Source organism: Bufo bufo, chromosome 3, assembly GCF_905171765.1.
Source record: "Bufo bufo chromosome 3, aBufBuf1.1, whole genome shotgun sequence".
Taxonomy (NCBI): Eukaryota; Metazoa; Chordata; class Amphibia; order Anura; family Bufonidae; genus Bufo; species Bufo bufo.
The window spans coordinates 685,829,366-686,117,723 of NC_053391.1; the positions used below are offsets into that span (position 1 = coordinate 685,829,366).

Genomic DNA, 288,358 nt, shown 5'->3' on the forward strand with positions numbered 1-288,358 from the left:
AATCTTCAATTAGGAGAGTATTTCAGGGACGGGTCTCCACCAGGGCCGGCAGTATTAGGGGCCGTCTGTCCGGCCGTTCCAATTTTCAAGCCCGCAACGCGGGAAGAGGCTCCTTTCAGCAACGCCCAGCCTTCCAGGAACAGAGGTTTCCATCCCCGTTCTTCCCTGCAAGAGGTGGACAATGGCGTGGCAGACCCTACAGAGGAAATCAGTCCTCACGACGACATTTCGGTAAGTCCTCCCCCGATGGGGGTTTCTTTAGAGCATTGCATAGGGGGCAGACTCCTGCATTTTTCCCCTGCTTGGGCGGCAATAACATCCGACCCTTGGATTTTATCCACTGTAGAAGGCTTCCACGTGGAACTCGTGGCTTCGCCAGACCAGATTCCTACCCCCCCCACCTCCCTGCTGTCTCGCCCCGACGCCGCGCTGGTAGACCTAGAGCTCACTTCCCTTTACCACAAGCGGGCGATCGAGAGGGCACCTCCAGGCATGACGGGGGTCATCAGCTCTATCTTTCTGGTCCAGAAGAAAGGGGGTCAGATGCGCCCGGTTATCAATTTACGGGCTCTGAATGCGATTGTCCAATATCGCCACTTCAAGATGGAGGGCATCCATCTACTCCGAGATCTCCTCATGCCGGGCGATTGGTTTGTGAAACTAGACCTCAAGGACGCTTACTTAACAGTACCTGTGTCCGCCCCATCCAGGGACTTACTGCGTTTCCTGTGGAGGGGAGAAATCTGGAGGTTCTCTTGCCTCCCTTTCGGCCTTTCATCAGCACCGTGGTGCTTCACGAAACTTATGCGACCAGTGGTGGCCTGGCTCCGCAGTCATGGAGTCCGCCTCATAATCTACCTGGACGACATTCTGGTAATGCACCAGTCAGCCGCGACTCTGTTGATTCATCTCAGCTGGACGACGGACCTTCTATCCCGTCTAGGTTTTCTCGTCAATCACGAAAAGTCATGCTTAGAACCATCACAGAGGATGGAGTTTTTGGGTTTCACCGTGGATTCGGTGTCCGAATCCCTCTCTCTACCCATAACGAAGCTGCGTTCCATACGCAAGGAACTCAAACATGCTCTGTCTATGCCTCAGCTGTCCCTGCGCCATTTAGCCAGGATCATCGGGCTTCTCGCCTCGTCGATCCAAGCAGTGTTTCCAGCCCCATTGCACTACAGGGCCCTTCAACGCTTAAAGATAGCGCATCTCCGCTCTGGCGCTGCGTTCGCAGACACTCTGATCCTGGACCCGGAATCTCGGGAAGAGATCGCTTGGTGGATCGACAACCTGGAGGCATGGAACGGCAAGGCGATATTCGGGTTACATCCCGATTTCACTGTCGAATCGGACGCCAGTCTTCACGGTTGGGGTGCCCACTGCAACGGGATCTCCACGGGCGGTCGGTGGTCCACAGAAGAGGCACGACTTCATATCAACGCGTTGGAACTTCTTGCCGGTTCCTTTGCCATTCGGAGTTTCACCAACGGGATGGCTCGGGCGTGTATTCGTTTGAGGATGGACAATGTGTCTGCAGTGCGATACATCAACCGGTTGGGAGGTACGCGCTCGGCTACCTTGGCTCGGTTAGCGAAAGATTTCTGGTCCTTTTGTCTCTCCAGGGAGGTCATGGTCCAAGCGGAATATCTCCCGGGACTCCACAACAGTCGGGCGGATTGGGGCTCTCGCTACCTTACGGACAGCAGCGATTGGATGCTAGCGCCAGAAACATTTTCAGAGTTATCCAAGAATTGGGGTCCTTTTGCTATAGACCTATTTGCCTCACGTCTGAACACCCAGCTTCCACGGTTTTTCAGCTGGCGCCCGGATCCGGCGGCAGAGGCAGTGGACGCGTTCCTTCAACCCTGGTCCGGGCCGCTGATGTATGCATTCCCGCCATTTGCTATGATCCCGAGGATGATGTTACATGTCCGTCGTCATCTGGCCGAATTGGTAGTGGTGATCCCCTTCTGGGGGACTCAGGCTTGGTTTCCATCTCTACTGGGTCTCCTGATAGAGGTGCCGTTTCTTCTCCCGAATCGGATGGATCTCCTCCAGGACCCTCGAGGATTACACCACCCGCTCCTGTTGGACGGATCCCTACGTCTGTTAGCCTGCCGGATCTCAGGACGCCTGGAGAAATCGGTGATATTTCAGAGGCAACTAGACGCCTTTTGGACAACGCATGGGCTCCCGGCACCAGAAAATCTTATCGGGCAGCCTGGCGATCTTGGTCTGGTTGGTGCGTGGAACGGGACTTGGATCCCGTTTCGGCCCCTGTGAACCATCTTCTAGACTTTCTTACTTCTCTTTTCGAAGCGGGTAAAGCTTATCGGACAATTAATTTGTTCAGATCCGCTATTTCGTCTACGCATCAGGGTTTTGATGGTGTCCCTGCGGGACAGCACCCTTCCGTATCACGTTTGCTTCGCGGTTCCCGCATGTCTCGTCCTCCCCGTCCTCGCTTTACCACGACTTGGGACGTGTCTTTGGTTTTGTCCTTTTTATCCAACTGGCCAGGTAACCCGGACCTCACCTTACGGCAGTTGTCTGCCAAATTAGTGGTTCTTTTTTGCCTTATATCCTGTAAGCGGGTCTCTGATGTTCGGGCGCTTGATCTCGACGCCAGATCATTCACACCGGAGGGGGTCACCTTCAATATATCCAGACGTACTAAGACCAACATTAGGTCGGTATCTTACCCATCATTTCCAGCCTCGCCGGTTCTTTGTCCGGTGGCTTGTTTGAAGGAGTATGAATCCCGGACGCGTACTTACCGGTCGTCTTCGGTTCCTCAGCTTTTCTTATCCATTCGGCATCCGTTTGGTCCTGTGTCCAGCCCTACTTTGGCGCGCTGGATGAAGTGGATTATGTCGTTAGCAGGAATCGATACTTCCATATTTACAGCTCATTCCGCTAGAGGCGCATCAGCTACCGCCTTGGCTGTTTCGGGGGCACGATTGGAGGATATTCTACGTCTTGCGGACTGGTCTTTGGCATCGACATTCAGGGAGTATTATTTTAGACCGCCTCCACATTTGTTTTCTGCTGTGATTGCTCAACTTTAAACTTAGCAATAGGAGCCTCCGTGTCTTGCTGTAAAACTAGGTGATTTTCCTAGTCTATGACGGAAAGTCATGGTTTTATTAAAGACACGGAGGCGAGTATTGCCCACCCTGGGATTCCCTCCCTTATAATGTATTTTCTGTGGTTTTCACTCTGATTTGCATGCTTTGTCTGCATAGTCGGCTTAAGATATTTATTATGGCAGGATCGCGTATGACTGGCGATGTATTCTTCTGCCCATTGCTTAATTTGTTTATTACTTTCAGGAGGAAGTTGATTCGCTACGGGCTTCAATTGCTCTGCTCCAGTTGTAGCCATGTTGGCTTTCAAGGAAGAAGGGTTCCAGTGATCTCAGCTGATGATGTTCGTTCGGATGTTCCGGTGGTTCCATGCTGGTCGTTCTTCCAGATTCAAGGTTCCGGTTTCGTGTGCGATGGTTCCGGTCATGGTGTCAGGCTCGTAAAGAAAGAGGAGGATCTATAGGAGGAGCCGTCTATTATATGGACTATGAGGGGAGGGGTGATGTTACCATGGTTACGTCATGTTATGTAAAGTTTTTTCTTTGCTGCTATAAGGTGGACAGTAAAGAAGGAGATAGCAATACTCGCCTCCGTGTCTTTAATAAAACCATGACTTTCCGTCATAGACTAGGAAAATCACCTAGTTACATCCTGTATTATACTCCAGAGCTGCACTCGCTATTCTGCTGGTGCAGTCACTGTGTACATACATTACTTATCCTGTACTGATCCTGAGTTACATCCTGTATTATACTCCAGAGCTGCACTCACTATTCTGCTGGTGCAGTCACTGTGTACATACATTACTTATCCTGTACTGATCCTGAGTTACATCCTGTATTATACTCCAGAGCTGCACTCACTATTCTGCTGGTGCAGTCACTGTGTACATACATTACTTATCCTGTACTGATCCTGAGTTACATCCTGTATTATACTCCAGAGCTGCACTCACTATTCTGCTGGTGCAGTCACTGTGTACATACATTACATTACTTATCCTGTACTGATCCAGAGTTACATCCTGTATTATACTCCAGAGCTGTACTCACTATTCTGCTGGTGCAGTCACTGTACATTACTCATCATCCTCATATTCAGGTCCTGTTTCCACTGTATGTACTACTGCCCGGTACATTAAGGGGAACACCTCGCTGCTCCCAGGACATTCTCTCGTTGGTTCCTCTAGAAGTGGTCACTACTACCTATTACATCTTCTGTGATACTTGTTTGGACCTCTGCACTGTAAGTGATTATTATGTGATTTGGGTCAGAACCAGGAGGATCTGTAATGTAAAGTATCACTCCGGGGAAAGTTATTGCAAGTTCTGTGCCTGAGGGGCGGAGCATGACACAGAGATTTATAGAAACCACAGAGAAGCCCCGCCCCCTCAGACCCTGCACTTGGCATCATACATTGTATACATTTTGAGTGTTGAGTTAAATGTGCACCAAAGTGGAGTTATCCTTAAAGGGATTGTCCAGGATTAGAAAAAAAACACGGCTGCTTTCATGCAAAAACAGCCCCACACCTGTCCATGCTTTGTACATGCTGTTGCACATCAGCGGCATTAAAGGGAATGCAACCGTATTGCAATACCACACTGAACCTGCGGTCAAGGGTGGCGCCATTAGACGCAAGGAGCCATGTTTTGCTAATCCTGGACAAACCCTTTAATATATTCTGAAGAAAAGCTCCAAACTCCAGGTGGATGGCAAATCTGAAGTTCACTGCCTGGAAATATTTGCACTAGATGAGAGCAGAGTTACCCTTTAGCTCCTGCGGGGGAATTCTGCTCGGGATCTATGGATACACTCCAGGCAATGAAAGGGTTACAGCTATTCCAGTGTGCAGTGTAGGAGAAGAGACTGGCACATTCCATCTGAGTGCACAAATAGGGGAGGAGGGGGCACTTCCTGTATCCAGGCTGCAGCGGAGTCTCCACAACATGGCTCCATGGCTCTAGTCTGTGATACATTGTATCCCCAGGAGCCAGGAGGGGTGTGAGTGACCCCACCTAGGGCTGACTTTATTGAGGGGAGCTGAAACTTTTTGCAATGCATCGATCCCCCCCTTCTGTGCAGACAATGGTGCAAACAAATTCCTGGACTCTCTGCAGCCTCTGAAATTTAGACTGGAGGAAAGATTTGAAGGGTAAGGAGCAGGGCGCTCTCCTCTGTTCTTTGTATTTTCTTCGCAGGGGACAATGCAAACTTTGAACTCGAGCAGAAGCAGCTGATTCGTTACCATTTCGCTATTACAATTTCAATTTTTGGGTAGGATTTGCAAAAAATTGTCCGGCTTTGTGACAATTTTAGTAAAAAAAAATTGAAAATTTTAATTTTTTGGGGGGGGGGGGGGAGAATACCTGGATTTTGATCTATTTTATGGAGCCGATCGACAAGCCTGAACTTATAGATCTACAGTAAGCAGGAAGTTTTTGTTTCTTTGGAAATTTTTAAAGGTACGGGAGAGAAGCTCTTTTAATTCATTCTTGTACAAATCCCCCCCCCTTACTTTCCCTTTATGGCAGCAGTTGGAGGCAAGCTCGGGGGTTGGTTGCAAAATATTTTGCAATCTACATCTACAGCCTCCCACTGGGATGCAGTAAAGGGGGGGGGGGTGACATATAATGAGGGTGAGGGTATTCGCATGAGAAACTTTTCAAAATTTGCATGCTATATTGTTTCTGGAGCAATTTTTACAAATCTTCATTTTACAAGATTTTTTTAAATTTTATTTTTTTGCAATTTTGAACTTTAAAAAATTCCAATTTTTCCAATTTGATAACGAACAACCCGGAGCCAACTGGTAAGGTGAGGAATCGGGGGTGTTTATTTTGACAGCTGACATGTGGTGATGTCATCATCTACGAGGCTATGACATCAGTAGCCCCTAGGGGGTGTACAATGAGGTTACCTAGAAGAGAACTTGTCTATGGAGCTTGCAATCTAATACCATAGTCCTATAAATGTATACGCTACCCCATGTTGTGTGTGTGCGTATATAGACCTCTCTCTTGATGACATCATTTCCACATCCATGTTGACGGCCCGTTGGCACTAAAAGTCCCAGCAATCTTTCCTGAACCCATGGCTTAGGGCTCATGCACATGAACGTATTTTCTTTCTATGTCCGTTACGTTTTTTGTTTTTTTTGCAGACCGTATGCAGAACCATTCATTTCAATGGGTCCGCAAAAAAAAAAACACAACAGGTTACTTCGTGTGCATTCCGTGTCCATATGTCCATCCCGCAAAAAAAACGGAAGTTACTCCGTGTGCATTCCGTTTCCGTATATGTTCGTATTTCCGTTCCGCAAAAAAAAATAGAACATGTCCTATCATTGTCCACATTACGGACAAGGATAGGATTGTTCTATTAGGGGCCAGCTGTTCCGTTTCTCAAAATACGGATTGCACGCCGGAGTCATCAGTATTTTTTGCGGATCCGTGTTTTGTCGACCGCAAAGTACATACGGTCCTGTGCATGAAACCTTAGTCTGTTAGGAATAAGGCTAAATAATTTTCCATGTATTAAAATAAGATCAATAATTAAAAAATAGAAAAAAAAAATTTGTAACTTTTTTTTTAATTAGAATTTTAATTTGGAAAGAAAATAGATTTTTAACCACTTTTGTGTTTGCATGAAAAAAAAATCTAGTGCTTTATTATAAAGAGGAAATGGTAATACAGCCATTGTCCAGCATGGGGAGCTAACATGCAACTTTTTGTAAAACGAAAAAAAAAAAAAATGGACAAAAACCTGTGTTTTTCTCTGTACATTAACACAAAAATGAAAAGTGAGTCTTCTACCATTTGGATTTGCAGCACAGCTCGGTAGGGGGGTGTCCAGATTACACGGGGGGGGCACTTTGAAAATTTCCATATAGAATTTGTAACGCCATTTTTTTTTTTTTTCCAGGGAAACATTAGAAAGAAAAATGTTCCCATACTCTCCCCTCCATCCTCGCCTCTTTTAACCTACGCTGGGCTGGCGGCAGCAGTTTTTTCTCCCACGTGAAATCAACACACAAGAGACTGGAGAGACCAAAGGAGTGTTTGACAATTTTTAATTTTTTGGGGGAAATGTGCAAGCCTGGGATATGACGGCAACAACGGGGGCATGTCACCACAATGCAACGCGACATGGAATGTGCATTATTCTAGCTGAACAGCGGGTGATGACTACGTCTGAGCCGGAGCCAATCGTGGGTTAAACAGTTGTCAAGGAAACTTTGCGTAAACTTTTTTCCCTCCCCCCCCCACCCCCTTGTGATTTTTATCTTACTGCTGGAAAACTAACAGGAACTAAAGTGGAATTAATCGCTGCCTAAAAGATGAAGATTTATCGCGGGTCTGCTGAGGGCTTTTCAGCTCGGTCTTTCGGAAACTTGGATGGAATGCTATAGGGGACGTTGTCTTCTTCTATATGGATTACACGTTTGAATGTATTTTAACTTATTCCTTGAAGACTTTTTGGTTTTGCCTTTGAATCTTCTCCTTCGGGTTGTTTTGGGTTTTAAACGATGGCTGAGAGAGATGCCGAGAGAAAAGTTCGGATATACAGGAGCGTGTCTTTTAAAAAACTGGGAAACTGGAATGCCAAAGCTTTTAGTGAAGAGGGAGGCACGGAGCTGCCCGGGAAAGGAGATGTCACCCAACCCACATGTCAAAAAACACATCGTCCCCCTGCCAGATCCCTCAGCTTAACTAGGAAGGTGTCCAAGATCTCTTCAGCCAGCAAAGACCAGAATATCCCATCCATCCGGCAGCTTTCTCAGCGGTTGAGGGACGATGGGGCTGCGAGTGACGATGAAAACTTAAGGCGTGAGGATCATCGTCTTCAGGCCAGATCTTGGGAGGGCAACAGTATCGTGGAGCCTTCTCAGGGCGGTCAACAAGACTTTATAAACCCGACCGGGAGCGATGGTCTCTCCCTGGCACTGCCAGGTAAGTCGCATGATTTTCATAGCCCAAGCCCAAGGGAATCTCCGAGCTCAGGGATCTCAATAGATGAAGTGAACACCTTCTGTAGTTTTCTACAGCCAGACAACCGGGAACTGTTTGTGACTGAAGGGACTAACTGGCCAAGTGTTACTGAAATGAGGAAACTTTTTGGAGATAGTACTAGGAAGGCTCCATCCAGGGAATCTTCATTGCCCGATTGTGAAGAACCGAGGCCCCCGGGCCAGCCAGGGTCTCATGCAATGGAGCCACAAAGACATTGCCCTGTAGAAACAGTAACTGCCAAAAGCTTTAACCATTACACCAAAGAGCAGCCTTCTGGCCCTACACACTGGCCCAAAAATATATCATCCAAGGTGGAAAGTAACTACTGCAGAGCACTATCTGAGACTAAAACAGAACAACATACTGTGTGTTTGGATACAAAAGAACACCGTATTATTAACACTGGTCCCAAACCCCAACCTCCTCCCCCTCCTCCGAGAAGCTGTATCCCATTTGGCCTGAAAGCGCACACACTTTCATCTGGTCTACCTAAACAAGAGGCAAGGCAGCAATCACTTAGTTTACATTCCTGGCATAGTTCAGGCAAACCACAGACAGACCCTAATAATGTCAGACTCAAAGACAGCTCCAGCATGGATGAGCTGCAGAGGAACACCTTACTGCCCACCTTGACTAATAGGATCAGTTCTAAGATCAGGTCCCAAGAAACCTCCTCAGGAAGCGAAGAGGAAGATGGGCTTGATGTCCTCAGGGAAAGTCTCAGGAAACACTCTACTAGGAGGGAAAAAGACTCTTTAGTATGTGATAATAAAGACTCTGATGGGGACGGGCACAACAAAATAGTCAATGCAGCATGTGACTTTGATATGAGCCTGTCAAATGTGTCGTTACAAAATCGTGATGCACATTCTATACCATTACCGAGCGGCCTAGTTACTACAGCCAGGTCCGATGTTTCTTTGCTAGAACCAAGCCCTTCTACTAATGTCTCAACCACTACTCCTCGTGAAACCCCCAAACAACACTTTCGAAACACTTCAGAAGCAAGTCAGCTGGCCTCAGTGTCTCCTATGCCCACTGTGTCTCGAGTTGCAAAAGTTAACATTCCACCCTTTTTGCCAAGTCCCTGTGGCTCTAGAAGCAGCAGTAGATACTCAAGCACTGAAACCCTTAAAGATGATGACCACTACAATGCCTATTATGCTGGGCAAGCACGTAGCCTCCAGGGTGGTTTTAACATTCACCGATCGCCAAGCTTTGGCCAACATGAAAGTATGTCTCGACCGATAGTCCGTCCTAGATCAAAAATACCATCTAGTGTAGCCAATCTGAGAAATGAAAATGTCAGTGATGTTCTACAGTGTGACCTTGAAAGTGATGTGCCTAAACAAAAGATATCCATGTCAAACCCAGATATATCATCGGATACCCTTAGCTTATTGAGTTACTTAAAATCAGACTTTTCAGATTTAAAACTAAAAAACCGAGGCCAAGGGACCAGTGATAAGGATGGAGCCTGCTCCAGACATGAGGTCTGCCAGGAATCTTCTGGTCGGCAAAGTCTGGTTGGCCGAGGCAGATCTGTGGGGCAGAACCGATTGCAACAAGGGAGCCGTCCAACATTAAAAGACTTGACTGCTACATTACGACGCACTAAATCCTTCACATATTCCGACAAATTGGGATCCCGATGTGTGACAACACACAGTTCCATGAAGCAAAGTTCATCGGAACTCATGCTTGCCACCCCTTCCAATAGTGATGGTATATTTTTACAGATGGAAGATGCTGATAATGTAGAAGAAAGCTATAATGCATCAGAGGCAATGCAGGACCAGTATATCCAAGAAGCCAGACAAGTATTTGAGAAAATAAAGCAGATAGGGTCTCAGGATGACTTTGATCAAGAAGTGATTGAACATCTTAAAAGTGAAAAAAGGCCCAAAGTGTCTCAGATGGATGTACATGAAGATATTGATGGCAAATGTGTGAAACCATGTGCATCCAATGAAATTGTGTCTAATAGGAATAGCTCCCACTTATCTGGACATGAGTCTAGCTTGACTGATGAAGGCATTGTTACCGAGGTAGATACTGCACCTTGCACCTCATATCGAGACCTTGGCCAGAAACTTAAAGTTTGGAAATCAACAGGAACTTCCAAGGAAGAAAGTGAATTTTTGCATGCCCAAAACGGAGACTATCACACAGTTCAATCCCATGCTGGTAATTCAGAAAGTACTCAGTGCTCCGACAGTCCAGATATGGCAAACACCCAAAGACCAATGGATGCTCCACCAACACCAGGAACTATTAGACGAAGACGAAAATTTCCTTCACTTGGTAATAGTGGCACAGATTCTAGTAGTGGGAGCAATGGTGAGTCTGGGAGCGAGACCTATAGATCTCTGAGTGATCCAATGCCTCACCGAAGATACTCTATCACTGAAGATGCTAAAAAATTCTCTATGGATAGTAACCTCCTTGGGTCATTAAATTCCAAATCTGGAATCTCTGATTCTTCAGCTACGGTGCTATCTGAATGCACAGGTAGTGCTGCGAGTGTGCTTTCTTTTAGTAGTGATGGGGTTAAGGATTACAACACTGTCATCCAAAATATAGTTAGCCAACCTGGAGCTCTTGATAAGGTCATTGATGAAAAGGGCAATGGGAAGACCATTAAGAAAAAGTCATTTAGTGACCCAAGTCGTCGAGGAGAATTATCTCCTGCTGGCCTAGAAGACTCCAATGAGCCTTCCAAAGAGTTGGAACAATCCATCCTGGCATCTACCAGTGAACCCATACTATCGGAGCAAAGAGATGAGTTGGAAGAAGTAGACGAGATAGAACAGGAGGCAACGTTTCATGCTCTACCAGAGCACCCCTCACCTGCTGATATGGAAGAAAATGGTTTGGAAGGAAATCACAGTTTAAGTTTTGACCCAAACCTTGTAAATGTCTTATCTCCCAGGGTGGTTAGACGTAGCTTTAAAAAGCGCTCCAACAGGATCGGTAGCCATGATGGCAACAAGGAAGGTGAGGAACCGATTGAGGCACTTGAGAAAAACAGGCAAGGAAGCAAACATGTTCGACACACAAGTGAACCAGCAACATTTATTCCCATCTCTCCTCCTGAATGCAAAGTGTTAGGCCATGGTGGTGCTCATTTAGCAAATTTGGAGTCTACAAGACCTCACATCAAACACTATCCAGTTTTAATAAGCCCCTTTGAGAATGCATCCAAGCAGTCTCCTGCTAACATTGCCAACTCTAATAACTTCAACCCTATGGATTTGCCCAGAACAACACCAAGTACTCCAACCACAGCCGAACCAAAACCATTGAAGGTTCTCAAGCCAGCTGAAGAAATCGGTAACCGGAACAAGCCCTATGTGGTGAGTACAAGAAGTTCTTAACCTTTTACTCAAATTTATTAATTGTTTAATTTTAGTTTGGTGTTTTCAGTAATGTTGACAGTGCATAATGTATTTGGTCTCTTTTGTTTGTTGTAGGCTAGCAGATGATGACCAATGTTCTACCAGCATTCTTAGATTAGCTGTGGTACTTCCGGGGCTGTAGTTCATCATGTAAAAACCTGTCTAGTTTTTCAGATTTTGGTGCATTTTTATCTTTCAAAGTATTCTTCAATGTCTCATCCTAATGGTCAACTTAGGCCTTTGCCCTCCATGTGCTACCATATGGTGCCTCGACATAATTTTAGAGAGGAGGATGTTCATTTTCCAAAGTATTTTTTGAAAAGTAGTCCTAATGATGGGTCCCACATTATGGTGCCTCCATACAGCTTGCCCGTGTTATCCCTGGATATAGTACTTTTCCAGGGAGAATACCTTCATCATACGGTACGTTGGATGGAGGCAAGACACAGATTATACTCTGGAGGCATCATTTTTATTGCTGTTGTAAAGGTGCCAAGGCTGGTGAGATAGTGAATGTTGTCCTCATCCGTTGTTCTGGGAATACTATCAATATTGGCTTTATATAACATAAAAAAAATGGACCAACCTCCACATCGTAGTCATCACCCTGGTTGACTGATAACATAGAGGTGCAGATAACAAACCGTCTCCGAAAGACTTTGCGCGTAGAGCTGTATAAAGGTCCTGGGTGCATTTCCAAGTTTTCCTTTACGAGTCTGTACTAGAAGTACAGGGTGTATTCGTGGACTGAGTTCCAAGTAATACATTTGGAAAATTATTTTGCAAGATGTTTTTATAAGATGCTCTAATTGGTAAAGATATATATTTTAGGGGACATTTATTTATTTTTTGCCAAATTTCATCTATTGTGCAGAAAATAATATCCTGAAGCAACTTGCATATGAATATTGGTTACAGTCTCAATTTTTGGAAAGTGTATGTGCAGGAGAGTTCACTCCTCTTAGTTAAAGGGGTTGTCAGAGTTCAGAGTTTTTTGTTTATATTACTACACTGCTAGGCAGACATAGGCTCTGATGGGCGGGCTTTAGCGCTGCCCTAGCCCTTTTACAAGCTAGGGCAGTGCTAAAGCCGGCCCATTAGTACCAGTGATGTCACTGGGCTCACTGCTAGGCAGAAACCTCTGCTTAGCTTTCCCCCTGGAGAGCCCCGGTACGTCACCAGATCTCCAGAAAATGCCTTTGCCCTGCGCGATTCATAACAGGGCAAAGGAGAGCATCGGAGCATGAAAGGGGGGCTGCCTGGGTGAAAATGGGGATATGTCCGGGTTCAGCTCCGAACCCAGACAACCCCTTTTAAAGGGGTCTCCGAGGAATTAGATATTGACGACCTATGCTCAGGATAGGTCACCAGTAACAGATCAGTGGGGCAACTCCACAGATCAGCTGTTTGAGGCAGGCACTGAAAACTATACAGTGTAGGGAATCGGAAGTAGAAGGTTTGGTCCACTGTGTAGTGGCCAAGCTGAATTGCAGTACGAAGGTGCCGGAAACTAGACAGTGGACGGAGCCTTCCATCCTCTGTATAGTTTCCGGCGGCATAGACTGAAACAGCAGATCGTTTGTGGTGCCAAGTGTTGAACCCTGCCTGATCTAACATTGATGACCTATCCTGAGGATAAGCCATCCATATCTAAAAAACCCTATAAGGTTCGGCCACGTGGGGGGTCACTGACTTGGCCACAGTGGGATCAGAAGCCACAGTTCTGTGCCCTGCCGTTTTTAAACTAAATGGCCAAATGATTTTGCCAGAAACTGTTTCCGTGTGGCCCTTCCCTTACTGCTGCAGATCTCTGACCCAACTGTCAAACTGTGGATAACACTATGAAGGTCATATCCTGTAAAACAAAAAAAATCTGTCAAGGGTGTATTGGGTAACGGTATTTCTGTTTTTGTTTTGTTTTTTTGAGAATTGTTCACATTATCTTGTAGAATTTTTCCCTTTTTTTTTTTTCTCTTGGATAGATGAGATGTGAAATATTTCCTTATTTAATGACCTTGTTTGGGGAGGGAAGTCTTTCACTTTCCTCGATAAGCGCTTGTTTCCTGCTGTGAGGAGCTGGCAGATTAATAAGTGAAAGTCGGAGCTTCGCAGGGGACATTTTTGAGCATGTTGTTGAGTAACTCGTGTCATTAATTGATGGTGTTTTTTTTTCTTGTTTTGTTTTTTCAATATTTGCTCTGTAGGTTTACACACAATAATACTTTTGCTGAGTAATAGTGCGAATTCTAAAAGGCAGAGGCCATCACCTTATGGGCAATAACTACATATTAAAATATGCCTTGAATTCTGTATGGAAAAATACTCAAACTGCAAAATACCACCAAGGACTGGGGCAGATGTTGTAATAAACCTGGGCTGGTAAAATGACTTGGCATGGGTTGCATGCATGTAGTGGGTATAACTTGTAGATGCATAGTTGCCAACTGTGCTGGCAAGAAGACGGCAGGACTGGCCCCAAAATGGGAGCAGGGTTTGTGCAGATTTACCCCAAAGTCATATTGGTTACTGACATGCTGTATCTGGATCTGGACTCGTCAACTCTGGAGAAAGGTACGTTACACCCACCTTCAGCTCAGAACGTGGTTGTCACCTTTCTTGGGTCTAGAACCGTGGATGAGGCAGGCAAGAATAAGATTAACAGGTTTTCCAAAAGTTTGGATACTCTTCATATACTGTTACTTACAGTTCCCCTTGTCTTGGTAAAAGCTGGCCCATGGTGTAGGTGTCTTCCTCTCAGAGGTGGGCTAGAGACAGATGTTACCCAGTTCACCTTTATCTAGCAATGATCTCCCACTCATGGCCACTGCTTCTGGTCTCATTGGGTTGCTCTGATGACATCAGTTCTGGTGGCATGCCCATCCAAGCACTATTGTCTTACTGATCTAGTTTGTGGTTTGACCATAAACCTGACTTTGAATTGTTTGATTCTGATTTTGTTTGCTACCCTGGATTTGTTGCATGGTACTTGTAGCCTCGTAGGTTAGACCCCTGACATATCTTCTGGTTATATCATATCCTGACTTCTGTCCCAGTTATGACCCCACATTTATTCCTGAATTTGCCTCTAGGGACCATGACCTGGCAATCCGACTTTGAAAGTCCATACCTCCATGCTGCAGTGGTCTCTAGAGGTGAAAAAATGGGAAGGTTCCTTAGACTCTGCACTACAGTTAAGCCAATGCCAAACTCGGATCCATTTCTCTGTTGAGGAGACCTGATGTCCTACCACCCATTGGTGTTGGTGATACAGCCTACATTTCAGACATATGACATAACAGACATAACATCAGAATAGACAATTTTTTTTTTTTACCTGCTCCTTTGCTTTTCTCATCACTCACTAGACTTTTGATGTGCGTTCTATCCATGATGAGGTAAATATATTTTCTTAGAAACACGTATAGCTTTCGTAACCTTTTTTGTTTCCATGGGAGCATTTGCTAAGGGGTTCATATACTCATAATTTGTCAGATGGTACAAGAGCCTTTGCCAACTGCTGATTTTGGATGGTTATCAAGTTTCATCAAGTTTTTTGTCAATTCCCATAGAACCAACGTTTCTCCAGAAGATCCTGACTTGCATTTGGTCTTTAGGCTTCTCAACATTTCTGTTATGGTCTCTATTCAGCTTGTCATTGGTCCTCTTCTCCTTCTCCATTTACCTCTTCTAAAGGTTATTCTCGAACGAGCTGGATCTTCTCATAATGTGTCCTGAATGAGATTTAGTCTAGTTTCAAGTATTTTGTTGATGTTTGTGTAGCTGATATACCTAGAGTTTGCAAAAACATTAGATGCTGCACCGAACAAGAGTCTGGAACTGGGGGACAATGTATGTTTTTAGGTAAAAAATAGTTTTAGGGGCAGAAGATAAAGAGACATAAATTGTACATACTCAAACTTGGCTAAAGTCAGCAGTGGAGACCACAATTATCTGTACCAGGGGCAGCAGGGAACCATGAGACCTGTAAGCAAGCACAGTAGGGGACCACAACGGTCTGTACCGGGAGCAGTGTGGGACCACAAGGATCTGTTTCTGGAGCAGTGGGGGACCACAAGGATCTGTATCTGGAGCAGTGGGGGACCACAAGGAGCTGCATCTGGAGCAGTGGGGGACCACAAGGATCTGTATCTGGAGCAGTGGGGGACCACAAGGATCTGTATCTGGAGCAGTGTGGGACCACAAGGATCTGTATCTGGAGCAGTGTGGGACCACAAGGATCTGTATCGGGAGCAGTGTGGGACCACAAGGATCTGTATCGGGAGCAGTGTGGGATCACAAGGATCTGTATCTGGAGCAGTGTGGGACCACAAGGATCTGTATCGGGAGCAGTGTGGGACCACAAGGATCTGTATCGGGAGCAGTGTGGGACCACAAGGATCTGTATCGGGAGCAGTGTGGGATCACAAGGATCTGTATCTGGAGCAGTGGGGGACCACAAGGATCTGTATCTGGAGCAGTGGGGGACCACAAGGATCTGTATCTGGAGCAGTGGGGGACCACAAGGATCTGTATCTGGAGCAGTGGGGGACCACAAGGATCTGTATCTGGAGCAGTGGGGGACCACAAGGATCTGTATCTGGAGCAGTGGGGGACCACAAGGATCTGTATTAGTGGGGAGCAGTGTGGGACCACAAAGATCTGTATCGGGAGCAGTGGGGGACCATAAAGATCTGTATCGGGAGCAGTGGGGGACCACAAGGATCTGTATTAGTGGGGAGCAGTGGGGGACCACAAAGATCTGTATCGGGAGCAGTGGGGGACCACAAGGAGTTGTATCTGGAGCAGTGGGGGACCACAAAGATCTGTATTAGTTGGGAGCAGTGGGGGACCACAAGGACCTGTATCGGGAGCAGTGGGGGACTACAAGGATCTGTATTAGTGGGGAGCAGTGAGGGACCAGAAAGATCTGTATCGGGAGCAGTGGGGGACCACAAGGAGCTGTATCTGGAGCAGTGGGGGACCACAAGGAGCTGTATTAGTGGGGAGCAGTGGGGGACCACAAAGATCTGTATCTGGAGCACTGGGGGACCACAAGGAGCTGTATCTGGAGCAGTGGGGGACCACAAGGACCTGTATCGGGAGCAGTGGGGGACCACAATGATCTGTAGTGAGAGCAGTGGAAGACCACAAGGGTCTGTAGCAGGACTAGTGGGGGATGACATGGATCTGTAACCAGCATAGTAGGGGACTATAGCAATCTGTAGCAGGAGCAGTGGGGCACTATAAGGATCTTTAGCGGGATCAGTGGAGGACCAAAATAAACTCTAGTGGCAGCAGTTCAGAATCACAGGGAACTGTACTGGGAGGAGTAAGGGAACAAAAGGATCAATATTGGGAGCAGTGGAGGACCTCAAGGATCTGTACAGGGAGCAGTGAGGGACACAAGTTTTGAGTTAGGCCCAGTTTGCTTTACTAATGGCCTTATGAATGTGATTGAAAGTAAAGTGTCCGTTTGTACTGATGAAGCAAGCACTTTGTAGAAATTCAGCTTGACTGTGAAATATAACAAAAATAACACAATAAGCTGCAGCTTGGTCAAGAACTTGAAGATGAAAGTTTAAGGCTACTTTCACACTTGCGTTATTCTTTTCCGGCATAGAGTTCCGTCACAGGGGCTCTATACCGGAAAAGAACTGATCAGGTATGTCCCCATGCATTCTGAATGGAGAGTAATCCGTTCAGTTTGCATCAGGATGTCTTCAGTTCAGTCATTTTGACTGATCAGGCAAAAGAGAAAACCGTAGCATGCTACGGTTTTATCTCCGGCTAAAAAAAACTGAAGACTTGCCTGAATGCCGGATCCGGCATTTTTTCCCATAGGAATGTATTAGTGCCGGATCCGGCATTCAGAATACCGGAATGCCGGATCCGTCCTTCCGGTATGCGCATGCGCAGACTGAAAAAAAGGTGAAAAAATAAATGCCGGATCCGTTTTTGCCGGATGACACCGGAAAGACGGATCCGGCATTTCAATGCATTTTTTCGACTGATCAGGCATTTTTAAGACTGATCAGGATCCTGATCAGTCTTACTAATGCCATCAGTTAGCATACATTTTGCCTGATCCGGCAGGCAGTTCCGGCGACGGAACTGCTTGCCGGATCTCTCTGCCGCAAGTGTGAAAGTAGCCTAAGTTGATAAATGTAAAGTAATGCACCTCCACCACCAAAATTGTATGACTGCATGTGCATTAAATGGAAAAAAAATAGACTAGAGAAGGACTTGGGTAGCTAAGCAGCAGTGCTCAATGTCAGGCAGCAGCTGGAAAAGCAGATGAGCGAGAAAGACCTGTTACCCGACTGTAATAATGCTTCACATCCCTGGACTCTTAAACTCCTAATCAGAACCCAAGTTAATTAGCGTCTACGCGTCTGCAGTTCCATTTCCATAGGTTGGGGCTCCATGTGACGGCGGCAGCAAAGTTATTGGTTATCCCCATATAAAAAGTAGTATATTATATTCCCCCAAAAAACTTTCAAAAGTATGTAGAAAAGATTTCATGTTAATATTCGTCTGTTTGTGGCTCGTTCGGGGCTCTTGAGATGAAAGCAGCGTGGAGGTTTCATCTGCAACATAATCCCTCCACTTATTTTTGCCTGGACACTTTCCAGAGAGTCATTAATAAGAAAAATAAAAATAAGAGTCTTGAATTTTGGTAGTGCGTGGGGTTGCCAGTTCGGGGATTGATGGAGTTTCTCGGCCAGACAAGGTTATGGCCTTCTTTCTTGGTAAGCCACTTCTCCTCAGGGTCCAATATTTTGGCCTGTACTGCAAAAAGTTGGATGTTTATGGAGCCATAGAAGAGTATGAGCAGCCTGCACATTTACCTTAAAACCTTGACACCAGGACCTGTGTTTTTTTTGTTTTTTTTTGTTAATTTCTGCTGTAATATTTATGGACCTTCTACTGGATTTGGGGAGTTTACAGTCTGAGGACTGCAGAACACATTGCAGAATACAAATGTTTATGGACACCATGTTGTAAACTCCAGTGACATCCATAGCTGCATTCAGGTTGTAAATTGAACTCTAACAGGCCTGACCCTCCTGCTGTGGTGGCAAGCCTGTGCCCTGCTGCTGTCCTGCAGGGCTCGTCCCCACTGCTGTCCTGCAGGGCTCGTCCCCACTGCTGTCCTGCAGGGCTCGTCCCCACTGCTGTCCTGCTGGGCCTCCCCCTTCTTCTGTACTGTCGGGCCTCCCCCTTCTTCTGTACTGTCGGGCCTCCCCCTTCTTCTGTACTGTCGGGCCTCCCCCTTCTTCTGTACTGCCAGGCCCACTCTCTTCATGCTGTACTGCCAGGTCCACTCTCTTCATGCTGTACTGCCAGGCCCACCCTCTTCATGCTGTACTGCCAGGTCCACTCTCTTCATGCTGTACTGCCAGGCCCACCCTCTTCATGCTGTACTGCCAGGTCCACTCTCTTCATGCTGTACTGCCAGGCCCACTCTCTTCATGCTGTACTGCCAGATCCACTCTCTTCATGCTGTGCTGCCAGGCCCACCCTCTTCATGCTGTGCTGCCAGGCCCACCCTCTTCCTGCTCTGCTGCCAGGCCCACTCTCTTCATGCTGTGCTGCCAGGCCCACCCTCTTCATGCTCTGCTGCTAGGCCCACTCTCTTCCTGCTGTACTGCCAGGCCCACCCTCTTCCTGCTGTACTGCCAGGCCCACCCTCTTCATGCTGTACGGCCGGGCCGCCCTCTTCCTGCTGTACTGCCAGGCCCACTCTCTTCCTGCTGTACTGCCAGGCCCACCCTCTTCATGCTGTACTGCGGGGCCGCCCTCTTCCTGCTGTACTGCGGGGCCATCCTCTTCCTGTTGGGCTGCCAGGCCCGCCCTCTTCTCGCTCTGCTGCCAGGCCCGCTCCTGCCCTTTTACACTCTTCTGACAGACACATCAAATTCCGATGTGCTGACAGGCATGCCCTCTTTCACTTTCTCAGTAGCCGTGTACCCACTCTCCGTCTGGGCTGATAGGAATGTCAGGAATGCCTCCCCTCCTCCTTGTTGACAGGACTGTCTTCTTCTGAATTTACAATCATGCCCTCCTCTGAGCTGAGAGACACGCTGATACTACTTTTTTTTATTGCATTTTTCATGCCTGCAAAAATAACAGTAGGCCAGCAGAATTGTGAATGCAGCTCTGGAGAGGACTGGACGATGTCACTCATGATGAGTGCAAAACGTGTAAAGCAAAGCATGTGCGGAGATCCAGAAGGGAGGTGTGGACTTTGCTGCGCCAGGTGCCGCTGCCGTGTGTCCTGTCCACATCTGCTTCACATGATGAGCACAAAGAAGTTATATTTTCAGCCACGTTTTCTTCAAAAAATTCCTCCGCGTTTGTGAATAATCCAGCTGTCACGTTGCTGCCAAGAGCCTAAGCGTCTTATGAAGACCAGATCTCTGCAATCTCCAGCAATCAGACCCAATTAACTAAAAAAAAAAAAAACAATCACCCTTCGAGCTGTAACATGTCGCGGCCTCTCGCTGGCGTCTCGTACGGTATACAAGTAATCGTGAAAAACTAGTTATGGCATCTATAAATAGTGACTTCCAGGAAGCTCGGTGTATATCTGTGGTCAGTCAGCGGCTGCCAAACGCAGAAGCGGGAATCCGGCCACTGCTGATACTGACATGATGGGGGTTGTCATTACTTCCCAGATTCCATCTTCTGGCTGGAATATCACTCCCATCATGCCTCAGTCTCTAATGTGGGAGGAGCTTTTTCCTCTGCTCATTGTTGCCCCCTAGTGCAGAGACCACGCCAGGCCTCTAATCTTCCATCAGTGGGGCCCGGGCGCCACCAGAGGTTCTGCAGAGGACCGGCTGATGTGGCGCTGGCGGGGCAGCCAATCGCTGGCCTCTAGGCTCTATTCCTTATGATGTGTGTACATACTAGATAGACAGGCAGATAGATAGATATTCGAAATGATTTTCTCATGTAAAGCGTTAAGCTGAACTTTCGCCCCCGGGTAAAGCTCGGCACCAGAACGCTGCCTGCACCTGGTGAGAGGCGGCACATTCCTGGAGGGCATGCCTTCTCCGGCAGGAGGTTTCAGGGCTCCTGGATGGCAGGTTCTCCTCCTGGGTACGCACGTGCAGCTCTCCGGCAGCAAGAAGCTGGTGAAGAAACTGCATGAGCTGGCGCCGTGCCCTCCACACTGGAGGCTGCTGTGCTGATGAGTTGTATCTAAGCCTAAACTGTGTGCTACTGTCTGCTAAACCCTAAGCCTATTATGTATCATAGTGTCTACAAACCTGCTGTATCTAATCTTATCCTGTGTGATACTGCCTGCTGAGCTGTGTATCTAATCCTCTCCTGTGTGATACCATCTGCTGAACTGCTATATATACTCCTGTCATGTGTGATACTGTCTGCTGAGCTGTGTATCTAATCCTATCCTGTGTGATACTGTCTGCTGAGCTGTGTATCTAATCCTATCCTGTGTGATACTGTCTGCTGAGCTGTGTATCTAATCCTATTCTGTGTGATACTGTCTGCTGAGCTGTGTATCTAATCCTATCCTGTGTGATACTGTCTGCTGAGCTGTGTATCTAATCCTATCCTGTGTGATACTGTCTGCTGAGCTGTGTATCTAATCCTATTCTGTGTGATACTGACTGCTGAGCTGTGTATCTAATCCTATTCTGTGTGATACTGTCTGCTGAGCTGTGTATCTAATCCTATCCTGTGTGATACTGTCTGCTGAGCTGTGTATCTAATCCTATCCTGTGTGATACTGTCTGCTGAGCTGTGTATCTAATCCTATTCTGTGTGATACTGACTGCTGAGCTGTGTATCTAATCCTATTCTGTGTGATACTGTCTGCTGAGCTGTGTATCTAATCCTATCCTGTGTGATACTGTCTGCTGTGCTGTGTATCTAATCCTCTCCTGTGTAATACTGTCTGCTGAGCTGTGTATCTAATCCTATCCTGTGTGATACTGTCTGCTGAGCTGTGTATCTAATCCTATCCTGTGTGATACGGTCTGCTGAGCCGTGTATCTAATCCTATCCTGTGTGATACTGTCTGCTGAGCTGTGTATCTAATCCTATCCTGTGTGATACTGACTGCTGAGCTGTGTATCTAATCCTCTCCTGTGTGATACTGTCTGCTGAGCTGTGTATCTAATCCTATCCTGTGTGATACTGTCTGCTGAGCTGTGTATCTAATCCTATCCTGTGTGATACTGTCTGCTGAGCTGTGTATCTAATCCTATCCTGTGTGATACTGTCTGCTGAGCTGTGTATCTAATCCTATCCTGTGTGATACTGTCTGCTGAGCTGTGTATCTAATCCTATCCTGTGTGATACTGTCTGCTGAGCTGTGTATCTAATCCTATCCTGTGTGATACGGTCTACTGAGCTAATCCTGTCACATACCTCCCAACCGTCGGATCTGGCGGGACAGTCCACAGTCCTGGTACGGGGGAGTTATGTCCCGCTGTCTTCCATAGGAAGTAGAGAAAGCTGCCTGTAATGATGATGCAGAAAGCCGTCCATCCGCTCTCTGCTCCATCATTCCTCCTCCTGTCTGCACTCCACTCTGCAGGTCTGGGAAGGGGGCGGGGCCGGCTGATCCATGTATCATCCTGCTGCTGCTGCTGGGGAAGGAGGATAGTATGTGGAGTTTATAAAAAAAAATTACTGCCTGTAAAGGGATCACAGTCCTGGGCATATTACTTTACTGTGAGGGGGGCACAGCTGGGCATATTACTGTGAGGGGGCACAGCTGGGCATATTACTGTGAGGGGGTACAGCTGGGCATATTACTTTACTGTGAGGGGGGCACAGCTGGGCATATTACTGTGAGGGGGGCACAGCTGGGCATATTACTGTGAGGGGGTACAGCTGGGCATATTACTGTGAGGGGGCACAGACCTGGGCATATTACTGTGAGGGGGCACAGACCTGGGCATATTACTGTGAGGGGGCACAGACCTGGGCATATTACTGTGAGGGGGCACAGACCTGGGCATATTACTGTGAGAGGGGGCACAGACCTGGGCATATTACTGTGAGAGGGGGCACAGCTGGGCATGTTACTGTGAGAGGGGGCACAGCTGGGCATGTTACTGTGAGGGGGCACAGCTGGGCATATTACAGTGAGTGGGGGCACAACTGGGCATATTACTGTGAGGGGGGAACATATCTGGGTATAACTATTGTGTTGTGGCATAAAGGAGGAATAATTACTATGTGGGGGCATTTCGGGGACTGGGTGGGATTAGGTGTTTAGTTATGTTCTGAGCGGCGTTAGAGGCGGGGCCTAGTGCGGAAAAAATCTGCGCGCCGCCTCTTCCATCTTTTCAAAAGTTGGGAGGTATGCCCTGTCATGTGATACTGTCTGATGACCCATGTATCTAATCCAATCCTGTGTGATACTGTCTGCTTAACTCCTGTATCTAATCCTATCCTGTGTGATACTGTCTGCTTAACTCCTGTATCTAATCCTATCCTGTGATACTGTCTGATGACCCATGTATCTAATCCTATCCTGTGTGATACTGCCTGCTGAGCTGTGTATCTAATCCTATCCTGTGTGATACTGCCTGCTGAGCTGTGTATCTAATCCTATCCTGTGTGATACTGTCTGATGACCCATGTATCTAATCCTATCCTGTGATACTGTCTGATGCCCCATGTATCTAACCCTATCCTGTGTGATACATAGGGCGGTATTACACACAGACTGATCGACCAGTCATTGATCAGATGCCGATCACACGCAGATCTTTTCTTACACACCCCATCAATTGGTCTCGGAGAAGCTGACATGACTACACCTCCCATCATGTCCTGTGAGTTTCCCGATGCAGCTGATGGTGGCAGCGGTTTTCCCGCGCGTTAACCTCTCGCTGCTCGGCTCTACATCACTCGCATTCTTGGCAGATTATATAATGGTTTACATTTCTTTACTAACGTGTTTATCGTCTTCTTATGAAGTCATTTCTCCTGAAGACAAAGGCCTGAAGATTCTTCATCTTCTTCATGAGCGGGAGATCTGCTCCAAGTTTCTGGAATAGGAAGATTTAAAGGGGGATTCCACCAGGTGCGGGTCCAGAAGCTAGATCCCAGAAAAGAGTCTCTGTGGCTTTAAACCATTTAAAGTGACAGTCCATGCAAAACCAATACTATGTGATGCCTACTGTGAGGGGGCGGAGCATGACAATGAGATTCAGAGAATGCCATAAACTGAACCCTTGTGTCATGCTCCGCCTTCTTGGACACAACGGTATGGAGTTCTCCTTTTAAACTCATTTTATCGTGCTGGTTATGACATTTTGAATATAACACCCAACAAGACCTCGTGTTCCTTAAAATGTGCCAATCAGTGAAGCCTCCCAAGAAGATGGGACAGCACTTTACCTACAGGAGCTTCTCCCCTGGGAACTGGGGAGGGTCCCGGCTCTCAAACCCCCGTTATCTTTTGAGAAGTCTCAATGACAAGTTGAGGGGTCACTAAAGGTGGAATTCCATTGTAATGTCCATGGGTGACGGGGACGGGTTAAGCCTCCCTTCCATTGAGAAATGCCAGAGGTGACCTCATGGAGGTCCATGACTCGGTGACTACAAGGAGAACACGGTGGTGAGTAAAGAACCCTGCCCCCTTCAGAGATTGCCCTCCATGGTGAAACGTCGGCTTTGGCTAGAAGTCTATTCCTAGCTTGACTTCTTCTCCGGGACCTCTTATCTCCATCCATCCTGGATGCTCAAGGTCTTCCTCTTAATCATGATCTTCATCAAAGAGTTAGAACTTTTCCTAGTGTTTGTACTGTGCGGTGGAATAATACAGGTGCCACAGTATCGGGTGCGTATTATATAAAGTGTTAATGTGGGCACTGTATGACAGTATTGTAGGCATCTCGTATGAAGTCGTAATGTGGGCACTGTGTGACGGTATAATGTAAGGACTCTATCAAGTCGTAATGTGGGCACTGTGTGACGGTATCATGTAAGGACTCTATAAAGTTGTAATGTGGGCACTGTGTGACGGTATCATGTAAGGACTCTATAAAGTTGTAATGTGGGCACTGTGTGACGGTATCATGTAAGGACTCTATAAAGTTGTAATGTGGGCACTGTGTGACGGTATTGTAGGCATCTCGTATGAAGTTGTAATGTGGGCACTGTGTGACGGTATCATGTAAGGACTCTATAAAGTTGTAATGTGGGCACTGTGTGACGGTATCCTGTAAGGACTCTATAAAGTTGTAATGTGGGCACTGTGTGACGGTATAATGTAAGGACTCTATAAAGTTGTAATGTGGGCACTGTGTGACGGTATTGTAGGCATCTCGTATGAAGTTGTAATGTGGGCACTGTGTGACGGTATCATGTAAGGACTCTATAAAGTTGTAATGTGGGCACTGTGTGACGGTATCATGTAAAGACTCTCTAAAGTTGTAATGTGGGCACTGTGTGACGGTATCATGTAAGGACTCTATAAAGTTGTAATGTGGGCACTGTGTGACGGTATCATGTAAGGACTCTATAAAGTTGTAATGTGGGCACTGTGTGACGGTATCATGTAAAGACTCTCTAAAGTTGTAATGTGGGCACTGTGTGACGGTATCATGTAAGGACTCTATAAAGTTGTAATGTGGGCACTGTGTGACGGTATCCTGTAAGGACTCTAGAAAGTTGTAATGTGGGCACTGTGTGACGGTATAATGTAAGGACTCTAGAAAGTTGTAATGTGGGCACTGTACAGCATTATAATGTGGATATTTCATTGCAGTGTAATATGGTCACTGTTTGGCGGTATTCACGGGGACAGGAGTAGTGGCATAACTGGAAATAAATGGGCCTCACAGCAAATTTTTGAACAGGACTCCCACCCCACCCCCTCCTACCGACAACTTCTTCGCAAACCCCACTCCTGCACCTAATTACGATGGCTCTATCAGACGAGGCCAGGCAGCCGCTCCGTCCATTTCCTACAGTGTCTCTGTATATAATGTCATTGTATAATACTGTTGAGGGGACCCTGACAATAAAATATATTAGTCCTCCTCCTAGGTGGGCCCCTTCTGAGTTGGGGCCCCAAATCAGTCGCTTCCCCTGCTTCCCCTATAGTTACGCCCCTGGGCTCTATGTGCTGTCATGTAGTGTTGTTGTATAGTGTAATATGGGCACGGATGGGTGGTATGTTGTGGGCACTGTGCACATATTTTAAGGGCTCCTCTGTCTCTCTCCCTACTTGAGGTCACTGAATCCTGAGACAGGGCTATGACGAGGCAAGCATCTGCCATTTATGTATCTCAGTCTGAATGTGCCTTAGATTAGGATCGGTAGAATAGTCCAGTGCACAATGTTTCGGTATAAAGCTTTATAACTTGAATAGTTCAGCTCCTTGTGTAATTCTATTTCAGGCTCTCGGCCGCCTCTATTTTCTCTAGATTGTAACATTAGTACAAAGCAGTGAGAGGAGAAAGCGGAATATTATTCTGGTTACTGAGGTGCTGGGATAGTTATGTCAGCTCCTCGGAGGATAAATGCCCAGTTCTCAGCAAGAATAGGATTAGGTTACTTACTGAACGTTACAAAGACAAATAATCCCTTCACTGCGTCTTCTATATACAGGAACGGCTGGTCCAGTGATGACATAGGCCACAGGTATCAGTATACAGCAGAAACTAGCCCCCTATGAACAAGATACTGCTCCTATGTACACAATCTCTACTATAATACTGCTCCTATGTACAAGAATAGAACTACTATAATACTGCCTATGTACAAGAATAGAACTACTATAATACTGCCTCCTATGTACAAGAATATAACTACTATAATACTGCCCCCTATGTACAAGAATAGAACTACTATAATACTGCCTCCTATGTACAAGAATATAACTACTATAATACTGCTCCTATGTACAAAAATATAACTACTATAATACTGCCTCCTATGTACAAGAATATAACTACTATAATACTGCTCCTATGTACAAGAATATAACTACTATAATACTGCCCCCTATGTACAAGAATATAACTACTACAATACTGCCTCCTATGTACAAGAATATAACTACTATAATACTGCTCCAATGTACAAGAATATAACTACTATAATACTGCCTCCTATGTACAAGAATATAACTACTATAATACTGCTCCTATGTACAATAATATAACTACTATAATACTTCTCCTATGTACAAGAATATAAATACTATAATACTGCCTCCTATGTACAAGAATATAACTACTATAATACTGCTCCTATGTACAAGAATATAACTACTATAATACTGCTCCTATGTGCAAGAATATAACTACTATAATACTGCTTCTATGTACAAGAATATAACTACTATAATACTGCTCCTACGTACAAGAATATAACTACTATAATACTGCTCCTATGTACAAGAATATAACTACTATAATACTGCCTCCTATGTACAAGAATATAACTACTATAATACTGCCTCCTATGTACAAGAATATAACTACTATAATACTGCCTCCTATGTACAGGAATATAACTACTATAATACTGCTCCAATGTACAAGAATATAACTACTATAATACTGCCTCCTATGTACAAGAATATAACTACTATAATACTGCTCCTATGTACAATAATATAACTACTATAATACTGCTCCTATGTACAAGAATATAACTACTATAATACTTCTCCTATGTACAAGAATATAACTACTATAATACTGCCTCCTATGTACAAGAATATAACTACTATAATACTGCTCCTATGTACAAGAATATAAATACTATAATACTGCCTCCTATGTACAAGAATATAACTACTATAATACTGCTCCTATGTACAATAATATAACTACTATAATACTGCTCCTATGTACAAGAATATAACTACTATAATACTTCTCCTATGTACAAGAATATAACTACTATAATACTGCCTCCTATGTACAAGAATATAACTACTATAATACTGCTCCTATGTACAAGAATATAACTACTATAATACTGCCTCCTATGTACAAGAATATACCTACTATAATACTGCTCCTATGTACAAGAATATAACTACTATAATACTGCTCCTATGTACAAGAATATAACTACTATAATACTGCTCCTATGTACAAGAATATAACTACTATAATACTGCTCCTATGTACAAGAATATAACTACTATAATACTGCTCCTATGTACAAGAATATAACTACTATAATACTGCTCCTATGTACAAGAATATAACTACTATAATACTGCTCCTATGTACAAGAATATAACTACTATAATACTGCCTCCTATGTACAAGAATATAACTACTATAATACTGCCTCCTATGTACAAGAATATAACTACTATAATACTGCCTCCTATGTACAAGAATATAACTACTATAATACTGCTCCTATGTACAAGAATATAACTACTATAATACTGCTCCTATGTACAAGAATATAACTACTATAATACTGCTCCTATGTACAAGAATATAACTACTATAATACTGCCCCTATGTACAAGAATATCCATATCCTCCTTAATTGTCTCTATGATTACGTTGTGACACACCACTTGGCTTTGTTACAGTGTATCAGTGTGGCTGGTCTGGTGCTGGTTTTCCTCTTATTTGTTCACTGTCCTCAGTAGTAGATTTGGGGGCCGTGTTTCGTCTTCCGTTCCTGGCTCGCTCTCCTCGCCCCCGGATGATCGGCTCTGGATCGGTGCCCGGTTTACCATGCCATATAAAGGCACCGGCTGCCATAGACAGAGAGTTTCAGAAAAACAGCTAAAATAAGACTATGCCCTAATATTATAAATAAACCCGTCACTGAATCACTGCAGCTGGAGCGTGTACTGAACGGAATTAGGCGGGAGTATACTGGTCACTAGTAAGCTAAGTAGACACTCAATGCCAAGAAGCAGCTGCTAAAGCTAATGCTATTTTAGCATAAAAAGCAAGTGGTAAAAAAGCAACGATCAAAATCTTATTATATTATTGCTCTGTAATCCCCAGTAAGGCCTCCTCTTTCATTTAGGGCCCTAGTGGCACCCGGTGCAGGCTAACCCCGGCAACCTACCGAGGAGGCACTTCGATTTTTGGTGCAGGCTCTTTATTGTACTTCACAGATGGACATGTGAGTAGCACAGTATCACACACAGAAGCTCAGCAGACTGTATCACACAGGATAGGATTAGCTACAAGGCCTAACAGACAGTATAACACAGGATAGGATTAGATACACAGCTCAGCAGACAGTATCACAGGATAGGATTAGATACACAGCTCAGCAGACAGTATCACACATGATAGGATTAGATACACAGCTCAGCAGGCAGTATCACACAGGATAGGATTAGCTACAAGGCCTAACAGACAGTATAACACAGGATAGGATTAGATACACAGCTCAGCAGACAGTATCACACAGGACAGGATTAGATACACAGCTCAGCAGGCAGTATCACACAGGATAGGATTAGATACACAGCTCAGCAGGCAGTATCACACACGATAGGATTAGATACACAGCTCAGCAGATAGTATCACACAGGATTAGATACACAGCTCAGCAGACAGTATCACACAGGATAAGATTAGATACACAGCTCAGCAGACAGTATCACACAGGATAGGATTAGATACACAGCTCAGCAGACAGTATCACACAGGATAGGATTAGATACACAGCTCAGCAGACAGTATCACACAGGATAGGATTAGATACACAGCTCAGCAGGCAGTATCACACACGATAGGATTAGATACACAGCTCAGCAGATAGTATCACACAGGATTAGATACACAGCTCAGCAGACAGTATCACACAGGATAAGATTAGATACACAGCTCAGCAGACAGTATCACACAGGATAGGATTAGATACACAGCTCAGCAGGCAGTATCACACAGGATTGGATTAGATACACAGCTCAGCAGACAGTATCACACAGGATAGGATTAGATACACAGCTCAGCAGACAGTATCACACAGGAGAGGATTAGATACACTGCTCAGTAGACAGTATCACACATGATAGGATTAGATACACAGCTCAGCAGACAGTATCACACAGGATAGGGTTAGATACACAGCTCGGCAGACAGTATCACACAGGATAGGATTAGATACACAGCTCAGCAGACGGTATCACACATGACAGAATTAGATACACAGCTCAGCAGACGGTATCACACAGGATAGGATTAGATACACAGCTCAGCAGACTGTATCACACAGGATAGGATTAGATACACAGCTCAGCAGACAGTATCACACAGGATAGGATTAGATACACAGCTCAGCAGACAGTATCACATAGGATTAGATACACAGCTCAGCAGACAGTATCACACAGGATAGGATTAGATACACAGCTCAGCAGACAGTATCACACAGGATAGGATTAGATACACAGCTCAGCAGACAGTATCACACAGGATAGGATTAGATACACAGCTCAGCAGACAGTATCACACAGGATAGGATTAGATACATAGCTCAGCAGGCAGTATCACACAGGATAGGATTAGATACACAGCTCAGCAGACGGTATCACACAGGATAGGATTAGATACACAGCTCAGCAGACAGTATCACACAGGATAGGATTAGATACACAGCTCAGCAGACAGTATCACACAGGATAGGATTAGATACAAGGCCTAACAGACAGTATAACACAGGATAGGATTAGATACACAGCTAAGCAGACAGTATCACACAGGATAGGATTAGATACACAGCTCAGCAGACAGTATCACACAGGATAGGATTAGATACACAGCTCAGCAGACTGTATCACACAGGATAGGATTAGATACACAGCTCAGCAGACAGTATCACACAGGATAGGATTAGATACACAGCTCAGCAGACAGTATCACACAGGATAGGATTAGATACACAGCTCAGCAGACAGTATCACACAGGATAGGATTAGATACACAGCTCAGCAGACAGTATCACACAGGATAGGATTAGATACACAGCTCAGCAGACAGTATCACACAGGATAGGATTAGATACACAGCTCAGCAGACAGTATCACACAGGATAGGATTAGATACATAGCTCAGCAGGCAGTATCACACAGGATAGGATTAGATACACAGCTCAGCAGACAGTATCACACAGGATAGGATTAGATACACAGCTCAGCAGACAGTATCACACAGGATAGGATTAGATACACAGCTCAGCAGACAGTATCACACAGGATAGGATTAGATACACAGCTCAGCAGACAGTATCACACAGGATAGGATTAGATACACAGCTCAGCAGACAGTATCACACAGGATAGGATTAGATACACAGCTCAGCAGACAGTATCACACAGGATAGGATTAGATACATAGCTCAGCAGGCAGTATCACACAGGATAGGATTAGATACACAGCTCAGCAGGCAGTATCACAGATATCAGGCTTAGATACACCCCTGGGATATGCAAGATGATATGCAAGATGCTTCTATATAAGTTATTGGTTGAGCTCTGGAAATCCCGGGGTCTTGCTGGGCAGTATTTTGGAGGCGCTCGGACGTGACCCTGCGTCACATGACGTTCCCGTCTTTTTTAGCGTTTGATCTCCTCCTGAGCTAAAAATGTCCATTACCTCGTCTCCTCTAAAAACAAGATTCTGGCTTATCTCTGCTCTAATTTTATTCCCCGGCATTCCTGCTTCAGATTGGTATGGCCCCTCCGCTGACACTTCAGACCGTGCCAGGTGGCTTCTATATGACGTGGGATTCGCGGGCGACGCGCTGCGTCCTGTTCTCTGTAGAAATGTACGTGATTACAAGAAAAAAATGGATACCCCAAGTCCTCTGTGCTGTGTTACACCATGGCATCTGCATGCTGTCCACTGTTCCGTTTTATTGTGTTTGTCAGTCTTCACTGCAGCTCTGGCATTCTATTCATAGGCGAGGGAAAGCTTATCTATTGGTACGTGTGCACAACAATCCACTAATCAAGTCCCAACATCTGAAGCCTCCAGGATTAACTCATCGTGGGACATGTATGTATGCGAGAAGGTGGTTTCCAAAGTAGACAATTGCTTTAAGAAGCTGATGCTCTACATCTATGGTCTCCACCCTGTGATTCTTCATCCAGTTACAAAATGATAGGTATGCTGGGATTTGGAGAGTCGCAGGTCAGAGGCTACGGCTCAATATCGTGCTTTATTCTCAGGCGTAAAACCACCTTCTTGGTAGAGGAGGACTGTGGAGCGGTGAGCACAGCTGTCCGCTTAAAGGGATTCTCCGGGAATGTCCACCAGCAGCCTGTCCTAGAATATGAGCAGGAACGGTGGCATCCACTTGCAGAGAGGGGACGTTGCCTCACTACGCTGCTCTACAATAGAGGGTTATGATGTGATCCTGCCTACAAAATGCTATCATGGCTGAGCAGCCTGACAGGAACACTCACCAATGTATTGCATATGCAAGCGCCAGAGCGTTGTGGGTAGTGACGCCCCGTCACCCCCCCCCTAAACATCTCTGCAAGTAGAGGCGACCAGTCCTGTTCACATTCTAGGACAGGTTGCTAGAGGCCGTTTTAAATCTTTGCTGGAGGACCCCTTTAACACACCGCTTCTCAGGTCCTCTTCTGTTCTAGGTGGTGCTGCACGGGGTCCTGACTCCTTCCAGTGTCTGAACATTGTACACACAATACGATGATAGTGGCTGGAAATCAGAACTAAAAAAGGAATCGAGCAGCAGTGGGTATCAAAAGGTGTTTATTTTTGGTGAATAGTTTTTTTTTCTTTTGTCCAAATTTAGCAGTCTCATGTCTGGTCTAGGGTCTGATTTATTTAAGGGTCCAGCTTGGGGTGTGATTAATTTTGGAGTCTGGCCTAGATTAATTTAGTGGTCTGATTTGGGGGTCTCATTAATTTAGCTGTCTGCGCTAGGGTATAATTAATTTAGGGTTCTGGTCTGGGTCTGATTTACTTATGGGTCTAGTTTGAGATCTGGATTTATTTTTGTGGTCTGGTCTGGGGCCAGGACTAATATAGTGATCTGAGTTGGGGTTTGATTCATCTATGGGTCTGGTCTGCAATCTGATTAATTTAGGGGTTTGGAGTCTAGAATGAGGTCTGCAATAATTTTAAGAGTCTGGTCTAGGGTGTGAAATAAATTAAGTCTGGTCCGGGGTGTGGAATAATTTAGCAGTCTGGTCTGGGGTGTAGAATAATTTAGCAGTCTGGTCTGGGGTGTGGAATAATTTAGCAGTCTGGTCCGGGGTGTGGAATAATTCGGGAGTCTGGTCCGGGGTGTGGAATGATTCGGGAGTCTGGTCCGGGGTGTGGAATGATTCGGGAGTCTGGTCCGGGGTGTGGAATGATTCGGGAGTCTGGTCCGGGGTGTGGAATGATTCGGGAGTCTGGTCCGGGGTGTGGAATGATTCGGGAGTCTGGTCCGGGGTGTGGAATGATTCGGGAGTCTGGTCCGGGGTGTGGAATGATTCGGGAGTCTGGTCCGGGGTGTGGAATGATTCGGGAGTCTGGTCCGGGGTGTGGAATGATTCGGGAGTCTGGTCCGGGGTGTGGAATGATTCGGGAGTCTGGTCCGGGGTGCGGAATGATTCGGGAGTCTGGTCCGGGGTGTGGAATGATTCGGGAGTCTGGTCCGGGGTGTGGAATGATTCGGGAGTCTGGTCCGGGGTGTGGAATGATTCGGGAGTCTGGTCCGGGGTGTGGAATGATTCGGGAGTCTGGTCCGGGGTGTGGAATGATTCGGGAGTCTGGTCCGGGGTGTGGAATGATTCGGGAGTCTGGTCCGGGGTGTGGAATGATTCGGGAGTCTGGTCCGGGGTGTGGAATGATTCGGGAGTCTGGTCCGGGGTGTGGAATGATTCGGGAGTCTGGTCCGGGGTGTGGAATGATTCGGGAGTCTGGTCCGGGGTGTGGAATGATTCGGGAGTCTGGTCCGGGGTGTGGAATGATTCGGGAGTCTGGTCCGGGGTGTGGAATGATTCGGGAGTCTGGTCCGGGGTGTGGAATGATTCGGGAGTCTGGTCCGGGGTGTGGAATGATTCGGGAGTCTGGTCCGGGGTGTGGAATGATTCGGGAGTCTGGTCCGGGGTGTGGAATGATTCGGGAGTCTGGTCCGGGGTGTGGAATGATTCGGGAGTCTGGTCCGGGGTGTGGAATGATTCGGGAGTCTGGTCCGGGGTGTGGAATGATTCGGGAGTCTGGTCCGGGGTGTGGAATGATTCGGGAGTCTGGTCCGGGGTGTGGAATGATTCGGGAGTCTGGTCCGGGGTGTGGAATGATTCGGGAGTCTGGTCCGGGGTGTGGAATGATTCGGGAGTCTGGTCCGGGGTGTGGAATGATTCGGGAGTCTGGTCCGGGGTGTGGAATGATTCGGGAGTCTGGTCCGGGGTGTGGAATGATTCGGGAGTCTGGTCCGGGGTGTGGAATGATTCGGGAGTCTGGTCCGGGGTGTGGAATGATTCGGGAGTCTGGTCCGGGGTGTGGAATGATTCGGGAGTCTGGTCCGGGGTGTGGAATGATTCGGGAGTCTGGTCCGGGGTGTGGAATGATTCGGGAGTCTGGTCCGGGGTGCGGAATGATTCGGGAGTCTGGTCCGGGGTGCGGAATGATTCGGGAGTCTGGTCCGGGGTGCGGAATGATTCGGGAGTCTGGTCCGGGGTGCGGAATGATTCGGGAGTCTGGTCCGGGGTGCGGAATAATTCGGGAGTCTGGTCCGGGGTGCGGAATAATTCGGGAGTCTGGTCCGGGGTGCGGAATAATTCGGGAGTCTGGTCCGGGGTGCGGAATAATTCGGGAGTCTGGTCCGGGGTGCGGAATAATTCGGGAGTCTGGTCCGGGGTGCGGAATAATTCGGGAGTCTGGTCCGGGGTGCGGAATAATTCGGGAGTCTGGTCCGGGGTGCGGAATAATTCGGGAGTCTGGTCCGGGGTGCGGAATAATTCGGGAGTCTGGTCCGGGGTGCGGAATAATTCGGGAGTCTGGTCCGGGGTGCGGAATAATTCGGGAGTCTGGTCCGGGGTGCGGAATAATTCGGGAGTCTGGTCCGGGGTGCGGAATAATTCGGGAGTCTGGTCCGGGGTGCGGAATAATTCGGGAGTCTGGTCCGGGGTGCGGAATAATTCGGGAGTCTGGTCCGGGGTGCGGAATAATTCGGGAGTCTGGTCCGGGGTGCGGAATAATTCGGGAGTCTGGTCCGGGGTGCGGAATAATTCGGGAGTCTGGTCCGGGGTGCGGAATAATTCGGGAGTCTGGTCCGGGGTGCGGAATAATTCGGGAGTCTGGTCCGGGGTGCGGAATAATTCGGGAGTCTGGTCCGGGGTGCGGAATAATTCGGGAGTCTGGTCCGGGGTGCGGAATAATTCGGGAGTCTGGTCCGGGGTGCGGAATAATTCGGGAGTCTGGTCCGGGGTGCGGAATAATTCGGGAGTCTGGTCCGGGGTGCGGAATAATTCGGGAGTCTGGTCCGGGGTGCGGAATAATTCGGGAGTCTGGTCCGGGGTGCGGAATAATTCGGGAGTCTGGTCCGGGGTGCGGAATAATTTGGGAGTCTGGTCCGGTATGTATACAGTAGGGCGCCCCTTGACAAAATGCTGCCTACGCCCCTGCCTAGCTGGTTTGATGCCTCCCACGACATCACATTGAGGCACTGGTGTGAGACATTGATCTTTCGTATTTTCCTGAGCAACTTTGCAATTGTGAAATTCTAGTTCTTAGGAGTTTTCTGTAAGGTCCTTAATCCAGATTATTGAATGCAGTGATGTAAGATGTAAGCAGGGGCGGGGCTCTGACAACCTTTACAGTTTTCCATATAAGAATAATCCGTACCATGCTTTTCAGTAATCAATGCAGAGTGGATCTTATGACCGCTTGACCAAAATGTAACATTACGAAAGCATTGTACATTTTTCTTTTCTTTTTTTATTGTTGGTAGAGTTCCCCTTTAAACTCCATATCATCATGTTTTTGAGAAGTCATCTCGGGTTTTCGATGCAGAAGGCGTTAATCTTTCCCTGTGATTTATCGGGTGTCTGTTTTCCTAGCAGATGCCCTCCCCCCCCCCCCTTCCCAAGTTGTTCCCCCTCCAATTATAATTTTCTTGGCGGAGTCCGCGTCTCAGATGCTCTGCTCGCTATCTAATGAAACTTCCGCAGGATTATAAACTTCCTCGGCTCATGTCTAACACACCAGCAGTCAGTATATAATATTACATTGATACATTGTAACTTTCCGGCAGAGTTGTACATTGATACATTGCAACTTTCAGGCAGAGGTGTACATTGATACATTGTAACGTTCCGGCAGAGGTGTGCATTGATACATTGTAACGTTCAAGCAGAGTTGTACATTGATACATTGTAACGTTCAAGCAGAGTTGTACATTGATACATTGTAACGTTCCGGCAGAGGTGTGCATTGATACATTGTAACGTTCAAGCAGAGGTGTACATTGATACATTGTAACTTTCTGGCAGAGGTGTACATTGATACATTGTAACGTTCAAGCAGAGGTGTACATTGATACATTGTAACTTTCTGGCAGAGGTGTACATTGGCAAATCTTCTCAATACAGGCTGAGGCCCAATGTGAACAGAACCAAAAGCTGGCCATAGATTTTAGATTGTTATTGGCTTGTTCCTTTAACCGCTATCTCATCCGAACACACACATGCATGCTGGGCTCGCCCGAGAGTGCACGTGTTCTGAATGGAAAGTGGGGAGTAAGGCCTCTTTCACACTACTGTATGGCTATTTCAGTGTTTTGCGGTCCGTTTTTCACAGATCCGTTGTTCCGTTTTTTTGTTTCCGTTGTGTTTCCATTTCCATTCCGTTTTTCCATATGGCATATACAGTATACAGTAATTACATAGAGAAAATTGGGCTGGGCATTACATTTTCAATAGATGGTTCCGCAAATCACGTTCCGTGGCTCCATTCAAGTCAATGGGTCCGCAAAAAAAATGGAACACATACGGAAATGCATTCGTATGTCTTCCGTATTTTTTGCAGACCCATTGACTTGAATGTAGCCATGGAACGTGATTTGCGGGCAATAATAGGACATGTTCTATCTTTCAATGGAACGGAAATACGGAAACTGAATGCATACGGAGTACATTCCGATTTTTTTGTGGAACCATTGAAATGAATGGTTCCGTATACGGACTGTATACGGAACGCAAAAAATGGCCCGCAAAACGGAAAAAAACAGCGGTAGTGTGAAAGAGGCCTCAGCCAGACTCCTCTGGCAGCTGTTAATCTCCCAAGGAACAAAAAGATCAGGCATGTTGAATTCCAACAGTTCAGTATCTGCCCCCGGGAGCCAGCAGTTCCCCATATACATGACGGTCATCCAGTTGTGCCAAAATCGGCGGGCTCGGCCAACATACCTAACGGGTACGGCCAGCTTAACTGTGTAAATGGAGATTGGCTGATTGTACCTGCAACATTCTGTCCCTGGCACAGCAGCTCTGAAGCACAAACTGCTGCTCTAACAAGACAGACAGAGCATATAATACTGCCGAACTCTTCGACGGATCCAACATAAGGTGACCCTACAACCCTCAATTGCAAATTTCCAGTAACTTCCAGACTCTTTGCACTGTACAAAAGGGTTGGATCTCTAGTAGAAGGGATCGCTGCTCCCTTTAGTGATCACAAAAGTTGCCAATAAGATCCCTTGGAGATCTTCAATGGAGCCAGTTTATACCATTCTGTTAAAGGGAATCTTGTATATTTAAGCGAGCACAGTGCTTGGTCGGGTGTGCAGACAGTATTAAAATGGTGCCTTTATCATGGTAATTCACTGCTGCATTCTTCACTTTCCAAAATTCAAATAAGCTGTTAGGTGCATTAAGGGCGGGCCCTAGGCCCTCGGTGCACCCAAGCTCCATTGCTCTTTCCCTTAGTTGATTAACAGGGCCCAGGCATCTGAATTCTGCTGTCTCTTTTGTGATCACTGTAGGGAGCAGCGATCTCATCTATAAATCCTGCTAGAGCTCCATCCCTTGTGTGAAAAGCAGAGAGTCTGGAAGGTACGGAGAATACGCAGTTGGGGGCTATAGGGTCACCTTATGACATTGTCCAGTTGGGTCACACTCCTTCATATGCCAAATAGTGTTGATGGACACTTTTTAAGGCCTTTTTAGAGTAGAGGCAGTCCATGCGGCTGTTATGTGGCTCCTCGGGGGAGGAGCCCCATAACTGCTTAAAGAGACCACATTTTTATCTTTGCTATAGATGTCACCACCTGCAGATGAGCCGTTTCCAAATCACGGACAGACAGTCACTAGTGATGACCGTGTTCTCACCATGTCATAGGCAGGTCACCGAGTTTGAGGACCTTGCCCAACAAAATCCCCTATCTCTGCTCGGCCGGATACAAGACACAGCCCTTAATGGTTTTATGTGCTTCAGATTACATTACGTCATCCTCCTCCTCCCCCTCTGTAGTGTGGGATTTTTCTGTAAGGGATCCCAGTAAGTGTACATGGAGTAACCGCAGTCAGGCCTCCGTTTTTAGATTTTCAGTGGAGTTTATGGTTTGACTAAATCTGTTTCTCACCAGAAATCCTATTAACCCTTTTGGACATTATATTTCTTTCAGTGATATCAGACCCGAGGGCTGAGACCATAATCTGACTTCCTCTCTCCTATCAGATAAACTCAGGAATGTCGGGATTTAGGTCCTGTGCACCGACGTGAACTAATCCTATAGGCGTAAAAGATCCAAAGAAGACACAATGTACTGACGGCTGCAACATTCCCGCAATATAATGGTACAGAGAAACTGTACAGAGCAGATATATAGTTAAAGGGAAGCTGTCGCCTTGAACATGGGGTCCGAGCTGTAGGTTATAGAGCAGGAGGAGCTGAGCAGAAAGATTCAGTATAAATTATTATTATGTATTTGCTATTATAGCGCCATTCATTCCGTGGCGCTATACATCTATAAAAACCAATACAATAAGCATGAACAAGACGAGTTACACATGAGTATAGAAGGAGCGAGGGCCCTGCCCACGAGGGGCTTACAATCTACAAGGTATGGAGCAGGGCTGAAACGATTCATCCATGTAATCGAGGCAAAATAATCCTCGATGCATTCGTTTAAATCACGTGAGCGCGAGTGAAGTGAAGCTTCTCGCTCACCGCTCCGTGGCCTCCCGTTGCACTGGCCAGGGGCTTGCGTTGCGTGCACACATGGTCAGGGCGCTGGCTGACGCTGTGTGTGACGTCGGGTCCCTCCCAGTGCATGCTGGGATGAAGACGCGTCTCCTGCGCACTCCATGTGTCAGTGCACGCCGCACTGCCAGGAAAGATAAGTATATAGTTAGCGGCGGGGGGATCCTGTGACGAAGGGGGCACCTGTGATTTGGCATGGAGGGGCTGATCTGATGGGAGTGGGGGACATGGTGGATGGCATGGAGGCACTGGGGAAGGGGGACATCATGGCAATCTGGATGGCATGGAGGGACTGATGGCGGTGCCATCATGGGGGCACTGGGGGACATGGCAATGGATGGCATGGGGGTCTGGCTCTGATTGCAGCAAGGGGGAATCTGATGGTGGCAACCTGGGGGTCTGATCATGGTGACATGGGGGTCTGATTGCGAGATTGCGGCATGGGGGGACTGATTTGAGGGCAAGGCTGACTGACTTGGGGGGGGGGGGGTCTTATCAAAATGCTATGTTAATGTGCAGCATTTTTTGTCCGGATCCCATTACAGTCAATGGGAATCCAGCTATGACAGATGCAGCCAGCGAACTCCGGCATTCTATTCCTCCACCGGAGTTCACAGCATAACCTTAGATACACATTCTGGCAGAAGAACAGCCTGCTGGAGTATACCGTATTGGGTATAGCCGGATACAACCAGCTATATGCTCTCATTGACTATAATGTGGTCCAAGGCCATCTGGCCATGTTTCGGCATACATGCTGGGTATCGTCCAAAGCGTTGTTTTGTTTTTTTTCGGCCAAAACCCAGCCTGAACGCTGTAACAAGGCCGGACCCCATTACAGTCAATGGCTGCAGCAGCCGGCAGTATCCAGCTGTACCCGATACGGTACATTCCGGCTGTTCTTCTGACAGAATGTATATCGCAGCTGTGAAAGAAGCCTTGTGTGCGCAGTTATGTGCTATACCACTGTAAGAAATACAAATATTGTTTTTATAAATACGTTATTTTAAGAAGGTTTTTCTTATTAGAGTAGTCTATTAATCGTAAAAATAATCGATAGAATACTCGATTACTAAAATAATCGTTTACTGCAGCCCTAGTATGGAGGAAGGACACAGTAGGTGCGGGTGAAGTTGGTCATGGCGGGATAGAGGCAGCAGAGTCACCGGTTGTAGGCTTGTCTGAAGAGGTGGGTTTTCAGGTTTCTTTTGAAGGATTCCACTGTAGGCGAGGGTCTGATATGTTGGGGTAGAGGGTTCCAGAGTGTGGGGGATGTACGGGAGAAATCTTGGAGGCGATTGTGGGAAGCGGAGAGTAGAGAAGGAGGTCTTGTGAGGATCGGAGACTACAAGTAGGATGGTATCGGGAGATCAGGTTGTGGACGGCCTTGTGTGTCATACTTAATGGATTCTCCGGGCAATGGGGAGCCAGCGAAGGGATTGGCAGAGAGAAGAGACAGAAGAGCAATGGGGGGAGAGGTGGATTAGTTGGGCGGCAGAGTTTAGGATAGATTGGAGGGGTGTGAGTGTGGTAGATGGGGACCACATAAGAGAATGTTACAGTAGTCTAGGCGGGAGATGATGAGGGCCTGTACAAGCATTAGATTGAGAAATGTGCTGATCCGAGAGATATTTTTCAGTTGGAGGCGGCAGGAGGTGGAAAGGGATTGAAAGAGCAGAATCCAAGGTTACTCCACGGCATTGGACTTGGTTGACTGGGGAGAGTTTGCAGCCATTGACTGTGATCGATAAGTTTGATTGGGGGGGTTGAGCAAGATGTGGGAAACATGATAAATTCTGTTTTATCCATGTTACATTTTAGAAATCAAGAGAAGAATGAGGAGGATATAGAAGATGGGTATTGCAGGATTCTGGATAGTAAGGTGGTGATGTCTGTACCAGGGAAGTAGAGGTGTATGTCGTCAGCATAAAGGTTACACTGAAAGACATGGGGCTCTGTGAGCTGTCCAGGCCGAAGGTGTAGATAGAGAGGAGCAGGGGTCCTAGGACGAGGTGGTGGTGTACGAGTGCAGGACACTAAATGTCCAGTCTGTGATCCAGAAGAGGACCAGGTCCATGAGAGTGGTCGACAGTGTAAAAGGCGGAGAACAGGTCAAGGAGGAGAAGGACAGTGTAAGGGCTCATTCACACGACCGTGGTTTGGTTCCGAATCCGAGCCGCATTTTTTGCGGCTCAGGTGCAGACCTATTCACTTCAATGGGGCCGCAAAAGATGCGGACAGCACTCCGTGGGGCAAAAATTATAAGTCATGTCATATTCTTGTCCATTTTCCAGACAACAATAGGCATTTCTATAAAGGGCCGTTCGTTCCACAAATTGCGGAAGGCACACGGGTGGCATCCGTGTTTTGCGAATTCACAATTTGCGAACCGCAAAACACGGCACGTTCGTGTGAACAAGCCCTAATGGTGTTTGGCAGTTAGCAGGTCATTAGTGACTTTGGTAAGGGCAGTTTCAGTTGAGTAGTGAGGGGAAGACACCGGTGGTTAGAGATAGGTTGAAGAGATGGGTCAGGGCAGGGATAAATACTGTGGTGAGGTTGGGGATGAGGTGGGATGGGTTTGGGTCAAGTGGTGAGATGTGATCTGAGGATCTAAATTGTATTTCATCCATTTAAATGCCTGCTCATTCTGGGATTTGGAGTCAAGAAGGCGGTCCGATCAGTGATTGACAGCTATCTCTGTATACAGAGTCATAGAGGGAAGGCTGTCAATCACTGATAGGACCTCCTCCTGGACTTCACAGCCCAGAATGAGCAGGAATTTACATAAATGGAATACAACTTTTTCTATTTTCCAACAAAAGTATATATCGTTCTGCTCTATAACCTACTGCCTGAAGGTTAAAAATATGAATTGTTATATCACATCATTGTATAAAATGTCGCTAGTATAATACTACCATCTATGAAGAAGAATATAACTACTATAATACTGCTATGTACAAGAATATAACTACTATAATACTGCTATGTACAAGAATATAACTACTATAATACTGCCCGTATGTACAAGAATATAACTACTATAATACTGCTCCTATGTACAAGAATATAACTACTATAATACTGCCTCCTATGTACAAGAATATAACTACTATAATACTGCTCCTATGTACAAGAATATAACTACTATAATACTGCTCCTATGTACAAGCATATAACTACTATAATACTGCTCCTATGTACAAGAATATAACTACTATAATACTGCCTCCTATGTACAAGAATATAACTACTATAATACTGCTCCTATGTACAAGAATATAACTACTATAATACTGCTCCTATGTACAAGAATATAACTACTATAATACTGCTCCTATGTACAAGAATATAACTACTATAATACTGCTCCTATGTACAAGAATATAACTACTATAATACTGCTCCTATGTACAAGAATATAACTACTATAATACTGCCTCCTATATACAGGAATATAACTACTATAATACTGCTCCTATGTACAAGAATATAACTACTATAATACTGCTCCTAAGTACAAGAATATAACTACTATAATACTGCCTCCTATGTACAAGGATATAACTACTATAATACTGCCTCCTATGTACAAGAATATAACTACTATATTACTGCCTCCTATGTACAAGAATATAACTACTATAATACTGCTCCTATGTACAAGAATATAACTACTATAATACTGCTCCTATGTACAAGAATATAACTACTATAATACTGCTCCTATGTACAAGAATATAACCACTATAATACTGCCTCCTATGTACAAGAATATAACTACTATAATACTGCCTCCTATGTACAAGAATATAACTACTATAATACTGCTCCTATGTACAAGGATATAACTACTATAATACTGCCTCCTATGTACAAGAATATAACTACTATAATACTGCTCCTATGTGTAAGAATATCTGATGTAGCGGATGGCGGTCTGTGTGATCTCGTTTTCAGGCCTGTGCACCCATGACCTCAGGTATGATTGGGTGAATGGGGGTGGTAGAGTATGGAGGGGTGGGATGTTGGGGGGTCTTGTCCTCGGTGCCTTCGCCTGTTCCCGCTGCTGAGCTCTCGGGTTGATGAGCATTTGCAGGGAGGCAGGAGAGGGATTTATTGCTGCCTGGAAGGAGAAGGGAGGGGGGTGTAAGACACAGGGTTTGTTACTCTTGTGACCTAACCATCTGGAAAGCAGAGACTGTTGGGCTGAATCCTGCATGCATAAAACTGAAGCTGAAACCATCCATATTTGGTGAAAGCGCTCTCGGCCTGGTCCAGTGCTCCCAGCCCAGTCCTAGCTCGCCCCTGTCAGCCTCTTAACTCCCGCCATGCTGCACAGCCCGACAACTAACTAGTTAATACCGAATACCGCAGTATATACCATCTCTCTGTATATAGATATAGAACACTGATTCTTCAGACGCGGTGCAGTGTTCAGGTAACATAAGCTGAAGAGCTTGCAATCTGTATCGATGAAATGTCATTGTTGCAGTAAGTGCACTAAAAAGGTGACAAATAGATCTAAATTCTGCATCGGTCTATAATAGCGCTGACCATAGTGCCTCTATAATAATACCGCAGTCTGCTACAGTGCCTCTATAATAATACCGCAGTCTGCTACAGTGCCTCTATAATAATACCGCAGTCTGCTACAGTGCCTCTATAATAATACTGCAGTCTGCTACATACAGTGCCTCTATAATAATACCGCAGTCTGCTACATACAGTGCCTCTATAATAATACCGCAGTCTGCTACAGTGCCTCTATAATAATACCGCAGTCTGCTACATACAGTGCCTCTATAATAATACCGCAGTCTGCTACATACAGTGCCTCTATAATAATACCGCAGTCTGCTACATACAGTGCCTCTATAATAATACCGCAGTCTGCTACATACAGTGCCTCTATAATAATACCGCAGTCTGCTACAGTGCCTCTATAATAATACTGCAGTCTGCTACATACAGTGCCTCTATAATAATACCGCCTGCTACAGTGCCTCTATAATAATACCGCAGTCTGCTACAGTGCCTCTATAATAATACCGCAGTCTGCTACAGTGCCTCTATAATAATACCGCAGTCTGCTACAGTGCCTCTATAATAATACCGCAGTCTGCTACAGTGCCTCTATAATAATACCGCAGTCTGCTACAGTGCCTCTATAATAATACCGCAGTCTGCTACAGTGCCTCTATAATAATACCGCAGTCTGCTACAGTGCCTCTATAATAATACCGCAGCCTGCTACAGTGCCTCTATAATAATACCGCAGTCTGCTACATACAGTGCCTCTATAATAATACCGCAGTCTGCTACAGTGCCTCTATAATAATACCGCAGCCTGCTACAGTGCCTCTATAATAATACCGCAGTCTGCTACAGTGCCTTTATAATAATACCGCAGTCTGCTACAGTGCCTTTATAATAATACCGCAGTCTGCTACAGTGCCTCTACAATAATGCCATCACCTACAGCACCTCTATAATAACACCTGCTACATTGTCTTGATAATACCGCCTGCTACAGTGGCTCTATAATAATACCACCTGCTGTAGTGACGCTATAATAATGCCAACTCCTACAGCACCTCTATAATACCATCCATTACAATGCCTTGATAATACCGCCACCTGCAGTGTCTCTCTCAGCGCCAGTATAATAACTGCCTGTCATAGAACCCCTATAGAAGCGCCTGCCGCAGTGCCTCTGTATAATGTCTGCCGCAGTGCCTCTGTATAATGTTTTCTTCTATATTGTCCTGTACCATATGTTCTATTAGGAAATTTCCACCTCCATATAAAGTACCGACAACCTGTGCGCTATTACTCACGTCAGACTTCTCGTGGTCCCGACTGATACATGGGTGTCATTTGGGGGGCGTCTTGTTTACCCCGTTACAGCGCCACATGTGTAGCTGTGGCTGTGCCTGGCACTGCAGCTCACAGCGATTCCGTCCCATTGAGCCGCAGTACCAGGGACAGCCACAACTGGCACTGCGCCAGCGTAAACAAAGAAGGGCCGCAGTAGATTGGCAGGGGTGCATGAAATCAATCCCCCTTTAATAAAAATAGGAATTCCCTTTAAAGCATGGTCAATGCAGGCCAAATATTTCTGTGGCCCCCCCCCCTTCCTAAATCCCTAGTGTCCCTCTCCGGCCATCTGAAGATTTGGGAAGTACGAGTTAAGATGCAGAGACAGAAGTGCAGAGGGGACAATGAAAAAAAAGCAGTTTACTGCCCGAGAGCCTGGGAAAAAACGAGGGAGTATCTGTAGACAACTGGAAAATAAACACTGAGCGGGGGGGGGGGCACAACCAGGCGGTATTAATAGCAACTTAAAGAGATGCAGAGATTTGGAGAATTTTTTTTTTTCTTCTTGTCGAAAAAAAAAAAAAAAAAGCACGCCTTTTACCCGTGGGAGAAAAGCTTTATCGGTGAACATCTACAGATTTCCGGAGGAGACGGGGCGAAGTGCCATCTACACTGGGAAAATAAAAGACTGGGATAAAAAAAAAACACAGTTGCACATTGTTTAGATGTCTTTTTTATAAATAAATAAATGTCTTTTTTTCCCCCCGCTGTACACATGCAGGCTTGGCTCGGCCGAGTATGCATGTGTTCACAATGAGTAAAGGGACAGAATTCTCAAGATCAGAAGGATCGGGCATGCTGAAGTCCAACTGACCCATCCATCTTTACCTCTTTGTGGTGCCAGTCCACTTTGCCCCTTTGGTGTCTACCCTATTTAGCCCTGCGGCCTCTGACGACTTTGTCCTTGCAGTCTCTGCACATTTTAACCCTATGCCTTCTGCTCACTTCGGCCCTGCGGCCTCTGACTGCTTTGTCCTTGTGGCCTCCTCCACCAGTGTTTTTCTTGCAGCTTCTACCACATTTGGCAGTTTCTGCACATTTGGTCCTGGGGCCTTTGCCAACGTTGTCCTTGCAGCCGCTGCCGACTTAGTCCCAAGGTCATTGTTGACTTTGTCTTTGCGGTGGCTGAGCACTTTGTCCATGTGCCCTCTTCCAATTTTATTTTATTTCTTGCGGCCTCTGCCAACTTTGTCCTTGTGGTTTCTGCACACTGACCCTGCAGCCTCTGCCAACTTTGTCCTTGCAGTCTCTGCCCACTTTAGTCTCACGCCATCTGTCCACTTTGACCTTGCGCCTTGTCTCCATGCGCCTTGTCTGTGTCACGTGCCACCATCTGGGATTTCATGGTGGCGTTTCAGACGGGTGACGAGTCCTGCAGGCGAGAACGTCCGTATCCATCCTGAGGAGGTGGAGGAGGACACGTCAGGACACGTCAGCTCTCCTGCGGCTTCCTCATCACTTACTGCATCCATGTCAATGTGTGGAAGGATGGAGATTCGAGGGGGAGGTTCACAGCCCTCCTGGGGGGGGGGAGCAGCTTAGTCTCCTGTGTCCTACCTGGGCCAACAATGCGGTTTTGGGACCCCTGGTTCTTGCCAACAGGAGAGGTCACAGAGTTCGAGCCCCCCCCAACTTACTATAATGGTCTGTCAGGGACCGACATGGGACAACCCCAAAGATACATTCTAATATACTTTGGGTTTCGTTTCCTTAACATTTTAGCAAGATCTCTGCTTACTTTCAGTGAATGGGACCATTTCTATTTACTTCTTGACCTAAAGCTTACAGTAGCTGAGGATTTGTTACAATTGTGTCCAAGAGACAATATTATGTGAGCCAGATACATCAGCAGCCCCCGAGAGGTTGTAACAATGTCTCCGTCTGGAGTGTTCCTATTGGGTCAAGCTGAAAAAATGACAACATTGACCCTGTGATAGTTTGATCCTGCGGCGTCTGGCAACTTTGACCCCCGCTGTGCTTGAAAAACCTTGAACATTTGGCTCTGTGGGTCCAGAAAAGTTTGATCCTGTAGTACCTGGCAACTTAAACCCTCTGGCAACCTTGACCCTACTGTGCCTGCAAAATATGACCCTGCAACAACGTTTGGCAACTTTGACCCTCTGGCAACTTTGACCCTACTGTGCCTGCAAAATATGACCCTGCAACAACGTTTGGCAACTTTGACCCTCTGGCAACCTTGACCCTACTGTGCCTGCAAAATATGACCCTGCAACAACGTTTGGCAACTTGGACCCTCTGGCAACCTTAACCCTACTGTGCCTGCAAAATATGACCCTGCAACAACGTTTGGCAACTTTGACCCTCTGGCAACTTTGACCCTACTGTGCCTGCAAAATATGACCCTGCAGCACTTCGATAGTTAGGCCCCGTGGCGTCTACAAAGTTTAATCCTGCGGCACCTGACAACTTCGATCCTCTGGTAGCTTTGACCCTGCTGTGTAGGAAAAGTTGTTTGAGCCTGTGGCATCTGTCAACTTTGACCCTGCTTTTCCTGGCAAGTTTTGACCTTGATGCATCTGACAACTTTAACAATTTACCCGACCCCACAGCATGTAACAATCTTTGTCTGACAACCTTGGCCTGAAAGTGTTTGACAAACGTATTTTTCCGGTTTTTGGGGCAGATCCCACGTGGGGTTTTATCATCAGCCCTCGGGGGGGTCTTACATTTCCTAATATTTCAGAGTAAATTGAAAGCCTTGAGACATAAAAGCCGCCGACTCTGAGCGTTTCCTCTGTAAATGGCGCCATTGTTGCAGGATTGGGGTTATTTGCCGGTGAGCGCCTGTGTAAACGCTGATACGACTCTGTTTACTCAGTGATTAGAAGAGTAAATCCCCTGTCCTTCAGACGTCCTCTTCTATCACGCCGTCTGAGTCCGGGAAAGCTGGGTGACAACCTCTATGGCTCACATTATAACTGCCGAGTTATAGAATGCAGGAATGTATGCATCTAGAATTGCCATTCAGGAGCCTGGGAAAGCTGGGTAGTGGCGGCCATATTGGTTTCCTTAAAAAAATGGAAACGGCAGTGATAAATCCGTGCTGGGTTATAGCGAGTCAGATTTGCCCTTCAGGGGCCTGAGAAAGCTGAGTGATAATCATTGCTCCCTACATACTAATATGGCAGCTCTCGCACGGGTCATCACCCAGCTTTTCTAGGGTCCTGAATGGCAAATCTGCCTAGTTGAGCAGGAATACGACTTCAGGATTCTGGGAAAGCTGGATGACAACAACCTTCAATAGAGCTGTAACCATCACCATATGCAGTATAACTCTGCGGCGTCGGGCAACTTTGACCCAGAGAACCAAACTTTAGAGCAGTTCTAATTCTGGGAAAGCTGGGTGACACCGATCATTACAGCTCTAGTAAGAACCGTTGTCACCCAGCTTTCCCAGGAGCAGATCTAAGAGCTTTAAATGTTTAGGGTTACCCTTCCCCCCTCCCCAGCTTTTCTGTAAATCAGTTTTCCATGTACAGCTGTGCTCCGGAAATGGCCCTAATTACCAAAAGTTCTGCAACTTTCTAATAGACTGTATGCCTCCATTCCTCAACCTTTTTAAGATCTCTGCTTCCTGTCAAGGGAGACATTCCAGAGGCTAAAAAACCTGTGCACAGCTGCAGCGTTTGGTACGCTGTATCTCTTTTGTCAAGCTGTGTCATGATAGATGTCATCAGGACGGGTTTTTCCTGTCCGTGATGTAAACAAGAAGGTTTGCATTCACTGACAGCAAGCAGAGATCTCGAAACAAAGCTGAAACACAAAGCAGATTAAGAAAGATGCAGACTGAATAGTTACAATGGCAAATTCAGTTTTTTTCTGCATTCTCCTTGTAAATGGTCAAAGTGGACGTGCCCTTTAAATCTAAGCCCCGCCTCCTGAAGCCACCCTACATTTTTATGGGACTCGACCCCATTCTCTATAAACCTTGCCTCTCCCTCATTAAAGAAACAAGACGGTTCTTCGCATCTGGATGAAGTCCATGAAAAGAGGTGGGGCTACACTAAGCTCCACCCAAGCCTCAAGATGGACGTGCCCTTTAAATCTAAGCCCCGCCTTCTGAGCCTAGCCTACATTTTTATGGGACTCGACCCCATTCACTACAAGCCTTGCCTGGAACTCATTATAGAAACAAGATGACACTGCAGATCTGGAGGAAATCATTGGATAAAGGGTGGGGCTACACTAAGCTCTACCCAACCCTCCAAGTGGACCCGCCCTTTAAATTGGAGCCCCGCCTTTCTGAGCACAGCCTACATTTTAATGGCTCTGTACCCCATTCTCTATAAACCTTGCCTCTCCCTCATTAAAGAAACAAGACGGTCCTTCGGATCTGGATGAAGTCCATGAAAAGGGGTGGGGCTACACTAAGCTCCACCCAAGCCTCAAGATGGACGTGCCCTTTAAATTGAAGCCCCGCCTTCTGAGCCTAGCCTACATTTTTATGGGACTTGACCCCATTCTCTACAAGCCTTGCCTCTCCCTCATTATAGAAACAAGATGATCCTTCAGATGATCCTAGCATTTTTTCCCCCTTTTTGTTAGGGGGAGTGGCAGTGACAACTCCTCCTATAGGTCCACAAAACTGTATCCAGAGCAGTTGTCACCTTTTTCACTCTAGGGCCCTCTTTCTAACAGATAAGAAGAACCCCAATATTATACATTACACACGGAAGATGAGGGTCCCTGTGACCGATTTCAAATTGGGGGCCAAGGAGTTTCAACGTCCCTCGAAGTTGACTGGCCCTTTAAGTGCAGAGTTTTTGGGCGCCTATGTTTTTTTTTTTTTTCAGTGTAATAACGTTGCTAGGAAATATGTTGCATGTTATCCATCAATCTTCTGACCGGAGGATGACAGCATCAATTTGGCGCAGCAAAACGCGGGGAGTGTGCTGGATCCCTGCAAATATTTCACTGCATATTTTCAGCTTTATTTTTGGCCTTGGACAATTTTTTTTTTTATATATATTTTTTTCTTCCTGAACCTGCCTCGTCGGAGATGCTGTTTATAGCAGCAGAGCGTGAAAGGACAGCATTATTGTGTGTGCAGCCATGTTGCTAAGATACTAATAACAGCGCATAATGATTCCGCAGACAACCAGCCATTAAATCAGGTGGCAGAAGAAAAAGGGAGCGGAGGTGGGGGCCACTGATCTGCTAAAAAACTCAAAAAATTACAAAAACTTTCTCTGCAGATGGTTTTGTTTGGCGTTGGTCTGGGCCAGAATATGGTTATAATACCTCCTACTATATTACACTTGTGATGTAACCCTCAGAGCTGTCAGAAATAATTAGAGTACCATGGTCTCACCTTGTCTCACATGGGACCACTTATGATGCATTTGTTTGGTCAAAAATACCCTCCACCTCGTTGATCCATATGGCACATGAGATAAGTGTGCTTGATTTAAAACCAACAAAGGGTCGCATTATATTCTCACCAGTTGGATCCAAAAAAGACTATGAAACCCCTTAGGTTTTGAGGGTTGCATCAAAATTCCTATAGGTCCGTCCAAACCATGACGAGGAAAGTCCCTTAGGTCCCATAACACTTTGAAAAGTTTAGATGGATTTCTTCCATTATACCATCAACAGTCAAGCCCTAACAAGTGAATAGAAATCCCTTAGGTCCCACAACTTTTTAAGAAGTTTTGAAGGATTTTATCATCACCCTACCAGTCAGGTCCAACCAAGACTATGAGAATCCTTTAGGTCGCACAACTTTAAAAACATTTTTTGAAGGGTTTCATCACTGCCTCACAAGTCAGGCCCAAACAAGAGAATAAAAATCTCTTTGATCTCACTCATTTTTAAAAAGTTTTGATGGGTGTGTCATAACCTCACCAGGCCTAAACAAGACAAGAGAAATCTTTTAGGTCTCACAGTTTTTGAAAAGTTTAGATAGGTTCCATCATAACCTCACCAGTGAGGCCCAACCAAGACAATAAAAATCTGTTAGGTCCCACAGCTTTTTGAAAGGTTTATATGGGTTCCATCATGACCTCACCAGTTGGGTCCATCCAAGACGATGAGAATCCTTTAGGTACTACAACTTATAAAAAGTGACTCAGGCTCAAACAAGAGAATAAAAATCTCTTTTATCCCACTAATTTTTAAAAGTTTTGAAGGGTGCATCATAACCTCACAAGTGAGGCCTAAACAAGACAAGAGAAATCCTTTAGGTCTCACAGCTTTTTGAACATTTTATATGCGTTCTATCATAGCAGTCGGGCCCAAACAAGACAATGGAAATCTCTTAGGTCCCACAACATTTCAAAAAGTTTTGAAGGGTTCCATCATGACCTCACCAGTTGGGTCCATCCAAGACGATGAGAATCCTTTAGGTCACACAACTTTTCAAACATTTTTGAAGGGTTGCATCACAATCTCACAATGTTTAAAAAAGTTTAGGTGGGTTCAATCATAACCTCACCAGTCAGGCCCAAACAAGACGATGAAAATTATTTAGGTAACACAACTTTTTGAAAAGTTTTGAAACTCCACACAGAAACTTGGAGAGGGTTATGTCTGTCCAAAACTATCTCTGGTCCCTCATCTTAGCAAGATATTGCCCACAAAAATTAAAGTGTCCCTAGAGAAGATCTATAAATGCTTCACTTGTACTATATTCAAAAATTTAGAAACTAGTCTCAAGTTCGGCTCAAAAGAAGACATTTTGGGGGCCAGGCATGAGATGAAGATGCATGAGGCACAAAGTGCTAAGCCATAGACTCCCATTATATGACAAGCACATGTGGAGATCTTAATCAAAACCATGTCTTCTCCAGATCCAACTGCCCACAAGATATGGTTGTCTATATCTTACTGTTCATGAGTTGAGACTTCCGCTCTAAGCATGTAATGACATCTTGCGTTACGAAAAACAATATATTACGGTACATCTGCTGCACACCGGCTGATGACTTACATGTGAGAGCAAACCTGTCATGGATGAAGTTAGAAGATAGCTGTAACATATAAATAAACGAGCGACTGGCTTGATCCCAAACTAAGGAGCTTATAGGTGAGCCCTATAAAACACTAAGAGCTCTCCCTGACTGCTATGCACATGCAAGGGTCTGTATGGTAGACGATTGCATGCCCGCGTACCTAATACTGTGTGACACCTGAAAACCCTATAATAGTGAGGGGACACGACCACCGGCTCCCTGCACTTAATACGGACGGAGTCAGGGTCACCTAGAATCAAGCCAGCAAGGAAACACAATAAAGTAAAAGACTTATCTGTACAAACAGCAGAAGCAGCCTCCAGCAGTGAACACTTCATCCAGGAAGTAGTATAAACTGCAAAGTGAGGCAGTATGGGAGGGAATATAAAGAAAGACGATTAGTCGAAATAAGTGACACCTGGGAGAAGGAAAGGAGATGAGAAAGTGAAACCAAAACAAAGAACATCATGCAAGAGGTAGAGAAGAACATCTGACAGATCTTCTCACAGAACTGGCAGTGACAAACCTCATTCATCAGACTATGTAACGGTTCTTGCTTCACAGCAAGCTGTAAAAAGAGATGCTGAACTGTAATCTGGTGTGCTGACATCTAGTGGCCAGTAAGAAAACTGCATTTCACAATTCATATTAGAGGATGTGCTGGTGGTGTGACTGCTGTATAATCCTCGCCATGCCTCCGCTTCCTCCGTCTGCCGCAGTAATAAATAGATATAACCCGGCGTATGACGCGCGGAGCTAAAAGTAAACACATATATGACTGTGTATATATAACCCGCTGCAATAGTCTCCATAGAGATTCACTGTTATGCCCTGTTATGTGGTGATCATAGGAACTCATATAATAAACAATAGAGCATTTCAGTTGTCACTCAGCTTTCCCAGAGTCCAGAAAAGCTGAGGGGGGGGGGGGGGCTTCAATGTGCCCTTCATGCACTGGTTCTCTCAGAGCATTTCTTAAAAGGAGGCAACCATGAGAAAATCTGCCCCTATGACAACCCTTCCTTCTTTTGTTCTGGGTATTTCTCCCCTTGACAATTCTTCCTTTGTTCTGGCCATTCGCCCCCTAGAACAACCCATCCTGCCTTTGCACTGGCCATCTGCCCCTATGACAACCTTTGCTGCCTTTGCTCTGGCCATCTGCCCCTATGACAACCCTTCCTGCCTTTGCTCTGGCCATCTGCCCCTATGACAACCCTTCCTGTCTTTGCTCTGGCCATCTGCCCCTATGACAACCCTTCCTGTCTTTGCTCTGGCCATCTGCCCCTATGACAACCCTTACTATCTTTGCTCTGGCTATAACACTGTCAATATTTAGGCTCTAGTTATTGATGAGACTGACAGTATTGATCACTATGACAGTACTGAAAAGGACCAGAGCACAGATAGGAAGTGTTGTCATACGGACAACACTTCTTGTAACCTCTACATATATATACAGACTTTGAGCTTTTATAAGTTTATTTTCAGACACGAGGGAGACATTTTAGGGCACTTTCACTCTTCACTATTCTTTTCCGGCACTGAGTTCCGTCCTAGGGGCTCTATGCCGGAAGAATCCTGATCAGTTTTATCCCCATGCATTCTGAATGGAGAGCGATCCGTTCCGGATGCATCAGGATGACTGATCAGGCGAAAGAGAAAACCGCAGCATGCTACAGTATTATCTCCGTCCAAAATGCCTGATCAGCTGCCGGAATGCCGGATTTACATTGACATGTATTAGTGCCGGATCCAGCATTAAGAAACACCTGAAGGACACATCTATCCTTCCGGTCTGCGCATGCGCAGACCGGGAAAACTGTGAAAAAAAAAAATCTAAGACGTATCCGTTCTTGCAATGCGTTTGTGAGACGGATCCGGATACAAATACTTTCAGTCACATCCAGATTGACGGATCCGGCGGGCATCACTTGCCGGACCCCACTGCCACAAGGGTGAAAGTAGCCTAATGTGTCCCCTTTGCTACCCCTCATCATGAATGGGGCCCGGGTGCGTCTGCTATGACTATGTCCCTGGCCATGGTCCCTTAGTTCTCGGGGTCCCGGCAGTCAGACCCTCGGGATCACACGTCGCTGCATTTAGAGGGTGTGATTATTTTTCCCGTCTCTGCTTCCGCTTTAGCTGCTCTTACTTCACAGCGGTCTGTGCTCCTGTCAGCGAGGTTCCTGCGAGTCTCCGCTGTGGAGATTGTCCAGACCTCGAGCAGCGCAGCGGGCCAGAACGCATCGTCCCATTATGTCATTTTCTCGTTAGGAGCCATAATTGTATTACTGGACCTGATGTCTGGACCGGCCCCCGATCATTTAATTACTGCACATAATAACATCTCCTCTAACACAATGAAATGCCATTCACAGAGCAGGGCAAGATGGTCTCATCCTGGAGGACTTACCTTCAATGGTGAGCGCAGCTCTGGAGTATAATACAGGATGTAACTCAGGATCAGTACAGGATAAGTAATGTATGTGCACAGTGACTGCACCAGCAGAACAGTGAGTGCAGCTCTGGAGTATAATACAGGATGTAACTGAGGATCAGTACAGGATAAGTAATGTAATGTATGTACATAGTGACTGCACCAGCAGAATAGTGAGTGCAGCTCTGGAGTATAATACAGGATGTAACTCAGGATCAGTACAGGATAAGTAATGTATGTGCACAGTGACTGCACCAGCAGAATAGTGAGTGCAGCTCTGGAGTATAATACAGGATGTAACTCAGAATTGGTACAGGATAAGTAATGTAATGTATGTACACAGTGACTGCACCAGCAGAATAGTGAGTGCAGCTCTGGAGTATAATACAGGATGTAACTCAGGATCAGTACAGGATAAGTAATGTAATGTATGTACACAGTGACTCCACCAGCAGAATAGTGAGTGCAGCTCTGGAGTGTAATACAGGATGTAACTCAGGATCAGTGCAGGATAAGTAATGTATGTACACAGTGACTGCACCAGCCGAATAGTGAGTGCAGCTCTGGAGTATAATACAGGATGTAACTCAGGATCAGTACAGGAAAAGTAATGTATGTACACAGTGACTGCACCAGCCGAATAGTGAGTGCAGCTCTGGAGTGTAATACAGGATGTAACTCAGGATCAGTACAGGATAAGTAATGTATGTACACAGTGACTGCACCAGCAGAATAGTGAGTGCAGCTCTGGAGTGTACTACAGGATATAACTCAGGATCAGTACAGGATAAGTAATGTATGTACACAGTGACTGCACCAGCAGAATAGTGAGTGCAGCTCTGGAGTATAATACAGGATGTAACTCAGGATCAGTACAGGATAAGTAATGTAATGTATGTACACAGTGACTGCACCAGCAGAATACTGAGTGCAGCTCTGGAGTGTAATACAGGATGTAACTCAGGATCAGTACAGGATAAGTAATGTAATGTATGTACACAGTGACTGCACCAGCAGAATAGTGAGTGCAGCTCTGGAGTATAATACAGGATGTAACTCAGGATCAGTACAGGATAAGTAATGTAATGTATGTACACAGTGACTGCACAGTATAATGGGGTCCATAATGATGGACATACCCTTTTAAAGACATTTTTCTCTTCTATAATGTTCTTTAGAGATGTCTGCTATCTTTATAAAACATAATTCAATATTCTTATGGCCGTACTGCAGCTCCCAGCATGCCCTCCTGTCAGGAGTTGTAGTTACAGGAGAGCCGCAGGTTGCAGCCCACGGCCTGCGGTAATAAATGGCCTCCTGTATTATAATAGCGCCTCATCCCCTCACAAGGCGCTGAGCTCATCGCCCCCTCCCCCGCCCCGCGTCTTGTGTTTATACAAGGTAAAGCCTTGCACAATGAGCTGACATTGAGCTGTCACCGCGGTGGGGAGCGGCACAGGCTTATCTCCACCGCTGATCTCAGCACTGCTGGAGAAAATGGCTGAATTAGTGGAATAGGCCTGAGGTACGGTGATGGGGGGCTCACACAGACATGAGCCATCCACATGGCGTCTACCAATGGCGCCTGCTGGCCGAGAGGGTCATGGGGGCTGTCCAGTAGATTTTCGGCCCCTGGGTGCTCATATATGGTCATACCAGATCATCGCGCCAAACATCCCATAGTAATCTGACTGGCAGTGTTCACACTTGGCGTCTTGCTGCGTTTTCAGAAGTGACGGCTGCTGCCTGCTACGTAGTGAACGATAACGAGAAAACAGCACATTTCTTAGTGATTTCTGCAGCATATGTATATTTATATGTCGAGGTGGGTGACTGTGTATGATTTAATCCAGAGCTGTACTCATAATTCTGCTGCTTGTTATTATTCCTCCTGACACGCGTACAATATATAGTAAACTGACCCGTCCGAAATCACGGGGCTCAGCCAACACTCCTCTAGTGTGGACACCGTTATATAGTCCTACATCAGAAGATCCAGTATCTAATCCTATCCTGTGTGATACTGTCTGCTGAGCTGTGTATCTAATCTTATGTGTGATACTGTCTGCTGAGCTGTGTATCTAATCCTATCCTGTGTGATACTGTCTGCTGAGCTGTGTATCTAATCCTATCCTGTGTGATACTGTCTGCTGAGCTGTGTATCTAATCCTATCCTGTGTGATACAGTCTGCTGAGCTGTGTATCTAATCCTATCATGTGTGATACTGTCTGCTGAGCTGTGTATCTAATCCTATCCTGTGTGATACTGTCTGCTGAGCTGTGTATCTAATCCTATCCTGTGTGATACTGTCTGCTGAGCTGTGTATCTAATACTATCCTGTGTGATACTGTCTGCTGAGCTGTGTATCTAATCCTATCCTGTGTGATACTGTCTGCTGAGCTGTGTATCTAATCCTATCCTGTGTGATACTGTCTGCTGAGCTGTGTATCTAATCTTATCCTGTGTGATACTGTCTGCTGAGCTGTGTATCTAATCCTATCCTGTGTGATACTGTCTGCTGAGCTGTGTATCTAATCCTGTCCTGTGTGATACTGTCTGCTGAGCTGTGTATCTAATCCTATCCTGTGTGATACTGTCTGCTGAGCTGTGTATCTAATCCTATCCTGTGTGATACTGTCTGCTGAGCTGTGTATCTAATCCTATCCTGTGTGATACTGTCTGCTGAGCTGTGTATCTAATCCTATCCTGTGTGATACTGTCTGCTGAGCTGTGTATCTAATCCTATCCTGTGTGATACTGTCTGCTGAGCTGTGTATCTAATCCTATCCTGTGTGATACTGTCTGCTGAGCTGTGTATCTAATCCTATCCTGTGTGATACTGTCTGCTGAGCTGTGTATCTAATCCTATCCTGTGTGATACTGTCTGCTGAGCTGTGTATCTAATCCTACCATGTGTGATACAGTCTGCTGAGCCGTGTATCTAATCCTATCCTGTGTGATACTGTCTGCTGAGCCGTGTATCTAATCCTACCATGTGTGATACTGTCTGCTGAGCCGTGTATCTAATCCTACCATGTGTGATACAGTCTGCTGAGCCGTGTATCTAATCCTACCCTGTGTGATACTGTCTGCTGAGCCGTGTATCTAATCCTATCCTGTGTGATACTGTCTGCTGAGCCGTGTATCTAATCCTACCCTGTGTGATACTGTCTGCTGAGCTGTGTATCTAATCCTACCCTGTGTGATACTGTCTGCTGAGCTGTGTATCTAATCCTACCCTGTGTGATACTGTCTGCTGAGCTGTGTATCTAATCCTACCCTGTGTGATACTGTCTGCTGAGCTGTGTATCTAATCCTATCCTGTGTGATACAGCCTGCTGAGCTGTGTATCTAATCCTATCCTGTGTGATACAGCCTGCTGAGCTGTGTATCTAATCCTACCCTGTGTGATACTGTCTGCTGAGCTGTGTATCTAGCTGCCATACACTCCCCCTATCTCTTTAGGACTTGGACTGGATTCTCCTCTCCTGGTGCTATGGTGTCCCCAGGAGATAAGCGGCGCGGGTGTCTGACCGCTGCTCCCACTCGTCTTGTGTGTAAATACATTAGGCTGCATTCACATGACCGTATGTGTTTTGCGGTCCGAAAATTACGAATCCGCAAAACACGGATACCGGCCCTTGTGCGTTCTGCTCTCATGCTCTATGTGTTGTGCGGCTTACAGTACACGGTGCGCTGTCCGCATCTTTTGCGGCCCCATTGAAATGAACGGGTCCGCACCCGTTCCGCAAAAATTGCAGAACGGGTACGGAACAAAACCTACAGCCGTATCAATGAGCCCTTATTTTGGAATCATTCCAAATGGTATTGATTCAATGGCTGACACGTTGTTTTTTTTATATATTAGGGGACGGAATTCTTTCCTGCCTGGTAACTGAAGAGTTAACCCGCTGTACATATTAAGAACACGGGTTACATGTGCTGTTTACATGCGGTGGGGCCCACTCTGGCGCTGGAGGAATCAGATTATAAAATAATATAAAATATGACCATTTACAGTCATACTCCATCTTCTCCGGGGCTCCGTGCGTGAGAGCGCCGCCGTCCCCAGGGTGCAGCGTCCCGCTAAGAATTGGGATTTTCTTACATCAAAGTCGTTGAGCGTTTCCTCCTAGAATAAAACTAAATATAAATCCTTTCCATTCAGCTGGATCTGCACCTGCGAAATCTGGGTGACAACCAATACTGCCCCAGATTATGTAAAGCTATACTGTTCTTCTCTCCTTTCAACCTGATTGTGTGTCAGTCTTTACTGCAGTTTTGGCATTTTATTCACGAGGCAGGAGTAGACATTTAGGCCTCGCCTATTTAGAGGGCGATGTTGTCCTTGCAGTGGGCCTTCCCCTGATGGCGTCGTCAGTGTAACAGGCAGCGACACAAGGTTGCTATGAAAGTGTTAATACCAGTGGGGATTCCTCTCACAAATCCTTGTGTCGGAGCCAGATTTGGGTAACACAATCTGTGCGTGAAATGAGCTCTGTGGGGAAAGTGCTCGGTGCAACGCCGATTAATAAGCGCACTCAATGTCCACTGCATTGAAAGCCCCAAATCCCCGTTAGCTGGCGGCCGTTAACCAGGTTCTCGTTAGCTGTCAATAAAGTTTATTGAGAAAGCTGCTTAAATCATTACTACTTGCTTGTGTGATGAATCGGTGACGGCTCCAGAGGCTCTCGGTTGTCCTATAGAAATTGTTCAGAGACATGATTATGGCATCTGTAAAGATGTAGAAATAAAGCTATTGAGTTATATAGAAGACAATTCTAGTTCTCTGGATGCGACCTGTAGTGTAAAGGAGGGAGGGTTACACATAAATACGCTTTCACTTTAAGACTAGATCAGTCATTCAGATACATACACTATATTATAGGGGCAAGCACAGTAACTATGCAGATGTCTTATGAAATCTATGGACAGAATCAGGTGGCGTACACAGTTTCTACAATTACGTAATACCGACCTATATGCAGCACCATATTATACCCTAGAAGCAATGGTTCTACAAGAATGTTTTCATTCACTGGCAACTAGCAGAGATCTTGACATTTAAAATAACAATAAACTTTAATAATATTTCTGTAATAAATCTTAGATGTACAACACAAAAACTACTATAATACTGCTCCTATGTACAAGAATATAACTACTATAATACTGCTCCTATGTACAGGAATATAACTACTATAATACTGCTCCTATGTACAAGAATATAACTACTATAATACTGCTCCTATGTACAAGAATATAACTACTATAATACTGCCTCCTATATACAAGAATATAACTACTATAATACTGCCTCCTATGTACAAGAATATAACTACTATAATACTGCTCCTATGTACAAGAATATAACTACTATAATACTGCTCCTATGTACAAGAATATAACTACTATAATACTGCCTCCTATATACAAGAATATAACTACTATAATACTGCCTCCTATGTACAAGAATATAACTACTATAATACTGCTCCTATGTACAGGAATATAACTACTATAATACTGCTCCTATGTACAGGAATATAACTACTATAATACTGCCTCCTATGTACAAGAATATAACTACTATAATACTGCCTCCTATGTACAAGTATATAACTACTATAATACTGCCTCCTATGTACAAGAATATAACTACTATAATACTGCCTCCTATGTACAAGAATATAACTACTATAATACTGCTCCTATGTACAAGAATATAACTACTATAATACTGCCTCCTATGTACAATAATATAACTACTATAATACTGCTTCTATGTACAAGAATATAACTACTATAATACTGCTCCTATATATAAGAATATAACTACTATAATACTGCTCCTATGTACAAGAATATAACTGCTGTAATACTGCTCCTATGTACAAGAATATAACTACTATAATACTGCTCCTATGTACAAGAATATAACTACTATAATACTGCCTCCTATGTACAGGAATATAACTACTATAATACTGCCTCCTATGTACAAGAATATAACTACTATAATACTGCTGCTATGTACAAGAATATAACTACTATAATACTGCCTCCTATGTACAGGAATATAACTACTATAATACTGCTCCTATGTATAAGAATATAACTACTATAATACTGCTCCTATGTACAAGAATATAACTACTATAATACTGCCTCCTATGTACAAGAATATAACTACTATAATACTGCTCCTATGTACAAGAATATAACTACTATAATACTGCCTCCTATGTACAAGAATATAACTACTATAATACTGCTCCTATGTACAAGAATATAACTACTATAATACTGCCTCCTATGTACAAGAATATAACTACTATAATTCTGCCTCCTATGTACAGGAATATAACTACTATATTACTGCCTCCTATGTACAAGAATATAACTACTATAATACTGCTCCTATGTACAAGAATATAACTACTATAATACTGCCTCCTATGTACAGGAATATAACTACTATAATACTGCTCCTATGTATAAGAATATAACTACTATAATACTGCTCCTATGTACAGGAATATAACTACTATAATACTGCTCCTATGTACAAGAATATAACTACTATAATACTGCTCCTATGTACAATAATATAACTACTATAATACTGCTCCTATGTACAAGAATATAACTACTATAATACTGCTCCTATGTACAAGAATATAACTACTATAATACTGCCCCTATGTTCAAGAATGTAACTACTATAATACTGCTCCTATGTACAAGAATATAACTACTATAATACTGCTCCTATGTACAAGAATATAACTACTATAATACTGCCTCCTATGTACAAGAATATAACTACTATAATACTGCTCCTATGTACAAGAATATAACTACTATAATACTGCCTCCTATGTACAAGAATATAACTGCTATAATACTGCTCCTATGTACAAGAATATAACTGCTATAATACTGCCTCCTATGTACAAGAATATAACTACTATAATACTGCTCCTATGTACAAGAATATAACTACTATAATACTGCTCCTATGTACAAGAATATAACTACTATAATACTGCTCCTATGTACAAGAATATAACTACTATAATACTGCTCCTATATACAAGAATATAACTACTATAATACTGCTCCTATGTACAAGAATATAAGTACTATATTACTGCTACTATGTACAAGAATATAACTACTATAATACTGCTCCTATGTACAAGAATATAACTACTATAATACTGCCTCCTATGTACAAGAATATAACTACTATAATACTGCTCCTATGTACAAGAATATAAGTACTATATTACTGCTACTATGTACAAGAATATAACTACTATAATACTGCTCCTATGTACAAGAATATAACTACTATAATTCTGCTCCTATGTACAAGAATATAACTACTATAATACTGCTCCTATGTACAAGAATATAACTACTATAATACTGCTCCTATGTACAAGAATATAACTACTATAATACTGCTCCTATATACAAGAATATAACTACTATAATACTGCTCCTATGTACAAGAATATAAGTACTATATTACTGCTACTATGTACAAGAATATAACTACTATAATACTGCTCCTATGTACAAGAATATAACTACTATAATACTGCCTCCTATGTACAAGAATATAACTACTATAATACTGCTCCTATGTACAAGAATATAAGTACTATATTACTGCTACTATGTACAAGAATATAACTACTATAATACTGCTCCTATGTACAAGAATATAACTACTATAATTCTGCTCCTATGTACAAGAATATAACTACTATAATACTGCTCCTATGTACAAGAATATAACTACTATAATACTGCTCCTATGTACAAGAATATAACTACTATAATACTGCCTCCTATGTACAAGAATATAACTACTATAATATTGCTCCTATGTACAAGAATATAACTACTATAATATTGCTCCTATGTACAAGAATATAACTACTATAATACTGCTCCTATGTACAAGAATATAACTACTATAATATTGCTCCTATGTACAAGAATATAACTACTATAATACTGCTCCTATGTACAAGAATATAAGTACTATATTACTGCTACTATGTATAAGAATATAAATAATAATATATAATACCATTTTCCTGGAAAGTAAGAGATTACAACTTAGTGGCAAAGATGGTACAATTTGTTGCCGACGTCTGGTAATTAAGGGGGGAGGGGCAGAGCGGGGGTTGGGGTGGCTGCATTGAGATTTTTTACGTAAAAATATAATGCGGCACATGATGACTCCTGAAATGATGGATGAGAAGTCATGTCAGTCACAAGGTAATACTTTCATACAGTGCCTACATTATGCCGCCAGTCAGCGTCTGGGTAATACTGCCATCACACAGTACTCCATGCAGTGCCCATGTAACATAGCATTGTCATATATTTTTACTGCAACCCGGGCCCAAACAAATTAACCATTGCTTGGCCACATAATACCGCCATACAATGCCTATATAATATTGCCTTATATTTCAAACACATTAATGCCACCCAGGCCCATGACAACTGCCATTACTTGGCCAAAATGTACTGCCATACAATGCCTAAATAATACAATTTCAGAGTATCCAAATAATACTACCACACAGTACCTATATAGCATTACCATATATTTCCCATACAATACTGCCACCCAGGCCCAAGCAAAACTGCCATTGATTGGCAATATGCAGTAATACCGCCATAGATTCCCTAAATAATACCATCACAGAGTATCCAAATAATACCACCATACAGTGCCTATATAACATTGCCATAGAGGCAGATTTTGTGGGCTTTATATGGCAGTATTGTCTCGTCAGTGTATGGTGGCATTATGTGGGCTGTATATGGTATTAGTATCTTGCCACTATATGACAGTTTGGCTATATTATGTCGGCTATATACATCAGCATTGTCTAGGCACTATATGGCCGTATTATGTTTGTGGGCTATATTTGTGAGTATTGTTTGTATATTGGTATTATTTAGTGGTCTATGTATGTGGGAACTATATGGCAACATTATGTGGCCCTTTTGGCGATTATTATATGGGGCTAAATGGTGGTACAATGTGAGCTGTATATGGTGGTATTATGTTGAATCCATATGGTGATATCTTGCCACTGTATGGTAATATGGCAGTATTATATGTACTGTATATAGTATTATGATCTTGGCATTTACATGACATTATTGTGTGAGCTGTATGTGGCAGTATTTGTCATGGTACTATTTGGTGGTATTAGGTGGAATCTACATGGTAAAATATTGCCACTACCTAGTAGCAAGGCAGTATTATGTAGGTTGTATATGACAGTATATTCCGGGCACTATATGGCAGTATTATGTGAGATGCATCTGGTAATATCCTGGCATTATAGGGTATTATGTGAACCGTATATGGCGGTATAATCTTGGCACTATATGATGGTTTTATGGGGGCTCTGTGTGGTAATATCTTGCCTCTATATGGCAGTATAATCTAAACTGTATGTAATAATATTATCCTGGCACTATATGGACTGTATATAGTGATATTATCCTGGCGCTACATGGCAGTATTAAATGAGCTGTGTATAGTGGTATTATCTTGGCACTATATGGTCATATTAGCTGGAATCTATATGGTAACACTTTGCACGAATATGGCAGTATTATTTAGGTTGTATGTGACAGCATTGTCTCATTATTGTATAGTGATATTATGTGGGCTGTATATGGCAGTATTGATTTTGCTCTCTATGTCAATTCAGGCAGTATTATTTGGAATATATATTGTAGTATTGCCTTGGCACTATATGGTGGCATGTGGGCCAAAATGACAAGAATTTCACTTGCATATTTTCTAGAAAACCATCCGTGCCCATGCTTTACACTGCAGCTTTGCTTGTTCAGCAGGAAGTCCACAGAACAGTAAGCTGATATCTAGCACTCAAGGATTATAAACTCCAATGAGAAACGGAAAATGATCAGGAACCTGCGTCCCCTGAGGGGAATGGGCTCCGTATTTGGGAAGGAGGGTTTTCTCTGATCACCAATGGCGGCTCCTCTACGGGCGGTTTTTCTAATTCTGTGGGGGAATTACATGACTAGCACTTCCCTGGCACAGGCGCTCGCCCCCAGGTGTAAGGATGGCGGCTCGTTTTCTCGGCTGCTGTAGCAGGCAGGAATGCATGAAAGGGATTAGCTGCGGTGAGGTGGGCCGGGGGTCTCCAGAGTGCGGACCCCCAGCAAACCCAAAATATGAAATCACTTCATCTCGAGCTGCGGCCAAGAATGTGAGCGGCGCTGACATGGAATGTGATAGGCCGAGAGCTGCCGAGGGGGTGAAATCTAGGGAGGTCACGACCTGGACCTTGTACCGCCCTATAGAAGGAGGCATTTAGGCCTTTTTTTTAAACCCTCTGCTGGTAGTACGGCAGTATTATGTAGGTTGTATGGTGGTATTATGTGGGCTGCATATGGGAGTATTGTTTTTGCTCTCTGTGGCGGTTTAGGCAGTATTATTCGGGATGTATATTGTAGTATAGTCTTGGCACTATATGGCAACATGTGGGCCAAAATGACGAGAATTTTGCTTTTATATTCGTATATACCTGACATGGAATGTGATCCAGGGAGGTCACGACCTGGACCTTGTACCGCCCTATAGGAGGAGGCATTTAGGCCCCTTTTTTGGCAGCTGCGGGCGACATTACCCCCGTGAATGGAGACTCCTGAAGTGGAATATGATCTGGCGACCAGACAGGAGTGACGTGGCGGGTGTTACACTGGTGATGACTTCATGTAGTCCCTCCATAGGGGTTGTCCCATGAGTAATGTAAAAAATGAAAATCAGACATCATACAGCCCATGACAATCTCCTAACGAAGCTAGAACCAGCCCCGCACCTCACATGGATCCAGAGAGCTCCACGTTCAATGCTCCAATTGCTTTGCTAGATTTATTTCAAACTGCCAGCTCAGGGGGCGTGTCCTTTCTGCTGCAGCTCAAGGGGTGTGTCATTTATGCTGTAGCTCAGGGGGTGTGTCCTTTCTGCTGCAGCTCAGGGGGCGTGTCCTTTCTGCTGCAGGTCTCTCCCTGTAACTGCCACAGCTCCTAACAGTACATATGGCGGGTGGCAGTTGAAGATTTAAACTGAGCACGTGCGACCAGCTCAGTTGGACGGACATAAAATAAGGAGAAGAACAAACAGCAGTTGGCACTATACAGATTCAGTGCCATTATCCTGTACCCCAAGTGTCAGTGTCATTATCCTGTACCCTAAGTGTCAGTGTCATTATCCTGTACCCTAAGTGTCAGTGTCATTATCCTGTACCCCAAGTATCAGTGTCATTATCCTGTACCCCAAGTGTCAGTGTCATTATCCTGTACCCTAAGTGTCAGTGTCATTATCCTGTACCCCAAGTGTCAGTGTCATTATCCTGTACCCCAAGTGTCAGTGTCATTATCCTGTACCCCAAGTATCAGTGTCATTATCCTGTACCCCAAGTGTCAGTGTCATTATCCTGTACCCCAAGTGTCAGTGTCATTATCCTGTACCCCAAGTGTCAGTGTCATTATCCTGTACCCCAAGTGTCACCATTTCTGGATCAGTGATCAGTCAGTGCCTGTTTTTCCTTCCTCTCCTGCTGCCCTCACCCGGTCTGTGACATCCTCCTGACCTATTCCAAGATGAGGCAAAAAAGTTCTTACCACTTTACTGAACATGGGCATGTAGACTGGCTTCAGATACCAAGTAACCTGGGGTGTGACTACTGCAGCATCATCTCGGTGTATACCTGGATCACAGCAACCATCATCCTCTGCCGGACAACAGCAACTAGTAGTTGTGTACTGACCACAGCAATAAGGAATATTCCATCCAAACATCTAATTTATGTGACGCCAACTGCACCTGCTCAACACATGGTCACCATGATGTGTGGTCAATTCAAGCTCCTCGAGACCCCTCTACAATACATGCTCCTCGAGACCCCTGTGCAATACATGCACCTCGAGACCCCTCTACAATACATGCTCCTCGAGACCCCTGTGCAGTACATGCACCTCGAGACCCCTCTACAATACATGCTCCTCGAGACCCCTGTGCAGTACATGCACCTCGAGACCCCTGTACAGTACATGCACCTCGAGACCCCTGTACAGTACATGCTCCTCGAGACCCCTGTACAGTACATGCTCCTCGAGACCCCTGTGCAATACATGCTCCTCGAGACCCCTGTGCAATACATGCTCCTCGAGACCCCTGTGCAATACATGCTCCTCGAGACCCCTGTGCAATACATGCTCCTCGAGACCCCTGTGCAATACATGCTCCTCGAGACCCCTGTGCAATACATGCTCCTCGAGACCCCTGTGCAATACATGCTCCTCGAGACCCCTGTACAATACATGCTCCTCGAGACCCCTGTGCAATACATGCTCCTCGAGACCCCTGTGCAATACATGCTCCTCGAGACCCCTGTACAATGCATGCTCCCCGAGACCCCTGTACAATGCATGCTCCTCGAGACCCCTGTACAATGCATGCTCCCTGAGACCCCTGTACAATGCATGCTCCCCGAGACCCCTGTACAATGCATGCTCCCCGAGACCCCTGTACAATGCATGCTCCCTGAGACCCCTGTACAATGCATGCTCCCTGAGACCCCTGTACAATGCATGCTCCCTGAGACCCCTGTACAATGCATGCTCCCCGAGACCCCTGTACAATGCATGCTCCCCGAGACCCCTGTACAATGCATGCTCCCCGAGACCCCTGTACAATGCATGCTCCCCGAGACCCCTGTACAATGCATGCTCCCCGAGACCCCTGTACAATGCATGCTCCTCGAGACCCCTCTACAATGCATGCTCCTCGAGACCCCTCTACAATACATGCTCCTCGAGACCCCTCTACAATACATGCTCCTCGAGACCCCTGGTCAGTGCATGTTTCCCAACACACTTCATCGGTGTATGCTCCTTGAGACACCTGAGCAGGTCCAGATAAAACACCAGTATTATAAGTTGCACATGGGCAGGTGGCCTTGTTTGGGGCCCCTGAGTTACACTTCTGACCAAAGGCCCAGATTTACCATGTTCTGCACCAAAAATCTGTCTAAAAAAGTTGTGCATTTTCGAACATCTAGGGTTTCTATACTTTTTTTCTGACATCTTTAGGATTAGTAAGCATTAGAGAAGCATTGTGAGGGGTCACATGTTGGCATCTGCCTGCACTTCATTTCACCCCTTATCAGTATTCGGGGACCCAAACTAGTAAGTGCTTTAATAGGGTGTCCAATAAGTGCCGCAACTTCAAGAGGCCTGTCCTGGTGACTGGATATTGGGAACCTGCATAGAGAGAAATTCACTATTCCTACTCAGGGGTGTAACTACCCTGGACCAGTAGATTAAGGACCCCACCTCCAAAAAGTGGTCAGAGACAGAAAAGCGGTCCAGGAAAATGGAATGCCTTGAGAAGGGACAGCAGGAGAGAGACTGGGTTTGATGGAGAGAGGAAGAAAATGTATGGTAGTCTGAGATGCAGAGAAGAAAAGGCAGATGAACAATGGTTCCTGTGCTGATAGCTGCTCATGGGTGGGGCTAGTAATAGGACCTCCCAAAAGGAGCTTGGATTTAAAGGACCAGTAGATTTTGCTATTTTATATTCTGGATTCTCTTGCTGCTTATGGTTGGGCACCATTAGTCCTAATTCTGTCTGGCTCTGTGATGACTTGTTATGCTGCTTAAAAACCTCATTGCCATAGCAAATGTGTGTCCTCCGCAGTAACCTACTATTTTAGGTATTGAGAGCCCTTTTCCTATTTCTGTCTATAATTTGACAGAGGTGGCCAGGCTCCATTAATTTTATTACAGGAGATATTACATTTGGAGTCAGTGAAAACGTACTCTAAAAATAAAGATTTCTAAACAAAATTTTTCTTTTTTACCCTCCTAAAAATAGGACATAGAGATGAAACACGCAAGGAATTTCCTCTCAGTCCTTAGCTGGAGAGTGAAGAAACGTTCTTCTTGATGTTCCTCACAGAGGAATGATTAATGGCGGCTCTTCTCGGATATTATTCCCTGTGCATTTCGTCATCATCTCATTAGCCAGATGTTGAGCCAGGAATGTAACACTTCCCCTGTGCCCAGACCTGGTCGAAACTCTCTTTAGGGCAAACCATATGCTTTCTGGTGTTTACTGTACATAGGCCAGTATGATGGCGTGACCTCTAACTTTAATCTGGCCCCGATTGTGTGCGCGGTATTTTTTAGAGTAAATTTTGTAAATATACCATTGCTTAACTTTCTTCATAGAGCAGGCCTTAGTTATGTGCTACCTATATGAATGCATGAGGCACCTCAACTACACCTGCTGAAGGGGACACCAAAAATGGCCTAGAACCCGAGGACGGTGACTGCCACATAATTTGATACTAAAAGACCCCTACTTTTAGGGACAAGAACAGACAATCGTAGTTCATAGGGAGCAGTATTATAGTAGTTATATTCTTGTACATAGGATCAGTACTATAGTAGTTATATTCCTGTACATAGGAGGCAGTATTATAGTAGTTATATTCTTGTACATAGGATCAGTACTATAGTAGTTATATTCCTGTACATAGGAGCAGTATTATAGTAGTTATATTCTTGTAAATAGGGGCAGTATTATAGTAGTTATATTCTTGTACATAGGAGGCAGTATTATAGTAGTTATATTCTTGTACATAGGAGGCAGTATTATAGTAGTTATATTCTTGTACATAGGAGCAGTATTATAGTAGTTATATTCTTGTACATAGGAGGCAGTATTATAGTAGTTATATTCTTGTACATAGGAGACAGTATTATAGTAGTTATATTCTTGTACATAGGAGGCAGTATTATAGTAGTTATATTCCTGTACATAGGAGGCAGTATTATAGTAGTTATATTCTTGTACATAGGAGGCAGTATTATAGTAGTTATATTCTTGTACATAGGAGGCGGTATTATAGTAGTTATATTCTTGTACATAGGAGGCAGTATTATAGTAGTTATATTCTTGTACATAGGAGGCAGTATTATAGTAGTTATATTCCTGTACATAGGAGGCAGTATTATAGTAGTTATATTCTTGTACATAGGAGGCAGTATTATAGTAGTTATATCCTTGTACATAGGAGCAGTATTATAGTAGTTATATTCTTGTACATAGGAGGCAGTATTATAGCAGTTATATTCTTGTACATAGGAGCAGTATTATAGTAGTTATATTCTTGTACATAGGAGGCAGTATTATAGTAGTTATATTCTTGTACATAGAAGGCAGTATTATAGCAGTTATATTCTTGTACATAGGGGCAGTATTATAGTAGTTATATTCTTGTACATAGGAGCAGTATTATAGTAGTTATATTCTTGTACATAGGAGGCAGTATTATAGTAGTTATATTCTTGTACATAGGAGCAGTATTATAGTAGTTATATTTTTGTACATAGGAGGCAGTATTATAGTAGTTATATTCTTGTACATAGGAGCAGTATTATAGTAGTTATATTCTTGTACATAGGAGGCAGTATTATAGTAGTTATATTCTTGTACATAGGAGCAGTATTATAGTAGTTATATTCTTGTACATAGGAGTTAATACTATAGTAGTTATATTCTTGTACATAGGAGCAGTATTATAGTAGTTATATTCTTGTACATAGGAGTTAATACTATAGTAGTTATATTCTTGTACATAGGAGCGGTATTATAGTAGTTATATTCTTGTACATAGGAGCAGTATTATAGTAGTTATATTCTTGTACATAGGAGCAGTATTATAGTAGTTATATTCTTGTACATAGGAGGCAGTATTATAGTAGTTATATTCTTGTACATAGGAGCAGTATTATAGTACTTATATTCTTGTACATAGGAGCAGTATTATAGTAGTTATATTCTTGTACATAGGAGGCAGTATTATAGTAGTTATATTCTTGTACATAGGAGGCAGTATTATAGTAGTTATATGCTTGTACATAGGAGCAGTATTATAGTAGTTATATTCTTGTACATAGGAGTTAATACTATAGTAGTTATATTCTTGTACATAGGAGCAGTATTATAGTAGTTATATTCTTGTACATAGGAGTTAATACTATAGTAGTTATATTCTTGTACATAGGAGCGGTATTATAGTAGTTATATTCTTGTACATAGGAGCAGTATTATAGTAGTTATATTCTTGTACATAGGAGCAGTATTATAGTAGTTATATTCTTGTACATAGGAGGCAGTATTATAGTAGTTATATTCTTGTACATAGGAGCAGTATTATAGTAGTTATATTCTTGTACATAGGAGGCAGTATTATAGTAGTTATATTCTTGTAAATAGGGGCAGTATTATAGTAGTTATATTCTTGTACATAGGAGCAGAATTATAGTAGTTATATTCATGTACATAGGAGGCAGTATTATAGTAGTTATATTCTTGTACATAGGAGCAGTATTATAGTAGTTATATTCTTGTACATAGGAGGCAGTATTATAGTAGTTATATTCTTGTACATAGGAGACAGTATTATAGTAGTTATATTCTTGTACATAGGAGGCAGTATTATAGTAGTTATATTCCTGTACATAGGAGGCAGTATTATAGTAGTTATATTCTTGTACATAGGAGGCAGTATTATAGTAGTTATATTCTTGTACATAGGAGGCGGTATTATAGTAGTTATATTCTTGTACATAGGAGGCGGTATTATAGTAGTTATATTCTTGTACATAGGAGGCAGTATTATAGTAGTTATATTCCTGTACATAGGAGGCAGTATTATAGTAGTTATATTCTTGTACATAGGAGGCAGTATTATAGTAGTTATATCCTTGTACATAGGAGCAGTATTATAGTAGTTATATTCTTGTACATAGGAGGCAGTATTATAGCAGTTATATTCTTGTACATAGGAGCAGTATTATAGTAGTTATATTCTTGTACATAGGAGGCAGTATTATAGTAGTTATATTCTTGTACATAGAAGGCAGTATTATAGCAGTTATATTCTTGTACATAGGGGCAGTATTATAGTAGTTATATTCTTGTACATAGGAGCAGTATTATAGTAGTTATATTCTTGTACATAGGAGGCAGTATTATAGTAGTTATATTCTTGTACATAGGAGCAGTATTATAGTAGTTATATTTTTGTACATAGGAGGCAGTATTATAGTAGTTATATTCTTGTACATAGGAGCAGTATTATAGTAGTTATATTCTTGTACATAGGAGGCAGTATTATAGTAGTTATATTCTTGTACATAGGAGCAGTATTATAGTAGTTATATTCTTGTACATAGGAGTTAATACTATAGTAGTTATATTCTTGTACATAGGAGCAGTATTATAGTAGTTATATTCTTGTACATAGGAGTTAATACTATAGTAGTTATATTCTTGTACATAGGAGCGGTATTATAGTAGTTATATTCTTGTACATAGGAGCAGTATTATAGTAGTTATATTCTTGTACATAGGAGCAGTATTATAGTAGTTATATTCTTGTACATAGGAGGCAGTATTATAGTAGTTATATTCTTGTACATAGGAGCAGTATTATAGTACTTATATTCTTGTACATAGGAGCAGTATTATAGTAGTTATATTCTTGTACATAGGAGGCAGTATTATAGTAGTTATATTCTTGTACATAGGAGGCAGTATTATAGTAGTTATATGCTTGTACATAGGAGCAGTATTATAGTAGTTATATTCTTGTACATAGGAGTTAATACTATAGTAGTTATATTCTTGTACATAGGAGCAGTATTATAGTAGTTATATTCTTGTACATAGGAGTTAATACTATAGTAGTTATATTCTTGTACATAGGAGCGGTATTATAGTAGTTATATTCTTGTACATAGGAGCAGTATTATAGTAGTTATATTCTTGTACATAGGAGCAGTATTATAGTAGTTATATTCTTGTACATAGGAGGCAGTATTATAGTAGTTATATTCTTGTACATAGGAGCAGTATTATAGTAGTTATATTCTTGTACATAGGAGGCAGTATTATAGTAGTTATATTCCTGTACATAGGAGGCAGTATTATAGTAGTTATATTCTTGTATATAGTAGCAGTATTATAGTAGTTATATTCTTGTACATAGGAGCAGTATTATAGTAGTTATATTCTTGTACATAGGAGCAGTATTATAGTAGTTATATTCTTGTACATAGGAGCAGTATTATAGTAGTTATATTCTTGTACATAGAAGGCAGTATTATAGTAGTTATATTCTTGTACATAGGAGGCAGTATTATAGTAGTTATATTCTTGTACATAGGAGCAGTATTATAGTAGTTATATCCTTGTACATAGGAGCAGTATTATAGTAGTTATATTCTTGTACATAGGAGCAGTATTATAGTAGTTATATTCTTGTACATAGGAGGCAGTATTATAGTAGTTATATTCTTGTACATAGGAGCAGTATTATAGTAGTTATATTCTTGTACATAGGAGGCAGTATTATAGTAGTTATATGCTTGTACATAGGAGCAGTATTATAGTAGTTATATTCTTGTACATAGGAGGCAGTATTATAGTAGTTATATTCCTGTACATAGGAGGCAGTATTATAGTAGTTATATTCTTGTACATAGGAGGCAGTATTATAGTAGTTATATTCTTGTACATAGGAGGCAGTATTATAGTAGTTATATTCCTGTACATAGGAGGCAGTATTATAGTAGTTATATTCTTGTACATAGGAGGCAGTATTATAGTAGTTATATCCTTGTACATAGGAGCAGTATTATAGTAGTTATATTCTTGTACATAGGAGGCAGTATTATAGCAGTTATATTCTTGTACATAGGAGCAGTATTATAGTAGTTATATTCTTGTACATAGGAGGCAGTATTATAGTAGTTATATTCTTGTACATAGAAGGCAGTATTATAGCAGTTATATTCTTGTACATAGGGGCAGTATTATAGTAGTTATATTCTTGTACATAGGAGCAGTATTATAGTAGTTATATTCTTGTACATAGGAGGCAGTATTATAGTAGTTATATTCTTGTACATAGGAGCAGTATTATAGTAGTTATATTTTTGTACATAGGAGGCAGTATTATAGTAGTTATATTCTTGTACATAGGAGCAGTATTATAGTAGTTATATTCTTGTACATAGGAGGCAGTATTATAGTAGTTATATTCTTGTACATAGGAGCAGTATTATAGTAGTTATATTCTTGTACATAGGAGTTAATACTATAGTAGTTATATTCTTGTACATAGGAGCAGTATTATAGTAGTTATATTCTTGTACATAGGAGTTAATACTATAGTAGTTATATTCTTGTACATAGGAGCGGTATTATAGTAGTTATATTCTTGTACATAGGAGCAGTATTATAGTAGTTATATTCTTGTACATAGGAGCAGTATTATAGTAGTTATATTCTTGTACATAGGAGGCAGTATTATAGTAGTTATATTCTTGTACATAGGAGCAGTATTATAGTACTTATATTCTTGTACATAGGAGCAGTATTATAGTAGTTATATTCTTGTACATAGGAGGCAGTATTATAGTAGTTATATTCTTGTACATAGGAGGCAGTATTATAGTAGTTATATTCTTGTACATAGGAGCAGTATTATAGTAGTTATATTCTTGTACATAGGAGCAGTATTATAGTAGTTATATTCTTGTACATAGAAGGCAGTATTATAGTAGTTATATTCTTGTACATAGGAGGCAGTATTATAGTAGTTATATTCTTGTACATAGGAGCAGTATTATAGTAGTTATATCCTTGTACATAGGAGCAGTATTATAGTAGTTATATTCTTGTACATAGGAGCAGTATTATAGTAGTTATATTCTTGTACATAGGAGGCAGTATTATAGTAGTTATATTCTTGTACATAGGAGCAGTATTATAGTAGTTATATTCTTGTACATAGGAGGCAGTATTATAGTAGTTATATTCTTGTACATAGGAGCAGTATTATAGTAGTTATATTCTTGTACATAGGAGCAGTATTATAGTAGTTATATTCTTGTACATAGGAGCAGTATTATAGTAGTTATATTCTTGTACATAGGAGCAGTATTATAGTAGTTATATTCTTGTACATAGGAGCAGTATTATAGTAGTTATATACTTGTACATAGAAGGCAGTATTATAGTAGTTATATTCTTGTACATAGGAGCAGTATTATAGTAGTTATATTCTTGTACATAGGAGGCAGTATTATAATAGTTATATTCTTGTACATAGGAGCAGTATTATAGTAGTTATATTCTTGTACATAGGAGCAGTATTATAGTAGTTATATACTTGTACATAGAAGGCAGTATTATAGTAGTTATATTCTTGTACAGGGGAGCAGTATTATAGTAGTTATATTCTTGTACATAGGAGGCAGTATTATAGTAGTTATATTCTTGTACATAGGAGCAGTATTATAGTAGTTATATTCTTGTACATAGGAGGCAGTATTATAGTAGTTATATTCTTGTACATAGGAGCAGTATTATAGTAGTTATATTCTTGTACACACATTTTACAGTGTATGGAGGGAGATCTGAGAGCTCTAAGACGACCGGAATATGTGCTAATATACTGGTCCACAGTGAAACATTCATACATCGCCTGTGTCTCTTGCCGTTCCCTGCCTTTTGTTATATTACGCAGGGATGTTGGATGCTGGTGGAGATGAGTGTGTGGGGCCCGGAGAGCCACCAGCTTAGTATAGTGCCTGTGTAATAACTCCATGATGGATCTGCCCCAAAGCGAGGGCTCTGGATACTGTTATACGCTGGTGACTGCCGCATTGGACGAGTCTCAGTATCTTTTCTTATTCTGAGAGTCACAATAGCCTGTCCAGGGGGGCACAGAGAGGATTGGAGGCCCCTGGTGGGTTTGTGCCTTTCGGAGTAATGGATGGTAGTCATGGGGGCAAGTGCTGCACAGGCCCCATTGTAACATGTGATGGGAGGCACCTTTAAGCTCATTGGAGGCGAGGTCTAAAGGGGAGGAGCACCAAAGAGCAGTCAAGCTCTGGAGTGCTCCTTTAAGACTCCCAAAAAAAATTTAAAAAATTTACGGTGTGCACCGTCCACTCTAAACATCAATTTTCCCGACACAGCGCTGCCGTCATGTCGCCAGATTTCTTTAAAAAATGCAAGATTGCAACATGGATAACGCAGGAGAGGGAGGAGGAATCGCGGGTTTTGCTTCCTTGTCACTATATATATATTTCTACTATTTTTAGAGACTTTTTACGGCAACTCCGGGACATTTTGTCCTTTGCGGTTGATTATAAAGACCCTCAGGCTCCCAAAATGATGTGAGGACCTCTGGAAGGGGCTGGGAATCCGCAGCGAGAGTCTCTGTTAACCCCTTCACCAGCATATTCCCACCACTGGCTAGCTCTGGTCAGACGCACCCAAAACCTTCCGCTCCCCTGCACATAAATCTACATGGTTATGGCAAGTTACAGTTAAAACACTTCTCCCTTTTTATAGTGTCAGTCTTTACTGCAGTGCTGACATTCTATTCGATACCGATTGTGTGAGGGTCAAGGCAGCAGTAAGCCTGTAACCCAGCTTTCCATAGACCCCGAGCTAGATATTGTTACACAGTTACTTCTCTCCCCTTCACCGCAACGCTGTTTTACCTGTGTGTCAGTCTTCACTGAATTTATGGAATTCTGTTCATGCACTAGAGAACTCTGTAAAAACGAAGATGTGATCGTTAGGAGAAATGCCACATCTGGATTATCCCCTTTAAGCAAAATGTATATCTTGCAGCCGATTCCTCCCCCCCCCCCCCCAGTATATACTGGTGCGTTGACATAACGTATCAGGAATTTCCTTGATGCCCTCATGTTATTTGACAGAATTCTAAACCAGTCACCTCGTTATATTGCGACCTGCTGAGATTTTTGGCGAGGAGTGCCGCTCACCCTCGTTCAGGGCGCTCATGTTTTCGGGTGGGACCCATCTTTTTCAGAGTGGGGGGGGGCACTCATATTTTACGAGACTTACACTGGTGAATTTCCTCACGGATTACAGGGCTCACATTCACTGACAGCAAGCAGAGATCTAGAAAACAAGTGAAAAGTGTAGCAGGAAGCTGCAGAACTTTTCACCATGCAGCGGTTAAGCGTCATTCGTCGCCCCTTGAGCTCAGCCGCTGCCGATTCCTCTACGTGCTTGTCGTGCCGGGTTTTACCAGTGGGGGGCCTCATTTTCTGAGTTGATCCCCCCCCCCCAGTTTTGCCAACCGCTGGCTTTAATCTGCAGAACATAAACTACCAGGGTCAGTCGTTTAATGAGTAAAAGGTCACCGCTTGTGCGCAGTTTGAGGGGGGGGGGGGATTATGACCTGATTTTAACCATAAATCGTGATTTTTAGGGTAACTACTAGAAATACACAAAGCCAAACGGATTGCAGGCTCTGGTGGTTAGATGACTGAGACTTGAACGAAGAGACATTTAAAGGGTTTTTGTGCTGCAATTCTTCACTGTGTTAAAGATCTCTGCTTGCTGTGCTGCAAGACTTCTTATGTAACACCCCAGAGTGGTGGTACCACTTCTGCACCTTGCTACTGTCTTTATTGGTCTAACCTCATGTCATCTTGTGTATTTATTCCAGGTCCTCCGCACTGTGCCTTTCTAATGTTATATAACTGTTCATGTAATGTGCCTGGTTCACCACCAGGTGGCAGCAAACATGGCAGTGCTACAGTTAGATAGAATGGAACCTTCCATTCCATTCTCTAACCCCCCCCCCCCTTCCCCTCTGGAGGGAAGTGGGCGAGTCCTACTTCCTGCAGGAAGAGTGGGCAGAAGTTCTACCTACTACTCCCTTATCAGGAGCAGCAGAGTGCATGAGATGACCATACAATAAATCATACAGATTCCGGGGTGGGGGTTAAAGTACCAACATTAAGGGGCGTTTTGTGATGCGGTTTCCTCTCCTCTATCATTTTACTGCCCTTTAAAACCAGAAGCCATGACACCAGTGTGAACAGAGCCTCATGAACAGCTCAACGCTTTGTGCTGTACCTGAACTCTCCACTAGGTGTCACTCAACATCATTGCAGTTTACAGTCAGACCCTGGAACATTACTCCATCCATACACATGTTCACCAGTCCAGGGGTCGACCGTACGAATAAAGCTTTCCTTGTCGTGATGAGCGGCCCCTGCGAAGGAGGACCTCTGCTATGTGAGGTTTACTGCAAATTAGGTGATAATCTGAACCGAATGCACCCTGGGCTTACCGGAGCATGCTGGGAATTGTAGTTCTGCAACAGCTGGAGGGTCAAAGGTCGCAATACGACTGTATGGTGCTATAATATATATATAATGATATGGTTTAGTTTAATTAGAATTTTTTTTTTGGGGGGGCGCTCTAATTTGGCAACTTGTCTTGGTTTGGTATCGGGGCAGAATTACGCAACTAAGGGATTTAACTCATTCTGTGCTTTACGGTAAAGAATCCGCATTAGACAAAAGTTTCTTCCAGGAGGATCCATCATCTTCTTTATTTTCATCTGTGTCCTGCCACAATGCCATGGACTGCAGCATTCCCTTCCCAGAGCTGGAACTACAGCATGTATAGAATGCCAAGAGTGCAGTGAAGACTGACACACGTGGTGGTGTTAAAAAATATGTCAGAATGAGTGGCTTCAGAACGACAAGGGACATTGCCGTGGTTTTTATTTTGTCTCCAGCTTTCTTCTTCTTCATCTCTCATCACCCAAGACGACCAATCCAACTAAAAAGGTCTCCTCCGTCATGAAGCACCTTTGCAAAAGTTGACACGCCGGGCTGAGACTTGTAGTTTCACTTATGGTCCCTTTAGGGTCCATTCACACGTCCGGAAGTGTTTTGTGGTCCGCAAATTGCGGATCTGCGAAACAGGGACACCGGCCATGTGCGTTTCACATTTTGCGGACCGCACATGGCCGGCGCTTTAAATAGAAATGCCTTTTCTTGCCCGTGTCTGCGGACAAGAATAGGACATATTCTATTTTTGGCGGAACGGAAGTGCGGTCCGCATCTTTTCCGGCCCTATTGAAAATAAATGGGTCCGGATCCGTTGCGGAACGGATCCGGGACCCATTTTGCGGACGTGTGAATGGACCCTAAGATGTGATTGTACGTAAATGGAGATTCGTGAAAGTCCTGCCGCTTTCTAATACGCTTAGGCCCCTTGCAGACGAGCGTGTCCGGATTAGGTCCGGATGCGTTGCGAATGCGTTCAGTGAAAAATTCACGATTTCGCAAACAGTCATTTAGTTTTGTCTGCAATCTTGTTCAGTTGTTCAGTTTTTATTGCGCAGGTGCAATGCGATTTAAATGCGTTTTGCACGCGCGTGATAAAAGACTTTTTTTTTTATACAAACAACATCTCTATACAGGTATACTGTATATTGTGTGGCACAGTGTAGAGGTATACTGTATATTGTGGGGTACAGTGTAGAGGTATACTGTATATTGTGGGGTACAGTGTAGAGGTATATTGTGGGGCACAGTGTAGAGGTATACTGTATATTGTGGGGCACAGTGTAGAGGTATACTGTATATTGTGTGGCCACAGTGTAGAGGTATACTGTATATTGTGGGGCACAGTGTAGAGGTATACTGTATATTGTGTGGCACAGTGTAGAGGCATACTGTATATTGTGGGGCACAGTGTAGAGGTATACTGTATGTTGTGGGGCACAGTGTAGAGGTATACTGTATATTGTGGGGCACAGTGTAGAGGTATACTGTATATTGTGGGGCACAGTGTAGAGGTATACTGTATATTGTGTGGCACAGTGTAGATGTATACTGTATATTGTGTGGCACAGTGTAGAGGTATACTGTATATTGTGTGGCACAGTGTAGAGATATATTGTATATTGTGGAGCACAGTCTAGAGGTATACTGTATATTTTGGGGAACAGTGTAGAGGTATACTGTATATTCTGGGGCACAGTGTAGAGGTATACTGTATATTGTGTGGCACAGTGTAGAGGTATACTGTATATTGTGTGGCACAGTGTAGAGGTATACTGTATATTGTGTGGCACAGTGTAGAGGTATACTGTATATTGTGTGGCACAGTGTAGAGGTATACTGTATATTGTGTGGCACAGTGTAGAGGTATACTGTATATTGTGTGGCACAGTGTAGAGGTATACTGTATATTGTGGGGCACAGTGTAGAGGTATACTGTATATTGTGGGGCACAGTGTAGAGGTATACTGTATATTGTGGGGCACAGTGTAGAGATATACTGTATATTGTGTGGCACAGTGTAGAGATATACTGTATATTGTGGGGCACAGTGTAGAGGTATACTGTATATTGTGTGGCACAGTGTAGAGATATACTGTATATTGTGTGGCACAGTGTAGAGATATACTGTATATTGTGTGGCACAGTGTAGAGGTATACTGTATATTGTGTGGCACAGTGTAGAGGTATACTGTATATTGTGTGGCACAGTGTAGAGGTATACTGTATATTGTGGGGCACAGTGTAGAGGTATACTGTATATTGTGTGGCACAATGTAGAGGTATACTGTATATTGTGGGGCACAGTGTAGAGGTATACTGTATATTGTGGGGCACAGTGTAGAGGTATACTGTATATTGTGGGGCACAGTGTAGAGGTATACTGTATATTGTGGGGCACAGTGTAGAGGTATACTGTATATTCTGGGGCACAGTGTAGAGGTATACTGTATATTGTGGGGCACAGTGTAGAGGTATACTGTATATTGTGGGGCACAGTGTAGAGGTATACTGTATATTGTGGGGCACAGTGTAGAGGTATACTGTATATTGTGGGGCACAGTGTAGAGGTATACTGTATATTGTGTGGCACAGTGTAGAGGTATACTGTATATTGTGTGGTCACAGTGTAGCGGTATACTGTATATTGTGGGGCCCAGTGTAGAGGTATACTGTATATTGTGTGGCACAGTGTAGAGGTATACTGTATATTGTGGGGCACAGTGTAGAGGTATACTGTATATTGTGGGGCACAGTGTAGCGGTATACTGTATATTGTGGGGCACAGTGTAGAGGTATACTGTATATTGTGGGGCACAGTGTAGCGGTATACTGTATATTGTGGGGCACAGTGTAGAGGTATACTGTATATTGTGGGGCACAGTGTAGAGGTATACTGTACATTGTGTGGCACAGTGTAGAGGTATACTGTATATTGTGGGGCACAGTGTAGAAGTATATTGTGGGGCACAGTGTAGAGGTATACTGTATATTGTGGGGCACAGTGTAGCGGTATACTGTATATTGTGGGGCACAGTGTAGAGGTATATTGTGTGGCACAGTGTAGAGGTATACTGTATACTGTGGGGCACAGTGTAGAGGTATACTGTATACTGTGGGGCACAGTGTAGAGGTATACTGTATATTGTGTGGCACAGTGTAGACGTATACTGTATATTGTGTCGCACAGTGTAGCGGTATACTGTATATTGTGGGGCACAGTGTAGAGGTATATTGTGGTGCACAGTGTAGCAGTATACTGTATATTGTGTGGCACAGTGTAGAGGTATACTGTATATTGTGTGGCACAGTGTATGCTATATGTGTATAACATAAACATATTTCACATGAAAACTTGCAATTACTTGGCTTGGCCCTTGGGGATCTCGGACACCACTTCAACACTTTGGCCGGGGGCTCGGTGGAGCTGATGTGTTTTTATCCTAATGAGAAAGATTTCATAATAAGGATTTGGAGAAGGGGCAGAGGGATAGCAGAGCAGGGAGAGGCTATAATTCTCCTTATAATGTCACAGTGCAAAAAATACCCCCTTGTAATGCCCCCAGTTGAGCTAATGTCCCCATAGTGCCCCCATAATGTGCCAGTATAAAATACCCCTATATAGTGCCCCCAGTAAATGCCTCCATAGTGCTCCTCTCCCCCCCTTCCTCCTAGTGCCCCCCATAATGTACCAGTATAAAATGCCCCATATATAGTGCCCCAGTAGATGCCCTCAGTGTCCTCCATAATTTGCAAGTATAAAATACCCCTTCTCAATGCCCCACGTAGATGACCCCATAGTACTCCTCTCTCCCCTTCCTCATAGTACCCACCATAATGTGTCCCAGTATAACATTCTACTCTACAGAGCCCCCATATAAAATACCCCTTCTTTGTGGCCTCAGTAGATGCCCCTATAGTGCCCCCAATAATGTGCCAGTAATAGCCCCCCCATCATGTGCCAGTAATAACAGCCCCCATCATGTGCCAGTAATAACAGCCCCCCATCATGTGCCAGTAATGACAGCCCCCCATTATGTGCCAGTAATTACAGCCCCCATTATGTGCCAGTAATGACAGCCCCCCATTATGTGCCAGTAATGACAGCCCCCCATTATGTGCCAGTAATGACAGCCCCCCATTATGTGCCAGTAATTACAGCCCCCCATTATGTGCCAGTAATGACAGCCCCCAATATTATGTGCCAGTAGCCAGAGGCCCCCATTATGTGCCAGTAGCCAGAGGCCCCCATTATGTGCCAGTAGCCAGAGGCCCCCATTATGTGCCAGTAGCCAGAGGCCCCCATTATGTGCCAGTAGCCAGAGGCCCCCATTATGTGCCAGTAGCCAGAGGCCCCCATTATGTGCCAGTAGCCAGAGGCCCCCATTATGTGCCAGTAGCCAGAGGCCCCCATTATGTGCCAGTAGCCAGAGGCCCCCATTATGTGCCAGTAGCCAGAAGCCCCCATTATGTGCCAGTAGCCAGAGGCCTCCATTATGTGCCAGTAGCCAGAGGCCTTCATTATGTGCCAGTAGCCAGAGGCCCCCATTATGTGCCAGTAGCCAGAGACCTCCATTATGTGCCAGTAGCCACAGACCCCCATTATGTGCCAGTAGCCACAGTCCCCCATTATGTGCCATTAGCCACAGACCCCCATTATGTGCCAGTAGCCAGAGACCCCCATTATGTGCCAGTAGCCAGAGATCCCCATTAAGGGTGTGCAATATAAATTTGTGCCACGATATGGATTTTGTGCATATCGCCTATATCGCCGGACCGCGATATGATCGCGCTCTAGGTGCGCACCTTGTTCTCCTGAGCCGGCACAGTGGAGAAGGAGGGAGTCCCTCCCTCCTTACTGTGCGCGGCTGCCGCTGACCACCAATGAGAACAGAGTAGGAGGAGGGGAGGGACTGTGGCCACTGCGCCCCCAATGAATGTGCCGGCCATATCCCGACCCCTATGACTGCACTCTGCGATCCGCCGCAATTAACCCCTCAGTTGAGGGGTTAATCGCGCGGATCACAGCGTCCTGTCAGAGATCGGGTCTCGGGAATGTTCTTCAGTCTCTGCATTGGTGGCAGTGGGCAGTTCCGATCGGAGTCCCAGCAGTGTAATGCTGGGACTCCTGGCTGCCATGGTAACCGATCGGAGCCCCAGCATTACACTGCTGGGACTCCGATCGGAACTGCCCACTGCCACCAATGATGGGGGGGAGGAAGGGGACCCTGTGGTCACTGCCACCAATTATTAATACTGGGGAGGAAGGGGGGGTGGGTTTGAGTTACCAGAGGGGGCCGATAAGAGGGAGAGGCTGGGGGGCTGATCAGAGGCTGGGGGGCTGATCAGAGGCTGGGGGGCTGATCAGAGGCTGGGGGGCTGATCAGAGGCTGGGGGGCGGATCAGGGGCTGGGGGGCACATGAGAGGCTGGGGGTACATGAGAGGCTGAGGGGCTGATCAGAGGCTGGGGGGCACATGAGTGGCTGGGGGGCACATGAGAGGCTGGGGGGCTGATCAGAGGCTGAGGGGCTGATCAGAGGCTGGGGGGCACATGAGTGGCTGGGGGGCACATGAGAGACTGGCTACCATGGTCAGCTCCCTGCTGTTGTGTGCACAAAGCACAGGGCAGCAGGGAGAGTGTAAAGTCCTAAGGGTTCTAGCCCTTAAGGAGGCTAAAAAAGAAAAAGTTTAAACACCCCCCCCCCCCCCCCCCCCCCCGGAATATAGAAAACAATATATCGCACATGCTTAAAATTGTATCTCAATATAGATTTTAGGCCATATCTCCCACCCCTAACCCCCATTATGTGCCAGTAGCCACCAGTATTGTACACAAAAAAAAATAAACACTTATACTTACCTCCTTGGCAGCGATGCGATGCAGCCTCTTCCGGCCTGTGTCCCGCGCTGTACGGCCTGCAGCCTATCAGAGGAAGGGAAAGGGACACGCCTCTCCCTCCCCTGCCTCAGCACAATCATCTGTATCGCTGTCCTGAGGACGGCGATACAGATGACTATGGAGATGAGCACGGACGCCCATGCACGGACGATCCTGCGCTTCCCTCCACTATCAGTTGATTCACACTTTCACCTGTCACCGATCCTGCGCTTCTCTCCGCTCCCAGGTTCCACACACTCACCTGTTACCGATCCTGCACTTCCCTCTACTCCCAGGTGTTCCAGATGACTATGGAGATGAGCACGGACGCCCATGCACGGACGATCCTGCGCTTCCCTCCACTATCAGTTGATTCACACTTTCACCTGTCACTGATCCTGCGCTTCTCTCCGCTCCCAGGTTCCACACACTCACCTGTCACTGATCCTGCGCTTCCCTCCACTATCAGTTGATTCACACTCTCACCTGTCACCGATCCTGCACTTCCCTCCACTCCCAGGTGTTCCAGAGACTCACCTGTCACCGATCCTGCGCTTCCCTCCACTATCAGTTGATTCACACTCTCACCTGTCACCGATCCTGCGCTTCCCTCTACTCCCAGTTGATCCACACACTCACCTGTCACTGATCCTGCGCTTCCCTCTACTCCCAGTTGATCCACACACTCACCTGTCACTGATCCTGCGCTTCCCTCTGCTCTCAGGTGCGCCACACACTCACCTGCCATCGATCCTGCGCTTCCCTCCACTCCCAGTTGATCCACACACTCACCTGTCACTGATCCTGCGCTTCCCTCTGCTCTCAGGTTCCACACACTCGCCTGTCACCGATCCTGCGCTTCCCTCCGCTCCCAGGTTCCACACACTCACCTGTCACCGATCCTGCACTTCCCTCTACTCCCAGGTGTGCCACAGACTCACCTGTCACCGATCCTGCGCTTCCCTCTACTATCAGTTGATTCACACTCTCACCTATCACCGATCCTGCGCTTCCCTCTGCTCCCAGGTGATCCACACACTCACCTGTCACCGATTCTGCGCTTCCCTCCACTCTCAGGTGCTCCACACACTCACCTGTCACCGATCCTGCGCTTCCCTCCACTCCCAGTTGATTCACACTCTCACCTGTCACCGATCCTGCGCTTCCCTCCACTCTCAGGTGCTCCACACACTCACCTGTCACCGATCCTGCGCTTCCCTCCACTCTCAGGTGCTCCACACACTCACCTGTCACCGATCCTGCGCTTCCCTCCACTCTCAGGTGCTCCACACACTCACCTGTCACCGATCCTGCACTTCTCTCCACTCCCAGTTGATTCACACACTCACCTGTCACCGATCCTGCGTTTCCCTCCACTCCCAGTTGATTCTCACTCTCACCTGTCACCGATCCTGCACTTCCCTCTACTCCCAGTTGATTCACACACTCACCTGTCACCGATCCTGCGCTTCCCTCCACTCCCAGTTGATTCTCACTCTCACCTGTCACCGATCCTGCGCTTCCCTCCACTCCCAGTTGATTCTCACTCTCACCTGTCACCGATCCTGCACTTCCCTCCACTGTCACAGCCAGACAGCTGGGAAGCGCTCACAGGAGCTTCTCAGATCCTCCTCCTTGAATTTCTTTGTTTTGGTTTAGTTTCTCATCTCGTTAGTCTATCTCAGCTGTCATGCAGTCAGACTGATCGCTACTCTTTAAGTTCCTCCCCATAATGCAGTAGTGTGCGGCTGATACAACTTCCTGGAGTGTGTGTGCATGCTGTTCCCAGTTCCCAGTTCCCAGTTGTCATTCGTCATTCGTCTGCAAGATAAGTGCTGTTTATGTATTTATGATTTTGTCTTTTCTGGATCCAGGTGACCCTGACTCCCTCCGTGTCAGTGTAGGGAGCCGGTGGTCGTGTCCCTTCACTATTGTAGGGTCTTCAGGTAATAGATAGCCGAGGAACGTGGATATGCGGACATCCACCTTTGGGGTGTTCGCATAGGCTGAGCAGTGAGGGAGAGCGGCAGGTCTATTGCAGGGGTCTCCCTTTGTTCCTTAGTTGTGGATCCAGAGAGACATTGTTTATATGGTATTGTCTTGTTTCCTGTACACCATCCGTGACATTATCAGCCGCCAAAACCGTCTCAAGCATGGATCCGGTTTCACTTTTGGCTGAACGCTTTCAGGGTCTTTCTTTGGAGGTAGCTGATCTCCGTAAGACTTTTTCTCAGTTTCAAGTGACCGGTTCAGCTTGCGTTCATGGAGTTTGTGCTGAGCCTAAGATCTCGCTCCCGGATACGTTCTCCGGGGGTAGTGAGAATTTTGTGCGTTTTAGAGAGGCTTGCAAACTCCATTTTCGCCTTCTTCCCCATTCTTCTGGTGATGAAGAACGGAGGGTGGGGATCATTATATCGCTGCTCAGGGGTAACACTCAGTCCTGGGCCTTTTCGCTGCCGGAGGGGGCACGGCCCCTTCGTTCAGTGGATGAATTCTTTTTAGCCCTGGGTCAGATATATGATGATCCGGATCGTATTGCTCTGGCTGAGTCTAGACTACGTCTGTTATGCCAGGGTAAACAATCCGCAGAGATATACTGTTTAGAATTTCGGAGATGGGCAGCAGATACGGGTTGGAATGATGCTGCACTCCGAAGTCAATTTTGCTATGGTCTTTCAGAGGGATTGAAAGATGCATTTGCCTTTCATGAAAGACCTACCTCCTTGGATTCTGCTATGTCTCAGGCTGTTCGTATTGACAGGCATCTTAGAGAGAGAGGAGAGATCTCTCCTTCCTGTCATACTCAGTCCCGGGACAGTGCAGCGGTCTCATTCTGTGCACAGGGGTCTCAGTCGCTGTCAGCCCCTTCTGAGCAGGAGTCCATGCAGCTGGGGTTGATTGCCTCTGACAATAGAAGATTCAGCCCGCAGGGGAGGGTTTGTTTTTGTTGTGGAGGTATAAATCATCTGGCAAATGTTCCCTCTAGGAGATTCAGGCAGTTTTCCCTCTAGGAAAAATCCCTCTAGGAGATTCAGGCAGTTTTCTGGGAGTAATAAAGAGACAAAAAGGAAAAAATCTTTTAAAAATGTTCCATCTGTTACTATTGGCAGGGTTGAGGCGGAAATTGAAGGTTTTCCGTTTACTTGTAGTTCCCGTTTTGTCCTGCCTGCTAGGGTGGCGCTAGAGAGCAAGAGCATTTTTTGTGAGATTTTTGTGGATAGTGGAGCAGCTGTCAACCTCATTGATAATCAATTTGCAATAACTCATGGTTTCCAGGTATGCACTTTGGGAAAGGATATTCCTGTTTTTGCTATTGATTCAGCTCCACTTTCTCAGAAATCATTAAAGGGCATAGTTCACAATATCCGTTTAATTGTGAGTGATGCTCATGTTGAGGATGTGTCATGTTTCGTCCTTAGCGGTTTGCCTACTCCTCTAGTGTTGGGGCTACCCTGGCTCACTAAACATAACCCCACCATTGATTGGCAAGCGAGGCAAATAAATGGTTGGAGTAACTTTTGCAGAGAGAATTGCCTCATAACATCTGTTTCTGAGGTTTCTACTAAGACTGTACCACCTTTCCTCTCTGAATTTTTGGATGTCTTCTCTGAGAGTGGAGTTCAGGGTTTGCCTCCGCACAGGGAGTATGATTGCCCTATTAATCTCATCCCAGGCGCCAAGCTGCCTAAATCTCGTTTATACAATCTCTCCAAACCTGAGAGGGTCGCTATGCGTGCTTATATCTCTGAGAGTCTGAGAAAAGGACACATACGACCCTCGAAGTCACCTGTTGCCACTGGTTTTTTCTTTGTTAAGAAAAAAGATGGTTCTTTAAGACCTTGTCTGGATTTCAGGGAGCTGAACAGTATCACTATTCGTGACCCTTATCCGCTTCCTCTGATCCCGGACCTGTTTAACCAGGTTGTTGGGGCTAAAGTCTTTTCCAAATTAGACCTAAGAGGGGCATACAACCTGGTTAGGGTCAGAGAAGGAGACGAATGGAAGACGGCTTTCAATACCCCTGAGGGCCATTTTGAGAATTTGGTTATGCCTTTTGGTTTGATGAATGCTCCAGCCGTTTTTCAGCATTTCGTCAACAGCATTTTTTATCATTTAATGGGAAAATTTGTATTAGTGTATTTGGATGACATTTTGATTTTTTTCTCCTGATTTCAAGACTCCTAAGGAACACTTACGTCAGGTCTTGCTCATCCTGCGGGAGAATAAATTATATGCGAAACTGGAAAAATGTGTGTTTGCGGTTCCAGAAATCCAATTTCTGGGGTTTCTTGTCTCCGCTTCTGGTTTTCGCATGGACCCCGAGAAGGTCCGCGCTGTGCTTGAGTGGGAGCTTCCTGAGAATCAGAAGGCGCTGATGCGTTTTTTGGGCTTTGCCAATTATTACAGGAAATTTATTTTGAATTATTCCTCTGTTGTTAAACCACTCACTGATATGACCAGAAAGGGGGTAGATTTTTCTTCCTGGTTGGTAGAGGCGCGTAAGGCCTTTTCTAATATCAAGGAGAGTTTTGCTTCCGCTCCCATCCTAGTACAACCTGATATTTCGTTACCCTTCATAGTTGAGGTTGATGCTTCTGAGGTAGGGGTGGATGCGGTCTTGTCTCAGGGTTCCTCTCCTGCCAAATGGCAACCGTGTGCCTTTTTCTCAAAGAAACTCTCCTCCGCAGAGAGAAATTATGATGTGGAAGATAGGGAATTGTTGGCCATCAAGTTGGCTTTTGAGGAATGGCGCCATTGGCTAAAGGGAGCCAGACACCCTATTACCGTGTTTACTGACCATAAAAATCTGGCCTACTTGGAGTCAGCCAAGCGTCTGAACCCGAGACAGGCCAGATGGTCTTTGTTCTTTTCAAGGTTTAATTTTGTTGTTACGTTCCGCCCTGGGGTTAAGAATGTGAAGGCAGATGCCCTGTCACGTTGTTTTCCGGGAGGTGGGAATTTTGAAGACCCGGGTCCCATTTTGGCTGAAGGTGTGGTGGTCTCTGCTCTTTTTCCTGAATTGGAGGCAGAGGTGCAGGCAGCCCAGTCAGAAGCTCCTGATCTTTGTCCTCCTGGGAGGTTGTTTGTGCCTCTCGCTTTGAGACACAAGATTTTTAAAGAACACCACGACACGGTCCTTGCTGGGCACCCGGGGGCAAGAGCCACACTGGATCTCATCGCTCGGAGATTCTGGTGGCCTGCGCTTCGTAAGTCGGTTGAGGGTTTTGTGGCAGCTTGCGAGACTTGCGCTCGTGCCAAGGTCCCTCATTCACGGCCATCAGGTCCTCTCCTTCCTTTGCCCATTCCTTCCCGTCCTTGGACACATCTGTCCATGGACTTCATAACGGACTTGCCTCGTTCCTCGGGGAAGTCTGTGATTCTGGTGGTGGTGGACCGTTTTAGCAAAATGGTGCATTTTATCCCTTTTCCTGGTTTGCCCAATGCTAAGACGCTGGCGCAGGCATTTATTGACCACATTGTCAAATTGCATGGGATTCCTTCAGACATAGTCTCTGATAGGGGCACGCAGTTTGTTTCCAGATTCTGGAAGGCTTTCTGTTCTCGCTTGGGGGTTCGGTTGTCATTCTCTTCTGCTTTCCATCCGCAGTCGAATGGCCAGACAGAGCGCGTCAATCAGAATCTGGAGACATATCTGCGCTGTTTTGTGGCGGAGAATCAGGAGGATTGGTGTTCTTATTTGTCCCTTGCTGAGTTTGCTTTAAATAACCGTCGTCAGGAGTCCCCTGATATGTCACCATTTTTTGGTGCATATGGGTTCCATCCGCAGTTTGGGACTTTCTCGGGAGAGGGCTCTTCTGGTTTGCCTGATGAGGACAGATTCTCCTCGTCTTTGTCATCTATTTGGCAAAAGATTCAGGATAATCTAAAGAGCATGAGTGAGAGATATAGAGACGTGTGCCTGGTCCGGACCTGAATGTTGGTGATCTGGTGTGGTTGTCTACCAAGAATATCAAATTGAAGGTTCCCTCCTGGAAGTTGGGTCCTAGGTTTATTGGGCCTTACAAGATCCTGTCTGTCATCAATCCTGTTGCCTACCGTCTTGATCTTCCTCAGACTTGGAAGATCCATAATGTTTTTCATAAGTCCTTATTGAAACCTTATGTTCAACCTATTGTACCCTCGCCTTTGCCTCCTCCTCCGATTATGGTTGATGGAAATCTTGAATTTCAGGTCTCTAGGATTGTGGATTCTCGTCTTGTCCGCGGTTCCCTCCAGTACCTCGTTCATTGGGAGGGTTATGGTCCTGAGGAGAGGATGTGGGTCCCAGTGACGGACATTAAGGCCTCTCGTCTCATCATGGCTTTCCATAGGTCCCATCCTGAGAAGGTGGGCCCTGAGTGTCCGGAGTCCACTCCTAGAGGGAGGGGTACTGTCACAGCCAGACAGCTGAGAAGCGCTCACAGGAGCTTCTCAGATCCTCCTCCTTGAATTTCTTTGTTTTGGTTTAGTTTCTCATCTCGTTAGTCTATCTCAGCTGTTATGCAGTCAGACTGATCGCTACCCTTTAAGTTCCTCCCCATAATGCAGTAGTGTGCGGCTGATACAACTTCCTGGAGTGTGTGTGCATTCTGTTCCCAGTTCCCAGTTCCCTGTTCCCAGTCGTCAGTCGTCATTCGTCTGCAAGATAAGTGCTGTTTATGTATTTATGATTTTGTCTTTTCTGGATCCAGGTGACCCTGACTCCCTCCGTGTCAGTGTAGGGAGCCGGTGGTCGTGTCCCTTCACTATTGTAGGGTCTTCAGGTAATAGATAGCCGAGGAACGTGGATATGCGGACATCCACCTTTGGGGTGTTCGCATAGGATGAGCAGTGAGGGAGAGCGGCAGGTCTATTGCAGGGGTCTCCCTTTGTTCCTTAGTTGTGGATCCAGAGAGACATTGTTTATATGGTATTGTCTTGTTTCCTGTACACCATCCGTGACCTCCACTCCCAGTTGATTCACACACTCACCTCTCACCGATCCTGCCTTCCCTCTACTCCCAGTTGATCTACACACTCACCTGCCACTGATACTGCACTTCCCTCCACTCTCAGGTGATCCACACACTCACCTGTCACCGATCCTGCGCTTCCCTCCACTCCCAGTTGATTCACACTCTCACCTGTCACCGATCCTGCGCTTCCCTCCACTCTCAGGTGCTCCACACACTCATCTGTCACCGATCCTGCACTTCCCTCCACTCCCAGTTGATTCACACACTCACCTGTCACCGATCCTGCGCTTCCCTCTACTCCCAGTTGATCTACACACTCACCTGCCACTGATCCTTCGCTTCCCTCCACTCTCAGGTGATCCACACACTCACCTGTCACCGATCCTGCACTTCCCACCACTCCCAGTTGATTCACACTGTCACCGATCCTGCGCTTCCGTCCACTCCCAGTTGATTCACACCTGTCACCGATCCTGCGCTTCCCTCCACTCTCAGGTGCTCCACACACTCACCTGTCACCGATCCTGCGCTTCCCTCCACTCCCAGTTGATTCACACTCTCACCTGTCACCGATCCTGCGCTTCCCTCCACTCTCAGGTGCTCCACACACTCATCTGTCACCGATCCTGCACTTCCCTCCACTCCCAGTTGATTCACACACTCACCTGTCACCGATCCTGCGCTTCCCTCTACTCCCAGTTGATCTACACACTCACCTGCCACTGATCCTTCGCTTCCCTCCACTCTCAGGTGATCCACACACTCACCTGTCACCGATCCTGCACTTCCCACCACTCCCAGTTGATTCACACTGTCACCGATCCTGCGCTTCCGTCCACTCCCAGTTGATTCACACCTGTCACCGATCCTGCGCTTCCCTCCACTCTCAGGTGCTCCACACACTCACCTGTCACCGATCCTGCGCTTCCCTCCACTCTCAGGTGCTCCACACACTCACCTGTCACCGATCCTGCGCTTCCCTCCACTCTCAGGTGCTCCACACACTCACCTGTCACCGATCCTGCGCTTCCCTCCACTCTCAGGTGCTCCACACACTCACCTGTCACCGATCCTGCGCTTCCCTACACTCTCAGGTGCTCCACACACTCACCTGTCACCGATCCTGCGCTTCCCTCCACTTCTATGTGCTGCTGCAGGCAACTTCCTGGCACCAGGTAGCATCCCAGTGTCTTCAGCAAGTGCTGGGAGGGGAGGAAGTGCAGGAGCGGGGAGAGGTGGGGAGCTGAGGTCTGTAAAATTTTAGTACTGATTTGTGTCGTTTTTGTATATTATGTATTTATAGTAAAGTAAGAGATTAACTCATGAATTGGTTTTTGCAGCGCTGTAGTTTTCTAATCAGTTTTCTCAGTTGAATATTTATGGGCTCATTTTCTAACTTTCGAATACTGCGTGATGAGGTTATTGTAGGTTTTCCATAAGGGCTCATGCACACGACCGTGTTTGTTTTTTTCACATCTAATCCGCATTTTTTGCAGGTCGGATGCAGACCCCTTCACCGTGCTGTCAGCATCCGTATGTCCATTCAGCAACCTGTCAAAAAAAAATAGAACATGTCCGATTCTTGTTTGTTTTATGGACAAAGATAGGACTGTTCTATAGATGGCAGGACGTTCCATTCCGCAAAATGCGGAACTTACACGACCGGTACCCGTGTTTTGCGGATCCGCAAAAACAGCTATGACTGTGTGCAAGAGCCCTAATTCTTAGTAGGGTGTCTGAGTTTGTATTGTTAGGGGTTGTAGGGTCTGTACTTTTAAGGGTTCTCATCTGAGGTCTATTTTTAGAGGGTCTATGGTCTTATTTATGGTCTACTCTGTATTTTTTTAGGGGATCTGGTTTGGGCTCTGTATTGTTAGGGGGCCTAGGGTTTGTATTTTTGGGGAGGTTTGGAGAGAATCTGTATGTATTATTGGTGTGTATTAATTTTGGGGTCTGTATACGGGGTGTGTGATGATTTGGGCCAGGGTCTACCCTTATATAAAGGGAAGTTCTGGGCTGTATACAGTCGTGGCCAAAAGTTTTGAGAATGACACAAATATTCGTTTTCACAAAGTTTGCTGCTAAACTGCTTTTAGATCTTTGTTTCAGTTGTTTCTGTGATGTAGTGAAATATAATTACACGCACTTCATGCGTTTCAAAGGCTTTTATCGACAATTACATGACATTTATGCAAAGAGTCAGTATTTGCAGTGTTGGCCCTTCTTTTTCAGGACCTCTGCAATCCGACTGGGCATGCTCTCAATCAACTTCTGGGCCAATTCCTGACTGATAGCAACCCATTCTTTCATAATCACTTCTTGGAGTTTGTCAGAATTAGTGGGTTTTTGTTTGTCCACCCGCCTCTTAGGATTAAGATCTGGGGAGTTTCCAGGCCATGGACCCAAAATGTCAACGTTTTGGTCCCCGAGCCACTTAGTTATCACTTTTGCCTTATGGCACGGTGCTCCATCGTGCTGGAAAATGCATTGTTCTTCACCAAACTGTTGTTGGATTGTTGGAAGAAGTTGCTGTTGGAGGGTGTTTTGGTAACATTCTTTATTCATGGCTGTGTTTTTGGGCAAAATTGTGAGTGAGCCCACTCCCTTGGATGAGAAGAAACCCCACACATGAATGGTCTCAGGATGCTTTACTGTTGGCATGACACAGGACTGATGGTAGCGCTCACCTTTTCTTCTCCGGACAAGCCTTTTTCCAGATGCCCCAAACAATCGGAAAGAGGCTTCATCGGAGAATATGACTTTGCCCCAGTCCTCAGCAGTCCATTCACCATACTTTCTGCAGAAGATCAATCTGTCCCTGATGTTTTTTTTGGAGAGAAGTGGCTTCTTTGCTGCCCTTCTTGACACCAGGCCATCTTCCAAAAGTCTTCGCCTCACTGTGCGTGCAGATGCGCTCACACCTGCCTGCTGCCATTCCTGAGCAAGCTCTGCACTGGTGGCACTCCGATCCCGCAGCTGAATCCTCTTTAGGAGACAATCCTGGCGCTTGCTGGACTTTCTTGGACGACCTGAAGCCTTCGAAACAAGAATTGAACCTCTTTCCTTGAAGTTCTTGATGATCCTATAAATTGTTGATTGAGGTGCAATCTTAGTAGCCACGATATCCTTGCCTGTGAAGCCATTTTTATGCAACGCAATGATGGCTGCACGCGTTTCTTTGCAGGTCACCATGGTTAACAATGGAAGAACAATGATTTCAAGTAGAGGTGGGACGAATCCAAATTTTTTCGAATCCGAATCCGAAAAGGTTCTCGAATATATCGAATCTTTCGAATCTCGAATCCTACGAATCCTGTACATAATTGTGTGAACGCACGGTGTAAGAAACAAAGTCAGACCGCGTCAGTTTGTCTGAACCTCCACCTCCCAGTCACGGTCGCACCCTATATGACCGCGATGACCCCCGCTCCTTATCACTACAGAACATACAGGGTAATACAGCCACATACCTCTTACATCCAGTGACGTCTCTTGTAGATGTTCTCTTTCCTCATTTTCTCCTTTCAGACCTTCAGACCAGACACCAGTTTTCAGCCATTTTTTGTCTCTGCAGCTTGACAAAAAAAAAAAAAATCTTAGTTTACTACTTTTCCATCATCCTCTCATCTTCTGGACAAATCATCCTAACACCCCCAATACTGTGCCGCTTTGCTCCCCAATACTATACTGCAGAAACTACCCCTGATAATACTAGTACCACACAGAGCCCCCCATATAAAATACCCCTTCTTTGTGGCCTCAGTAGATGCCCCCACAGTGCCACCCAATAATGTGCCAGTAAGTGTCCCCATAGATGCCCCCCTAATCATGTGCCAGTATCAAGTGCGGAGTGCCTCTCTCCTCCCCCCATGTGCCGGTATCATAGTGCCATCTCCCCCCCAATGTGCCCGTATCATAGTGCCACCTCCCCCCATAATGTGCCCGTATCATAGTGCCATCTCCCCCCATAATGTGCCCGTATCATAGTGCCTCTCACCTCTCCCCCTGGCATTCACAGACCCCCCCACCCCATAACAGTGCCATCCACAGACCCCCCCTCCCCATAACAGTGCCATCCACAGACCCCCCACCCCATAACAGTGCCATCCACAGACCCCCCCACCCCATAACAGTGCCATCCACAGACCCCCCCACCCCATAACAGTGGCATCCACAGACCCCCCCACCCCATAACAGTGGCATCCACAGACCCCCCCCACCCCATAACAGTGCCATCCACAGACCCCCCCACCCCATAACAGTGCCATCCACAGACCCCCCATCCTATAACAGTGCCATCCACACCCCATAACAGTGCCATCCACACCCCATAACAGTGCCATCCACACCCCATAACAGTGCCATCCACACCCCATAACCGTGCCATCCACAGACCCCCCCACCCCATAACAGTGCCATCCACAGACCCCCCCACCCCATAACAGTGCCATCCACAGACCCCCCCCACCCCATAACAGTGCCATCCACAGACCCACCACCCACCCCTTAACAGTGTCATCCACAGACCCCCCCTCCCCATAACAGTGCCATCCACAGACCCCCCACCCCATAACAGTGCCATCCACAGACCCCCCCACCCCATAACAGTGCCATCCACAGACCCCCCCACCCCATAACAGTGGCATCCACAGACCCCCCCACCCCATAACAGTGGCATCCACAGACCCCCCCCACCCCATAACAGTGCCATCCACAGACCCCCCCACCCCATAACAGTGCCATCCACAGACCCCCCATCCTATAACAGTGCCATCCACACCCCATAACAGTGCCATCCACACCCCATAACAGTGCCATCCACACCCCATAACAGTGCCATCCACACCCCATAACAGTGCCATCCACAGACCCCCCCACCCCATAACAGTGCCATCCACAGACCCCCCCACCCCATAACAGTGCCATCCACAGACCCCCCCACCCCATAACAGTGCCATCCACAGACCCACCACCCACCCCTTAACAGTGTCATCCACAGACCCCCCCATTGCCGCTCCAGTAGTTATATAATGTGTAATTGTGATTAATAATCATGCTGCCCCCTCTGTCAGTAGTATTACATTCAATAAATCTTACTTACAGCCGGCTACTGCTATCGGAACAGGCCGGCCGGGCAGACGAGCGGCAGCGTCACTGACTGACGTCACCTGCCTGAGCCGCCTGCTTTATGAATGAAGCGGCGCAAGCAGGTGACGTCAGTCAGTGACGCTGCCGCTCGTCTGCCCGGCCGGCCTGTTCCAATAGCAGTAGCCGGCTGTAAGTAAGATTTATTGAATGTAATACTACACACAGAGGGGGCAGCATGATTATTAATCACAATTACACATTATATAACTACTGGAGCGGAGGGGCCGGAGCACAGTGAACGCACCGGCCCCCAGCTCCGCCTCCCAGTCCCTCCCACCGGATTCGTCGGATTCGTTTCAGGCAAATTACGTCTGGATTCGAGTCCACGAATCCAGCAAGATTCGAGGGATTCGTGGATTCGACGAATCCCCCGTCCCATCTCTAATTTCAAGCATCACCCTCCTTTTAACATGTCAAGTCTGCCATTTTAACCCAATCAGCCTGACATAATGATCTCCAGCCTTGTGCTCGTCAACATTCTCACCTGAGTTAACAAGACGATTACTGAAATGATCTCAGCAGGTCCTTTAATGACAGCAATGAAATGCAGTGGAAAGGTTTTTTTTGGGATTCAGTTAATTTTCATGGCAAAGAAGGACTATGCAATTCATCTGATCACTCTTCATAACATTCTGGAGTATATGCAAATTGCTATTATAAAAACTTAAGCAGCAACTTTTCCAATTTCCAATATTTATGTAATTCTCAAAACTTTTGGCCACGACTGTACAAGGTGGGTCCATATAATGCATGCTTGGCAATATTGTGGCATCAGTGCCCGGAAGACAATGGTTTGTGTCAACAACTTTTTTAAGGGCTAGACCCCCCCCCCCCCCCTTATAACCCCTTTCCCATCAGGCCCTGCCCCCTTTATGCCGCCACTAACTGTTTGGATGCCAGTGCTGTGTTCAATAATGCCTCCTTGGTGCCTCAGTGTCTGGGAGATTTGCCAGGAGTCCACTAGGTTTCCCCTTTTTCCAGGAATCCGGGACGTTTCCCCTTATTCCTGGTGTCTGGTACGTTTCCCTATTTTACGGGGTCCGGTACATTTCCCTCTTTTTCCGTGGGTCCGGTACATTTCCCTCTTTTTCCGTGGGTCCGGTACATTTCCCTCTTTTTCCGTGGGTCTGGTATGTTTCCCTCTTTTTCTGGGGGTGCGGTACATTTCCTCTTCTTCTAAGAATCCGGTACGTTTTCCATTTTTCTGGAAGCCTGGTACGTTTCCCCCTTTTCCGGGGGTCCGGTACGTTTCCCCCTTTTCCGGGGGTCCGGTACGTTTCCCCCTTTTCCGGGGGTCCGGTACGTTTCCCCCTTTTCCGGGGGTCTGGTACGTTTCCCCCTTTTCCGGGGGTCTGGTACGTTTCACCTTTTTCCGGGAGTCTGGTACGTTTCCCCTTTTCCGGGGGTCTTGTACGTTTCCCTCTTTTTCCGGAAGCCTGGTACATTGCCCTTTATTCCGGGGGTCTGGTACGTTTCCCCCTTTTCCGGGGGTCTGGTACGTTTCACCTTTTTCCGGGAGTCTGGTACGTTTCCCCTTTTCGGGGGTCTGGTACGCTTCCCTCTTTTTCCGGAAGCCTGGTACGTTGCCCTTTATTCCGGGGGTCCGGTACATTTCCCTCTTTTTCCGGGGGTCGGTACATTTCCCTCTTTTTCCGGGGGTCCGGTACATTTCCCTCTTTTTCCGGTGTCCGGTACATTTCCCTCTTTTTCCGGGGGTCCGGTACATTTCCCTCTTTTTCCGGGGGTCCGGTACATTTCCCTCTTTTTCCGGGGGTCCGGTACATTTCCCTCTTTTTCCGGGGGTCCGGTACATTTCCCTCTTTTTCCGGGGGTCCGGTACATTTCCCTCTTTTTCCGGGGGTCCGGTACATTTCCCTCTTTTTCCGGGGGTCCGGTACATTTCCCTCTTTTTCCGGGGGTCCGGTACATTTCCCTCTTTTTCCGGGGGTCCGGTACATTTCCCTCTTTTTCCGGGGGTCCGGTACATTTCCCTCTTTTTCCGGGGGTCCGGTACATTTCCCTCTTTTTCCGGGGGTCCGGTACATTTCCCTCTTTTTCCGGGGGTCCGGTACATTTCCCTCTTTTTCCGGAAGCCTGGTACGTTGCCCTTTATTCCGGGGGTCCGGTACGTTTCCCCCTTTTCCGGGGGTCCGGTACGTTTCCCCTTTTTCCGGGAGCCTGGTACGTTTCACCTTATTCCGGGGGTCTGGTACGTTTCCCCCTTTTCCGGGGGTCTGGTACGTTTCCCTTTTTTCCGGGGGTCCGGTACATTTCCCTCTTTTTCCGGGAGGTCCGGTACATTTCCCTCTTTTTCCTGGGGTCCGGTACATTTCCCTCTTTTTCCGGAAGCCTGATACGTTTTCCCCTTTTCCGGAAGCCTGGTACGTTTCCCCCTTTTCCGGGGGTCCGGTACGTTTCCCCCTTTTCCGGGGGTCCGGTACGTTTCCCCTTTTTCCGGGGGTCTGGTACGTTTCCCCTTTTTCCGGGGGTCTGGTACGTTTCCCCTTTTTCCGGGGGTCCGGTACATTTCCCTCTTTTTCCGGGGGTCCGGTACATTTCCCTCTTTTTCCTGGGGTCCGGTACATTTCCCTCTTTTTCCGGAAGCCTGGTACGTTTTCCCCTTTTCCGGGAGCCTGGTACGTTTCCCCTTTTTCCGGGAGCCTGGTACGTTTCCCCTTTTTCCGGGAGCCTGGTACGTTTCCCCTTTTTCCGGGAGTCCGGTACGTTTCCCCTTTTTCTGGGAGTCCGGTACGTTTCCGCATTTTACAGGGATCCGGTACGTTTCCCGTTCTTCTGGGAGTCCGGTACGTTTCTCCTTTTTCCGGGAGCCCGGTACGTTTCCCTCTTTTTCCAGAAGGCTCGCTAATGTTCCAGGAGAGTTGTCAGGCGCCGGTATAAAGGGGGCCTGGTCTGGAGCCTATATCTTTCTTTCAGGGTTGGGTGTAGGGTCTGTAATCATTTTGGGATGTGCTGCGGGGGTCATATCTACTATTTGTGATTCGAATGTTATAGGGTGGGCGCGTCTCCTATATAAAAGGGTGAGGCATAAAGACAAAAAAAATGCGTGGCGCACTATACACGCCGCTTTTTGCTCCCCACTTTGAAATCTTCCTGATGCCCCTTGTGAAAAGTTGACACTCCTGGCTCTGCTACATCTGTATGCCCAGCATCTGCAGATGTGTCCACCAGTGAAAGTGTTAACATGGTGCTCAGCCCCAGCTAATCCTCCCTTCTCTGCCTGTGATTGCTTCTGTCTGTTCAGTGTCTCTTCCCTGCTGAAGCAGAGTTGCAGACAGAAGCAGCGCACCTGTCAGAGGGAGAGCAGAGCAGCAGCCGCCGCCATGCAGAGCAGGAGGAGGAGGCAGCAGCAGCAGCGAGGAGTCAGGGCTGCATCAGCCTGGCATTAACCATACGCCTCCATCCAATTAGCAGATTATTTTTTTTTTTAGGGGGTTGGGGGGAATCACCGCGTCCCTTTTTTAGTATTATTATAATTTTTATTAGTTGGTGGCTGTGACTTATCGCTGTTATAGCATCAGTGAAACACCGAGGACCCCGCATGCTGCAGATGGTGAGGACGCTCGCCCAGTTCACCATCGCGCTGGAGGACATGAGAGAGATGGGAGACAGCGCCGAAGCGTCGCCAGGGGACAGTGCGGAGGAGATGCAGGAGAAGGATTCAGCCGGTGGCGATGGGACTGCGCACATCACCGAGGTGATGAATGGGGGGGGGGGGGGATGCTGCTGTGGAAAATACGGGGATGAGCAACAGGTTAAGGGACTGTGGTGCAAAGAGTCTGCTTAAAGGGGGTCTGCAGATTATGGTAATAAGACCAAAATTACAGAGCATGGAGGGAGGGGCACGTCGGCACACATACATCTCATGGATACAGGCTGCTGGATAGACATGCGCCTCCCCCTGTAGCCACAGGCCCCAATTTTAAAGCCAGGGGCCCCACTGAGTGAACTAGAGGTCACCCTAGAGAGCCCCTTTAATGCCCTATATGCCCTTAAGCATCATCTTCTATTTCTATAGTAACATCTGTACCTGGGAAAGCTGGATGACAAATATGGCAGATATTGCAGCCGGCCCCAGGCCCCTCTTGGCAAATTTTTCTTCTGTTCAGGACCCTGGGAAAGTTGGGTGACGCTTCTGAATGCAACATTTTACCTTTTTTTGAATGGTCAAGATCTCCCCTTGCTGTTAGTGAAAAAGAGAACAACCTCGTTCGCATCCACTTACTTGGAAATAACTGGAACTTTTCACAGCTGAAGGTCTGTTACAACTGTATCCAGTCTACACAATTCTCTTACCTGCACTGATACACTGTAACAAACTATCCAGACAAGGACGTTGGTATTGCTGATGATGCATAGTTTTCCAGGTGAGCTGAACGCAATAGTAACAAACCTACAGCTGTGAGAGTAATCAGACCTGCAGAAAACAGTCAAGCATCGTATGCTATAAATTGTAATATTTAAAGGGGGATTCCAGCTGTAATCGCTTATCAGTATGAAGGGTGGTGGGAACTGGTGATGGCCATGATGCATACAATGTCCTGATGATAGGCAGCTTCATGACCCAGCGCCGCAGTGCTGAACCAGGAGCGAGGAGGGTAAGTATGTCAGGGGTCTGCTGCAGGGTCTAACCAATATGTTAAGGGGGTCTGGTCTAGGGTTTGAAATTAACATAAGGGTCTGGTCCGGGGGCCCCGATATTAATATAAGGGATCTGAATACATTTAGGGCTGTTTCACATGAGCGAATGCCGTGCTGGTAAGGCTACTATCACAATCGCGGTTTGACTTTCCGTTTCTGAGATCCGTTCAGGGCTCTCACACGCGGTCCAAAACGGATCAGTTTTGCCCTAATGCATTCTGAATGGAAAAGGATCCGCTCAGAATGCATCAGTTTGCCTCCGATCAGTCACCATTCTGCTCTGGAGGCTGCCTGCAGCGTTTTACTGTCCGCCTGACAAAGCGGAGCGAGACGGATCCGTCCTGGCACACAATGTAAGTCAATGGGGACGGATCCGTTTTCTCTGGCACAATAGAAAACGGATCCGTCCCCCATTGACATTCAATGGTGTTCAAGACGAATCAGTCATGGCTGTAGAAGACATAAATACAACCGGATCCGTTCATGACTGATGCATGCGGTTGTATTATTGTAACTGAAGAGTTTTTGCAGATCCATGACGGAGCCACAAAAAACACTAGTGTTAAAGACAGTCAAGCCCCATTCCGGACAGCAGAGACACGGAGCATTAACATGATTAATAATGCTCCGTGTCTCTCTGGCCTCATGCACACGACCGTTGTTGTGTTCCGTTCCGCAAAATGGGGTTCCGTTGTTCCGTGATCCGTTTTTGTTTCCGTGTGTCTTCCTTTATTTTTGGAGGATCTCCAGACATGAAGGAAAGTAAAAAAAAATCTAAGTCAAGTTTGCCATGCAAATGATAGGTAAAAAACGGACGCGGACGCGGATGACAATCTTGTTTTTTCACAGTCCCATTGACTTGAACGGGTCCGCGAACCGTTTTCCGTGAAAAAAATAGGACAGGTTATATTTTTTTGACGGACTGGAACCACAGATTGCGGATGACAAACGGTGCATTAGCCGAGTTTTCAACGGACCCACAGAAAATCACGAAAAACTGAACAACGGACACGGAATAAAACAACGGTCGTGTGCATGAGGCCTCTGTGATCTTTTTACTACAAAATCACAGTGAGATAAAGTTGTCACCGTGATTTTGTAGTAAAAAAGTCCGAGAGGCACGGCAATCATGTTATGCTCCGTGTCTCTGCTGTCCAGAACAGGGCTTGGCTCTCTTTCACGCAGCGGATTACCCGCACGAGATCCGCTCGTGCGAAAGAGCACTTAGGGTGTCTGGTCCGGAGGGTGAAATTAATTTAGGGCTCTGGTTTTAGGTTTGATAATATGCGGGGGCTGAAAATAATTAGGGGGTCTGAAATTATAAGGGGCCTGAATGTATTAAGGCACTCCTGTTTATATGACCCTCACCCCTCAAAAACGCCCATTCCCTTTTATTGCCAAAACCAGGCTGACTTCGCCATGTACTGTTGTCCTTTTACCTAATCTCTGGCCGTGTGACATTTCAGGGGTCTCTGTGCGAGACTGACAGACGGGAAAAGACGTCATCGTTTCAATTAAACACTACAGGGGACGTGGAATACAAAGGCAATCGGGAGCTGTTGCCCATGGCAACCATTCAGGCTGCTGCTTTCATTTTCCACAGGCCTTGTGGTCCATAGCAACCAATCAAAAAGCTGCTTTCATTTTATAAACTGCTTTTGGAAAATAAAATCTTAGCTCTGATTGGTTGCTAGGGGTGACTAGACTGGCCAGTCTGCTAAATGAGGCCCAGTTACCGGTTGTAAAAACTTTATGGGGGCGGGCACTGTGGATGTCACTGGTATGGGGGGGGGCACTGTGGATGTCACTGGTATGGGGGGGGGGGCACTGTGGATGTCACTGGTATGGGGGGGACAAAGTGTCTGTCCCCCCATACCAGTGACAGAAACTTTGTACCCCCCATACCAGTGACAGACACTTTGTCCCCCCCCATACCAGTGACAAAGTGTCTGTCACTGGTATGGGGGGCACTGTGTCTGTCACTGGTATGGGGGGCACTGTCTGTCACTGGTATGGGGGGGACAAAGTGTCTGTCACTGGTATGGGGGGCACTGTGTCTGTCACTGGTATGGGGGGCACTGTCTGTCACTGGTATGGGGGGGACAAAGTGTCTGTCACTGGTATGGGGGGCACTGTGGCTGTTACTGGTATGGGGGGCACTGTGTCTGTCACTGGTATGGGGGGACTAAGTGGCTGTCACTGGTATGGGGGCACTGTGGCTGTCACTGGTATATCAGCGACTGTCCTGGTTTATTATCACAATTGCTTCTTCTTGTAAATGGCACCATTCTGTTTTTGGCTTCTTTTGGAAGACATGATTAAACTTCCATCAGTAATGCACGACGTGGTCTTCGGCGGAGAGCGGTGAGACGAAGGATTCCAACGTTTCCAGGTCTGTAAGTTTCTTGTAATCCCCTTATCATGGAGGAGCAGACGAGGACATGTGCTGCACTCATTTCTCTGTGGAGATCGGTTCCTGACGTAGATTTTTCTAGGCCCAGTCTGTTTTGGGGATGGCGCAGTACAACGTCCCAGGTAAAAAGTACAAGTTCTCCCCATCATTCTGCACTCAGTCCCCATAATGAGAAAGTGAGAACAGAATGTCAGAAATCTTTAATAATTTATTAAAAAGGAAAAACTTAAATCTTGCATTGACAAAGGTATTCAGACCTTTTCTCAGGACTTTGGGCTCATGCACACGACTGTAGCCGTGTTTTGTGGTCTGCAAATTGCGGATCCGTAAAGCATGGATACAGGCCGCGTGCATTTCACATTTTGCGGAACGGAATGGCCAGCCCCTAATAGAATGGTCCTATCCTTGTGCTTAAAGCAGACAATAATAGGACATGTTCTATAGGGATCAGCAACCTCCGGCACGCCAGCTGTTATGAAACTACAACTCCCAGAATCCTTCTTTCACTTCAAGTGGAAGTCCCATGAACGGCAGGTTGCTTACACCTGTTCTATAGTTTTATGGACGTGCGTATGCGGACAGTATGGTGTGCTGGCCGCATCTTTTACGGTCCTATTGAAGTGACAGGGTCCGCATCCAACCCATAAAAAATGCATGTGGTCCAAAAATACGTTTGTGTGCATGAGCCCTGAGTTTAGGCCCTTTTGGCAGTGATTACAGCCTCCGGTCTTCTTGGGGATGATGCCACAAGGTTTCCACACCTGGGTTTGGGGATTTTCTGCCATTCTTCTCTGCAGATCCTCTCAAGTTCTGTCAGGTTGGATGGGGGCGTCAGTGGACAGCCATCTTCAGGTCTCTCCAGAGATGTTCCATTGGGTTCAGGGCTCTGGCTGGGCCCCTCAAGGACATTCAGAGTTGTCCCTAAGCCTCTCCTGTGTTTTCTTGGCTGTGTACTTCAGGTCATTCGCTTGTTGGAAGGTGAACCTTCAACCCAGTCTTAGGTCCAGAGCACTCTGGATCATGTTCTTATTAAGAATATCTCTGTACTTCACTCGATTCAGCTTTCTCTTCACCCTGACCAGTCTCCCTGTTCCCCCAGCATGATGCTGCCACCACCATGCTTCACTGTAGGGATGGTATTGAGCGGGTGATGAACAGTGTCTGGTTTCCTCCAGTTGTGACGCTTAGAATTGTGGCCAGAAAGTTCAAGCTTGGTTTCATCTTACCATAAAATCTTGTTTCTCACAGTCTCCTTTAGGTGAATTTTTTGCAAACTTTTATGTATCTTTTACTGAGGAGAGGCTTCTTTCTGGCCACTCTGCCATAAAGCCCAAATCGGTGGAGGCTGCAGTGATGGTTGACCTTCTGGAAATTCCCGTCGGCACACATGATCTCTGGAGCTCAGCCAGGGACACCATTGGGTTCTTGGTCACCACTTTACCAAGACCCTTCTCCACCAATTACTTAGTTTGGTGGGGTGGCCAGATCTAGGAAAAGTCCTGGTTGTTCCAGAATTCTGCCATCTAAGAATTATGGAGGCCACTGTGCTCTTGAGGAAATTCCAGTGCAGCAGAAATGTTGTTGTCCCCTTCACAAGATCTGTACCTCCACACAATCCTGTCTCTGAGCTTTACAGGCAGTTCCTTCCTCCCCGTGGCTTGGTTTTTGCTCTGATGTGCATTGTCAGCTGTGAGATCTCATACAGACAGGGCTGTGTCTTTCCAATTCCTGTCCAATCCACAGAATTTACCACAGGAGACTCCAATCCACGTGTAGAAACATCTCAGAGATGATCCAGAGAAATGGGAGGTCCCCAGGGCTAAAGGTCAAGTGTTACAGAAAAGGGTCTCAATACTTATGTCCAGGTGTTTTTCCTTTTTAATAAATTTGCAAATGTTTCTGACATTCTGTTCTCACTTTCTCATTATTGGGAATTGAGTGCAGAACGATGGGGGAAACTTTTTTCAATTTTTTTGTACAACGGACCTATAGACATACGGAAACACAATGCACACGGAGTAACTTCCTTTTTTTTGCGGACCCATTGAAATGAATGGTTCCATATACGGTCCGCCAAAAAAACGGAACGGACACGGAAAGAAAATACATTTGTGTGCATGAGGCCTAAGGATTGGGAATTATTTAAGGCTGGTGTCACGCCCTGATGCTATCACTACACGGAGCAGCAGTAATGACAAGTAGTGTAAATAATGAGGCGTCACTGGTCCTGCGTTTTCGCTTTCTTCTCTGGATTAGTGCTTTGCACAGAGCAGATGATCTGAGCCCCCTCACTGCAGGGTCGGGACTCTGAGGGTCTACTTCATGGAGAGGATGGACTTTGCGACACCTGGAATAAAGGAACTTAATGGGGACTAACGAAGGCGACTGCGCCATATTGTAAAATTGTGATCATTCATGCTGTTACCATGAGTGGCCGGGGGGGCAGATTCTGCGCAGGCACCTGATGACTTTTTGGCATTGAATCCGCTCCAAATTCTACCACCAGAGGCCGAATGAGACGCTAGTCTTAATAAATTCCCCCATTGTGTGACGGCATGCTTACCTTGCTTATCCTCCCTGCTGTGATGGTAAATACAAACTATTGCTCCCTGTTATCAGCCATTTCTGCCTGGGGTAAGATTTTTGGCACAAGGGCAAATAAATGTTCGGTGCCTCTTTGTGCGCTGTTGGTCCATTATCTATGTGACTGCAACTTATCTAGGCAGCACAATACTCTTGACATTTGTCATTAATACGCTGCTTGTAGTGATCACTCAAAAAAAGAAAAATAGTAGCAGGACTTACGGATGTATCAAAAATGTCTGTGGTTGTGGTGTCCGCGGTGTTGGATACCAGTTTGTAGTATCCCCAAAGTTACTCCCAAAAAATTAAGCCGCAGCACTCTCTGGTCCTCAATCTATACTGGTTTATTCACCAAACAAATGAGATGTTTCGACCTCACTGTCTTTCTGAGAAAGATCTTGAGGTCAAAACGTCACATTTGTTTGGTGAATAAACCAGTATGGATTGAGAACCAGAGAGTGCTACGGTTTTATTTTGGTCTTTTTTGTAAGAACTGCTTGTAGTGATGACATTCACTTTCACTGCAGGCTGTAAAGCGAGATGCCTTACTTTGCCACTTTGGAGCTTAGGCGTCCCATCATGCACCTGATAAGTAATGTATGTACACAGTGACTCCACTAGCAGAATAGTGAGTGCAGCTCTGGAGTATAATACAGGATGTAACTCAGGATCTGTACAGGATAAGTAATGTAATATATGTACACAGTGACTGCACCAGCAGAATAGTGAGTGCAGCTCTGGAGTATAATACAGGATGTAACTCAGGATCTGTACAGGATAAGTAATGTATGTACACAGTGACTGCACCAGCAGAATAGTGAGTGCAGCTCTGGAGTATAATACAGGATGTAACTTAATGATTTTCTTAGTCTACGACGTAAAGTCATAGTTTTATTAAAGACACGGAGGCTCATATTGCATTCCCTTTCTTTACTGTCCACCAATAGCAGCAAAGAAATTTACATAGACAAAAGTAACCATAGTAACCCCAATGTCCTTCCCCCTACAGCCCCTATAATAGGCAGCTCCTCCTGTAGACCTTCCTCTTTCTTTGTGAACCTGTCACCAACTTCAGAAATCACCGGATCAAAACTCAGAACGCGAACTGGAACGGACATCTCCACTTCAAATGAACCCCATCAAGGAAGCCAACATGGCTAAACCGTGGGAACAGGACAACCGGAGGTGCAGTGTCTTGGTATAGGCCGGCATTCAACCTGAAAAGAGAAAACAAACAGAGATGTCAAGTCCAACAGCGTATGGCCAACGCAATCACCTGAAACATACATATCCAAAAGAGGGTTACTGCTAATAATAACAATAATAATACTATTAATGATAACAATAATAAATAATGAGACAATAAAATGATGAGCCGACGACGAACAAAAAATTCTGAAATAACCCAAGGGCGGGAAAAAAGGGCGGGCAATACTCGCCTCCGTGTCTTTAATAAAACCATGACTTTACGTCGTAGACTAAGAAAATCATTAAGTTTTACACACGGAGGCTCATATTGCAAGTTCAAAGCTGATCTATAAAAGAGGAGAACAAGTGAGAAGGAGGACGAAAATAAAACTCCCTAAAAGTGGTGGCTCTAAACCAATCGGCCAAAACGTAAAATGTCCTCTAAACGGGCCCCCGAAACCGCCAAGGAAGTGGCTGATGCACTCCTGGCGGAATGAGCGGTAAGGATGGAGGTATCTATCCCCGCCAGGGACATGATCCATTTCAGCCAACGCGCCAACGTCGGACTAGAAACCGGTCCGAAAGGATGGCGAATCGAAAGAAAAAGTTGCAATACCGCAGAAGAACAATGGGCCCTAGTCCTGGATTCGTTCTCCCGCAAACAAGCCACAGGACACAACGACTGCGTCGAAGGGAAACTGGGGTAGGCGACCGACCTGATGTTGGTCTTAGTGCGACGCCAGATGTTAAAAGTGACGCCCTCGGACGTAAAAGATCGAGCGTCGTGATCAAGAGCCCGAACATCCGAGACCCTCTTACAAGAAATGAGGCAAAAAAGAGCTAATAATTTAGCCGACAACTGCCTCAATGAAAGATCCGAATTACAGGGCCAAGAGGAGATAAAGGACAGGACCAAAGAAACGTCCCATGTGGTCGAAAACCGCGGCCGGGGAGGGCGAGCCATACGAGAACCGCGCAACAAGCGAGAAACAGAAGGATGTTGACCAGCAGGAACACCGTCATACCCTAGATGAGTGGAAGAAATGGCCGACCTGAAGAGATTTATAGTCCTGTAAGCCTTCCCTGCCTCAAACAATGAGGTGAGAAATTGCAGAAGGTGCGTTACAGACGCCGAAACGGGATCCAGGTCCCGTTCCAGACACCAGCCAGCCCAAGTTCTCCAGGCTGCCCAATAAGACTTTCTGGTGCCTGGAGCCCAAGCGTTGTCCAATAGGCGTCTAGTTGCCTCCGAAATGCCATCGACAGCTCTAGGTGTCCGGAGATCCGGCAAACCATCAGCTGAAAGGACCCGTCGAGGAGTAGTGGGTGGCGAAGACCTTGAGGACTGCAAAGCAGGTCCGTCCGATTCAGGAGAAGCCGGGAACGTCCACTAGGATCTGCAGCCGCGACTAATACCAGGCCTGAGAACCCCAGAACGGGACCACCACCACCAAGTCCGCTCGTTAGCGACGAACCTGGAGGAGAGTCCGTGGGACAATCGCAAATGGGGAAAAAACGTAAAGGCGGCCGACAGACAAATCCAGAAGGAACGTGTCCACCGCCACTGGATCCGGACGCCAGCTTAAGAACCGGGCGAGTTGCGTGTTGAGCCATGAGGCGAAGAGATCGATGGCCAATGGACCCCACACTTCCGATACCGCGGCAAACACCTCCGGATCCAGCTGCCAATAGCTGCCGTCTGATAGATAGCGAGAGTTCCAATCCGCTCACACATTGATCCGACCCGGCAGGTATTCCGCTTGCACCAAAATGTCCCTGGAGAGGCAATATGACCAGAAGTCCCTCGCCAAACGCGCCAAGGTCGCAGAGTGTGTACCGCCCAACCGATTGACATAGCGGACCGCCAACACATTGTCCATCCTCAGCCTGATGCATGCATTGGCAATCCCGTTGGTGAAGCTCTTGACGGCGAAGGAACCGGCCAGAAGTTCCAAGGTGTTGATATGGAGGCGAGCTTCCTCCTCCAACCAGTGACCCCCCGTGGAGACTCTGTTGCGATGAGCACCCCAAACCCTGGAGGCTCACATTCGATTCCACGGTGAACTCCGGTTGAAATCCAAAATTCGCTCTGCCGTTCCATGCCTCCAGATTGGCGATCCACCCGCGTAATTCCTCTCGGGCTTCCACGTCCAGAACCACCATGTCCGCAAAGGCAGCACCGGACCGAAGGTGTGCGATCTTCAGTCGCCGGAGAGTACGGTAGTGCAAGGGAGTCGGAAACACGGCCTGAATTGAGGATGCCAATAGACCGATGATGCGGGCCAGATGATGTAACGACAGATGGGGAGCGGCCAGAGCATGACTCCGCTCCTTGAGGATCGACTGTGATTTCGTAATCGGAAGAATGAGGGATTCCCAGATCGAATTCACCATGAAACCCAGAAACTCCATCCGATGTGACGGCACGAGGCGGGACTTCTCCACATTGAGGAGAAAGCTGAGATCCACCAGTAGGTCCGACGTTCACCGGAGATGATCCAGCAGAATCGTACTGGATCGATGCATCAGGAGGGTGTCGTCCAGGTAAACGATGAGGCGGACGCCCCGACTCCACAACCAGGACCCAACCGGACGTAGCAGCTTGGTGAAACACCAAAGTGCCGAAGACCATCCGAATGGGAGGCAGGTGAACCTCCAGACCTCCCCTATCCGCCTGAAGCGGAGAAGATCCCTGGGAGGCACGGCCACGGGAACCGTCAGGTAAGCATCTTTGAGGTGAATCCCTTCCATTCTGAAATGGCGATAGCGCACCACCGCATTTGGAGCGCGAAGATTGATGACCGGTCGTATCTGACCGCCCTACCACTGCACGAGAAATATGTTGGAAGGGGAGCCTTCTCTATCGCTTGTTAGTGGAGGAGGGACAATAGTTCCGCGTCTACAAGCACGTGATCTGGGTGCGATAGTTACGGGGACCCCGTGAGCTCTATGTGGAAACCTCTGACCGTAGTCAGCACTCATAGGTTTGAAGTGATGAGTTCCCAGGCACAGAAAAAATGTTGGAGTCTGCCCCCTACACAAAGGGCCGTAGAATCCCCGTCCGAGGTTGGACTTACCGAAAGACTTCCGAGAGTTGGGGTTGCCTCTGAAGGACCGGGAGCGCCATTGGCCACCTCTGGCCGGAAGAAGGGCGAAGGATTCCGCTGCTCCTGGAATGGACTCCACCTGCAGAATAGTGAGTGCAGCTCTGGAGTATAATACAGGATGTAACTCAGGATCAGTACAGGATAAGTAATGTATGTACACAGTGACTGCACCAGCAGATTAGTGAGTGCAGCTCTGGAGTATAATACAGGATGTAACTCCGGATCAGTACAGATAAGTAATGTAATGTATGTACACAGTGACTGCACCAGCAGAATAGTGAGTGCAGCTCTGGAGTAAAATACAGGATGTAACTCAGGATCAGTACAGGATAAGTAATGTATGTACACAGTGACTCCACCTGCAGAATAGTGAGTGCAGCTCTGGAGTGTAATACAGTATGTAACTTAATGATTTTCCTATTTCATGACGTAAAGTCATAGTTTTATTAAAGACACGGAGGCGAGTATTGCTTACTCCTTCTTTACTTCCACCAATAGCAGCAAAGGAGAAATTAACATAATCAAAACAATAAAGGACCCTCCCCTAACAGATCCTATAATAAGCAGTGTCCTCTTTATATCTTCCTCTTTCTTTGAATCCACGACACCAACCGCCAAACCATAACCAAAACGAACCGAACTGGAACTGGTTCCGACACCGACCATTCTTGTCCCTCCAACTGAAGAACTCAAGCCAACATGGCTATCATCTCAGGAAACCTGGAACAACACGGAATTCCATCTGCCAAGGAGTTTTCAACCTGAAACAGAACAAATAATATAGCCAGTGTAAACACATGGGTACAAATACGCAATCTCGACCCTATTACGGTCGTACATTAAAAAGGTCGCTGAAACAGAACCATAATAAACCTTAACGGTAAAACGTCATAAATAACAACAGAGACAGTGTAATAGTCAATAATAATACCATAACAGTAATAATAATAGGGGGGGCAGGAGAAACCTAGGGCGGGCAATACTCTCCTCCGTGTCTTTAATAAAACTATGACTTTACGTCATGAAATAGGAAAATCATTAAGTTTTACAGCAAGACACGGAGGCTTCGTATTGCAAGTTCAAAGCTGCTCAATAATAGCTGAAAACACATGAGGGGGAGGACGAAAATAAAACTCTGTGAACGTCGTGGCCCTAGACCAGTCAGCCAGACGCAGAATGTCCTCCAAACGAGCCCCCGAAACTGCCAGGGCAGTAGCAGCCGCGCCCCTGGCCGAGTGAGCGGTAAAGATCGTCGTATCAATCCCGGAAAGGGACATGACCCACTTCATCCAACGCGCCAAAGTGGGACTGGTAACTGGGCCAAAGGGATGGCGAATAGAGAGGAAAAGCTGCGTAATGTCCGCAGACCGGTGAGACCGAGTGCGCAACTCATATTCCCGTAGACAAGCTACAGGACAGAGCGCCGGAGAAGACAGAAAACTGGGATAGGACACAGACCGAATATTGGTCTTGGTACGCCGCGTGATGTTAAAAGTAACACCCTCGGGAGTAAAGGATCTGGCATCATGATCCAGAGCCCTGACATCAGAGACCCTCTTACAGAAAATCAGGCAAAAAAGGGTCAGCAACTTGGCCGACAGTTGACGGAGGGAAAGAGCCGCGTTGTCGGGCCAGGAAGAGAGGAAAGACAGGACCAGGGAAACATCCCACGTAGTGGTGAAACGTGGCCGAGGAGGCCGAGCCAAGCGTGAGCCACGTAAAAGTCGAGACACCAAAGGGTGTTGACCAGCAGGAACGCCATCAAATCCCTGATGAGTCGAGGAAATCGCAGAACAGAACAAATTGATGGTCCGATAAGCTTTCCCTGCTTCAAAAAGAGATGTCAGGAATTGCAATAATTGGGTTACAGATGCCGAAACGGGATCCAGGTCCCATTCCATGCACCAGCTAAACCCAAGCTGCCCGGTAAGATTTTCGGGTGCCGGGAGCCCAAGCGTTGTCCAGGAGGCGTCTAGTTGCCTCCGAAATTCCCTCGACCTCTCCTGGAGTCCTGAGATTCGGCACGCAAGAAGTTGAAGGGAGCCTTCGACCAGCAGGGTATGTGGGGCACCCAGAGGGTCCTGGAGGAGATCCGTCCGCGTCGGGAGTAGGAGATGTACATCGACCAGGAGTTCTAGGAGGATCGGGTACCAGGCTTGAGATCCCCAGAAGGGAATCACCACCACCAGTTCCGCCACCTGACGCCGAGTCTGTAGCAACATCCTCGGAATCATGGCAAACGGTGGAAACGCGTAATGTAGGGCTGAGGACCAGTCCTGTAGAAACGCATCCACCGCTTCTGCTTCCGGGTCCGGCCGCCAGCTGAAGAACCTGGGCAGGTGAGTATTGAGCCGTGAGGCAAAAAGGTCTATGGAGCAAGGACCCCAGATGTCCGAGATTGTGGAGAACATATCCGGATTCAGCCTCCAGTCGCTGCCGTCCGTGAAGCATCGGGAACTCCGATCCGCTTTGTAGTTGTGAAGACCCGGCAGGTAATCATGATGTCCCTGGACAGACAGTAGGACCAGAACTCCTTCGCCAGTCGGGCTAAGGTGGCCGATTGAGTGCCGCCTAGGTGATTGACGTATCGGACCGCCGACACATTGTCCATGCGTAGACGGATGCATGCATGAGCTATGCCCTTGGTGAAACTCCTGATGGCAAACGAACCCGCTAGAAGTTCCAGAGCGTTGATGTGAAGATGGGTCTCGGACTCCGACCATCGACCCCCAGTGGAGATACCCTCGCAGTGGGCACCCCAGCCTTGGAGACTCGCGTCCGACTCTACCGTGAATTTCCGGTTGGAATCCGAAGATTGCTCTGCCGTTCCAGGCTTCCAAATTGCTCAACCACCAACGAAGTTCCTCCTGAGCTTCCTGATCCAGAATCACCGCGTCTGCAAACGAGGCCCCGGCACGGAGGTGGGCGATCTTCAGGCGCTGTAAAGCCCGATAATGGAGCGGAGCGGGGAAGACTGCCTGGATAGAGGAGGCTAGTAGCCCAATGATGCGAGCCAGGTGGCGTAGGGATAGGGAGGGAGTTGAGAGAGCATGTCTCAACTCCTTGCGTATCGTCCGCAATTTCTCTGCAGGAAGACTGAGAGATTCCGCGACAGAGTCCACCGTGAAGCCCAGAAACTCCATACGTCGAGTCGGTGTGAGGCAGGATTTCTCGAGATTGAGTAGAAAACCCAGACCCGTCAGAAGATCCGAGGTCCACTGGAGGTGTTGTAGCAGAGACGACTGACATTGGTGCATAATGAGGATGTCGTCCAGGTATATGACAAGACGAACCCCACGGCTCCGCAGCCAGGCCATGACTGGGCGCAGTAACTTGGTGAAGCACCAAGGCGCTGAGGAAAGACCAAACGGTAGGCAAGTGAAGCGCCACACTTCGCCCTTCCACAGGAAGCGCAGAAGATCCCTGGAGGAGGAGGCAATCGGGACCGTCAGATAGGCATCTTTGAGATCCAGCTTCACCATCCAGTCCCCCGGAATCAACAAGTCCCGAAGGAGGTGAATCCCCTCCATCTTGAAGTGGCGGTAGCGCACCACAGAGTTCAGTGCCCGGAGATTTATGACTGGACGAAATTGTCCCCCTTTTTTCTGAACTAGAAAAATGTGGCTGAGAACGCCCCTTTGGGTAGGAGGGGCCCTTTCTATCGCATCCTTGTGCAAGAGGGAAAAAAGTTCTACGTCCACTAGCTCCCTGTCCGCTAGTGCCAGGGGAGGGGGAGAAGGGACGAGATCTGGCGAACCCGTAAGTTCTATGTGGAACCCCTGCACAGTGTTCAGCACCCATGGATCTGATGTGATGCTGGACCAAACGTGGGAACATAGACGGAGTCTGCCCCCTACACAAGGAGTGAAAGAAGTCCCCACTGGGGAAAGACTTACCAAAAGATTTTCTGTAGTTCGGATTTCCTCTAACCGACCTGGAACGCCATTGGCCGCCTCTGGCCGGGAAGAACGAGGGAGGATTCCTTTGGTCCTGGATAGGAGGCCTCTGGTTGAAGGAGCCTCTGCCCGAGCTGCGGGCTTGATAACTGGAGCGGCCGGACAGACGGCCCCTACTACTGCCGGCCCTAGTGGAGACCCGTCCCTGAAATACCCTTTTCATGGAGGACTGGGCCTTGTCCAATGCGGTAAATGCTCCAACGTACCTGCTGAGGTCCTTGATGAAGGAATCCCCGAACAGTTGACCCTGAGCATCCTTCCCTGTCTCAGTGAGTGCCAGGTTGGCCAATTTTGGGTCAATTTTAAAAAGAATGGCTTTACGCCTTTCAATGGACAGGGAGGAGTTGGTGCTGCCCGCAATGCAAATGGCTCTTTGTATCCAGCCAGTAAGCTCCTCCGGATCAATCGGAGAGCCGTCCACTCTGGCCGATTCGGCCATCTCAAAGATTTTGGCGAGGGGGCCAAAAATGTCGAGGAGCTTGTCCTGGCAGCTCTTAATTGCGGAATCTAACCCTTTACGGGGATTCCAGCCGGTTTTAGACAAAAACTGCGTCATCTTTTGATCCACAGATGGCGTTTCACAGACCTTGTTTGGGATTAATGGTCTAGGGCATTCCGCACGAAGCTTGCTGCGCGCCTCTTTGCTGAGAGGACGACGCACCCAATGCTCAAGGTAGTCACAAACATGAGCTACCGGCATCCACTCCGCCGACCTAGGGTGGTGGAGGGCATCAGGGTCAAATAACGGGTTGCCTGAGGGATCCACCAGGGTAGAAGCCGTGTTAGGGGCGGTGGTGGATGCGCCCACGGACCCAGATGTGGAAGGCCTAGGGCCTGAGGTGCTTGGAAACTCAGGTTCCATCTCCAACTCTCCATCAGAGTTGTCACTTGCCCCCGCATAAGCCTCCATATCAGATTCATTATCAGAATCTATGTCATCAGTTTGTGCTCTAGCACATTTCCACGTTCGCGCCCTTTCTGCCTGGCGCGGTAAGGCTCTTTTGCGCGATCTAAGCGCGCTATCATGGGTGGCTTGGATCACACCAATCAAAGTCTCCTGGGCAGGAGGTTCAATGGTAGGCTGCGGGTTAGTGGGTGTAGGCATTAGATTAGAGGGGCCAGGAGCATGGGCAGATAAGGCCTGAGATATGGTCTGAGAGATCATTGAGGACATGGAGCCCATGGCCTCTATAATGGCACTAGACACTGAGCGTTGTAGCTCCAGGGCCTGTGCACTCATGGCTGGCAAGCTGGGGTCCCCAGTGGGTGGGGGGGGATTAGGCCCAGAGGGAGAGCGGTCTGAGGACATGATCTCGTTTATTTAGAGATAAAATCTAAGTGCAGAGTAACCGATGGGGGTACCTAGTCTAATGGTGCCTAATCTGTGGCAGAAAACTAACCTAAGCAGGGGTTAATCACCCCAAGCAGTGTAGCAGGAGCCGAGTGGAGCAGCAAGGCACTGGTGAATGCTCCGAAATCCCGCGAGAGGACGGGCGTGAGCTCCCAAGATGGCCGCCGAGATCTCGGAGCCGCGGGAAGCAACAGAAATATGCCGCCGAAAACCTATGCCGCCGGAGACCAACGGGGAGGAATCAGAGGGGCGACGAAGGTAGGAGTAGAGGAGGGGGGTCAAAGAACACACCCCAAGAAAGGAAAGGATTAAACAGGGGATAAAAACGCCGATGAAGTCAGGCAGAGGGGAAAGAGAGGGAGGGGGGGGACGACCCCCAGATGAAGGCCGCAATAGGTGTATGGGGGATACAGTAGTACTGAGAAACAATCTCCACAAATGAAGGAAAAGGGAGACCCTGTTAAAGGGTTTCTGTCACCCCGCAAAACTCATTTTTTTTTTTTTTGGATAGTTACATTCCTTATAGCGCGATATAGCAGAATATAATGCTCTTACTTACTTTCATGCGGCCGATTCTTTATAAAACGAACTTTTATAATATGTAAATGAGGGCTCTACCAGCAAGTAGGGCGTCTACTTGCTGGTAGCTGCTGCAGAAATCCGCCCCCTCGCCGTGTTGATTGACAGGGCCAGCCGTGATCTCCTCCTCCGGCCGGCCCTGTCAGTAATTCAAAAATCGCGCGCCTCGCGTCATTCGGCGCAGGCGCTCTGAGATGAGGAGGCTCGTATCCTCAGCACTCCCTCAGTGCGCCTGCGCCGATGACATCACCGAAAGAGAAGACGTCATCGGCACAGGCGCACTGAGGGAGTGCTGAGGATACGAGCCTCCTCATCTCAGAGCGCCTGCGCCGAATGACGCGAGCCGCGCGATTTTTGAATTACTGACAGGGCCGGCCGGAGGAGGAGATCACGGCTGGCCCTGTCAATCAACACTGCGAGGGGGCGGATTTCTGCAGCAGCTATCAGCAAGTAGACGCCCTACTTGCTGGTAGAGCCCTCATTTACATATTATAAAAGTTCGTTTTATAAAGAATCGGCCGCATTAAAGTAAGTAAGAGCATTATATTCTGCTATATCACACTATGAGGAATCTAACTATCCCAAAAAAAAAAAATGAGTTTTGCAGGGTGACAGAAACCCTTTAAAGGTCAGAACAGTATATATATACTAGGCAAGTATTAAAACACCATGCAAAGACATAATTGCTTCCAAATCTAAAATCACATAATCGAATATAAATAACTTAGCTTTGGTGGAGCAGCAAAGTAAGAGGAAGATATAAAGAGGACACTGCTTATTATAGGATCTGTTAGGGGAGGGTCCTTTATTGTTTTGATTATGTTAATTTCTCCTTTGCTGCTATTGGTGGAAGTAAAGAAGGAGTAAGCAATACGAAGCCTCAGTGTCTTGCTGTAAAACTCAGGATCAGTACAGGATAAGTAATGTATGTACACAGTGACTGCACCAGCAGAATAGTGAGTGCAGCTCTGGAGTATAATACAGGATAATAACTCACGATCAGTACAGGATAAGTAATGTATGTACACTGTGACTCCACAAACATCTACATAAAGTTCTCCCTCCTTTCTGTAGCAGATACATTGTAAAGAGCTGAGTATGAGTATAAATCTCACAGGATACTATGTAACAGACGCAGTAGTGATGACTACAGTAGTACTACAGATCCCAACATGCCCTGCCACAGACAGTCTGCTTTTGTTGCTGTTTTTGTGCGATTTCCTCTGATCATGGCAGGTACTGTGAGCGAGTTCTTCACCCCCTGCCAGCTGAGGTGGGTGCCTGCAGCTCTCCTGTTGTGTAGCTGTGAAGTCATTGGTTATGGCCACCTTCCCACGGGACGGGGTCAATACCAGCACATAATGTGTTCTGTGTGCGATTCTGAGCATCGCAACAACTTAGGACTGAAACCACACAGGATCCAACATTCACAATAGGTGATGTCACAGCTTATCTACTTCCCCTCCCTGCACAATGAACTGTGCACAGGTCACAGAGCATGCCCACATCTCTCTCCCATAGAAATTCCTATGGCCATTGTGGCTGCTTTAAGACTCTGAATGCTATTAACAGCAGCTCATGCAAGATGGCACTCCCTACCCCCATAAACACAGCTTCGGCTTTGCATCTGATTGCAAATGGGGCCCTTTTAGGGATGATGCTTGGTGGGGTTTATGACATACATTGGGGTCTCTTACCTGCACCCTAATTTACAGCCTTTTTTTTTTCTGGTGATTGTTTCCCTTTAAATTGCCGTACATTTTGTCTATAACTCGGAGATATTATTGCCATGGTGAACCCGACGTCATATGACTGGGTGAGGATCAGTGTTCACAGGTCTCCGTCCATGTGACTAGTCCTCAACTACATGTATGTGGGGGTGATTCATGCGTGTTTCCATGGCGATTCTTTCTTTCAACTATCCATTGTATTTCTATGAAATGTGGCGCGTCTGAGTGGATGATGGTGATGATGATGATGGCTCCTTCAGACTCTCTGCTGCGTGCCGTCTATTCATAACCCTGCTTCACCTTCGTATTCATGTCAATGAATAGAATAGCGGCTCCGTGCCGCCATCACTTGCTGTATATAATGCTATACGTTACTGGAGGCGGGGGACATATTGTTGTGCTGTTGCTTCCCCCGTTACAAAAAAACATTATCATATATCTTTTTGGTTCGCCAGGTTCATTTTTTTATACTCCTAGGTCCTGGGTGACAAGCAATATGGCCGCCGTTGGAGGTTACAACTTTCTTGAAAGATCTTACACAGAAAATTGGTATACAAACAACTAACTAAGTAGTTTTGGCCTTCTGGAGGTTGGAAATGATGGGTGACAACCTTCAAGGTGAGCGTAGCCTTTGGTTGTCACCAATATAACTCAGAAGCAGGGGGTGTACACCTTTAGACCATCTCTTTTCCTGGTAATCCCGGTGATCTTCAGTAATCTATAGATGGTTCCAACTGCAAGTGTTTCAATTCCCTGCAGCGCCACCACAGGGGGAATCAGAGTATTACACAGTTCTCATTGAATTCAAAGTGCTGTCCATGTATTATATGGACATTTTGGGTCCTCCAGAGCAAGAGAAGCTCTTTGTAGCTGATCTCTTCTATATATGGGGGTCCTGATGACAACCCCCCCCCCCCCCCCCAATATCGCCTCAGAATTCTCCAATATCTCCATTTAAAAAAAAATAAAAAAAATTTAATCGGACAACCCCTTTAAGAAGTTAACTTTACCTCCTTTAGCCAGAAAGTTATTTAAGAAAGTGTCCACCGTTGCAGTAGATTCTGCGCTTTACTTATATAGTATGGCTTTTTAATTATATGACCTTTTATTCTCCATTCACACATAAAGCTAAATTCTGATTTCTGCTGGCAGAGAGACGTTCGTTGTGGGCGCTGACAGGTCACATGACTAGCTGTGGTGGGCATATAAATGCAATACAACTTTAATTTTTGCTTTCGCTTTTGGGGTGACTGGAGGAGAAAATGATGTTGCTAAAAATGTGTACACGGGTGGAGTTGTTTTTGTGGAGTTTTTTTGCTTTGACTTTTCACTGTTGCAGCAAAACCACTGCGGGCGACGAATCGGGGCTAGCTCCACCCCACATGAGCCCCAATAAAGACGCCATATTGTTGGTAATCTTTGCCTTGTGTCTACCTTATGCTAGAAAATGATCCTGTGACGTCCCATCATGCACCTGTCTTACAAGCTGTTTTTATTCTTGCAGGATATGAGGAAACATGTCTTTCTGACCCTTCAGGACACGGAGCAGTCATACGTGGAGTCGCTGCGCACACTCATGGAGGTACAGCACTGTGGGATTGTTGTGTGCTACCTTAATGTAGAAATCTCAAAAATAACCAAAAATAATTTTGAACAAGTGTTTTGCCCGACATGGAAAGGAATGATTGAATCTTAAAGGCTATGTACACCTTTAAGGGCATTTAAAAAAAAAAAGTTTTTATGCATTATGAGCTAAAAATCATTTTTTCAGTTGGTCTTTATAAAAAATATGGAATCCTTTTCTCTGTACGGACCTGAGATGCTCTAATAGAGGGATTTGAATTTTCTCTCTTTTTCCATCAGGCAGGATGCTGACAGGCTCCTTATCTCTGCTCTCTGACATTATAAACACTCATCAACTGATAAGAAGAGTCTTAAATAAGTGTTTATGACCCCTTTGTAATTTGGAGATAAGGGTTATTAGATGACCGACACAAAGTGAAAGTACCAGTCACACTGCTAGAAAAACCCTTTGTGACAGAACGGCTAAATATTTTTAAATAAAGACCAATTGAAAGAATTACTTTTTAGCCCCAAATGAGTAAAATGCAACCATAAAAAAAAATTTCCCCAAAGGTGTACAAAGCCTTTAAATAAATACAAAAAGATAAAAATTAAAAAGTTATTATAAATAAACAATTAAATAAACTAAAAATAATGCCACCTACAGGAGGTCCGGGGAACAGCAGGGTAACTGTGTTAGAACCTCTGATGGCAGCACTTTTTGGAATTTTCCATGTTATATAAATAAACCTTAAAGGGATTCTCCAGGAATTATTAAAAATGTCTGCCAGCAACCTGTCCTAGAATGTGAGCAGGACTCTTTTTGGGTCAGTTATTAAACAGAAATATGCCTAAATTAGGCGTATTTCTGGCGCGGTTGCGGCGCAAAGCCCACGGCAGGTCTAAAAATGTGGGAGCGGCAGGGAGCGGGACAGGCCAGCAGGCCCATCTCATCCATCATTTTGTACGCCTCGTTTAGGCGTAGAAAATGGTCTAAGTGTAAGACGACAAGGAAGCTGTCTTACGTTTAGAACTGGCGGTGGATGCACTGAAGTTATGTACAGACCGGTGCCTCCTCATAACTCTGGCAGATCCCCCGCCAGTGCAGGGCTTTATTAAGACCAGCATCTAAAACACCAATCTTAATAAATGTGCCCCTTTGTGTTCACTTGCAGAGCTGTCTAGGTCGGTGAGGGGATCTGGCCTCACTACACTGCTCTACAATAGATCGTAATGATGTGATCCTGCCTACGATATTCCATCACGGCTGAGCATCCTGACAGGAACACTCATCAATATGTAGTATGTGCTAGTGCCAGAGCGTAGTGGGTAGTGAGACTCGCGTCCCTGGCTAGCTCTAAAAGAGTAGGCAACCAGTCCTGCTCACATTCTAGGAGAGGTTACTGGTGGACATTTTAAATCATTCTCGGAGAATCATTATCTGATCTGCAGGGGTCTGACATCCCACACCATCAACCTATTAATACCTTCACAGCACTGTGTTCTGACGGGGGTTTGGTCGGCTGAAATAAGGTTGAAAAAAATTTGATAAATTACCATATATTTTTGGGATCCATGTCTCTCATCCAATACTTGTGTTCTGGATTTAATTTGATCGTATTCATCCACATGGGTTGACTATGGGCTCGATCCTGGTAGCGGAGCAGCTCCAGGTCTCCAGAGATACTCGTCCTCCGATAGTGGAAAATTACCAGTACATTTCCTGCTGCCGGACGTAATCTCAGAGAAACACAACAATGGGAGAAATCGACGTCTGGTTGTCAGTCCACAACTTATATGTGTGAATAGATAAAGCACAAACCACCACATGTTATAGGTCCAGAACCTCCACATGTCCTATTTTCACATACAGCATGAACCTTCAAGTGCAGATTCAGCACAGAACCACCGTGTATTATACATATGCAGCACAGAACCTATGAGTCACTTGAGGATTTCCCTTTAACAGTTGATCCAGACTGTAAAAGCTGAAAAAATGACTGTACTTTGCTTCTCCACACGACAGTGGCACATATGCTTGCTGGTGTCAAACACACGGAGTAGTCGAACATGTTTTATGGTTACAGTTCACAAACGTTGGCACAGTCGTAAAGCAACAGTACACTTGATGGTTACAGTTCACTTCCATAAGACACAGTATGCATGGTGGTTGCAGTTCACAATAAATGTATGCTTTGTAGTTGCAATACACTGTATGTGGCACAGTGACTTTGAGTCTTGTTGTTGGTAATTGCACTTGGTGACATCGAGCAGTTGAACTTCCCTTATAAATCTAAAAATGCTGAGGTTTTGTTTCAAATATAATTTTTTTTACCACTGTTTAGGGATGCAGGACTTGCTATACTGGCTACCAGCTCCGCACTTACATCACTGATAAAATGTGCTGTCAGGCTACTCAGCCTGACAGCATATCTCATGTACTATCACTCTAATACTACCTATTGTGAGGATAGGCCATTAATATTAAAATCCCAGAAAATCTCTTTAAAGTGGTTATGTCACAAAACATATTCTACAGTTTTCAAACCAGCACCAGGATCTGAATACTTTTGTAATTGCATGTTATTAAAATTATTTTATTATTAGTTATTCAATAAAATATATCTGTATAACGCCGCCTACTGTTCATTTGTTTTTTTTCTTTATTTTTTTGTCCGTCTCACTGAATGGGTCGTGCTTGCTCCGTTTAAATCTTCAACTGCCACCAGGTATATGTTCTGTTAGAAGCTGTGGCAGTTACAGGGAGAGAGCTGCAGCAGAAAGGATACGCCCCCTGAGCTGCAGCAGAAAGGATACGCCCCCTGAGCTGCAGCAGAAACGATACGCCCCCTGAGCTGCAGCAGAAAGGATACGCCCCCTGAGCTGCAGCAGAAAGGATACGCCCCCTGAGCTGCCAGGCTGAAGATAATCTAGCAGAGCAATGAATGGGGAGATCTCTGGACCCATGTTTGGTACAGGGCTGGTTCTAGCTTTGTTAGAAAGAGGTTGCCATGTACTGTATGATGTCATTTTTTACATCAATCATTGGATAACCCCTTCAAGGCTCGGGATGTTATAACGGGCAGCCGACATGTAAGCACAGTGTTGCTTTATGAATCAGAGTACAATTTTCACACCTTAATCTCTGGTTTTCTTTCCCTTAAATTTGCTCGGCCTCATTACTGGATCTAGAGATTGATCCATCAGATGTGCCGGGAACATGATGTCCACCGGATATGCCAGGGAGGGAACGCTGATTTTCTTGTCTACTGATACCAGCATAGGTCAGTGTGTGGTGTGACTCATGAATCAGAACATCCTGAAATTCTGCCATGTCCTAAATGTAGCGCACAGTACAAAGTCTGTAAAAGCATTTTTTGCATTTTATAAGTTTGGCCAAATTTTGAGATTTGTATGGTCAAAGAAGAAAAAAACGATATAAAAAATGTCTACAGTCTCGCTAATTGCTGAGAGGTTCTCTTCCTTTGACTACATCCCTCTGTGTGTGCATGTGGAGCATTCGTTATGAGTTTTCTTTGCTTAATGGTCTTTTTATGTTGAAAATATCCAAAACTGTACCACCCCTTCAACGTAAACTATGGATCCTACTTCTAAAGTTAAATTAATGTCATACTTCCTCATCATCAAGCATGGAGAACAACAAAAGTTGGTTGTTTGGGCCAATGTTGGTCTTTTAGGGCTGACTTCTGGCACTGACCATACTTTTTAGTTGTCAGCCTGAGAGAAATTAAAGAAAAACCTAAGCGAATAGAAGGCTTATTAGATGATCCAGACCAAGATGATTCGTGGAGTTGACAGGACCAAGCCGTGACCCATACCCAAGGTTATGTGAAGTTATGAGGACTATCATAGCCAAGTTGCTGACATTCTCCACAGGAAGTAGACGTTACCAGGACACATGTGAAAGAACCTCATACTATGAACAGCCTTATACTTTTTGGGCTTGCCTGATGGCTTCTGTAATGGATTCAAGCTTCGTCATATTTATAGACCTTCAACATGGATCATGAGGGTGACCAAATAACATCGGAAAATGTTTTTTGTGAATGGAATGGTTAGGGAGATGAGGAAAATCTATTGAGTATATGTAAAGACATCTAAGAATTCTATCAAGTCAGGCTCTTCTTTCAGGGATCCTATGTAGACTTAGTTGACCTGCAGGAAGTTTTATCTGAAGGATCTGGCTAAAAGTAGTGCATTTGCACTTGGTTTCTGTACGTTTAGTCAATTTGTAAAGCCTCTTTTTGTCTTATCTTTGGAATATATGCTGGTCCCATTCTTGTACTTTTTGGATATGTATGATTGTATGTCTTTGGAACTTTTTAGATTTCCTCCACCATGGGTGATAGTACCACTTCTGGCTCTTTGATGGGAAGTTTAGCCAACCCTTTCTGCTTTTTTTTTTTTTCTTTTTCTTTTTGGTCCATGTTTTTTATTTCTAGTTTGTATTCTCTTGCTGCATCTTCTTTTTCCACCTGACGTCTGAGCCTATAACCTGAGCCTCAGTTATGAGAGTCGCGTTCCTTTTTGACAAATCTCCTTCTTGGGCTTTTGTAAAATAAGTTTTTTTTTATTTCACTAGTACAGCTTTAGAAGAACAAGGCTACTTTCTATAATAAACAGCACTACACATGTCTGTGGGTTGAGGGTCTGTGCTGCAACACAACATGCAGCCTGTGGACAGGTGTGGCACTGTTTCTAGAAGAAGGCAGGCATGTTATTCTAACCCCGTACAATCCCTCTAACAACTTCTTTTCCTGTTCCTATGGCCTCTTTCTCTTTGCATAGATTCTAATCAGATCGGTTTCTGTCAGACTATAAGACTTTATTCTTCAAGATCTAATATAAAAATGTTTGTATTTTTGATGGTTTCTTCTTAAAAAAAGCCAGCTTTTGATATATTAAAAGATAACCTTGAAGCTTTGAGCGCACATACAGCCATTTGCTTTTATTCTTTACTTTGTAATTCATCAAAGTTTACTTGCTTTTCCTATTCAGGATGACACCAGGTTTTATGTCAGTTGCTGATGAGAACTTCCAAAAAAAGGAAAAAAAAAAATCTTTAATTATTTTTTAAAATGAATATATTATAAAAAGTGAGAGGGTGACTATTTCTTATAACCAGCATGTGCCAATTAAAGATCGTAGAAACAGAATTTCTATTCTGTATTTTTCTTTAGACTTTAAAATCAAGCTGTGCAATTATTTGCAACTCAGTTTAAAATTTGCCGAAATGGAGATTATATATATATATATATATATATATATATATATATATATATATACACTCACCTAAAGAATTATTAGTGCCCCCATACTAATACGGTGTTGGACCCCCTTTTGCCTTCAGAACTGCCTTAATTCTACGTGGCATTGATTCAACAAGGTGCTGATAGCATTCTTTTGAAATGTTGGCCCATATTGTTAGGATAGCATCTTGCAGTTGATGGAGATTTGAGGTATGCACATCCAGGGCACGAAGCTCCCGTTCCACCACTTCCCAAAGATGCTCTATTGGGTTGAGATCTGGTGACTGTGGGGCCATTTTAATACAGTGAACTCATTGTGATGTTCAAGAAACCAATTTGAAATGATTGGAGCTTTGTGACATGGTGCATTATCCTGCTGGAAGTAGCCATCAGAGGATGGATACATGTTCTCATTCTGTTTACGCCAAATTCGGACTCTACCATTTAAATGTCTCAACAGAAATCGAGACTCATCAGACCAGGCAACATTTTTCCAGTAATCAACAGTCCAATTTTGGTGAGCTCGTGCAAATTGTAGCCTCTTTTTTCTATTTGTAGTGGAGATGAGTGGTACCCGGTGGGGTCTTCTGCTGTTGTAGCCCATCCGCCTCAAGGTTGTGCGTGTTGTGGCTTCACAAATGCTTTGCTGCATACCTCGGTTGTAACGAGTGGTTATTTCAGTCAACGTTGCTCTTCTATCAGCTTGAATCAGTCGGCCCATTCTCCTCTGACCTCTAGCATCCACAAGGCATTTTTGCCCACAGGACTGCCGCATACTGGATGTTTTTCCCTTTTCACACCATTCTTTGTAAACCCTAGAAATGGTTGTGCGTGAAAATCCCAGTAACTGAGCAGATTGTGAAATACTCAGACCGGCCCGTCTGGCACCAACAACCATGCCACGCTCAAAATTACTTAAATCACCTTTCTTTCCCATTCTGACATTCAGTTTGGAGTTCAGGAGATTGTCTGGACCAGGACCACCCCCCTAAATGCATTGAAGCAACTGCCATGTGATTGGTTGACTAGATAATTGCATTAATGAGAAATAGAACAGGTGTTCCTAATAATTCTTTAGGTGAGTGTGTATATATATATATATATATATATATATATATATATATATATTTTATTTTATTTTTATCAGATTATCTGTTACCTTGGGGTGGTGATAACTTTTTATATTGATAGTGGAACAAGAGCAAGGAGGGCCTTTTCTTTTGTTTTATTTTTCTTCTCCTTGTGGGACTTATCCATTGTTCTTAAAAAGTTGTGTCCGATCAGTCTTCCACACCTTAAAGTGGTATTCTGGTTGGTTAAAGTTATCCCCTATCCTTAGGACCCCCTGTCTGAGATGACCAGAGTGGCCGGTTGCAGGTTCATTTCTAATTGGAGTTCCCGAGATAGCCGAGACAAAGTTGAATGGAACTTGAACAGGTGAAACTGCGGTAGAGTGGAACTGAAGTAGAGAGCCTGAGAAGAGGGAAAACTGAAGTAGAGAACCTGTAAGGTGGTTAAACTAAAGTGGAGTACCTGGATGGTAGTAGAGCTGATGTGGAGAAAAAAAACTGAAATGGAGGAAAAACTCAAGTGGAGACCCTGGGAGGATATAAAACTGAAGTTGAGACTCTGAGAGGGTTTAAAACTGAACTGGAGACCATGGGAAGAAGTAGAACTGCAGTGGAGACCCTTGGAATAGGTAAAACTGAAGTGAAGACCCTGGGAGGAGATAAAACTGAAGTCGAGACCGGGAAGGAGGTAAAACTGAAGTGGACACTGTGGGAGGAAGTAAAACTGAAATGGAGACCATGGAAGGAGGTTGAGATGTAGAATGTTTTTTGGACTATGGTGAAGAACGTTGGAAGCCACAGAATTATGGAAGATAATTAGTGGGTATAGATGTGATGGTTGGAAGTTTGAAAGGAAAAACATTTAGGTGTCGGATACAGAATTAAGTGGAAGAGCAAACACTGTAGGTTGTGTAACTGAAGTGAAGGTTGGAGAATGTGTTTCTTGGGTGGAGAAGAACGAAGGTGATGGAAATGAGGTGAAGCAAGTTTGAGTGGTTTGTGGTGTAGAAGGTAAATGGGGATGTGGAAAACAGTTTTTAAGACTGATTCTAGAGTTAAGGTTATAGGGATTGAGTGGAGAAGGTTGGAAGCTACATGATTAATATATTGAATAGCAGGATCATTATACTGCGGTCCATAGAACCCAGGAAGAGAAGGTGGGATGGGATTGTACATAACTGAGATGGTTAAAAGTCAGTTTATGTGTATTTAATTCTCTAGATTATTTGGGTTTATAGTATGTCTGTTATTTTTCTGAAGCTCATCTTTGGTGGCTGTGAAGACTGCTTTATAGATCTTATACTAGCCATGTAGAGCAGCTTGATTGTTACCATGTAGAATTATGACTGGCAGAGTGTGAAGAGCTCCCTTGGAGAGGAACGCTACATCTCTGACTCTACTTATGTTTGACGTCTCGCCTGGAAGAACACGAAAAGCGTGAACACACAAAATCTGTATAATACTCTCATCTGCCAACACTGCCATGCCGAAGTGAGGCTTCAGACGACATTTGATCTGTATTTATATTTTTTCCATGGTAGAGTGCAGTGCTGGTACTAGGAGGGCATTGGTGAAGTGGTTTTACCTCAGTAGTTTTTAGTGTTTTTCCAGGATGACATACATCAGTCATCTGACTCATAGTACTGCTCTGCATGACCGTGTGAGGTTGTATGTATATAGAATAAACAATGGGTCAGCACCATGTAATAATGAAGAGCCATACATAGGAGATCCTTGAGGATGGTGCCAAATGGTAGGTAGGTATTAGTCATTTAATTCTTCTCAGATGGATTGTTTGTCCATTGTAATAACCAGGGCCAAATTGCAGGACCTTGGGGACTCCATCACATCTGCAACCTAAAGGGCAGTCCATAACCCACCCCCCCTGATGGCAGATCAGTGATCATTTCCAGCCAAGAAGAGGTGGAGAGGTGCTCATGAACGCCTATTGCTCTCTCCCTTAAGGAAGCCTCTCCCCTCAACTTTCTCAACAACTCCTGTCCGGTACGCGGGTGTGATATAGCGTGAGTTGTGGCCCGGGTCCTAGATGATGCATATTCTTCATCTAACCTTACAACTTCTTAAGGATTACTTGGCAGTAATATCATGGGGTTGGAGCTGGTTCATTTTCTGATCACTTTAGCCTACGCCAAAGACAATTCTTCATCAGTCAAAAGTGTGATGTTCATGAGTTAGGGGAAGAGCAGGTGATTGTTGGAGAGACCTCCTAATTTAGAGGCCTTCACTTGAGAATTTGAACTTGAGTGAACGGTAGACTTCACTCTGGACTCCTCTTGTTGTGTGTTCTCTGACATCGCTGAAGGCTAACCAGGTCAATGGTGGAAGTAGAGAAAGCTCTTAGAAAGTGCTTTACATAGGTACAGATGTGGTAGACATCATGTGGACAGTAGGGCCTACTGTACGACCAATGAATTGTTTTCTTGAAGCTGTTTGAACTGCACAAATCATGTACTTGAGCGCTTTGTCATCGAGTGGACATTGAAGATGCAGTCACATTATGAATGTTTTCATTTGAACAGGAAATCTCTGTGTAGAGTCTGGTATAATGACTTCCTGAGGCCTGCAGTCTGGCACGCCGCCCGTACATTATATTCATTCAAACCTCTCTGCAAATTACAGAAATTGATTTCTTGTTACACCTTCTTAGACTAATTAATAAAAATGATGACTTAAGAGTTTAAAAATCATGATTTTCTTTTACATAACACGCAACTGAGGGATTCGGTTCACCGAGGGGTGGGGCGATCACTGGAAATCTCAGGTGCACATGGGCCTAAGCCCCAACCCCTGGTGCGCTGAAGCCCCCATTTGCATGGATGAAAGAATGAAAGTCTTCTTGGGAATGCCACAACTGATTGTCACAAGACAGGCACCATTTTAATCCGTAGGATCAACCCTACTAGGCAGTATGTCTTCTTTAATATGGTTGTTCCTAATGACAGGTGCTCTTTAAGGGCTTTGATGCTACTGCCAGGAATGGCTTGGAACTAGTCAGCTATTGGAGGTAAAAGGTGTTATTTTTTTCCTTTGAGGTGTGGGGGTTAAGATTTTTTTTATTGGCTTGTCATAATCCCAGTAGTAGCCATGAGAAGACAGCCAGTCTGTGGTAGTATGGGTTAATTATAAGACCAGTCCACCATTTTCGGGTTGTGTTTTCAGGAACCATTCACTCTGTTATCAGTAGATTGTCCAATTACAACCTACTGTAGAAGGTTGATACTGCTAATGGGGCAGGTAGTCCTGAAGATTACTTGGAGTGCAACCTGAATTTCTACAGGCAGTGGAAGGGGATGAAGAACCAAAAAGTCATCCAGTATCTGCTATACCATCAAGACTCCATCACCTGCTTGCTCACAATTCCCCCCCCCTCTCATCTTCTGTACCTAACCCTACCAATCTTCTCCTCCACTGCTCCTTGTCTTTGTGTGCTTTCGAAGGCTTCAGATTCCCAATAAATCTGGTTTAGAACTGTTTTGTGCTGCATCCAGACTATTTGGATTTCCAGAGTATTTTTTGGCAGTGAATATGAAATCAATGAGCTCTGTGATGTTTTTGGATTCCTGTTCAGGGCTTGTGGTGCTTTGCGTTTCCTACGCTCGTGCTCTGGATCACTCCTGTTTGGTGGTTAGCCTTATCTACATTGACAATCGAATGTTCTCGTCAGGAATATGACAGTTCTGAGGCGGAATAAATGAAAATGTAACGTAACAGTCATGCCGGTCTCCTGCCAGCTCTGCTGAGTGTGCGCAGTTTTTGAGATCTGTCCTAATAAATTCCTTGAATTATGCATTATTTCCTTTTGTGGTGTGATTTTCACTTGGCGCATGTCGATGGTTGCCTGTTTTACATGGTTTTGAGTGATAGGTTTGGTCTGGGGTTCCTCGGTCAGTCAAGTTTTCCACATTTTTTGGGAGTTATGAACCCAATGGAATTTTAATACCAATGTAAAACCAAAATACCCTTTATATCGATGACGTTTCCCCAGTAAATTGATGTTCTTGAGACCCATTAATAGGGCTGGATTATGGGCAAGGAACCTGGAGCAAGTGTTTTGCGGCCACCACCACCTTCAGGATCTAACCACCACCTGTGTCCAGAACAGTTCTTCTGCCCCATCCAGCATTTTTCAGTATATAGGGAGTGTATACACAGTTTATCTTTGGGAACCACGCCCCTTGGGAAAATGGGGGTGCCTGATAGTTGTTCAATCTTCTCATCTAGCCAGGAAGAAGTCAAGATCACGCAAGTTTGTGGTCTCAGTTGGAGTCTAAGAGAGTGTTTCATCCATCTGTCTTAAATACCACTATAGACTTCAGTGGCTACTCATGGCCATCTCTCACATATGTGGCTTCAAAAGGAGGTCAGTCTAGGTCCTTGAGGTGGCATCAGGCCCTTTCCCTTGTTAAGTTGATATACAGTCTGGGTTCACAGTTGATGATTTTAGATAACCCCATTTAGAACTAAGATGGCCAGAGGTCCATCGACTGATAACCAAAGAAGCTGTCTACTTCTGACCACCCGCCTTCCAACCCCACTAAAAACATTCACAAGTGTCAGTTGTGGCCTGGACAAAATTATGCTCCTTCCAGACTGGAAAGGGTTAATGGATTTAATGATTTGCACCTCAACAGTTTCTATGTCCGGTCATTGTCACGGAGGTTCCTCCATGTAAAATGGCATCACATCCAGATTGTTCATCCACTTTCTTTCAGAAACAGCATCTCCCCTGTCCACAGGTTGTGTCTGGTATTGCAGCTTTGCTCCATTTATTTGTATGGTGCTGAGTTGTAATTCCACACACAACCTGTGGACAGGGATAGCAAGGTTTTTAGAATAAAGCAGCGATGTTTTTCTAATCCTGGACTGCCATGGTGTATGTCTGTGAAGGTTCTCATTTATCCAGGTCATGGTATATCTGTAAAGAAAAAATCAAGATAACTGGACTTACTGTAGATTTCTTGAAAATGTTTCACTCGTTCTTCCAACAAGCTTTCTCAATTCTTTCTCAGAATTGAGAAAGCTCGTTGGAAGAACGAGTGAAACGTTTTCAAGAAATCTACAGTAAGTCCAGTTGCCTTGATTTATTCTTTACAGATCTACCATGGTGTATGTAATGATGACTTGGGCGGTGCATGATATTACACACTGGTGGTCACTGACTGATCTATCTCCTCTAGGGTTACATGAAACCACTGAAGCAGCCGGAGAACTCCGTCCTCTGTGACCCGTCTCTGGTGGATGAGATCTTTGACCAGATCCCAGAGCTGTTGGAGCACCATGAGCAGTTCCTGGAGCAGGTCAACCACTGTGTGCAGAATTGGCCGGACATCCAGACTGTGGGGGACATGCTGGGCGAGTCGGTGAGTAGCAGAACATTCTGGTTCTGAGAAGAAGGGTCCTAGATCTTGCTATCCACCATATTTAAGGTCCATCTTTAAGAAGTTACAGACAGTGCAAACCTGTGGTTGTTTATTTGGCAACCATACAAAGAAGCAGAACTTCCACATGCACAAAGATAGCTGTGCTGACACCTCATCTGGGTTCCATTCATTTCAGTGGAAGGAGCAGTTGGGTAGAAGACATGACAATAGTCGTCTGCACTGCGGGTCATGCTGGTAGTTGTAGTGTCTTATATAAAGAGTAGATACAATTGCATTATTGTCCAGTAGTCAGTCATGTTGGGGGTTGTAGTATTCTATGTATAGTGTATAATAAAACTGTTTTATTGTCATAATCAGTGGTTGGGTCATGTTGGGGGTTGTAGTGTTTTATGTATAGAGTATGATACAGTTATATTATGGTCACGTAGTCGATCATGTTGGGGGTTGTTGTATTCTATGTATAGAATATAATAGGGTTGTATTATTGTCATGTCCAGTGGTCCGATCATGTTGGGGGGTTATAGTGCTCTATGTATAGAGTACAATAAGATTGTATTATGATCATTTCAAGAGGTCAGATCATGTTGGGGGTTGTAGTGTTCTGTTTAAACAGTACTATAGAATTTGTGTTGTGGTCAAACTGGGGATTGTAGTGCTGCATGTATAGAGTATAATAGAATTTGTGTTTTATGGTCATGTCGAGTCAATTGTGTGATGGTCAGGTTGGGAGGTGTTTGTAGCCAGAGATGAAAATCCACCTTGCATTTCCCTTACTCGTTACCATATTTTGCAGTGCTCAGTAATTGAGTTCAGATACATTTATATTATGCAGCTCCTCCATCCTCTCAGGTTTAGGCATCTGCGTCACACAATCTAAAATGATTACTTTCTAAAATCTTCCATTAGCTAAAATATTATAAACCTAAAATCTTGAATTCTGATCTATCTCCATAATACAGCAGATTAGGAAATGTTCATCTGGGTCTGGGACACAGATTGTGTTCTTACATCATGTAGAGAAAAGAAAACGATGAAGAGCCGATAAGACAAATAAATGAGTAAATACAATGTTTCTTCTAGGCGAAGTTATATGTTCATTATCTGCACAGAAACTTCACCCAGAAGAAAACATTGTAGCAGATCGCCAACCGGCACCTAGGGGTTGAATTGTTTGCTGAGCACGGCCTTCTCTTCATCCTGGAAATCGGTTGTGGTCCCATGAGAGACTATTAGGGAAACGTGACAAGAGGCAGACGACCGTATATACCGTATAATCACTCCCATATTTCCTGTCTTACAAGAAAATATCACATGTCCAGGTCGTGGGATTAATATTTTGTTTACTTTGCAGTTTTCCAAAGAAATCCTGGTCAGCATCTACTCGGCCTACATCGATAATTTTCTCAATGCCAAGGATGCAGTCCGGATAGCAAAGGAAGCTCGTCCAGCTTTCATCAAGTTCCTGGAGGTATGTTCTGTGCAGGTGGTATCTAGGTGGACACAGTCATACAAGTAGCATAATGACAAAAGGTATAATTTGTACAAGCTCCTTTAATACTATTACAGTACCCAATCTGTGTTGGCACCTTAAGACTTGTACCCATATGTAATCTGCACCTCAAGAACCGTGCCTGTTCCTCAAGACTGTGAAGCTATACTCAAAAACCTTTACTTACACTGATCACTGAGCTTCCTCTCCGAAAATTATACCCTTATCCAACAGTGTCATCCAACAAAGAGCTTCATCTCCAGACCTTGTACACCATATCCAACAAAGAGCTTCATCTCCAGACCTTGTACACCATACCCAACAAAGAGCTTCATCTCCAGACCTTGTACACCATATCCAACAAAGAGCTTCATTTCCAAACCTTGTAGCCAATGCAAATCTTCCTCTCCAGACCTTGTACCAATACCCAACACACAGCTTCCTCTCGAGATCTTGTACCCATACCCAACATAGAGCTTCATCTCCAGAGCTTGTACCTAAACTCAAACAGAGCTTCATCTCCAGACCTTGTACCACTACCAAACAGTTTAATTTCCAGACCTTGTATCCTTGCCCATACCCAACAAAAAGCTTCATCTCCAGATCTTATATCCATACCCAACATAGAAATTTATCCCCAGTTCTTGTACCTAAACCCAACAGAGAGATTCATCTTTAAACTTTGTAACTATACCCAACACTTAGCTTCATCTCCAGACCTTGTACCCTTATCCAACACACAGCTTAATTTCCAGACCTTGTACCCATACCGAGCTTCATGTCCAGACCTTGTACCCAAACCTAACCCAGAGCTTTACTTCCAGACCTTGTACCTATACCCAACACAGAGCTTCATCTTCAGACCTTGTACCTAAACCCAACACAGCAATTAATCTCCTGATCTTGTACCCATACCCAACATAGAGCTCCAGACCTTGTACCCATACCCCATACAGAGCTTCATCTCCAGATATTGTACCCAAACCTAACATAGAGCTTCATCTTCAGACCATGTACCCAAACCCAACACAGATCCTCCTCTCCAGGCCATGTACCCAAACCTAACACAGAGCTTTGTCTCCAGACCTTGTACCCATACCCATCACAGAGCTTCATTGCCTTGTACCAATATCCAACACAGAGTTTCATTTTCAGACCTTGTACCCATACCCAACACAGAGTTTCCTCTCCAGATCATGTGCCCAAACATAATACAGAGCTTCCTCTCCAGACCTTGTGCCCATACCCAACACAGAGCTTCATCTTTAGACCATGGACCCAAACCCAACACAGATCCTCATATCCAGACCATGTACCCAAACCTAACACAGAGCTTTGTCTCCAGACCTTGTACCCATACCCATCACAGAGCTTCATTGCCTTGTACCAATATCCAACACAGAGTTTCATTTTCAGACCTTGTACCCATACCCAACACAGAGTTTCCTCTCCAGATCATGTGCCCAAACATAATACAGAGCTTCCTCTCCAGACCTTGTGCCCATACCCAACACAGAGCTTCATCTTTAGACCATGGACCCAAACCCAACACAGATCCTCATATCCAGACCATGTACCCAAACCTAACACAGAGCTTCCTCTCCAGACCTTGTACCCATACCCAACACAGAGCTTCTTCCCCAGAACTTGTACCCACTTACTCAACATAAAGCTCCAGACTTTGTACCCATACCCAACACAGACCATGTGCCCAAACATAATACAGAGTTTCCTCACCAGACCTTGTGCCCAAACCCAACACAGAGCTTCATCTTCAGACCATGGACCCAAACCCAACACAGATCCTAATTTCCAGACCATATACTCAAACCTTACACAGAGTTTCATTTCCAGATCTTCCCAATACAGAGCAGCATTCTAAGTAGCTGACTATTAAAACAGACTCTATAGAAGATGCTTTTAAATATATTTTTTTTATATATATATTGCCGTCTTGGTAATTTAGTTGCCAAAATGAGTGTAATGATAAAATTCCCCTCTGTTGACCTCAGCCCGTGGATGTCCGGAGTGCCGCGCCGCCTCTTTATTATTACACTTATTTACTCTGAATCATCCTTGTGTCGTCTGGATGGTATTATTAAGCCTAATTGTATTGTTGGCAATATTATTTTTATTGCATCTGGAATGAATTGCCTCTAGACTTCTCCGTCGCTCTGCGGCGCAATAAAATGATTTAATTTAGTCTCCCCGACTCGGTAACGCCATTCAGCGAAAGAAGAAAATAGATGCGTGACATGGACTGTGAAGCAGAACCTGTTTCATACTGAGCCAGCTGAAGAGGTTGCTGTTTTCCTTGGTCTTTGTAGACATAACAAAGAGCATGCAATGGCTTCTGGGGGGAGAACGGTGGGAGGTAAGGGAAGCAGTGCTGCCCTGGGGCCACTGGCATGCTCTGAGAAGAAGTTAGGGACCCGGAATGTGGTACAGATGGTCAACTTGGCTTCAAGTCATCAGGAAAGATCACAGGTATGATTTTCTGTAGAAAGATGACCTATCTGGTACCAATTACCGCCTGCTGTCATACGTAGCCTGGGCACAATGACTGACAGAGTGGTTGTAGGCACAAGGCTTTAGCCACAGCGTAAAAGCTACCATTACGAAACGGTTGCCCCACCCCAACAAGGGCACTTTTGCGATGGTGGTGGTTCAGGTCAGGAAATATCCAGTACTAGAATGTTCTCTAGTAAAGGATAATGGTGTATGATGGACCTCTTATAGGGTAGGTCCCCTGGAAGCAGGTTTCAGGTCATGGTTTACCAGGGTTCCATAATTGTTCTAAGTGAGGTGTGCTAAATTGTGGCTGGATGCCGGTATAAAATTGGGAAATGTTGCATGAGCCCGAGTATGGGTGAGTGGTCCTGAACTGCTTTCCCCATATCAGGGTAAAGTTTCATTATTTTCTTCTTTTCATCACAGCAATGCACTCGTGAGAACAAGGAGAAGCAGGCGCTGTCAGACCTCATGATTAAACCCGTCCAGAGGATCCCACGTTACGAGCTTATCGTCAAGGTAAGAAATTCACACAGTTCTCAGTCAGGGGCCACAGTTAGCCTCTGTGTCCGGGAGGCTGATGTCGACAAATACACACACTATATGGAGAAAAGTATCAGGCCTAAAATCTTAATAGTTGAATTCAGGGGTTTCATTCAGTGCCATTACTACAGGTGTATAACATCCATTTCCCCAGCCATGCAGTCTGCGATTACCACAGGTGTATAACATCCAGCCCCTGGACATGGAGTCTGACATTACCATAGGTGCATAACATCCAGCACCTGGACATGCAGTCTGTCATTACCACAGGTGTATAACATCCAGTGCCCAGCCATGCAGTCTGTCATTGCCACAGGTGTATAACATCCAGCCCACGTACATGCGGTTTGTCATCACCACAGGTGTATAACATCCAGTGCCCAGCCATGCAATCTGCCATTACCACAGGTGTATAACATCCAGTGTCCAGCCATGCAGTCTGCCATTACCACAGGTATATAACATCCAGCCCACGTACATGCAGTTTGCCATTACTACAGGTGTATAACATTCAGTGCCCAGCCATGCAGTCTGCCATTTCAACAAGTATAGAACATCCAGCCCCCGGACATGTGGTTTGTCATTACCACAGGTGTATAACATCCAGTGCCCAGCCATGCAGTCTGCCATTACCACAGGTGTATAACATCCTGCCCATGTACATGCAGTCTGCCATTACCACAGGTGTATAACATCCAGCCCATGTACATGCAGTCTGCCATTACCACAGGTATATAACATCCAGTGCCCAGCCATGCAGTCTGCCATTACCACAGGTGTATAGCATCCAGCCCATGTACATGCAGTCTGCCATATCACAGGTATATAACATCCAGTGCCCAGCCATGCAATCTGCCATTACCACAGGTATATAACATCCAGCCCACGTACATGCAGTTTGCAATTACTACAGGTGTATAACATCCAGTGCCCAGCCATGCAATCTGCCATTACCACAGGTGTATAGCATCCAGACTCTAGTCATGCAGTCACCTTTAGAGACATTGGTGAAATAACTGCTTGAACTCCAGTGTGGTCCTGCAGTAGGATGTCACCACTGCCACAAGTCACTTCCTGAAATGTCTCCCCACCCCCCTAGATATTCCACCAGCACCTGTATGCGGTATTATTGTAAAGTGGAAGGAACCACAGCAACTCAACCAAAAAGTGAAGACCATGTAAAGTTACAGAGCGGAGTCATCCAGTGCTGAGGCGCATAGTGCATAAAAGTCACCAACTCTCTGCTGACTCCATAACTGCAGAGTCCAGGCCTCCTCTGCCATTAACATCAGCACAAAGACTGTGCTGTGTCAGGAGCTTCATGACATGGGTCTCCATGCTGAGCCGCTACATACAAGCCTTACATCACGAAGCACAATGCCAAGCGTCAGAAGGTGCGGTGTAAAGCACACCATCACTGGACTCTGGAGCAGTGGAGACGTCTTCTGGGGAGTGATGGATCACACTTCTCTATCTGAAGTCTGATGGACAAGTCTGGTGAATGCCAGGAGAATGTTACCTGCCTGACTGCATTGTGCCAGATGTAGTCTGGTGGAGGAGGGAAAATATTATTGGGTTGTTTGACAGGGGTTGTTTGACAGTTCCAATGAATGGAAATCTTAAAGCTTCAGTATACCAAGACTTCTGGACAATTGTATGTTTCCAGCTTTGTGGAAACAGTTTGAGAAAGACCCTTTTCTGTTTCAGCATGACTGTGCCCCAACGTACAAAGCAAGGCCATAAAGCCATGGTTGGTCTGGTGTGGAAGAACTTGACCGGCCGCACAGAGACCTGAACTCAACCCCATCATACACCTTTAGGATGAACTAGAACGGAGATTGTGAGCCAGGCCCTCTCCGACATCAGTGTCTGACCTGCCCATGGAAACAGACAGTGGTTTAGCTTCAACTCGGTGTCAGCCATGGACCTACTAGCTAAACTCCAGCTGTATTACTGCCACCTGAGCTCCCACAATGCACTGCTCACTGGTAAAAGGAATACAGGAAAATACAGAATGTAGCTTTGGATGTAAAAGGAGAAAAAAACTGGCTTTAGGTATCAAACCTGTGCTCTCTTGTCCCACATCGCCATATGTCACCCCACATCCAACATTGACCTGCAGTTGACATCACCCAAAACATGAGCAAGAAATCTCGGGAAGTCTCCTCACATATATCTCTAAATCCTCCACATCCTATGCAAATTACAAGGAGTGTGTATCTAATCCTATCATATGTGATACTGACTGCTGAGCTTCTGTATCGAATTCTATCATTTTATACTGTCTGCTAAACTTGTGTATCTAAGAAATTTCACCCAAACTGCCCGTGCCACTAGAGGTCCCTGGAGATTTCCCCCTGCCACAGCCTACCCTACCAAGGCCAACTCGAAGGGCTGCTGCAGCCACTGGTTTTAGATACCCCAGCGCCTCCCTGACTCTCAGCTGGCACATTCTCGGTCCAGAATATTCCCACTTCAGCTTTCACATACTAACAGTGCTCCTTGTTTCCCACCTGCTAAATTACTCTGCGATCCTCCTTCTATACTTGACCTCTGTCTTCTGCATTACTGTGTCCTCTTCCTTATAGATTTGTCCTCTGCTTTCTACATTACTGTGTGCTCATCCTTCTAGACTTGACCAAAGCCTTCTACATTACTGTGTGCTCAGGGGCGGATTGGCCAAAGACCCTACAGAGAGATTTCCCAGTGGGCCGATGCCTAGGAAGGCCACTCGTTTTGCTCACAGCTGCCAGCCAGGTTCATAATAATCTGATTGTCTCTTACACACCTGCCCTCCTGAATTCAACTGTATCAACATCCTGAGAACAGCTATAAAGTTGAATATTGTGGTGCAGGTGGCAGTATTTTGTACCGCGCTGTGGTATTTGGTTCAGCTGGGGGGGTATAGTGTTCTGCACTATGATATTGGTGTCCCTGCCTACTTCTGTTGCCCCACCTTCTGTCAATTTGGACCCACTTGAAACATGAGACCACTTTTACCTTTATTTTCAGGGCCACTTTTTGTTCCCAGTCCGCCCCTGTGTGCGCTCCTGCTTCTTGAACTGTCCTCTTCCATCTATATTACTCTGTGCTCCTTCTTCTAGGCTTGACCTCTGTCTTCTACATTACTTATTCTAGATCTGTTCTCTGCTTTCTAAATTACTTTCTGCTCCCGCATCTTGAACTGTCCTCTTCCGTCTATATTACTCTGTGCTCCTTCTTCTAGGTTTGACCTCTGTCTTCTACATTACTGTGTGCTCTTATTCTAGATCTGTCCTCTGCTTTCTACATTAGTTTTTATGCTCCTGCTTCTTGAACAGTCCTCTTCCATCTACATTACTGTCTGCTCTTCTTTCTAGACCTGTCTTCAACCTTTGACACAGTCTACCACCACCTCTTGTTACAAATTCTCTTACCCCTTGTCATCGGAGACCAGGCCCTTCCCTGGATCTCTACATACATCACCAACTGAGTATTCAGTGCCTCCCACTCACACAGCACCTCCTCATACAACCGTCTATCTGTTGGTGTCCCTCAAGGATCTGGGTCCCCACTTTTCTCCATTTTTTACCTTTGGTCAGGGACAGCTCATAGAATCCCTTGGCTTCAAATACCCCCTCTATGTTGATGGCACTAAAAACTATTTCACCTCCCTTCAGAATCCCAACGTGCTCTGTCTTCATTCTTCTCATCTCACTTTCTAAAACTCGACCTGGAGAAAACTGAATTCCTCATCTTTCCCCCATGTCACTCAGCCTTTCCACCAGATATATCAATCACAGTTAATGGCGCCACTCTTTCTCCAGTCTTACAGGTCCTTGTCCTTCAAGCCACCCATCAAAGCCCTTTCCTCCAACTCAAGAACATTTCTCATATCTGCTCCTTTCTTACCTCTGAGTCAATGAACATGCTATTGTATGCCCTCATCATCTCCCACCTGGACTACTGCAACATCCTCCTCTATGGCCTTCCATCTAACACTATTGTACCTCTCCGGTCCAACCTCAACTCTGCTGCCTGGTTACTCCACCTATCCCCTCGTTACTACTCCGCCAACCCCTTCACTGACTCCTGATTGCCAGAAATATTATCGGCCATCCACAACCAGTCCCCTCCTTAAATCTCTGTCCTACTCCCTCTTTTATTCTTATGTGTCTCTGTTTAGTGATTTGCATTCCTAACTGCGTGGCTCTGATATCCTGCTGCAATTTTTTGGGGTCCCTTTCTTGTTTATTTTACATTTTCTATATATCAGGTTTTCACACTCCCTGAATGGCACATAATTCCCCATTGCTATGTAGAGCTCAGTTCCAACTCTGCTACAGCTCTTCCTGTGTAAGTGTCATTAGCCACCTTAGCGCTAGCATTGTATTCATGAGTCAGTATAAGCAATACAATAGGTCCCGCCAAAATAGGGGAGTGCTACCCTGTATGGCCCCTTTAATGGAGGTTTACTGTATATAGCGTATTTAATAATGTGCTTGAACTCACAAATACTAGACTCCCATTCCTTTTGTTTAGCTGGCCTATTACCCGCCAGTGAAAGGTGCCAGCGGGAGGCCGCTCTGCAGAGCTGCGTGCACCCGCCGCACGTGTGGAGAGTACAATGGAGCCATGTTGGAGTCCGCTGCATCTGTAAAGTATTGTGCAGCTGAAGCAGGGATGATAGCGGCGAGCTACAGGACACTGGGTCAGGATGGGCCAAAGTGTGACTTTTCCATATTCCATGAGTATTTGTCAAGGGATAACCCACCAATTACATTGCTACAAGAAGATAAACCTCACTGAGGCATGAGGCACTTGGGACCTCGTTCAGATATAGTGGCAAATGGAGGCAGGAATTGGTGCAGCTCATAAATATGGTGTCCATGCCACTCAGCCCTACATCTTTGCGAAGGGTGTAGGAGACTAGACTAGGAGAATAAAGCCCCTTTAATGGCCATTAAAACAGTGAAAACTGCTTTAAAATACAGTCAGGTCCAAAAAATATTGGGACACCGACACAATTCTAACATTTTTGGCTCTATACACCACCAGAATGTATTTGAAATGAAACGAACAAGATGTGCTTTACCTGCAGACTGTCAGCTTTAATCTGAGGGTATTTACATCCAAATCAGGTGAACGGTGCAGGAATTACAGCAGTTTTCATATGTGCCTCCCACTTGTTAAGGGACCAGAAGTAATGGGACAATTGACTTCTCAGCTGTTCCATGGCCAGGTGTGTGTTATTCCCTCATTATCCGAATTACAATGAGCAGATAAAAGGTCCAGAGGTCATTTCAAGTGTGATATTTGCATTTGGAATCTGTTGCTGTCAACTCTCCAGATGAGATCCAAAGAGCTGTCACTATCAGTGAAGCAAGCCATCATTAGGCTGAAAAAACACAACAAACCCATCGGAGAGATAGCAAAAACATTAGGCGTGGCCAAAACAACTGTTTGGAACATTCTTAAAAAGAAGGAATGCATCGGTGAGCTCAGCAACACCAAAAGACCCGGAAGACCACGGAAAACAACTGTGGTGGATGACCGAAGAATTATTTCCCTGGTGAAGAAAACACCCTTCACAACAGTTAGCCAGATCAAGAACACTCTCCAGGAGGTAGGTGTATGTGTGTCAAAGTCAACAATCAAGAGAAGACTTCACCAGAGGGAATACAGAGGGTTCACTACAAGATGTAAACCATTGGTGAGCCTCAAAAACAGGAAGGCCATATTAGAGTTTGCCAAACGACATCTAAAAAAGCCTTCACAGTTCTGGAACAACATCCTATGGACAGATGAGACCAAGATCAACTTGTACCAGAGTGATGGCGAGAGAAGAGTATGGAGAAGGAAAGGATCTGCTCATGATTCTAAGCATACCACCTCATCAGTGAAGCATGGTGGTGGTAGTGTCATGGCGTGGGCATGTATGGCTGCCAATGGAACTGGTTCTCTTGTATTTATTGATGATGTGACTGCTGACAAAAGCAGCAGGATGAATTCTGAAGTGTTTCGGGCAATATTATCTGCTCATATTCAGCCAAATGCTTCAGAACTCATTGGACGGTGCTTCACAGTGCAGATGGACAATGACCCAAAGCATACTGCAAAAGCAACCAAAGAGTTTAAGGGAAAGAAGTGGAATGTTATGCAATGGCCAAGTCAATCACCGGACCTGAATCCGATTGAGCATGCATTTCACTTGCTGATGACAAGACTGAAGGGAAAAGGCCCCAAGAACAAGCAGGAACTGAAGACAGTTGCAGTAGAGGCCTGGCAGAGCATCACCAGGGATGAAACCCAGCATCTGGTGATGTCTATGCCTTCCAGACTTCAGGCTGTAATTGACTGCAAAGGATTTGCCACCAAGTATTAAAAAGTGAAAGTTTGATTTATTATTCTGTCCCATTACTTTTGGTCCCTTAACAAGTGGGAGGCACATATGCAAACTGTTGTAATTCCTGCACCGTTCACCTGATTTGGATGTAAATACCCTCAAATTAAAGCAGACAGTCTGCAGGTAAAGCACATCTTGTTCGTTTCATTTCAAATCCATTGTGGTGGTGTATAGAGCCAAACATGTTAGAATTGTGTCAATGGACCTGACTGTATTCTGTTCTGACGCTGAGATCTGAGGCTGCACTACTGAGAGATGACAACATGTCCTCTTCCAAGTTCTGCCAGGTGCACTATGATCTTGGAGACCTTGTGTGGATCCAGATCACCTTCTCCCACAATGCTAACTACGTCCTATATGGCCTGAACCACTAGCGGTTGTGTGTGGACATTGATGTGGACGGTGATCTGAATTTACACAATGTCTCCTCGACCTCGAGGTCCACCTACAGGGAGTGCAGAATTATTAGGCAAGTTGTATTTTTGAGGATTAATTTTATTATTGAACAACAACCATGTTCTCAATGAACCCAAAAAACTCATTAATATCAAAGCTGAATATTTTTGGAAGTAGTTTTTAGTTTGTTTTTAGTTTTAGCTATTTTAGGGGGATATCTGTGTGTGCAGGTGACTATTACTGTGCATAATTATTAGGCAACTTAACAAAAAACAAATATATACCCATTTCAATTATTTATTTTTACCAGTGAAACCAATATAACATCTCAACATTCACAAATATACATTTCTGACATTCAAAAACAAAACAAAAACAAATCAGTGACCAATATAGCCACCTTTCTTTGCAAGGACACTCAAAAGCCTGCCATCCATGGATTCTGTCAGTGTTTTGATCTGTTCACCATCAACATTGCGTGCAGCAGCAACCACAGCCTCCCAGACACTGTTCAGAGAGGTGTACTGTTTTCCCTCCTTGTAAATCTCACATTTGATGATGGACCACAGGTTCTCAATGGGGTTCAGATCATGTGAACAAGGAGGCCATGTCATTAGATTTTCTTCTTTTATACCCTTTCTTGCCAGCCACGCTGTGGAGTACTTGGACGCGTGTGATGGAGCATTGTCCTGCATGAAAATCATGTTTTTCTTGAAGGATGCAGACTTCTTCCTGTACCACTGCTTGAAGAAGGTGTCTTCCAGAAACTGGCAGTAGGACTGGGAGTTGAGCTTGACTCCATCCTCAACCCGAAAAGGCCCCACAAGCTCATCTTTGATGATACCAGCCCAAACCAGTACTCCACCTCCACCTTGCTGGCGTCTGAGTCGGACTGGAGCTCTCTGCCCTTTACCAATCCAGCCACGGGCCCATCCATCTGGCCCATCAAGACTCACTCTCATTTCATCAGTCCATAAAACCTTAGAAAAATCAGTCTTGAGATATTTCTTGGCCCAGTCTTGACGTTTCAGCTTGTGTGTCTTGTTCAGAGGTGGTCGTCTTTCAGCCTTTCTTACCTTGGCCATGTCTCTGAGTATTGCACACCTTGTGCTTTTGGGCACTCCAGTGATGTTGCAGCTCTGAAATATGGCCAAACTGGTGGCAAGTGGCATCTTGGCAGCTGCACGCTTGACTTTTCTCAGTTCATGGGCAGTTATTTTGCGCCTTGGTTTTTCCACACGCTTCTTGCGACCCTGTTGACTATTTTGAATGAAACGCTTGATTGTTCGATGATCACGCTTCAGAAGCTTTGCAATTTTAAGAGTGCTGCATCCCTCTGCAAGATATCTCACTATTTTTGACTTTTCTGAGCCTGTCAAGTCCTTCTTTTGACCCATTTTGCCAAAGGAAAGGAAGTTGCCTAATAATTATGCACACCTAATATAGGGTGTTGATGTCATTAGACCACACCCCTTCTCATTACAGAGATGCACATCACCTAATATGCTTAATTGGTAGTAGGCTTTCGAGCCTATACAGCTTGGAGTAAGACAACATGCATAAAGAGGATGATGTGGTCAAAATACTCATTTGCCTAATAATTCTGCACGCAGTGTATACCCATCTATGTATATATAGCGGACACTAACTAAGCCAGATAGGATTTTAATATTAGATCCATGACTCATATGGACCTGAGAATCTCTCGGTAGTGCAGCCTCAGGCTTTGGGGCCTGTAACTTCAACGGATCATATCTCAGCGTAGAAGCAAGATATTTAAAAACCGTTTTCACATTTGGAACGTAAACAAAGTGGGCTTTTCTTCTGTAAATTTACAATTGCATTAATATGCTGTGAAATCCCTCCAGCATCTTCCCGCTGACAAACAAAACGTTCCAGAAAGAGATTCTCGCAGCGACACGTGACGTTTCCGCTTCGTTACATTTTGTGCAGAGAAGTTAATTAACTCAAGTTGTTTACAGACTGTGAAGTGGGAGCTCTCATCCTCCATCAGGACCATCGTACATACGGCGAGAGTGCTCCCGCCTTCAGGGGTTAACTTCTGCGCTTCCACATTTCCTCTTGTAAGCTCCGCTCCCTCTGCGCCCGATTTTGCAGTTTGTTTTTCTCCGAGGGGCCATTAATAAGCAATAAACACAGAGATAAAGCTCGCGCTGGGCTTTTCCCTTTTTTGTGATGTTTTCTCTGATCGTTGCATATTTATCCCGATTTATTACGCCGCCATTACATGAGCCCGAGGTGATGCACTTTGACACGACGGACTTTATGTGCTCCGACCAGCTTCTTGACCCTGCAGACGGTCACATACAAACTGTATCAGAACGTGGCTGCAACATGCCTGGTTCTGATGCTGCCATCTCCCAAATTTCCCACCATGGCCATTATTTGAGGGGCTTTATGGGAATATTTAGGCAGTGCAACCCCCCCCTTCCTCCCCCGGGAGGGGATAACGCAAAGGCATATGGGTTGTGTTTGGTACAGAAGAGCCGGGGGTTGATTTTCACCCTGCATGCTGCTTCCTTCCCCCTATTTGATGATGCAGTTCCTCTGGGGAGGGGTGTCCTGCACAGGGTCTTGCTGCCTAATTGGGACCAATAACAGTTGGGGTCCTTCTCTCCAAGGGTCCTGCACAGGATCTTGTTGCCTAATTGGGACCAATAACAGTTGGGGTCCTTCTATCCAAGGGTCCTGCACAGGGTCTTGTTGCTTAATTGGGACCAATAACAGTTGGGGTCCTTCTCTCCAGGGGTCCTGCACAGGATCTTGTTGCCTAATTGGGACCAATAACAGTTGGGGTCCTTCTCTCCAAGGGTCCTGCACAGGGTCTTGTTGCCTAATTGGGACCAATAACAGTTGGGGTCCTTCTATCCAAGGGTCCTGCACAGGGTCTTGTTGCTTAATTGGGACCAATAACAGTTGGGTCCTTCTATCCTAGGGTCCTGCACAGGGTCTTGTTGCTTAATTGGGACCAATAACAGTTGGGGTCCTTCTATCCAAGGGTCCTGCACAGGGTCTTGTTGCTTAATTGGGACCAATAACAGTTGGGGTCCTTCTATCCAAGGGTCCTGCACAGGGTCTTGTTGCCTAATTGGGGCCAATAACAGTTGGGGTTCTTCTCTCCAGGGGTCCTGCACAGGGTCTTGTTGCCTAATTGGGACCAATAACAGTTGGGGTCCTTCTATCCAAGGGTCCTGCACAGGGTCTTGTTGCTTAATTGGGACCAATAACAGTTGGGGTCCTTCTCTCCAAGTGTCCTGCACAGGGTCTTGTTGCTTAATTGGGACCAATAACAGTTGGGGTCCTTCTCTCCAGGGGTCCTGCACAGGGTCTTGTTGCCTAATTGGGACCAATAACAGTTGGGGTTCTTCTCTCCAGGGGTCCTGCACAGGGTCTTGTTGCCTAATTGGGACCAATAACAGTTGGGGTTCTTCTCTCCAGGGGTCCTGCACAGGGTCTTGTTGCCTAATTGGGACCAATAACAGTTGGGGTCCTTCTCTCCAAGTGCCCCATAGCAGATAGTCTCTATCTTGACTGCGGGGCCAGATGGTGGCTCATTGGTTAACACTTGGGTCATGGGTACGAATCCGACCAAGAGCATGGGGGTCCCAGAGGTCAGAGCTCCACCAATCATGCCTTCAGAAAACCATCTGCCTATAAAACAGAAAAATAAAACATAAAAAGTAATTCCAGTTTCTCACTTACTTTGCGGTCCAATTCCAACTCATTTCCAAGATCTCTGATTGCTGTCAGTGAAAAAGAACATTCTGCTGTTATCTGCATTGATGCATAGAAACAGAATGCCTCTGTGTAAGCGGGACCGGGTCATTATTTTATAAGCGGTGACTCCCGACTTATTTAAAGGGGAAAGTCTGACATGCCTTTTCTTGCCAGTTAACAATCGCCATGAATGGTATATTGTGGAAATAATGAATTTATGTGAGAACACCTCAATGCATGCTGAGAAAGTAGCAGGGACCTTCCAGCGAGTGAGCATTACAAAGAGAATGAGGAAAGATGATGGGCGCCACCTGGTGGCCAGATCTGGGAGTGCAGCATGCCTTACTCTGGAATGTTCCTGTATAAGGACTTGTCATATGTGGCTGTGTATTATGTAAATGTATGCGTACCTGTATGCAGCACACCTGTCCCCTCACCTGTACACTCCTCGTCTTCACACAAGACAGATGGAGCCGGGTTTGGACTTGCCTTGGTCAGGAGAGAATTCCTGACAGGCGGCTGCTCCTGGACGGGATCCGATGTATGAAGGATGGCGCTGGCTGTGTGGGAGGTGAACAGACGGGTGTGTGGGTTCCCACCGACTCCTGTTTTTGCTCTTCTTGCAGGATCTGTTGAAGCACACTCCTGAGGACCACCCAGACCACCTGTGCCTTCTGGTTGCCCAGAGAAACATCAAGCAGCTGGCAGAGAGGATAAACAAGGGGATGAGGAGCGCGGAGGAGGCCGAGAGAGACACCCGCATCCTGCAGGAGATAGAGTCTCACATCGAGGGCATGGAGGACGTATGTAATGACTGCACAACTCGACTACTCTCCACCTACCTTCTGTCTTCTTGTACGCTCTCCATCATTCACTTCTCACACGCTCTCCAGCACTCTCTTCACATACGCTCTCCACCACTCTCTTCTCACACACTCTCCATCACTCTCTTCTCGTACACTCTCCACCACTCTCTTCTCGTTCCACTCTCTTCTCACACACTCTCCATCACTCTATTCTCGTACACTCTCCATCACTCTATTCTCGTACACTCTCCATCACTCTATTCTCGTACACTCTCCATCACTCTATTCTCGTACGCTCTCCACCACTCTCTTCTCGTTCCACTCTCTTCTCACACACTCTCCAGCACTCTCTTCTCGTTCCACTCTCTTCTCACACACTCTCCAGCACTCTCTTCTCGTTCCACTCTCTTCTCACACACTCTCCAGCACTCTCTTCTCGTACACTCTCCACCCCTCTCTTCACATACGCTCTCCACCACTCTCTTCTCACACACTCTCCATCACTCTCTTCTCGTACACTCTCCACCACTCTCTTCTCGTTCCACTCTCTTCTCACACACTCTCCAGCACTCTCTTCACATACGCTCTCCACCACTCTATTCTTGTACACTCTCCACCACTCTCTTCTCGTTCCACTCTCTTCTCACACACTCTCCAGCACTCTCTTCACATACGCTCCCCACCACTCTCTTCTCACACATTCTCCATCACTCTCTTCTCGTACACTCTCCACCACACTCTTCTCGTTCCACTCTCTTCTCACACACTCTCCAGCACTCTCTTCACATACACTCTCCATCACTCTATTCTCGTACACTCTTCATCACTCTCTTCTCGTACACTGTCCACCACTCTTTTCTCACACACTCTCCACCACTCTCTTCTCGTTCCACTCTCTTCTCACACACTCTCCAGCACTCTCTTCACATGTAATCTCCAGCACTCTCTTCACGTACACTCTTTGCATACACTATCTACAACTCTTGTCGTATGCTCTACACCACTCTCTTCTCGTATGCTATCAGCCACTCTTTTTGTACGCTCTCTACCGCTCTCTTCTCCTAAGCTCTCCACCACTCTCTTCTCGTACGCTCTTCACCACTCTTCTTGCACGCTCTCATACCACTTACTTCCCATATGCTCTCCACCATTCTATTCTTGTAAACTCTCTACTACTTCCCCTATGCCACTGATGGCTAACCTCCGGCACTCCAGCTGTGGTGAAACTACAACTCCCAGGATGCTTCATTCATTTCTCTGGAGTTCTGAGAACAGCCAAGCAAGTGTACATCTTGGGAGTTGTAGTTTTACCACAGCTGGAGTAACGGAGGTTAGCCATCATGGCCCTATGCTCCCCACCACTCTCTTCTCATTCTGTCCATGTCTCGCATGTCATGTACTCTCCACCACTCTCTTCTCGTACACTCTCCACCACTCTCTTCTCGTACACTCTCCACCACCCTCTTCTCGTACACTCTCCACCACTCTCTTCTCGTACACTCTCCACCACACCACCCTCTTCTCGTACACTCTCCACCACTCTCTTCTCGTACACTCTACACCACTCTCTTCTCGTACACTTGCCACCACCCTCTTCTCGTACACTCTCCACCACCCTCTTCTCGTACACTCTCCACCACCCTCTTCTCGTACACTCTCCACCACTCTCTTCTCGTACAGTCTCCACCACCCTCTTCTCGTACACTCTCCACCACTCTCTTCTCGTACAGTCTCCACCACCCTCTTCTCGTACACTCTCCACCACTCTCTTCTCGTACAGTCTCCACCACCCTCTTCTCGTACACTCTCCACCACCCTCTTCTCGTACACTCTCCACCACCCTCTTCTCGTACACTCTCCACCACCCTCTTCTCGTACACTCTACACCACTCTCTTCTCGTACAGTCTCCACCACCCTCTTCTCGTACACTCTCCACCACTCTCTTCTCGTACAGTCTCCACCACCCTCTTCTCGTACACTCTCCACCACTCTCTTCTCGTACAGTCTCCACCACTCTCTTCTCGTACAGTCTCCACCACCCTCTTCTCGTACACTCTCCACCACCCTCTTCTCGTACACTCTCCACCACCCTCTTCTCGTACACTCTCCACCACCCTCTTCTCATTCTGTCCATATCTCGCATGTCATGTACTCTCCACCACTCTCTTCGCGTTCACTCTCCATTTTCATGCTTTGTCTTTTAATGAGAACGAGTGGGTCCTGTTTTCATATAAGGGGGCCCCAAATATTGCATGCAGTCAGGGGCCAAATCTGTTTCAAGTTGGGTTCCACAGTTACTGATCAGACATTGTGATGTTTGTTTCTTCTGCAGCTTCAAGTTCCTTTCCGGAGATTTGTGCGGCAAGAGATAGTGGTGGAAGTGGTAAGATCCGGCTCCTTCAGTATTCTTTATATGTATTATCACATAGGTGAAACTATAAGCTCCAGGGCCCCGACTACTGGTGTCTTCTCATGTGGCAGAGGGGACTGAAACATTGGGATGATTGGTGTCTCATTTCACTGTCCCACAGAAAGCTGTTGGGGGCAAGAAGGACCGATCGCTCTTCCTGTTCACAGACCTTCTCCTCTGCACCACCCTGAAAAGAAAATCAGGATCCCTGCGGCGCAGCTCCATGAACCTGTAAGTGTACTTTTCCTAAGAAGATGCAGAACTCATACTCCAGAGCTGCACTCACTTTTCTGCTGGTGCAGTCACTGTGTACATACATTACATTACTTTTCCTGTACTGATCCTCAGTTACATCCTGTATTATACAACAGAGCTGCACTCACTATTCTGCTGGTGGAGTCACTGTGCATATTACATTACTTTTTCTGTACTGATCCTCAGTTACATCCTGTATTATACTCCAGAGCTGCACTCACTATTCTGCTGGTGCAGTCACTGTGTACATACATTACATTACTTTTCCTGTACTGATCCTCAGTTACATCCTGTATTATACTCCAGAGCTGCACTCACTATTCTGCTGGTGCAATCACTGTGTACACACATTACATTACTTATCCTGTACTGATCCTGAGTTACATCCTGTATTATACTCCAGAGCTGCACTCACTATTCTGCTGGTGCAGTCACTGTGTACATACATTACATTACTTATCCTGTACTGATCCTGAGTTACATCCTGTATTATACTCCAGAGCTGTACTCACTATTCTGCTGGTGCAGTCACTGTGTACATACATTACATTACTTATCCTGTACTGATCCTGAGTTACATCCTGTATTATACTCCAGAGCTGCACTCACTATTCTGCTGGTGCAGTCACTGTGTACATACATTACATTACTTATCCTGTACTGATCCTGAGTTACATCCTGTATTATACTCCAGAGCTGCACTCACTATTCTGCTGGTGCTGTCACTGTGTACATACATTACATTACTTATCCTGTACTGATCCTGTTACAGCCTGTATTATACTCCAGAGCTGCACTCACTCTTCTGCTGGTGCAGTCACTGTGTACATTGCATTACTTTTCCTGTACTGATCCTGAGTTACATCCTGTATTATACTCCAGAGCTGCACTCACTATTCTGCTGGTGCAGTCACTGTGTACATACATTACTTATCCTGTACTGATCCTGAGTTACATCCTGTATTATACTCCAGAGCTGCACTCACTATTCTGCTGGTGCAGTCACTGTGTACATACATTACATTACTTATCCTGTTACAGCCTGTATTATACTCCAGAGCTGCACTCACTCTTCTGCTGGTGCAGTCACTGTGTACATTGCATTACTTTTCCTGTACTGATCCTCAGTTGCTTTCGGTATTATACGTCAGCCTACCATTGAACTCTGCCATCACACGCCCTCTGTTGGCCACCAGGGGAACAGCAGTGGTGACTTTCTGCCTTGTTATTTCAGGTACACCGCAGCCAGTGTGATTGACATCTCCAGCAAGTATAAACTGCTCTGGAAACTGCCCCTGGAGGATGTGGACGTAGTAAAAGGTTTGTCACCTCCTCGTACGTGATTCACCCCATGACTCCGGTTTCACAATCGGGTTGAGGTTACACATTAGGTGAGGTCTCCACATATTAGACCGCACCATATTCCCAGTGACATCTGCCATAAACGTTGATTTTGGGTCCATTCACACGTCTGCAACTGTTTTGCGGTCCGCACATGGCCGGCACTATGATAGAAATGCCTTTTCTTGTCCGTGGCTGCGAACAAGAATAGGACATGTTCTATTTTTTTGCGGGGCAGCGGAACGGAAGTGCGGATGCGGACAGCACACTGTATGCTGTCCGCATCTTCTGCGGCCCCATTGAAAATGAATGGGTCCGCACCCGTTCCGCAAAATTGCGGAACGGATGCGGACCCATTTTCCGGACGTGTGAATGGACCCTTAATCTTATCCTGGATTACAAAATCTCATCTACTCCAGTCACATCCAAAGCAATCGACCACACTGATGCTGACAGACCCGAGCCCATAATGCACTGTAATGCTGGACACTACATCTACCACAATGCTGCATAGCAGACACTGACTCAGCAGGGGCTGCTGGGGCATGTGAGATCAGGATACCGGGGGGTTTATATTTTATGATGGCCATTGTGGAACTTCGGTACTGTGTGACTGTTCTTTTGTTGGTTTGTACACATCCTGTGTAGATGAATTTGTCTTCTGTGAAAATAAGTTTATTTGCAGTCATGTTTGAAACCTGACTCAGCTCTGCTACATCTGTATGACAGCAGTGGTAGCCCTTCAAATAATGCCTGTATATCTGATTGGGCAGGAACATCGCAGACCTCCAACAGGGACAGCATCCAGAAAGCCATCAGCCGGCTGGACGAAGACCTCAGCACCATGGGGCAAATCAGCAAACTCTCCGAAACCCTCAGCTTTCCACACCAGGTGCGTTGGGAATGGGATGAGGAGATTTGGGGGGGGAGCATGGTCAGATTCTCAGATGGAAAACTGATAAACACACCATAAGTTTAAAGGGAGCACCCAGAAGGGTAACTCCCATCATCTCGCAGATGAAAGATGTCCGTCAAAGGGTCAGGCATTGCCCAATCTGTAAAAGCTGCTGTGCTCCAGATATTGGCTGCCACTAGAGGGCGATACCTCTGTGCCTGTGAAGTTCAATAGGAGCCATCTACAGCTGTAGACAGAGCTCCATCTAGTGGTAGAAACAAGCTGTCTATCCTGGAAGTCTTTCTTATTTTGCAGAAATTTCTTATTTTTTAAAATTGGAATAATTTTATTGATCTTTTAGGGAAAAAAGGATAAAAGTTTTCCCCATTTTCTTCATGTTCTTTTTTTAAAGGTACTTCTTAGTTTACCCCAAAAATGAATTGTCTGGTCCTCCCATGTATCGTGATGGCGCTGAGGCCCTATTGTGGTTTTACATTTGTCTCCTACCCTTAGCCTCACACGACCGTATGTGTTTTGCGGTCTGCAAAACACGGATCCGCAAAAAATACAGATGACGTCCATTTGGCATCCGTATTGCATCTGTTTTTGTTATTTTAGGATCCATTGTAACAATGCCTATCCTTGTCCACAAAACGGACAAGAATAGGACATGTTCTATTTATTTTTGCGGATGCAGACAGCAAACGGTGTGCTGTCTGCATTTTTTGCAGACAAATTGAAATGAATGGGTCTGCATCCAATCCGCAAAAAAAAAAACGGAATGGACACGGAAACAAAATGCGTTCATGTGCATGAGGCCATGAGGTACGATTCCGCATGATCACAGGGTGCCATGACGGACCGCCTGTAAACTAACTGTCCCTTTACCTTGTTGGGACAAGCAGGAAGAGGTTAATAAGTAAAATCCCCCCAGCATCTCTCATCATATCTAGCGCGGTCCGGTGTTGTGACTGCGCCGCAGTAACACGACGTGTGATGTCATCGTCCTTATGAAATCCGACCCTCCGGCCGCTGTAAACATGTTAATTATTGTGTTCTGGAACTAATTTAATTAGGATTTCTTCCTCGACGATGTCTAGATGCAAACCCAGAGAGAGGGGAGCACGCCTCATCGTCCAGAGCTCCCTGCATGGCATACTCGGGAACTCTGATGTATGTGTCTTCTACTCCAGTCACACCCAAAGCTGCATCCAAACTCCATTAGCTCTGTGCAGATAGTCGCCCCTTGCATCGTGGATAATGCATCACATTCTCTGTACAGATACTGAATCTGTTAAATGCAGCTCTGGATGTGACTAGAGTAAAAGTCATTGTGTTACCATGCATCTTAGGTAGCATACGTTGTGCTTACAGTTAGTCTTCAGGCAGATATTACAGGGCGCATATTTCTTCTCATACTTGGCACCACGTCGCCCTTCAGGGCGTTTGGCAGCTGCGGGTTTTATCCTCTGCATTAACGCTGTTGTTTGCCACGGATAAAGCTGTATTGTTCGCTCACAGAGACTGGCGGACAGTCAAGACAAATCACGGTCGGTAAGATCCCCCCCCCCCATAGACGTTAACTATAAATGCGCTGGATTCCATGTAAAATATAGAAGAGCTTTTATAGGTTCTCCTGTGGTCACTGTCGCCCCCTGCTGGGTAATGTACTGCACTGCTAAGAGGAGTGGGGGAAGGGTGTCGACAATTATTCTGAGCACGCTTTTGGGTCACCTCTGTGAAATGAAGGACAGGCATATGGTAAATGTATCCCTCTTTTGTGTCCACAGACTCTTGACGATGTCATCAAAGACATGATGGCATCCGTCCATCGAGAACTGGCCGAGAAGCAGTCCCTCTCCTTCTCCATGTCGTTCCCGCCAAATAAAGTGGAGCTGACTACCACCAAAGCGGACGGCACCGAAAGCTACATGTTTGAGTTCAGCAACCCGGACGCCAGGCTCCATTTTGAGCAAGCCTTCGAGGAAGCCAAGAAGAAGCTGGGTAATGGATAGACCAGACCTTAGGGGACAGTGGGGGTTGTAGTCAACTAATAAACGTAAATGCGATGAGCATCCACCACATGGGCAATGGGCGGACCTCTTCTCCATAGGACAGCTTATGCATATCATAGTCATAAAACTAAGAGACAGTTCCATCATGTCCAACCAGGACCATGGCCTCCACCCCCTAAAAAGCCATGGTGGCCAAGATAACCACCACTTTCAGCCCCTCCATGTATTGCACAACTATCAGTGCCATATGGGGCTTAAATACTACTACCGCTATGGAAGTGTGGAAATCTGGTCGTGGGACACAAAGTTGAGGATCCCCTAGAACTGACTGGAGCGTCTCCGTTATTAAAAAATGGTTGCCCCCTGCATGTTCCATGCTATGGTCAGACCTGTGAGGTAATGAAGATGTAGCACTATGAGAATAACCAGTTGATTGTCTTCTCCTCAGCCACAAGCAAGAATCGCTTGGATCCAGAGTTTCTGAAGGCCATTCCTATCATGAAGACTCGCAGTGGCATGCAGGTGAGGAGAATGGGAGGTTTCTGTTTCCTCTTTCATAGACTTTGTTGTCATCTATTACAGTACGCTCAGAGTGGACAATTAACTTGTCATCAACCATGTGTGCGGGGTGTGAAAGGAAACTGAGAATTTGGAGTGAACCTATGGGAGCCTACAAATCAAATGGCTCAGTCAGGCAACTGAAAGCATCAAAGGGCCCATCAGCTGGTGGAGCTCTGCTCCATGCTGGTGTATGATGGAGCCAACTGCAGAACCCTCTGCTCCATGCAGGCCTATGGTAGAGCCAACTGCAGAACTCTCTGCCTCATGTAAGCCTATGGTGGTGACAGCTGCAAAACCCTCTGCTCCATTTAGTTCTAAGGTTGGGGCAGTTACAGAACCCTCTGCTCCATGCAATCCAATTGTGGAGCTAACAGCAGAAGCTTCTGCTCTGTGCAGGCCTATAAAGTGTTAGCTGCAGAACCCTCTGCTCAGTGTAGGTCTATGGTGGAGCTAATGGCAGAACCTTCTGCTACATGACGATCATTGGTGGCGCCAACTGTAGAACCTTCTGCTACATGACGATCATTGGTGGCGCCAACTGTAGAACCTCTTCTGCTCCATGTAGATCTGTGGTGAAGCTAACCCACAGGTCTCTCTGTTCCATGTAGGTCTATGGTAGAGACAAACTGCAGGACTGTGGTGGAGTAATTTGCTCAACCTTCTGCTCAATGAAGGCCTATGGTGGAGCTAGCGGCAGAACCTTCTGCTACATGTAGGTCTATGGTAGAGCAAACTGCAGAACCCTCTGTTCCATGCAGGCCCATGGTGGACCAAACTGCAGAACCCGCTGCTCTGTGCAGACCTATGGTGGAGCTAATGGCGGAACCTTCTGTTCTGTGCAGACCTATGGTAGAGCCAATGACAAACTGGTTTATCATTTTCTGCAAAACCACCTCCAACGTGAAGACTTTGTCTCCTATGCTGGTCTTCTCAACAGTTGCTGTAATAATCACTGTCGGTAAAATTATTTGCCCCAGTTCTGAAAATGGTTATCCATAATGGAGGGTCAGCAGTGATAGGGGAATAGGGCCAACCTCCCCAGTTATTTTGGAATTTCCCAGAAAGCTTTGTTCTTGCAGGGCTGGTTCATAAGGACTTCTGAAGGACTCCATAATGGATATTTACAATTGGGATGCTCAAGTTCCCCCCAAGTGTGAGCAGTTGGGCGCCTGGTGGCCCACATCATCCTCGGACCCATGAATTTACCCCAAGGTGTAACCTACTAATGTAATGATCATGTCACCAGCAGAGTATCTGATCACAATCATCAAGATTAATTGAGGAATTTTGTTTTCTAAAAACGTGAAATTCATTAGTAAATCAAAAATAATATTTACTCTTTATATCTTCATTAAATTCTCCTTATATTGTGCTTCCTCTGGGGTTGCCATGGTAGCGATAACAGACTCTCCGCATGGGATTCCTGTCATGTGACCCCCAGACAGGAAGTCCATGCAAAGCAGAGATTTAGGAGATTAGGAGGAGAGAAATAAAAAGGAGGAGACTATTGAAAGGTTTTACTGTCATATTAAAATTTTACTGAGCCATAGTTTTAATAAGTAAAGAAAACCCTTTAATTTAAAGGGACAGTAACCTAAAGAGTTTTGGCTCTGTTCCTCCGGAGTATAAAGACCATAATTAAGTCACTTTCTTCTTCCAGTTCTCATGTGCCTCTCCCAGTCAGAGCAGTCCTGACAACATGTATGAGGTCTGGGTGTGTAACAGCGATGGTTACGTGGGGCAGGTCTGTCTGCTGAGCATCAGGAACGAGCCCACGGTGGAGGCATGCATCGCTGTCTGCTCTGCCCGCATCCTCTGCATCGCCTCGGTGCCTGGACTGAAGAAGAATTACAGGTAGGTCGGCGCCAGTGTCCTACTTTAAAGTAAAATGCAAATTTTTTGTTGCAACCTTTTCGATCAATTCCTTTAATTCTTAAAGGGGTAGTACAGAATTAGTAAAATATAGGCACTTTCATCCAAAAACAGCACCACACCAGTCCTTGTATGTTAGCGGTATTGCAGCTCAACTTCATTGAAGTGAGTGACACTGACCTGTAATACCACGCACATCCTGGACAGGAGTGGCGCTGTTTTCCTCATCCTGGAGTACCTTTCAGATGGTCATTTGGAGTGTCCAGTACTTGCAGAGTGTTGTGTAACAAAGGTGGTGGCAGCTGCCATTGTATTACTGTGACATAAACATGAGCTTGCTGGGGAATGAAAGCTGGACACGATAAAAGGTGACTTATAGAGGTTGAGAAGAATCCAGTCAAATCAGCAGCAGGACACAGAACCTTAAATAATAAACAGATCCATCAACGGCAGCTTGTTGATGGTTTCCAGAATGGAAAAGGAGCTTCCATGTGTCATAGGGAGGGAGGGGGCTCTATGACGTGTTGGGATTATTACATTTTTGTGTCCTAAAGCAGAGAGAGACCACCTGCCCTGATGAATCGGCCATCGGAGCAGCATCTGGATGAGCCTCCATCCCAGCAGTGCCTCCATATCTCCATCTCCGGATCCTCCCTGGAGCTCTCAGAACACACAGATAGTGCCAGCCGGGACTTGGTGCCCTTTGACAGTGACGATACAGACGATGAATCCTCTCCCAGCCCCTCCGGGACCCTCCAGAGCCAAGCCAGCCGCTCTACCATCATTTCCAGTTTTACAAGTGAGTAACATTTAGCTGAAATCAGTGGGGTGCAGAGATAACTGTCAAAGCGACCCGGTCTGGTTCACATTACAAAATCTGAGGACACACTCCACAACATAAGTGAAGGGTAGGGGTCCAGTCTGTTCAGGATCCCACCATTTGCATGGGTCCCATAGAAAATTCAGGGTCTGCACCATTTAAAAAGCACCAGTCATCAGGATCAACCTCATTAAATCAGGCATACTGCCTAGTAGGGTTGATCCTTGTGGCATCAGTTGTGGCATTCCCAAAAAAAAAAAAACTTTTAGTCTTTATACAAACAAGGGCTTTAGTGCATCGATAGGCGAGGCATAGCTCCTCAGTGCAACCGGCCCTTTAACAGTGATCTTCACAGCGCCCTGCCCCTTTAATGCTAGGGCTACACGACGACATGTGTCGCTCAGCATTTTGTCTCAACAATTTTTATAATGATAGGCTATGGTGTCGCACTGCAACATGTGACATGCTGCGACTGTGACACAACAAAAAATCCATCCAAGATAGACTATGATTATAAAAATTGTCGCGCGACAACGACATATGTAGCAGTGTAGTTGTGCCCTATGAGTCGTTCGACTTATTGTCGTCCTGTAGCCCTAGCCTAAAGCTGACCGACAGCAGTGAAAATGTCTTGGTTGTTATCGAAACCTGGAGTAAAACTGTGTGTATGTGGAGACGAAGGGCATTTGAGCTTCTATTGGCTGATAAGGGACATGTGACCGTGTGTATGGCAGTTGGGATATGAAGAGAAAGACTTGCAGGCTTGTATTGGCTAATGCAGGTGATTTTTTGGGAATATCTCAGGAACGGTATGTCCTAGAGAGCTCTAACCCCCACAAGATTTCTTTACAGGTATCAAGGGATGTGTATACCAAGTTTCGTTGAAATCGATGGTTGTGTTTTTGAGTGATCGTAGAAGATACATACATACATTGTCGGGAATATAAAGCAAATGCTTTGTATAAAAATTAGGATCAAAGGAAAAATTTCCAAGCGAGTTGATCCTAGAGGTGGACATATAAAACACCTCAAAAAGAGATAGTTGTTAATTTAATTAGGTTGTGCAATCAGTAAATCATGATAAAAGCATTTATGCAAAAATATAAATGATTTATTATACAATAACTCAGAATATAATCAAAGCATAATGAATATAAAAGTCAATAATATGCAATAACACACAGTGATATGCCATACCCAAAATTCGCCACTAGATGGCTCTAACAGAATACCAGCGTTCCATAACACTTCTCAAACATAAAAATGTAATACAACCCGCCTCAACCACAATTATGAGATATAAAACTCGATAATGATAAGGACCGATACGAACCCTTGCTCTGCTCAAACTATGACTAATCTCGGATATTGGGTAGTATTGCTACATAAGTTATAAATTATCAAGCCTGATACAGACTATGGAATTGAAATATTCAAATCAGAGATTCTCTCTTGATATCAATATTGGATCTTTTATTCAGTAATATGCATCTTTACTGAATAGTGATAATATTGATGTAGTACATCTAACATTACACATCCGCAATAAAGCGGGGATTTTCCTAAATATCAAGCTAATTAATTCAATCAATATTACATATAATAAAATTATACATTACCCGAGAGTACAAATGATATGCAGAGTCATTATTGAGATTTTCTCCTGGGGTCTCTCCTTTCTTTCTTTGTTTCTCTGTGTTTCTGTGTCTTCTGTTGCTCCCTGTTGTTCTTTTCTGTTGCTGTTCTCTCCCTTCATGTGTGTGTGGTTTATGATCACTAACTTATCAGTTAGACACACCTTCCTAACTTGGAGTTTTCCAATCATTGTCGGTTAGGCGTGTACATATGATAATGACTGTGATGTCACTATATCACCCAAAATGCATTTCAGCTGTTGGTGCAATGTTACCTATTCATACCTAGGTGGCATTATTGCATAAGCTACTAGCATCATCACTATTAAGGGTTAACTGTCCAGGCCTGATTTTCTCTTACATTCTATACACATAATATATGGAATCCTAAAACGGAGTTAAGGGATTATTTTTGACACCTAAACCCATTAAGGCATAGACTTGCCATTTAGACTTTTCCCATACTCTCAAATTTATGTACCGATAAGAATATAATGGACTTTGTACTCGCAGACATTTCTGTCTCCTCTGTTACACCAACGGTTGATTGATTGTTAGTTAAAATAACACTGTCTCACTACAAAGTTTACACTTGAAATTCTTCTCATCACGCTTTAGGAGTGTATGCGTTCCTAGTGAGAAATATATAAGATAATAGATGCATTGACGTCCTTTATAATATTCAATAATATAATACAATACATATGTCCTATTGATTATCTTATACTAAAAACTAATGTTCATTATATGTATACATACATCACAGATTTTCTGCTTCATCAATAGACATTAAACCGTAAGGGTAATTAACACCAGAGAGTCTAGAGAATATCCTTATCTCAGTAATAAATCCGTAAGGAGACAAGAATGACTCTTCTCAGACTGGTACCTCTACAAAAAAAAAATCATATGAACTGTGTCCTTTCCATGAACCTCTTTCGGCCTACTTTAAAATACATACACAATGGTGAACATAACACAATATGGCCTATTATATATCAAATCCACTATAATTAGGATATTTTGATATAAATGTTATATACCTATGAAAAGGCACAACAACATACATATATACGTCCTTCTTTTTTATATATAGAAAGACTGCAATGAGCAGTTGAAACGTTGCACAGGGGAAATAAAGCGGGTCGTTTTTCATTTTATCTTGGAGTGCTGCCTCTTCTTTGAGATATCTACAATTATTTTGACCGAATAGCCTAAGGTCAGAGGATTTTGCACCCGGCTTCATCTACAAGTGCTGCTGCCCTCTCTTTGTATTATATATATATATATATTATAGATAAAAGTATTTTTTATCGGGAACGCTGCAACCAATTTTCACAAGGCAGGTAGTATCAACCCTACCAGGCAGTATGTGTGTTTTTAACAGGATTGATCCTTCTGAATCTATTTTTCAAAGCATCATTTCTGATATATCTTTAGCTTTTTAGACGTTCTAGTCACCGACTAAAACGCCTTATGGATAACGACAATGGCCACCTAGAGGCTGAATGACACATTGTGTATTACATGTCATTGTGCTGAATGTAGGGATTATTTTTATAGTGGTGGTTTTTATGTTGACTTATTAGATGAAGAGATGACAAGTGTCAAGGACACAATGGCTGAGACCACCAGCTCTGAAGAAGAACAGGAGCCTGGGTTCCTGCCCATCCCCAGCAACTTCAACCAGAATCTGGACAGCGAGAGTCCCACTGATGGGCCAGCAGTGAGGAGATCCAGCCGAGGATCCTTTACAAGGGGCAGCTTAGATGACCTTCTGAGTATTGACCCCGAGGCTTACCAGAGCTCCATGTGGCTGGGGACCGAGGACGGCTGGTATGAGATCAATATGTATCTTGTGGTGGCAAGGTTATAATATTGGGTGGGAAAACCTAAAGGGAACTTAATACCGCCACTTGGCGGTAATTACCACATTACCTACGGTATGTGGTAATTATTCATGGTCCCAGCCTAAGGTGGCTGATATATGAAATTCTGATGATACTGTAAGACTTTCTGAGCTCCTTGTCTTCACTGCCTAGCATCCACGTCTACCAATCTTCAGACAACATCCGGAATCGTAAGAACAGCATGAAGATGCAGCATGCGGCCTCAGTCATGTGTATCCTGTAAGTGCCACGTTCACCACCTTAGACCCATTCATTGTTAGTCATGGGCTCTTCCCCACAGATAAAATCACAGGGGGGAGGAGTAGGAAAAGGAAAGTTTTCCTTGGCCATCTGCATTGGTAACCAATACAATTAGGCCCCAAGACCTCAGAAGCTGATAGTCCACCAAACCTCTAAGAAAGGGGATTAGAAGAAGGTGGAGCAACGACTTCTCAACATCTCTTGTCGCCTTCCTTTGCAGGTATCTGGATAATCAGGTGTTTGTGTCCATAGCAAATGGAGATTTCATTGTGTACCAGAGAGAAGCAGGTAAGAGGCTGACGGAGAAGCATCGAAAATTGTCACATGAGATCTAGCACTGACGCGTTTCAGGCTACTGTGTTGAAGGGTTAGTAAGACCTGAAACGCGTTGCAGGTCCATCCAGTCTGGGATTGTTCAAGAAGTGTTAAAGTTATCCCTTGTCCTGCACTGATCACGGGGGTCCGACCACTGGGATCCCCGCAGATCCTGAGAGCAGGGATCCCCTTCCCCTCTCAGCAAGTCATGCATTCCCTATTGGACTGACGGAGCGCTGTGCTCAGCTGTCTCCAGCAATCTCATACAGTATAAACAGAGAGAGCACTGCACGGGGAACGGGACCCTATTCTCTCGATCAATGGGGGTCCCAGGGGTCAGACTCCCACTGGTCAGCTGTGGGCAGCATATACCTCAGCGTATCTCAAGCTTGACGTACCGTTCTGATTTCTGGTGATTATTATTTTCCCTTCTTTTGTGATATTTTTGTGAACCTAATTCTCTGGAAACTGTCTGTCTGTAACATCGCTTGCATGACTAATGGTGGTCATGTGTAGGAGAGTGCTGTAAGCCAAGCGCTTGGCCAACAGGGTGAGGGGTAAAAGCCGCTGTAACAAAGGATGGAATAGCAGGCAGCAAACCCTCAGATGCAAAGGCAACCTATTGGCAGTCCATGATGGCAATGTGAGGGCACTGATGGGGGGAACCTGCTCCTTTTATCTAAACACTAAGCTTCTGCAGTTGCCATTGACCGTGGAGTCTAAACGGCCAGGATCAAAGTTCTCTCCATCAGCTGTATGTTACATATACTGTGCCTGTACCATGCGTTAAGGACACCGCACCAGAATATGTACATATATGCTAAATGTGGAACCATATAGTATATATAGATTCGCTGCAGTATGATGCCCTCATAGGTGATGTCACGTGACATCACTGACAGGTAGCTTCTGGCACCTGCTATAGCTTTTGCAGCACCCAAGGCGTGTTTGATGTATTTTTGTTTATTTTTTCTAGGGAGTTTTTGGGACCCTCAGAATTCTAAAACTCTGACCCTCGGTTCACCTGGAAGCCCAATCACTAAAATGGTGTCCATCCTTGGGAAGCTGTGGTGCGGCTGTCAGAACAGGGTCATCATCTTGAACACATCGTCCCTTCTTCAGGAGGTAAAGGGGTGACCTTCAAAGGGTGATGCCATGCATCAGGACCATCACTTGGGGCAGTGTTATAATGCGCATTAGAAAAATCACGTTAACGGGCAAGGCCAAATTTCTTATTGCCTAGTGCAGCAGCCATGAGGATGCAAAGTGTGGAAGATGTGTTCTGCACCATCCCATGTCTTGATAAATTGTGCGCAACTTGTGGCATATTAAAGAACAGAATGTAAAACAGGCTAATTAGAGTGTGAGCTGCTGGGGCCAAGGCCAGACTTGCCTGACTACAATCTGTACAGTGCTGCAGGATTTTTTGATGCTATGTAAGTAACCATTCGCTGACAGCTGATGGATCTCTGAGGAGACGTTTACGTGGATGTCAGCACAGTTCTGTCCATGTCCTGATCCGTCTCTTGTTCTCCATCTTCAGCACACATTCCATATTGGACAGGATCAGAACCGCTGTGTCACGTGTATGGTCACAAGTAACGTGGGGATGTGGATCGCTCTGCAGGGAAGCGCCCAGGTTCGCCTTTATCACGCCACAACCTTTGAGCAGTTGGCGGAAGTGGACATTGCTCCGCCCGTGCACAAGATGCTAGCAGGTAACGATGGTTATATTTTACCATAGTCATATAATATACCATAGAGGGTAACCTATCTTTATGTAATCTACCATAGAGGGTAAAGGCAATGGAGCGCTTCATATAATATACCATGGGGGTATCGATGGTCGGAATCTTTATATAATGTATCATAGAGGGTAACGACTGTCAGCATCTTTATATAATATACCATAGAGGGTAACAACTATCAGTATCTTTATATAATATACCTTAGAGAGTAACGACTGTCAGCATCTTTATATAATATACCTTGGAGAGTAACGACTGTCAGCATCTTTATATAATATACCTGTCACGGCTGAGGATGGGGGAAATCCTCAGCCGTGTGCAGCCAGGTGATGGTATGGCTGCTTGACCAAGAAGACAGGATTAGGGAGCTGGTCACCTCCTAAAAGCATCCCTAACCTGACCCTGGCTCCTAGCTACATGAGCCAACCTTGATGGTAGGAGGGCTCATGCTCTGGAACCTAGAAGTCCCTGCTAGCCCTCAAGATGGCCCTAAGCTAGGAGCAGAGTGAGACAACCCACTCCTCCTAGGCACGGAGGAGCAGGAGTCTCAACGGCCAAGCTGTTGGGAAAAAGGGGAAACATAAACAGACTAATGGAAATGGCAGGTGAACTCAGTAGCTCAACCAACCTGCCACAGCCTTGCTGACTGGATCCCTGACACAGAGAATCCAGAACCATTAGCTGCACAAACCAACATAGGAAAATCCCAACAGACCATCACCCAGACATGACACATACAGGTAAGCATAAACTTAATAAGACATAAAACCTGAACTTAAACCTAGACTTAAACCTATGACCACAGTGGTGGCTCTCACAGAGGAATGGAAAGCACAGGAGGCTGCCTCAGCTAGCAAGACTGAAGCAACCTACTGAGCCCTGCTAGAGAGAGGATATATATAGGCCAAAGTGGCCACGCCCAAAGGTTGGACACACCCAGTGACATCACACACACACTGGGAAGGAAGTTAACCCTTCCAATGCCACAGAAGGGAAACACACATACATAAAGGGAAAGTGCACACAATAACATACAACACAGTGCACACAAACACACACACCTAACAAAAGGTTGCTAGGTGTGACCGCATGCCAGGGCAGCAAGCTGCCTAGCAACGCTCAGGCTGCTCTGCTGCTAAACCCCAACACTGGTTGCCCGCGGCAACCACAAGTGAGGCTACAAACAAGCGGCCCTCACCCGTGGTTGAAGACCCATGCAAAACCGCCGGCAACTGCATGCGGTGAGAAGTCACGGTCATGGGCCTGGCCGTGACAATACCATAGAGAGTAACGACTGTCAGCATCTTTATATAATATACCATAGAGGGTAACAACTATCAGTATCTTTATATAATATACCTTAGAGAGTAACGACTGTCAGCATCTTTATATAATATACCTTAGAGGGTAACGACTGTCAGCGTCTTTATATTATATACCATAGATGGTAATGATCTTTATATAATATAACATAGAGGGTAACCTATCTTTATGTAATCCAATGGACAATGGAGCGCTTCATATAATATACCATGGGGGTAACAAAGATTGGGAACTTTAGACAGTTAAGGATACTTTTGCACAACTTGCTGTTCTCCAACAAGGAGCTTAACGGCTAAATTCACAACAGGTGTTTGATCCATGAATCACCCAATAATTTCCCTGGGTCAATTAGAATTGGTATTTAAACAGTCCTCCTCATCATGCTGTTCACATTTTGACATCATGAGACCAAGACGACTGGAAGAGTTACAGAAAGGCAGAGAAGTGGAGGTCCTTTGGCCACATCGCCCATTGTCAACGATGTCCTGCGGAACCGGATAATGAATGCCATACAACTCCAGGCACATTTAAGGCACCAAGTGTCACGTCAGACCATTCGAAACCGTTTACATCGGCGTGGTTTGCGTGCTAGATGACCTGCAAGGGTACCTGACCACACCACCAGGCACAGGCGTCATCGTCTTACATGGGTCAGGGAACATCTACGCTGGACGAGGGACCAGTGGGGCTCAGAGCTGTTCACTGATGAAAGTCGATTCGCGTTGAGCAGAAATTATGGCAGCCAACTATGTTTGAGACGTCTAGGACAGCGCTATGCATCAGCCACTGTTGTCACCAGACGAGCCTTTGGTGGTGGTGGTGTTACAGTGTGGGCAGGTGAGTCTACTCAATACAGAACTGCCCTACACTGTGTGAATGGTACGGTGACAAGCCCATACTACGTGAATAACATCATTAATCCAGTCATTGTGCCTCTGCATGAACAACACAAGCCCAATTTAATCTTCATGGACAACAATGCGCCAGATCATCAAGGTCGCATCATTAGGGGACAGCTGCTGGAGACTGGGGGACCTCAAATTGAGCGACCCTGCACTTTCTCGACCGGAATCCCTTTGAAAACCTATGGGATCGGCTGATTTGACGTGTAGAGGCTCGTAACTCTGTACCCCAGAACCTCAATGACCTGAGGGACACCCTTTAAGAAGAGTGGGATCCCATGCCTCAGCAGACAATAAGTCAACTTGTGAACAGCAGGAGACGTCGTTGTCAAGATGTAATTGATGCTCAAGGCCACATGTTCTTGAGACACTCACATTTTGTGGCTGTATACCCACCACTGGGGTCGGCTTTTGTTTCAATAAATTGTCTGAGATGAGGAAATCACCATTACTGCTTCTACTGAAATGCCAGACTTTCATGAGATAATATCACTGGAGCCGAAACTTTTTACATTTTCCATAAATTTCACCCGAAAGCCAAATATCCCTGACTTTTCGTGAGTAGTGTATGATATGATGTAGAGGTTTATGTGTCTTTCTGTTTTTATTGAATTCAGTTCAATGTTCTCCTCTGCTTCCCCTCAAGGCTCCGATGCCATCATCCGCCAGCACAAGTCGGCATGTCTGAGGATCACGGCTCTTCTGGCTTGCAAAGATCTTTTGTGGATCGGGACCAGTGCCGGGGTGGTTCTCACCCTGACCATCACCTCCAGCACCAGCTCTTTGAAGGGCCCCATCAGCCCAGTTGGACTCTCTCAAGGACACACAGGCCATGTCCGGTTCCTCACATCGGTGGAGTTACCTGATGGATTTGACGTGCACTTTCCTCTGCCTGGAGACCAAGGTGAGTGGTTGCTGTTAACTGCTCCACAGCTTGGTGGCGCTATATAACTAAGAACTGTATTGGATCCACATGATTGAGGGAAGCAAATCAAGGGCAGAAATTATCAGTCAGTGGCCCAAGTGTCACTGTGCTATTGTATCACCCCAGTTTTCAGCCGGCTCTTGTCACCCCAATTGTTGGCGCCCATTGTTGTCACTACAGTTTTTAGCACTCTTGTTGTTGCCCCAATTTTCAGTGTCCATTTTTTACCCCAATTGTCAGTGGTCATTGCTGTCACTCCCAGTTGGCCATTGTATCACCCCAATTTTTATTGTTGTGTCTCCAGCTGGTGGTGGCCATTGTTGTATCACCCTAATTGTCAGTGCCCTTTGTTGTAAGCAGCCATTGTCTTTACAACCTATTGTCAGTGGGCATTGCTGTCAACCCTAGTTATCAGTGGCCCTTTTTGTCACCTTCCTTGTTGTCACCTTTAACTGCCAATGGCCCTTGTTGTGTCACCCCAAAGGTCTGCCTTCTGTCACCCCAACTGGCAGGTTTTGTTGTGACTTTTAACCCTTTCTGTACTACCATCAGGCAACGAACAAACATGCGACACAGAAAAGAGAGACTCCACCCGACACCGACCAAAATCCAAACTCCTGGTCATCAGCGGAGGAGACGGCTACGAGGACTTCAGGCTCACCAACAGCAGCGAGACTGTGGGCAGGGATGACAGCACCAACCACTTGCTGCTCTGGAGGGTGTGATGACCCCACCACACAGCACTCTTCTGATCTCGCTGCTGCCCATTACTCCGTCTTTGGCTTGTCTTTTGACGTATTCCATGCTCACACCTCCATTGCCCCATCCAACATCTCCATGACGCAGAGTTCCAGGAGCCGACTCTAGAGAGGTTTATGATGAGCCCCAGGGGCCCTCAAGTCCAAAGAGTCAATGAACAAAGCGTGGAAGTTTCGGGTGGTACGACAGGGTACAACTGCCAAAGTGTCCATGGTGATGGCCATACTGGTACTCTAACGTGCCTACAGCTGAATCCTCAAGATGGTGGGAACATGTCGTCGGTGGGTTCTTACCGGCCCTCGGCACCTTCTAAGTCTGCAAAAAGGTATTAACCACTGGTGAGTGAGCAGCGACTCTGGCGACGTGTCCTACTGCTGTACGTCAGTGCTTTGTCCGCGTTTCCTACAGACACCATAGCAGTCGGCCGGACCACTCTCGGTCAGGCCCAACAAGACCGAGCATTCAGAGGGTCCGACTGCTCACTCCGATTCTGTGGCTACAAATAAACTGTGTATAAGTGTTGCCGGCCCGGTTGGCCGCCATTTATTTTTTTTATTGTTCTTATTTATTGTCAAGTGAAAAACTTGTGTCCTGAAAATTTTAATATTTTTTAGTGAGGTGAAACGGATGGCGATCTCTGCGTCTTGTGGTGATAGAGACTCAAGACACACTACCGACCTTGGGTTTAGAAAGACCAAATTCAACCCTTTAGGAGCAACCAGTGACTCTGTGGGCGCGCTGAGATTTGTAGTCCCCATGCGGATGAGGAGCTTACCCGTTGCTCTCGACTTGATTCCATCCGCTGAGACTCTCCATGTCTAGAAGCTTTAAAGAGGGTCTGTTCTGGCATGTCTGACTCATGTTCTTCATGAGATAACAATCCCACAACAACACTGGGGTGGGTCATCCCTCGGTTATTCCTCCTGCAAAAAAATAAATAAATGGTTGAGGATGTGTCCCTGCACAGTCTGTCGCCGTCGGTGCCGAGCTGTGTAGATTCACACAAGGTGGGTGGCAATGTCAAATGTATCTCCAGGAGGAATAACAGAGGAATAGCAAACAAAAAAACTTAAGCAGACCAGACAGAGAAGATCAGACCGAATTTTATTTTTTTATTTTTATCTTTTAACATGGCTGCTGCGTCTTTTCCACGTACAGTATATGATCGATTGGATGGCGTTAAACATTGTGCCTTGTGTAAGTATAGAGGAGATACAGAGAATATTGTGAATGTACAGGGTATTAAAAACAGAACACGTACTCTTGACTGACAGGGGGTTCAGAATGATTTGACCAGAGTCTATGCTACACAATGAGTTGTCACATATTCAGCGTATGCCTCTTCATTTTACTTCTGCTTGGGAGCTTATGACATCACCCAGAGACCATTCCCCAACATGTGATTAACTTCTAAACAGATATGGGCGACATCCCCTTTAAAAAAAATATATATATCTATATATTTTTTTTTCTTTTCTGTATTAGCTTGTGCTCAGAGTGCATTAACTGAACTTGACACTAGGTGGCGGTGCTGCTCTTCTTGTAATCACCAGTCCAAAGTATTGTCATTTTGGTGCCTCTGTTGGATGCCGCATGCACCAATTAAATTTTTTAATAAATGCTCTCTTGAATCGGGGTGTATAGAGGAGAGGCGTAGCCTGCAGGGAGATTAGAATATACACAGGTGAAATGTCCGTTGTAGTCGAGGCTTGGAATGGATGGGGCCAGGTCCTCCTCTTGAGTGTTTACTCTACATCAGATTTTATTTAATTTTTTTTCACCATTGGACTCTTATGGATGGACGTCCAATAGTTTAGAGAGTCCGGGCGCTGCCAGCCTACCGGACTTCAATTTCTACTGCTGAAATAAGAGGAAAATCGGAAAAAAGAATGAATTTTCTGAAGTAAAAAAACATCTTTATGTACAAAATCCTCGAAACTCCGAGCTCCGTGTAATATCACATTTTATAGAATCGGAGAAATATATATTTTATTGCATTAAAGTGTCTCCTCTGAGGATGATTTTATCATTTATACCTAGGTCTAATCCTCCGAGAATGCTGAGTAACTTTGTACTTACCTTGCATTAAATATTTTATACTCCAGTCACAGCCAAAGCTGCATTCACAATTCTGCAGCCTTCCTGTTCGCTCTCGGGCTGTGCAGAACACTTGAAGTTCCTGCAGCGAGAGCACCAACAGGAGACCTGTTGAACTGTGCATGCAGCTTTGGGTGTGACTGGAGTAGAAGGCAGGACGTAGCTGAAGATCAGGGGAAGAGAAGTGTTTGTATATAAGTCTTGTATGTGTAAAGTTACTCACCTTGTCTCTGGATTGCATCTGGACAAGCGAGGAGTCCTGTCCTTTTTGGGGAGGGTGTCTGCCCCTACATAACGCCCTGTGCCCGCTATTCCAGGCTGCGCGGTGTATATATGTATCTATATTCCCTTTTCATGGCACTTCCATGACACGTTCACTGTTACATTGTATCATATGAATAAAATGGACCCTTTATTATAAGAACCGACCACGGCCTCCTGTATCAATACGCTACGCGGGCGAAAACCGGCGACTGAGGCGGTACTCTGCGCCATGAAGCTGCGCACCATATACTCTGGAGAGGTGGTCACACATGGGGGGAGGGGTCTCCACTGAAATCAATGAGAGTGATGAATACCTCCACATTACATCCCAGCTGCTGGACCCCCACTGATAAATCTGGGGCTGGCCTTTTAAATTGTATAGATTTTAAATTTATATAGATCCCTCCACAGACATTTTTGGATACTAAAAGGAATCTTTTACATTACAGGGTCAGGCTACATCTAGCAGTGAGTAAATACGTCTGTTGGCGCAGATTGTTTTATCCTCCAGTCACATCCAAAGCTGCATTCAGAATAACGCTGGATTCCCGTTCTCTCATGCTGCAGGACTTGGCATCCCCCTCTCATTAAAAGGAAGGGGGGGGGCCCTTCCTGATTCTGGGAAGTGACTGCATGGGAAGCCCTCCCATGGGCTGCTGCCTTCTCTCCAGCAAAAATGGGGGGACCATCCCTTAGTTCCCAGGACTGGAGGTTGTGGGAAGTGACTGGACTACTGACAATCAAAGCTGCTACAGGGCCCAGCAGTAAAGGGGCCCGTATCCACTCCCACATGAGAAAAAATAGAAAGGTGACCTGGCTAGGATGCAGGCAGAGTACAGGTACAGCGTATATGTTCTGTTAAGATATACCTGATTTGACCACAAGAGGGAGACAGAGAGGAACAATAAGTTACTTGCGGTTATGGGGGACGGATGAAGGGTCAATTGTAAGGAGAACATAGAGAAGAGACGGAGCACGGAAAAGTTACTGCTAGGTGGATTGACAATTTCAGATAGTTGAGGGATGTGACAATCATGCAAGGGTCTATTCCTAATGGGGCTAATCATTTAAAGGAACATTCATTTTATAAATGCATCTGGTATATAATTGTGATTAAAAAGAGAGACCTAAGAATGTGTAGATTGTGAGGCGCTTTGCCTATTCCAGGTTATAACCAGCCACTGTCGACTTCTACAGCCAGACATGTATGTATTACAGCTAATCAGTGAGAAAACAAAAGTCATGTACTCTCTGCAGCATAGGCCAGAATGAAAAATCCTAGTTCTGCCCCTCCAGTAAATATAAGAAATATCTAGTTCTGGGGACGAAGGAGGGGTGACCACCCATATGGCCACCATTACAGCCCCTACACGCGTTTGTCATGCACTCTCTGCAGCATAGGCCAGCCAGTAGAGGAAAAATCCCCTTGCTGCACCTCGTGACTCTGAAATCATCAGTGAATAAAATAATACTGGGGACGAAGGAGGGGTGACCACCAATATGGCCACCATTACAGCCCCTACACGCGTTTGTCATGCACTCTCTGCAGCATAGGCCAGCCAGTAGAGGAAAAATCCCATTGCTGCACCTCGTTACTCTGAAATCATCAGTGAATAAAATAATACTGGGGACAAAGGAGGGGTGACCACCAATATGGCTTTCCATAGACCACGAACAGCCTTTCTGCCTGATAACGCAGTGATACATCCCTACTACTAATGCCTAATAGGCAGGTTTGTCAGTAGTGGCGGCCATATTGGTTGTCACTCAGTTTTTCAAGTACTTATATATATTTTTTATAAATGTGATACAGATTTTTAATTAAAGCTGCCGATTGCGTCCATTTTACCGCAGGCGTAACCACGTGTCCTATGGCGCCCACCAGATAATGAAGTTCCCGGTACAACTCTGCCAGTGCTGCTATGTCTTGCACTGTAATAAGTCCCCTCCAGCACTTACGGGGTTACAGAACGTCATTTTTTTTTGGGAGGGAGAGGGGCCGAGTACGACTATGGACCTTGAGTATTGTACATAGGAGCAGACAGTAAGTTGCCTTTCCTGTAAATAATATTCTGAGTGTCTGATTGTCCAAATCATTTTGATGGCATATTTTTATATATATATATAAATATAAAATGTCGGAAGCCTCCCACCCTCACATAGAAGTTGTAACCACTCCGGCGCCTTCGGGGGATGGGTAATGTCCTCTTGGTGTATTGTGTGAGTCGCTATGACTGCCTTATTATATTGTCTTATTTTGTCACTGTGGATTCTTTGTAAATAAAGTTCACCGGTGTTGAATCCTATCTGTTTCTTGTGTTTTATTACAAAGTAAAACCGATTTCTCCAACATGGCGGCACAAAATAGTGGGGACTGGTAGCCATCTTGTATTGATGCTTGTATCGAGTTACACCTAGGAGCCACTATACAATGTATGGCGCTGTGGACACTATGATGAGGCTGCACCACCACGAACCTCCACTGACATAGGTCATCAATTTTTCCACTGACGAGCAAAAGGATAACAATGTTTTGAACTTTTGACTTTCAGGCTCCATATCTCACCATCCACTACAGCTTGGAACGTGAGACTCCCATCATTTTATAGACCATCATCTTGGCTATCTCATACATTGGACTTGCAGCTATGATTAGTTCTGCAGATTCTTCTCGTGTAACTGCATTGTTACTGTTTTGCTTCTGGTGGTGGAACAATCTTCTTCTTCTTCTTCTTCTTGTATTGTACAAATTACAACCTGTCCTCACATTCCCTCATAGCTCAGTGTCTTATTAGGTTGATTCCCAAGTGAAAGGAAACTGGTTCTAATCCAGGAGCCGCCATGAAGAAGATTTCCCAAGAAAAGAGAAACAGTATCATCCAGCTCATCGATGGCGGTATCTCGGCCAAGAAAATAAAAAACTGGAAGAATACAAAATGAAGTCCGTCCATCCATTCCAAATCACACCTATATGGGAAGAGATCCCACTCTATGTATAACAAAATACACCACAAAGAATAAAAATATATATTTTATTAAAAATACTTGATAGTTATTAATGGGTGGCTCTCCTGCTTGGCCGAATAGAACTAGGTGCTCTAACCAGTAAGATTCATCCAGTCTAAAAAAAATCTTTTAGAATATAAAAAAAAAACAAGATAAATCATTTCAGAGCTTTTTCCACCTTTAATGTGACCTATAAACTGTACAACTCAATTGAAAAACAAACTGAAATCTTAAAAAAAAAAAAATAATGCGGTTGCATAAGTGTGCACACCCTCTTATAACTGGGGATGCAGCTGTGTTCAGAATTATGCAATCACATTCACAATCTTGTTAAATAGGAGTCAGCGTACACCGGCCATCATGTAAAGTGCCTCTGATTAACCCCAAATAAAGCTCAGCTGCTCTAGTTGATCTTTCCTGAAATGTTCTTAGTCGCATCCCACAGCAGAAGCCACGGTCCACAGAGAGCTTCCATCAGAGGGATCTCATTGTTAGAAGGTATCAGTCAGGAGAAGGGTACAAAAGAATTTCCAAGGCATTAGATCTACCATGGAACACAGTGAAGACCGTCATCATCAAGTGGGGAAAATATGGCACAACAGTGACATTACCAAGAACTGGACGTCCCTCCAAAACTGATGAAAAGACGAGAAGAAAACTGGTCTGGGAGGCGACCAAGAGACCTACAGCAACATTAAAGGAGCTGCAGGAATATCTGGCAAGTCCTGGCTGTGTGGTACATGTGACAACAATCTCCCGTATTCTTCATGTGTCTGGGCTATGGGGTAGAGTGGCAAGACGAAAGCCTTCTTACGAAGAAAACATCCAAGCCAGGCTACATTTTGCAAAAACACATCTGAAGTCTCCCAAAAGCATGTGGGAAAAGGTGTTCTGGTCTGAGGAAACCAAGGTGGAACTTTTTGGCCATAATTCCAAAAGATATGTTTGGCCCAAAAACAACCCTGCACATCACCAAAAGAACCCCATCCCCACAGTGAAGCATGGTGGTGGCAGCATCATGCCAAGGGGCTGTTCTTCTTCAGCTGGAACTCGGGCCTTAGTTAAGCTAGAGGGAATTATGAACAGTTCCAAATACCAGTCAATATTGGCACAAAACCTTCAGGCTTCTGCTAGAAAGCTGAACATGAAGAGGAACTTCATCTTTCAGCATGACAACGACCCAAAGCAACATTCAAATCAACCAAGGAATGGCTTCACCAGAAGAAGATGAAAGTTTTGGAATGGCCCAGCCAGAGCCCAGACCTGAATCCGATTGAACATCTGTGGGGGGATCTGAAGAGGGCTGTGCCCAGGAGATGCCCTCGTAATCTGACAGACTTGGAGTGTTTTTGCCAAGAAGAGTAGGCAAATCTTGCCAAGTCAAAATGTGCCATGCTGATAGACTCATACCCAAAAAGACTGAGTGCTGTAATAAAATCAAAAGGGGCTTCAGCAAAGTATTAGTTTAAGGGTGTGCACACTTATGCAACCATATTATTTTATTTTATATTTTTTCTTCCCTCCAACTAAAAGATTTCAGTTTGTTTTTCAATTGAGTGGTACAGTTTATAGGTCACATTAAAGGTGGAAAAAGTTCTGAAATGATTTATCTTTGTCTTATTATTTTACATCACAGAAAGCTGACATTTTACCAGGGGTGTGTAGACTTTTTATATCTACTGTGTGTATATACAGTTGTGTTCAAAATTATTCAACCCCCACTGAAATTGAGTGTTTTGGCCAGTTTGACATTGATTTTGATCATTTCAGTCATCTTGTTTACAATTAAATCAAAGAGGCACTTGTAAGTCAGACAAATATAACATAACATTTATAATGAAATAACCACAAATGTCTTTTCTGTGCTCACATCATTATCAGTTTTATTCAACCCCCAAGTGACATTCAATCTTAGTACTTAGTACAACATCCTTTTCCAGTTATAACAGCTTTTAAACGTGAAGCATAGCTTGACACAAGTGTCTTGCAGCGATCTACGGGTATCTTCGCCCAATCTTCATGGGCAAAAGCCTCCAGTTCAGTCACATTCTTAGGCTTGCGCGCTGCAACTGCTTTCTTTAAGTCCCACCAGAGGCTCTCAATCGGATTTAAGTCTGGTGACTGCGATGGCCACTTCAAAATGTTCCAGCCTTTAATCTGCAACCATGCTCTAGTGGACTTGGAGGTATGCTTGGGATCATTGTCCTGTTGAAAGGTCCAACGTCTCCCAAGCCTCAGGTTTGTGACGGACTGCATCACATTTTCATCCAATATCTCCTGGTACTGAAGAGAATTCATGGTACCTTGCACACGCTGAAGCTTCCCTGTACCTGTAGAAGCAAAACAGCCCCAAAGCATGATTGACCCCCCGCCATGCTTCACAGTAGGCAAGGTGTTCTTTTCTTCATAGGCCTTGTTCTTCCTCCTCCAAACATAGCGTTGATCCATGGGCCCAAACAGTTCTAATTTTGTTTCATCAGTCCACAGAACACTTTTGTGGTTTGTCCACATGACTTTTGGCATACTGCAGTCGACTCTTCTTATTCTTTAAAGACAGCCAGGGGGTGCGCCTGGGAGTTCTGGCATGGAGGCCTTCATTACGCAGTGTGCGCCTTATTGTCTGAGCTGAAACTTCAGTACCCACATCTGACAAATCTTTTTTCAGTTCCTCAGCAGTCACACGGGGACTTTTCTCCACTTTGCGCTTCAGGTAGCGCACAGCAGTCGAAGTCAGCATCTTCTTTCTGCCACGACCAGGTAGCGTTTCAACAGTGCCCTTTGCCTTGAATTTGCGAATGATGCTTCCTATGGTGTCTCTTGGTTTGTTTAACATCTTTGCAATCTTCTTATAGCCATTGCCCTTCCTGTGAAGAGAAATCACCTCTTCTCTTGTCTTCCTGGACCATTCTCTTGACTTCACCATGTTTGTAAACACACCAGTAAATGTCTAGAAGGAGCTGAGTATCACAGTCCTTTTAAATCTGCCTAATTGGTGCTTATTATGCTTGATTGCTGCTCCTTGACATCCACAGGTGTTTTCAATACCTGATCGAAAACACTTGAATGAACCTCTGTTCTTAAGAGTGGTAGTCTTTAAGGGGTTGAATAATTGTGTCAATGAAGAAATCACAAAAAAAAACCATTTAATACTGTATTACAAAAACAATTGATGTCATTTTAGTTGCATTTGGTTCTTTAAAAAGTCCTTGTAAGATTTCATTCTGAACACAATTACAAATGTACACTAAATTCCCTAAAACCCTTTACAGCATTGGGGGTTGAATAATTTTGAACACAACTGTATATATATAAACACCCAAGCTGAGTACATATATCTTTAAAAATAATTAATATAATCCTGGATTAAAAATAGTCACAATATCACTAAAGTTCATTTGCCACGGAAGATTAGATGTCTATAATAGCTTGTGAACTATAAAGAAAGTGCTCCCAATGGTGTCCCAATAAATAATTTCCTATAAAACAGCATGCAGTTAGATTTTTATGACAGAGTATATTGGGTTGTGACGGCTCACCTGGTTGTAATATATGGGGCGGGTGCTCCAACTGATAGACACCCCGTCTATAGAGTACAGAATAAATATAGAATGTAAGTTAGTTGTGCACACCTCATATGGAAGTATATTTATATACCCACACAAGACTTTCCTCGTATATAACGTTCAATATTTATTATACATACAGTATATCTCTTAAGTGTCTGTATATCATTACCGATACTTTAAATATTATTCACTATATAGTGATCACAGAGTATATAATATATTCCTTCCAATGGTATTATATCGATAAAATGAATATATGTGAGTATCCACGTGAATTAATAAGTGCAAAATGTATACCTTGTAAGTGAAATATAAAAATAAAAAACTTATAGGTGCATATACAGTACAGACCAAAAGTTTGGACACACCTTCTCATTCAAAGAGTTTTCTTTATTTTCATGACTATGAAGGCATAAAAACTATGAATTAACACATGTGGAATTATATACATAACAAACAAGTGTGAAACAACTGAAAATATGTCATATTCTAGGTTCTTCAAAGTAGCCACCTTTTGCTTTGATTACTGCTTTGCACACTCTTGGCATTCTCTTGATGAGCTTCAAGAGGTAGTCCCCTGAAATGGTCTTCCAACAGTCTTGAAGGAGTTCCCAGAGATGCTTAGCACTTGTTGGCCCTTTTGCCTTCACTCTGCGGTCCAGCTCACCCCAAACCATCTCGATTGGGTTCAGGTCCGGTGACTGTGGAGGCCAGGTCATCTGGCGCAGCACCCCATCACTCTCCTTCATGGTCAAATAGCCCTTACTTTCAAAGTTTTCCCAATTTTTCGGCTGACTGACTGACCTTCATTTCTTAAAGTAATGATGGCCACTCGTTTTTCTTTACTTAGCTGCTTTTTTCTTGCCATAATACCAATTCTAACAGTCTATTCAGTAGGACTATCAGCTGTGTATCCACCTGACTTCTCCTCAACGCCACTGATGGTCCCAACCCCATTTATAAGGCAATAAATCCCACTTATTAAACCTGACAGGGCACACCTGTGAAGTGAAAACCATTTCAGGGGACTACCTCTTGAAGCTCATCAAGAGAATGCCAAGAGTGTGCAAAGCAGTAATCAAAGCAAAAGGTGGCTACTTTGAAGAACCTAGAATATGACATATTTTCAGTTGTTTCACACTTGTTTGTTATGTATATAATTCCACATGTGTTAATTCATAGTTTTGATGCCTTCAGTGTGAATCTACAATTTTCATAGTCATGAAAATAAAGAAAACTCTTTGAATGAGAAGGTGTGTCCAAACTTTTGGTCTGTACTGTACATAATCACAAAATAGAATCCACAGCTATATGATATTGCTACTGGAGAAAGAAATACTATTTGCACATCATAAGGTGCCCTCTGCATTTTTATCCTGCGGGAGAAACTATAACCTTCACGGTACCAGACAGTATACAATCTTTGATAAAGTGCTGGATAGGACACAATTATCCAGGCTCACATCACACAGTGAGATTAGTGCTGATGTTGGATAAAATATAACCGATTGCGGTTCTGTATTTTACACTACATTAATATCGAACCTTTTAATACTGCATTTTATACCGAATTTCTAATACTGTATTGTATAATATTAATATTTTATTTTATGCTGTTCTCTTATATGTTTCTATACATTGCTGCACTTTGAATTATTGCCAGAAAGGAATACCATCAGGAAGGAATATTTCCATCACCATTTTATCACCGTTCTATTGTAGTTAGATATATGCACCTATAGGTTTTTTATTTTTATATTTCACTTACAAGGTATACATTTTGCACTTACATATATTCATTTTATCGATATAATACCATTGGAAGGAATATATTATATACTCTGTGATCACTATATAGTGAATAATATTTTAAGTATCGGTAATGATATACAGACACTTAAGAGATATATGTATAATAAATATTGAACGTTCTATACGAGGAAAGTCTTGTGTGGGTATATAAATATACTTCCATATGAGTTAGATTTTTATATTGCATGTATTTACATTTTTATCACACGCGCCTTATTCTTTCTTTGCAGGTTCTTACACGAGGTGTCCGTATAATATTAGTCAAGATCTCCTTATGTATTGGATCGCTGCAGGCAGTTACTTACAGTTTTGCAGTCCTGGTTTGAGGAGCGGAGTATAGTGCCTCGACGTGGCGTTCCACGTGGTCTTCAGCACTAATGCAAACTTACCTCCACTGTTCCACCTCGTATTTGGCCACTCTGGTAAGAAGCCTACGTCCCGGCGTTTGTAAGTCCATGATACGTCACCTAGTGACCACCTCTCACGTTATATGGGCCTCCATTTTGACTGCTTCCTTAAATAGTGCTTTTGGGATGTGTCCAAACTCCAATATAGATCTCCAATTGATAGTGGAATATCGGGGCTAAAAAAAACTTTTTCTAAACCTTACACCATTCAGATACATTGCCAATACTGACAGATAGAAAAGAATTATACTCAGAGTGTATCTAGATGGTATATAGAATCCTATCGACATGTGTGATGGTATTTTTATTTTTTCAGGCTTATGAGTAGCCCCATCGATTAAAGATCATTATAAGAGACCACAAACCATCCAAGAATGGACGAATAGGTCTGATTTTTATAGATGCGGCAAATGTATAAATTGTAAAACCACCACATTTATAGATATGGTGGATTTTTAGTTATAGATTATATGTCTACTTTATGGAACAGTAGTTTTTTTATTGTAGGTTTTGTCGTAATTTTGGCATTCTTATAGATCAGACATTCTTATTGTTTAAGGGAATATATCTCTGTGTTAATAAATTCTTTGTATCCACATGAGCCCGGTTGATTGAGTGCCAACCAGATTCCTGTTTTTTTTATATCTTTATTAAAGTTACCAAAGTAAATAAAATACAATTAACCTCTTAATGACCAATGACGTACTGTTAGTTACCGTATGTAAGCCTGACAGGGTCCTGCCAGAGGCAATCCTGATCAGGCTTACTGTGAATGAAAATACACTGCAGTACATTATACAGTGTATTGTGGAGCCATCAGACCCACTGGATCTTCAAGAACCAAATGGGTCTGAGTCAAAAAAGTGTAAAAAAAAAGAAGAAAAAAGTAAAAAAAAAATCTTACATTTTTCCATATATGCACATTTATAATTGGGTAAAAATGAAGAAAATAAAATACCCTAAACATGTTTGTATCGCCGCGTCCGTAACAACCAGCTCTATAAAAATATCACATGACCTAACCCCTCAGGTGAACACCGTAAAAAAAATTAAAACGGTGTAAAAAAAGACATTGTTTTGTCACCTACCATCACAAAAAGTGCAGCACCAAGCGATCAGAAGGGCGTATGCCCCCCAAAGCAGTACCAATCAAACCGTCACCTCATCCCGCGAAAAATTAGACCATACCTAAGACAATCAGCAAAAAAATGTAAAAGCTATGGCTCTCAGACTATGGAGACACTAAAGCATAATTTTTTTGGTTTAAAAAAATGGTATTACTGTGTAAAACTTAAATAAATAAGAAAAAGTAAACATATTAGGTATTGCCACGTCCGTAACGATCTGCTCTATAAAAATATCACATGACCTAACCCCTCAGTTGAACACTGTAAAAAAAATTAAAATAAAAACTACCAAAAAAGAATTTTTTTGTCACCTACCATCACAAAAAGTGCAACACCAAGCGATCAAAGGGGCGCATGCCCCCCAAAGTAGTACCTATAAAAATATCACATGACCTAACCTCTCAGATAAACGCCGTAAAAATAAATAAATAAAAACTGTGCCAAAATTACCAATTTTTCGGTCACCTTGCCCCAAAAAGTGTAATAATGAATGTGCCCAAAAATGGTACCAATAAAAACATCAACTCTTCCTGCAAAAAAACGAGCCTCTGCACAAGATGATCGGCATAAAAATAAAAAAAATATGGTGTTGAGAAAATGGAGACACAAAAACATAATTTTTTTTTCAAAAATGCTTTATTATGTAAAACTGAAACAAACAAACAAAGAAAGTAGACATATTTGATATCATCACATCCGTAACAACCTGTTCTATAAAAATAGCACATGATCTACTCTGTCAGATGAATGTTGTAAAAATCACAAAATAAAAACGGGTTCCAAAACATCCATTCTTTGGTTACTTTGCCTCACAAAAATCATAATATAGAGCGATTAAAAATCATATGTACCCCAAAATAATACCAATAAAACTGTTACCTTATCCCTTAGTTTCCAAAATGGGGTCACTTTTTGATTGTTTCTACTGTAGGGGTGCATCAGGGGGGCTTCAAATGGGACATGGTGTCTAAAAACCAGTTCAGCAAAATCTGCCTTACAAAAACCATACGGCGCTTCTTTTCTTCTGCGCCTTGCCATGTGCCCATAAATAGGTTTAGCACCACATATGGGGAGTGAGTTTGGCTGTTAACCCTCGATGTGTTAAAGAAAAAAATGGATTAAAATGGAAAATCTGCCAAAAAAGTGAAATTTAGAAATTTCATCTTCATTTTCCTTTAATTCTTGTGGAATACCTAAAGGGTTAACAAAGTTTGTAAAATCTGTTTTGAGTAACTTGAGGGGTGTAGTTTCCAAAATGGGTGGTTTCTATTATGTAAACCCCACAAAGTGACTTCAGAACTGAACTGGTCCTTAAAAAGTGGGTTTTCGAAATTTTCTTAAAAATTTTAAGAATTGCTTCTAAAATTCTAAGCCTTCTAACATCCCAAAAAAATAAAATGACATTTACAAAATGATGCCAACATAAAGTAGACATATGGGGAATGTTAAGTAATAAATATTTTATGAGGTATCACTTTCTGTTTTAAGAGCAGAGAAATTCTAATTTAGAAAATTGCTAATTTTTCTAACTTTTTGTTAAATTTGGGATTTTTTTCATAAATAAAGGTGAAATATATCGACTCAAATTTATGACTGTCATGAAGTACAATGTGTCACGAAAAAACAATCTCAGAATGGCTTGGATAAGTAAAAGTGTGTCAAAGCTATTACCACGTGATTTTCAAAAATAAGCCTGGTCACGAAGGTGCAAAATGGCCCGGTCATTAAGGGGTTAAACAAACACAAAATTGAATTGGCATGACAAACACAAGGAGACTGCCAAACCAACCCGAAGGGTCACATATTAATAGCAGCGTAATACAGTGTTATCAGGAGAGTTTAATACGAGTGCATTATCAGATCATCCATTCCAAAGCCAAGAGGTGGACTACAAGTCGGAGTCAACAAGTCGGCTCATCACAATATCTATCAGTTCTGGTGCGACAAACACGGCAGTGGAGGCGGCTTGTAGTGAGATCACAGACGTCCGTGCAAGCGCCGTGCAATGCGCATTACACAAGTCTGGAATGGTGGCCTGAAAAAGGTGAAGAAGCTTCGACTTCAAAATCATCATAGGAAGCATTGGCTCGAGATTGCAAAAAAGTACTAACAGTGGACAGTAGAAGATTGGAAACGGGTGACGTGGAGCGATCAGATGAAAGCCAATAGACTGGGTGCAAATGGGTCTAGAAGGAACAGGGGAAAAGGGGGCTAATTGATTGAGAAATTGAAGGAACGGTCAAGTAAGGTGTAGGAAGCCTGATGATATGGAGTCGGATCCTTAACCAGGTCTCAATGCTGAGCTATCCTAGCTAGTATCCTTCAAGATGATTTACTTTGTACACTCGAATACTAGGGTATGAAAAGGATGACGGTGTTCCAGCAGGACAATGACCCGAAGCATTGGTCGAGATTGGAGAAGAAATGGTCCAATATCAATAAAGTAGAGGGGCTGGATTGGCCCCCACAGTCCCCAGACCTCAACCCAATCCAACACTTCTGGGTAGAGTTGAAGAAAAAGCTGTATTCGTACCCAAGTGAGACGACCAGTATGACCAACATTGGGAACGTGGAGAAGAGACCCGGGAACAGATTTCGGTCGAAACATGCGTGAATCTGATCGAGTGCGTGCCCAGAAGGATTCAGGCAGTGCTGAAAGCCAAAGGTGGATTTACAAAATACTAACAAAATGATAAAAATTAAAATTTAGAATTTTAGGAGCAAAACAGTAACAATGCAGTCACATGACAAGAATCTGCATAACTAATCATATGCTAAATAGCAGCAATTTATGTATGAGATAGCCAAGATGATTGTCTATACAATGATGGGAGTCTCAGGTTTGAAGCTGTAGTGGATGGTGAGATATGGAGCCTGAAAGTCAAAAGTTCAAAACATTGTTATCCTTTTGCTCGTCAGTGTAACTCCCCTTTAAGTGAATGGATTAACCAGCAGAATTCTGAGTCCAGGACCCGGTGTCCACAGGTCACTAAACTCCTCAAGCTCCAGTGCAGTGGCTGGGTTTGGGGTGGCCCCAATGCTACGCTGGGTCCCCTGCTTGAGGTGTCACCACATGTTGCTGCTCTCCAGAAGGGATGGTAAGGCGTGGTGCACCCCAATGGGCAATAAGTCCAGACAGTCAGAGTCTGCAGTAACCAGTGTGCTTCTTTACTGGATGAATTCAGGTGCAAAACAATACAGGCGAGGCATAGGGCCGGCTTCTCCAGTCTCCTCCCTGGCAGAAGAAGGGTTTGATGCTGAGGAAAGGCCTGAGCTAGCTGTCCCTCTCACTCAGAAGGCTGGTACCCTGGCCAAAGGGGCTGGTGGCCCAGTGTCTGTGGCTCAGTCGTCCAGCTGGCTCAGACAGCAAAAGCCAGGTGACCCATGATCTGTGGCAGAGTATCCCCCATCTGAACGCCTTTTTGGGACTCGGGTGCGGATCCGCATCCTTTGCTCCGTTCCGTGGCACCGCAAAAAAAAAAATATAACATGTCCTACTCTTGTCCGTTTTGCAGACAAGAATAGGCATTTCTACAATGGGCCGCCCGCTCCGTTCCGCAAATTGCGGAAGGCACACGGGCGGCTTCCGTTTTTTGCGCATCCGCGGTTTGCGGACCGCAAAAAATGGAACGGTCGTGTGCATGAGGCCTAACGGGAACAATGGTGCAGTTCAAGGCTGCCATAGATTTGTATTGGGCCTCATTGCAACTCAATGGAAATGACCAGTTTCCAGACGTAAACAACAGTCTCACAGAACTTAACCCCTGCTACAGGAGGACATAGTTTTAAATTAGAGGGGCAAAGGTTTAAAAGTAATATCAGGAAGTATTACTTTACTGAGAGAGTAGTGGATGCATGGAATAGCCTTCCTGCAGAAGTGGTAGCTGCAAATACAGTGAAGGAGTTTAAGCATGCATGGGATAGGCATAAGGCCATCCTTCATATAAGATAGGGCCGGGGGCTATCCATAGTATTCAGTATATTGGGCAGACTAGATGGGCCAAATGGTTCTTATCTGCCGACACATTCTATGTTTCTATGTTACCCCGGGCCATTTTTTGCATTTTCCATCTGACATGTGTCACTTTATGTGGTAATAATTTTGGAACACTTTTATTTATCCAAGCCATTCTGAGATTGTTTTCTCGTGACACATTGTACTTCATGACAGTCATAAATTTGAGTCAATATATTTCACCTTTTATTTATGAAAAAATCCCAAATTTACCAAAAATTTTGAAAATTTCGCAATTTTCAAAATTTCTATTTCTCTGCTTTTAAAACAGAAAGTGATACCTCATAAAATATTTATTACTTAACCTTCCCCATACGTCTACTTTACTTTGGCATCATTTTGTAAATGTCATTTTATTTTTTGGGGACGTTAGAAGGCTTAGAATTTTAGAAGCAATTCTTAAAATTTTTAGAAAATTTCAAAAACACACTTTTTAAGGACCAGTTCAGTTCTGAAGTCACTTTGTGGGGATTACATAGCAGAAACCACCCATAAATGACTCCATTGTAGAAACTACACCCCTCAAGTTACTCAAAACAGATTTTACAAACTTTGTTAACCCTTTAGGTGTTCCACAAAAATTAAAGGAAAATGGAGAAGAAATTTTTTAATTTCACTTTTTTGGCAAATTTTCCATTTTAATCCATTTTCTTCTTTAACACAGCAAGGGTTAACAGCAGAACAAAACTCAATATTTATTACCTTGATTCTGCGATTTACAGAAACACCCCACATGTGGTCGTAAACTGATGTAAGGGCACATGGCAGGGCGCAGAAGAAAAGGAGCGCCGTATGGTTTTTGGAAGGCAGATTTTGCTGGACTGGTTTTTAGATGCCATGTCCTATTTGAAGCCCCCCTGATGAACCCTTACAGTAGAAACTCCCAAAAGTGACCCCATTTTGGAAACTACGGGATAAGGTGACAGTTTTATAGGTACTATTTTGGGGTACATATGATTTTTAGTATATCTATATTACGTTTTTTGTGAGGAAAGGTAACCAAAAAATGGCTGTTTTGACACCGTTTTTATTTTTTGTTTTTTACAACGTTCATCTGACAGGTTAGATAATGTGCTATTTTTATAGAGCAAGTTGTTACGGACGCAATGATATCAAATATGTCTACTTTCTTTGTTTGTTTCAGTTTTACATAATAAAGCATTTTTGAAAAAAAATTATGCTTTTGTGTCTCCATTTTCTGAACCCCATATTTTTTTATTTTTCCGCCGATCGTCTTGTGCAGGGGCATGTTTTTTGCAGGAAGAGTTGACATTTTTATTGGTACCATTTTTGGGTACATATGATTTTTTGATCATTCAATATTACACTTTATGGGGCAAGGTGACCGAAAAATTGGTTGTTTTGGCACAGCTTTTATTTATTTTTACAGTGTTCACCTGAGGGGTTAGGTCATGTTATATCTTAGGTCGTTATGGACGCGGCAATACCTAATATGTATACTTTTTCTTATTTTGAAAACAAAAAAAAAGATGTTTTAGTGTCTCCATAGTCAGAGAGCCATAGCTTTTTTATTTTTTGGCCGATTGTCTTAGGTAGGATCTCATTGTTTGCAGGATGAGGTGGAGGTTTGATTGGTACTATTTTGGGGGGCATACGCCTTTTTGATCACTTGGTGTTGCACTTTATGTGATGTTATTTGACCTAAAATGGCTTTTTTGGCACTGTTTTTATTTTATTTGTTTTACAGTGTTCACCTGAGGGGTTAGGTCATGTAATATTTTTATAGAGCAGGTTGTTACGGGCGCGGAGATACCTAATCTGTCTACTTTTTTTATTTATTTCACTTTAATACAAAGCATTTTTGAAACAAAAAAACTATGTTTTAGTGTCTCCATAGTCTGAGAGCCATATTTTTTTTTATTTTTTGACCGGTTTTATTGGTACTATTTTGGGGGGCATACGCCTTTTTGATCGCTTGGTGTTGCACTTTTTGTGATGTAAGGTGACAAATATGGCTTTTTTTTTTACACTGTTTTAATATTTTACAGTGTTTATCGGAAGGGGTGGATCATGTGATATATTTATAGAGTTGTTACGGACACGGCGATTTTTTCTTTTTTTACTTGAAACTTTATTTTTTTTAATTAAAAATACTTTTTAAACTTTTTTTTTAACTTTATTTCTGTCCCACTCTGGGACTTAAACTTTTGAGGGTCTGATCCCCTCTGCAATGCATTACAATACATCTGTATTGTAAATGTTCAATACATTTTATTAATATTTCAGCAAGAAATATAACAGCAAGATAGCAGGATAAAATGTCCCTAAGCAGATATCATATAACATATATCATCCATCAGAGTGCATAACAATAGAGGCAGAATAGCAAGGAGAGGATACAGCAAGGTTCGTGTGCTAGTTGGCGCCGGTGCAACTTGAAAGCATCTAAACTAATCTCATTGGATACAAAGAAATACACGGTACAGACCAAAAGGCTCTAACCAATGGGCAGGCCCACCACATATGGAGTGGGGGGGTCCCAATTTCCCCGCATCTTCTCCAGCAGGGGAATAGCCGTGACACAAATGTGCCAATCTGGAGCTTTTGAAGGACCAATAAAGAGCCTCCCTCTATTGACACATAGAGAACACCCTACCCAACTCTTGTTCCCATCTCAGCATGAATGGCTGTTTACTCTCATTTACACAGGGTAAAATTCTATCATAAAGGGAAGATAGCTTAGGTCTTGGGGACTTGCGGTCGTCAAAGAAGGCAAGGTAAGGATTGTTTTCCTGACAGTGCTGCCACGGCGGTAGAGAACCCAACAGGTGCCTTATCTGAAGAAACTGGTAAAACAGATTATTTGGGAGTAGGTACTTGTGCAAAAAAGCTAAGTCTACTGGAGAAGATCTATCATAGAGGCACCTTAAGACGCTGAATTCCCCGGGCCACCCAGACTGCCAGGGAAACATTTGAGATATGATATTCCAGCGCAACAATAGGAAGGCTGTCCGTTGGAACGCGGAAGAGTTTAATGGAATCTATAAGGTGAGCCCAGATAAACATTGTGGCGTGCATGGTTAACAAGGGCAAATTGTGTTGAAAATGCTTCAGACTGTAAGCTGCGAGTATAGCTGGCAGGGACCGACGTCTGACATTGAAGCCATCGTTGCGGAGAGGACGGGGACCACCATTCAGGCGCCTGTTCTGCCAAGTTAGCTAGATAATATTTATAAAGATCAGGGACACCTAGTCCTCCACATCTTATTGGGGGATGCAGCGCTGACTTGGATATTCTGGGGCGTTTATTATTTTAATTATATTAATTTTGTTGAAACCTTAGGTATGTGAAGGGGAAGGCATCTAAGAAAGTACAGAATTTTAGGGAGACATAGCATTTTAGCAGCATTAATGCGAGCAATCCAAGACAGATGAACTTGTGACATTTTGACGTAATACCTTTTTAGTTCTGCTCTTAGATTACCCAAATTAATGGACATGGTCTCCGCTACAGAGCGAGATAGTTTCACACCTAGGTAAGTGATGGGCTGATCAACCCATTGGAAAGAGTACATCTGCTGAAGACGCCCTCTAATGTCTCCCGGGACATGAAAATCTGAAACCTTGGTTTTCTTTTCATTTAATTTGTAATAGGAACATTGTGAGTAGGAGGTAAGTATGTGGGACAGGGCAGCTAAAGAGTTTTCAGGTTCTGTCAGAGTGAGGATCACATCATCGGCGTAGAGACTGATTACGTGAGAAAGGTCTCTCACATGGATTCCCGTAACCTGTGGACAGGTCCTTATGATCATCGCCAAAGGTTTTATAACTAAAGTGAAAATTTGTGGCGACAGCGGGCAGTCTTGCTGGGTGCTGTTTGTGATTTGGGGTCAGATAGATAACCAGATGCCAAGACCCCATTATGGCCAAGAGTATGGGACCATGAAACCCAAACTTCCGCAGGACCTGTTTCAGGAACCCCCAATGAACCCTATCAAACACTTTTTCAGCATCGAGAGATAAAAACATTGTGGGGATCCTGGACCCCCCCACCCCGCCAACTGAATAAAATTGACCATGTGTCTAGTGCCATCCCTACACTGTCTCCCAGGGACAAATCCAACCTGATCAGGATCAACTAAGGAGGGAAGAAAAGTATTAATACAAGAAGCCAAAATTTTTGATACAGCTTTAGATCCACATTCAACAGGGATATGGGGCGGAAATTTGCAGGATCATCTGGGGTCTTTCCCAGTTTTGGGAGTGTGACTACTGTGGCCACCAGCATATCCGAGGGTAATACACAGTGGTGACTCTAGGATCAATATATAGGGGGGGCACAGAAGATACACAGTCAAAAATGGGGGGGCACTAATAGTTTTCACCAGCTAATCATACTACTGAAAAATACTAAAGCAGCCGCTTCCCCTGCAGCTACGCCCCTGACGCCGGGGTAATATAATTAAGGGGTATCAGGGTACATTGGGTGTAATATAACTGAGGAGCGCTATCAGACATTATGAAGGGGTAATATAGCTTACATTACCCCTGTATTACGTCCGTGATAGGATAGAACTCCTCAGTTATGTTACCCCTGTATAATGCACCCTGATACCCCTTAGTTATATTATATAACTGAGGGGTATCAGGGTACATTACACAGGGGTAATATAACTGAGGGGTATCGGGGTACATTATACAAGGGTAATATAACTGAGGAGGGCTATCATGGGACATTATACAGGGGTAATGTAAGCTATATTACCACCGTATAATGCCTGATAGGCCTCCTGAGTTACCCCTGTATAATAATGTACCCTGATACCCCTTAGTTATATGACCCCGCCGGGATCATATAACTAAGGGGTATCCGGGTAAAAATTATACAAGGGTAATATAACTCAGGAGGCCTATCAGGCATTATACGGTGGTAATATAAGTTATATTACCCCCTGTATAATGTACCCCGATACCCCTTGGTTATATTACCCCCTGTATAATGTACCCTGATTACCCTCAGTTATATAACTGAGGGGTATCAGTCAGGGGACATTATGGGTAATATTATAACTAAGGGGTATCAGGGTACATTAAACAAGGGTAATATAACTGAGGAGGACTCAGTGCTATCAGGGGACATTATACAGGGTTGAGGAGGGGCTGGGCGCAAGCAGGCAGGCCATGAGGCGAGGTAGTGGGGGTACATACTTTTTTTTAAACTTTTTATTCTTACTTTGTTTTCTTCTTAGCCTGCCTAGGGGCCGGCCAGGCCAGGGCCAGGCAGAGTTCTTGGGAAGTTGCCACACACAGTCCTCCTCTGGACCTCTCCTGTCCGAAGCTGGGGCCTGGGCTGGGCACAGACAGGCTCACTGACACTAGCAGACGCAGGGCTGGGCACAGACAGGCTCACTGACACTAGCAGACGCAGGGCTGGGCACAGACCGGCTCACTGACACTAACAGACGCAGGGCTGGGCACAGACCGGCTCACTGACACTAGCAGACGCAGGGCTGGGCACAGACAGGCTCACTGACACTAGCAGACGCAGGGCTGGGCACAGACCGGCTCACTGACACTAGCAGACGCAGGGCTGGGCACAGACCGGCTCACTGACACTAGCAGACGCAGGGCTGGGCACAGACCGGCTCACTGACACTAGCAGACGCAGGGCTGGGCACAGACCGGCTCACTGACACTAGCAGACGCAGTAGCAGAGCTGCAGAACAGAAGCAAGCGTTCGCGCGGGCGGGCAGGCACGCAGCTTTACGTGGTGACGTCAACTCTGCACGCTCTGCCTCCGCTGGGTCCGAACGCCCCCCCACCGCCATCTGTCATGTCTGTGTATGTTGTCTGTGATGTGATTTGTGAATCACTCACTGAGTAGTGTGGGCTAGAGATGGGAAGTTCGGACCTTTCACATGAACAATGAATCGTGAATCGAATCTTCGGTTCACTCGCTGACTCTGCTGAGCTGAGACGCAAGTGAACCGAAGAGCTTAGGTGGTGCGCATGCGCGGATGCTTCGATTCACTTGCTGACTCGCTGAGTCGGCTCTTGGCACTTGGTCTGAGCTCTGACTGAGTGAGGAAGGGAAGCGGACAGGAGTCAGGACAGAATGCATTGTCACCCACAGTGACAGTCTGACCATACAACCAAGCATGGGCGTAGGAAGCGGGGGGGACAGGTATGGTCAAATCCCCCCCAGCGGCAGCGGGGCAATGTGTGCGGCGGCAGCGGCGGGGCAGGCACTGAGATGAGCGCTTCCACGAGCGCTCATCTCCATAGTGATCTCTCAGGACAGCGATACAAACAGATGACTGTGTGTAGGAGCAGGGCAGGGTGGCGTGTCCCTTTCCCTTCCTCTGATAGGCTGCAGGCACTAGCGCCGCCTGAGCCGTACAGCGTGGGACACAGGCCGGAAGAGGCTGCATCACATCACTGCCAAGGAGATAAGTATGAGTGTTTATTTTTTTTTTTATATATATACAATACTTTGTTTTACTGGCACATAAAGGGGGGCTATTACTGGCACATGATTGGGGGGGCTATTACTGGCACATGATTGGGGGGGCTGTTATTACTGCACATTATTGGGGGGGCGTTATTACTGGCACATGATTGGGGGGCTGTTATTACTGGCACATGATTGGGGGGCTGTTATTACTGGCACATGATTGGGGGGCTGTTATTACTGGCACATGATTGGGGGGCTGTTATTACTGGCACATGATTGGGGGGCTGTTATTACTGGCACATGATTGGGGGGCTGTTATTACTGGCACATGATTGGGGGGCTGTTATTACTGGCACATGATTGGGGGGCTGTTATTACTGGCACATGATTGGGGGGGCTGTTATTACTGGCTGATGAGAGGCGCTGGGGGGCTGATGAGAGGCACTGGGGGGGCTGATGAGAGGCACTGGGGGGCTGATGAGAGGCACTGGGGCTCTTATCTGAGGTCTGATTGGGGGTCATTCATATTGGGGTCTGAGCTGAGATGTGATCTGAGGTCTTATTAACATTGGGGATCTTATTGGGGCTGTTAGCTGAGGTCTGATTAACATTGGTGGTCTGATTGGTGGTCTGACCTGAGGTGTAATGAAAAATATTTTTTTCTTATTGTGCCCACTTCCAGCCCGGAGCCCAGAGCACTGATCCGGAGCAGCTTGGCCTCACAGTCTCCCACACTCCTTCTGCCCGGCCAAGCCAGCCATCACCCCTGAGGACAGGCCAGCCAGCACCCCTGAGTCTTCAGAACTGTAAGTGGGGGGGGGGGTTCACACACACACACACTTAAAATTTAACGATATAAACAGCTCGCAGTTTACTGAATAAAAATATACCCGGCGAGCAAAATCGCTGTCCCCCCCCCAGATTTTTGGTGGTTCCTACACCCATGCAACCAAGTGAAGTGAATGCACAGGGAAAACTGTATGTGCTGAGTTGATAACAGTAACACTGGCTGATAATAAAATAGTCCACAGTCCGCACAGACATCACACAGGACAATAACTAGTGTGAACCCACCCTTAGTTATATAGCTACTGAATGAGACAGAAGAAGGGATGCCTTTAACATATATATCTCCTTGAGAAGCCAATTTGATCCTAAAGGGTTACTTCAACCTGTAATCTAAACTCTGTGTCATCTGTCACTTCTCTTATCTCTCTGCTGACGGCCACCTGTCCCTTAATCTTATCACTGCTGCAACAAAAGCATCAGCCTCAGTGTAAACTGTTCTAGTGACTCACGGTTCTTTTAACTCAAATTGCCCCCCCCCCCCCTTGCCCCCCTGTAGCGACGCCACTGGTAATACACCTGTGGAGAGGAAACCATTGTACAGTGTGGCCAAATAGGGAGCCAATTGCGCTTGGAAGGATTATATAGTAATCGGAAATAAAGCCATCTGGGCCCGGCGCTTTGCCTAGAGGTGTGGCTTTAAGTGCTATAAGGATCTCTTCAACAGATATCGACTTATTAAGTAACAAATGTTGTTCACCCGAGAGGGAAGGAAGGTTTAGTGGGTCTAAGAAAGACCTTATACCCTCCTCAGTAGGTTGGGGGGTGGAAGTATCATCCCTGAGATTATACGGACGTGCATAATATGATGCAAACGCATTGGTTATCTCTTGCGGATGTGTGGTCATGGACCCACCATAATGTATTTTCTCTATCCTAGAGTTTGCAGCTCTGCGTTTAAACCTGTGTGCAAGTAAAGACCCTGCCCTGTCACCCATGTGATAAAAAGAGGTTTTCAAACGACGCAACACTCTTTCATGATTATACAGGAGGAGGGATCTTAAATATAGCCGACTGTGTTGGAGATCTACTAGGCGGTCTCTATTTTTCTTCAGACGAGCAGCTGATTGTAAAAGGATCCCTCTCATATACGCCTTATGAGAAAGCCACAAGGTCGAAATAGATATCTCTGGTGATTCATTGAGGAGGAAGAATTCCTGTAGATGAGTGCGATATGCCTCCATTCTTTTTAAGCAGATATGGATGAAGTCTCCATGATGGTGGCGGTGGGTTAGGGAGACCGGTATCTAGTACCAGGGTTATAGGCGCATGGACAGTCACAATGCCCGACCCCACCGCCTTATGCAATAGATCTCTCGAGATTAGAAAATAGTCAATGCGAGACTGTGAGGCAGGGCCGTTTCTAGGGAATCTTACCAACAGGGCGAACATTAAAAATGTGCCCCCTCCCTCCCCCCCCTTAAAGGGGTTGTCTCACTTCAGTAAGTTGCATTTATCATGTATCAGTATTACACATGATAAGATACAGAGGTTCAGCCGGCAGTATTATACACAGTAATATTTTCCTTTCAATCTACCAGTGCATTTCCAGTAACAGCCCTCCCAGCACACGATATGCTATTTTGACCTTTTCATCATGGCCGATCTTTGCAGACAGGTTTAGCTTGGCAGGAAATAGCCGCTGAGCCTGCCGGTCTATCAACCACCTAGAACATGACGTCACTTTCTGCTGCTGCTGTTGAGATGCCAGTCACAGCGTCCGCGGTCGGGGCGCATTGGAATGGGAGGAGGTCAGGGGCGTTACTAGGGTCGAAGGGGCCCAAGCCCCAATGAATATGGCCCAATTCTCTAAGTCCCCCCCCCACACCGCATTTTGCTGTACTTGCTATACAGCGCCCCATACCTCTTATATCCAGTGACGTCTCCTTTGATGTAGATGCAAAAAACCAACGGTCATTGGACCAAAAAAATCCCTTTAGGGATCGCCACTAAATTTGTAAAATTATCTCTTTATTTCATTATTTTAAAACATGCGGTATCAGGACAGAAGAAACCGTTAAAACTATCGGTCCAAGATGGATTTTGAAACCAATTTACCCAGTGGCTGCTAGTGATCACTAGCAGTGACTGAGAGGCACGTGGCCATATGGATGTTGTGACCACATGCACATGGAAAATGAGCAAGACAACATGTGTGGTTTTAAATGCAGGTTTGCCAAGGTATACACATGACCCTGTTCCTGAAGGCATGCATTAGCCGTTGACAGCAGAGTATGACTTGTATTAATGCTAGGGGACGGCTGGTACCGTGATGGCTGGTTGGTTGTGCATACGTATGCACATAGAAAGCAGGCTTTTGGATGACTGAGTGGTGCTAAAGTCTAACCCCACCACTATTTATTGTGGTTGATCTTTACCTGTTTCACAGGTATAGCACTTTGGTCAATTGTCCTGCAATTCACGGATCTATTTCACGGATGATAATGGCAGATGGACACGATACGTCAATTTATGGCTTCGCTTTATTGACGACGTGTTCATCTTCTGGGCAGGGACCAAGTCCGAGTTTGCTGACTTTGTACGGGTACTAAGTGATAATGAAATGGGACTCTTTTTCACCTTTGAGATCCATGATGATAAGATCGATTTCCTGGATTTGACAGTCTATAAAGATCAGGATGGCTGTTTAGGGACCCGTCTCTTCCATAAGAAGACTGCCACCAACAGTCTGCTCCAATGGGACAGTTGCCATCCGGGGCCCCTTAAAAAGGGCATCCCTAAGGGACAATATCTGCGGTTGCGGCGCAGCTGTTCCATGGTGACGGACTATCTGGTGGCAGCTAAAGATCTATAACGTTGTAGGAGAGGGTACCCACAGCATGTGCTGGCCAAGGCACATCAGCACTGACCGCAACACTTTGCTGGTTCCACGGGCGAAAACACTGGAGGGTGATAAAATCCGTATCATCGCAACCTTTGATGATGCCCATGAAGCAGTTCGAGCTACTCTTGCTCAATTCTGGGGAATTCTACAATCAGACCCAGATGGAGGTCACCTTGTAGGTGATGAGCCGAGTATTACATATCGCAGGGGGAGAAACCTGCGTGATAGGTTGGTGCACGGCCTATATCAATCCCCTGTGGCATCTACTTGGCTAGGGACTAGACCCATGGGCACATTTCGCTGCAGCGGTTGCGTGGCGTGTGATGTGATTCGGACTGGGAACAGCTTCACCAGTACGGTCACGCAAAAACAATACTCAATCAGGTCATTTATCAACTGTAAGACCCGAGGCATCGTATATTTGGCAACCTGCAAATGCGGGATGCAGTATGTAGGAAAAACGATGCGAGAATTTTGGAGACGGATCGGGGAGCACTTAAATGACATTCGTAAGGGTGCAGACACTCCCATTGCACGTCACGTTGCCTCGGCTCATGATAATGACTTGAATTCTATTCACTTCCAGGGAATCGAAACAGTAAGGAGACCTGTGAGAGGTGGTGATCATGACAAAAGAGTATTACAGAAGGAAGCACAGTGGACTTTTCGGTTACAGACAGTGCGTCCTAAGGGGCTCAGTGAATTTATTTCTTTTGCCTGCTTCATCTGATATGGTCCCAATATGTGCCTTCTGTAGCCGTTAGTCTGGTTATTGTTCCACTATAGCTATGAATAGCAAATTGTGTGGTGCTCATTTATTGTTGTATCCGTACCTATCCCTCCCACCTTATTCATCCATCAGCCTCGGTTAGCCCCCCCATCCCCATACTGCATACATTGTTACTGAACACTACCTATGTGCCGCCCCTGTCTTTATCTATCTGTACTGTGCAGGGGCTAGCCTCAATGGACACACATGTCGCTGACTAACTTGCCCTCAGTGAAACATCGCTCACTGTATTTCGCACTTGGACTTTCTAAAACTAAAGCGCAGCACGATTACACCCCACCCGACATGTTTCGCCACAAAAGTGGCTTCGTCAGGGGATGTGGGGTACTAGCGATGTAGATGTTCTCTTTCCTCATCTTCTCCTTTCAGACCTTCAAACCAGACCACCATTTTTCAGCCATTTTTCTTCCCTGCAGTTTGAGAAAAAAAATCTTAGTTTACTACTTTTCCATCATCCTCCCATCTTCTGGACAAATCATCCTACTACCCCCAATACTGTTCCACTGTGCTCCCCAATATTATACTGTAGAAACCGATAAACCCCCTGATAATACAAGTACCACACAGAGCCCCCCATATAAAATACCCCTTCTTTGTGGCCTCAGTAAATGCCCCCCAATAATATGCCAGTAAGAAGTTCCCCCATAGATGCCCCCCAATAATGTGCCAGTAAGAAGTGCCCCCATAGATTCCCCGCAATAATGTGCCAGTAGCAAGTGCCTTTCCATGCCCCCCACCAAATCTTGTGCCACAAGTATTGTCCCGTATAAAAATAAAAAACACTTCTACTTACCTCCATGTCAGCGATGCGATGCAGGCCTCTTCCAGCCTGTGTCCCGCGCTGTACGACTCAGGCGCGATGACGTCATCGCTCCGCCTGCACCAGCCTCTGATAGGCTGTAGGCCTTGTGGCCGGCACCCTATCAGAGGAACCCTGCCCCGCCACAGCCCAGCCATCTGTATCGCTGTCCTGAGGACGGCGATACAGATGACTATGGAGATGAGATGCTCATCTCCCCGATCCGCTCTCAGCCCTGACTCTTACTATATTCTCGGGGAGGGGAGGGGCAATTGACCCGTTGGCGCCCCCCTCTTCTAGCTGGAGACACACGCCCCGTGCGGTCACACCCCTAGCCCGGCTGTAGAAACGGCTCTGCTGTGAGGAATGGGATGACGAGATATGCGTGTAGTCATGCTCACCACCGTGATGGTACCTCCAAATGTCATGCAGCAAGGTAGTTTTAAGCGAATTTTGTAATTCTTCTTGCCTAACGCCTGCTCTTGTGCGACAGTCTAAGTCCGCATTAATTGGGATATTAAAGTCGCCACCCATTATCACATCCCCTCTTGCTACCTTCTGGATTTTCTTAAAAAGCCTATGAAGGACATTGGGTGCATACACACACACAATGGTCTACTGAGTTCCCTCTATTGAACATATTAGAATAATCTATATCGGCCTGCAGAATCGGTAATACATTGGTGGCGTGTAAAGTACCAGCTTTCCTCTTTTTAACAGATGGGGAATGAAAAATAAATGGAAAGCAGCGATGTACGCATCTGTGCAGATCCGATTCCAATAAATGGGATTCCTGTATCAGGGCCACATCGCATCTGGACTGCACGATATCCGACCAAAGCTGAGAGCGCCTAAACGGAGAGCTCAGGCCTCTCACATTATCGGAATAAAACTTTAACCCCATGGTGAGATGATAGGTAATATATTTTGCACCAGCACCTGCATGTCTGTAAAGCATCCCGGTGACATGTATAGCAGTGAGCACAATAACGTTTTGGTGAATGAAATCTGAGGACACCTGCTAAAAGGGATAACCATAGGAAAAAAGAAGACAAAAAATAAAAATAAGAATATCTAACAGAGGACAAAAAAAAAAACATTTTCGCTGTGTGGAATGACAATGGTCTAAGACCCACGAGGGATAGCAGCGAATTTCAAACATATTAGGATGTCTGTTTATTTGCACTGTTATTGCACTGAATTGTGTAAAGGGTTAATAAACAGCCAGTTGACACTAAAAGACTTTGGGAATTTCTAGCCTGTGCACTGAGAAGCCAATAATGTTCCACTGCTGTCATAAGGGACTATGCAAAGCTGAGTTTTGGAAGCAAAAGCCAGACACTGTGACCTTTTGACTGTCTAGTTAACCCCTTCACCTCCAGGTCAGAAAGAAGCAGACCGGATGGGGGGAGGTATAGCAGATGGAAGTCACTTACACATACCGTCCTCCAGACATCCAAACGAACTGTAGGGAAAGTTCAAGAAACTCACACAGTCTCCCAATCCGTAGTGAGCTTGTCAGGGTTAGGTCCAGCCGCCTTGCCCGGTTGGGGTATGTCAGGTAGTAGACCCCATTTGTGCCAATTGAGTGCCGCCTCCTGAGGGGAGCCACAGACAAATTGTTTTCCTTCATGCCTAATCAGAAGCTTGACGGGAAAGCCCGGTAGCGAATATGTTGCTCTCGAAGTATTTTGGTGACTGGGATGTACTCCCTTCTCTTAGCCAAGGTGGCGGCAGACAGGTCAGGAAACACAGAGATGCCTTTGAAAGAAGCTGACGGGGCCTAGTTTTGCCTTAGGGCCCTCAGGAACCTGTCTTTTATGTGGTAGAAATGGATACGCGCCACAATGTCGCGTGGTAGAGAAGGGTCTAACCCTTTAGGTTTAGGGAGACGGTGAATGCGATCAATAATTAAATCCATGTCTGACACTGAAGGAATGGCGTCTTTTATTAAGCCTTTAAGAAGTGTCTCCAAAGCCTCAGGCTCTACTGACTCAGGGACTCCAAGGAGTCCCACGTTGTTCCGTCTGTGGCGGTCCTCTAGGTCTTGTAGCTTGTTCTTGAGCGCTGCTATGTCATCTTCAAGCGCCTCATGGGCATCGATCAGAGCATTGTGAGACGTGCCGAACTCCGCCATTTTCCCTTCCACATGCGTGGCACGCTCTCCTAGGCTCTGGAGTTCGCGCCAAAACTCTTTCAGCATGGTTGAGGGGAGATCGCCGCCATGAGCTGTGAGGACGGTGAGCCGGAATGAGTTGGCCTGGACGTCGCCAGTCTGGCAAAAAACTCCATGAGTTTCTTCGGCGCCTGCCTTTTTCTTAGCTTGCCCATCTCAGAAGTCTTTGTTGCACCTCCAAGTTATGCGGCCGGCGCCATCAGCGTGCAGGCCACGCCCCCTCAATACATCTGTATTGTAATGCATTGCCTGTTAGTGTATTACACAGAGTAGTACACTAACAGGTTGCCTAGGAGACTGGCCTAGGGCTGGATCTCCTAGAAAGCAGGTCCCGATGCCATGCAAGGCATTATCGGGCTGCCTTTTCACCCATCGGGTCCCCACCACAGCACCGCGGGGACCCGATGGGCTCCTTCACCCGCCGCAAACCCCTTCTATGCCGCGGTCAGCGCAGACTGCGGCATAGAAGGGGTTAATCCACCAACATCGGCTTTGACAGCGATGCCGGCAGATAGAGCAGGGGCCCAGCTATCAGTGACTGCCGGGCCCCTGCAGTGATCGGGTGCGTACAGCTCAGGTGCCCGACCAATCACCATGACGTAATAGTACGTCCAAATGCGGGAAGTCACTTGCCGCCATGACGTATTATTATGTGTCGGGAAGGGGCTAACTAGACAGTCAAAAGGTCACAGTGTCTGGCTTTTGCTTCCAAAACTCAGCTCTGCATAGTCCCTTATGACAGCAGTGGAACATTATTGGCTTCTCAGTGCACAGGCTAGAAATTCCCAAAGTCTTTTAGTGTCAACTGGCTGTTTATTAACCCTTTACACAATTCAGTGCAATAACAGTGCAAATAAACTGAACATATCATATATAATTCAATTCAGTATAAGTGCAAACAGCAGCATACATCACAGTGCAAGTTAACCCGTCAAGGTGCACTAAAGTAGGGAGTCGATGGTTTTGCATTCCAGCCGGGTCACATCAGGTTCTGAGAATCTGACAAGGAACCCCCCATTTTTTTAACATATGGACACCGGTAACATAGGCCATGCCCCCCGCTGACCTGCTGCATTCCAATAACAAGTTGTGTAGATATCCTTCATCATACCCAAAATTAAAAGAGTCCACATAAAACCCCAGAATAAACAGACCCCAAAATAAATACAGAACCCCAAAAGTAAGCACAGACCCCCTTAAATAAACACATTCCATAGAATACAGACCACAGCACTGACCCTGAAAAAGCTACAGACTCCAGACCATTCCCCCTTAATATGGACTCAATGAAAAATATATACCTCAGAATGGACCCCAGAATACAGACACCTAAGTAAATAGACCCCCAAAATAACTAAAGACCCCAGACCAGGCAACATAAGCAAACGTGTAGAAAAATGGAGGTAAAGTTTTGTCAATCCCGGTCTTTATTGCACCAAATTGTATATACAAGTACAGTGGCACCCCTCGTCACTCCCCCAGATTAACGCGTTTCGAACTGTTCAGTTCTTAGTCATAATCCACTGTGTCAATTTTGCTGTGGGTTTATGTAGGATGGACTCCCATCAGCCCCAGGAAAAGGGGAGGAGGGGAGCGCAATCCTACAATCAGCCCCACAGCAGACACCTGTTCAAACAGAGTAGAAAGTATACACCCGTGTGAAATAAAGTGTTTTAAAATCACTAAAATAAGTTCCCATGGGTCGGTTTAGAAAGATTAGTGATATGGCTGAAAATAATGAGACACAAGAAAAAATTGAGTAGATAAAAAATGAATTAAATACATTGTGTAAAAATATATATAATCAGCCACTGTTACGACCTATAGTATCGGGTATTGGCTCTTTGACAGAGAGAGTGGGTGAATGGTTGGATACAATGCTGCAATCGTTGGTCAAACGCATCCCTGGATATATCAAAGATACATCTGATGTCCTCAGATGTACAGTACAGACCAAAAGTTTGGACACACCTTCTCATTCAAAGAGTTTTCTTTATTTTCATGACTATGAAGGCATCAAAAGTATGAATTAACACATGTGGAATTATATACATAACAAACAAGTGTGAAACAACTGAAAATATGTCATATTCTAGGTTCTTCAAAGTAGCCACCTTTTGCTTTGATTACTGCTTTGCACACTCTTGGCATTCTCTTGATGAGCTTCAAGAGGTAGTCCCCTGAAATGGTTTTCACTTCACAGGTGTGCCCTGTCAGGTTTAATAAGTGGGATTTCTTGCCTTATAAATGGGGTTGGGACCATCAGTGGCGTTGAGGAGAAGTCAGGTGGATACACAGCTGATAGTCCTACTGAATAGACTGTTAGAATTTGTATTATGGCAAGAAAAAAGCAGCTAAGTAAAGAAAAACGAGTGGCCATCATTACTTTAAGAAATTAAGGTCAGTCAGTCAGCCGAAAAATTGGCAAAACTTTGAAAGTAAAGGCTATTTGACCATGAAGGAGAGTGATGGGGTGCTGCGCCAGATGACCTGGCCTCCACAGTCACCGGACCTGAACCCAATCGAGATGGTTTGGGGTGAGCTGGACCGCAGAGTGAAGGCAAAAGGGCCAACAAGTGCTAAGCATCTCTGGGAACTCCTTCAAGACTGTTGGAAGACTATTTCAGGGGACTACCTCTTGAAGCTCATCAAGAGAATGCCAAGAGTGTGCAAAGCAGTAATCAAAGCAAAAGGTGGCTACTTTGAAGAACCTAGAATATGACATATTTTCAGTTGTTTCACACTTGTTTGTTATGTATATAATTCCACATGTGTTAATTCATAGTTTTGATGCCTTCATAGTCATGAAAATAAAGAAAACTCTTTGAATGAGAAGGTGTGTCCAAACTTTTGGTCTGTACTGTATTTATTTACATAAGAATAATAATCATGACCTTTTTTCTTTCTTTCTTCTCTGTATTATCCATATATAGTTTTTATACCAGGATCCATGGATCTGTACGACTGAGTATATAGTATATTGCAACATTGTCAAAAAATCAGACAGAACTATGTGCACGTGTGGGTTTTGTTCCCTCAAGCTGCATTCTCGCCGTGCGATTTACTGCTAATGAAACAGGAAGATCTGTACAACTATGTCTGCACATGACGGCTTCAGGGATCAAACTCCTATAGTGCAACTTGTTGCAATATACTGATGAGAAAAATGGCTGATTATATATATTTTTACACAATGTATTTAATTCATTTTTTATCTACTCTATTTTTTCTTGTGTCTCATTATTTTCAGCCATATCACTAATCTTTCTAAACCGACCCATGGGAACTTATTTTAGTGATTTTAAAACACTTTATTTCACACGGGTGTATACTTTCTACTCTGTTTGAACAGGTGTCTGCTGTGGGGCTGATTGTAGGATTGCGCTCCCCTCCTCCCCTTTTCCTGGGGCTGATGGGAGTCCATCCTACATAAACCCACAGCAAAATTGACACAGTGGATTATGACTAAGAACTGAACAGTTCGAAACGCGTTAATCTGGGGGAGTGACGAGGGGTGCCACTGTACTTGTATATACAATTTGGTGCAATAAAGACCGGGATTGACAAAACGTTACCACGAGCGCTGGAGCCTCCATTTTTCTACACGTTATGATGTCTGGACTGGCTTGGGTCTGCTCCGCGCATTGAACCACAGGGTGAAATCGGGTGAGCTGGACAACTTACTATTTCTACTTTAACATAAGCAAACACGGAGCCACAGAAACTACCACAGAACAGCTCACACACACTTCTCCTCTGCGCCGGTTTGCAGCTTCACTTGTTGGCTTGAGGACCTGTAGACACATGGTCATGTGACCGCAGGTCCTTCAATAATAGAAGGTGCTACACATTTCTGCTTTAGGGATTGTGTACATCTAAATTTCATTTTGTTTTGTTTTTTGTTTTGTTTTGCTTCGGTTTGTGATGAACGTACGTTATGCATTAAATATAAAGTTACGGCTGTAATCTTTGTTGTGTGGCGGGGCCCCCGATGGGTGCCTACTCCTCTTTATGTCAGCTACCTACTGTGCACTGGCAGTACAGCAGTACAGTTTATGTGCAGTAAAGTAAGGTATACTGTAGTCAGCTAGACAGCTACTCCCTGAACCCGTCCATTTTAATGTGATTCTGAGTGGGTTTTGTAACTGGTCCAGTTCGGGAGGCTCCATTTTTGCCTCTGACAGTCTTTGTCTGTGCCCCATTGTGTATGTTACCTTTGCCAAAAGGGGTTGGTTCCCTTGAAAGAGACACGTCTGGTAAAACGGATGCACATTATTCCTGGTGCAGGTCCTGCGGGGGCGGAGCATGACAGGGATTCTCTTTGTCTCCCTGCATCATGCTCCGCCCCTGCAGAACCTGCACTAGACATGGCACAGTGTATACACATTTCCAAGACTGTTCCTTTAAGCATATATCCAAAGAAGGTCGGCACTGCTCAAGTAGTTTCGCGGTGCACGTGTCTGCGGGCAGGAATCCCAGTGAATAATTCGGGAAGAACAAGACCGGCCGGTCTTGTTCTTCACGAATTGTTCCTTTAAGCAGTCCTGGTAAACATTATAAGGTTTGATATGTGAGGAATATAGATGTAATAAAAACAACTGCAGAACTCCGACCACACAGATAATTGTACGATATAAATACCGTACTGAAGCTCATAACCTGCTCGAAAACATGTTTACCAGCTCCCGGATATTTAACCCCTCAGGGGGCTCCGTCTGTGAAGACCCCCAGGCCCAGGCCTGCCATTTTATTACTGCTATTAAATGTTAAAATAACAGTAAAAGCACAATACACTGCAATACAGAAGTAGTGTAATAGACTGTAAGAGCGATCCTGCGATTACATGTTCAAGTCCCCTACAGAATCTAAAAATGAAAGTTTAATAAAGTGTTTAGAAATCTAAAAAAAAACAAAAAACAAGTCTTTAACACAGATTCCCCCCCCCCCCCCAATTTATCATATAAAAAAATTAACATAATTGGTATTGCCGTGTCCGAAATATTACAATATCGGGTTATATGCTCTGCAGAGTGAAAAAAAAGCACAGTGATGGAATTGCTGGGGTTTAAAAAATTAGCAAAAGAACATACAGTATGTACCCTGATATCTTATGGTACCAATAAACATAAAAGCAGTTCACCACAAAAAAAACAAGCCCTCACACTATCAGAAATATAAAGGTTCTGAGTGTCCAAATATGGAGAAGCAAAGCAATTTTTTAAACAAATACTTAAAAAAAAAAAATGTAATGTACTAAAACAAAAACTACATAAATGTGGTATTGTACTGAGCCGCAGAATCCGGTTATCATGTTATTTTTAAGACACAACAAATGAAAAATTTAAACTCAAAAGACCACAACAGAATTACATGTTATGGCGCTTTAATTAGTGCCATCCAACATGTATCTAATCTATTAAAGGGGTACTCCAGGCTTTTAATATTGATGACCTATCTTCAGGATGGGTATTCAACAGGGCCGGACTGGGGATAAAAACCAGCCCTGGAAAAAGTTGCACACCAGCCCCACAGCATTGCGTCATTATTTACTTGTTTATAAAAGGGGAAAGCATTCATTTTAACCACCTAAGCCCCCTTAGCTTAAACACCCTTAATGACCAGGCCACTTTTTACACTTCTGACCTACAGTACTTTGACCGTTTATTGCTCGGTCATGCAACTTACCACCCAAATGAATTTTACCTCCTTTTCTTCTCACTAATAGAGCTTTCATTTGGTGGTATTTCATTGCTGCTGACATTTTTACTTTTTTTTGTTATTAATCGAAATTTAACGATTTTTTTGCAAAAAAATGACATTTTTCACTTTCAGTTGTAAAATTTAGCAAAAAAAACGACATCAATATATAATTTTTTCTCTAAATTTATTGTTCTACATGCCTTTGATAAAAAAAAATGTTTGGGTAAAAAAAAATGGTTTGGGTAAAAGTTATAGCGTTTACAAACTATGGTACAAAAATGTGAATTTCCGCTTTTTGAAGCAGCTCTGACTTTCTGAGCACCTGTCATGTTTCCTGAGGTTCTACAATGGCCAGACAGTACAAACACCCCACAAATGACCCCATTTCGGAAAGTAGACACCCTAAGGTATTCGCTGATGGGCATAGTGAGTTCATAGAACTTTTTCTTTTTTGTCACAAGTTAGCGGAAAATTATGATTATTTTTATTTTTTTCTTACAAAGTCTCATATTCCACTAACTTGTGAAAAAAAAAAAACTTCCATGAACTCACTATGCCCATCAGCGAATACCTTGGGGTCTCTTCTTTCCAAAATGGGATCACTTGTGGGGTAGTTATACTGCCCTGGCATTCTAGGGGCCCAAATGTGTAGTAAGTAGTTTGAAATCAAAATCTGTAAAAAATGGCCGGTGAAATCCGAAAGGTGCTCTTTGGAATGTGGGCCCTTTTGCCCACCTAGGCTGCAAAAAAGTGTCACACATCTGGTATCTCCGTATTCAGGAGAAGTTGAGCAATGTCTTTTGGGGTGTCATTTTACATATACCCATGCTGGGTGAGATAAATATCTTGGTCAAATGCCAACTTTGTATAAAAAAATGGGAAAAGTTGTCTTTTGCCAAGATATTTCTCTCACCCAGCATGGGTATATGTAAAATGACACCCCAAAACATATTGCCCAACTTCTCCTGAGTACGGAGATACCAGATGTGTGACACTTTTTTGCAGCCTAGGTGGGCAAAGGGGCCCACATTCCAAAGAGCACCTTTCGGATTTCACCGGCCATTTTTTACAGATTTTGATTTCAAACTACTTACCACACATTTGGGCCCCTAGAATGCCAGGGCAGTATAACTACCCCACAAGTGACCCCATTTTGGAAAGAAGACACCCCAAGGTATTCCGTGAGGGGCATGGTGAGTTCCTAGAATTTTTTATTTTTTGTCACAAGTTAGCGGAAAATGATGATTTTTTTTTTTCTTACAAAGTCTCATATTCCACTAACTTGTGACAAAAAATAAAAACTTCCATGAACTCACTATGCCCATCAGCGAATACCTTGGGGTGTCTTCTTTCCAAAATGGGGTCACTTGTGGGGTAGTTATACTGCCCTGGGATTCTAGGGGCCCTAATGTGTGGTAAGTAGTTTGAAATCAAAATCTGTAAAAAATGGCCGGTGAAATCCGAAAGGTGCTCTTTGGAATGTGGGCCCCTTTGCCCACCTAGGCTGCAAAAAAGTGTCACACATGTGGTATCGCCGTACTCAGGAGAAGTTGGGCAATGTGTTTTGGGGTGTCATTTTACATATACCCATGCTGGGTGAGAAAAATATCTTGGCAAAAGACAACTTTTCCCATTTTTTTATACAAAGTTGGCATTTGACCAAGATATTTATCTCACCCAGCATGGGTATATGTAAAATGACACCCCAAAACACATTGCCCAACTTCTCCTGAGTACGGAGATACCACGTGTGTGACACTTTTTTGCAGCCTAGGTGGGCAAAGGGGCCCACATTCCAAAGAGCACCTTTCGGATTTCACCGGCCATTTTTTACAGATTTTGATTTCAAACTACTTACCACACATTAGGGCCCCTAGAATCCCAGGGCAGTGTAACTACCCCACAAGTGACCCCATTTTGGAAAGAAGACACCCCAAGGTATTCGCTGATGGGCATAGTGAGTTCATGGAAGTTTTTATTTTTTGTCACAAGTTAGTGGAATATGAGACTTTGTAAGAAAAAAAAAAAAAGAAAAAAAATCATCATTTTCCGCTAACTTGTGACAAAAAAAATAATTCTAGAAACTCGCCATGCCCCTCACGGAATACCTTGGGGTGTCTTCTTTCCAAAATGGGGTCACTTGTGGGGTAGTTATACTGCCCTGGCATTCTAGGGGCCCTAATGTGTGGTAAGTAGGTAGATGACCTGTGAAATCCGAAAGGTGCTCTTTGGAATGTGGGCCCCTTTGCCCACCTAGGCTGCAAAAAAGTGTCACACATGTGGTATCGCCGTACTCAGGAGAAGTTGGGCAATGTGTTTTGGGGTGTCATTTTACATATACCCATGCTGGGTGAGAAAAATATCTTGGCAAAAGACAACTTTTCCCATTTTTTTATACAAAGTTGGCATTTGACCAAGATATTTATCTCACCCAGCATGGGTATATGTAAAATGACACCCCAAAACACATTGCCCAACTTCTCCTGAGTACGGAGATACCACGTGTGTGACACTTTTTTGCAGCCTAGGTGGGCAAAGGGGCCCACATTCCAAAGAGCACCTTTCGGATTTCACCGGCCATTTTTTACAGATTTTGATTTCAAACTACTTACCACACATTAGGGCCCCTAGAATCCCAGGGCAGTGTAACTACCCCACAAGTGACCCCATTTTGGAAAGAAGACACCCCAAGGTATTCGCTGATGGGCATAGTGAGTTCATGGAAGTTTTTATTTTTTGTCACAAGTTAGTGGAATATGAGACTTTGTAAGAAAAAAAAAAAAAAAGAAAAAAAATCATCATTTTCCGCTAACTTGTGACAAAAAAAAAAAAATTCTAGAAACTCGCCATGCCCCTCACGGAATACCTTGGGGTGTCTTCTTTCCAAAATGGGGTCACTTGTGGGGTAGTTATACTGCCCTGGCATTCTAGGGGCCCTAATGTGTGGTAAGTAGGTAGATGACCTGTGAAATCCGAAAGGTGCTCTTTGGAATGTGGGCCCCTTTGCCCACCTAGGCTGCAAAAAAGTGTCACACATGTGGTATCGCCGTATTCAGGAGAAGTTGTGCAATGTGTTTTGGGGTGTCATTTTACATATACTCATGCTGGGTGAGAGAAATATCTCGGCAAAAGACAACTTTTCCCATTTTTTATACAAAGTTGGCATTTGACCAAGATATTTATCTCACCCAGCATGGGTATATGTAAAATGACACCCAAAACACATTGCCCAACTTCTCCTGAGTACGGCGATACCAGATGTGTGACACTTTTTTGCAGCCTAGATGCGCAAAGGGGCCCACATTCCTTTTATGAGGGCATTTTTAGACATTTGGATCCCAGACTTCTTCTCACGCTTTAGGGCCCCTAAAAAGCCAGGGCAGTATAAATACCCCACATGTGACCCCATTATGGAAAGAAGACACCCCAAGGTATTCAATGAGGGGCATGGCGAGTTCATAGAATTTTTTTTTTTTTGGCACAAGTTAGCGGAAATTGATTTTTTATTTTTTTTTCTCACAAAGTCTCCCTTTCCACTAACTTGGGACAAAAATTTCAATCTTTCATGGACTCAATATGCCCCTCAGCAAATACCTTGGGGTGTCTTCTTTCCGAAATGGGGTCACATGTGGGGTATTTATACTGCCCTGGCATTCTAGGGGCCCTAAAGCGTGAGAAGAAGTCTGGAATATAAATGTCTAAAAATTTTTACGCATTTGGATTCCGTTAGGGGTATGGTGAGTTCATGTGAGATTTTTTTAGTGGAATATGAGACTTTGTAAGAAAAATAAATAAATTCCGCTAACTTGGGCCAAAAAAATGTCTGAATGGAGCCTTACAGGGGGGTGATCAATGACAGGGGGGTGATCAGGGAGTCTATATGGGGTGATCACCCCCCTGTCATTGATCACCCCCCTATAAGGCTCCATTCAGATGTCCGTATGTGTTTTGCGGATCCGATCCATGTATCCGTGGATCCGTAAAAATCATACGGACATCTGAATGCAGCCTTACAGGGGGGTGATCAATGACAGGGGGGGTGATCAATGACAGGGGGGTGATCAGGGAGTCTATATGGGGTGATCACCCCCCTGTCATTGATCACCCCCCTGTAAGGCTCCATTCAGACGTCCGTATGTGTTTTGCGGATCCGATCCATGTATCAGTGGATCCGTAAAAATCATACGGACATCTGAATGCAGCCTTACAAGGGGGTGATCAATGACAGGGGGGTGATCAATGACAGGGGGGTGATCAGGGAGTCTATATGGGGTGATCACCCCCCTGTCATTGATCACCCCCCTATAAGGCTCCATTCAGACGTCCGTATGTGTTTTGTGGATCCGATCCATGTATCCGTGGATCCGTAAAAAACATACGGACCTCTGAATGCAGCCTTACAGGGGGGTGATCAATGACAGGGGGGTGATCAGGGAGTCTATATGGGGTGATCACCCCCCTGTCATTGATCACCCCCCTGTAAGGCTCCATTCAGATGTCCGTATTTGTTTTGCGGATCCGATCCATGTATCAGTGGATCCGTAAAAATCATACGGACGTCTGAATGGAGCCTTACAGGGGGGTGATCAATGACAGGGGGGTGATCAATGACAGGGGGGTGATCAGGGAGTCTATATGGGGTGATCTGGGGTGATCAGTGGTTCATAAGGGGTTAATAAGTGACAGGGGGGGTGTAGTGTAGTGTAGTGGTGTTTGGTACTACTTTACTGAGCTGCCTGTGTCCTCTGGTGGTCGATCCAAGCAAAAGGGACCACCAGAGGACCAGGTAGCAGGTATATTAGACGCTGTTATCAAAACAGCGTCTAATATACCTGTTAGGGGTTAAAAAAATCGCATCTCCAGCCTGCCAGCGAACGATCGCCACTGGCAGGCTGGAGATCCACTCTCTTACCTTCCGATCCTGTGAACGCGCGCGCCTGTGTGCGCGCGTTCACAGGAAATCTCGGCTCACGCGAGATGACGCGTATATGCGTCGCTGAGCGCAGGGCTGCCGCCTCCGGACTGCAATCCTACGTTAGGCGCTCCGGAGGAGGTTAAAACACGTGTGTAAACACGAATATGAACTTTGCCCCACGATAGCTCTTTTGTAGAACCCCCATGAAAACTTACAGTTACTTGGCTTGGCCCTTGGGGATCTCAGACGCCACTTCCACACTTTGGCCGGGGGCTCAGCGGAGCTGATGTTGTGTTTTATCCTAATGAGAAAGATTTCATAATAAGGATTTGGAGAAGGGGCAGAGGGATAGCAGAGCAGGGAGAGGCTGGTGCTGCTACTAGGGGGTCATACCATGGGGGAGTAATAAAGCCCACCATAATGCCCCCCAGTAGAAATAATTCTCCTTATAATGGGCAAAACATACCCCCTTGTTATGCCCCCAGTTGAGCTAATGTTCCTATAATGTGCCAATATAAAATACCCCTTCTCAGTGCCCCCGTAGATGACCCCATAGTGCTCCTCTCCCCCTTCCCCATAGTATCCACCATAATGTGTCCCAGTATAAAATGCCCCTATACAGAGCCCCCCATATAAAATACCCCTTCTTTTTAGCCTCTGTAGATGCCCTTATAGTGCCACCCAATCATGTGCCAGTAAGATGTGCCCCCATAGATGCCCCCAATCATGTGCCAGTAATAAGAGCCCCCCCACTATCATGTGCCAGTAGCCATAGTGCCCCCCCTATCATGTGCCAGTAGCCCCCTCTTATGTGCCAGTAGCTCCCCTTATTATGTGCCAGTAGCCCCCTCTTATTATGTGCCAGTAGCCCCCCTTATTATGTGCCAGTAGCCATAGTGCCCCCCCTATCATGTGCCAGTAGCCCCCTCTTATTATGTGCCAGTAGCTCCCCTTATTATGTGCCAGTAGCCCCCCTTATTATGTGCCAGTAGCCGCCCCTTATGTGCCAGTAGCCGCCCCTTATGTGCCAGGAGCCCCCCTTATGTGCCAGTAGCCCCCTTATCATGTGCCAGTAGCCCCCCTTATCATGTGCCAGTAGCCCCCCTTATCATGTGCCAGTAGTCCCCCTTATCATGTGCCAGTAGCCCCCATTATCATGTGCCAGTAGCCCCCCTTATGTGCCAATAGCCCCCTTATGTGCCAGTAGCCCCCCTTATGTGCCAGTAGCCCCCTTATCATGTGCCAGCCCAGTAGTCCCCCTTATGTGCCAGTAGCCCCCCTTATGTGCTAGTAGCCCCCTTATCATGTGCCAGCCCTGTAGTCCCCCCTTATCATATGCCAGCCCAGTAGTCCCCCCTTATCATATGCCAGCCCAGTAGTCCCCCCTTATCATATGCCAGCCCAGTAGTCCCCCCTTATGTGCCAGCCCAGTAGTCCCCCCTTATCATGTGCCAGCCCAGTAGTCCCCCCTTATCATGTGCCAGCCCAGTATTGTACCTATATAAAAAAAAAGAAAACACTTATACTTCCCTCCAGCGATGCGATGCAGGCCTCTTCCGGCCTGTGTCCCTCGCTATACGGCTCAGGTGGCGCGATGACGTCATCGCGCCGCCTGCACCGGCCTCTTATAGGCTGCCAGCACTAGGCCGGCAGCCTATCAGAGGAACAGGAGGGGACACACCTCTCCCTCCCCTGCCGCAGCATAGACATCTGTATCGCCGTCCTGAGGACGGCAATACAGATGACTATGGAGATGAGCGCTTCCACAATGGAAGCGCTCATCTCCTGCTCCTGCACTCAGGCCTGCCAGCCTACCGGGAAATTTCCCGGTATCCCGGCAGGCCAGTCTGACCATGGTATTCAATATCAGATTGACGGGGGTCCGACACCCAGCACCCCCTAACGATCAGCTGTATGAAAGGCGCGGACAGTGTTAACGTTCCGTCTCCCTTCTCTCTTCCTATTCGCTGCAGCCATGTCTATGGCGAGCAGAAAGAGAGAAGGGAGACAGCACTTGCGCACTGCATGCGCCTTCCATTCATACAGCTGACTGGTGGGGGTGCCGGGTGTCGGATCCCCGACGATCCTGAGGATAGGTCATCAATATCTAAGTGTGTCATGTGTGATACTGTCTGCTGAGCTGAGTATCTAATCCTATCCTGTGTGATACTGTCTGCTGAGCTGTGTATCTAATCCTATCCTATGTGATACTGTCTGATAAGCTGCTGTATCTAATCCTATCCTGTGTGATACTGTCTTTTGAGCTGTGTATCTAATCCTATCATGTGTGATACTGTCTGCTGAGCTGTGTATCTGATCCTATCCTGTGTGATACTGTCTGCTGAGCCGTGTATCTAATCCTATCCTGTGTGATACTGTCTGCTGAGCTGTGTATCTAATCCTATCCTGTGTGATACTGTCTGCTGAGCTGTGTATCTAATCCTATCCTGTGTGATACTGTCTGCTGAGCTGTGTATCTAATCCTATCCTGTGTGATACTGTCTGCTGAGCTGTGTATCTAATCCTATCCTGTGTGATACTGTCTGCTGAGCTGTGTATCTAATCCTATCCTGTGTGATACTGTTTTCTGAGCCGTGTATCTAATCGTATCCTGTGTGATACTGTCTGCTGAGCTGTGTATCTAATCCTATCCTGTCTGATACTGTCTGCTGAGCTGTGTATCTAATCCTATCCTGTCTGATACTGTCTGCTGAGCTGTGTATCTAATCCTATCCTGTGTGATACTGTCTGCTGAGCTGTGTATCTAATCCTCTCCTGTGTGATACTGTTTGCTGAGCTGTGTATCTAATCCTATCCTGTGTGATACTGTCTGCTGAGCTGTGTATCTAATCCTATCCTGTGTGATACTGTCTGCTGAGCTGTGTATCTAATCCTATCCTGTGTGATACTGTCTGCTGAGCTGAGTATCTAATCCTATCCTGTGTGATACTGTCTGCTGAGCTGTGTATCTAATCCTATCCTGTGTGATACTGTCTGCTGAGCTGTGTATCTAATCCTCTCCTGTGTGATACTGTCTGCTGAGCTGTGTATCTAATCCTATCCTGTGTGATACAGTCTGCTGAGCTGTGTATCTAATCCTATCCTGTCTGATACTGTCTGCTGAGCTGTGTATCTAATCCTATCCTGTGTGATACTGTCTGCTGAGCTGAGTATCTAATCCTATCCTGTGTGATACTGACTGCTGAGCTGTGTATCTAATCCTATCCTATGTGATACTGTCTGCTAAGCTGCTGTATCTAATCCTATCCTGTGTGATACTGTCTTTTGAGCTGTGTATCTAATCCTATCCTGTCTGATACTGTCTGCTGAGCTGTGTATCTAATCCTATCCTGTCTGATACTGTCTGCTGAGCTGTGTATCTAATCCTATCCTGTGTGATACTGTCTGCTGAGCTGTGTATCTAATCCTCTCCTGTGTGATACTGTTTGCTGAGCTGTGTATCTAATCCTATCCTGTGTGATACTGTCTGCTGAGCTGTGTATCTAATCCTATCCTGTGTGATACTGTCTGCTGAGCTGTGTATCTAATCCTATCCTGTGTGATACTGTCTGCTGAGCTGTGTATCTAATCCTATCCTGTGTGATACAGTCTGCTGAGCTGTGTATCTAATCCTATCCTGTCTGATACTGTCTGCTGAGCTGTGTATCTAATCCTATCCTGTGTGATACTGTCTGCTGAGCTGAGTATCTAATCCTATCCTGTGTGATACTGACTGCTGAGCTGTGTATCTAATCCTATCCTATGTGATACTGTCTGCTAAGCTGCTGTATCTAATCCTATCCTGTGTGATACTGTCTTTTGAGCTGTGTATCTAATCCTATCATGTGTGATACTGTCTGCTGAGCTGTGTATCTGATCCTATCCTGTGTGATACTGTCTGCTGAGCTGTGTATCTAATCCTATCCTGTGTGATACTGTCTGATGAGCTGTGTATCTAATCCTATCCTGTGTGATACTGTCTGCTGAGCTGTGTATCTAATCCTATCCTGTGTGATACCGTCTGCTGAGCTGTGTATCTAATCCTATCCTGTGTGATACTGTCTGCTGACCTGCTGTATCTAATCCTATCCTGTGTGATACTGTCTGCTGAGCTGTGTATCTAATCCTATCCTGTGTGATACTGTCTGCTGAGCTGTGTATCTAATCCTATCCTGTGTGATACTGTCTGCTGAGCTGTGTATCTAAGCCTATCCTGTGTGATACTGTCTGCTGAGCTGTGTATCTAATCCTCTCCTGTGTGATACTGTCTGCTGAGCTGTGTATCTAATCCTATCCTGTGTGATACAGTCTGCTGAGCTGTGTATCTAATCCTATCCTGTCTGATACTGTCTGCTGAGCTGTGTATCTAATCCTACCATGTGTGATACTGTCTGCTGAGCTGTGTATCTGATCTTATCCTGTGTGATACTGTCTGCTGAGCTGTGTATCTAATCCTATCCTGTGTGATACTGTCTGCTGAGCTGTGTATCTAATCCTATCCTGTGTGATACTGTCTGCTGAGCTGTGTATCTAATCCTATCCTGTGTGATACTGTTTTCTGAGCCGTGTATCTAATCGTATCCTGTGTGATACTGTCTGCTGAGCTGTGTATCTAATCCTATCCTGTCTGATACTGTCTGCTGAGCTGTGTATCTAATCCTATCCTGTCTGATACTGTCTGCTGAGCTGTGTATCTAATCCTATCCTGTGTGATACTGTCTGCTGAGCTGTGTATCTAATCCTCTCCTGTGTGATACTGTTTGCTGAGCTGTGTATCTAATCCTATCCTGTGTGATACTGTCTGCTGAGCTGTGTATCTAATCCTATCCTGTGTGATACTGTCTGCTGAGCTGTGTATCTAATCCTATCCTGTGTGATACTGTCTGCTGAGCTGTGTATCTAATCCTATCCTGTGTGATACTGTCTGCTGAGCTGTGTATCTAATCCTATCCTGTGTGATACTGTCTGCTGAGCTGTGTATCTAATCCTCTCCTGTGTGATACTGTCTGCTGAGCTGTGTATCTAATCCTATCCTGTGTGATACAGTCTGCTGAGCTGTGTATCTAATCCTATCCTGTCTGATACTGTCTGCTGAGCTGTGTATCTAATCCTACCATGTGTGATACTGTCTGCTGAGCTGTGTATCTAATCCTATCCTGTGTGATACTGTCTGCTGAGCTGTGTATCCAATCCTATCCTGTGTGATACTGTCTGCTGAGCTGTGTATCTAATCCTATCCTGTGTGATACTGTCTGCTGGGCTGTGTATCTAATCCTCTCCTGTGTGAAGCTGTCTGCTGAGCTGTGTATCTAATCCTATCCTGTGTGATACTGCCTCCTGAGCTGTGTATCTAATCGTATCCTGTGTGATACTGTCTGCTGAGCTGTGTATCTAATCCTATCCTGTGTGATACTGTCTGATGAGCTGTGTATCTAATCCTCTCCTGTGTGATACTGTCTGCTGAGCTGTGTATCTAATCCTATCCTGTGTGATACAGTCTGCTGAGCTGTGTATCTAATCGTATCCTGTGTGATACTGTCTGCTGAGCTGTGTATCTAATCCTATCCTGTGTGATACTGTCTGCTGAGCTGTGTATCTAATCCTATCCTGTGTGATACCGTCTGCTGAGCTGTGTATCTAATCCTATCCTGTGTGATACTGTCTGCTGACCTGCTGTATCTAATCCTATCCTGTGTGATACTGTCTGCTGAGCTGTGTATCTAATCCTATCCTGTCTGATACTGTCTGCTGAGCTGTGTATCTAATCCTATCCTGTGTGATACTGTCTGCTGAGCTGTGTATCTAAGCCTATCCTGTGTGATACTGTCTGCTGAGCTGTGTATCTAAGCCTATCCTGTGTGATACTATCTGCTGAGCTGTGTATCTAATCCTCTCCTGTGTGATATTGTCTGCTGAGCTGTGTATCTAATCCTATCCTGTGTGATACTGTCTGCTGAGCTGTGTATCTAATCCTATCCTGTGTGATACTGTCTGCTGAGCTGTGTATCTAATCCTATCCTGTGTGATACTGTCTGCTGAGCTGTGTATCTAATCCTCTCCTGTGTGATACTGTTTGCTGAGCTGTGTATCTAATCCTATCCTGTGTGATACTGTCTGCTGAGCTGTGTATCTAATCCTATCCTGTGTGATACTGTCTGCTGAGCTGTGTATCTAAGCCTATCCTGTGTGATACTGTCTGCTGAGCTGTGTATCTAAGCCTATCCTGTGTGATACTATCTGCTGAGCTGTGTATCTAATCCTCTCCTGTGTGATACTGTCTGCTGAGCTGTGTATCTAATTCTATCCTGTGTGATACTGTCTGCTGAGCTGTGTATCTAATCCTATCCTGTGTGATACTGTCTGCTGAGCTGTGTATCTAATCCTATCCTGTGTGATACTGTCTGCTGAGCTGTGTATCTAATCCTCTCCTGTGTGATACAGTCTTCTGAGCTCAGTATTTAATCCTACCCTGTGTGATACTGTTTGCTGAGCTGTGTATCTAATCCTATCCTGTGTGATACAGTCTGCTGAGCTGTGTATCTAATCCTATCCTGTGTGATACTGTCTGCTGAGCTGTGTATCTAATCCTATCCTGTGTGATACTGTCTGCTGAGCTGTGTATCTAAACCTATCCTGTGTGATACTGTCTGCTGAGCTGTGTATCTAATCCTATCCTGTGTGATACTGTCTGCTGAGCTGTGTATCTAATCCTATCCTGTGTGATACTGTCTGCTGAGCTGTGTATCTAATCCTATCATGTGTGATACTGTCTGCTGAGCTGTATCTAATCCTATCCTGTGTGATATTGTCTGCTGAGCTGTGTATCTAATCCTATCCTGTGTGATACTGTCTGCTGAGCTGTGTATCTAATCCTATCCTGTGTGATACTTTCTGCTGAGCTATGTATCTAATCCTATCCTGTGTGATACTGACTGCTGAGCTGTGTATCTAATCCTATCCTTTGTGATACTGTCTGCTGAGCTGTGTATCTAATCCTATCCTGTGTGATACTGTCTGCTGAGCTGTGTATCTAGTCCTATCCTGTGTGATACTGTCTGCTGAGCTGTGTATCTAATCCTCTCCTGTGTGATACTGTCTGCTGAGCTCTGTATCTAATCCTATCCTGTGCGATACTGTCTGCTGAGCTGTGTATCTAATCCTATCCTGTGTGATACTGTCTGCTGAGCTGCTGTATCTAATCCTACCATGTGTGATACTGTCTGCTGAGCTGTGTATCTAATCCTATCCTGTGCGATACTGTCTGCTGAGCTGTGTATCTAATCCTATCCTGTGCGATACTGTCTGCTGAGCTGTGTATCTAAGCCTATCCTGTGTGATACCGTCTGCTGAGCTGTGTATCTAATCCTATCCTGTGTGATACTGTCTGCTGAGCCGTGTATCTAATCCTGTCCTGTGTGATACTGTCTGCTGAGCTGTGTATCTAATCCTATCCTGTGTGATACTGTCTGCTGAGCTGTGTATCTAATCCTATCATGTGTGGTACTGTCTGCTGTATCCAAGCCTATCAGTCATGTCTCCCTGATCTCCGCACAGCAGAGTCGTGTCTGTTCTGCAGATAAACATGCGGGAAGCAGGGAGACATAATATTTTCGGGGGGGATTACCAGCCGCCCCCGAGTCTGCAGGTGTTTAGGTTGCGGTGGACGTTTTCCAGTAACTAATAATTCAGAAAGAAAACAGAAAAAGATTTATAAAAAAAAATGAAATACTAACAAACCCAGAAAGTCTTAAAGGGCATCTGTCAGCAGTTTTGTCCCTATGACACTGGCTGACCTGTTACATGTGCACTCGGCAGCTGAAGGCGTCTGTGTTGGTCCCGTGTTCCTATGTGCGCGCATTGCTGAGAAAAATGATGCTTTATAATATGCAAATGAGCCGCTAGGAGCAACGGGGGCGTTACCGTTTCACCTAGAGTCTCTGCTTTCTCTGCATCTGCCGCATCCTCTGCACTTTGACAGGGCCAGGCGGAGAAAAAGTCAGAAGTTGCAGAAAAAGCAGAGTCTCTAGGTGTAATGGTGACGCCCCCGTTGCTCCTAGAGGCTCATTTGCATATATTAAAACCTGCAACAAGTCGGCCAGTTTGATAGGTACAAATCTGCTGACAGATGCCCTTTAAAGAGACCCTGTGCTGGGACAAGACACTGCCAGTCAACAGGGGCGCTGCTAGGTTAAAATATTCAGTGCTTGGGCCCCTGATGTTTTGTCCCGGGCCCCGAATGTGCTGCCTGCCTGCTAGATACAACTGTGTTGCCTTCCTCAGGACGGCATCACAATTAAATCTAATGCACTGCAAGAGCTGAAGGACCTGTGATGACATCACAGGTCATGTGATCAGTTCTAAATGCAGTAGCTGAAAAGGACCTGCGGTGATGTCACCGTCATGTGACCAGTGCAGGAGAGGACGGCTCAGCAGTGAAGAGAAGTCCTGGGAAGAAGCTGTGGTGAGGTCTGCTACATGAGGAGAGGTAAGTGAAGGGAGAGGCAGAGCAATGCTGGGAGTTGTAGTTATTTAACTGGGACTGTATGTTAGGGCTGAAGGGAGGGAAGTTATTTACATGGGACTGAAAGTTACATGGGAATGCATGTTGGAGGTGGCTGGGGCAGGGTGATGTTATTTACATGGGACTATATGTTGAAGGCGACTGTGGGAGGGAGTGATATTTACATGGGACTGAATGTTGAGGGGTAATGTGATTTACATGGGACTGCATGTTGGAGGTGGCTGGGGAGGGGGTTATGTTCTTTACATGAGAATGTATGTTGAAGGCGGCTGGGGAGGGGTAATGTTATTTACGTGGGACTGTATATTGAGGGGGGCAGGAGAGATGGTGTGATGTTATTTACATGGGACTGTATTTTAGAGGGGGTTGTAGATAGAAAGGGATGTTATTAACATGGGACTGTATATTGAGGGGGGCTGGAGAGATGGTATTTACATGGCACTCTACATGGGACTGTATGGTAGAGGGGCTGAGGAATTCTAATTTTTGAGGACAGTAAACAAAGGATTATAACTACAGGGGGCACTGCAGGGGGCGATATAAATACTGGGAGGGCTTCAGGGCGAGTATTATAACAGTAGGGGGCAGTATAAATACTGGGGGCACTGTAGGGGCATTTTAAATCCAGGAGACATTAGGCTTTCTTATTACTACTGGGGGCCCTACAGGAGGGACTTATAGATCTGCATTATTTCTACTAAGAGCACTGTGGGGGTCTTATTACTACTGAGGGGTCTGTAGAGAGCTTTATTACCACTGGGATAACAATAGGGGGCCTTATTTATACTAGGGGCTCTGTAAGGACATTATTAATCCCAGAGGGCTCTTTTACTAATGGAGGCACTCTTGGTGAGCATTATCACTGTTGGGGGCACTGTAGGGGACAGCATTACTAATGAGGGTATTCTAGAAGGGAATTACTATTGGTGGGACTATGAGGAGCACTATTACTATGGGGGGCACTCATTTTTCTTCAGGATAGTATTTGGGGGTACAGAAAAATGAGGAAGCTAAGATGTCCGTGCATCACACTCTGCAGAGACGAGTCGCGGCTGAGAGAAGTTGTCCGGACGGAATGAAGAAGATGATGACAGAGAAGATCTACATCGGAGGAGACGTCACCTGGGAGGCCCTGGATGTGAGAGGTTCGTGCTGCTGTATAGCTATAGCGGGCTTAGGGGTCGGTTGGTCGACTTAGAGAATTGTGCCTTATGCATTGGATCTTTTGAGACCCTAGCAACGCCCCTGCCAGTCAATATAAGGCAGTGCATGTGGTCATGTACTCCCTGCAGCATAGGCCTATAGAGAAAGAACCATAGTGCTGCACCCCATTATTGTCCAATGTGTGATATCCAATATGGCTTCCATTACTCCACCAATGAGAGTTGTCCCTCAGGTTTCCTGCGGCAGATGAAAGGTACACAGCAGGGGACGTTTTGCTGCTAAAAGACCAGGACTATAGGAAAGCTGGGTAACCGCGCTGTACCGACAGCCATACCACTGCCCAGATAAGGCTAGGGTTTCACCGCCACTTTCGGATCATGTCAGTCCTGTCGATTTGGATTTTTTTGTGCCTGCATATGCAAACATTACTTGCGAGAGCGCAATCTTTACGCAGTTCACGACTGTAAGTCTGGGTCTGCACCTGTTCTGCAATCACGGACAAGAATAGGCATTTTCTATATAGCGCCGGCCATGTGCGGAACGCGAAGGACTTACGGTCGTGTGAATGCACCCTAAGTAGCCCTCGCCTTATTAGACGGGCGACCTCCCTGTCACCCACTTTGCGCATTCCTATCTGACCTCCGATCACCTTCTCCCCTATTTCATCTTGAGTCTCGGGCATTCACTCAATTCTTGCCTCATGGGCGGCAGATTTTGGGTAAAAATCTTTAAGTGTTGTAGGTGACCATCCAATTATCCAGAATTTCGGATAAGCCGCCACCTGTCGGTTGGGAGTACCAAGATGGGGGTCACTGGCAGGGATTTCCTGGGGGCGCCAGAGAAGCCTCCTGGAGGGGCGTGGCCTAAATGAAAGGATTTTGGCTTTGTAAAGGGGGCGCGTCTAAGCCTGAAAGATTATTCCCCCCCCCCCCCCCCGATCCCTGGCAAAGAAAGTTGGCAAGTATGCCCCAAATCCACGGCCACCCAACCCCTCTCTCAAAATCGGAAGGAGTACTTGCCAACAGGTTACTGATTTTTCCAGGAGAACCTTGTGAAAGGGGTGGTCCAGGGTGTGGGGCTTTAGGGTGTTCATGGGTGGTCCAGGGTGTGGGGCTTTAGGGTGTTCATGGGTGGTCCAAGGGGTGGGGCTTGCAGAGTAAGTAGGAGAAAGGCCCTTTCTTAATAGTTCTATGGGGCCCTGAAGGGGAACATAAAGCTCCTGGGCCCCAATGTAATATAATCAGGCTCCTGACATTATGGGGCAACCTCTGCACCCCCACAGGAAGGAGAAGGCCTAATAGCCAGGCTCAGCCCATGGCCACCTCTGGGCACCCAGTCCTCAGGCGCTGCAAAGTGTCATTCCGACGTGCGGCCGCTAGATGTCCTAGGAGAGCGGAGGGGGCGGGACGTGACGTCACGGCGAGTTTCGGGTGAAAAGCAGCTGATAGCCTCCGAGCTCTCAGAACGGCGTGGACTGTGCCGGGAGCGGGTGTGTGCGGAGATATACCGGGGTCTACCGGGGGAACGGCAGCTCTACCATCTTCACACCGGCTTTCATTCAGTACCCCGAGTTCGTGGTGAGTTCTACTGCTCGTGATGCAGGAGGGTGCCGGTGGTGGTCCCGGGCGGGGGTGCAAGTGTTAATTGGGCAGTTATCTTATGTAAATGAGCTTAAAAGTGATGCTCTGCGGGGGGATTCCTTGAGTGATGCTCTGCAGAGTTGGGGGGTCACTGAGTGATGCTTTCAGAGTTGGGGGGGTCACTGAGTGATGCTCTGCAGGGTCAGATGGGACTTTGCAGAGAACAAGCTGCTAAGGACAAAGGGTCCTGGGGAGGGAGCTGCTGGAGTTGTGCTCTGCAGGGCTGTCTGCTGCTAGGTTAGGGTGTCCTGCCTGACATTGAGGCACTGCAGATCCCTTATAGGTGACAGTGAGGTGGCGCGCAGTGCGGATTGTGCCACGGCTGCTGTGACTTTTCCCTGTTCCATTGTCACACTTTGTACCAGAAGATCAGGCTGCTTTCACACTCGCGTTTTGTACGGATCCGTGTTTGTATTATCTTCAAGGCTACTCTCACACTGGCGGTTTGGCTTTCCGTTTGCGAGATCCGTTCAGGGCTCTCACAAGCGGTCCAAAAGGGATCAGTTTTTCCCTAAAGCATTCAGAATGGAAAAGGATCCGCTCAGAATGCATCAGTTTTGCCTCCGATCCGACTCCATTCCGCTCCGGAGGCGCCGCCTGCAGCGTTTTGGTGTCTGTCTGACACTGAGCCAAACAGATCCGTCCTGGCACACAATAAGTCAATGGGGACGGATCCGTCTTGGCTAGGTGTGCAGCAGAGGCTACCTGGCTCTACATCTCTGGGGGGTGTCACCGCCCTGCCCCCTTACCTCTCTCACAGGGAAGGGGGAGGGGGTAGCTGCCCCTTACCACTGCCCACCCCCTCTGTAACCCGAGATCTGTCAGACTCCTCCAGGGGCTTCAGGAGTTCACTGCCCTGGCAGAGTGCCAGAGTCATTTGAAACCTTCCCCCCCCCCCCAAAAAAAACACAGCATTTTCCTTTTTTTTATTATATTTTTAAAGTTTATTTATTTTCTTAATTCCACAATAAGTTCCATGATGTTTGTGTACATTTTTTTTTTTTTGTTGTTTTTGTAAAAAAATATGAGATATATATATATATATATATATATATATATATATATATATATATATATATATATATATTATTTATTGTGATATTCGGTTGCACATTTATTTGTTCTCAGCGACAGATTGGGAATCGGGGGTTACTGGGCTCGGAGGGGGTGTGCCCCTCCTGCTGGGAGATGCTTTGCAGTTGGTGACGGGTCGCGCTTATTGACCATTAACAGTATAACCGCTGAGAGCCCGGCATCCCGGCTCAGTGCCCTCTGCGCAGGACGATATTCAGTTGTACCGACTCGTTTTTCACAGGACTGAAGGGACCCCGTCAGGTTTTAGAGATGTAAGGATTGATTGAAAAGGGAGGGGGGGGGACTTTTTATCCCCCCCCCCCCCCCCCCAAGTGCCGTATGTAAATGACCTTTCTGGAGCCACCCCAGGGAAGACCTGGGTACATTATGTCTACCCCGTATGAAATCCGTTGTCCTCTGGTTCTGGCATTTGCGCAGTGATGCTGAGTGGCTGATTGGTTCTGGGGCAGTGGAAGCCAGCGTCACTGCGCATGCGCCAGAACCAGGGCACAGTGGCTCACGTGTGTTTATTTCTGGCCTCAGTCAAGCCGGATTGATTGGGTTTTGGACAGGACCTCCTGTGACCTTTCTTCCAAACGGTGACTGACATCGGACATACCGGGTGAAGGGCTTAAAGGGTGTTTTTTTTTTTTTTTGTTTTTTTTCCCCTGCTCCTTCGGTTACATATGAGGATTTTGAGCAGGATGGGATGGTTAAGGGATGAGAAACCAAGTGATGGGTTCCCCTTAAAGTTATTGTCTTGCTTTTGTAGAGAAAGTTAATACAAGCCACTTACTAATGTATTGTTGTTGTTCATGTTGCCTCCCGGATTCATTTTTTCCATGGTTATGACCACCCTGAAATCCATCAGTGGTGGTCGTGCTTGCACAATATAGGAAAAAGCACCAGCCTACGTGTGCTCCCACGGTCCCGGCCACCAGAGAGGCTGACGCTTTTTCGTATGTTGTGCAAGCACGACCACCACTGATGGATTTCAGGGTGGTCATAACCATGGAAACGAGCAGTGTATAATGTGATGGAAAAATGAATCCAGCAAAGGAAGCAACATGGATAACAACAATATTAGTAAGTGGCCTGTAATAACTCTCTACATGATAAATGCCACTTGCTGAAGTGAGGCGACTCCTGTGCCCTATTGCCACCTCCAGCAGGAAGCCGTCGAGGTGCCTTCACACACAGCAGCCTTGGTGCATACATTTCCCATACACCCCCCACTATTTATAGCTCCGTTATTGCGGCTCTTGATCCGACCTCGGACATCTTCTGTTCCCTAACCTATGTGTGGTATACAGATGTAACGTTACATGATGGGGGTTGTAGTGCTGAGCTGCTGCTTCCGCTCTGGGTTCCATCTTCTGCTTCCTTCTTGCTGTAATGAAGCTCTAACCACAGTCGACCTCTCTGATATCCGGAAGCTCCATCTTCTGTCTCTGCACATACGCAGACCACCATCTGGTGTCCCCGTGGCCTCCTCGTGGATGATATACAGGACTCTGGTCTCCATTCCTAACAAATCAATTGGGGAAGGTTTTGTGTTCCAGCAAGCCTCCTCCCGAGACGATACGAAGCGCTCCGAGGGCCCGGCTCACGAGGAGGACAGGGGGCGACCCAGAAGGGGGGAAGGGCTCGTTTTGAGCAGACCAACAGTTATGGCGGTTTCTCATCATTTAGGACCAAATGTTCTGCTCATGAAATTGTCAACGGCCACCATAAGCCCCACACATGGGAGTCCATAAAATTTTATACATTTTTTTTTAAATGTTTTTATAATCTTTTGATGCATATTTTACTGTGTGCACACGTCTGCGGGAGTCGGTTAACTGGAACAGTGTTTACCCAGAGATTTCATGGCCTGACGACGTGGTCGACCACAAGTGTCTCTACCTCTCCTGCCAAGGGCACAGAATTCTGTAGAATTTTTTAAATCTCCTCGGCTTTGAATCGTTGCATTTGACATTGTCGTCGTTTGGCCGGAAAGAACAGTTATATATATTTTTTGTTTGTTTTTGTTTTTTCACTTCTTGAATTGCAGGTGCCAGAGTGACCTGGCACCTTGTGGGTGCAGTGTGGCGAAGGTTGCTCAGCACCCGCGGGTGTCGGGTAACTCGTGGTGTCGCAATTCAGCCGTATGCGACTGTAGCAGGAAGAACGAAGCGACGAAACTGCCGAGTTCAGTTTTAGAAACTTGAAGGAAGATGGTGACTCAGTGAGATATAAGGCACCTGAAAATACAGGTCCGTGAGTCACCCGTCAACTCGTTAACCTTTGGCGACAAACCCAGATGCCATTAAAGATCATCCAGGTGATGCCACCCAACTCTTCTAAACTCCCAAGTGGCTAGCTGAATAGGAATCGGATCATCGGGTGCTCACCCAGGACCTGCGACCTCTCTGGGTCCCGGACGAGCCCCCAATAATCGTAAAAAAGGTAGACCAGCACCTTCGATATTGACCTACTGCTGTGGGTAGGTGCCCCAAAACATGACCATATGCTTCCTGTGAAATTCCAGTCCTCTAAGCCTGAGAATTGCTTCTTTCTGTTTTTGTGCAAAAAAAAAAAAGTTTTGGATGCACTGTGCTCTATTCGATGCACCCCTACCAGCATAGAAGTCTCGGTGGGGGGGGGGGGCTGAAGAGTGGATGCACAGGGATGGGGATAATAGCGGAGCAGTGGCGCAGCATGGCCCTGTGTGCGATCCACCTACGGTCACACCGCGGTTTATATATAGATCAGGGGTCCGCGCTCTGCTGTATTATTCATTCACTTTGTCTGTGCTGACAATGGGAGCAGCGGCCGCCTCCTACATAATGCAGAGCTCAGGATGTTGGAGGGGATTGTGTGTCCTAGCGCTGCTGTGTCATAGTGAGCTCATCGAGGCCTGATGGACCTCGTGCCTCAAGGAAGCTCTGCAGAATTCTTTTTTTGTTTGTCCCCTTTATGCTCTTCCCGTCACGATCTGTGCTGTACCAGGAAGCAGGCGGGTGCCCCAGGGTGAAGGAAATTCAGTTATTTTTTTCCCCCCTGCGTTGTGACATGTTGCCGGTATGAGGCGGTGGTGTCACTGAGGCGTCTGCTCCTCCCGTGGCACGCCGGAATAAGTACGTGGATGTTTAATGACTTGGGTTTGTCTTGTTTTATAATTATATGCTTCAGGGAAAGCTGGGTGGCCTCTCGGCAGTAGTAGTAATATTAATTCTAAAGCAACCCAACTTTCCCAGTATTGTCATTTCTATAGACGAAGTGATGGGGGACATTGCAAGCCCACCCCCTTGAAACCGATCGCATTGGTTTGCAGAGAAACCCCTCTTTTAGAGCTGCCTTGTGTGTCAGTCTTTACTGTGCTTCTTGCGTTGTATTCATGCACCAGGAAGCTCTGTATGAACGGCACATAAGTAAATCTTGTTGCTGTTATTGGTAACATTTATATTGGGGGGGGGGGATCTTATAATAGCGCTTTCAGTTATTACAGTACACTTCCTCGAAGGCCCCCATCCTCTTCCTCCTGGCACATCCTTAGTCAACAGGAACCCGATACCTGGATGCTGTGTTTCTCTATGGGAATCTCCCACATCCAGGGTGACGTCACTGGGGCCGGGCATGAGCCAGGATTTCCGATTTTGCTCTGAGCCAAAACATCTCGGGCGGTTGTGACCTCACACGCTTCCTCATACCTCCCGCCTGCCATAAATTTGAATATGTAAATGCATCCATTGATGACCTCGCTGGTATCTGTAATGGCAGCCGTATTGGTTGTCACCAAGCTTTCCCAGGAACGGATGTTTTAACAGCTTGATGGTAGAGGACGGCCGAAGGTCTCCTCAGTTCGTGGCGTCCTTGGGGAAGGCTCCTTCCTGTCGCGTTGGCGCAGAGTCAGCACTGCGCTGCAGGTGATGTCCGCTCGCCCAGGTGATGAGACAGCAGGAACGGCGGCAGCGAGGAGCTCTATAAATAGCTGGGCGCTGCTTATTATAGGAACGTAATGGGAATCGATCCCAGAGGATGACGTTATGCGTTCAGTTCATTCACGGCCTCGAATGGTCGCCCGTGCCGCAGTCAGAGATTGATGAAACTATCTATTGCCCCCAGCAACCAATCATAGCACAGCTTTCATTTTCTCCACAGCAGATTATGAAGTGAAAGCTGCGCTCTGATTGGTTGCTGTGGGCAACAGATAGTTTCATCAATCTGTTGCCCACAGCAACCAATCAGAGCGCAGCTTTCACTTCATAATCTGCTGTGGAAGAAATGAAAGCTGTGCTCTGATTGGTTGCTGTGAGCAACAAAGATGGTTTCATAAATGGGCCCCACATGGCGCCATCCGATTCTGTTCCTGTTTATTAGGGCGCGGGAGGAACATTTGTTGGTAAATTTGGGGAATTTAGGCTCCACCAAGGCCATGCCCCTAAAACTCCTGGGACACCCACTTCTGGGTGGAGTTTCACACTAGCCCCTCCCATCTTTAACCATGAGCTTCGTTGAGTTTGCTGTAGTATTGTCACAGAAAGTTCGGGGCTGTACCTGGAGGAAGCGCGTGAACCCGGGGAGGATCACTGCAGACCTTACTGGCCCTTTAAGAGAAGGTATTGCTTGTTGTCGGGGGTCATCTGGATGTGAGGAGTTGTAGTAGTCTTTTTGTTTATGTTGCTTCCTGCCGGGTCTATAAATAACAGGGCGACCGGTGCGGAGGATGGGACGTGGCCCAGGACTGCGGGGGGCTGTAGGGGCCCAATTGTAGATGTTGGGGGGGCTGAATATCTGGTAACTTTCTGTTCTTCTTGCAGGTTCCTTCCGTTAACGCCGCTATCTTGCAGCAAAGATGAGTCGTCTCCACCACATCCTGCTCTCCTGTTTATTCTCCGTAAGTTTTTATTATTATTTTTTTTTTTCTTTCTTGCGCTGAGCCTTCATTAACCCCTTCATCACTGCAGCCCTTTCGTCCGTTCTCCATGAAGGTCGCAGGGCGGGTTCTCCGCCGCTCGCTGTTTAGTAAACAGGAGAAGCGGTACCTGCCGCCCGCACGCTCTCCCTCTGGTGTGTTGCAAAATTTTACACCCCCTGCAAGCATGTAGTGTCAACACTGTAATAATGTGGCTGCCGAAGTGAAGGCGCGCGTTTCGTGTCCGCTCTCAATACCTCGCGTGCTGGGCACGATGCTCTGGCGTCCTCAAAGTCGTGTAATCTAAATGGATGCCGGGGGTGGTCTGGAATTCCTTTCCGGAAACTTCAGTTCCTGGGAAGACAAATGTTGAGGTGGAGCAGCCACAAATATGCGACGTGAGAGGGTCTGTCCCGGGGTTATTAAAACCATCTGCCATTGGGAACATCCCCTTAAAGGGGTTGTGTCCTCTGATGGAAGTGAATGGAGGGTGGTCGCGCTCGCTCAGTGCTCGCTCATTCTGGAGATGGGTGCAGGTCTTACCTCTGGGGCCCGCTCCTATCTGACCCTGGTGGCAGATCCTAGAAGGCCAAGTGGCTACGTTTCCAGGGACAGCTGCCCTTCAAATCTGGAAATCCTGGGTGACCACTTGCTTTTGAGCAAAAGCGGCAGCCATATTGAGGCCCAGCTTTCACCGTAGATAACCGTCCAACAGTTTTAGCTTGACTTTCCAGTACAGGCGCCTTCTCTGGACGTCTTGTGGCTGTAAATAACATTTTGGAGTTTGGGTTGCAGGAATTGAAGTAGAGCGTCTACGTCCAGAAACGGGTCAGGTTCAGAAGGTGCCGGCTGGTGGCATTTTTATGGTTTTAAGTTTTAGAAGATCAGCCCTTTATAAAACACAGAGGAACGCATGAGAGGGCAGGGTGTGAACAGACGCCGACCGTGTGTCACTATGAAATAAACAGATGGCGCCGAGCCTTTCCCTGCTCTTTATAGACGTCACAAATGTGTCCAGGAGTGTTCTGAGCAGGAAAGCACTTCAGGAACTGGATAGTATCAGACTGCAAGTGCATTACTGTGTGTGGTATAGTAGTTATATTACTGTACATAGGAGCAGTATTATAGTAGTTATATTCTTGTACATAGGAGGCAGTATTATAGTAGTTATATTACTGTACATAGGAGCAGTATTATAGTAGTTATATTCTTGTACATAGGAGCAGTATTATAGTAGTTATATTCTTGTACATAGGAGCAGTATTATAGTAGTTATATTCTTGTACATAGTAGCAGTATTATAGTAGTTATATTCTTGTACATAGGAGGCAGTATTATAGTAGTTATATTCTTGTACATAGGAGATAGTATTATAGTAGTTATATTCTTGTACATAGGAGCAGTATTATAGTAGTTATATTCTTGTACATAGGAGCAGTATTATAGTAGTTATATCCTTGTACATAGGAGGCAGTATTATAGTAGTTATATTCTTGTACATAGGAGGCAGTATTATAGTAGTTATATTCTTGTACATAGGAGCAGTATTATAGTAGTTATATTCTTGTACATAGGAGCAGTATTATAGTAGTTATATTCTTGTACATAGGAGCAGTATTATAGTAGTTATATTCTTGTACATAGGAGGCAGTATTATAGTAGTTATATTCTTGTACATAGGAGGCAGTATTATAGTAGTTATATTCTTGTACATAGGAGGCAGTATTATAGTAGTTATATTCTTGTACATAGGAGGCAGTACTATAGTAGTTATATTACTGTACATAGGAGGCAGTATTATAGTAGTTATATTCTTGTACATAGGAGGCAGTACTATAGTAGTTATATTACTGTACATAGGAGGCAGTATTATAGTAGTTATATTCTTGTACATAGGAGCAGTATTATAGTAGGTATATTCTTGTACATAGGAGCAGTATTATAGTAGGTATATTCTTGTACATAGAAGCAGTATTATAGTAGTTATATTCTTGTACATAGGAGCAGTATTATAGTAGTTATATTCTTGTACATAGGAGGCAGTATTATAGTAGTTATATTCTTGTACATAGGAGCAGTATTATAGTAGTTATATTCTTGTACATAGGAGCAGTATTATAGTAGTTATATTCTTGTACATAGGAGGCAGTATTATAGTAGTTATATTCCTGTACATAGGAGCAGTATTATAGTAGTTATATTCTTGTACATAGGAGGCAGTATTATAGTAGTTATATTCTTGTACATAGGAGGCAGTATTATAGTAGTTATATTCTTGTACATAGGAGGCAGTATTATAGTAGTTATATTCTTGTACATAGGAGGCAGTATTATAGTAGTTATATTCTTGTACATAGGAGGCAGTATTATAGTAGTTATATTCTTGTACATAGGAGGCAGTATTATAGTAGTTATATTCTTGTACATAGGAGGCAGTATTATAGTAGTTATATTCTTGTACATAGGAGGCAGTATTATAGTAGTTATATTCTTGTACATAGGAGGCAGTATTATAGTAGTTATATTCTTGTACATAGGAGGCAGTATTATAGTAGTTATATTCTTGTACATAGGAGTAGTATTATAGTAGTTATATTCTTGTACATAGGAGGCAGTATTATAGTAGTTATATTCTTGTACATAGAAGGCAGTATTATAGTAGTTATATTCTTGTACATAGAAGGCAGTATTATAGTAGTTATATTCTTGTACATAGGAGCAGTATTATAGTAGTTATATTCTTGTACATAGGAGCAGTATTATAGTAGTTATATTCTTGTACATAGGAGCAGTATTATAGTAGTTATATTCTTGTACATAGGAGCAGTATTATAGTAGTTATATTCTTGTACATAGGAGCAGTATTATAGTAGTCATATTCTTGTACATAGGAGCAGTATTATAGTAGTTATATTCTTGTACATAGGAGCAGTATTATAGTAGTTATATTCTTGTACATAGGAGCAGTATTATAGTAGTTATATTCTTGTACATAGGAGCAGTATTATAGTAGTTATATTCCTGTACATAGGAGCAGTATTATAGTAGTTATATTCTTGTACATAGGAGCAGTATTATAGCAGTTATATTCTTGTACATAGGAGCAGTATTATAGTAGTTATATTCTTGTACATAGGAGCAGTATTATAGTAGTTATATTCTTGTACATAGGAGGCAGTATTATAGTAGTTATATTCTTGTACATAGGAGGCAGTATTATAGTAGTTATATTCTTGTACATAGGAGCAGTATTATAGTAGTTATATTCTTGTATATAGGAGGCAGTATTATAGTAGTTATATTCTTGTACATAGGAGCAGTATTATAGTAGTTATATTCTTGTACATAGGAGCAGTATTATAGTAGTTATATTCTTGTACATAGGAGGCAGTATTATAGTAGTTATAGTCTTGTACATAGGAGCAGTATTATAGTAGTTATATTCCTGTACATAGGAGGCAGTATTATAATAGTTATATTCTTGTACATAGGAGCAGTATTATAGTAGTTATATTCCTGTACATAGGAGCAGTATTATAGTAGTTATATTCTTGTACATAGGGGCAGTATTATAGTAGTTATATTCTTGGACATAGGAGCAGTATTATAGTAGTTATATTCTTGGACATAGGAGGCAGTATTCAATGCTGTTGTCCTAGGCTAAATAAGTGAGAACCCCTTTTGGGGCTGTAATATGCTCGGAGTAGTGGTCACTCCTCTGGCAGTTTATACATGTACTATTCAGCAGGAGCAACAAGGCAAAAATAAAACTTCAGATCATGTTGTGAAAGCCTTGTAAGGGGGGCACATATCCCCTCTCCTCAGTCGTGGTTCCAGTATGACAGCAGGAATGTTCTTCCTAGATAATGGTCTCAACAGGTCGTCTTCTACATTCCATTTTTTGCCTTTTCTTTTCACATTCTCGGTTCTGAGTGTTTCTAAATCCGTCCTGTGAAGTGTCTGGCCAATCCTTCATCTCCATTATACGGTGTATCCGGCACATCTTCGGCCCTGGAGGTTTCTCTGTAGCCGCAGTCGGCTGTATAATGTAGAAATGAAATGTTTGAGTGTTGGGTTTCATGACCATTTGGCACCACTAACAACCTGTGTTCCTGGCGGCTGAAGATAGCGCCCGGCCGTGTGGCAGCTGAGAAGAGAGGTCTTCTCAGGTCTTCTTGTGTTATGTCTGTACCTGCAGATGTTCGCTCCTCTTGTGGCTGATATCTCAGGTGTTTGTGTGTTGTCCTTTTTTTTTTTTTTTATCGCCCTGGTGTAAGAATATAACCCTTTCTGCAGCTCTCATACGATTTCCGAGAGATGCCTGTATGACGGACCCACTGAATGAAGGGCACGGGGAACGCCATAAAAAAAAGAGGTCCCCACACAAATTATATATCGGGCTGAAAATAATCTGTGTACCACCAGCTTGAAGGCTGTGGACACCTTTTTGGGGGCATTTTTTTTAATTCTTGTATTGTACTCCTTTTGAGCTAAAAATCAGTTTTTTTCAATTGGCCTTTATTAAAAATGTTGAACCCTTTTCTCTGTACAGCTTTGAGATTCTTAAGTAGCCTGTTGTCTGTTTTCACTTTGTTCCATCACACAGCTCAGCTGACTGCTCCTTATCTCTGCTCTCTGACCTTATAAACACTCTTTATAGCTCAGTCCTTATCTTATTGATATGAAGGTGGATTAAATAAGTCCTCTATTACACCAAAAGATTTATCTAACAGACTTTCTGACCAATCGTTGGTCAGATAATCTAGTGTAATACAGGCCTACGTGTTTGACTTTTTTTTTTTTTTTTTTTTAGGCTACTTTCACACTGCTGTTTAGGGGTCCGCCTGTGAGATCCGTTTCAAGGATCTCGCAAGCGGCCCCCAAACGGATCAGTTTAGCCCCAATGCATTCTGAATGGATGCGGATCCATTCAGAATGCATCAGTTTGGCTCCATTCCGCTCTGGAGGCCGACACCAAAACGCTGTTTGCATTTATAGGAGCGGATCCGTCTGTGCAGATACCAGACTGATCCGCACCTAACGCAGGTGTGAAAGTAGCTTTAGTAATTTAGTGAGAGGGGTTATTAGATGAGCGGCACAAAGTGAGAGTACGATTCTCGCAGCTAGACAAACGGTTAACCCTATGACCGAACGGCTGAATATTTTTAATAAAGACCAATTGAAAAAAAGATTTTTAGCCCAAAATGAGTAAAAATGCAATACTAAAAAAAAATGGCCCTGAAGGTGTCCATATCCTTTAAAAATCGTCCTTCCTTCACACCGGAGGGGCTTTCCATGGACTTTCGGAGCACCTTTTTGGATTTTTTTATTTTATTTTTTATTTTTTTAAACATGAACTGATTCACCGTATCTAAACTTTTCATGTGTGATGCATACTTCATGAAATGGCTGGCGTAGCTTTCAGCACCATACAATACTTTTAAGTTTTTTTTTGAGATTTAATGTTAACATGAAATTTTTATCTTAAATTTTCTATTTATTACCATATGTTTGTTTTTATTTACTATAAATAACATGTAAAAAATGGAAAATGAAGAAGAAAATTATTTTATCTTTTTATGTAGCTCCAGATCTGGGAAGGAATTTGTCAGGAGTGCGGCAAAGAAGAGTATCTCAATGACAATGGGAACTGTACGTCGTGCAGAAAATGCCCTCGGGGGCAGGAGCCAAATGGGGTAAGACCATTCAATACCGCCCTGACTTTAAAGCAGCGGAATGACCACAGGTTATTTCAATACCCGGGTGTGGGGAGTACAGTACATACATTAGTAAAGTCTTTTGGGCTCAATTATCCATGATGATCATTTCATGGGAAAGGTCCTATGACAACACCTACTGACTTGCATGAAAAAAGATGGTCAGGACTAAACCAAAAATGGATGACCGGGTAGGATTCTGCATACTGGTTGGATCCGTCATGGAGTCCATGTGAGTTTTTTTCCATTAGTATTCTGAATTCTCCTCTTCTCTGCCAGGTCTGTGGCTTTGGGACGGGTGCTGGCGTTGGCTGCCGGGCATGTGCCCCCGGGACTTTCTCCAGTCGTCACGATATGTCCCCTTGCACTATGCACACCCAGTGCATTAAGAAGAAAAGGATCCAGCTGACTGCAGGGACCGCCAATGCTGACGCAGTGTGCAAAGAATGCCTGCCGGGGTACGTGCACGTGTTGGATTTAATGTAACGTACACAGTGGCGCGTGGCACCAGGAGCTAAGTGTCTTTTATTTTATCCCGTGGCAGGTATTTTCCTCTGGTGGCTAATAGTTCGAACACTTGTATCCCGTGCTGGCTGGCGCCCCCAGACACCGTGGGATGCGAAGGTGAGTTCCCTCGGATTCTGATAAGGCTTATTATATTATAATATGAAGATCCTAGTAGGGCGGCTTTCATATATTTTAATTTATGGATCTGCACCTCCATATGTAAGTGCATTTTCAGTCTGAACGCCCCATTCACTTCAGTATAGAGCTAAGTAGGAGTAGATGTAAATCCCTGCAGCCCTTTACTTTCTCCCTGCTGAAAGAGATTTATCTGAAATAACTAGAACATCTTACCTAAACAGGGGATTACAAACTGTCGGTGTGACTTTTGCTAGCTAATAGAGCAGTACCTGCCCTGGGAGAGGGGAGTAAGGGCAAACGTGTCGTGAACTAGCAAGCTTGTAGTTTTAGTAGCCGAGACCGGCTGCAGCTCCACTGTATTGGGAGCCCAGGAGACAGTTGCTGAATTACATAGATAAAATAAATACCCAGTCTATGACTACCACCGGATCTTTTCCAGGACAAATGTAAATCCAGAATTACATTGATTAAAAATAATTTCTGTTTCGAGCTTTTATTTAATCTTTTTATTTTATTTTTAATCCCCCCCCCCCCCCCCCAGGTCAAAGAACGCTGAGAAACCGTTCTCCAAGAACACTGGAGGCTCCCAATAACTCGGAGCAAACGTCCCCCCAAAACAGTACACATAAAGGGGCTCCCGATGACTCCAGGACGGAGTACGCAGTATTGGCTATAGTCCCCGTCTTCTGCATGATGGGCCTGTCCGGTATATTGTTGTGCAACATCCTAAAAAAGAAGGGATATCGCTGCACGTCTCAGAAGGTGGATGAAGAAGCCGCTCCGGAGAAGGATGGTGAGTACCGGAAAGCCCATAAATCAGGCTTGATGTCTTGTACCTTGCTGGGTACACGTCTGACGTCAAGGCGGGAATTGCAGCATGTAGAAAACCACAAACATGCATTCCCTTGTCGGGACCACGGCTCTCCGAGGAGCTGAGCACAATACTGAGCCTATACTAATTATCCTCATTACGGCACCTCGTCTACCGCCATTCAGTCTCCTCCAAGTTTCTGCTTTAGGAAAAAAATATATTTTGGGGATGTGATGGTGGGGAAAAGATGGACAAAATTTGAGACTTGATTTAAATGGAATTTGCATGCGCTGCAAATATTCCTTTAACACCTTAATGAACAGACACATTTCTAAATATTTTTTTTTTTTTTTTTTTTTGCGTGCATTGTCAGGGAAACTGCAAAAGTCTTTGTTACCAAAATTTTTTGTAATAATTTTTTCCCCCTACTCTGTATCTATATATTATAAATAAATGGGGTGACTGAGGTTTCCCCCCCAATATTTATTTTGCACTTTTCCACTGTAACTGGGCCAATCAGCCCCCTATGGGGGGGAAGGGATTTATACTTAGCCGGTGCTGATCTACTAAGACCCAGCAACTCTGTTATGCCCTTGTACCAGTTTCATCCAATTAGTCTGTAGTCTGTCTGCGGGAGTCTCCCAATTATCTGTTGCTATGGAGACTAAATTCTTTTGTCTTCCAATCCTCACTCGCTACATTGTATCCCCACAGACCATGACATCTGCTCCTCATCTAAGTTGTTTGGCCCCCACACGGCCGCGTACAATTCACCCCCTGTGTCTGTATCGTCAGGTAACATCATGATGGAGGAGAACGGGAACGAAGACACCATCGGGGTCCTGGTGCGTCTGATCACCGAGAAGAAAGGTCTGTAGTATGTCGAGGCTATGACGCCACATTTCTCAGCTTGTCACGCGACAGTCGGACATTAATGACTCTTAGTCAGAGGCAGGGCTGGATGTGATGATGCCTTTCAGTTGTTTCATTCTGGAGAAAAAAAGTAATTTTAATCCATATGCAAATGAGTAGTTAAGTGCACCGAGGGCTGGTCCACGTGGCCCTGTGCACCGAGGGCTGGTCCACGTGGCCCTGTGCACCGAGGGCTGGTCCACGTGGCCCTGTGCACCGAGGGCTGGTCCACGTGGCCCTGTGCACCCTTGCTCCTCTCCCTCTCCTTCCTGTAATGGACTCCATTTAAAAACTTAGCCTTGTGAAAGGATAACCAAAGAAACTCTACGTAGACTAAGGATAGATGATAAATGTATGGTCACTGGGGGTCCCACCAGTCGTAAGAATGGGGGGACTCCGAGACCCCTAATGTGAATGGGGGAGTAGTGCACACATGACCACCGATCTGTTCACAGTCAGACTATCGTGTACTGCTCTCGGCTGTCCCATAGAATTGACTGGGGCGGTGATTATACGTGCGCCCCTCACCATTCACACGGGGGACCTCTGTTCTTGTGGTCAGTGGGGGTCCCAGCGGTCAGACCCCCTAGTACCGTGACCGTCCCACAACGTGTTGGGGAAGGCTTGCCTTATTCTATACTTTTTTTTTTTTTTTTTTTTTTAAGGAAATCTTTTTTTGTTAACCCTTTGTTAGCTGCTATATATTAAGAATTCCTCCTTCCTTCTTAGAAAACGCTGTTGCTTTGGAAGAACTCCTGAAAGAATATCAAACCAAACAGACGTCCACGTCAGGAGACAAGTCGCCTCAAAAGTGAGACTTTATTTTTTATAAATTTTTTTGGCTTATGTACCGGTCTAAAGTAGAGGAGGTGAAATGGACACCGTGTAGGAGGCCACTACTGTGGGTTGTCCCTGATGGAAATCCCCTAGAAGTATGACCTCGCCCAGTTTTGTTCCCATCTGGACATTTATGGTAAAAGGATATCCTGTAAATGTCTGATAGGCGCAGGTCCCACCTCTGTTCAGTCTACCGCTGAGGGACTTCCAAACATCTAGCTGATCCAGCACTTTAACGGGAGATCTCCCGGTAACCATTGGTTTTGTTCACGTCACGTGTTGGGTCCTCCAGCGCTCAGTATGATCACGGTGGCCCCTCTGCTCCGCCTAAAGGACAAGGGTCCTGCATCTAACACTGTATGTGAAACACTGCCCGCCTGTATTACTGTGTATATGGCTTCTTAGGCCCCACAAGATGGCTGTCCACATATTGAATTAGGGATGAGCTGAAAATAGATCCTGTAATAATCCGTCGCCACACACCCCGGAGGCGGCGGCTTACCAGAAAATGAGACCTCGCTTAAAGGCCCCCCCCCCCCATCCGTGTCATTGAACCTCGGCGATGAGTTCATACTGAACACAATACAGGCAGCTTTTCCGAACAGATGGAGGTGTTTACGCCTCCATGACACATCCTCCTCCTCCTCCCTAAAAGCTGCATAACTAGATACTTGTAATGGCGGCCATGCTGTTTGTCACCCAGCTTTCCTCATAACTGACCTAAAGGGCATCTGTCAGCAGTTTTGTATCCATGACACCGGCTGACCTGTTACATGTGCACTCGGCAGCTGAAGACATCTGTGTTGGTCCCGTGTTCATATGTGCTCGCATTGCTGAGAAATATGATGTTTTAATATATGCAAATGAGCCTCTAGGAGCAACGGGGGCGTTACCGTTACACCTAGAGTCTCAGCTCTCTCTGCATCTGCCGCATCCTCTGCACTTTGACAGGCAGGAGTGATTATGTTTTCACTGCCTGGCCCTGTCCAAGTGCAGAGGGCACAGCAGTTGCAGAGAGGTGTAACGGTAACGCCCCCGTTGCTCCTAGAGGCTCATTTGCATATATTAAAAAAACTTCATTTTTCTCAGTAATGCGAGCACATATGAACACGGGACCAACACAGCTGCCGAGTGCACATGTAACAGGTCAGCCAGGTACAGAACTGCTGACAGATTCCCTTTAACCAGCAGTCGCTGGGTATCTGACAGAACTCTGCTTTCCTTCACCTTTCCAGCAAACTCCACCTGCTGCCCCAGATGCCGATCCTCTGCAAACACCAGCATCACCTGCACACTGTCCAGGGCCCGGCGTCCCGCTCCAACACCTGCTGCACTCGCTGCAGCCAGAAGAAGTGGCCCGACTTCATATCGCCTCCACAGTCCATGGTGGTGCCCAACAACAACAATGGCAAAGGCGGCAGAACCTCGGCCAAAGCTGCGTTAGGGGAGATCACCATCCTCTCGGTGGGCAGGTCAGTGTCGCTGCCCTTAAGCTTCTGCCACTTTACTCTTTGCGCTAGCATTTGATAACGTCATGCGTATTACTCCAGAGCTGCATGCAGCATTCTGCTACGCTGCCCTGTAATAATCCCTTTATCGTCACCTGTTTAACCCCTCAGGTTCTGTGTTGCCCATATACCGGAACAGAAGCCAAATCCCGTAGAGGTGAAACCCAATTCTGAAGCTGGTGTCATGGATGCCTCAGGTCGTCCTGAAAACGAGGTCTCTGAACAGAAGCTGCTGCTGCTGTCTAACACTGTGAGGGCTAAGAAGCGGAGTCTAGAAGATACCAGCAAGCTGGAGGTAAGAACACTGGATCCAGAAGGAATCTTGGAGTTGTAGTCCATCATTGTGACCCTGGACGGGTTCAGATAGCTGCCGCCATGTTCCCCCTTTAAAGAGGAGCTGTCGCCTCTCCTGACTTGTCTGCTTTAATAAATACTTTCACTCCCCATGTAATAACTCGAGAGCACCGGTTGTCATTCCTCTATTATTCCCACTTATGGATGAATTGCCAGCCGGCTGCCATAAAGGTCCAGTTGATGTCAGACTGTGCATGGACATGGCTCCCATTAGTAACTACCAGATGAACCCATATTCATGAGCTTCTAGTAGGAATAATAGAGGAACGGCACAACAGAGCCATGATGGACTCTCCATAATTGTTACAAGGAGAATGCAAGTAGTTACCAAAACGGATGAGTCGGGTGAGGTGAGGGGTCCGGGGTCCTCTTTAAGACTCTTCTTGCAGTTGTTGAGCCGTCTTCTCGGCCCCTTCCTGTGTCGTTCCTCCCATCCCTGGTCTCCGTCCTGCCATTATTAATCATCTCCCATGAGGATATGTCTTTGCTCCCAGATGCCCTTTGCCAATTAAAAGCTTCATCCTCCAGCGCTGAGCGTTCGGGATTAATTGAAGCGTTTTGTTTAGAGGATGCAATCTCTGGATAGGCCTCAGTGGCATAAGAGCGGCCGAGTGTCGGAACATGCCGAAAAATGCTGTGCGGTGTAGTATGGAGGATCTGTCCGCTCTCCTGTGTGGTGTAGTATAGAGGATCTGTCACCTCTCCTGTGTGGTGTAGTATAGGGGATCTGTCAGCTCTCCTGTGCGGTGTAGTATGGAGGATCTGTCGGCTCTCCTGTGTGGTGTAGTATAGAGGATCTGTCAGGTCTCCTGTGTGGTGTAGTATAGAGGATCTGTCAGCTCTCCTGTGTGGTGTAGTATAGAGGATCTGTCAGCTCTCCTGTGTGGTGTAGTATAGAGGATCTGTCGGCTCTCCTGTGTGGTGTAGTATAGACGGATCTGTCAGCTCTCCTGTGTGGTGTAGTATAGAGGATCTGTCGGCTCTGCTGTGTGGTGTAGTATAGAGGATCTGTCGGCTCTGCTGTGTGGTGTAGTAGAGAGGATCTGTCGGCTCTGCTGTGTGGTGTAGTATAGAGGATCTGTCGGCTCTCCTGTGTGGTGTAGTATAGAGGATCTGTCACCTCTCCTGTGTGGTGTAGTATAGAGGATCTGTCAGCTCTCCTGTGTGGTGTAGTATAGAGGATCTGTCAGCTCTGCTTTCTGGTGTAGAATAGACGGATCTGTCAGCTCTCCTGTGTGGTGTAGTATAGAGGATCTGTCAGCTCTCCTGTGTGGTGTAGTATAGAGGATCTGTCAGCTCTCCTGTGTGGTGTAGTATAGAGGATCTGTCAGCTCTCCTGTGTGGTGTAGTATAGAGGATCTGTCGGCTCTCCTGTGTGGTGTAGTATAGAGGATCTGTCACCTCTCCTGTGTGGTGTAGTATAGGGGATCTGTCACCTCTCCTGTGTGGTGTAGTATAGAGGATCTGTCAGCTCTCCTGTGTGGTGTAGTATAGAGGATCTGTCAGCTCTCCTGTGTGGTGTAGTATAGAGGATCTGTCCGCTCTCCTGTGTGGTGTAGTATAGAGGATCTGTCACCTATCCTGTGTGGTGTAGTATAGAGGATCTGTCAGCTCTCCTGTGTGGTGTAGTATAGAGGATCTGTCAGCTCTCCTGTGTGGTGTAGTATAGAGGATCTGTCAGCTCTCCTGTGTGGTGTAGTATAGAGGATCTGTCAGCTCTCCTGTGTGGTGTAGTATAGAGGATCTGTCAGCTCTCCTGTGTGGTGTAGTATAGAGGATCTGTCAGCTCTCCTGTGTGGTGTAGTATAGAGGATCTGTCAGCTCTCCTGTGCGGTGTAGTATAGAGGATCTGTCAGCTCTCCTGTGTGGTGTAGTATAGAGGATCTGTCACCTATCCTGTGTGGTGTAGTATAGAGGATCTGTCAGCTCTCCTGTGTGGTGTAGTATAGAGGATCTGTCAGCTCTCCTGTGTGGTGTAGTATAGAGGATCTGTCGGCTCTCCTGTGTGGTGTAGTATAGAGGATCTGTCAGCTCTCCTTTGTGGTGTAGTATAGAGGATCTGTCAGCTCTCCTGTGTGGTGTAGTATAGAGGATCTGTCAGCTCTCCTGTGCGGTGTAGTATAGGGGATCTGGCGGCTCTCCTGTGCGGTGTAGTATAGAGGATCTGTCATATGTGATCTGATGCCCAAACTAGTTGACAGATTTGGGCCACATTTAATCCAATGACTCCTTTGACTTGATGAGTAACATCCTCCGTAATGGAAGGTGAATCACCCGATGCTGCTGCTCGGAAAATGCTTCAGGCAAATAAAACTGCTGAGTTATCCAGAACCGGTTCCCTTGCAGCCGTCGGATTAACGCGCCTTCGTTTCATTGTGCTAATACGCCAGGTAGTTAAAGGGCACCACACAAAGCTATCCCCATCAGCAAGCAGAGATCTTAACGTACAGCTTTTGTTTCGATTCCACACCTTTTTTTTTTGCAGTGATTTTTTTATTTTATTTTTATTTTACATCCTTAAAGGGCTTTTCCACTTTTACGTAACTAACCATTTTTTTTACTTTGTTCCTTTGGTTTCCAGGATGTTATCTGACTCCACCTTCCCGCCATCCCAGCCATTCACCTGCAACAATCCGAGCTGTGGTGGGAGGGTCCTCCTGCTGGTCGCACGTGGGCCAACAAGGCAGCGAAGTGTGGAATGTGGAGGAGACCCGTCTCTGCAGCGCCTCCATTGCACTGCACATTGCACCTATTGTTTTACCAAGAGCGATACCATTAAAACCTCTCATAATGGGAAGCCAACGCGCTTCAGGGATTTACACAAGACCAAGGCGGCGGAGGCCGTTTGGAGGTCGTGCTGCTGTTTCTCATGGTCCATTTAGTAATAGACGGTATAATAAGAGACTTGTCGCGGGATGTGGAAATCTGGGACTTCAGAACCGGAGAGAGAACGCGACGCTCGCTGACTGCCTTCCATCTTTGAATGCTACAGACTTATGTTGCTGCTACTTTCCCTTTTTTAACCTAACTTTATATTTTTAATGCTAATTTATAGGTCACTGGGGAATGACTTATCACTGGAGGGAGTGTAATAAATTCTGCAAAATTAGTTTACACTAAGGGGGTGGGCGAGAGAGACGTGGCAAATGTGAAGGGTCCTGAACACGGCCCCCTCCGGACGAGCGAGTGCAGCCCTGGAGCATCCAGATACCAGAACTCGAGCTTTTACTCCAGGCTGACACCTACAGGACCAGTATTTGGGATCCTTGATTACATTATTTATTTTTTTATTTAAATAACCAGAAAAAAACTGGGTCCACAATCTAAGAATTTTTGGAAAGAACCTTCATGTTGTGTCTTAAGAGTTTTGGAGCAAGATTAAAGTGAACGTCTACCGTGATATTTTTAGGTTCAAAATGATGTGGTGGTTTCTTTATTATAACTCCTCTCTGTGTCTGGGCGGATATGGAAATGTTAAAATTCTGCTGCCTGCAACTGCCACTAGGGGGAGCTTAATGCCTTCAGCAGATGGATTTGTCTCATTAGCCAGACGTCACCTGCTCTGTGATTGGCGGGGTCGGACATCCCCTGCCTGCACCACTGCCGAAGCTTGAATTCAGCTACTGCGCATGTGCCGCTATCCGGAAGTGTAGCAGCGCATGCACAGCAGCGCCACAAGCAGGTAATTGATAGGGCCCGGTGGGGTGTGTGCACGACCCTGTCCATCCATCATACGGCAGGTAGAAGAAGTCTAGCTAATGAGACGACTCAATTCACTCCTCTCTACGTTCGGTCTATGAACAGTATGCAGTAAGCGGCTATGCTCCCCCTAGTGGTGGCTGCAGGCGGACAGCATTTTATCATTAATCCTTTGCAGTTCTCATTAATCTTTTTCAAATTATTTAAAAGTTTCTGTTCATCTTGCTTTAGGTAAAATGGCGGCAGCCTCCTCCTTAGGTTGTGGATAATGGAGGAGGGCTGGTGTCCCCTCCCCCCCCCCCCCCCCCTTAATTGCCTGACCTGTGAATGCCCTTGTGGATCAGGCACCCAGGTTTGTTGACATCTCCTGGCGCTTCTGCATTTTGGTTTAATCCACGGTCTCTTGTGTGAAGTGCGAGCGATTTAAGGCTGTTGGGACATAATGTCTGGTATGAAGAGTCCAGAATAGTCTTGGGTCGGGGGATGTAAAATGACCCCCTCCGTTATCTTGGGACTGAAAGATGGACGTTGTCCTGACCTTTCTGCTATGTTCCTGGAATTCCTCGCTCTTCTTCTCTCCCTCATTCCTCCTGTGCTGTAGCCTGTAAGGGGGGGAGAAACTGCAACTAAATCTGCATGTTACACGTGGATCTCGGTGCAGATTAATCCACAGATGTCGCTCACCGCAAGGAATGAAATTTGCGGTGGAATTCGGGGACCTTTCCACATCAGGTCGGGGCATGATGTTTGAATCTGCAAATTTTTTTTTAATTGACATTATTTTATTTTTTCCTGTGTGTGAAGCTGAGCGCGCATGGGAAGCGGTGATTGTGAGATACCGGCGTTGGCCCAGTAAGGTCTCATGGACATGACTCGTCTTAGTCCAATCAGATGTGGACCCATTCACTTCAATGGGGCTGCGGAAGATGCGGGCAGCACCCTGTGTGTCCTTTCTGTTGCACCTGCAAATTATTTTTTTTTTTTTTAAATAGAACTGTCCTATCCTTGTCCATAAAACGGATTATGTGTTATGGGCCAGATGTTCGACAAAACCGCTATCTGTGTTTGTCAGACCGCAAAAGGTGAGTTTTCTGCACGGGTGCCGTGCGTGAAGCGAACACATAGCACCCACACTGAATCCTGACCCAATCATTTCATTCAGTGTGCAAATTTTTTATCTTTTTGTTATTTTGCATTTCTGCGTTGTCAGAATCGCAACATGTTCTATATTCTGCGTTCTTTCATGTAGCACTGACCCCATAGAAGGAAGTGGGCTTCAGCGAAAATGGCTTTGTAAGGCCTCATGCGCACTAACTTTTTTTTATTTTCTTTCCGTGTCCGTTTTATTTTGCGGACCGTATATGGAACCATTCATATCAATGGGTCCGTGTGCATTCCGCTTCCATATGTCCGTATTTCAGTTCCGCAAATAAATAGAACACGTCTTATTATTGTCTGCATTACGGACAAGGGTAGGACCGTTCTATTAGGGGGTCAGCTGGTCTGCAAAAAACGGAATACACACGGACGTTGTCTGTGTTTTTTGCGGACCACAAAATACATGGCTTTGAAATAACCTTGATCAACTGGGGACAAGCGCTTGAATGTGACGATGACGATGCTGCTGACTAATAAGGCAGATGATGAGATGCGGCAGATATGACCGTGGAAGCCTCCGTGGTCAGGAGGTGATGTGCCCAGGATAGGGAATGGCAGCAGAATTAATCATGGCACCAGATATAGCTCCGGGACGTTGTCATGTAAGTCCTGCGGGGGAGGGGGTCTCCCAGCAGGAATACATTTAGATCCTTGTTATCGGGGTTCGGAGAGTTACTTGCTCAATGCCGGAGTGATGTGAACACATTTAGATGTACGATGTTACGTAACGCGGCAGATTTACGAATCCTGGCTTAATATTTAGGGCGCGCAAAAGTTTAGTTATTTTTTTTTGCAGGTCAGATAAGGACCTATTCACTTTAACGGGGTCTCAAAAGATGCAGACAGCAGACCCATGTGCTGTCTGTCCGTTACGCGTCCCCCGCAGAGAATAGAACATATCCTATTCTTGTCCGTTTTTATAGAGGACAGGACGTCCCGTTCTGCAAAATGTGGAACGCACATGGCTGGTATCCATGTTTTTGTCGATCTGCAATTTGCGGACCGCAGAAATGGCAACAGCCATGTGCAGAAACGTAGGGCTGTATTACACCGACAGAGCATCTGATCAATCACTGGACAGACGGCCATTTACACACACAGATCTCTCACCAACTACTGGTCGGATAATAATCTGTGCCTCTCGCGAGCGCTTGGAGAACCCGGCCCCTCTCCTGACATGTCCGTGTCAGTACATTCCCCATGTAATAGTTCTGAAGCGTCTATTCTAATGACTCTTGCGCCATTCATTATTCCTGCTAGAAGTTTACAATTCCAATGCCGGCGGTCTGCAGAAAAGGACCACAAAATACATACGGTCGTGTGCGTGAGGCCTAATCCGGATGCGATGCGGTTTTCACTGATGGTTAAGAGATGTTTGTAAAGCTTCTGTGTTTTTGTTTTTTTTAAATGTGAAAAGCACATCAAAACGCATTGCACCCGCACGGAAAAAAAACATATAAAACGTTGAACGCAATCGCAGACAAAACTGACTGAACTTGCTCGCAAAATGGTGTGAGTTTCACTGAACGCATCCTGAGACAATCCGTATTGTGCATGTCAAAGAGGCCTAACGCACACGAACATATTTTATTTCCGTGTCTGTGTTTTTTGTTTTTTTTGTATGTGGACCGTATGCTGAACCATTCATTTCAATGGGTCTGCAAAAAAAAAAAGTTGCTCCGGTGCATTCTGTTTAAGTATTTCCGTTCCATGTTACCAGTAGCTGGTGCGTCTGACTATCCGATCAGTGCTGCGAATGTCAGATTGTGCAGAGACACGTCCCTGATCCGTAACACACATCTGTACCTTTACTGCGAGCTGCTGACCATTCATTCATAGCTTCTAGCAGGAATAATACAGGAATGGCACAGAGTCATAGGAATAGATGCTCCAGAATGTTAATTACATGAGTTACTAAAACTGACACGTCAGAAGAGGAGGCAGGTCCTATTTTAAAATTACAAGGATTTCCAGAGCTGTAACTCACTATTCTGCTGGTGCAGTCACTGTGTACATACATTACTTATCCTGAGTTACATCCTGTATTATACTCCAGAGCTGCACTCACTATTCTGCTGGTGCAGTCACTGTGTACATTACATTACTTATCCTGTACTGATCCTTAGTTACATCCTGTATTATACTCCAGAGCTGCACTCACTATTCTGCTGGTGCAGTCACTGTGTACATACATTACTTATCCTGTACTTATCCTGAGTTACATCCTGTATTATACTCCAGAGCTGCACTCACTATTCTGCTGGTGCAGTCACTGTGTACATACATTACATTACTTATCCTGAGTTACATCCTGTATTATACTCCAGAGCTGCACTCACTATTCTGCTGGTGCAGTCACTGTGTACATACATTACTTATCCTGTACTGATCCGGAGTTACATCCTGTATTATACTCCAGAGCTGCACTCACTATTCTGCTGGTGCAGTCACTGTGTACATACATTACTTATCCTGTACTGATCCTGAGTTACATCCTGTATTATACTCCAGAGCTGCACTCACTATTCTGCTGGTGCAGTCACTGTGTACATTACATTACTTATCCTGTACTGATCCTGAATTACATCCTGTATTATACTCCAGAGCTGCACTCACTGTTCTGCTGGTGCAGTCACTGTGTACATACATTACTTATCCTGTACTGATCCTGAGTTACATCATGTATTATACTCCAGAGCTGCACTCACTATTCTACTGGTGCAGTCACTGTGTACATACATTACATTACTTATCCTGTACTGATCCTGAGTTACATCCTGTATTATACTCCAGAGCTGCACTCACTATTCTACTGGTGCAGTCACTGTGTACATACATTACATTACTTATCCTGTACTGATCCTGAGTTACATCCTGTATTATACTCCAGAGCTGCACTCACTATTCTGCTGGTGCAGTCACTGTGTACATACATTACATTACTTATCCTGTACTGATCCTGAGTTACATCCTGTATTATACTCCAGAGCTGCACTCACTATTCTACTGGTGCAGTCACTGTGTACATACATTACATTACTTATCCTGTACTGATCCTGAGTTACATCCTGTATTATACTCCAGAGCTGCACTCACTATTCTACTGGTGCAGTCACTGTGTACATACATTACATTACTTATCCTGTACTGATCCAGAGTTACATCCTGTATTATCCTCCAGAGCTGCACTCACTATTCTGCTGGTGCAGTCACTGTGTACATACATTACATTACTTATCCTGTACTGATCCTGAGTTACATCCTGTATTATACTCCAGAGCTGCACTCACTATTCTGCTGGTGCAGTCACTGTGTACATACATTACATTACCTGTTCTGTACTGACGATAAATTGCGAGGGGCATCTTGTAGGATCCCGCGATGACCGCACAATGAAAGTACAAGAACCCCGCTGTCGGCGTATAGACTATATTTTGTTCTGTGACCTCTACATGTGGTGGTTTTGTGTTTTCGTTTTTCTTAATTTTTGTTCATCTCTATTGATTCCTAAGAGAATTAATAATTTATAGCATTCGTTTTTTAATATTTTTGTTGTTTACAACTGGGTTTTAGTTTTATGTTTACATCCTGGAATTTATTCCACTTCTGTGATTAAGGCTACATGCACACGAACGTAAGGGCTCTGTGCCCGTGCTGCGGACAGTAAATTGCGATCCGCAATGCACGGGCACAGACCGTGGGGCAGCCGCATGCGGATCGCGGACCCATTCACTTGAATGGGGTCCGACGGTCCGCACCGCAAAAGAGTAGTGCATGCTCTACTTTTTGGCGGTGAGCAGGCACGGCCAGAAACACCACGGAAGCGCTCTGTACTGCTTCCGTGGGGGTTCCGATCCGTGCCTCCGTTCCGCATCTCCGTGATTGCGGACCCATTCAAGTCCGCGATCCGTGATGCACGCGGCCGGTGCCCGTGTATGCGGGCCGCAATACGGCCACGGGGGGGGGGGGGGGCACACAGTCTTGTGCATGTAGTCTAAAGGGGAAGTCCATGGCCTAAGATTAGTGGCGGCCAGATATGGGCTCAAAATGAAATGGGTGACTTCATCGATGACGTGGCGCAGAGCAAGTGTGTTTTAGTCTTGAGCCCATTTCAGGCAATCCCCAACTTTCAATTTATAAATGTATTTATTTTTTTATACATATGTTTTATCGTTTCCAATAATAAAATATTACATACAAGAAATGTGCATTGTTACGGTACTTTTTTCAAACATCAATCTAATCTTGCATGACCCTTGTAGTCCCAGTAAAAGGGAGGAAATGAGAAAAAAAAGTTACAATATAATGAACTTAACCAAATTATACAATAACAAAAAAATGAAAAATAAATAAAAAGGTGACAGAGAGTTACATGCTCGACATGACATCACAAAAGTCATGAAACTTAGTTGAATTGGGGAGTTATTATGCCACTTGGCCTTGAACTTGATTATTGGAGACTGAGCCGTTGATCGTCTCGTAGAGACGATTTCCATTAACCGGGAGGGTCTGGATTTTTCCAGTAGTGGGCGATTTTCGTTCTGGTTGCTGTGATCATATGAATTATGACTGTTCGGGAAGAATCTGGAAAGGAATCCAGATTAGGCTACTTTCACCCTCTGGTTTGGTGCGGATCCGTCATGGACGGATCAGTTCAGATAATACAACTGTCTGCATCCGTTCAGAACGGATCCGTTTGTATTATATGTATATGTAACCAGTGTGAGAGTAGCCTAAATAGAAAGAAGGCTTTGCGCCATTGATGGGGAAATAAGAGTTAGTTAGGATTATGTTAATTGAATTCCACACAGGTTTCATTTCCCTGCATTCCCACCATATGTGCTCCATGTCCGCTTCTGGTGACGAACATCTCCAGCAGACATGAGGGGATGAAGGATACATTTTAGATCATCTATGAGGAGTATAATACCATCTGTAGAGAGCTTGGCCTCATGCACACGACCGTTGTGTGCATCTGTGTCAGTTGTTCCGTTTTCTGTGATTTTCTGCGGACCCATTGAAAATTCGGAAAATGCCCCATTGTTCGTCCGTGATTCCTGTCCGTCAAAAAAATATGACCTATTTTTTTGACGGACAACGGTTCACGGACCCATTCAAGTCAATATATCATTCGTGTCAGTAGGCTACTTTCACACAGACGGATCGCAGATCCGTCTGCATAAAAGCTTTTTCAGAGCTGAGTTTTCAATCCGTGAAAACTCAGATCTGACAGTATATTCTAACACAGAGGCGTTCCCATAGTGATGGGGACGCTTCAAGTTAGAATATACTAAGAACTGTGTACATGACTGCCCCCTGCTGCCTGGCAGCACCCGATCTCTTACAAGGGGCTGTGATCCGCACAATTAACCCCTCAGGTACCGCACCTAAGGGGTTAATTGTGCTTATCATAGCCCCCCCTGTAAGAGATCAGGGGCTGCCAGGCAGCAGTCATGTACACGGTTCTTAGTATATTCTAACTTGAAGCGTCCCCATCACCATGGGAACGCCTCTGTGTTAGAATATACTGTCGGATCTGAGTTTCACGATCTAACTCAAATCCAATGGTATATTTTAACATGGTGAGTTAAAATATACCATCGGATTGGAGAAAACTCCGATCCTATGGTATATTAATAGGGACTCCTGACTTTACATTGAAAGTCAATGGGGAACGGATCCGTTTGCAATTGCACCATATTGTGTCAACGTCAAACGGATCCATCCCCATTGACTTGCATTGTAAGTCAGGACGGATCCGTTTGGCTCTGCACGGCCAGGCGGACACCGAAACGACTTTTTCCTTCATGTCCGTGGATCCTCCAAAAATCAAGGAAGACTCACGGAAGAAAAAACGGACACGGATCACGGAACTACGGAACCCGTTTTTGCAGACCGAAAAAAAAAACGGTCGTGTGCATGAGGCCTTTTCCTGGAGTTTTCCACATGGTTAAGATACTGAACACCCCGTTTAGGCTACGGAAAAGAGTCCGTAAGAAAACATTTTTTACGGATGGTTTTTTTCACTGAACGAACCCATTCAATTGTATAGAATGTGTCGGCAGATAAGAACCATTTGGCCCATCTAGTCTGCCCAATATACTGAATACTATGGATAGCCCCCGGCCCTATCTTATATGAAGGATGGCCTTATGCCTATCCCATGCATGCTTAACCTCCTTCACTGTATTTGCAGCTACCACTACTCCATGGGGGGCAGTCAGTGAAAAACGGAGACAAGATAGAACATGTTCTATTTTTTTATGTCTGTTCATCAAAATAAACTGCTATGTAATAACCCCATGGACGACCATTTGTCTTAAAACAGACGTGTGATGGCGGTTCGTGTGCATGAAGGCTTAGGGTACCTTCACACACGGCAGATTCTGTGGCAGAAAATTCGGCAACTGAAAATCCGTTCCATTCGCCGTAATGGGGCTTGCAGAAACCCCATGCGCTGCCTCGAATGGAACTGATTTTCAGTCGTGGAATTTTCTACCACGTGTGAAGCCGCAGCGAGGACACGCCAGCATGGTACCAGGTACCAGTTCTCACTGGCCACATTTTTAGTGTTTGTTAACTTACAACATTTTCTTTAAATAAAGCGTAAATTTAATTGTTTTGTGACTTTTTTATTTTTTATAATCGTCAGTAATAGTGAAATATTTGTCACTTTACTAATGGTTGAGCCGCTTGTTTTCGGTGAAGTAATTGGGGTCACAGCTGATGGATCCTCTATTAAAGTTGTTAAATTCTCCTCTAGGTACCGGATCGGGGATCAGTATCTTGCAGCACTCGGCTATTTCCAGCAGTCCCATGTAAGCGTGGCCTGCAGCTCCTTTCATACAAGCGAGCGGGACCCCATTTCTTTGGTCCTATCGGGGTCAAAGTGGTCGGAAAACAATGATCGTGTAGGGCAGGGGTCAGCAACCTTTGGCACTCCAGATGTGGTGAAACTACATCTCCCAGCATGCACACTTGCTTGGCTGTTCTCAGAACTCCCATAGAAGTGAATGGAGCATGCTGGGAGTTGTAGTTTCACCACAGCCGGAGGATGCTGACTCCTGATGTAGGGGATACGCTAAAAACTTGGTATAACCCCATAGTGATGTATCTTCAAATAGTACAGGAGTGGCTGAAATAACTTAGGACTAGTCTTCAGCTGACTGCTTCCCACATAAGGCCGGGGTCACATCACCTTTTTCCTTCCGTTTAACGTATACAAAAAATAAATAAATAAATAAAATGAATGCATTAACCCCTTCCTGACCAGCGCTGTAATAGTGCAGTGACTTCCCGACCAGCGCCGTAGTACCCGATCAGCTGCAGGGGACCAGCTGTTCCCGTTAGCCGGACCCCAGGCTTTGGCTCCGAAGCAATAGATAGGGGGGATAATTGAGGGATTTTAAAGAATAACTTGAGTCCAGACCTCGTCTGTAGTTGAACAGCAGCTTTACTTGATTAAACGTTCGTCAGAAACAGTCTTCAAGCTTTATCTTGGTTCCAGCAGGCTTTAGCATTAAAACTGGCAGGCAAACTCAACTCTGCTACATCTGTTTCTCTCTGGCGCTGCTGTACTGACAGGTTGGCTGTATAACTCAGATTCTTCTGTCTGCTGCACGTTCTCTTTGTAGTGGTCTGTCTCTAGATTAGGCCAGGGAACTTTCCTCCTGGCCCCTGAGGCTCTAAGCTTTGGCCTCCATGGCCAGCAGAGCTTAAGGTGCTCTGGCTTGCTTGGGCACATCCAGCATAGAAGTGCCCCTGCACACCTGTCCCCTAGCAGGGTGTAAGCTAGACTGACTAGAAACTGGTCCCCACCCTTCCTGCAGGAAGTGGGACTAGCCCACTCCTCTTCAGAGGGGGGGTTAGAATGGAATGAAAGGTTCCATTCTATCTAAGATAGCTCTGCCATATTTGCTGCCACCTGCTGGTGATCCAGGCATATCACACGGGAACATAACAGTTGCAAACATTAGAAATGCACAGTGTATAGGACCTGAACAAAATACATAAGATGACGCTTTGTTAGCCCATTAGAGATAGTAGCAGGGTGCAGAAGTGGCAATGCCACTCTGGGGCGTTACATAATCAATGCATTCCGTGTGATGTGGGCATCGTAGGGAGCCCAAACATCCCATCCCTGACAGCCAGCATTCCCACATAACCAGTATCTCACCTTCTGGGACAACCACACCGGTCATGTGTGGTATCAGAACGATCGGCCTGATAATATATACATTATTAAAACGTGTTGGGGCCTGAATATCCATTAGTGTGGGCAGGAAGCCATGTTTTATGAATATTTCATGTCTGCCAGCTGAATAAGAGAGGTGGCGCATGCACAGGTCATGAGGACCACCCCAGAAGGCTCCTCTCAGCTCCACCCTCTGCCGAATGGGGATAAAAATGAACTATTGGGAACATTTCTTTGACGCAATTTGTGGATCCGATCAACATTGGGTTGTGCTCCACTTTCCTCCTGTCCCCGGAAAAAAACATAATGGACTCTGACCGCACAATTCGTAGAGTAAGAACCTTTCTGCTTTTTATCCTTTTATTTTTATACTGTTTTGGGCACATTTATGTATGTCTTATTTCTTTAAACTTTTTTTTTTAACTAAGTACTGTACCTTTTTAGCATATCTTTAATGGTTTTGCCTTGTGCCCTGAATGAGCCCAGTACCCTCCATTTTTTAAGTGTATGAGTGCGGTTTGCGTTACCGTGTATTTGCCTGTGCCACTGTGAGCCTGCTTGCGAGTGGGGGCGCTGTGGAGTTTTCTATGAGCCCTTAATTAATCCGTGTATTGATTTAAATGTCATAGATGGTGGCAGCGTGTTGGGGTGCAATTGCGGACAAGAATAGGCATTTTCTATGACAGCCGCGGCATGTGCGGTCCATAAATTGCGGAACGCACATGGGCCGGTGTCCACGTTTTGTGGAGTCGCAATTTGCCGGACGGCAAAACACCACGTTCGCGTGAATATAGCCTTGAAAGTAGAGAAATGCAAATTTAGAAAATTGTGAATTTTTCCCAATTTTTGGTAAATTTGGGATTTTTTTAATAAATAAAGGAAATATATACTGACTCAAATTTGTCCCGCACTCATAATATCTTCCGTTATTCATTCCGTCATAATAGAAGTGTATGGGCTGCATAACGGATCCGTCCGGTTTTCATTATGCAGGGGAGTGCTCTCCTGATCCGAATCCTCTCCTGATCCGGGTCCTCTCCTGATCCGAGTCCTCTCCTGATCCCCGGGTCCTCTCCTGATCCCCGGGTCCTCTCCTGATCCCCGGGTCCTCTCCTGATCCCCGGGTCCTCTCCTGATCCCCGGGTCCTCTCCTGATCCCCGGGTCCTCTCCTGATCCCCGAGTCCTCTCCTGATCCCCGGGTCCTCTCCTGATCCCCGGGTCCTCTCCTGATCCCCGAGTCCTCTCCTGATCCCCGGGTCCTCTCCTGATCCCCGGGTCCTCTCCTGATCCCCGGGTCCTCTCCTGATCCCCGGGTCCTCTCCTGATCCCCGGGTCCTTTCCTGATCCCCGAGTCCTCTCCTGATCCCCGAGTCCTCTCCTGATCCCCGGGTCCTCTCCTGATCCCCGGGTCCTCTCCTGATCCCCGGGTCCTCTCCTGATCCCCGAGTCCTCTCCTGATCCCCGAGTCCTCTCCTGATCCCCGAGTCCTCTCCTGATCCCCGGGTCCTCTCCTGATCCCCGGGTCCTCTCCTGATCCCCGGGTCCTCTCCTGATCCCCGGGTCCTCTCCTGATCCCCGGGTCCTCACGGGATGGATCAGTTATGCAGACCATAGACTTCTATTTTGACGGAATGAATCTTATGAGTGTGGGAAAATGGCCCTGTGGGCGGCCCGACGCGCACAGCATCATTGTCATCTATGATGCTGTGCGCTCCCGCGCGCACGATGTATGCCGCTCCGGGACATATGGCCAGCTCACGGACCGTATGTCTCGGAGGGCATAGGGTCGTGTGCATGAGCCCTAAGAATGATCCTTATTTCTCAGTTTTATTGTTTGTATGTGAAATATTGTGCTGCCATACGTTTTTATGAAGTACAATGTGTCACGAGAAAACAATCTCAGAATGGCCTGGATAAGTAAAAGTGTTCCAAAGCTATTACACATGTCATATTTCCAAAAAATGGCCTGGGCAGAAAGGTGAAAACTGGCCCAGGGTAGGAGGGTTTAAACAGATGCCTCAGACTGATGTCATACAGTGGCATCCATTCACCATACAGTTCCGTTGTAAAAAATAAAAAAATATACGTTTTCTTTTTACCGGACTCTGCAGGATATAAGAACGTGGTGGGCTGTGTTTTTGTATCATTTTTTTTTTTTGTAACATACAGTTGCAAGAAAAAGTATGTGAACCCTTTGGAATGATATGGATTTCTGCACAAATTGGTCATAAAATGCGATCTGATCTTTATCTAAGACACAACAATAGACAATTGTAGGATTTTACTAATTTATGACGTAAAGTCATGATTTTATGAAAGACACGGAGGCTCATATTGCTTAATTCTTTCTTTACTTGAAAATAGCAGCAAAGAAGATAATCTGAAAAAACATTACTACAGAGGTAACATAAGCCCCTCCCCCTTAGTCCTCCATAAAGGGACCTCTTCCACATCTCCACTTCCTCTTTCTTTGGTAACGGATCTGCAAAACCGAAACTGGAACCGCCGAGAATAAAGAAACACCGGCGTGACTTCAAACGATGCCAAACAACGGAACAATCCCCAAACGAATTCCTGGTAGGACGTGACAACGCTGGGGAACATCATCTAAAGACTGCTGGGCCTTGTAATCAACCTGGAAAGAAACATAAAAATAAATAGCAAGGAGCCAAGGAAGAGCTCCAAATAGTCGTACTGATACAGTAACAGACAATGCAAAGGAAAAATCGACAACTCTTAGCATACAAAATAGTACAATATATATATATATATATATATATAAAGGGGAGGGAGAAAGAGTGGGTGGGACAATACTCGCCTCCGTGTCTTTCATAAAATCATGACTTTACGTCATAAATTAGTAAAATCCTACAATTTTATATCAAGACACGGAGGCTCATATTGCTAGTTCAAAGCCGATTCACAATGGACGAAAACACATGCGGACCCGGTCTGAAGTAGAATTCCCTGAAAGTAGAAACTCTAGACCAGTCCGACAATCTCATGACGTCCTCCAATTTAGCCCCCGATAGGGTAAGGGACGTAGCCGAGGCACCTCGAACCGAATGCGCCGTGAAGATGGAGGTGTCAATGCCAGATAGGGATAAGATCCATTTCACCCAACGCAATAAGGTGACACTGGTGACCGGAAGGTGAGGCCGACGGAAAGAAATGAACAGCTGCGAATGAGAAGTAGTCCGCAGAGGCGAAGTCCGCGCCTCGTACTCCCTAAGACATGCAACTGGACACAGGATCAAGGATTCCGGAAAAGCCGGATAATCCACTGACCTAATACTGGTCTTAGTGCGACGTGAGATATTAAAAGTCACGCCTTCCGGGGTGAACGAGCGAGCATCGTAGTCCAACGCCCGCACGTCCGACACCCTTTTACAGGAGACCAGACAAAACAAAGTAACTAACTTGGCCGAAAGTTGACGTAAAGATAGTTCCGAATTGACCGGCCAAGACGACAGAAAGGATAAAACTATGGACACGTCCCAAGAACTCGAAAAACGAGGACGGGGAGGTCGGGTAAGGCGAGAACCTCTAAGCAAACGACAAACAAGGGGATGACGCCCCGCCGGGCAGCCTTCGAACCCCCTATGGCCGGTCGAAATAGCCGACCTAAAAACATTAATGGTACGATAGGCCTTACCATCCTTGTACAAAGAAGAAAGGAACAAGATAATATTATTCACCAAGGTCGTAACGGGATCCAGATTCCTGAGCAGGCACCAACCAGACCAAGACTGCCATGCAGACTTGTAAGCTCTTCTGGTTCCGATTTGGTTCCCGAAATCCTGCAAGCCAGCAGGCGTAAAGAGTCTGAGACTACAAGAGGGTGCGGTTGACCCAACGGCCCCAGTAATAGGGCCGCTGAGTGGGGCAATAACAGGGGATAGTCCACCAACAACTCCAGGAGCTGAGGGAACCACGATTGAGTGTTCCAAAACGGGATCACTAGGACCAAGTCCGCCAACTGGTAACGCACCATGGCCAGGACCCGTGGAATCAGGGAGAAAGGTGGAAAAGCATACATCAGGCTCCCTGACCACTGTTGTAGGAAAGCATCTACCGCCTCCGCGGATGGGTCCGGCCTCCAACTGAAGTACCTGGGGAGCTGGGCGTTCCATCGAGACGCAAAAAGGTCGATGGAAAACGGACCACAGAGGGATAACACAGAGGCAAAGATTCCCTCGTCCAATTTCCAATCGCTGGAATCGGACATGAAACGAGAGCTCCAATCGGCCCGAGTATTGTGGAGCCCTGGTAAGTACTCCGCCACCACCGAAACGTTGTTGGAAAGGCAGAAGTCCCAAAACTCCTTGGCCAGATGAGTTAACATCCTGGATCGGGTACCTCCCATGGAGTTGATATATCGGACAGCCGAGACGTTGTCCATCCGCAGACGTACACACGTCCTGGTCCTTCCGTTGACGAAACTGCGGATCGCAAAGGATCCCGCCAGGAGCTCTAGGGCATTGATGTGCAGGGATGACTCCGAGGACACCCAAGGGCCCCCGGTGGACACTCCCTCGCAATGGGCCCCCCAGCCCAGGAGACTGGCGTCGGACTCCACTACCAGGTCCGGACGAGGGCCAAAAATGGCCCTCCCGTTCCAGGCTGATAGGTTGGCAATCCACCAAACTAACTCGTCCCGAGTGTCCGAGTCCAGAAGGATGAGGTCCGCATAGGTAGCTCCCGCCTGCAGATGGGCAATCTTCAGGCGCTGTAAGGCCCGATAATGTAGTGGGGCTGGGAAAATCGCCTGGATGGAGGACGATAACAGACCTATTACTCTGGCCAACTGACGGAGGGACACCTGAGGTAAAGACAACGTGCGACGCAATTCCTTGCGTATCGAACTCACTTTTACTGCGGGAAGACTGAGAGTCAGAGTCTCCGAGTCCACCAGGAAACCTAGGAACTCCAGAGTCCTGGACGGGATCAAACAGGATTTCTCCCGGTTGATAATGAAACCCAAGCTGGTGAGAAGGGACATTGCCAAATGCAAGTGACTCAGAATGGTGGAATAATCCCCGGCCATGATCAAAATATCGTCCAGATAGACTATGAGCCTCACACCGCAATTGATTCAATTCCTCGTCTATGAGGGATTGGGCGGACAGGGCCGCCTGAGCGTGCGGGGGAATCCTTAAAAGATATAGGCTCGACACTAGTTCTATGTGGAAACCTAGTATTGTGGACAAAATCCACGGATCTGAAGTGATAGTGGCCCACGCATGGGAAAAGAAACGGAGTCTGCCCCCTATACATAGGTCCAAAAAAGGGGGAAGAAACTGTTGACTTACCGAAAGGGCGTCGAAGGTTCGGCTGTCCACGATAGGATCTGCCTCGTCCAAAAGAACCCCGCGATGGGAAGAAGGATGGAGGTTGCCTGGGGTCCTGACCAGAGGACCGGAAGGATGATGAAGAGGGACCTCGTCCCGAGCCTCGGGACTGGAAGGAGGAACGGCCGGCCAGACGGCCCCTTGAACTGCCGGCCCTGGAGGAAACCCGGTTACTGAAAACCTTGCGCATAGAGGTTTGCGCCTTATCAAGGGCAGTAAATGTGCCCACAAACTTTCCCAGCTCCTTAATAAAGGGATCACCAAAAAGGAGTCCCTGGGCGTCTTTGCCCGACTCAGTTAGGGCCATGTTGGCTAGCTTAGGTTCCATCTTGATCAAGATGGCCTTCCTGCGTTCAATGGCAATAGATGTGTTGGCGTTGCCTGCCAGGCATATGGCCCGTTGGACCCAGCCTCTAAGTTCCTCGGGGTCTACCAGTCTGCCCTCAGATTTAGCCGTTTCCGCCAAATCAAAGATCTTGGCTAGTGGCCCCATAATGTCCAACAACTTGTCCTGGCACGCCCGAAGGGCTGAGTCCAGGCCTCTACGGGGACTAAACCCCGATTTAGACAAAAATTGTACGACCTTAGGGTCGACTGTGGGAGTTTCACACACCCTGTTTGGTATAGCCGGACGGGGACATTCAGCCCGCAGTTTGTTTCTAGCCTCCTTGCTAAGAGGCTTGCGGGCCATGGACTCAATGTAGCTAGCGACATGGGGAGCCGGTAGCCACTCGGATGACCTGGGGTGATGGAGCGAGTCCGGGTCAAATAACGGGGAACCGGATGGATCCGTAAGGGATGCCTGCGCATCGGTCGTCGCAGACGACTTAGACGCAGACGGACGGGAAGCCGGTCCAGGTTGCCCCTCATCCAAGTCAAACTCATCTCCCTCAGAGTTAACTGGGGAATGTAACTCAACCTCCTCCTCAGACTCCTGAGAGTCAGATTCTGGTTGGGGCTGGGCTCTAGCCGTTTTCCAGTTCCGTGCACGTTCTGCCTTGCGCGGACAGGCTCTTTTGCGTGACCGGAGCGCGCTGTCAGATGATGGAACTAAGCCATCAGTCAAGGAGTTTCTGGAGGTGTTAGGTAATGACACTGTGGTATCATGTGTCATAGTAACTGTCTGGGCACAGAGGACCTGAGACAGGGAGCTGGTGAGGGCTGAGGAAACAGAGCCCATAGCAGACAAAATAGCGTCTGAAATAGACTGCTGTAAGGCCCTAGCCTGGGCATCTGCCATAGAGGGAATAGCTGCCCCAGAAGGGGGGGGGGCACAGTCTGGGGAGCAGCATGATTAGTATCCATCAAGGGGCTGCTAATAAGCAGAGAAAAGGGGGCTGGAACCAGGGACATGATGAATGATACTAGTGAATAATGGGCAAAACAACAATACCTAGACTAAGAACCCTGAGAGGTAATGAATCAAGCAACCGGACAGGAGCGCGGCAAGCCGAAGTGACCGTTGGCGAAAGCACTGAAACTTCCGAAATCTCGCGCGATCTCGGACGCTGGGAGAACAGAACAGCCGGAGAGCGCGCGCGCCCGAAATCCCGCAATCGCGAGACCTCGGGCGCAACCCAAAATGGCCGCCGAACTCTCGCGATATTGCCAGAAGCGCCAGAAGAAGAAGAAGAAGAAGAAAGGAAATGGCGCCCGGAATGCGACCGCCGAAGGTAGCAGGAGACCCCTCAGTGGCCGGTAAGAAAACCAGAAGCCGCAAGGGCAGTCAGCGACCACCGGAGGGCGGGAAAAATTACCCCCACAGAAGAAAGAAGGGGGGAAAAAGCAAAACGAATCGGGAGAAAACAAGAAAAAACAATGAATAAGGGAAATAATCCCAAATATATAACTAAGGGGAGAAAACGCGACCCATAAAAGCGCAATCCCTAAGGAATAAAACAATAGCAAAACAAAGGCAATATAAAATCAACGAAATCAATATGTATAGACAAATCTTTCACCCACAGCCCAGAGGACTGTGGTGAGGTACTTAACTGAACAGCAGCAGCAAAGAAAGAGGAAGTGGAGATGTGGAGGAGGTCCCTTTATGGAGGACTAAGGGGGAGGGGCTTATGTTACCTCTGTAGTAATGTTTTTTCAGATTATCTTCTTTGCTGCTATTTTCAAGTAAAGAAAGAGTTAAGCAATATGAGCCTCCGTGTCTTGATATAAAATCACAGTCTGCTTAAACTAATAACACACAAAGAGTTAAATGTTACCATGTTTTTATTGAACACACCATGGAAACATTCACAGTGCAGGTGGAAAAAGTATGTGAACCCTTGGATTTAATAACTGGTTGAACCTCCTTTGGCAGCAATAACTTTACCCAAACGTTTCCTGTAGTTGCAGATCAGACGTGCACAACGGTCAGGAGTAATTCTTGACCATTCCTCTTTACAGAACTGTTTCAGTTCAGCAATATTCTTGGGATGTCTGGTGTGAATCGCTTTCTTGAGGTCATGCCACAGCATCTCAGTCGGGTTGAGGTCAGGACTCTGCCTGGGCCACTCCAGAAGACGTATTTTCTTCTGTTTAAGCCATTCTGTTGTTGATCTACTCCTTTTTTTTTTCTTTTTTAATCACGCAAATTTTATTAAAGTTTGAAGACATTGACAGGCTTAGTTCAGTATCATTATCACAATACGACATCAAATAGAAAAAGCTGGCTCACACGCCAATGCGCATAATAAGGCTGTGGAAGTCTCCACGGTACAGAATTGAGAATATAAATGCACACCGGGTGGCTATTGGTACCGTATGCGTAGGTATGCAAACAACAAACAAACGAGCATAAAGAACAACATAAGCAGCACCAGAGCACAAGATAACTAAAGGAGCAGCCCCTTGGGCAGCATAGTAGAGGTCAGCTGAAATGAGTGGAGGAAATTTAAGCTGTTTCCTATGGTTTCACTAAGACTCGTACCATGGACTGGATATCCACTCCGACCATAGTGCGTTGAACCTAGCCATTGAGGGCAATCGGGTGTTCCACATTTTTTCGTGCATGCAGGTGGAGTTCACCAACGTCACTACCTCAAGGAGAGAAGGGGTGGCTGTGGTTTTCCAGTGCCTAGTAATAACTAGCTTGGTGGCCATAAGCACATGAGCCGTTATCGATCTGTGGGTATATCGCAGGGCATCGATGTTGGAAGGGGAGGGCTGCTTCTGGGGACATAACTATGGGATTAGGGAGCAGGCTATTTAAGAGGTCCTGAACCTCTTTCCAGAGATTAGTAATCCTCGGGCAAGCCCAGAGGGTGTGGAGGAGAGAACCTCTGCCCCCACACTGTCTCCAGCAGGCAGGACTGGCTGAGGGAAACATCAAATGCAGTTTGGACGGCGTATAATACCATCGCAGGCTTGTTTTGAAGATCGCCTCTTGATGGCTCCCACAGCGGAAGGTTGAATGGGTCAATCGGAATGCGGCATGCCACTGGTCTTTGGAAAAGGTTCGACCCAGATCTGTCTCCCACTTCTTTAGGGGGGGTGACTTAGACAATTCATCCTCTTGTGTAAGGAGGCCATAAAAGAGGGGGATACCCCCCTTTCTTGGAAACCTGTCGTGGAGGTACCTCTTAACTATTTGAGGCATGTACAGTGAGGTTTTCTCACCCTTATCTAAAAAGGACCTAATCTGTAGGAATTTATAAAACTCTTTATTGGAGATGTGGAACTTGCTATGGATTTGGGAGAATGATAAGACCTTGTCTGAGCCTATCATGTCCTGTACAGAACGAATCCCACAAGCAGACCATGTCTTGAGGTTCAGATCTTGGATGTGGTCAGTTAGACAGGATATCGATAAGAGATTGGGGGATAGTCCATCTCCTGAGGTAGAGTTGTCTAATAACGTTTTCCAGGCTGAAAGAGACAGTTTGATAGCTTGCAAGGGGGATTCACGGGAAGGGAGTTTCCGCGCCGTACCCACTAGCAGGGAGCGGAGGGAAGAGAGGGTGAGCGAGGTCCTTTCCATTGTTACCCAGTGTTTGTCTGCTGAGTCGTTCCACCAATAGACCAGCTGGTCTAAGAGGCAGGCCGTGCGATAGTGTTTCAAGTCAGGAACCCCTAGTCCTCCCTCTTTTCTGTGTCTCGTTAGAATGGAGTACGCTACTCTGGGATGCTTCGAGTCCCATATAAAGCTCATCATCTGCCGCTTGGCAGTATTGAAAAAGGAGATCGGGATTGGGACTGGCAAGGTTCTGAAGAGGTAGAGGAATCTGGGGAGAAATAACATCTTGTATGCAGCTACTCTTCCAAACCAAGATATGATGAGTTTCCTCATATTCTTGATGTCCTTAGCCAGATCTTCTAGTAGGGGGGGGAAGTTAGTGTGGAATGTCCTAGATACTGGGTGCATCAGCTGTACGTCAAGATATGATATACTCTCCTGTTGCCAGTCTAGTGGGAATAGATTCTTCAGTCGGTTCATTTGTTCAGCAGGGATAGTAACAGGGAGGCATTGTGACTTGTCTATATTTAGTTTGTAATATGAGACCTGACCAAATATCTGTAGCAAAGCAAACACTCTCCGAAGGGACGACTCAGGGCATTTACAGATCACGATTACGTCATCCGCAAAAAGTGCTATCTTGTGTTCAGTGGAGACCATCTCCACGCCCACTACTTCCGGGTCCTGTCGAATCAGTTCCGCTAAGGGCTCTATGGATAGGATGAAGAACAGGGGGGACAACGGGCATCCCTGTCTAGTCCCATTTGTCAAGTTAAAGACATTGGAAAGAGCTCCATTAGTAAATACTCTAGCGCAGGGGTTTGAGTATAAGGCGGAGATGGCCGAGTATATCGGGCCCGAGAATCCAAATTTCTTCAGGGCCGAGAAGGCATAAGGCCAGCTAACGCGATCAAATGCCTTCTCGGCATCCAGCGTCAAGAACGCGGTCGGGGGTGGTTGTAAGCTCAGCCGTCTGTAATAGCGCCAATAGTCTTCTGGTGTTGTCCGGGGCTTGTCTCCCTGGAACAAATCCAGTCTGGTCTATGGAAATCAGGGAGGGAATTATGTTCAAAAGCCTATTCGCTACTATCTTGGCATACAGCTTGACATCACAATTCAGTAATGATATAGGACGATAACTGGTAGTATTAAGTGGAGATTTGCCCGGTTTCGGGATGGTGACTATAAGAGCCTCCAACATTTCTGCCGGGAAGGAACCCGTTTCCATGGCCGTGGGGAAGACCGGCAAGAGGTGTTCTGTAAGGCGGTGACTAAATTTCTTATAGTATAGTGAAGAGAAGCCATCGGGGCCAGGGGCCTTCTTCAGCGGGAGAGAGTGAATCACAGTGCGAATTTCCTCTAGGGAGATCGGTTCGTTAAGGGGTTCCAACTCCTCAGCAGACAAAGACGGTAAATGAATTCGGTCGAGAAAGGAGTTTATATCTGTTAAGGATGGCTGTGGTATGTGTGGCGAAACCAACCTCGCCACTGGGTTTTGGAGGGGCCTGGCTGCTGGCCTCTTGCCCCAGGATTATGGGCCCTCTCATCAGCCAGGCCTCATTTGTTCACAAAGGACTTGAACTAACTTGAACTCCTGGTCTAATTTGTGCCATTTTGGGATGTTAAATGTCTGTGTATTGAAAAGGGTTGTGACATTGTATGTTTAAATGGTGATTTCTGTTCTGTTGTCCCCACATGTGTATTGGTGAGTTCCCTTTGTCTTGAGAGATAATTGGATTACTCCTCGGGTGTCTCCAGGGCAGAGAGGAGGAAACCATGATGCATTGTTGGGATGTATTGTCTCTGTAGTGCTGCATGTCTGTCCTGTGTCACAGTCTTCATTCTGGTCCCCTAGGGGCGTGTACACCAGATGGGCTTGGTTGTTTTATACCTCCCTGTGGGCGGACCTGTATTTGCAAACAACTGTAATAAAAACCAGGCTGGGTGTGCCAGCACCTCAGACCACTGCTTGACCCTCAACACGGAGCCTTGTCTCATTATTGGGGGGATCCACTGTATTCTGTTAGAGACTGATTGCCAGGAGTGTAAGCTGATTCCTGTTCGTCTGCAAGCAGCTATTCGTGAGGTTCCAGTTTGGAGTGCTATTTTGTATCCAGTTCGGGAGTTTGGTGTTCTGCAGTAGCTGTGCCTGTCTCTCAGAAAGGGGCATATCGCCTAAACGGATTTTAACCCCTTGTCTGCTGAAACGGTCCGTTACAGTATGGTTGTGTCATCTTTAAGGTTATATAGGCGAGAATAGTATTCTCGAAACGCATTTGCTATATCCCTGGGGGCAGAGACCGTCTGCCCAGTCACAGCGCTAATTGTTTAAGCCTATTTGCTAGGAGTTTTCTGGATTTATTATCTTGGGCATAGTACTGAAATTTAAGGCGTTTCAAGGACCTCTCATAAGCGTACATGAGGAGGGATCTTAGATGTAGTCTGGCTTTGGTAAGCTCAGCTGTGCGGGCCTCAGAGAGGGACTGCTTATTCAGGGATTCGAGTTGTTGGATAGAATGCATAGCATCTTGAATATCCTTGTCTCTTTTTTTACGCCATATACTGCTCTGTTTCATTAAGACTCCCCTCATGTACGCCTTGTGACAGTTCCATAAAGTATAGGGCTGGATATCTGGGGATTTATTCAAGGTGAAGAATTCCTTTTCCACCGATGGGAGAGATAGCAAGTAGGTGTTCAGTCTCCAAACATAGTCTGAGACTTTGGAGGGGCCTTCAGATAGGGTTCGTACCACTGGGGCATGGTCCGACCATTGTATAGACCCAATTTCTACTGCTAGGGACTTATCTATCAGAGACTTATCAACCCAGAACATGTCAATACGTGAATAAGTCTTATGCACCCCTGAGTAGTATGTATAATCCTTCTCATTAACATGCAGGAGATGCCATACATCATATACACCTGAGGCCCAAGCCACTTTAGCAACCCCAATCCTGCGAGATTGGGGGCTCGCGGTGGAGTCCAGAGAAGGATTGCATACGGAGTTGAAGTCTCCGCAGATTATCAAGTGTCCCTTTTAGATTTTCTTTAGCTTGTTAAGTATGCAGTTTAGAAAACGTTCGGTATGAGAGTTGGGGGCGTAAAGGTTGAGGATAGTATACTCCACTGCATTCACTAGGCAGGGTGCTATAATATGACGGCTTTGAGGTCAATCCAAGTTTGGCAGATCTGAACCACTACAGAGGCTCCGAAGGCTATGAGGACTCCTATCTTTTTTGGGGGGAAAGATGAATGTATGATAGTGGGGTAGTTTTTATGGTGAAGTTTGGGTGGATTGGAGGATGATACATGCGTCTCCTGCAAGCAAGCAATGTCACATTTTTGGGAGCACAAATCTCTCCACATCACTGACCTTTTGAAGGTGCTGTTCAACCCCCTCACATTCATCGACAATATTTTAAGAACCATTGTGGGTAGGTACCTGATGATATGCTACATTATTGGTATTATTATGTCGGAGATAAGGGGGTTGCCAAGCTCCTCCAGCGGTCGTACATCTTAAGGCCTCGTCTTTCAAATCCCTGGTGCCGCACGGTGCTGTAAAAAACAAATGGTAAGTGGTAAACAAAACATAACAGCAAATGAACAATAGCTGTGCCCAGGAACAGAGATGGGAGTTCCTCTGAGGGGCACAGATGAAATCGGGGGTGAGAACAGTGAACATCACAGTTCAACGGCTGAAAAAATCACCCAGTCTCCTTCACCCATGGTGGATCGGGGAAGGAAGAGGCAGAGAAGCATGTAAGACTAGCAATTGACATACAGTCATGTTGTGGGGACCTCATGCCATTCTTTGGTCATCTTCTTTGGGGGTGCTCTGTTGTCCCGAGGGGGTTTGTCTTCCAACGGGATGTTCCATTTGGATAACAGCGCCATGCCCTCCGCAATAGAGGAGGCTGCGAAGAACGTTCCTTTCTTGTTGATGAGAATCTTTGTAGGAAATCCCCAACAATAAGGAATAGCATGTTTCCTCAGGATGGATGTCAGGGGCGCTAAGCGTTTGCGCGCCTGCAAAGTGGCTACTGAGAGATCAGTAAATACAAACCGGATTCCAAAAAAGTTGGGACACTAAACAAATTGTGAATAAAAACTGAATGCAATGATGTGGAGATGGCAAATGTCAATATTTTATTTGTAATAGAACGTAGATGACAGATCAAACGTTTAATCCGAGTAAATGTATCATTTTAAAGGAAAAATACGTTGATTCCAATTTTCACGGTGTCAACAAATCCCCAAAAAGTTGGGACAAGTAGCAATAAGAGGCTGGAAAAAGTAAATTTGAGCATAACGAAGAGCTGGAAGACCAATTAACACTAATTAGGTCAATTGGCAACATGATTGGGTATAAAAAGAGCTTCTCAGAGTGGCAGTGTCTCTCAGAAGCCAAGATGGGTAGAGGATCACCAATTCCCACAATGTTGCGCAGAAAGATAGTGGAGCAATATCAGAAAGGTGTTACCCAGCGAAAAATTGCAAAGACTTTGCATCTATCATCATCAACTGTGCATAACATCATCCGAAGATTCGGAGAATCTGGAACAATCTCTGTGCGTAAGGGTCAAGGCGGTAAAACCATACTGGATGCCCGTGATCTCCGGGCCCTTAAACGACACTGCACCACAAACAGGAATGCTACTGTAAAGGAAATCACAGAATGGGCTCAGGAATACTTCCAGAAACCATTGTCAGTGAACACAATCCACCGTGCCATCCGCCGTTGCCAGCTGAAACTCTACAGTGCAAAGAAGAAGCCATTTCTAAGCAAGATCCACAAGCTCAGGCGTTTTCACTGGGCCAGAGATCATTTAAAATGGAGTGTGGCAAAATGGAAGACTGTTCTGTGGTCAGACGAGTCACGATTCGAAGTTCTTTTTGGAAATCTGGGACGCCATGTCATCCGGAACAAAGAGGACAAGGACAACCCAAGTTGTTATCAACGCTCAGTTCAGAAGCCTGCATCTCTGATGGTATGGGGTTGCATGAGTGCGTGTGGCATGGGCAGCTTGCATGTCTGGAAAGGCACCATCAATGTAGAAAAATATATTCAGGTTCTAGAACAACATATGCTCCCATCCAGACGTCATCTCTTTCAGGGAAGACCCTGCATTTTTCAACAAGATAATGCCAGACCACATCATGCATCAATCACAACATCATGGCTGCGTAGGAGAAGGATCCGGATACTGAAATGGCCAGTCTGCAGTCCAGATCTTGCACCTATAGAGAACATTTGGCGCATCATAAAGAGGAAGGTGCAACAAAGAAGGCCCAAGACGATTGAACAGTTAGAGGCCTGGATTAGACAAGAATGGGAGAGCATTCCTATTTCTAAACTTGAGAAACTGGTCTCCTCGGTCCCCAGACGTCTGTTGAGTGTTGTAAGAAGAAGGGGAGATGCCACACAGTGGTGAAAATGGCCTTGTCCCAACTTTTTGGGGATTTGTTGACACCATGAAATTCTGATTCAACATATTTTTCCCCTAAAATGGTACATTTTCTCAGTTTAAACTTTTGTTTCGTGATTTATGTTCTATTCTGAATAAAATATTAGAAGTTGGCACCTCCACATCATTGCATTCAGTTTTTATTCACGATTTGTATAGTGTCCATACTTTTTTGGAATCCGGTTTGTAGTTTCAGCACAGAAAATGGCTCCTGGAGTGGTTGTTGTTTCCGCGCTTTTTCAATAATCTGCTCCTTGATGTGGTAGAAGGTGTATCGAGTGAGTACGTCCCGCGGAAACGCGTCCGGAAGATTGGGAGGTTTAGGTACTCGATGCGCACGATCGATACTGAGTTTGTAGGCCGCGCAATCTGGGAGCGGGTGTTTGGTAAATTGTTGCAGATAATCTTTAAGTTACGGACCGGGAACTGACTCTGGGATGTTGCGAAACTTAATATTGTTCCTGCGATTACGGTCCTCGTATTCAACGAGTTTAGCTTGCAGCGTGTCTACTTTCTCGTCCAAACCGTTGTGGGAGTCAACCACTTCATTATGGGCCTCCGCAAAGGCCGCCATCTTTGATTCCACATGTGAGACGCTGTCCCCAATATCAGAGAGTTCTTTATGAAAGGGGGATATGATTTTAGTAAAGTCTGTGTGTAAGGAGGAGCGCAATGCAGTTAACATATCTTTGAGGGTGGCCACAGAGACCACATTGTCTGAGGCCTGGAAATTCGAAAATATGTCTGGTTCCTCTGTTTGAGGATTGAGCAGAGAGGGGATGTCATCTTGCCCCTTGATACGATTCTCATACATCTGCTGCTGTGACCCTGCTGACAAGGCGCCTGCTTCCTTCATGGAGGAGGAGGTGCGGTCGCCATCTTGCCCAGGGCCTGGGGATCGCCGCTGCCTGCTTGAGGCACCCATTGAGGTGAGTTCATCCCCCTCCAAACCGGAGGAATGCAGGGAGTCCCAGTTCCCATTCAGGGAGAATAGCTGGTCCGCTGGGGGGAGCGGGGAGAGGGCTGCTGCGGGACGCAGTATTGAGGGCAGGAGGTTTGAACAGGGCGGACTGCTTACCCGCGCTTCTGAAGTTGCGCCATCTCTGCCTGTCCGGTCGGCATGGAAAAAGTGCTCCAGCTGCAGCGAGCCTTTCCCTCTCGGCCCCCTCCTCTTCCCCATCTGCTTGGTAGCCATTCTTGGTGGTGTGAAGACACTTTAAGTCACTGTGGCAGTTGCTGGGCGAAGGATCTAAGGGTTCAGAGCGGGAGCTCTCCTTCTATGCGGCCATCTTCAGCGCCGGCCAGGCCATGCCGTTGATTTACTTCTATGCTTTGGGTCGTTGTCCTGTTGCAACACCCATCTTCTGTTGAGCTTCAGCTGGTGGACAGATGGCCTTAAGTTCTCCTGCAAAATGTCTTGATAAACTTGGGAATTCATTTTTCCTTCGATGATAGCAATCCGTCCAGGCCCTGACGCAGCAGAGCAGCCCCAAACCATGATGCCCCCCCCCCACCATACCTCACAGTTGGGATGAGGTTTTGATGTTGGTGTGCTGTGCCTCTTTTTCTCCACACATAGTGTTGTGTGTTTCTTCCAAACAACTCAACTTTGGTTTCATCTGTCCACAGAATATTTTGCCAGTACTGCTGTGGAACATCCAGTTGCTCTTGTGCAATCTGTAAACGTGCAGCAATGTTTTTTTTGGACAGCAGTGGCTTCCTCTGTGGTATCCTCCCATGAAATCCATTTTTGTTTAGTGTTTTACGTATCGTAGATTCGCTAACAGGGATGTTAGCATATGCCAGAGACTTCTGTAAGTCTTTAGCTGACACTCTAGGATTCTTCTTCACCTCATTGAGCAGTCTGCGCTGTGCTCTTGCAGTCATCTTTACAAGACGGCCACTCCTAGGGAGAGTAGCAGCAGTGCTGAACTTTCTCCATTTATAGACAATTTGTCTTACCGTGGACTGATGAACAGCAAGGCTTTTGGAGATACTTTTATATCCCTTTCCAGCTTTATGTAAGTCAACAATTCTTAATCGTAGGTCTTCTGAGAGCTCTTTTGTGCGAGGCATCATTCACATCAGGCAATGCTTCTTGTGAAAAGCAAACCCAGAACTGGTGTGTGTTTTTTATAGGGCAGGGCAGCTGTAACCAACACCTCCAATCTCATCTCATTGATTGGACTCCAGTTGGCTGACACCTCACTCCAATTAGCTCTTGGAGATGTCATTAGTCTAGGGGTTCACATACTTTTTCCACCTGCACTGTGAATGTTTACATAGTGTGTTCAATAAAAACATGGTAACATTTAATTCTGCGTGTGTTATTAGTTTAAGCAGACTGTGATTGTCTATTGTTGTGACTTAGATGAAGATCAGATCACATTTTATGACCAATTTGTGCAGAAATCCATATAATTCCAAAGGGTTCACATACTTTTTCTTGCAACTGTATACGTCAAATGGAGGCATTTTTGAAAGGCAAACTGCTATGAGAAAATAATCAGCTCCACACAACAGCTCCTGACCATACTAATGGATAGTGATCTATGAATTGTGCTCAGAGCATGCCCACTACTCTCCCCATACTAGTCGATAGGATTGTTTGCTTACATCCAGGTGTCTGCACCCGTGATGTACAGAAAGTTGAATTATACCATCAGAACATAAGATACGAGCGCTCCAGTGTAGATTTTTGATCAGTAAAAATGAGTAATAAGAGAGATTCCTCCATATTGTATAAATCAAGAGAAAATGCTTGGGAAGAACAGACAGGTTTCGTCTTTTGAGTAGAAGAGGAGATGATGGTCTTTCCTGGAGGAAGGACAGACTGATGACACCGATCAGTATGTGACCCCAGCAATTTTAGGGATTGCTCCAGATTTCCACAGCTGGCTTCTTCACTGGTCCTTTAAAAAAACTCTTCCTCCTAAATAAATCCCGTCTCTACCTCTGGAAGTTCTCTGGAAGTTCCTCCTCTGACGAGGCTGCAGATCACTGCTGGGAAAGTTTACAGGAACGCTGGTGATTTCTCCGTCATCCTCACACCTAATTTCAGCAAATGCAAATCCTCATTCCACAAATATGATTCATTCATTTCCGTCTTGCATACATTTTTGCAATACTATAGCGAGCCCCAGTGACGGTAAAGAGGAGCTGAAAAAGCGCCGTGCAGTTAGGCTGCGTTCACACCACTTTATGTTAATCGGTCAAAAACATGCGGCTGCAAGTGTGCTTGGCTCTTTATCTCCCGTCGTCAGTCTCCTCCGTGTCTTGAAGCGCTGCATAGACAACGTCACACAATAACACGCCATGATATATATCTTTTGTACTTTGGAAAAAAAAAACTCTGTGTGCCTCCATCTATGGTGTACAGCAGTCCCATGCACTACAATGCGAGTCCCGATAAACCGCCATATTGTGCAGTGGTCGTCCCCACCTATCGTTCTCCCAGGTGGTTGCCAGTCCCTTGTGCTGTTTGAGCAGTGGAAAGTATTTTAAGGGGTTATCCCGCAGACAAAGAATAACTTTGCAATGAATAAGGCTTTGCAGATGAAGTATTATTGCAATGAAAATATTTGGTTCTTTTTAATGTACATTTTCCACTCTGTTAGCGCCCCCTGCTGTTTATCATGTGAATGACATTCTGGTCCACTTTCTGCATTCAGAGGTGGACAGACATGCTCAGTTACCCTCCTCGCTCTCAATGCAGGTGTAGTGGTCTCATTGTGAAGAGGCCCAGACATCTTTCATACTTCTTAATTCATAGAACTTTATAGCTCTATCTCTTGCTAGACAGTGGAGAAGAAAATTGCGGGGGCATTACATACCTTATGTATCTCTGTAGGTATATGCGAGGGACTGTTTTCGGTGCCCGGGAGGGGTTAATACATGCTCATTGCAATGAGGTGATGAGCTTCTACCCAACCACAGAAAGCGACGAAAGTCCTCAGGCTATTGAGCAAACAAAAAACTGTTTAACATCTGTGGGATAACCCCTTTGCTACCAGCGCCGCAATGGGCAAACATGGCACCCGCGGGCGTCATTGCCCGCCGGTCTCCGCCGATTGCGGTCATTAAAGCCTTTATATGCCGTGATAAAAATTAGATCGCGGCATCTAAAGGGTGAAAAACCAGAAAACTCAATCTTCCGGGCTTCTTATCTGCATCCTCTGCGGCCAATGAGGATGCTGGTAATTGGTTTCAATACCTTAGGTCTTGCTGAAGAGACCAAGAGTATTGAAGCTGCAATTCTTATTTTGGCCAGCAGGGCAACATAAGAAATAAGCAATTCTGAACAATAAATTGATGTAAAAAATACATGATCAGAATTTGACATTTGTATTTTATTTTGTAGGCTCAAAGACGAGCTTCAAAATCATAACAAAAAAGTAAAAAAAATAATATATATATACAGTACAGACCAAAAGTTTGGACACACCTTCTCATTCAAAGAGTTTTCTTTATTTTCATGACTATGAAGGCATCAAAACTATGAATTAACACATGTGTAATTATATACATAACAAACAAGTGTGAAACAACTGAAAATATGTCATATTCTAGGTTCTTCAAAGTAGCCACCTTTTGTTTTGATTACTGCTTTGCACACTCTTGGCATTCTCTTGATGAGCTTCAAGAGGTAGTCCCCTGAAATGGTCTTCCAACAGTCTTGAAGGAGTTCCCAGAGATGCTTAGCACTTGTTGGCCCTTTTGCCTTCACTCTGCGGTCCAGCTCACCCCAAACCATCTCGATTGGGTTCAGGTCCGGTGACTGTTGAGGCCAGGTCATCTGGCGCAGCACCCCATCACTCTCCTTCATGGTCAAATAGCCCTTACTTTCAAAGTTTTCCTAATTTTTCGGCTGACTGACTGACCTTCATTTCTTAAAGTAATGATGGCCACTCCTTTTTCTTTACTTAGCTGCTTTTTTCTTGCCATAATACAAATTCTAACAGTCTATTCAGTAGGACTATCAGCTGTGTATCCACCTGACTTCTCCTCAACGCAACTGATGGTCCCAACCCAATTTATAAGGCAAGAAATCCCACTTATTAAACCTGACAGGGCACACCTGTGAAGTGAAAACCATTTCAGGGGACTACCTCTTGAAGCTCATCAAGAGAATGCCAAGAGTGTGCAAAGCAGTAATCAAAGCAAAAGGTGGCTACTTTGAAGAACCTAGAATATGACATATTTTCAGTTGTTTCACACTTGTTTGTTATGTATATAATTCCACATGTGTTAATTCATAGTTTTGATGCCTTCAGTGTGAATCTACAATTTTCATAGTCACGAAAATAAAGAAAACTCTTTGAATGAGAAGGTGTGTCCAAACTTTTGGTCTGTACTGTATATTAAAAAATATAAAAGTTTAAATCACCATAGAATAAAAAAAAAAATAACAAAAAATATAAACATAAACACTATGGGTATCACCACAACTGAAAATGCCCGTACTATTAAAATATACAAATATTTTTCCAATATGGCGAATGGTGTTACAGAAAAAAGGGTCAAAATGGCCAATTTGCCATTTTTTTCATTGCTTCACTTACCCCAAAAATGTAATAAAATGTGATCAAAAAATCATACACACTCCAAGATGGTATCAATAAAAAGTACAGATTGCCCTAAAAAAAAATGAGCCCCCAAACAGCTCAGTAGATTTAACAAAAAAATTTTTATGGGGGTCAGAATATGGTGATGTAAAAACATTTTTTTTCTCAAAATTAAAATATATTTTTACACTATTTAGACATAAAAACCTATACATATGGGGTATCGTTGTAATCGTACTGACCCAGAGAATGAAGGGCACAGGTCAGTTATGCTGCAAATGAAATGCCGTGGGAACAAAATCCGTAAAAAAATGGTGGTGGAATTGCGTTTTTTTCCAATTCCACCCCATTTGGAATTTTTTCCCCGCTTCCCACTACATTGTATGCCAGTACAACTTGTGGCGCAAAAAATAAGCCCTCATACAGATATGTTAACGGAACAATAAAAAAGTTATGGGTCAAGGTAGATAGGGAAGAAAAATGAAAACCCAAAAACGGAAAAACCTCCAGTATCCTAAGGCCCCTTGCAGACGAGCGTTCCTCCCGCAGCGAGTCCACATTGCAGCTCCCGTCCTGACCTCCCAGCGCTGACGGGATTCACACAGCATTATATTGATTTATAATGCTATGTAACCCTTAAAGTTCTGGAATGTATTGGATAACACTGGCAGCATTATGTCAGTGTTATCCAATACATTCCAGAACTGTAAGGGTTACATAGCGTCATAAATCAATATAATGCTGTGTGACCCCCGGCAGCGCTGGGAGGTCAGGCCGGGACTCGCTGCGGGAGGAACGCTCGTCTGCAAGGGGGCTAAGGGTTAATGACCTCAAGAAATAGAATTAAAGCTCTGCTGTGCACATGGCCGGCCTTTGGGGTGTGCGAGCTGTGCGGCCACACAGGGCGCCATGGCAACAGGGGCGCCCCCCCGGCGGCCGACACAGCTCGCAGTCGGTCTCTTACAGCAGGCCGACCCGAGATTGTGTGAGGCGAGCCTGGCGAGCTGAGGTCAGGTCAGGTTCCGGAGAGTGGAGGAGGAGCTTAGGGGCGCAGGCGCAGCGTCCAAGTGCTGCGCCTTCACAGAGAGCCGCGGAAGGATCCGCTCAATGTGTGAGGGCGGCGGCCGGTGATCTTTTATTAAATGGGGGCAGGGGACTGGATAAGGGTGACACTGGGTATGATTAAGGGGCAGGGGACTGGCTTTGGTTGACACTGGGTATGATCAAGGGGGGGCAGGGTTTAATTGAGGGGGCAGGGGACTGGGTAAGGGTGACACTGGGTATGATTAAGAAGAGCAGGGGACTGGGTAAGGGTGACACTGGGTATGATTAAGGGGGGCAGGGTCTAATTGAGGGGGCAGGGGACTGGGTAAGGGTGACACTGGGTATGATTAAGGGGGGCAGGGAACTGGGTAAGGGTGACACTGGGTATGATTAAGAAGAGCAGGGGACTGGGTAAGGGTGACACTGGGTATGATTAAGGGGGGCAGGGTCTAATTGAGGGGGCAGGGGACTGGGTAAGGGTGACACTGGGTATGATAAGGGGGGGAGGGTCTAATTGAGGGGGCAGGGGACTGGGTAAGGGTGACACTGGGTATGATTAAGGGGGGCAGGGAACTGGGTAAGGGTGACACTGGGTATGATTAAGGGGGGCAGGGGACTGGGTAAGGGTGACACTGGGTATGATTAAGGGGGCAGGGAACTGGGTAAGGGTGACAGGGTATGATTAAGGGGGGCAGGGGACTGGCTCTGGGTGACACTGGGTATGATTAAGGGGGGCAGGGTCTAATTGAGGGGGCAGGGGACTGGCTCTGGGTGGCACTGGGTATGATTAAGGGGGCAGGGGACTGGTTCTTGTGTATGTTTAGGTGCCACAGGATTAGCTCGTACAGGGCGCCTGAACACCCAAGGTCAGCCCTGGCCGTGCAGATAGAAAGAGTCTTAGGGGCTATTACAGTATTCAAAAACCCGTCTTCCTAAAATACAGGGAAGAAAGGTGTGTGAATGCTGGAACGGCCCCTAGGACTCTCGATCTGCATGGCAGAGGTTGGTCACCGAAAAAGAACAAAGATACCAGGCAGAGCTTCTTCCGGCTTGTTTTGCTTATGCTACAAATAAAGCTTCATCCCACTAACGTTCAAACAGTCCGTGGGATGACGGCCAACTGACAGAGGACCTTGAATGTCGGTGATGTGACTCCATTATATGTCCACGGCTCTCAGCAGGACAATGGGGGCAATGTGCAGGACTACAACTGGTGGCATTGTTCCTGTTACAATAACCGAATGGTAACTGTATCTGTCTCATCCACACTCAGTGTTCTTCCAAGTAGATTCCCTTCATCCAGCTTTTATCACTGCATTTCTTCAGAATTCCAGCCGAGGGACGTCCAAATTTTTTGTAGAATTAAAGAACATTCAACCGTTTTAACGTCAATGCACCAGGAACAGCAGGTATATCACGCTACATGCTGACGTACTCACAAGGGATCGCAACAGGGAGACATTCTGGGGCGGCCGAACTGTTACAATATTGAGTCTGTGCCTGGAAAATCATAACAACTGTTACAATTAACCCTTTCCTGATACAGCGACTTTCCGGTTTTTGGATTTTTGTTTTTCGCTACATGCCTTCCCGGAGCCATAACTTTTTTATTTTTCAATTCACATAGCCGTATGAGGGGTTGTTTTTTGCAGGACAAGTTTTACTTTCTAATACCATTTAATATTGCGTTAAATGTAGTCGGAAGTGGGAAAATAGGGTGGAATTTGAAAAAAACCAGCAAAGGGTTTTATTTTTACGGCATTCACTATACGGTAAAACTGACTCGTGCTCTTCATTCTCCAGGTCAGTACGATTACGGTGATACCATATGGATAGTTTGGTACTGAAAAAAAACCTCACCCTCCACAACTTTGTTATAGTCATGTCTACGGAGATGTGCGGGCGCTCATTTTTTTTGCAGGACGATCTGTAGGTTTTGTTAATACCATTTTGGGGGTGGGTCTGACTTTTTTTGATCACTTTTTATTACATTTTTTGGGGAAGTAAAGTGTTGAAAAAACAGTACAGATTTTTGCACACGGTGATGCCCATGATTTTTTTTAATTGTTCATTTATTTTGATTTTGTGGGAAGGGGGGGGGGGGCGGAGTGATTACAATTTTTTATATATTTTTTTCAAAGTTTTTTTAAACTTTTTTTTTTTAAGGCCCCCAAGTGGACCACAACTTTTAATCATCAGATTGTAACTTGTATAGAATAATGGAATTTGCTTTATGGCTGTTAGGGCTCGTTCACACGTTTCGTGGGCCATTTTTAACGGACCATTTTTCAGTTTTCTGTTTCAGTAGTGTTTCCAGTTCCATTCCGTTTTTCTCTTCCGTTTTTTCCGTATGGCATATACAGTTGACAGTAATTGCATAGAAAAAATTGGGCTGGGCATAAAATTTTCAATAGATGGTTCTGCAAAAACGGAACGGATACGGAAGACATGCGGAGTACATTCCATATGTGTTCCATTTTTTTTGCGGACCCATTGACTTGAATGGAGCCACGGAACGTGATTTGCGGGCAATAATAGGACATGTTTTATCTTTGAACGGAATGGAAAAACGGAAATATGGAAACGGAATGCACATGGAGTACATTCCGTGTTTTTTTTTGCGGAACCATTGAAATGAATGGTTCCGTATATGGACCGTATACGGAACTCAGAAAAATTTCATGTGAACGAGCCCTTAAGGTAGAGTAGTTTTCACATCAGTATTTTTTAGTCACTCAGGGGTCCACCACCAATGAGGCCAGGTGAGGCGATTGCCTCAGGCATAACCTGGTAGGGGCAGGAGGGGGGCAGCGGAAGGGCCACCATGGGCAGTGAGCGCTTCAATTGTGGCAAAGGGATTAGATTAAGAAATTGGCAGTTTTCGCCTCAGGCGGCAGAAAGGCTAGGAGCACCCCTGGTGTCACTGAACCTTTTCTGACATCCTCTGTACATGTACAGGGAATGTTGGGTCTTTGAAGATGGCGCACTCTAAGGAGCTAAAGGGACTCCATAGCCACCGGGTGTCTGCCAGCGGACACCCAGAGTCCGTGATCAGAGTCAACTCCAATTATGAACTTTGAACCACTTAGAACCTATGTTCAATGGCGCCCATGGCATTTGAGTAGTCATTTACCAAGAGCACTGCTCTACCAGTGGCCAAACAGCAGATGACGGGAGCCGCTCCGTTGCTATGGCAACCTGGGGCCTCCTGAAGGCACCAAGACCTGTCGTAGTGAAGTTCTTATCATGCCCGGCCTGTGGCTTGTGATATAAGCAATCAGATGTTTGCATGTTAAGGTCCCCTAGGGAGACTAAAAATACGTGTGAAAAAAGTAAATAAAAAAAAAGCTTTAAAAATATTAAAGAAAAACAAACAGAATTAAAATTTAAAATCACCCCCTTTCCCCATTTTACAAATAATAATAAATACACAATAAAAATGGGGAATGGCGTAATGGAAAAAAATCTAAATGACCGAGTTGCCCGCTTTTGGTCGCTTAGTCTCCCCCCCCCAAAAATGGTATAAAAGGTGATCAAAAAGTCACGCACACCCCAAAATGGCATCAATAAAAAAGAAGAAGTTCGCCTTGCAAAAAATGAGCTTTCACAAAGCTGTGTACACCTAAATATAAAAAAGATATAGGTATCAGAATATGGCGCAGCAAATAAAAAATTCATTTTTTTTCCAGTTATTTTGTAAAAGTATTAAAGCACAAGTAAAAATATAAAAATATGGTATCGCTGTAATCGTACTGACCCACAGAATAAAATTAACAGGTCGCTTTTACAACACAGGGAATGGTATAAAAGCGAAACCCATAAAACTATGGTGGAACTGCATTTTTTTTCCCAAAAACCCACCCCATAAAAAAAAAATTCAGGGTTTATGTTCCACTCAAGTTTTTAGCTTAAAAAAGGATGAAAGATACTGATTCAATACTTAAGTGTGAATGGGGTCTAACTGGAAGAAAGCCTCTCTCCCCTGTGTCACTAATGTCCATATCCAGACCTCCCAAGTGACCCTCTTTTGGAGTAGTGATGGACGAACATCGGCCGTTCGCTATCAAATGTTCGCGAACTTCGCTTTCGCATCGCGCCCATTGACTTTAATAGCAGGCGAACCTGAAAATCCTTCAGGTCATATTTGCAGCCACCAAATACAAAATAGTCCCACAACATGGACAGTGATATACCAGAGGGGGATCATTGGCAAAAATTCCCACAAAAAAATATGTATTTTAATCAGAGGCCATTTTTATGCGTCTTAAAGGGCTTCTGTCACCCCCAAAACACATATTTTTTTGGGGGGGCTTGTTAAAATTCTTATTTAACTACTATTCCCTACATAGGGATCTTACCTTGGTCTGTGGCTTCTTTTCCTTAAAAAACGATCTTTTAAAATATGCAAATCACTTCACTACCAGCAAGTAGGGCGTCTACTTGCTGGTAGCCGCCGCAAAAAACCGCCCCCTCCTCCTGTTGATCGACAGGGCCAGCGAGCGCTCTCCTCCTCCGGCTGGCCCTGTCAGCATTTCAAATCCCGCGCCTGTCTTCATTCGGCGCAGGCGCTCTGAGAGAAGGACGCTCGCCTCCTCAGCACTCCCCCAGTGCGCCTGCGCCAATGACGTCTTCTCTTTCGGTGACGTCATCGGAGGGAAACTCTAAAAAATGTGCCCTGCTGGAGCCTAGAAAAATTGTATTTCCCATCGGTTTGATGTATACAAATGTGCAGCACTCCACGTTTTTGTATCCTGCAAGCGTCCACTAAAAAAATGCATACGTTGACATACATTTTTTTTCTACCATGGAACTGTACGGTGAACGGACGCCACTGTACGGCATCAGTCTGAGGCATCTGTTAACGCATACATTTTTGCTATGCATTAAATGGATGGCAAAAATAGGATGTGAACCCAGCCCTAGTGTCAGAATAAGCACCAGTACACAGCGGAGCAGCGTGGCGGAGAGGGGAGGCCGCCATGTACTGACAGAGCGTCACCTGGTCCTGGTGGTCAGGGGTGAGGACTGTGTTTCCCAAGGGTCATTTTCTACTGGGAAATACAGGGCGCAGTATAATACACTAGAATCTATATAATATAAAGATATTAGCCCTCCCCCCGAATAATAATACAATTAGGTGGTCATTTATTAGATAGAAATCCGTCTATGTTAGGCGTATTTCTAACACAGATTGTGGCGCAAAGGTCCTTAGCTCCGCAATCTGCATATTTTTCACACTCATGCCAGGTCTAAAAAAGGACGGCGTGGGCAGGGAAAGGGATACAGTTATGGCCATCCAGTTATTGGATACCACCGCCATACATTGACCGGATAACACCGCCATACAGTGACCGGATAACACCGCCATACAGTGACCGGATAACACCGCCATACAGTGACCAGATAAAAGGGTATAAGAGGGCACAGTACAGGGAATGACTAGGGGCACTGCACAGGGTGTGGTAAGAGGGCACAATGCAGGGTATAAGGAGGCACAGTACGGGGTGAGGGGCACAGTACAGGGTGGGGGGCACAGTCACATGACCCTGTGAAATTAGAAGGTCTTTATGGTGAATGCGGTTCATACGCCACCATAATGAGAGGCAGAGGAGTGAGACAGGGGTGTGATTATGTGGCTAGAGATAAAATATGTAACTGTCGGCCAGTACAGGCCCCAAAAATTAGCCAATAGGCATTCACCTGACAGCAAAGAACTTTGGATTCTGTGGCTGGAGGTACATTAGGCGGACACAGGATAAACATGTAACTGTCGGCCAGTACAGGCCCTAAAAATTACGCATTAACCTGACATAAAAGACCTTTTATGCCGCTGTATATACATAAGACTAAGACCATTCTTTATTCTGGGTGGTGGCGGATATGTGTGGGCTGGCATAAGGAAATTCAGTTACACGCGGTCATCACAGGTGTTGAATTCCTCAGAGATCCATGCCTCATTCATTTAAAAAAATGTGAGGTAGTCCACACTGTCGTGAGCTAGGCGAGTGCGCTTATGGGTCACGACCCCCCCTGCTGCGCTGAACGTCCTTTCGGACAGGACACTCGATGAGGGGCCAGCCAAGAGTTCCATGGCAAATTGTGCCAGCTCTGGCCACAGGTCAAACACCCAGTAGTCAAGGGGTTCCTCGTTTCTAAGAGCGTCCACATTGGCTGTCGGTCTAGGTGTTCCCTGAGGCTGGATCCAGAGGCCGGCTGTCGATGATCTCATATCCGAAGTGACCACCACATCTTCGAACCGCCCTCCTTTTGCAGGCGCGGTAGGATTGGTACCCGCACCTGTTTCACTGTGGGTGGAAATTCCTCTGCCAGTGCCCGCACCAGCAGAATGCAGCATCTCTCGCAGCAAGGCATGGAAATGCTGCATTCTGACAGCCCTCTGTGATGCTGGTAACATGTCCGCCAATTTGTGTTTGTACCGGGGGTCTAAGTACGTTGCCACCCAGTACAGGTCCTTGACCTTTATGCTTTTTATACGGGGGTCCCTCTTCAAACACTGGAGCATGAAGGCCCCCATTTGCACTAAATTGGAAGCGGAAGCGGTGGAGCGCCCTGGCTCCTGCTCATCACCCAGGAGAATGTCGTCCTCGGTCTCCTCCCCCCAGCCACGGACAACACCAGGGATCCCCGAAAAGTTTAAAGCCTGCTCTTCTTGCTCCTCCTCCTCCTCCCCCCAGGCACCATCCTCCTCTGACTCCTCTTCAGACTCCTGCTGACTTGTCTCAGATGGAGTAGCCTCCCCCTGGGAATTCATCCAGCATTGCGACTTCCTCATCTTCCAGCTCCTGCTCCTCACGTCTTGATCAATGACACGATGCAATGCATGCTCCAGAAAGAAGGCGTAAGGTACGATGTCACTGATGGTGCCCTGGCTGCGACTGACCAGTTTGGTGATCTCATCAAATGGCCACAGAAGTCTGCATGCGTCGCCCATGAGCAGCCACTGGCGCGGTGGGAAAAAAAACAAGCTCCCCAGAACCTGTCCTGCCGCAGAGTTCGTACATGTAGTCGTTAACGGCACGTTGCTGCTGGAGCAGCCAATCAAGCATATACAAGGTAGAGTTCCAGCACGTCGGGCTGTCACAAATCAGACGTCTGACGGGCAGGTGATGTTGCCGCTGAACGTCAGCAAGGCGAGCCATGGCCGTGTAAGATCTTCTAATATGGCCAAAGATTTTCCTGGCCTGCCGCAAGACATCCTGGACCCCGGGGTATTTGGCAATGAATTGCTGCACGACTAAGTTCAGGACATGTGCCATGCACGGCACGTGTATCATTTTTCCCTGTTTCAGCGCGCTCAGCAGATTGGCACCGTTGTCGCACACCACTTTACCAACTGTCAAATTGAGCGGGGTTAGCCAGTGATCGGCCTGTGACCGCAGAGCTGAAAGCAGTGCAGGAGCGGTGTGGCTCTTGGCTTCCAGGCACAACAGCCGCAGCACAGCATGGCAACGTCTCACCTGGCATGTCGAATAGGTTCTGGGGAGCTGGGGGGTGCAGTGGAAGAGGCGGTAGCAGTGGAAAAGGAGGAGTCAGCCGAGGAGGAGGAGGAGAAGAGGCAGGCCTGCATGCAATCCGTGGCGGTAACACCAAATCCACACGGGTGCCACAGGTTACATGCTTGACGGCCGTCAGAAGGTTCATCCAGTGGGCAGTAAAAGTTATGTACCTTCCTTGCCCGTGTTTGCTAGACCACGTGTCTGTGGTCAGATGTATCTTGGCACCGACACTGTGTGCCAGAGATATATTAACTTGCCGCTGAACGTGGCCATATAGCTCTGGGATGCCCTTCTGGGAGAAATATTTCCTTCCGGGGACCTTCCATTAATGGCCACAAATTTTCTAAAGGCCTCCACCAATTTATATGGCAGTAGTTGGCAGGCTTGCAGTTCCGACAAACTGGCAGTCAGCTGTTGGGCAAGAGGATTATCCGGCGTCATTATTTTTTTATGCTCGAACATTTGGGCCACGGAAACCTGCCTTCTGCCAGATGAACACAACGACGGCACGGTGGAAGGTGGAGGACAAATCGGAGGAGAGAGGAGAAGAGGAAGAGGCAGGATGTGGAGCGCCGGGAGTGTGGCTTTGTGGGTTCTGACGGCGTTGCTCCCACTGGGCTCGGTGATGGGAGGCCAGGTGCCTTCATAAGGCGGTAGTCCCTAGGTGAAGGTTGGGCTTACCGCGACTTATGCGTTGATAGCACAGGCTGCAGATGGCAACACTATTGTCAGTAGACACGTTAAAAAAAGCCCACACTGCGGAGCCATGTGCCGGCGTCCTGGGAGCCAAGATGTGACCGTGCATGGTGGATGGCTCGCTCCAGATACATTTGCAGTCTGCTTTTTGCCTCCTGTGCCCTGCGAGTTCTGCCTGCTTCTCCTCCCTATCTGCTGCTCCGTCTCTCCCTCTGAACTCCCCTCCTCTTCCTCTCTTGTGGGCACCCACACGACGTCCATCGACACAACATCATCGTCCCCTTCACCACCACTGACATTAGAGATCTCAGAGTAGGCAGCAACAGCGGGGACCACCCTAATTGGGCTGATCTGGGTACTGTCGTCAGACTGCTGGGAGGCGGCCGTTGCTACCTCCTCTTCCTCATCTGATGCCAAGAATGGCTGCGCATCGGTAAGGTCTGGGAATGGATGGGAAAATTATTCCTCTGACTCGAGTGGAGGGGCTGTGGTGGTGGTGGTGTCTTTGGGGGGTGCACACAGCAGAGAGTGAGGAGGGTGCTGATACAGAGGATGAGGAGGGTGCTGATACAGAGGATGAGGAGGGTGCAGATACAGAGGATGAGGAGGGTGCAGATACAGAGGATGAGGAGGGTGCTGATACAGAGGATGAGGAGGGTGCAGATAGAGAGGATGAGGAGGGTGCAGATACAGAGGATGAGGAGGGTGCAGATAGAGAGGATGAGGAGGGTGCAGATACAGAGGATGAGGAGGGTGCAGATAGAGAGGATGAGGAGGGTGCAGATACAGAGGATGAGGAGGGTGCAGATAGAGAGGATGAGGAGGGTGCAGAAGCGGAAGGCTGAGTGAGCCATTCAACTCTGGTGCGTCCTTTGAAGTTATCGCACGAGCCTTCTCCAACTTCCCACTTTGGTTCCGGCCTGGTGCACCTGCCCGACCCCTAACATCCCTGCGGAATGGTCTGACTCTGCCTGTCATTTTATAAATGACTCTCTGCCTAAGTCCGTAGAGAAGAGCAGTGGAAGAAGGTATATGGCAGCCCTCAATCAGTATTTGGTGGAAGAAGGTATATGGCACCCCTCAATCAGTGTTTGGTGGAAACAGGTATATAGCACCCCTCAATCAGGATTTTGTGGAAGAAGGTACATCGCAGCCGTCAAGAAGTTTTTTTTGGGGCAACAGGTATATCACACCCGTTGCAATAAGTTGTTCCAATAGCGTTTGTCCCTCTATATAGCTGCGGTATCTCAGCAGAACCGCACACAACTGCTGCACAATACAAATGCACTATAATATCATTTCTATGTTAGAAAGTATATTATAAGTATATCACACCCCTCTATATCACACCTATCGATAGCACACCTATACCAGTCCTTAAAAGGACTTTTGTGGCCCTATTAGCTAGCGTTTGGTGTCCCTAACTGTCCCTGCTCCACACAGCAACCTCTCCCTACACTGACAAAACCAATGTAAAATGGCTGCCAGATCATGTTCTGTTATAGGGTAGGGGGTGTGTCCATGTGCTGAAACGTCTCAATTGGCTGTCCTGTCCCACCTGATGGAAGTGTCATGGGTCAAAGTTCGGCGCTATTCGCGTGCGAATATAGCCATATGTTCGCATGTTCGGCGAATCGCGAACAAGCAAAGTTCGCCACAAAACGACCACCGGGTGAACCACAAGGCCATCTCTATTTTGGAGGCGCAGTCCTTATTTTTGACCCAAGTCCCTCTGTCCCTTTTTTCTCCTTAAAAGTCCCTCCTTTTGATCTGAGGGATAGATTTGCGGATATTGTGTTTCTGTGTTATTCTGTTTCAGTTTTCGCAGCAGAAAGGCTAGGTGCACCCCTGAATGTATTGCATTGTTATTATTTGAGCAGTATATGGCGGTATTATTTTCACACCCCATTAATATTTGGACATTGTATAGAGTTATTATTTGGGCATTCTAAATCAGCAATATGTGCACATTATGACAGTATTATTTTGGCAGAATTCAAATAATTCTTAAGCTTGACCACGATGCTACAGGTAAAAAAAAAATATTGTAAAAGGAAATGAAAACAGCATTTCTGGATTTAAGTAAGGTGCTTTTTGCTGGATTACCCACAGAGAAGATTTTGTTCTGACAAGGGACCTTCACGTCCTCCTGGTTGAAATGCTAGATTCCGTTTTCTGAGAATTAGTTATTCGCCTGACTCACACACTGTATGTTCCGGGCTGATAGTGATTAAAAGGTTTTTAACCAGAAATGTGAAACTTTCCATGGATAGTAAGCAAAAGTATTTGCTGCCCCCTAGTGGAGTCATGGAGTACTGAAGAGTTAAAGGACAGCAGTTTAGTAAGGGTACTTTAACACTTGCGCAGAGGATTCCGTCGCCGGAACTGCCTGCCGGATCCGTCAAAACGTATGCCAACTGATGGCATTTGTCAGACGGATCAGGATCCTGATCCGTCTTACAAATGCATTGAAATGTCGGATCCGATCCTGCATTCCAGCAAGTGTTCTGGATTTTAAGCCGGAGATAAAACCGTAGCATGCTGCGGTATTATCTCCATCCTGAACAGTCAAAAAGACCAGTGGCGTCGCTACAGGGGGGCAGGAGGGGGCAATTCCCCCCCCCCGGTCATTCCTTGCCCCCCCGGGTGCCTGCCCTGCTGAATCGCTAACTATAATAGTAATCGTTCGCTGCAGCTGCTGCTGCGCCGGCACTACTGACCTCAGTGTCAGTGATTAAAGTTACACACACAGATACATACATCAGACAGTCGTCTACTCTAGAATGAGAGTCAAAGATGGGGGCGGCGTTCGGACCCAGCGGACTCGCAGGCAGAGCGTGCAGGGCGGGCGCAGGCTGGCTGAGTGTGGCAGCCGCAGAGACGAGTTGACGAGTTGACGTCACGGTCGTCAACAAGTAAAGCTGCGCTGCTGTGTGCCTTCCCGGTTCCCGCCCGCGCGAACAGACTTTGCAAACTGCTGCGCTGCCAAGTGCCACTAGTGAGTGAGTAGTGTGAGTGATAGACTAACTGAGTGCCTTCCATGTTCTCTCTGCTCCTGGCCCTGTCCTGCGTGCTCCGTCACTCTGCTAGGCTAGCTACTAGTGACTTCTTCTTCTTAGACTGTGTTGTGAGCCAGCGGCTGACCTCACCTGACTGTCTTCTACAGGTGCCCACTGTCTAGGGCTAGACGGCCTAGCCCCGACCTCACCTGGCTGTCTTCTACAGGTGCCCACTGTCTAGGGCTAGACGGCCTGGCCCTGACCTCACCTGGCTGTCTCCTACAGGTGCCCACTGTCTAGGGCTAGATGGCCTGGCCCTGACCTCACCTGGCTGTCTTCTACAGGTGCCCACTGTCTAGGGCTAGACGGCCTGGCCCTGACCTCACCTGGCTGTCTTGTACAGGTGCCCACTGTCTAGGGCTAGACGGCCTGGCCCTGACCTCACCTGGCTGTCTTCTACAGGTGCCCACTGTCTAGAGCTAGACGGCCTGGCCCTGACCTCACCTGGCTGTCTTCTACAGGTGCCCACTGTCTAGGGCTAGACGGCCTGGCCCTGACCTCACCTGGCTGTCTCCTACAGGTGCCCACTGTCTAGGGCTAGATGGCCTGGCCCTGACCTCACCTGGCTGTCTTCTACAGGTGCCCACTGTCTAGGGCTAGACGGCCTGGCCCTGACCTCACCTGGCTGTCTTGTACAGGTGCCCACTGTCTAGGGCTAGACGGCCTGGCCCTGACCTCACCTGGCTGTCTTCTACAGGTGCCCACTGTCTAGGGCTAGACGGCCTGGCCCCAACCTCACCTGGCTGTCTTCTACAGGTGCCCACTGTCTAGGGCTAGACGGCCTGGCCCTGACCTCACCTGGCTGTCTTCTACAGGTGCCCACTGTCTAGGGCTAGACGGCCTAGCCCCGACCTCACCTGGCTGTCTTCTACAGGTGCCCACTGTCTAGGGCTAGACGGCCTGGCCCTGACCTCACCTGGCTGTCTTCTACAGGTGCCCACTGTCTAGGGCTAGACGGCCTGGCCCTGACCTCACCTGGCTGTCTTCTACAGGTGCCCACTGTCTAGGGCTAGACGGCCTGGCCCTGACCTCACCTGGCTGTCTTCTACAGGTGCCCACTGTCTAGGGCTAGACGGCCTAGCCCCGACCTCACCTGGCTGTCTTCTACAGGTGCCCACTGTCTAGGGCTAGACAGCCTAGCCCTGACCTCACCTGGCTGTCTTCTACAGGTGCCCACTGTCTAGGGCTAGACGGCCTGGCCCCGACCTCACCTGGCTGTCTTCTACAGGTGCCCACTGTCTAGGGCTAGACGGCCTGGCCCCGACCTCACCTGGCTGTCTTCTACAGGTGCCCACTGTCTAGGGCTAGACGGCCTGGCCCTGACCTCACCTGGCTGTCTTCTACAGGTGCCCACTGTCTAGGGCTAGACGGCCTAGCCCCAGCTTGGACTGTCATGAGGAGGAGGACAGCAGGACTGGAGAGTGGAGACAGGAGTGGACATTGCAACCTCTCAACTCTGCCTGCCCCTATAGAAAAGAAAAAGTAAGAATAAAAAGTTTTAAAAAAAGTATGTACCCTTATACCCCCACTACCTCGCCATATGGCCTGCCCTGAGCCCTCCCTCCTGCTTGGTTTGCGCCCAGCCCCTCCTCAACCCTGATACCCCTATAACTTAGGGTATCAGGGTACATTATACAGGGGTAATATAACTAAGGACCCCTGTATAATGTCCCCACTCCCCTGATAGCACTGAGTCCTCCTCAGTTATATTACCCTTGTATAATGTACCCTGATACCCCTTAGTTATAATATTACCCATAATGTCCCCTGACTGATACCCCTCAGTTATATAACTGAGGGTAATCAGGGTACATTATACAGGGGGTAATATAACCAAGGGGTATCAGGGTACATTATACAGGGGGTAATATAACTTATATTACCACCGTATAATGCCTGATAGGCCTCCTGAGTAACTTATATTACCCTTGTATAATTATGTACCCGGATACCCCTTAGTTATATGATCCCGGCGGGGTCATATAACTAAGGGGTATCAGGGTACATTATTATACAGGGGTAATATAACTCAGGAGGCCTATCAGGCATTATACGGTGGTAATATAGCTTACATTACCCCTGTATAATGTCCCATGATAGCCCTCCTCAGTTATATTACCAATACCCTTGTATAATGTACCCTGATACCCCTCAGTTATAGTACCCCTGTGTAATGTACCCTGATACCCCTCAGTTATATAATATAACTAAGGGGTATCAGGGTGCATTATACAGGGGTAACATAACTGAGGAGTGCTATCCTATCAGGGACGTAATACAGGGGTAATGTAAGCTATATTACCCCTTTATAATGTCTGATAGCCCTCCTCAGTTATATTACACCCAATGTACCCTGATACCCCTTAATTATATTACCCCGGCGCCAGGGGCGTAGCTGCAGGGGAAGCGGCTGCTTTAGTATTTTTCAGTAGTATGATTAGCTGGTGAAAACTATTAGTGCCCCCCCATTTTTGACTGTGTATCTTCTGTGCCCCCCCTATATATTGATCCTAGAGTCGCCACTGAAAAAGACTAAACTGAAGACAACCCTGAACGGATCGCTCTCCATTCAGAATGCATTAGGATAAAACTGATCAGTTCTTTTCCGGTATTAAGCCCCTAGGACAGAACTCAGCGCCGGAAAATAAAAACGCTAGAGTGAAAGTACCCTAAGCAAAGATGGTTCAACAGATGGATTTCGAAACCTAAAATAAAAATAGAACTTTCTTTCTAGGCATGACTGCTTTCCGGCATTACAAACCAGTCCCAATGAGGCTGTTCTCTTGATTTCTGTGTAAAATTGAATCCGGGGAAGGGGAAGCACTGCTTGTCATTGTAGAGACACATATGGAATATGAAGTCTTATTTTCAAGAAATGCCCAAAGGGAATTTTTTTTTTAAAATGAACTACACAGTGGAGTCCCATTATTCTGAGCAGCAGCTGATATCCAGCGTATCCGCCGTGTGCAGCACAGACACGGGGAGGACACAGGTATGTGGAGCCATGCTGACTGCAGCGCATCCCTGGAGGCGTGAGGGGATCCATGGAGCAAACACAACAGTCAAGGTGGTCCCACAACTGCTCAATTGGGTTCCAGTCCGGGGAATTAGGGGGCCGGGGTAGTACTTGGAAGCCTTGGTCATGCTCTTACAACTCATTTCAGACGTTTCTAGCCGTGTGACATTGTCGCTGGAAGATCCCATCTGCTCCAGGGAAGACAATCAGCATGTATGGGTGTACGAGATCTGCAAGGATGGATTCATACTCAGCGCCTTCCACATGGATGAGTGGCCCAGAGAATGCGAGGAGAACCATCCCCAGATCATAACGCTGCCACCACCAGCTTGTGTTCTTCCAGCAATGGCTGCAGGGTGTTTGTTCTCTGATGTTTCTCGCCTGAGACGCCAACGTCCAACCTTACAATGATGGAGAAAACGTGACTCATTGGAGAAGACAACCTGGGGCAGTCCAATTCAGATACTGCCACGAAAACTGAAGCCTTTTCTGCGGATTAAACTTTGTTAGTAGAGATACAGTCAGGGCCGGTGCAAGGATTTTTGCCGCCCTAGGCACTCTCATTTACTCCCCCCCCTCCCTTGTCACTCTCATTTACTCCCCCCCCCCTTGTCACTCTCATTTTCCCCTCCCTTGTCACTCTCATTTCCCCCTCCCTTGTCACTCTCATTTCCCCCTCCCTTGTCACTCTCATTCCCCCCTCCCTTGTCACTCTCATCATTCCCCCCCTCCCTTGTCACTCTCATTTCCCCCCTTCCTTGTCACTCTCATCATTCCCCCCCTCTCTTGTCACTCTCATCATTTCCTCCCCCCCTTGTCACTCTCATTCTCCCCCCCTCGTCACTCTCATTCTCCCCCCTCCCTTATCACTCTCATCATTCCCCCCCTCCCTTGTCACTCTCATTATTCCCCCCTCCCTTGTCACTCTCACCCCCCCCCCACTCCCTTGTCACTCTCATTCCCCCCCCTCCCTTGTCACTCTCATTTCCCCCCTCCCTTGTCACTCTCACCCCCCTCCCTTGTCACTCTCACCCCCCTCCCTAGTTACTCTCATCATTCCCCCCCTCCCTTGTCACTCTCATCATTTCCTCCCCCCCCTTGTCACTCTCATTCCCCCCCTTCTTTGTCACTCTCATTCCACCCCCCCTCCCTTGTCACTCTCATCCCCCCTCCTTTATCACTCTCATCCCCCCCTCCCTTGTCACTCTCATTCCCCCCCTCCTTTGTCACTCTCATTCCCCCCCTCCCTTGTCACTCTCATCCCCCCTCCCTTGTCACTCTCATCCCCCCTCCCTTGTCACTCTCATTCTTCCGCCCCATCCCTTATCACTCTCATCATTTCCTCCCCCCCCTTGTCACTCTCATTCCCCCCTCCTTTGTCACTCTCATTCCACCCCCCCTCCCTTGTCACTCTCATCCCCCCTCCTTTGTCACTCTCATCCCCCCCTCCCTTGTCACTCTCATTCCCCCCCTCCTTTGTCACTCTCATTCCCCCCCTCCCTTGTCACTCTCATCCCCCCTCCCTTGTCACTCTCATCCCCCCTCCCTTGTCACTCTCATTCTTCCGCCCCCATCCCTTATCACTCTCATCATTTCCTACCCCCCCTTGTCACTCTCATTCCACCCCCCCTCCCTTGTCACTCTCATCCCCCCTCCCTTGTCACTCTCATTCCCCCCCTCCTTTGTCACTCTCATTCCACCCCTCCCTTGTCACTCTCATCCCCCCCCTCCCTTGTCACTCTCATCCCCCCTCCCTTGTCACTCTCATTCTTCCGCCCCATCCCTTATCACTCTCATCATTTCCTCCCCCCCTTGTCACTCTCATTCCCCCCCTCCTTTGTCACTCTCATTCCACCCCTCCCTTGTCACTCTCATTCCCCCCCTCCCTTGTCACTCTCATTCCCCCCCTCCCTTGTCACTCTCATCCCCCCCTCCCTTGTCACTCTCATCCCCCCTCCCTTGTCACTCTCATCCCCCCCCTCCCTTGTCACTCTCATCCCCCCTCCCTTGTCACTCTCATTCCCCCCCTCCTTTGTCACTCTCATTCCCCCCCTCCCTTGTCACTCTCACCCCCCCCCTCCCTTGTCACTCTCATCCCCCCTCCCTTGTCACTCTCATTCTTCCGCCCCCATCCCTTATCACTCTCATCATTTCCTACCCCCCCTTGTCACTCTCATTCCCCCCCTCCTTTGTCACTCTCATTCCACCCCCCCTCCCTTGTCACTCTCATCCCCCCTCCCTTGTCACTCTCATTCCCCCCCTCCTTTGTCACTCTCATTCCACCCCTCCCTTGTCACTCTCATCCCCCCCCCTCCCTTGTCACTCTCATCCCCCCTCCCTTGTCACTCTCATTCTTCCGCCCCCATCCCTTATCACTGTCATCATTTCCTCCCCCCCTTGTCACTCTCATTCCCCCCCTCCTTTGTCACTCTCATTCCACCCCTCCCTTGTCACTCTCATTCCCCCCCCTCCCTTGTCACTCTCATCCCCCCTCCCTTGTCACTCTCATCCCCCCCCTCCCTTGTCACTCTCATCCCCCCTCCCTTGTCACTCTCATTCCCCCCCTCCTTTGTCACTCTCATTCCCCCCCTCCCTTGTCACTCTCATCCCCCCCCCTCCCTTGTCACTCTCATCCCCCCTCCCTTGTCACTCTCATTCTTCCGCCCCCATCCCTTATCACTCTCATCATTTCCTCCCCCCCTTGTCACTCTCATCCCCCCCCCCCCCCCCTCCTCTAATGTAGCGTGGCCGAGCTCGGTTCGGTTCGCGGTACAGGAGCTTTTGTTTTCTGTACCGGGCCGGACTGAAAGGAAGTGCACACTAAGTGAGCACTTCCTGTCAGTCCGGCCGGGTACAGAAAACAAATGCTCCTGTACCGCGGACCGAACAGAGCTCGGCCACGCTACATTAGAGGCGCTTCCCTCCTGTCAGTCCCTCTCGCACTGGGCAGTGTGGCAGCCGCCCGGTGCGGCAACGTTTTTTTTTTTTTTTTAACCGCACGGCGCCCCCTGCTAAATTGCGCCCTAGGCGGCTGCCTAGGTTGCCTTACAGGTGGCGCCGGCCCTGGGTACAGTGCCCATCCATCTGCTCCGGAGCCCCATATGCAGAGCCCCATATGTTGTGTTAGACACACGTCTGGTCGCCGCCTGGTTCATTTTGGCGGTGAGCTGCTCCACTGTAGCGTCAGTCTACCCTCATGCCCCTTGTACCTGACGTTCACCTCTCACATCAATGGCACGTGGTGCTCCGCCGTTTCCACGTCGCTTATTCACAATGGTGCCAATTGTCCACTAATGATACACTTTTACCACAGCAACACACAAAAAGTTCACAAACTGTGCAGTTTCAAAAATACCACCACCTCTTTGTAACTGTGATAATGCGTCCCTTTTACCCATGACCGCATTGAGGGATATGTGTGCGGACAGACTATCGCACACCTTATATACCCACCGAGCCAGCTCCGCACAGGCGGATTCCTTCATGAGCTATGTGTTGCCAACATCGAAAGTAGGAAATGGTCAGAATTATGGGACTCGACTCTGTAATACCATCTTATGTAAACATGAAGAAAATTAAGATGGCCGACGTCAGGGTACTTCAATGGACGCTGAATTCTACAATGAATCAAGTCTTCAGCACGAGGCGGAATTAACATAAAACCAAGGACAGAAAAGGAGCAGGAAGTCTTGGGAGGACGTAAAAGCAGAGCTTCCCAAATGTTTTATTGCTTTATTAAAGAGATATTCTAAACTTTCGCCATCTACAGAAGAGGTGGTTTTAAGTAGAGTACTGCTTTAACTAGACTTGTGCATACAGTACGTGCTGCGGGGGAAATATTTTACGTGGTGGAGGCCATTGAGATGAATCCCTATCCATGTAATATATGGATGTCCCACGCGTTTCTTCGGCTTTCTCATAGCCGGGTGGGAAGCACCTGTCACTGACGTCAACACACCCTACCCAGACCGATAGATAAGGAATGTCTTCCTCTGACGTTCATTTAATTCAGGTGGAGGACCCCCTTAAACAGTCTGTATGCATAAACTTAATGGAACAACATATGGCCAGCAACATCAGAAATGTAAATTCTTGCGTCAATGCATTTCAGCCATGATTATGGCGGGACAGAACCAGACCTTCTTGAAGAGATACGCCGCCACAAGAGATGTCTGACAGTGGCTTTCTCCGCTCTTACGTTCAGGATACATGTAGGCTCAGCCGAGGGGTCAGAAAAAATGTCTTCAGTTATACGGGGTGGCCCACGGAAAAGTAGCGTGTGTCCGGGAACTGAAAGAGTCTGACAAAGCTAATAGATTACTGGACTTGGCTGCTGACAGATATTTGGACCCATTGCTGGATCTCATGACGGACGAAGCTTGGTTTCATTTATCGGGTCACGCAATTTCCTCCCAATCCCCCACAAACAGGATCCGGCAGGGGGTAAAAACGATCAACTTTATTGATGGCCACAGCTCAGCCTTTTATCAAGTCCTCCAGCAAGGGTTAATCCCACGGGGCCCTTGTGGGGAACAGGCACACAAAATACAGTGACCAATCAATATACAGTAAGATATAACACACTCCCACATGAACAGTAAAATCTCTTCTCTCTATCCTGGAGATAATTGGATAAAGGGGCCGGACATAGTTCTATGCGGTCGATGACCCAGACCATTGTGTTTGCTAAATGTATCACAGGCAATGCACATTGTGTTTGTGGATTGCGTCACGGGCAATGCACATTGTGTTTGTGGATTGCGTCACGGGCAATGCCCATTGTGTTTGTGGATTGCGTCACGGGCAATGCCCATTGTGTTTGTGGATTGCGTCACTGGCAATGCCCATTGTGTTCGCTAATGTCCATTGTGTTCACAGGCAGATGAGGTGGTTTGTGT

General features: G+C 45.7%; 2 protein-coding genes across 7 annotated transcripts; both read left to right on the forward strand.

The window, feature by feature from the left end:
* Nucleotides 1-5,042: 5,042 nt before the first annotated feature.
* Nucleotides 5,043-168,405, forward strand: ARHGEF17 (Rho guanine nucleotide exchange factor 17). Of its 3 annotated transcripts, none has more exons than XM_040426492.1 (22): nt 5,043-5,244; nt 7,014-11,457; nt 118,286-118,363; nt 129,883-130,065; nt 131,438-131,554; nt 134,513-134,605; nt 145,775-145,951; nt 148,288-148,338; nt 148,487-148,596; nt 149,855-149,940; nt 150,735-150,853; nt 152,647-152,860; nt 153,320-153,393; nt 155,093-155,286; nt 155,862-156,103; nt 159,348-159,594; nt 159,801-159,887; nt 160,129-160,196; nt 161,200-161,348; nt 161,767-161,941; nt 164,843-165,100; nt 165,674-168,405. In XM_040426492.1, the coding sequence occupies exons 2-22, from the start codon at nt 7,618-7,620 to the stop codon at nt 165,844-165,846; spliced, it is 6,735 nt and encodes a 2,244-aa protein (XP_040282426.1). In that variant the 5' UTR covers nt 5,043-5,244; nt 7,014-7,617; the 3' UTR covers nt 165,847-168,405. The 3 variants fall into 3 exon arrangements, with proteins under 3 accessions (XP_040282426.1, XP_040282424.1, XP_040282425.1); XM_040426490.1 differs by having other exon boundaries at nt 5,044-5,244; nt 155,859-156,103; XM_040426491.1 differs by lacking the exon at nt 5,043-5,244 and adding an exon at nt 5,435-5,554 and having other exon boundaries at nt 155,859-156,103.
* Nucleotides 168,406-176,934: 8,529 nt separating this feature from the next.
* Nucleotides 176,935-238,151, forward strand: RELT (RELT TNF receptor). 4 transcript variants are annotated; one of them, XM_040426497.1, is made up of 11 exons: nt 176,935-177,047; nt 223,862-223,938; nt 229,542-229,652; nt 229,953-230,131; nt 230,218-230,297; nt 230,860-231,111; nt 231,925-231,999; nt 232,771-232,852; nt 234,114-234,350; nt 234,498-234,681; nt 237,322-238,151. In XM_040426497.1, exons 2-11 carry the CDS (start codon nt 223,897-223,899, stop codon nt 237,331-237,333), a joined length of 1,254 nt encoding a protein of 417 aa, XP_040282431.1. In that variant the 5' UTR covers nt 176,935-177,047; nt 223,862-223,896; the 3' UTR covers nt 237,334-238,151. The 4 variants fall into 4 exon arrangements, with proteins under 4 accessions (XP_040282431.1, XP_040282427.1, XP_040282429.1 ...); XM_040426493.1 differs by lacking the exon at nt 176,935-177,047 and adding an exon at nt 217,815-217,922; XM_040426495.1 differs by lacking the exon at nt 176,935-177,047 and adding an exon at nt 220,520-220,607.
* Nucleotides 238,152-288,358: the final 50,207 nt, after the last annotated feature.

What these genes read in the sequence shown, in the direction of transcription:
- ARHGEF17 (XM_040426490.1), top strand. Translation starts at nt 7,618, where the DNA reads ATGGCTGAGAGAGATGCCGAGAGAAAAGTTCGGATATACAGGAGCGTG. An exon ending in CGCTGCGCACACTCATGGAG is followed by an intron (nt 118,364 to 129,882) that starts GTACAGCACTGT and finishes TATCTCCTCTAG; the next exon opens with GGTTACATGAAACCACTGAA. An exon ending in ACATCGAGGGCATGGAGGAC is followed by an intron (nt 145,952 to 148,287) that starts GTATGTAATGAC and finishes TTTCTTCTGCAG; the next exon opens with CTTCAAGTTCCTTTCCGGAG.
- RELT (XM_040426497.1), top strand. Translation starts at nt 223,897, where the DNA reads ATGAGTCGTCTCCACCACATCCTGCTCTCCTGTTTATTCTCC. An exon ending in TGCTCTCCTGTTTATTCTCC is followed by an intron (nt 223,939 to 229,541) that starts GTAAGTTTTTAT and finishes CTTTTTATGTAG; the next exon opens with CTCCAGATCTGGGAAGGAAT. An exon ending in ACCATCCTCTCGGTGGGCAG is followed by an intron (nt 234,351 to 234,497) that starts GTCAGTGTCGCT and finishes TTAACCCCTCAG; the next exon opens with GTTCTGTGTTGCCCATATAC.